Genomic DNA, 256522 nt, shown 5'->3' on the forward strand with positions numbered 1-256522 from the left:
CTTTTTTCACGCTCCCGCCTGAGCGGGCCATGCCAGGAGGCACTGGAGTAGCTCTTTGGCCTTCCGCCAGCCCATGGGCTCCTGCTGAGGCCGGGAGTCGGGAACAACAGCATCGCTTTTTGGCAAAATCCTCCCGGTGTGAGCGTAGGAGCGCTTCTTACCGCCCCAGTGAAATAATTACAGAGCAGCCTGGCGATAGGACCTCATCAATACAAGAGAGAAACGACCCCTAGAAAAGGCAGGACTCCTTGGGAGCAATGCTGTGGACCTCTGAAATTGGTAAGCTGAAGACCTCTCCTTTCCATTAGTTTTCTTATTAATTCTCTTTGTTTCCTTCCATAATTTTAAATAAATAAGGAGCTAACATCTATTATTAGGAAAAGACTGAGTTATTCCCCCCAGAGCTGGGAACTTTCCAAACCAAACGTTGTTTCTGCCTGAGCTGAGTTAAAGCCGCTAAACGACATGCTTGCCCTTGCACCTCCATCACTTAAAAAAATCCAATATCCTCCCAAAAAAGACAAGGATATAGATTTCCCACCTTGTGGAAAAAGCATGAGCACTCGCATTATGCCTGCACGTGCTACCACAAGGGTGCTCATTTTTCAAACAGCTCCAAGAGATCGGTGAAGAAGGGGGAGGAAGGGTGTTGGAGCACATCTTCAGGTCCCCGTTTTCCTGGGGATCACGAGGCTGCCATCGCCGGTTAGCCAGCTGAGCGTGCCTCTCTGTTTTTACCCTGCAGTCAGAGCTGTGCCCCACAATATTTATCATTGCCTTTTGCCACGTGTTGGGCTCGGCAAGGAGCCCTGGCTCCCCCCGCACGGTGGGCAGGGGGCTGTCACCTCCAGGCTTCACCGCTCCTTTCCCACAAACAGCTCTCCCTAACCAGGCAGCGTGATGCTAAAAATGGGACGTTCAGAGCAGGTCCCCAGGCTGCTTTATAAATACACGCCAGCGCAATTCCCTGTACGGAGAACGGGTTATATATGAACTGCCACAAAGGAGGCTGGCGGATGCCTGCAGTGAGCAGCTGGGCACGCTGTCCCTGAGAGGAAAGCGAGCAGAGCCCGGCAGGGAGCAGAGCCCAGCCAAGCTTGCTTCCTCCCCCGGGACGCGTTCAGAAGAGGCAGGCTCCTTCATGCGTGATTTTCCCTTCTCTCCAGGGACCTTCCTCACCTCCTCCTCGGTTCAGAAACCAACCCGAAGCCTTGCAGAGCTTCTCACGCAGCTGATCTGCAGAAGGCAGCAGGCAGCGCAGGCACCAAGCCCCAGGTTTTGCTCAGCGCCTGGCTCTGCGGCGCTGGCATTGCCGTGCCAGTCAGCATCGTGCCCGGGCATCCGCCAGGGAGGAGAGCTCAGAACAGAGACCTTGAGGCTGTGAAAGATAGACCAAAACCAGTAAAAGAAAGGCTGTGCTGCACTGCAGCCTGCAGAGGGTTCCCTGCAGCCTTCCCACCCAGGGCACCCCGTGAAATGGCAGCAGTCCCCCGCTGCAGCCTGGCAGCACGCCTCCTGCCTCGGACACAAAGCCAGCCAAGCCAAGTGCCTCCCCCAGGGAAAAATTCACGGGGAAAACACTTCCCAGCCCTGCCACCCCTCGGGATATGGCTGGTGCAGCCCCTTCTGCGCTGCGACAGGCTCACGCTGGCACAGGTCTCTGCAGCTGGAGGTCTCACGACCAGCCCCGAGAAACCCAGGCTGGTTGCAGTGTCAGGACGGAGCTGCTCGATGATCTGCGTAGCGCTCTCTTTCTGTGCTGGGAAATCCAGAAAGGAAAGAAGTCAGCATCCCCGAGCCCGGCTGAGGTTGCTAAGTGACAGCAGCGCTTGTTTCTATCCCCCCTGTTTACAATGTGCCCACGCCTGGGAGGAAGGAAGCGAAGACTAAAGGAGGTAAACAGAAGTATACATTGCCAGAACACTCAACAGAAACAGTTGCCAAACGTATACGTTATCTGCATGTTACCGTGACCCTGTGAAAAACTTACTACCCGTCACTTATTCCAGCTGCGGAGCACTTTCACCTGCAAAGAATTTCAGGTATCTGCAGCACGCGTTAACCTGGCACTTTTTCAGCTGAAATGCATTTCTCGAGCAGCGCCGTAGGGCTGTCAGTAACTGCAAGGGCAGCTGCAAGGAACTGGGATTTCATCGTTACTTTCTAATAGATGTCTTTTGTTTTTCCAGCAGGATGTGGCATTACGCAGCAGTTAGGAAACCCAGCAGAAACGCAGGACTGGACAAAGGAGGGATGAACGCATCCTTTGTGTGAGCTGCTGCTGGGGAAGAAATGAAGCGGTTTAGATAAAATAAAGGGCGCACACACTAATCTATGTCATTGGAATTACATTGAGAATTGGAAACGGAGTTAAAAATAGCCCAAATGCAGCGCTGCTGATCCAGTTGAGAAATTTGCCGTTGCTGAGCTAGATGGATAACAGACACCCTTCAAAAAAAAAAATAAAGTGCTTATCACAAAAAGAGATTTAGGAACGAACTGCGTGGGGGCAGACAGAGTTGTGCACAACTCGAGCTCCAGCCTTGTCTCTGCCACGGAGCAGAAACCACGCGCTGGCCCTGACACAGCGCAGTGACTGCCGCAGCGAGAACACGGCACCCAGAGCTGCCACAGCTGATCTGCAGCAGGGCCAGCCAGGCCTGAATTTGGGCACCAGCACTCACGAGTGCTCTGAGCGCCTGGGGAAGATCAAAAGCAGGTTAAAAAAAAAAAAACCAGCATCTGCTGCCTCTGCATAGAAGCAGGCCAGCCAGAGGAGAAAGTAGGGCACAAAGTTGTCCCTTTGCACAAAGGAGATCAACGCAGGGAGCAAGGGACAGGGGATCTGTGCGGATCGGCTTCCCGAGCAGATCCCCCTGCCAAATTAGAATTAAAATGCAGCCGCGATCTCTGATCCCAAGGCATGCTTGCTGTCCGCACAGCTGTGGCAGCGCATCCCGTGCGCAACAAACACCTCCTGCCTCCCGCACCCGCTGCGGTCCCCCCCAGCTCGGAGGGTGGGAGCCCTCGGGGTGTCCTGCCCACGGTCCGCACCCGGCTGGGGACCTGCAGGAGTGACCTGGGCGCTGCTGAAGAACGACAGGAGGATGAGGGACGGCACGCCGACACCCTGGTGGTACAACCAGCTCCAAGGCAGCCTGCGGTCCCTCCAGGTGCTCCTGCCTGCAGGTGAGGGCACGGCGGCTCTGCCTGCCGGCAGTGGGAGGCACGGGTGGCTGCAAAGTGAGGCTGAGCTGCGCCTGCTGCTGTCCCAATACCTCCCGGAGCTGCTGCTGAGGGCCTGGCTCACTGAGAGGGGGATAAGGCTTAGCAATGGGGGGCAGGGGGGGGATTACAAGTCCCAGTTTACAGCAGTGATGGCCAGAGAGACGTGGAAGAAGGACAGGGGCATGGTGGGGTCTGATTTTGGTGAGTGGAAGGGGCAGCGGGCAGACCCCTAAGCAGCAGAGGGGGCTTTACCTTTTTCATGGGTGCTGGGAGCTCCCCTTTGTGTGTCCACAGGACTTGCACGGCCTCCGGAGGTGGTGGCTCTGGGCACCCTCCTGGCGGGCGCAGTGGCAGAGCGGGCAGCAAGCCCCAAGCACCTCTGCTCAACCATTTTCTAACCCAACCCCAGCCGCCCTGCTCCCCTCACCCAGAGCTCAGCCCCGCAGCCCGTGGCAGTGTCACCTCCCTGCACAGCCTCCCTGGTGTGCCCCAAGGCAGCAGGGACATCTCCCACCAGGGGACTGTGGACTCCCATCGCTGCTAGGGGGAAATAAGCCTGGCAGAGCACTGCGCGCCTCGAGAGTAGCCCTGAGCTTTATTTGTACGGCGCTCAGCCCAATTAAGCACGTCTGCGACCAGCCTCAGGGCAGGACTGGGGTTTTACACGCAGGTGCCAGTGAGCAAGGCTCCCACAGGCATGGAGGAAAGCAGGACCAGAGGGAAGGAGCCGTGCTGGAAGGGACGGGGCTGGTCAGAGCCGTATTTTATCCACAGCAGGAAAGCAGCGGGGACCGACACAAACCCACAGTCCTGCCAGTCCCGGAGCACCCCTCACCACCCCAACGCTGTCCCACGGCTGCGCAGCCCCCTGCGGTCCCAGCCCCCTTTCCCCAGCCCCCTGAGAGACAAACTGCAAGAAGGGGCCCTTGCAAAGAGCAGGGCCCCAGCACCCCAGGGAACCTCGCTGGGCTCCGTCCCGCTGCGGGGAGCACCTCTCCGTGCCAGCCTCGTCCTCCAGGCACACACCCAGGCCAGAACCGGCCCCCACAGGGTCAGACATCCCAGCTGTGGCACACGCAGGGGCTTCTCTTGCTCAAGTTACACCGAGGCCCCCCTCAGATGATGGTGACGGCTTGCAGCATGTCCGCCAGCACGTACGAGCTGTCCCAGGGGCGCCCAGGCTGCTGCAGGGCCCCCTCCAGCACCCGGGCGCGTGCCCCAAGCTCCGTGGGGTCGCGCCGCCCCGCGGGGCTGGGCTGGCAGAACAGGATCTCGTTGACCTCCCCGTCGATGCGGCGCGCGTAGAGCAGGGGGAAGACCTCCCTGAGGACGGCCAGGACGGACTCCTTCAACCGGGCGTCGCGGCACACCAGGTTAAGCACGAAGACTCCTGCAGCAAGGCGAGAGCGGGGTTCGGAAGTCCGCGAGCCCTGAGATCCCCCGCACACCGCCCCGCTCGCCACCTCGCTGCACAAACGCAGCCCAGCTGGTGCCACCGGTGCCACCAGCTCCCTCTCGCACAGCCCCTGGCAGCACGATGAGCACCCTTGGCCCAGCTCCACGTCCCTGCCACCGCCTGGGGCGTAGGCGGCCACACGGTCTGTTCCCAGGTACCACCTACACCCTCTGCCTTCCGCAACCTTTCTTCGCACCCCCGGGGATTTCTCAGCCTGCCTGACCCCGCAGCGCTGCAGCCCACCCATTGCACCTCGCGCTCCCTTTCTCCGTGCCATCACAACGCCCACTGAAACCACCTGGAGCTGAGATCTGCTGGGAGCAGCGGCTTCCGCGCAGCCGTCCTGGCCGTGGCCACTGTTTTCCAGGACGAGGAAGGGCGGCACAGCCCCGTCACTCAGACCCTGCGCAGGACCAGCCAGCCCGGCCCCGGGGACTGCAGGGGCACCACCAGAGCTCCCCTCCTACCTTCTGGCTTGAGGATGGTTTTAACTTTCTGCAGGAAGGGCTTTTCCACAAAGGCTGGGGGCGGGCAGCTCATCCCCACCGTGAGGTCTTTGCTGTCCACATCAAACATGACGGCGTCGTACCGGGCTGGGGCTGCAAGAGGGAACACAGAGACTCCTTATTCCTTGGGGCAGGGCTGAGCCACCCAGGGTGGGGGAGCAGCGAACAGGGAGGTCAGGACATCCCCTCTACCATATTTCTGCCATTTCTCTCTCATGGGGTTCCTTTGGGAGATCAGGATGGATGGAAGGAGAGGATTAATCAGCCCGGGACCCGTGCCCCAGCACGCCGGGACGCTCCGCGAGACGGTACCTTCAGCTGCCAGCTTGGCCACGTAGTCCAGGCCATCGGCTACGTGCACCTGCATCCGGTCGCCCTGGGAGAAGCCAAACCAGCAGGTGGCCACCTCCAGCATGCAGGGGTCGATCTCCACCACGGCCACGTGGGCTTGCGAGAAGTAGTCGTGGATGAAGAGGGGCAGGCTGCCACCGCCGAGCCCCACCACCAGCACCGCGATCGGGGATCCTGCCGAGAGAGAGCCCGGGTGAGCCGCCAGCACAGCCACGTTCCTGCCTCCCGACCCACCCGCCTGCCCCAAACTGCTGCTGGCAGGGCGCTGGGGCTCCCCGGCCAGGAATACCCCTCCCCACCTCGTCACCTGGGACGGGGTCAGGGCTCCCCAGCAGGCAGAGCCCCGCCACCATGGCTTTGTGGTGCTCGCAGCACAGGTAGCTCTTGTCGATTGCCGTGGGAGGCTCGGCAGGGCCGGCTTTCCTCTTGTCCTTCCTCCGTTTCTTCTGGCCTGAAAGACGAGAAGTAAGGAGAGGCTGGAGGCAGGGGCTCTTACTGGGGACTAACCGACCCAGCCCTGTCCCACCAGCAACGCAGAGAGCAAAAGCACTCCCAGAATCACGCTGGGAGAGGGCAGAGCAGGTCCCAGCAGGACTTTTACCTTCCTCCTGCGTACCTGGGGGAGGCACAGGGGCCAGGAGCCGGGCCTCCGACTGCACCACGTTCCTGTTGCTGAGGAAGACGAGGCGGCGGAAGTAGCAGGCGTCGTCCCCCTTGACGTCCTCCACCACGTACTCCCCGCTCAGGGGGCTGGTGTCGCAGTGCCGCACCGTGCGCACCCCGATGTCCCCTCCCACGGACAGGAAGGGCACCTGCAGGGAGGACGGGGACTCGTGGCAGCATCCGGGCTGTGGGGACGGGCGCTGGCCCTGTCCTGAGCACAGCTGGAGGGCTGGGGTGAAGCAGATGCGCTCGGGGGGCAGTGGGATGAGCTGTGGGCAGCGCACGGGACACCAGGCTGCCCCGACACATGCTGGGGCACTGCAGCTCCGTCTCCCTCGAAGCAGAGGAACTCAGGGCTGGCCGAGGGCCTCCTCGCCCCAATTTTGGGGGTAGCCAAATGAGCGGGCTCACCTGCTGCCGGGCGGGGAGGCCCGGCGGGGCCAGCTCCATCACCTTCCCCGACAGCTCCGCCTGGATGCTGGCCATGCCCTCGTAGCTCTGCTCCCTGTGCAGGGCCACGGTGACCAGGCGCCCGAAGCCCGCGCTGGTGGCCAGCTGCCTCCGCCCGTCCTCCGTCCCAAAGAGCCACTCGGTTTCTCTGCCCTGCGGGACTGCAGATGGGGGCTGCGGTCAGGAGAGCCCCGGGCAGGTGCCGGCCCCTGCGCGACCACCCCGGCCTTCAAGGGAGGAGCTGCGGGGTACAGATAGGCATCACGAGGAGGTAACGCTGCGTGACACAGCCTCACACCTACAGCCATGCTCCACAACTGAGGATCAGGAGCCAGGACCCTCCCCGATTTGGGCAGGCTGAGGCAGGGGGCTGCAAAGGCCACGTTTCATGATAAGGGGGTGTCCGATGGCCTTGATACTCAGGTTGCTACAGCCCTGGGCTTTGCAGGCGCACAGGGAGCAGACAGCACTTCTGGCAGAGCCTGACGCAGCTCTGGAAATACCTGTCCCGCTGCAAAGCTGACTAAGACATCAACCAAACCCCCAAAAAACGAGCCGTTTCCCTCTCCAACTCCAACAGGACCAGGACCACTGCTAGTACAGCAGCTCCTGGGTAGAGCGCTGTCAGGCTGCAGGCAGAAGCCGTACTCACTGATGAAGATGGCGAAGCGGTTGTCCCGGGAGGGCTTCACCGAGGGGCTGTCGACCACGTGCAGCGTGTAGCGAGGCCTCCCGCTGACTTTTTCACACAGATCCAGGGAAAGCTGCTCTCCGCAGGGGGTTTTGCTCAGCTGGCTGCAGAGCAGGGCGTAATGCTGCCTGTCCCGCACCGCCTCCACCAGCCGCTCCGCGCTCTCCATCCGCATCGGCTTGTCCTGCTCCTCGGGGCAGATCTCCAGGATCTGCTGCGCAGAGCCAGGGATCTTCCTGAACTTTGTCATGACGTACACAAAGACGGGCAGGACAAACTGCTGCTTGTCCCCGCTGCCGGCCACCTCGTGGACACGCACCACCCAGCCTTCTTGAGAGAAATATTCCACCGCTTTCTTGAGCACGTGGGCCTGAGCCAAGGAGACGCAGAGGTAGCGCCCTCCTACCTGCAGCACCCGGCTGACCTCGGCAAACATCCTGTCCACCTTGGACAGAGTGGCCTCCTCGTCGTCGGTGAGGATGGCATCCAGCGTGCCTTTGTCGAGGACCACCTGGAAGTGGGCGTCAGGGAAGTCCATCTGGAGCACGTCCATCAGCACGTAGCTCATCTTCGGCCTCTTGCTGGCGCTCCGCTCCTGCATCTGACGGATCACAGCGTCGCTGATGTCAATGTTCACGATGTCCTCGCACATCCCCGTGTCGTACATCTGCTCGCTCAGCTCCGAGTTCCCACAGCCGACCACGAGAACCTGGGACGGGGGACAAGAGCAGCCGTGATGGTGAGAACGCCCTGAACACGCGTCCCAAAGCATTTTACAAGCACACGCCACAGGCATCAACCACGAGCCCTCAGTGAAAGCTACGCCTGTAGCTCCTACAAACCCACCCTCCAAGGCCCTAAAATAACATTTTTATAGAGAAGTCACCCTGGCACAGAGTGATGCAACTACAGTGCATGTCTTCTGGGGATTATCTGGGTGTTTCAGCCCCCAGAGTCCCTATCCTATGGCGATGCGGGGTCTCTCCTGTGCTCTTGCCACAGGGCACGGGAGGCTTCGCACGTTTTGCACCACCAGGTGCTGACACCGCTTAGGGCACCTCGCGTCCCCTCAGCGAGCCAGTTCTCTCTGTGTCGCTGAGTTAGGGGAGGGTAAAGCAGGGTTAAAGCTTCCCCAACCACATACTCAGAGGACGGGCTGGACCAGCGCAGCCTTCCAAAGCACGACGCCGCCTGGGCAGGCACCCGAGCCGGGGGGGAGCCACCAGGCGGGGCCGAGCCCTGCTCGGCCGCGGGGCGCGGGCGGCAGCACGCCGCGCCGGGGCCTCACCTTGTCGCGGGGCCGGACGTACTTGCGCAGGACGGGGCAGAGCTCGGGGAAGGCCCCGTACCACTCGAAGGGCCGCCGGCCGCGCTGCCGGAAGAAGCGATCCCAGTACCGGGCCGAGCCGAACTCGGCGGGGCCGCGGGGCAGCAGCTCCATGGCGGGGCCGGCCTCGAACCCGCGGCCCTCCGCCGCCGCGCCCCCCCCCCCCCCCCCCCCCCCCCCCCGACGTCATCCCCGCGCGCAGCGCGCCCCGTTCCCCGCGACGTCCGCGCAGCCGATTGGCTGCCGCCCTCCCCCCTCGGCCGCTTCCTATTGGCTGAGCGGCGGGAAGCGCGCCAAATTCTCCCGCGGGTGGCGCGCCGCGGCCACGCCGCGCCGGGAGCGGGCGGGAACCCCCGGGCGGAGAAGCGGGGAGAGGCGACAAAGGAGGAGGCAGGGCCGGGAGGGAGCAGCTTTAATGCGGGCAGGCCCAGGTGCCGCGGGAAGGGCCCTAGGGCAGCCCGGGGCCGCTAGCTGGGGCCGGCGGGGGGCTCCGCGGAGTTGCTCTGGAGGAAGAAGGCGGAGAGCTCGCTCAGCGCGCGGTAGCGGTGCGAGATGGAGTTCTTCACTGCCTTGGGCAGCTCCGCGTAGCTGGAGGTGGGAGAAAGCGAGGCAGGGTCAGCAGCTGAGGTGCTGCAGCACATCCCCCTGCCCCCGAGAACCCCCCCAGCAGGGGGGTGGCAGTGACACGCCCTGGCCAAACCAACAAGGTCCCCCCCAAACCAGGATTCCCCATAACCCCATTCAGGCCTAGGAAGTGTTTTCTCCCTGCCACCATTCCTTGTAAGCACATTCCTCTCGACACGGTAACAAAACACAGCCTCGACCCCCTCCTTTCCTTAAAACTTCCCTGAAGTGCTACAGACAAAAAGCGACTCACGTCTGGTCATAGCCGTCCGGCTGGAAGCAGGGATCCCAGCCAAAATCTCGAGGGCCTCTGGGCTCCACGATCAGCCCCTGCCAGGAGAAAGCCAAAGAGCCCTGTAAGTCGGGGTTCCTCCGCACTCCTCTTGCCTCGCATCAAAACCCAAGCTGGAGCGGCACTCACGGTTCACGCTGTGGCCACCAAAAGCTTGGTTTGTAGTGCCGTTCTCGTTCCCAGCACTTCCCCAAGACGTGACCAGCATTAGCAGCCCCAAGCCCCAAGCCGAGCTCCAGCACGTTGCTGCATGCTGACAGCCCCTTTACTCCCCTCCACACTTCCCAAATTCACAGAACAACTGCACCGCACGCAGCAGCGTCAGTGACCTTACTACGTTGTCCTTAAGAGAGCCGATAACGTTACAAAAGCCGCATCACAACCCTCCCACCAACACCTACGTGTGTCTGGCCTTTGAAGAGCTTGACGGGCTCCTCTGGGTTTCCAGTGCTGAACGCAAAGGTGCAAAGAGCGTAGGCAGATTTGTCTTCAAACCCAGCCAGCAGCTTGTACAGGCCTGAGCAACACAGAGAGGGTCCTGGTGTCAGGGCATTTCCGGCAGAGCGCCACACACCCGCCTAGAGAGGGCTCACAGCAGCTTCTGCGGTCACACCGACCAGGGAGAGGAAGGACTGCAAACAAAGCTAACAGAACGTCGGTAATAAACGCCAAATGGATGCTTCTGGCCGAGTCCCTCATTTGACTGACCCAACATTAATTTGGGGCCCCAATGTTAATTTGGGAGCAGAAGCGAGCAAGTGCATGGCACCAGAGAAGGACTAAAGCCCGCAGAATCAGTGCGATTATCGCTCATGATGCCAGGGAAGAAGCCAGAAGTCACAGGTCTGCCAGGTCCCCTCTGTAAAAGACAAGGAGTTTTCAGGAGCCCTGCCACCCGCCTGCGGGGGCAGATATTTGGGGACCCAGCGAGGCAGGGATGACACTCAGGCTCCTGGGGGAAACAGCAAGCAGTGAAGGGCGTGGAACAAGCTCAAAGAAAAAGCGCAATGGGACAGAGCTGGACTGACAGAAAAGGGACACAACACGCTCAGCAGCACCCAGCGCAGGCTGGGATTTGTTCCCTGTGGCTGCACAGCTACGTTTGTCCCCAGGAGCCCAAGTCACACGCAGAGCAGCGCACAGGAGGCAGTACCTTCCGGTTTGAGCTTCTCCAGGAACCATTTTCTGAAGGAGAAAAAAAGAGGAGAGATGACTTTTTGATATTAATACTCAGAAATAAAGGCATCCTTAAGGCACTGTCGTCTATGTTTTCATAGCTCTTTGAATCCCTCTGAAACATACTGTCAAATCACCTCATTCTGGGCTATTTACCTAGCTCTTAAGCTAAATGGGACACAGCAAAAGCAACAGGATTTAATTTACTGCTGTGCTAAGGTCAAAGTAACTCAGTTCCCACTCACGAGCACCAACAACCTGAAGCACATTCAATTCAACTTGTTCCTGTTTTACACCCAGTTCTAGTGCACACATGACTAGATAAAGCTTTGATGCCTCTGCTTAGCTCAGCAGAGCCCAGAAGAGGGCATTGCAGAATGAAGTGAAGGACACAGACCAGTAATTACCTCCCTGAACCTATTGCTCCAGGTGCATGGAGTGTCAGTCCCCAGTGAAGCACATCCCGCCAAGCTGTGCTCCTCACTCTTAACAAGAGCTGAAGGAAGTTCCCACCTACTTACATGTATGGCCCTGGAAGCCCCCCCAGGGCATTGAAGCACAAGCAGGTATCCTCTACTATCACAGGTCCCCGTACCTGCAGCAAAAGCCCAAGATGGAAACATTGGACCTAGAGGAAAGCGCTGCCTCCAAACTTATTTTCTTACTCAACCCAGTTCTCGTGCTTCCGGGATAACAGGGACATCACAAAAACCCAGCAGCCGTTCTAGCTGTCGCCTCAGTGAGGGCCCTCACCAGACAGACACGACCGAACCCGTGCCCTCACCAGCAGGCAGGAGGGAGGGAAGAGTGGCAGGGAAGACCTCTGGGGGGGGGAAACGAGCAGAGCTGCACAGTACTGCCCTCATGGGGGGCAGGAACGGTGGGATGGGGAGAGGGAATGCTAAGGCCACGAAGATAAAGCTGTGTTTTGCGTGAGCCCCAATCTTCACTCGTTTATTTTTTAAAACGAGTACCCCTGAGGCAGCTTTAGAAGGGGACTGTGAGGAGCTGATGGAAAACTCTAAGTGCCACAAACGTCAGGGCTGCCCTCAGGGGCCTGCCACGTCCCCTCGCTGCTGAGGAGACACGAGAGGCCCCCACACCGCGCACACCCGAGGCCGGAGGAGCACCAGCACGGCTTCCCCAGCACCGGGGCGGCCGGCGGCCCGGCACAAACACCCGGCACCCGGCAGCGGGAGGCACACGGGACGGCGGCGACCTGCCGGGCGGCTTCGCGGCACTTCTGCACGGAGATCTCGTCCGGCTCCCCCTGGTACTCGGGCACTGCGGGGACACGGAGCGGGGGGGGGGCTCTGAGGAGGAGGAGGAGGAGGCCGGGGCCGGGCCAGGGCCGGGGCCGGGGCCGGGGCCGGGGCCGGGGCCGGGGCCGGGGCCGGGGCCGGGGCCGGGGCCGGGGCCGGGGCCCCTCCCCCCCCTCACGACTCACGGTCGATTTTCCTGGCCACCAGCGCGTACGGAGAGGAGTCCCCGAGGATCTGCACGACCTACGGGAGGCAGGCGGGGGGCAGCCCCTCAGCGCCGGGCCTAGGCCCAAAGCCAGGCCTGAGGCCTTAGACCCGGGCCCGGGCCGCGCGTTGCTAGGCAACCGCCCCCCCCAACCTCCTCCAGCTTCTTGGCGTTGCCCGTCACGAACACCACGCTCCGCCGGGCCGGCGCCGCCATGCTGCCCCGCGCCTGCGCGCCCGGCAGCCAATCACCGACGCCCGCTCCCTCGCCCCTAGCAACGGCCAGCCAATGGGGGACGGAGGGGAACGAGGGGGAAGAGTGTCTTTGGCGGCTGCGCGTGCGCGGCGTAGTCTCGCGAGAGTTGCGCTGTGGGGGAAGGTCGCCATGGCGACCGCGGGGTGATGGCGGCCTCGCCTCGCCTCGGCCGGGCCGGGCCCGGTGTCCCCGGGAGGAGGCCGCGCCCCGCCCCGCCCCCGCCTCGCCCCGGCTTCGGGCAGGCCCCGAGGTTCCCGCGGGGGCCGGAGGAGGCGCTGCGGCTTTGGCCGAGCCCCGCCCCCCCACGCTGCGGCCTTGTGCCAGGGCTGGAGCGCGGCGGTTGGCTCCGCGGGAGGGAGCGCGGGGCGCGGCTCGGCCCGCACCTGCGGGGCCGCTGGCAAAAACAGGGAGAGCCGGAGCCGAGGTCACGAGGCGCTGGGCCTGCCGCTCGCGATTTGAACACGGTCACCTCGCGTCTGTCACGCGGGCGCTGCTGCGTGTGTGCAGGGCGCCGGGAGAGGAGCTGAGCCCTGCGGTAAGGGGGCGGTGAAGGCGGGCACTACCCTGGGAGCAGCCCCACCGCAGCAACCGGGCCCCCTCTCCCCCTTTGTTCCTCTTTTCCAAGAGGGTTCCTGAGGGGAAACCTTTTTCCCCCTAGCCAAAGCAGTGCCCGGAGGCAGGAGCACGGAGACCTGTGCTCAGCTGCCTCAGCGCGTGGCCAAGCATCTCTGCAGCCCCCTGCCTGTGGGCACGGGGACCCCCGGGTTCCTTCACACCAGTGAGCCTGGGAAGAAGCAGCCCTGCAGGAGGAGCGTACAACGCCAGCCAAAGCATGCCATTCCCTGTGAAAGGCGATCGCGTGGAAAACAGCAGCTAGGGAGGAGATCTGTCATCTGCACAAGGAGGAAATGGGTAAAACAGACCCTGCACCCGGGTGATGGAGTTGTTTTTGTTGTGAAATTTCCTTCATAACATCTAAGTGAAAACCAACCCCAAAGCACTCAGACAGCTTCTCCCCAGCACAGCTGGGAATGACAACCCCTCCCAGTCACTACAGTCCTCCCTACCCAATCCATGGTGGGACTACAGAGGCAGCACTATACAGACCGAGGCATTGTTAAGGGACTCAGGGAGGACTGCTCTGTAACAAACCTGAGCCCAGATATCTTAATAGTATTTTCAGCCTTAAAAAAAAAAATCCATAAAACTTGCTCAATTAATTGTATTACTGTTAAAAATTACTGGCCAGGACTGTTGATTTACTGCTGCTGCTGTCTCTTGGTTCCATTCCCCAGACAGAGCTGGTCTCTCGAGACAGTCTGTGCTCAGCACAATGCTGGCATTCAGTGACTTGAACCCCAAACAGACCAAAAACTAATCCTGGCAACCCAGAGGAGAGTCCTGAGGACTGTGGCAGCTTTTTGCCCTGCCTCCCAAGTACAAACACTTGCAGCCCAACATCCTGGGAGATCCTGCGATCCAGCACTGTCACGGATCAAGGTCCTTCTGTGGGTGGCAGCAGCAAATACAAGATGGGGCTGGGAGAGAAAGGCAGCAGTGGTGGTGAGGCTCTCAGGCAGCAGGAGCAGGCACAGCACAGCCCATACACAGACTCACAGGGCTGCTAACTCGTTTTCCAGCTGGCAGGAAAAGGCACCCTGAAGACCTGCCACCCCCCTAAAGACAGACACCCTCCCTTTTCGTCTGCCCTCTCAATCCTTTGCAGGTGGTGAGTAGCTGGAGGCACAGGCAAGGTGATCTTTATCACTTCCACTGAGTGCATGATTTTGCCCTCGGGGCCTGAAAATGTGGCTACGTGTTAGGAAGAAAACCCCAGCTTGGCTTTCTGATTGCCACCTGGAGTGAGCAAGCCCCACGGAGGGGAAAAGCCCTATTTATATATCAGCAGGGCAAGTGGAGCTTGTAATCGCATCCGGCACTCCAGCCTGCTGTGCTCACTTTTAATCCCCTTCTCTGCGTGGTGCAGCTCCACCACTCAGGTGGAAAGTGTGCACAAGGTCCCAGGTCCACATGAGGAGGCTGGGAGATAGCGCCGGTAGTTCTCGGGGGCACCATTTCCCTCTCTCCATGTGAAATTCCGTCAGACACAGGCCAAGCAGGACAATGCTGCTCTCACCAGAAGATGGACAGCAAAAGAAAAACCAGGAGAGTCTGATCTCGCCTCAGTGAACGTCCCTGGCTTGGGGCTGGAAGGAACAAGGGTCGCAAAAATAAAGGGCAGACAGAAACGCCTCAGATACCTGAGACCAGGACTGCAGCCAGCCAGAGGGGAAAACTCGTGTCTCTTGTGCCAAAACACATCGGTGCCACCCACTGGGGTGCTTCGCTCCTGTTTTGTCCAACACGGGGCCCCTACGCCACCCCAAGCTCCCCAGCCTTGGGGCATGAGCCCCAGGCACCGGATCGCAAGGAAGCAAAAGGAGCTGGCACTCGGGACCACGCCACATCCAGGTGAAGGGCTCTGAACGAGGAGTGGGCTCGGGGTTTACCCTGGACTGATTCAAGGCCAGCTGCCGCCCTCCTGCTGCGTCTCGCATCATTGGGCTAAGGGAGCTGGGCTTTACACACTTCTCACTTCTGGTTAATATAACACTGAAGGAAAAAAAAAACCAAAACACCACCTTTCCCAGCAGTGGAGAGCAGGAACATGCAGGAACTTCACATGTACAGTCAAAAATAGGTTTACTGGAATGTCTTTAGTCACAGCTTTAAGCAGCAATACTGAAAACACCGAGCTTGTGCATTCCCATGGCAGGACCATAAATAATGTCTTCGGGATTGTAAAACCTATTTTTTTTTTCTTTTTGCAAACGAGGAAAACACCACCCTTGCAGTTCTGCACCGAAGGGTCAGTTTCCTGTAACATAAGTAGTGGCACGTTTCTCTTCTGCTGTTTTCCTCCTCCTTCACCCTGGGGAAAGGACAGAGCCCCCTCTGCCTTCCGCGGCAGGGAGCAGGGAACTGCTCCAGCTGGAAGCATTATTACAACCCAACCATATATACAGATAAACCGTGACGGCAAGTAGCCAGCTCCAAAGCAGAGACCCGGCATGCCACAAAACGAGTGTTTTGGGAACTGAATCTTCTGTTATAAAAGCGTCAGCGGGAGCCAGGTACTCGACCGAAAAAAAAAAAAAAAAGGGTCGTTTGGCAGTTCTCAGCGCTCTGTTAGAGCCGGCTACTTGCCGCCACCGCCTCCTTGGAGAAAAACAACTTCAAAGCTATATACAGGTATCTCACTTAAGTTACACAGCAGTTTGGTTATCCCAGAGCCAGCTCCATCAACGTCTCGGCTGCCCCATCAGGTGTGGTACTTCAGGACTATGGGTACTGGAAAAGAACACAAAGGAACAAGCTCTCAGCCACGCACCTTCGCGTGCGACGCCGAGCAGCACCAGAAAGACAACCCTCCTCTCTGTAGTGACAAACAGCGAGCAGCCGCAAGGGAAAGCGTTTCCAAGCTCAAGCCGATGCAATCTGCTGCCTGCACACATGCTAGACAAAGTTTCCTGCCACCTTCGTCTCCTTCCAGCTTTCCAGAATTAAACCAGATGGGATTTTCCATGAGTCTCTCTCCTTCTCCAGTGCTCGACCCCGCTGCCAGCTCTGCCTCTCCTGCTTCTACCTGTGGCAGCAGGCAACAGGCCGTGGGGGGCTGCTGAAGGGCAGCAAAGGAACTGTTAAAGAGCAGCCCCCAGAGAGAATTGATTAAAAAAAAAAAACACCAACAAACAGACCCACTGGCACAGAAGAGCTGTGCTACTGTGCTGGGCTGCTTGAACCCCTGGAGCAGGTCTTCCCCCTGCCAGAAGAAACACACTCGGGTCGGTATTACCTGTTCACTATGAAAAGCTGCTTGCTGAAAATGAAGCAGCCTGGCTCCTTTGGGAACGTTTGCTGGAAGCAGACCCACTGCAAGGCGGCTGATCAGTGCGGGAGGCCTTTGGGAGACACTGCTCTGTGTGAAACCCTTCCATCCGCCCCTACCAGCCACCTCTGCCAGCCCTCCGTCGGCGCAACGTTGGCTGTCTGTGGCAAGTCAGGGGGGCGTGGCTTGAGCCCGCTCCTCTGCATGCACGGTTAAGCCTTGCAGAAGAGAAGCACGGTGTGGGCTACGTGCACCACTTGTGACTGCTGAACAGAGTGGAGAATTTCAGCGCCAGCCATGGCTGGAGCGACCCAAAACTACTCACTGATGATCACGAGCAGGAGGACAACCACCACCAGCGCTATGATCGCCTTCATCTGCAAGAGGAGCACAGAGGCATGTTACACATGGCACCCTATGTAGCTCCTGCATCTTCCCAGCTAGAAAAATGCTTCTGTTTAGTTTGTTTTTATTTTATTTTTAAACTCTTGGCTTCTCCATCCTCTGCCAGGGGAGGGCAGGCAACCACCCCTCCACCTGGAGTGTAGATGATCCCTCACAGAAGAGAGGCCCCAGCAGGGAGGATGGCTTCAAACCATCTTGCCAAGAGCACTGCATCTCACAGGGACACTGTCTGGCTTAGCTGACTGAACCCCAGGCTCTCCAGCACAGGAGACGCCTCCAGCTGGCTCCTGTATCCGCAGCACCACCTCCAGGGGTGCCTCCAGGAACCTCAGCTCGCAGCGCTCACGCTGTTACATGCGAACCTATAGGACAGGTATTCAAAACTGCTCCCTTGTGTTTCCACCATGCAGTGACCCTGTCGTCTGGCCCAGGGCCGGAGGACCTGCGTGAAGAAAACCATTCCAGCTCTTGCTCACCTTGCAGCCTCGCCACCACATCTGCCTCCGGAGCTGTTTGGCTCTGTTGCTAAAAGCTGTGGCATTGTCCGATAAGCTTTCTGCGGAAGGAGAGAAGAGAGGCGATTCAGCAGTGCACACACAGCACCCGCTCATCCCAACAACTCCACTCCGTTTCAAGCAACGAACTTGGCAAGAAGGGAGAAGACCAACCACAGTGGGATTCACCCAAGCCACAGCAGACGCCAACACTACACCCCTCGCTAGAGAGCACACACAGACCGGAGGCCCACTGAGCCCCCTTTGTGCTGCCTCTGCCCTCTGAGGACAGGAATTCACTGTGCAAGGCAGCAAACAGGCTGACAGCGGAATGCTCAGGGCCAGCGTGGGACAGACTAATCTACGGCAGCGTGAAGGACCAACTAGGTCACGGCATCCAAATGCCTCCCAGCTAAAGCCTCGGCACTTCCATGCCTAAATCTCTTACAAGGTTGCCTCCACAACGCTGCAGTGACAATGTGCTGGGCTCTGCTGAGCCCGCAGGGGAACCAGGATAGCTGAGCACCAGCTGGCTGCAGGAGGAGGCCAAGAGGCAGGTGAAGCGACAGAGGAGGGAGCAGTTCCTCAGGGCGGTTAGACCCCCAGGCCGCTGAGTGACCGCGCCAGGGTGAGAGACCGACTGGTGACTTATGGACACCGGTCAGCATGGGCTGGGGCTGGGGCTGTGCAGAGCGGCAGCAGAAGGCGGGAAGAGGAAAACAGTCAGAAAGACAGACCTGCAGCCCGAGGCTGGGAAACACCCCTGTCAGGCAGAACAAATACAAACCCAAGTCTGTCACCGGGCACCCGGTTCTGAGATGAAACCAGGGAGCCCGGCCCAGCAATGGGGAAGAGATGTGGGGAAAAGGACAGACAGACAGCAGAGCTGCACGTAGCATCGCACCTGATTTATCCTGCAGGTCGTCCAGCCGCTCGCCTCTTTCAATCACCTTGGTGATGTTCTCCTGCATGACATCGATGACTTCGTCCACCTGGTTCTGGACACTAGAGCAGAGCAAAGCAAAGCCGAGCCAGCGTGAGTGGCAGGAAGCAAGCACCTCCAGCTGCACGCTGCTGCAACGACCCTTGCTCCGAGCTGCCCAGGACGATGCGGTGAGCTCAGTGGCAAAAAAAATCAAGGGGACAACAGTGGAGGGAGGCTGAGGGGATGCTGAGAAAGTTAAAGGCACAGCATCGTGTGGGCTGGATGTCTGGGAATCCCAGGTAGGGCAGGGGATGCAAGGGGCTCTGAGGGAACGCTCTAAAGTCAGCAGAAGTGGGGCACCCTCCCATCAGGGGCAGGCACGGCAATCCAAACGCACCATGTGTGCAGCAACCACCGTCACAAGCACGCATCTGTCTGGGGATTTAAACTGAACAGCTTTAACGCAGTGCTAGGACATCACAGTACTTCCTAACCGGAGCGGTGGAAACCTTTCACACACAAATGCAGGAGGAAAAGGCACTGATTGGTGTGGGCGGGCACATTTGCTGTAGAGGAGTTCACACCAAAGAGGGAAAAAAAATCCCACCTTATCTTCCCAAACTCCACAGAACCCAGCACCGCACCTTTGTTAAATAACTTGGAGTGAAATCAAAGCAAGGTGCACTCCCCCGCTCTGGGAGCCGAGCTGCAAAATGAAAACCCACTCTGCCAGGGGCCTCGAGAGGACAGGAAAGAAATTGCTGATATGAACTGAACCAACTTATTAGAATCCATCTTCTCATAGGTTACGCAACTCTGTGGGTAGTCGTTTCAGTGAACAGTAGCCTAAATCACACCCGCAGGGTTATTATAAATGTATTTATTCACTCCATAAAAAAGCCACACTGGTAAGAGAGAAAAATTCTCCTGGTGGAAAAATACTGCTATGGGCTGGTTTGTATTTTGGAACTAAATACACTTTTATTTTCCTGGAGATAGAAATAAGAAATTTCTTGGGGCCCTAGGGAAACAATGGGGTATGTCTGAGACATACCGATCTCAGAAAGTAAGTGGCAACAGCAATGTCTTGGAGGCAACACCACACACAAGGCAACGAAACTGAAACGGCTCCAGGCCACTCGCTCTGCATGAAGTCTTACGTTCAACTTCTTAGCGTGCATTGATTTAAAAACAACTAAGCACTTCAAACATATCAAAATATATCAAAGTGCATATTTGTCATATACACAGTGTGAATAGGCCACTTCAGCAGCTGTGTTGTTAGACACACGCAGCTGCTGTTAGCAGTGCACTACTGGTGTCCCCAAGGAGAAGGACTGCCACCACCTCATCATTTGCACCTACCCTCTCCAAATTATCCAATTTCCATATTCCTCTTTGGACCATCCTATCATCCATCTTCCTCTTTGGACCCACTGAAAACCTTCTCCTGCCCACTGGCATCACTTTGATAGAAAATTCAAAGACGTTATTTGCCAAAATAGTTTGTTTTTTTTTACAGCAGCTCCAGACCCAGCTCCACCACGTGCAGAGCCATCGTGCAGCATCTAGCCTCGGAGCACCCGCTAAGAAGAGGACAGCACAACCTGCACCATGACCTGGGAAAACAGGGGCGCAAGAGACCCGGAGCAGCATGCCCAAAGCCGGTCGGTGAGGCCCTGCACAGCCAGGAACAGGGCCCCGTCCCCGAGCCTCAGCCGATGCTCTATCTAATTAGAGGCCACTACGCCTTTAATTAAAAGACACTGAGTTCTGGTTCGCACTGACCTAATTCTCCTGTCTCCCTGACAGCTCGGTGCCTCTTGCTGAGCAGACACTTGTGCCGAGATGCACACACGAGGAGCAGCTGCAACGAGCAATAGTGGCTTCAATGGCAAAGCACACAGTTACTTATCCTTCCAAAACCAGGCAAGGAAAGCCACTAAAAGAAGAGGCTTTTTTCTCCCCCTGAAGCTTTAGAAAAAGCTGGAAATGCAGCAATGTGAGGGGGCTTCCCACCTGAGCATTTCAGGTCAGGCTTTGTAGCGCTGCTGCACTGCAGCCTCTGGAGCGGGAACAGCCAGGCGAGCCCTCTGGAGCCAATTTCTGACTCATCAGCCCTCGTACGGCACATGCCGGGCTCCAGCAGCACACGCAAATCCTTGCTTTATTTAGGATGCCATAGGAAAGGAACCTGCCTTCCCCGTGCTGCGTCTCTGCATCCGCCTACACCGCGCAGCAGCAGCCCCTGCCTTGCACACTGCTGGCAACTGCTCGCCAGGAGTTTCGTATCTGGGGGGGAAAAGGCACAGAAAATCCCCCGACGTCTCTCAGCAGAAACCTGCCCCAAACCCACGAGCCCATTTCGATCCACCATTCATTTTGCAAGGTAGGAGGCAGGCAGCAGAGCTGCACAGAAGGTGGCACTGAGGACAGGAAGCTCGCGTCACCCGGTGCCCCAAGGATATCCGCCCCACGCAGGACACACACAGCCCCACGACCCTTTCAGGGGCAGCAGGTGACAAGGTGGGAAGGAGACGTGCTTTGCGAGGGAATTTCTTTACCAAGGCAGAGAGGCCAAGTCCCAGCTCAGAGCTGCAAGCGACCCTGCTACAGCTCGGGGTGAGAGAGGAAAAGCAGAAACATCTGCTATCCCAAACAAGCCAGCCTGGCAGAAGCTCTGAGGACTTCACATCAGTTTCACGGGCACGAGAACACATTTTCAGTATGTAAATGTTTCTAAAAACATTACTGGTTTCAAAATAAGGAGATTTCCTCCCACAACAGATTTGTAACCAAGCTATTTTGGTTACAGCTACAAGGGGGAGCACGCCAGGGTACAATGCACATGGGAACATGCAGTGCAGTGCCACCCGTGTCCCCAGCCAGCACAGTACAACAGAGGTGCTGCTGCGGCCCCAGGGCACCCCAAAGCGTTACAGGGGTACAGGGACAGGTCTGTGACTTAAAGCTGCTGTGCTTTATTGGAGCAGAGGATGGAGCTCAGGCTCCTGCCTCCCAGTATGCATCCCAGCATCCCACCTCTTTTCACTTGAGGTGCTGGAAAACTGCTGCGTGCCTCCGCTGCCTATCCATAGCCTGGTTACACAGCTAGCCAGCCCCCGCTACCAGAAATGAGACATTCCACAGATGGGAAGTGGAGACAGCAATCAAGGCCTGAACTCTCATAGGTATTTAGAAATTTTACTTCCTTGCAAGGCAGACACATGAGCACCCTGATTCGCTATCTGATGCAAGCGAGAACCCCGGAAAAAGGAGGAAGAGATTGAGGCATGGGATGAAACTTTGCTTTCCAGGGCCCCACCCGGTGCCTTAGCTACATGCAGCCAGCCCTTGCTCTCTGCTCTCTCCCACCTGTCACTGCTACAAGAGATGTCAGCCCAGGAGGGGCCTGAAAGATGCACAACCTATGCGCTAGCCATGCAGTTTCAACAATCCCCATTAGTTTGGCATGCTTGAGGTTGGAAACTCAAGTCACATCAGGCAGAAAATATCTTCATGTTTTCCTTGGCAAGGGAAAACGAATCCACTAATACACGAAGCACGTTTCCTGTTTGGGAGCTGCTGGCTTTCGACACATACATCGCATGTATTTCATTCCTGCCAGATTTCCAAGAGAAATAACGTAGAAGAAATACCTGCCAGGAAAACGGGCGAGACAAAAGCATAGAATATCTCCCGTGACCCTTCTCCTTACCAACGACTGCAAACACGATGCTTTTAACAAGGGTGGCAAGTGCATCCAGTCAAGGCAGCAAGAAGAGATCCACCTGCGCTTAGCTGGGTTTAGGCTCTGCTTCTTTTTGCTTCGCCTGTTCCAGAGTGGGAGAAAGAAGCCTTGCCCTTTTGGCCACCCTGGGCTAGCTATTGAAAAACTCAGACTCTCTGGGCCGGTCACAGCGTTGGACCAACAGTCCAGCATTCTTCAGACGTCGTAAACAGGCCACGCACAGCCCATGGGATGGGCTGCTCAAGGCTCTTGTTGTCTCTCCGGTGTCTGTTTGCAGCCAGCATGACACACTCCTATTTTCCATCCCAAGTTGATGCAGGGATATTAATAGCGCTGTGTATTCCAGGGCAAACCATGCCCAAACACCCCTTATTGTGGCAGTAACCAAGGGAAAAAGGCAACAGGACCTAGAGCCAAGCTGTGCAGACGCTGCAGAGGCAGGAGGCCAGCGCAGCAGTGGGAGCAGCCCTCGAGCACGAGGCACGGCTGCCCGACAGACCTCTGCTGTACTCAACGAGGGGCTATCAGCACTGAGCTGTGCCACAAATCGCTGTTTTCAAGTTGCTTCTTCAACACAGCTGCGAGGAACGAAGTGGTTTATGCCTCCCTGAAGCCTCTGTCCTTGAGAAGATTATACCCAGCAATGAAAAGTGACAACATGGTTTCATGTCACCTTCAAGAGAAAGCCTGGACTAAGGACGGGGTCCCCTGCACATCCATCCACCTGTGATGAGCAGCCAGGCTCTGGGAAGCTCCTGCCAACTCTTGCCTTCAAGACATTCCTACTCTCCCCCTCCTCAGGAAACAACACGGGGTCTGCAGCCAGACTGACAGCGCAACAGAGAAATCACAGGGACCAAGATCCAGCTTCTGGTGAAGCACAGGAGCGTGCTGAGCCTCACCCCCAGCACGAGCAGGAGCCTTAATCCACTGGCACATCCGCCTGAGAGCAGGAACATCAGCAGTGCATGAGCGGAGGTGGTCTCAGAGAGAGCCTGGGGGACCACAGCGGCCACCAAGTTACCAGGGGAGCTTCCACCCCAACCAAGCAGCTGCTGGGACAACAGAGCCCAAACTTCCAGCCATACCAGGGGAAAATACAGCACCGGGGCACTGTCACGCTGCCTCCTGCCATTACTACTGGCTCTAACTTGTCTCCTTCCCCTGCAAGGTTTGCAGTGTTCCCCAACGTGTCCTTCTGCAGCTGAGCCAGCATCAAAGGGCTCTGCTGCCAAACTCTCCATCCTGACCCAAGTCCGCTCACTGCCAAGGACAGCCAGGAAAAGTTTCCAGTCTTGCCCCTCACATTCGACATGTTCCGCACCTTTGCTCCCACAATCCCGTTACTTATTCCTCTGCCCAGTCCTCCATCCCGTTCCCTTTTGTGCCTGTCTTCACACCTCATTTTCTCCAGCCCTGTACAGCTCCCGCCTCTCTAGCTTTGTCCAGCTACGTCTCAGTTCTCCAGATGCTCAAATTCCTCCTTAAAATGTCTTTTCCTTATAGTGTTTCAGCAGCAACCCAACTCTCCTCTTCCTCCTCTACTGAAACAAGAACAAACTGCATCATTATGACACCAGGCATCAATCCATCCGGCACAGGGGCTGGTTTGATCAGAAACTTAATAATAAACCACACAACAAGAAGCAACTATGGCACGCTGCGAGTGCTTATTAAATAAAGCAATCAGCACTGATGAGAGCAGACAATAGATACTGTTTTGTAACAGACACTCGAGATACTAGAGCCTAGAGAAATGTAGTCACTTACTATCCCAAGGGACACATCCCATACCAGGTCCACCAGACAACCAGTCTCTGGCTACAGGCAAGCCTCGGACATGTTGCGAAGTGACTGATGCCCACCCATGAACCCACCAGTTCCTGGGTGAATTCTTCTTTCATTTTTCTTCCCTTACACAGCTGCAGTGCTGTCCTCCACCTGAAAACACACTCTTCCCTGCCTCCTGAAGACTCCCACAGCCCTTCTGCCTGGCCAAGGCAGCTGGAAGAGATGAGCTGCCATTTTCCTCCACTCAGGCAAGACACAAGACCCTCTGCAAACCCCTTCTGGCAGAAGAGGACGAAGGGGCAGACATTAACCCCCTTCTACACCTTTTCATCGACGTGGGACCCCACTCGCACAATCGGAACAGGCTGCCAAGGACCACATCCAGGTGGCTTCTGAAGATCTTCAAGGAGGGAGACTCCACAGTCTCAGGACCACCTCTGGCAGCACTCCATCACCTGCACAGTAAATTGTAGCAGGCAATATCAAAGGCCTCACTGGAGGGCACCTCAAAGAAGGTCAAAGAAAGTCAAAGAAGGTAGAGGATCCTAAACACATCGTGCCATCTCAGTCATACTGCTCTTCAGTGACCGTGAATGAACTGTAGGGGCAGAGGATATAAACAGAAGGAGCCAAGATGAATTTTATAGCTGCTGATTTCCATGTCAAGAAAACAACAACAAAATACCCTGCCCACATGTTTGTGCTAACAAACCTCCCAAACCGAGTTGCTTAGACCCAAATAACTTCGCCTTCTGGACTGAAACGATCCACTCTTCTCCTTCGGTTAGGTATTTAAACTCAAACCCACAAACCTCTAAGCTCCATTATTAAGTCACTTCACTGTGGACTTGTAAAACTCAGAACTCTCCCTAATTACGTCTTATCTTGAAGAACCTAATTTACACTAGCTCCCAATGAGTCATCCCAGCGCTGCACTGGCTTCTTCCTGGCATGAAAAAAAAATCCCTAATGAGGAGCAATTCTGAGGCTGCTCACAAAACAACCCAGTCGGATCGGTGCCTGGTCATCAGCCTCTGCCCAGATTTCTGTTCTGGCTCTGCGGAGGCCAGCGAAGGAAACAGCACCACGAGAACCAGGGGGTCTGTGAACAACCCCCCCTTCCCATTAAGTGCAACCATCGCATCCCCAGTAGCTAATGGCAGGGCAAACTGGGGCACAGAATGAGCATCATCCAGGAAATGACTCGCTGAGAGAAGGAGTCAGCACTCCCTCCTTCCTTCTTGCACTGTTACAGTCAATAATCCTCCTCCAGCTGTAATGGCTTCCTGTTTGTCCTGCTGCTCGGACCTCCCTGAGTCACTGCTCATCTCCGGCTCACCTCTGCCAGGTTTTCACCTGAGGAGGAGCCCAGAAGGCCAGCAGCTGCCTGAAATAAATGGTCCCTGCGCGTTCCTGACCACTTGCTTTCTTGAAACATTGAGAAGCAAGTTACAAGATGAAGAAAAAAAACCACAATGAAGCAAGAATGGGCTAGATAAGGTTAAAATTCAGGGTTAATACTCCAGAAGAAAAAAAAATGATAGAAAGATGGAACAGGTTATCACCAGAATACAGCAAGGGCTTTGGAAACTCCATTTTGGTGCTGTGATACAATCCTACCCCTTCACCTCTGTTAAGAGGCAGTTCATTGGTAACTGGAATCAAATTTGAGATTTTCCCTAGCTATGGGCAGGTAGGGTGGGAAATTACGATCAGAAGAAGCAAAACACAAATCACGTTCCTATTCAGGATCATGGAGAAATGCTCTGCTAACAGTGCAGCAGGGGCTTGTACTGCCAGAACCAAATATTATCTGAATGACACAGAAGAACAAGAACTCACTGCCTGATCTTGTCATTTCTGGGTCCAAATCTTGGTCCAGAAGGCCCCCTCCTGCAGTACAAAAGAGAGCAATAATGATGAAAGATACAACGAAAACATATCATTAAACCAAAGACTTGAGATATACACGAGAGAATCAACGCCTTGCAGAGGAAGTATTGTTCTCATGCCTCCCATCGGCCCCTCCTATGTCACGCAGAATGTGTGGCACCCCAGTTTTACACAGGTGACACCTATTAAGTCTTAATTAACGCTTGATGATAAGGCTCTGGGAGATCACCTCAAAGGAATCAAAGGTTTTCATTGCAGCAAGCCCCCACCTATCCGTCAGGAAGCAGCTTTTGGTGTTCAATGCCTCCGGTCTCAGAGCATTAGGCAACAAAGACACCACATGCCCTACGGTGTCCATTCAGAAACTCACAAGAAAAAGTCTTCCTCTTCATCCGAATCTTCTTCCAAAAGGTTCCTCTGCGAACAAAGGAAATAAAACCATCGTCAGTAAGCATCCAACATTTCACACACACGTTTCCAGGATGCCACCAGCATCCTCTGCCCACAGGTTTGGAGATTGGCGGTACTTCCCAGGCAGCGGGGTGGCACTGTTTCTCTCCCCTTGCGGCCAGGGGCAGAGCTGGATGTCCCTGTGCTGTTACCAGCACCCAGGAGGTGTCTGCGAGCTCTGCAGCGCACAGCCTGACGCCCAGCTCCACAGCTCTGGCTTGGGACAGCACTCGCATCGCTGCCACCGAGCCAAACTGGATTTGTAGCCACTGCTGGTTGCCCAAGCAGGTGCAGATCCTAATCCCGAGCATCAGTAAAACATCCAATGATACAGAAACAGGTGCTGCGTGTTGGACCCTGCTTTGGAGCGGAGCCGGCAGAACCCCTGCTCAGGCCAGGAAAGCCCTCCCAGCTCAGGGGATGACCCCAGCGTGGACCCGCAGGATGATCCATCCTCGGTCTCACGAACTTCAGCATCTCCTGCAGCCACCTGGAGCACCCCAAGCGCGCAGCAAGTCAGGTGCGAAGCTGATTTGGAGGTCACTGCTTCTGCAGCCAGCGGCGACAGCGGGCGTGAGGACGACGACAGGAAACCCCGCGGCCCCCATACACCACACCCGGGGGTCAGCCCTTCGGCCCCGCGGCCCGAGGTGAAGGCTGCGGGCAGGCTGGGAGCAGAGGGGGCTGGGAGCTTGGCTTCACGCGGAAGGGCTCGTCCCCCGGCACGGGTCTCCTGGTGACATCCCCGGCGGGACGGGGCAGGACCCAAGCCGGGGGGACCCCCCTCGCCGCACCGCACCGCACCCCCACTGGGGAGCGTGGCTCTGGGACCCAGGCCCCCACACGCTCCCCCACGCTCCCCCCCCCACTCACCCGCTCGCTCTTCACCGAGCCCGTGACCTCGTCGTCGTGCAGGTGCCGCTTGAACTTGGGGGGCATGGCTCCCTGCCGCCGGGGGGCAGCGCGGCCCCGCCGCCCAGCGCGCTGCGGGCCCGCCCGGCAAATGGCCGCCCCATCGAGCGGCTCGGCGATCGGCACCGCGCCCCGACCGGCAGCGCGGGGCGGGGCCGAGCCGGGGGGCGGGGCTAAGGCGGGGGCGGGGCCAGGGCGAGGAGGGGGCGGGGCTAACGCGGGTGGGGGCGGGGCCAGGGGAGGGGGAAATTTCCACCGCCCGCGGGCACAACCGCGGGGAGAGCCGGGGTCAGTTCGCTCTTTCTTTCCTTTATTTTCTTTTTCTTTTTTTTTCTCTTTTCTTTTTTTTTTTCTTTTTTCCCTTTTTATTTTTTTACTTTTTTTTCTTTTTACTTTTTTTCTTTTTACCTTTTTCCTTTTTTCCCTTTTTTGATTTTATTCATTTTTCTTTTTTCATTTTTTTTCTTTTTTCATTTTTTCTTTTTTCATTTTTTCCTTTTTTCTTCTCCTTTTTCCTTTTTCCTTTTTTCTTTTTTCATTTTTTTCCTTTTTTCTCTTTTCTTTTTCTTTTTTCATTTTTTCTTTTTTCTTTTTTCTTTTTTCTTTCCCTTTTCTCTTTTTTCCCATTTCTCTTTTTGTCTTTTCTTTTTTCCTTTTTTTTTATTTTTTATTTTTTTTCCTTTTTTTCCCTCTCTTTCCCCCCCTGTTTTTCCCATTTTTATTTTCTCCCCTTTTCACTTTTTCTGCCTGGTGCCCTTGGGCAACCCTCCATCTGTCACTTCCACACCCCCCCCCCCCCCCCCCATTCCTGGCCGCGGCGCAAGCCCGAGCCCAATAAACTCCGTAATTAGAGCAAACCACCACAGCACAGGGAGGGTTTGTTTCCCACCCCCCCACACCCCCAGCCCAGGACCTGGCACACTCCGCACACCCCGGGGGGTGGCTGTGGCCGCCCGCACCCCCCAGCCCCGTCCCCCCTTTGGGATCACGCTGGTGCCACGGGGGTCCCGCCGCCTCCGCCCCCCGGCCTCGCGGCAGCCCCTGGCACGCGGCCGCCAGCGCAAATATTTTGGCCTCGGCCGCCGCACGCCGCCGGAGCCTCGCCAGCACCCGGGGCGGGGGGGAACCGCGGGGATCTGGAAGCTTCCCTCGCCCCCGTCCCCTCGGCCTTATATAAAAGCGGGCGGCACACGGGGCGAGCGAGCGGGACGGGACCATGCTGGGCGCCTGGCTGACGCTGCTGCTCGGGGGGGGCCTGGCCCTGGGCGCCCCGGGGGACACGGCCCTCTTCCAGCGTGCCGATGATGCCGGCGGGCGCTGCACCTACACCTTCACGGTGGCCAGCCCCGGCGAGGCCAGCTGCCCCGAGGCCGGCGGCGTGTCCCAGCTGCGAGCCGAGCTGGCCGGCCTGGCCGCCCGCCTGAGCCGCCTGGAGGGCCTGGGGGGCTTCGGGGGCTCAGGGCCACGGGGAGCAGAGGTGGGGGGCGCCTGGACACGGGGTCCCCAGCGAGCGGCTGCAGGGGGCTGCGAGGAGCTGCTGCAGGACAAGGAGAGGCTGGAGGAGGACAAGAGGAGGCTGGAGAGGGAGAAAGAGGAGCTGAGCAGGAGGCTGGAGAGCAGCACCCAGGAGATCGCCCGGCTCAGGGCCGCACGCTGCCCCCCTGGCGGGGGGGGGCCAGGCCGTGACACCCTGCATGCCTCCAGCAAAGGTAAGCGCTGGGGATGGGATCCCCCTGGGCATCCCATCCCATCCCCTCTCACCCCAAATTCTCACCCCGGCATCCCCCCCAGGTGTTGGTCAGGTCCCTTTGTCCCTCCCCCCCCACCCCCCGCAGCCTGTGCCCCCCACCTGAAGCATCTGCTGTGCTCCTGGCCCCCCCTGCACCGTGCTCACTCACTGTGGGGCTCAGCCCCACTGGGAGGGTGCAGCCACCTGGGAGACCCCCCCAAATCCCCTCCCCATCCCCAAATCCTCTCCATATCCCCAAATCCCCATCCCCAAATCCCCAAATCCTCTCCCCATCCCCAAATCCCCTTCCCATCCCCATCCCCAAATCCTCTCCCTATCCCCAAATCCTCTCCCCATCCCCAAATCCCCTCCCCATCCCCAAATCCCCTCCCCATCCCCAAACCTGGGCTGTTTGTAGCCACCAGAGCCACTCTCCTCACTGCATCAGCATGGGGGGACCACAGAAATCTGGGGGGACCCCCAGTTTCCCTCTACGGGACATTAAACTCGTGGGGGGGGCAATGGAGTCAGCAGTGTCCCCCATCCCTGGGTCACCGATGAGCCCCAGCACAGGGCACCAGGATTCTGCATTTTGGGGGGTGACGGCTTGGTACCAGGGCTCACACTGCCACCTGGCCCCCCCGCAGCCCCCAGGTGGCAGCCGGAGCCCCTCGGCTACCAGGAGCTGAAGTCGGAGAGGACGGAGCTCCCCGCGTCCCGGCTGCTGGAGGAGACGGCGCTCGGCCGCCCGCGAGCCGAGGACTCGGGTACTGCCGCCGGGGCTGGGCTGGGGACAGCGGGGGGGACCTTGGGGACAGCAGCGGGGGGAAGTCACCGGATAATTCAGGATAACCAGGGCTGAAGGGAGAGGTTGGGAGCCCCGCGGGATGCATGGATCCCCTCACGTTTTGCATGCTCTGCCCTCCCACCCCCTGTACTAACGCCTCTGTCCCTGCTGTCCCCGCAGACTGCGGCGAGCTGGCGTGGGTCGGGGAGCCGGTGGTGCTGGGCCGGGCGGACTCCATCGCCGGCAAGTACGGGGTGTGGATGAAGGACCCCGAGCCCGTGGCCCCCTTCACGCGGGAGACCACGTGGCGCGTGGACACGGTGGGCACGGAGGTTCGCCAGCTCTTCCAGTACGAGGCGGCCGAGCAGCTGGCCCGGGGCTACCCCGCCAAGGTGCACGTCCTGCCCCGGCCCCTGGAGAGCACCGGGGCCGTGGTGTACCGCGGCGGGCTCTTCTTCCAGCCGCGCCGGTCCCGCGCCCTGGCCCGCTACGACCTGCGGGCTGAGGCCATCTCCGCCGAGAGGGAGCTGCCCGGCGCCGGCTACCACGGGCAGTACCCCTACTCCTGGGGCGGCTACACCGACATCGACCTGGCGGTGGACGAGACGGGGCTGTGGGTGGTGTACAGCACCGATAAGGCCAAGGGGGCGATCGTCCTCTCCAAGCTGGACCCCGAGACGCTGGAGATCCGGCGCACCTGGGAGACCAACATCCGCAAGCAGTCAGTGGCCAACTCCTTCGTCATCTGCGGCACCCTCTACACCGTCAGCAGCTACTCGTCGCCCAACGCCACCGTCAACTTCGCCTACGACACGGCCACCAGCACCAGCCGGACCCTCAGCATCCCCTTCGAGAACCGCTTCCAGTACCTCAGCATGGTGGACTACAACCCGGCAGAGCGCCAGCTCTTCGCCTGGGACAGCTACAACATGGTCGCCTACCCCATCCGCCTCTCCCACGCGTGAGCGCTGACTGGGCACGCCGGGAGGACACGCCGCGGTTGCTCCCATCTGGGAACGAGCCGGCTCAGTCCCCTCGGTGCCTGCTTCAGCCCCGGGTGACGGTGGGGACCCCACTCTGCCCAACCGCCCTGCAGCAGGGCCACGAATGCCTCCGCTGATGCCTCCTGTGAAATCCTGTTGTACTCCAAGGCAGCGAAGAGAATTGAAGTGCTTCTCCGGAGCTTGGCCGAGCCAGCGAAATGCCTCCCACTCCGGGAGGCCAGTGCAAGAGCGGGACCAGCAAAGTGGCATCTCCAGCTGGGGGCCTTGCTGCCTGCATCCCCCCCCTCCAGAGCCCGGGAGCCTCCACGCTGCCTCTGCCTGCAGCTGGCCTCACCTCGCCGGCGGCTCTCCCACGCTGCTTCCAGAACCTGCGGTTTAAAATATTTATTGTAGAAAGGCTGTAGGAGGCTTGTTCTCCCCCATCCGGGGGGACGCTCCAATAAACATCGCAACATTAACTCAGAACAAATGTCTAAGTTTCAGCGGTAAACCCTGGAGATTTGCTTGATTGAAAAGATTAAAATGGGCCACGGGGGGCAGGCTTGTGAGTTGGGCTGGCCAACGTGGGGGTACAAGGCAGTTCTTTTGCTGCCGCAGCGCTGGGATTTGTGGTTGCTCACTGAGGGGATGGCACTGCATGGAGCAGGGAGGCCACGGGGACGGGCAGCCAGCAGGTCCTGCAGCCAAGAAGGGAGGCAGGGGCTGACGGGGTGCTCGCCCCCAGTGGTGCAGGGTGGGCTCCCGGCCCCCTCTGACACCGGTCCTCACTGAGTGGTGCTGGTCACCCGCTGCCCGCCCCCCCCCGCCAGCACCAGGGTGGGGAACTAGAGCACGGCCCTGTTCTAGAAGGGCAGGGAACAAGGGGATGCCCCGGGTGCGAAGGCAGCACAGGCCCCAACACCAGGCAGCACCCTATTCCCCCAGGGCCAGTGAGTTTGGGGGGGGGCTAGGAGGCTGTGGTCCTGCCAAAAGGCTGGGATGGGGTGGGAGGATCTGCCCCGGCTGGCAGGGGGCACAGGATGGGGCATAACCCATCACCCGGGCAGCTGTGTTTACTGCCTGTGGGCGGGTGAACGGGGAGGGGGGCTGTGGGTGGGCCCCCGCTGCCTGGAGGCTCAGAGCCCCCTTCTCCCTCACTGCAGGCCTGCAGCAGGGCTGGGACATTGCAGAGCAACGCAGGCGAAGGCATCCCCCCTGCCAGCAATGCGCCTGCCTTGCCGCCATGGCACGGCCCAGCAGCCCCGTGGCTCCCCATGACCCGCGGCGAGCATCCGTGGTGCTGAGCCGCTTCGACTCCCTCTGCACGCTGTGCCGGGCCGGGGCGGCCGCGTCCTCCAGGTACTGCCACATCTGTGCCACCTCAGGCCTGGAGTCCCCTCTGCTGCAGGGCTTGGGCGAGGTGGACCGGCAACACCTCCCCCCGCTGTCCGTCAGCCACGCCGTCTTCTCCAGGGACGAGAACCCGGTGCTGCCAGGGGAGCCGAGGGCCGCTCGCACCATGGCGGAGCCTGAGGCCTGCGTCACCTACACGCTGCAGCGCATCCGGCTCCGCGTGCTGTCCGGCCTCGGGGAGCCACCTGCAGCCCTGAGGGATGCCGAGCCCAGGGGTGACGCCTTTGCCCCGCTTGAGACAGCGCGGGGCAGCATTCCCGCCATCGATCGCAGCCCCGTGCCCCCCATTGAGACCAGCTGGGCGCTGTACGAGGGGAACGACCTGGGCCTGCGCTGAGAGCTGCGTCCCTCAGCCGCCTGGTGGGGCGAGGGGACACCCTGCGGTCACCGCTCCGAGCAATAAACCTGCAGTCTGTGTTGGGCTCTCCCGGCCATCAGTAAGGTGGGAGCGTGGGACCGTCCCTAGGAGCAGCCGAACCTCTGCCCCGCCAGCCAGGGGTGGGCATCCTGGTGAGGGTAAACCCCACGTCCCCAAAGCTGGGGCAAAAGCCAGGGTGAGAGCCCCAGGGCCACCAAGAAGGTCCCCCTGTGTGCTTGCCTCCTTCCGCTCGGGATGAAGGGACGGCTTGTTCCGGAGTCGCTGGGGGAAGAGCAGCACCAAAGGCTTCTCAGTAAGTCGAGACGCTGAGAGCAGACAGCCCCAACACCAGGAATTCAAGGCTCCCCGCTCCCTGCCAGCACCGGGGGCTTTTCAGGGTGGGAAGTCCATCATTTAATTGACTAAGAAAATAAACGGAAACAAGCCAATGTACACAGGAGTGCCAGAAAGCCTGGCTTGAGCTGAACAGCGCTACATACAGGGATTTACTTAACAGGCTTTTCAGAACAAGCCCAGAGAATCCCTCCCCTCCCACGGCCCAGCAAGAAAGCGTGAGCTGAGCAGGGCTGCTGGATCCAGCCCCAGCCACTCTAATCCCCCTGCTCCTGCCTTTGAGAGAAGTTACGGTCTTTTCACAGACTGAACATTATTAAAAACAAAATAGTGAATTCCCCAAATACAGTAGTTCCCTTACTTATAGGACTTTCAATGCAATTATTTGTGATGACCAGAGGTAGTCCTAGAAATGAGATTACACACCAAATGCCACTCAAAGACAAAACCAAGATATATTCTAATGTAAACAGCCAAGAGCAAATTATCTGGTTATATGTCACAGCCAGTGAGCCTGGGTCACTGACTGAATGCTTAACCTGGCCTCAGAGGCAACCGAGGTAGTTCAAGGCTGTTTTGGAGAGGCTTACATCAAAATAATGCTATAATGTTACTACTAAATGCCCAAACATTTGCTTTTCATTAAATTCCGGCAGAAATATTATCCTTGTTCTGCTCAGCACGAAAAACGTCCAAAAGCTTACTATGTTCCCACTGCTGATTTTTTGAAATTCAGCTTACTTTTCTTTTTACTAGAGAAAAGAAAATTAAACCTTTTAGCAGAATTCCCTTAAAAATAGAAAAGTTGGGTGAACAACTTTTCAGTTTTAGAGGGTCCCTCTAACATGAACCAGGCAGAAAAATCACTCAGCTCTCCCACCTTCTTCCTTTCCCTGAGTGCTTACTGCAGCTGTGCTAGTTTGGTTCCTATAAGAGGGGCATTTTACCTGTGGGGTTACCTACTCAGAGGTTATTTATCCCGTGCATCACCCCAGTTGCAGGTTACAGCACCTTTAACTAACCCAACCGCTGCAGTTCTGCAGGAACCGACCTCAGCAGGGCAGAACTCCAGCTCTGGTGCCCCCTGACCATCCCCCCTTCCAGCCCACCAGCGCTCGCAGAGCCACCTTCTTCCATACATCCGCATTCCTTGGAGGAATAATGCCAGCCAGCACCTCTTCCCAAGGCAGAAATTGTTTCTCTGCATTGAGACTCCAAAATAGAGAAAAGGGTTGGTTATGATCTGAGCGTACCCTCTGGTGGCCAGCTGAGAGCAGCACCCTCTCTCTCCCTGATCCCATCCTCCAGCTCTTCCCCTTGGCAGCCCCAAGCTGGGACACTGGGAGGCCTCCACCTTTGTGACTGAGGGGCTGCTGCGAAGGTGCCGAGCCCTTCATCAAGCCCCACACTTAGGGCCACAGCAGGAATAAAAACGTTGGTAATTGTGCGGTTTGAATTTAAGGCAGTGAGTGGTCATTGCTTGGCCATTTTGGTGCAGCTGGGCCCTGTGGCAGTGAGGCGGGAAAGGCGCAGTTCAGGAGCCTTGAGCAGGAGCAGCAGCACAAGAAGGAAGCTGCCTGCTTCCTTGGGCACAGCCTGCGCCTGCTTCCCCTGCACGAAACGACTGCCTCTTGCTTTTAGCAGCCCCACACTGCCAAACATCCCCAGCTGAAATCAGAGTAACAGCTGGGCTCATCCAGGTTTCCTCTGACGAGCAGATCTTCTCTAGGGAAAAACAAAACACAAGTCTAACACCGAGCAGCTCACCAGAGGTGTAAGATCCTGTGAATGCAACCAGCTAGCTGGAAGCCCCGTGGCATGAGACTGTCACCGGAGAATGCGGTCAGGAGCAGCAAGCACAGGGAGAGAAACACAAAAAAGTTGTTTCAAACTCTTTTTCTCTGGAAGTCTGCTTTCCCAAGCTGTAATATACACTCTTCTCTTGACACGCGACGTTCAGGTGCTCTCCTTGCATCCTGCAGCACTCAGCTAATCATGAGATTACCAGGATACTTTATTTAGAGAATACTTTATTAGTTTCTGTAATCAAACCCATGTAAATAAGACCGTACATATTTAATACAGTGCGTTACCCCTGTACAAATGGAAAAAAAATTAGGTTTAACATTTCTAGACCAATATGGCTGTTAATTTCTGTACAATGCCAACTCACACTACAAGTGGGATACTTTTTTCCAAAGTTGACATCACAGCTAAAGTTTCCAAAAATTCAAATTATATATATATTTATATAAAAAGATAACCAATAGCAATTCACTAGGCATCAATAGCAGCAACAGCCTCTCCAGCTTCTGCAGTCATTTGAACAAAATTATACACATTAGACTTTCAACTCACTCTTCCTTCCAAAAAAAAAAAGTAAAAAAAAATCCCAGAAAAAAACAGCAAATTCTGCTACTGATGTGGTACCTGGTGCTTTTTATTAGCTTTTCAATCATTGTCTGGAAAAAACCTCTAGAATAACATTATTAAAAACAGCTCCAGTATAGCACAGTCACTACTACATATCATAAGCAGGTACAGGATATCTTACATTCACAGAAGTATCATACAGTACTGTCCTACAGCTATAATACTAGAGGATACAATTAAAAAGGCATTATTTGACTTGATTCTACTTTCCAGCACACTGTGGGCAAGGAGGTGGTGCGACGCAGCTCTGATATAAAGAATGCACCTTTTCGATAAAATTCATTTTAATCCGATAAGGTTTCTTTTATTCTTGTGGCACAGTTCTAAGTGCTCATTGCTGTATACAGACATAAGCTGGAAACCGTTTAAAGATCACTCGCTTCATATAAAGATAGCCGGACAGAGGTGTACAGAACAAATCTGACTATTGATGCAATTAACTTCTCAGCTCCAGAGGTGAACAACTGAGGGGGTAGTGGGTGTAGAGAACACAGGTGGCCAAGTAGCATTTTCATATTGTGATCTAAATACAGTATATTGTCATCCAAGAAGCAGCGGCCAGCAAAGCACTGCCTTCAGAGGGAAATTCAGCATCAGGGTTACCCTTTGTGTTATATTACATTAGGCGTCACACGGGAAGGGCAGCTTTGCCAGCTACGTGAATCCCTCTGCTTATTACAAGCTAGGAGCTTTTTAAGTCGCTAAAAACTTAACACACATTACTTGGCCCAGCACCATCTTCAGATCTGCATGTTCTCATACTCACGGGTTTGTAAGAAGATAAATAGCAGCTGAAGATCAGAAGAAAATAAGAGTATTCGTCTTGTCAGCTAGGAACGTAACTCCCCAACCACCTGCTTCCCTGCTGTGCTATTCTGCAGGTCCCGGTTTGGGAAGCACACAGGTGTGTAAGCCAAAACCCGTGCACACGTGTAAAACGTGCACACACACTACCAAAAGCAGCCTTCGTGCTGTCAGAGAAGATAAAAGACCAAAGAACCTAGAAGCTGAGCTGGATAAGCAGCAGTTTAAATCCATAACTGCCGCTAGCTTCTACGTCCCTTTGTGTTGTTTAGAGCCCTGCGGGGAGAGAAAACTGCTGTCTCCCCCTTCGGGCTACAAATTCATGCTGCTGTCATCTCACCCGCCCTCCCCTCTTCCCCCACCTCCAAGGAAATACAGCCTCTAAGATTTTGTTTCTTCGGTTTTGATTGCCTGAGGTTTGATTGGTCCAGTTCTAACAGGTTTTGTTGCTGCAGCAGGTGCGGGGGTAGGCTTTTCCTCTGTTTTGTCTTGGCAGACTCCTGAAGAGTCAGCAATTGCCTCGGAGGGTTTGCTCCCGTTCTCGTCCACTTTTTGTGCTTTGCCTCCTATCGGTTTGCTCTGCTGCTGCTGCTCAGAAAAGAATCTCTGGGTGGACTGAAGTACCTCTGCTCTCTGTTTTGCCTTAAGAAAGGGAGAAAATATATTTACTGAAGAGATGGCACAGGAATAAAAGTGACTTCACAAAAGTAAATCCTAAATGCAAGGACTGACCGCGTTGGGCAGACTTTGCCACAAAGGCACATCCATCCAGTTGCTTCCCAGACGCTACCACATCTGGGCACTCAGCTCCTCAGCAGGAGGTAACATCGTGCCTAGGCTTCCCTGGCTCTTTATAATCCTCACCCCCAGAAGGAGAGAACCAAAGACAAATTTCAAGCACCATCTAACACCTTCTTATGCAGCTAACTAGCATTGCAGAAACTAAAAGTACAAACAGCCCACAGTGGGCTCAAACTGAAGCTTCGCCCCACAGTAAGTGTCAGACACGACCAGAACACGTCTCTGCACGCTGCGTGACCCCGACACTGCCCCAGCTACGCAGGCACTGAGGGCCAGGCTACCTGTTGTTCCTCCTGCCCCCTGCTCTGGGCTTCCTGAGTGCAGGGGCTGGATGAAGGCAGCAGAATCTCATCTGAGCACCCCAAATTTCCCTTGTTGCTCAGCCAGACTCCGGAGTCTGCAGTGCTAACTCAACTGAACCTGACTCAGGATTGTGCCACGTGGAGCTGAACCCTCAGTTGAAGGCTGAAGCCTCCAGCTCGAGGCGGGCACTCGTTCTGGGAAGCACAAACTATTGCCTGGCTTCCTCCAAATCCCTCCCCGGGATCCTACTGCTAACCTCGACTCGTACCCTCTAAGCTCAGCCTTTGTGACCAAGTGTTTCAGCTGCAGTCGTGCACTGTGCCTTTCACTTGTCAGTGCAGCACCGGGCACACCAGGGGCTTTAGAGCAAGCATCTGGTTCTCCTGCCCAGACTCGGGCAAAGCAGGAGCTGCACGAAGAGTCCAACCTTCTGGAAGCGGTGCTACAAGGCCCACTGCTGTCAAATGCCTTTTTAACACTAATGCCTTTTTAACACTACAAAGACCATGCAAGGAACCCCAACCATGATACAGACCCTAAGCCTCCATGCACCTCTTGATCAGTATTTTATGCATTTTACAGAAAGCTAGGGAGAAAAAGTAGCAAAAGCCTGGAACAAGAGGTCTTGGTTTCAATACTGTGCAGTTGTCTCAAGAAGCTAAACTAGTAACAGAACAAAAATCTGTGAACCGTGACGTGATGAACTGCAACAACAGTCTGATTTTACTGGAGCCAGACAGACACCTGAAATCCCCTGTGTAATTTCAGACATCCCCTGAGGTTAGGGCTAGAAAGCTGGGTGATTTGATCACAGGCACCCAAGTGTGACAGAATAACTTACATTCTTCTGAACAGTGCTTGCAGGGAGATTCAGAAAACCAGGACTACACGTCTGTATTTGCTGTGACAAGTTAGACTCAATTTGCAATACAGACTCAAGACAACACACTAACCATCATCTGTTAGGCCTCCAGCTAGCATAAACTGGGGGAAGAAAACAAATCCTGGAGATTTGGCCTACCTAAAGGGGTAATCAATTCTGCTACAACCAGACCTATCAGGAAAAGCATGCTCTTTGGCTTGTATACCTCAGCACACGGGTCATGGCACATGACAGTAGGTGAGGGAGCACCACCTATCCTCACAAGCAGCATAGTCTGCAGAAAACAGGTAGATGAGCTACGTATACAACAGGGTCCCTAAGCAGACTCCCTGTCCTGCACTCTCCGCCTCGGTAAGAAGAGCTGGCCTCATCATGAAGGGTCCCAAAGTGCTCTAACAAGTTACACGACTCATCACCTGCTACTGAAATGCAGCCACCTCTTCTGTGGGGTGTTCATGTTCCTGTGTTCTGCTGGAGAGAATTGTCATGGGCATTGCAAGCCACCAGGAAGTGAATTAGCAGAATAACCTAGAAGCAAGGCTGGCTGGGACAGGAGGGTTCATGCTGCTGCTCAGAGCTGGGGGATATGTGAAATGACAGCTAGCAGTCAAGTCCATAGGCTTCATTGCTCATTCAAAAATCCAGGCTCCTGAGAAGTAACTGTCAGATTGCCTTCAGCAGCAGTGGCTGCTTCACAACCATTCCCCAACAAGATCACTTCAGAGAAGAAGCTCCCTACATTTTTTTTAGCCTCAAGTTCCAATTAATGAAAAATTAAAAACGAAAACACAAAAACCAAACAAGGCGTGGAGAAGATCTGTGTTCAGCTGCTGAAGGCCCGGCTACTGGCTTTGGGTCCAGAGGCATTTTAATTAAGACATGATTTGCAGACACATTCCTGCCCTACAAGCTGTCAAGACTGAACTGGTGTTAACAGCACTGCAGGTCAAATACTAACCTTCATGTCTTGTTCAGCCTTCACCGCAGCCTGGGCCTGATTGCCTCTGGCTCCAGACACTGATCCACAAAGACCTCTGGCCACATGCGGTAAACGAGGGTGGCTCATAAGGCCTGTGATCATCTGAGACGGCATCTGACTAGGCAGTGCTACTGGCAGCCTCTGAACAGGCGCTGGGAAGGTGTTAGTATATGGGGCTCTTACCAATGGAGGGAGCAGGTTAGGCTGAGAGAGGATCTAAGTGGGGGAAAAACAACAAAAAGAGACATTTAGCAAGTAGAAAACTGCCAACTAGATTGCACGTTGGCGTTATTTTAAAGGGGAAAAAATTGCCTGCTCTGCTGTCAAACTGATGTCAAGAAAATAGGCTTTTACGTTGAAAAGCCACACTTGAGCTCCAGAAAAACAGCACTGTAGTGCTGCTGTGCCTTCAGGTACCACTGACAGCTTAGAAACAGCAAGTAATAAGGGACAAGACACAGACAAGGCAGCAGAGGAGTAGCAGTGAAAGGTAGTCCTGAGAAGTCTAGGTAGTTTCTGCTAGTTGCAATCCAACAAACAAATCCTCAGTCCTGCAGTCAAACACTCCCAACACCAAAAAAATCAGCAGCCTGCCTCCAGTCACCTCCAGCAGGGAGGCATCACCCTTGTAGAGCCGTGCTCCCTGGAAAGCTAGATGCAAGTCAAACCCTTTGCAATCAGCCCTGCTTTGAGCAGGAGGCCCGACTGTGTGATCTCCAGGGATCCTTTCCAACCTGAACTGTTCCAAGAATACTTCAGAGCTGCATCTCAGACAGACACCCACAAACCTACTTTGTCTTTTAACATTTAAGATGTGCACCGGGACCCTTCTGAGGCACAAAACTTCTCCCCTTCCCCAACCAAATGACCTGCTTTTGCAGGAATGAGGTGCAATACAACCGTGTGGAGAAGCCAGCAAAATAACTGACATCATTCACAACCTCTAATGGATTCCTCAGCATGCACAGAACTCTCGAAATTAAACACACCACAAAATCTGTACTAGGTAACAAGATCAGATTTTTTTTGCCTTGATCTTGAGATCAATTTCCTTATGCATTTATTTTTTCCTTCATTTAAAGAATTTCATTTTGCATCTCCCCCTGATAAAACCTGAGGGAACACAGCTAAGCTGCAAAGTCACTAGTGACACAGAGAAACAGATTTGTTTGTAAGAAGCCACCAGTTGCCTACCTGTGGTGCAAACTGTGCAGGAAATGGCTGTGTCATCCTCACGGCAGCAGCTGCAGACTGAAACTGCTTCTGGTAGACAATGCTGTTCATTTTATTGGACTGGTTGTTTGGACTTGTAGAACTGGCCCTAAAGAAAAGAAAAATGTCAGTCAGAATCACACTGCTCTCAAGGAAAGGACGCATCTGTCTTTAGTTATAACTTAACTAGAAATGCAGCTTGGGGGATGGAGGTGAACAAAGGCGGAAAAGCCTTCTTTAAGAAATGGCGACCGATTTGCAGAGGTCTCACGCACAGCATGTGGGCAACACATTTTTACTCAATGTAAAATGAGCAGCAGGGCAACAGTGACAAGGAAGCCAGCTAAACTCAATGCACACATTTTGTAAGCTTACAGACATTTCTGTTTAGTTTTTACTTTCGACTTTTGAGTTTTTACGTTTTTCTGCACCTTCCCAGCACCTCCACACTAAAAACCAAAGGCTTATGGTAAGCCTTGCTTCAGTTGTTAAGGGAAGAGACATCTCACACAGAATTTTTAAGATATATACCATCAAATCAATTGTTCTAAATGCTGGCTAGCTTGTGAATTCAAGTATTTCTTATTCTTTATCCCTTTACTTTTTTCTTAGGTGAAGTATTGCAGGCAAGACATCAGGACTGCATGTAGGAGTTCAAACTAATTTCTACTTCACTAGGAAAGCCTGGACCACTTTCAGCTTGCCACAGTGAAAGCCACCAAATACAATTACTGTGCATAGGAGTACAATTTTCAAGAATTATCTAGTACCAGAGTTCCATTTTTAAGTTCTTTCAGCCTACTCATAACTTCACCCACAAACATCCCAATAAATTCACCAGCAAGTGCACTCTGCATATCAGGAAAATTCTGTTAATTAATCAACTAAACCTGCCAGTAGCCTACTAATTTCTCTTGTGAAAAGCTTAGAAAACTAACAATCAGTGCAAGATCTGTAACAGAACTGCTGCCACAACTACTGCTCTCTGAGGTGTAAGCCTTGAAGTGTGCTTTTTTTTTTCCTTACTCTAAGCACTGCAATTAAGATTACTCTCATGGAAGATTAACAGTCTTCCGTTTTACCCCAACGTACTTCTTCCTTGCTCACTTCTGTGTTTTCCAGGTCATTTTTAGTTGACTTGTTCAGTTCCATGTAATTCATAAGATATTTTTAAGATCTTATTTCACAACTATTTTATTCTAGCTAAGCATAGCAGATCTGATCACCTACTGCAGTGCTCCTTTTAAGCTAAGATTAAGCGTTGTATTTTACATTAGTAGTACCTCTCCCCAGACCTTTCAGAATTGGCTGCTCACATACAATTAAGTTTCCTAGATGTGATTTCAAGGAATTTTGAGCTTAAAAAGAGATTTACCGGAAGGGACTGGAGGTTGGCGTAGTACTTCTACCAGTAACTGGTGGCGTTCCAGGTTTAACATCAATACCACCCCCAAATGCCTTCAGGTCCATTTCTGATATCTGAAAAGCACAGCAATCAACATGTTAATTCAGTAGGAGCAAAGAAAAATTAAAACGTTTCAGGGTTGAAATTTCCTCACCACAGATACCACATTAAAATATTTAGAAACTATCCTGAAAAAATGCTGAAGGAAAGAGTGCCATAAAACAAGGCAGTTCTATAACAAAACAAAAGCACAGCAAAAATGGAAGTCATTCACATGAAAAATCTCCAGACTCTAAATGGAGCAATCCATTTCACACATTATTTTGCAAATACAATCAACAGAATAAATGAGTCTCTGGAACAGTGTCTTTCCCCACACAGCTATGAAGCATAATGGCAAAACAACTAATTTTTACTTGATTTATTGTTGACTGCCTTTAGCAGAACATGATGGAACCCTTAATGCAAGGCAGCAAAGCCACCTAAGGGAAAATCCCCATTCCACTGTAGCTTTCCCTCATTTCTTGTTGAGGCAACCACAGCTATTTTCCCCTGACAACTATAGCTAGAAACAAGCTGCTGCTTGGAAGATAGGCTCAAAAATTATGAAGGTGGAAGACTTTTGGCCAGAACCTATGAAGCTAGAAAACTACACGGTGCAAAAATCACTCTGTTGGTGGGTGACAACATGAAAACTTGATCCATCTGATCTAGAATTCTGGTTGCCATTACTGTCCAAAATGTGGAATTAATTCCTGAGATAGATTTTTCTTATCACAGCTGTAAAACATTGGGACTGCAGGGTTGCTTTATGTTCTAAAGCACCCTAAAATCTAGGCCACAACCTCTTAAGAATTTCAGGGGCAGCTCCAGAGATAGATTACGTCCTGCTCCAGGAAAAGACCTTGCTAATCTGACAGAAAGCTTAGCAGTGTTCATGTTCAGTATTATCAACCAGGGCCACCTGAAGTGCATTGCAAGTGCACTGTGTTGTACATTATCCAAAAATCCCCAAACCCTACAGATCTGTAATTCCATCTAAGATAAGAGACCATGTGAATGGAAGCCAGTTTGCTGCATCAGAAATATTTCATTCCTTGACATTCACTCTTGGATTCTAGCTCAGGACAGAAAAATTTTAGTGTCCTTACAAATGTAGAAGGGAGTTTTCTAGAGTTATCTACACATGGCTGCATAAGCTTCTCTTGCAACGTTTTTCACCACAGCTACCTGACTGGAATTTTCTGGGACACTCATCAATCAACCTGGAGGACACGACAGTGTTAGTGAAGATGAGATCTGCCCTAAGCCTCAAGCACTCCCTTATTTGATAGCACAACAGGTATATGGTAGAAAAAAATCCACGCAGTAGGTGGCAGCATTACAGATGAAGTCAATGCATTTGGTAGTTTGGAAGCACAAGTGAAATCTGGCAATTTGCTCCAGTATGAGACCAGAAAAACATTGACAGAAGCAGAAACCAGCCCTGACATTGTAACGCTGTTTGTCTGCCGCTCTAACAATGGTTTCTGTATTACCTTCTATGTGGCATCCTACACGAATAAAGTACCCTGCTAGTCCACAAAGTCATTACAAAACTAAGTTTTCTTACAGTGCAAATGGACTAGCAGCAAGCCAGCCACTAAATAAACCTAGCTAAACCTTCACAAGATGCACAGAGCCGGTCACTAAGGGACTAATCTCAGCTGGCTTTCCTATTTTCCTCTCCCAAACTTTTAAGGTCAAGGAAGGTTTTTAGATGGTGCAAGAGTCAAACACAGGTTGCCATGCTGGTTCTACAAAACAGCACAGAGCTTTACGTTATTTTTTGTATTGTAGATTTATGCATGTTATCACCTTTCCAGTTGCAGCTATCATGCTGTGTTGAGTTCCTGCTGGGATTAATCCTCTGAAAGGCTGGGTTACTTGTGCAGGTCTGCTTAGATTTTGAGCTGGCGCTTGTGGTGGTGTGTGCTGCAGTGGTGGTTGCAAAGACTGGGGCAGAGCAATAAGTGGCTGTGCTGTAGATCCGAAGTTGGGCAAAGAAAGCTGTGATCCTGGTAAAGGTACCGTCACCTGGGGGGGAAAAACATACAGAATCACCAGTAACATATACACAAGGGTCATTATTTAACTTTCTTTACTAGCTCTATGATTTTAGTTCTAGTCAGGGTGAATGGCTTAATGACTCATAGGATGGTTTGGGTTGAAAGGGGCCTTCAAGATCATCTATGGTCTTTGCATTTCAGAAAAAGTTAACATTTAACTCCTAACTGCAACATCAGCCATGCAAGGAAATCCCATTGTGTAAGTAAATATAATTCATTTCAGGAAATAAAAGTAGAATGAAACAGCCAGCTTGCCTTCTCCCCCCCCCTTCTTTTAAACTTCAAATAATTTTAGTCATCAGAAGGACACTGTTTGGAATCACAGCTAGATTTTACTTTCCAGGAGTCCCAACAGCCAGCGTTCCCAAGCTTTAAAAAACAAAAAAACAGTTGCCTCTCACTTGTCTGCATTAACAGGGAATGCTGTGGGCTGCAAACATCACAGAATGGTAGTGATAAGCATGTGAAAATACCATAACAGTGAACTGACTAGCAGGAATTCTTGCTTTTCCTAGTTTGACCATTAATCCCAAACTTGCAAAATTACACTGCGTGACTACAAGAACATATGACATTCTCCAGATGAGGAGAAAACTTAGCAAGATTCTGCTCTGAATTATAACAGATTAAAAGTATAACAACAGCCATACTTGAACACATTAAAACCATTAACCCTTCTAAAAGGTCCTTAATACTTTATGCTATAGTCTCAACAGTTGAGACCCAATTTTTGAAGACTTTTCTCAATATTTGTCTTGGCAACTTTTCACATGTATGAAGTAGGCTACTGTAATAAGCCAGCCCACTGCAAGCTTTGTTTTTAAAAAGCCACTTAAAATCAAAACTTGAACCAGGAAGCCACTAGACAGCATGCTGTAAATACAACAGAATGCTTGCACATTGCAAACTAACAGAACTTTCACAAAAGAACGCCAAGAACTTACCACAATCTGAGTTATTTTACAAACCTCCTGATGTAGTTACTGACTTGGCTGTCCTATTTGCTGGTATGATCATCTATCTCCCGACTTCTTTTTTTTTCCCTATATATTTCATCTCACTGACATGTGGCAGCTCTGACTTTTCAAGTGAAACTTGGTGTTAACAATTAAGCTACATAAAACACCTTTAGTTTACTTGGCTCTCTCCACCATGATACCTGCTCCCATAAGGACTCCATACACCTCAACCAATTAGCAACAGCACTGAACCAACTAAATCTTTGCCTGTCACTGGAAAGTGAACTATTTAAGAGAAGGAGGTGAGAGACAAATGATCAGTATGAACTTGCAGGCCATTCAAATTCCCACTAACTCATTTTTGCAGTAGCTCTTTTCTGCTCTCAATTTTTAACCCTCGCAGTTTAGAAGAATTAAAGATTCTACCCCCACGTCCCCCCAGCCCATCAACAACATGCTTTTAAGAAGAATACAATTTAGGAAATTTACCATGCCATAGTTTACCTGCTGGAGAGCACTGGGAGACTGTGCAGTGTTGTAGAAATTGCTCTGGCCAGGCTGTTGAACTTGCCCAGAATACAGATTTGAAGCCTGGGTGAGTGTAGCTCTGGCCTAGGAAGAGTGAAAGACACCATTACTTTAAGAACACTTACAACAGCTCATAATAAAGCACATCGTTAGCAAGTGGTAGCCCTTTGTCACCTACAATAAAAGATATCAAACCAGAAGCTCCAATAGTGATAGAAGTGCAAAGATTCCTCTATTCTGGAGAGGAATCTTCACTCCAGAGATTATTCTAATACACCTTTATGAAATTGAAAGCACTTTCTCTTCCAAGTGTTTCACGTTTTCTGCCTCCTTGACTGTTATATAATTATTACAGAAGAGGTAGGCTTATCCCAAGCTAGCCAATACTTGGTTGTTGTATTATCTGTATCAAACCACTGCAGAACTTCAGCATTTTGGAGTATTTCCTACCTGCAGGATGTGTGTATCAATAAGCTGAGAGCCTCCCAGTCCTGAAGCTTGACTAAGTTGATGTTCATATAAGATAGGAATAGGTTGTGTGTTAGAAGTCTGTTGAAATGCCAGGCTTGACTGTGCCTTCGCAAGCTCCTGGTGTTGCACTGTTGGGAAGTTGTGTAAGGCCGTACCAGACAGAACTACTGGTGATGGCTGAGACAAACCACTTTGCATAAAAGCTTGCTGGGACCTGCAAGAGATTGGAGCATTAAGTATAAAAATGAAAACAGAGATCAACAGCCACCAAAAATTTAAGAACATGGGTTATATTGCTGAAACAGAATTAGAACACCAGATTATCCAGATTTTCACTTGAGAAGGGTAGATTTTCTAGTTATTCTGCACACAACAGAATAATAGATGCTACTAAAGCCCACATGAAAAATGACTAAGCTTTTTATTTAAACCCTAAAACCGTCTGCACCTTTAAAGATGTGGGAAAGGTATTAGTCCTCTTACTATCAGCATAACCCCAAAGTCCACTGATACTGGTGTATGCATGACCAGATCAGCCAGAAGCATTTATTTAATCTGGACTGCGTGCCAGACTGATTGTGTTTCTGCAACTAGCCAACTGTTTGTAACATTTTTTTGTCAGCTATGAAAGGACAGACAATATTTGGTCCAAAGTCAGTCAAGCACAAAGTCTTCCAAACAATGGTCAGCCAGCCAAGGCTGTAGTACCAGACAGAAAACACTATGGCTATATAACACTTGTTGATCTGATAAACCCTAAAGCCACATACACTCTGTCAGACTCTAGATACGCAGAACACTGCATCTGGAGAAATGGATTCCTCCAGTACAAAAAGCACGGAAAGTGCTCAGGACAGAGAGGACTGACTTACAGATTAAAGGATTCAGGATACACGTGTAGTCAGTTAAACCCCTGCTGAGTCCACCTTGTTTGGATTCAGCCTTCTGCATCACAACAAGGCGGCTGTTCTACATGCACTTGCAAAAACCTCTGAGAAGTTTCTTTGCAAAAGTAATTAAAGTGAAACTAACGTTTGTCAGAATACCACTATGAATAATTTCTGGTAGGAACAACAAGGACACTTTGGAAATTCCTCTGTATGCTGATTTGTATGCAGACAGATTCAATGCCACTTGAGATATACTGGTCTTATTATCATTTCCTGTAGCAAACAGGACACATTTGTTCTAAAATGTAATCTCCTATCCCCTGCGCATCTGGAATGAAATTTCCCCCACCCTACCTTACCTGTGGGGTTCATATTATGATTTCAAAGCGTTTCTAGACTCCAGTGTTGGTTTGATCAGAAAAAAACAAACAAAATACTGAATTAAGGAGTCAGACTTTTTTTTCCCCCCAGTTCTCTTAGTATGGAAGACTGAAGATGTTTCCAGCTTTTTAGCTTGTTTTTCCAGAGATACAAATCTCTGGCATGATTTATGAACCACAATTTTTCAACTATATCTGCAGATGCAGACTACCCACTTGGCATACAGTTTTCAGGCAGATGAACAGATGAAAGATTTTGGGGAAGACAGGAAGATGAGGTACCTATTGAACACAAGACACAAGTCTGCAGGGAAGCAACTTCTATAAATTCTGCCACCCCAAAAGGAAATAAATTTACATGTGCTACTTACCTATAAGGTTGCAAGGAGGAGTTGAACAATTCTTGGGCTTGTGACACAGCTGGTGCTGCTCCTAAACTCAGCTGAGCTTGATGCTGTCCTTGCAGAGGTGCATAAATGGGGATGGGGATCTGCTGAACTGAAGCGGGCTGCAGAAAGAAGAAACCATTAAATATCTCAGGATAAAAGTCATGTAGAAAAACTACAGCCACATGTGTGCCAGGATTTGTGTACCATCTTTAAAAGTAAACAGAAGAATTTAAAACCTCAAGGTTGCATGGAGAGCCAAGTATTGCACCTGTTCCAAAAAATCCTTCCATGTTGTGCTTTATGCTTTTGGTGAAAATAACCAGGAGAACCTGAACCAATCATTTAGATCTGGGTACAAAACAACTGCACAAGATCCATACAACTTTGTACCATAACACCTCATACGAACACGCACTTTTACATGAGGTACACTGTGAGTGAAAACTTATTCTCTCAAATTTTATGACAATTGTTTTCAATCAGAGGAGCAGTAGAGATCAAACAACCTGAATGCATCAGTACGAAATAGCAATGACAGGTATGATCTCATTTTCGCAGTCTTCAGTCCCACTCTTGCCTGCCCCCATTTGCTCATTTGTAGAGCATTAAAGTCAATGTAGATAAGGAGAGAAGGAAAAAAAATAAAAATCCCCAAATACCTGAGAAAGCCCTGGTTGAAAGCCTTGCTGTTGGGCCAGAGAAGGTGGTGCCAAACGTGCATGCTGGGTGTTGAATAAGTGACTTGTATCCATATAAAATGCTGGAATTTGAGCTGCAGTACCTCAGGAAGAGGAATACAATTAGTATGTTTCCAAACATTTCTCTGCTAAACAGGTTTTCATCAAGATTTAGAGATGCAGCCACTGTCAGTACTTCCCAGTGTGACAACTACCAGAGAGACTGGGATAAGAAACAGAACTGAACAGCTGCATAATAAGCCGTGGTATCTTTTCTTTGGTATCTATTCATCCCCAGAATCTATCAGTCTTGCATATACATCTTCAGTCCCATGAATTTCTTAAGGGACAAAACAGCAGATTCTGGCAAGAACAGGCACTTTGGTGATGGAAAGGGAAGAACAAGCTCTGAAGTCATGTAATTTAGGTTAGTTATATGTAGAACTTTCTTTAAAGAAAAAAGCCATGCTTATAAGCTATCGTGGCACTTTAATAAAGTCATCAAGACGAAGTCATTCTTGGTCTTGAATATTGATTTGAAATTGAGAAAAAATGATGCATCAAGAGATGCAAACTTACTTTCCTCAATAAACTAACAACATGGCATTATCATTATACTGATAAGACACTTGCCTATTTAGATTAAGACAATTAGTGAATATTTGCTCACAAAATGCTGCCCATCATTCTGTCCTTACTGCAGATAAAACTAGAATTAAATTAATTTCTCTAGCTTTGTAACTCCAATAAAGCAACCACACTGCTTCTCAGCTGAACACTATTACCTGCTGCAGACTGAGACACGTAGACCTGGGGACTTTGCTGTTGCTGGGCGATGAGGGATGGCATGCAGCTCAGCTGGGAAAAGTGACTTGCAGAAGCTAAGCTGCTTGTCTGCAACTGCTGTGGTTTCACTTTACATATGTTGGGAGGGTCTGAGGTGCTTGCAGTCTTTGTACTCAGTGAAGAGGTTGTGTATGTTCCAGCTCCTACAAGAAGAGAAACAAGAGGTGTATTGTAAAACAGCTGAAGACATTTCAAACCCTCGTCTTCTGGTGGTCAGTTTGGGGACAGCTATGCAAGCATACGTGCTACTAGTAAGGAACACTGAAACCTAATGCAGCCATTTCCATCACTTTAAGATGGACAGGGAGAATAATTCTTTTAAGTTACTTCTCCCTTCTCAAGCACAGGAGGACTTAGAAGTACCAAAGTAGACATCTTGGTCAATTATCCAACAAAATATCGCAACGTACAGCGGCTGTGACTCTCATGGTTGAGAGTCTGGCTCCAAAGAAAGTTATTTTTAAAGCATTCCAGTTGAGGTGTTGACATATACTCTAATATTCCTAGTTGTGAAGATTTAATTGGATCCAGCATCTTTCATTTGCTGCAAAGAACCAAGATGGGAATGAGCACTGCTTGTGGAGAGCAGTCAGACACTTGCTCTCCCCAGTACAAGGGAGATCTGCTATGAGCTGTTGAAGCCTCAAGTCTGAAAGTAAGAGCACAAATGAAAAGTAATACTGTAACTGGCTGGATGAAGTGACAAAAATTTGAAGCTGTCTGCTGGAAGTGAGTGGCTGTCAGAACTACCAGCTGCTTAGAAAGAAAAAAAATAAATTTATTTCCCTCCCTTCGTTCAGATGAACAAAATGAAACCATTAAGTCAGTCAAGAGGAGAAGTTCACCTCCTCTTTCAAGTCCACATAAATAGCACAAACAGAGATGTCCTCTCCATATTCTTTTCAGCTGATTGAAGTGAATCAGGGGAAGGATCTCCTTGTTAATTAAGAGGTATTTGGGAAGCTATAGTTCAGAGCTGACATTTCATGCTTGCAAAGCTGACAGAAGTCTTGTACATTAAATGTGGTGGGAATCTAGTCTCTTGAAACACATAACCAAAGAACAATACAACACGATATTGCAATCTGGACACCCAGTACCTGATAGTGAAGTTGTTGGTGTAACTGAGGCTACAGGAATAGGAGGCATCGATGCACTAGAGAAGGAGCTGTAAGTACCACTGTTTGGCCCAGTGTTGCTGCTGCTACTGCTGCTGCTGCTGCCACCAGCTATGGGAGACGCTGCTGATGTCACTGGTGAACTCTTCTCCCCCATGTTTGGGGAATTCTCCCATGCTTTGCGTGCAGACTCCATCTATTTAAAAAGAAAACAAATTTCCTCATCTATTAGGAAGTTCAACCAGCCAGTCTTCAACTTTTAACAGTTATTTTTAGTTCAAAAGGCAACTCAGGCTTCATGCGAGCCTCTTAAAAGTCATCATAATCGTGCAACTCTGTTCATGCAGAAAGCATACAGCCTGAAGTTGGAGCTTCTTATCTGTTCCAACTGCACACGTGCACAGTTCATGATCTTAACATTCAATACTCAAAAGAGAATTCACGCACTCTAATTTGGCTTGGTTTTGTTTGACATGGAGAGCAAAAGGCATGGGAAGCTAAAGAAAGGTACAAAAGAATCCAGATATTTCCGTAAGTCCTCTACTTACAAGTATTGGGTCTTTTAAATGAAGCAGCTCCTTACTTTCTTGCTATGTCATCCCTTTTGTGTTACCACCAAAAATACCTAATGTACACTTCAGTACACCCGACAGCAGTCAAGGTCAGATTTCCAAAGCAACTGCCGTTCAAAATGCGATCGTGAGCTGACACAGCTTGTGCATACTGCTTTACATTAGCGCTATAGACGCTTCACACTCCTCTATTTCTGTAATAATGAATTTAATTCTTACACAGCAAGGAACGTGGAACTTCCAGTAAATATTTTGTACACAATTCTCTTCCACCGAAAGTGGAAGGAACCATTGCTTTATTGCAGCCAACAATCTAATTATTGCTAGAATAGATGCACAATGCTGTATCTTTGAACTGGGACACTTTTGATGGACTAGTGAAAAGGAAATATTAATGTTCAGACCACACCCGCTAATTTAAGTGCTCAAACACAGCCCATGGACATCCCTACAACCTCCAACTGTCCTCCTCCCTTGAAATGGAAAGTTTGTGTGAGCAGAGCTGGATGCCAGAGGCTGTAATCCCTCATGTAGAGTACTGTGAGCTTCTTAAGGTCAGACGCTGTCTTTAAAGGTATCTGTAAAGGGGCAAATACACCCTTACCAACAAATCTGCCCTTGCTGCCTTGATCAGTAGAGTGCCCTAACTGGGACTTACAGACTCTTAAAGTCACACTTTCAACTATCCAGATTTAAATGCACTAAGCACAGTCTGGACAGACCAAACACAATTTATGTTATTTGGCTAGATGCTTCAGGCGTGATAAAAAAGCAGAGCAATACGCAAAGAAGTGGGTAACGTGGTCAATACATGTCCATACAGAAAGAAGCTAAGCTCTGTATTCCTCACAAGAGGAAAAGGGGAAGGAGAGAAACTTTGTTGCACATTAAATCACTTGGAAATAAATCACCTATTTTCATTTTTGAGACCATCGTACCCAGCAATCATGTACTCATACTCAGTTTCCCCATCACAACACTCTCCTCCAAATTGGTTCTGATTCTTGTGGACAAGGCAAACTTCAAAATGGAAAAGGAAAGGATTTTGCATAAAGTGGAGCACAGGTAAGACTAGAGGCTCCTTTCTGAACACAACAAAAGCTTCTGGTAAGACAGAATAATGGTCTCATACCACACTGGTATGAAGAGAAGTGAGGAAAATATCTGTGGACATCTGAATAAAGAATACATAGAAGCTTCTCCTATGTTCATCAAGTTTCATGATGTCCTGGAGAAACTAGTAATAGCAAAAAAGCTGGAGTCTACACACTGAATTTTGCCTTCCAAACCTAAACAGTAGCAAGATCCCAGGTCATTCCATACCCCTACCAATTATTCAAGTTTCAAATTTCAAATTTATCAAGCTTTCAAATAGCTTTTCCTTTAGAGAGCTCCTTAGTCTCTAACTTCTTAAACTGTAAAAGGATGCAAGAGAGATTGGTATTCTAGGAGTGCTTATGCAGCACCATCTACAGACCACATATGAAAGAGTAAGAAGCTCTACAGTAAGCGAGGCTGTGGAAAGTTGTGTGATTTTGCTGCTCAGTTATGGGAAGAGGAGAACACAGGTTGGAGATCATGGCTACTTGAGGCTGCTGCTTCACTGTTGACCCATCAGGGCCATTCACGTCACATTAATGCTCCAGTAGTCACTGCACAAGAAGTTAACTGGAGAAAAATGGTTACATAAATATCCTTATGTAAACCAATGTTTAGGTGACTGGCAAAAGAAAGCCAAAAGATGCCAGACTCTGGTGCCTACACAGGAATTTTAGATTGAGCTCTGGAACACAAAGAGAGCCAGGCAGTTCAGTTTGAGATGGCTTTGGACTTTATTTTTCTCAGTGTCCTAACTAGCAAAAGCAGCAGCAGGTAAGTGCTTTCAGGATGTCTACCTTAGTAAAGGTGTCTTTAGTAAAGTTGGTGCAAGGAAAACAGTGCTCAACAAGCTTTCTCAGATGAGCACCTTACACCTACACCCTTGCAGAATGATGTGAAATAGTTGGAACAATTTTGGCTGTTCCTCATCTGAGCCTCCTCACAGACAGCTTTCTGTGATAGGGGATGGAAAAAAGAGGATATGAGAGAGGGTTATCCCTTTCTGGAGGCAGAGCTTAGAGACTTTGCTCTTCTAAAAGAGGGAAAGGAATGCTTTGCTTTCTGTTGCTCCAGAAGTACCTTTTAAAAGCAAGGATTATATCAAATACAAGGAGAAAAAGAGCAGCTCTGCTCTGCCTGGGCCAGAAGGCCTTCTGTGGAAGTGATAGTGTCAGCGTGCTTCAAAACAAGCTTGTTGCCTTCAACAGTTACAAGAAGGAGGAGGCAGTGTTCCAGTAGCTGGAGTAAGGAACACTGAGTCAAAGCTGATTTTAAATGCATTTCTGTTCAGCTTTTGATCAGAAAGTACTTCAAGGTAGCCTTAAAACATCTATCTTCAATATATTTTGTTATCACACATCCAAGATTTATCATCCACTGAGAAATGAATAAAACCACTGACACCACAAAATACAAATGAGCAGAGTAGTCTGCTCTGTAGCTGAGCAGCATCACATTCTTTGTGGGATCGTGCCGTTGTAATGTTCCTACCTGTATCATGTAGGAATCCAGCTGCTAACCAGTTCGAAACTGCTATTTCAGAAAAATACTTTCAGGTGCCAGAAAGTCAGATTATGGTAATTTGTTACACAAGAATGCAAAAAGAAAATCAGATATTCTTGTTAATTTACTCTTCCCTCTCCAGCCCTTTCCCCATTTTGCTGGCCTGGATGTCTATTGTTTTAGTGGTTACATTTTTTTCCCCAGGAAAAAAGGTGTTAACAAAAGAAAAGCAAAGATTCAACACAAGATCATTAATAACTATCACCCATAGAGAACGTGAGCAAGCAGCTGTCAAACCATGCTGGCAAGACTTAAGTCTCACCAGGATTGACAAGTAAATTTCTCCAAAGTGTTAGTTCTGCACCCAATCCCTGTTCTCAGCTTTTTTTTTGGTTTAAATTTAGAGCAACTAATTTCAAACGTCACTCTCAACACTAGAAGCAGCAATGTTTCTTTCTACTAGTTCAGTCACCTGCAGTCACAGTCACAAAGCAGACCTAACACACCCAAAGACCAAACACTTCTAAAGATACGGTAGCAAAGCTAGAGACCAATACTATGTTAGTGAGTTATACAATGCACACAATCCGAAATCCATCAGAACAGGAAAATGCTACTCAAGATATTCTCCACACTTGCTCTACACTGAAGAGCAGAAAACAACGGAACATTTACAACACAACAAAGCATGTTCTGACTAGCTGATCAAACTGCCTTTCAGTCACCAACACGCCACCTACATTGCATTATTCAGCCATCCAACTCAAAACAGAGTATCACTGCACCAAAATCTTACAGCTAAGAAAATCAAGCTTGGCTTACCAAGCAACTCTTTGTAGCCTTTAATACCAAACTGAGCAACTTTATGCCACACACACCAAAAAGTAAAAATAAATCAGATTCCGATGGTTTGTCATGAGCACTATGGTACAATGCTAAAATGCTAGGATCCTTTTTCAGGGCAGTGGGAGCCAAGATCGGTTGATGCCAAGTGTTAATGCAAAATGGGGTTAGAAATTTAGAATTTAAATGCATCCTTTGATACAGTCTTGTGTTTCAGCCATCCGTTTATATGCAAAAGCAGTTCAGCAGAGGAAACAAAGGAAGGCTCTAAAAAAAGGTTTACCAGCAAGTTCTCCATTAACTTTCCCCTGCATGCAAGAAAACAACCCTTAGAGGGATGTGGTACATACCTTGAGGGTGAGGTCGACGGTAGCGGGAGAAACTGGAGTTAGGCTGGAGCTCTGTTGTAGAGTCTCCCTCCTAGGGAGGGGAAGGGTGTGGGGCAGGGGCACCTGAAAGGCAGGCAACACACATCACATTCTAACTACGTCTATTATGAAAGCCCCAGAAAAGCAAAGCTCAAGCTTTATAAAGTGAGCTACAACTTCTTCAAGGCTTGAGCATTTGGCAGGGAGGTTTTGATAAAATAAGGTGAAAATTTAGTAGGTGGGAAGACGCTGTTCAGCAGGTGCTGAGATGCTTCTTATCTCTCTTTAAAAGAGACTCAAGACTAGGGTTCTGAAGCATCCTCGTCTTCTGCATAAACAAATACCAATTAGCTGCTTTGGGATTTACTTTGAAGCACCATTTTACTTTCCTGGTATGCAAAAATTCTTCCCAAGCCAAGTTTGGCCCCTTCCGTACCAGTACAGTACACGGGGTTTGGTGACCTCTAAGTTCGAAGATGCAGTTTCTGAACAGAGGAAGCTACAAATCTTCAAAGTCACAGGACCATGAAACAAACCAAAACAGATTTGTCATCCAATAACTGAATTCAGTTATTTTCTCTTTCAAAAGATGAAAGATGTCAAACTCAGGGAAATAAACTTGACAGAAAGCTATTTCTATCTGTATGGAAGAAAACACTGATGGATTTCCTTGATGTTCTAAATGGAATGCATCAAAAACACTGCAGTGGCCAACCCACTCCTTCTGATCAGTTCCTTCTCCACTCAAAGAGCACAGCTAACAGAATTCCACCTATTGATGAGATGAGGCTAATCCAAAAGACACAGATACTGAAGCTCTGAAGCAGGTGATAGCACAGATCCTTTGTGGCCAGAAGCCCCTATATCCTGCATTGCAAATCCAACTCCAACCTGCCACAATGGAGCACACACTAAGAACATTTACACAAAAGAATTCAATCTTCTACACTAACCACCAAAAGCACAAACCACAACAACACCAGAAAATCCAGCAGAAGAGTAAGTTCAACCAATATTGCTTCAAAACCGCATTAAAGGATGCTGCAGTAGGCTTAAAAGCATTTCTTAGATGGAATTCACAAGACATATTTGTAAAATCTTGAGATTCTACTATTGATTCTTCCTTCCCCCAAACAACAAGCGACTCAATGCTGAGCTAATTATATTCCTGCTACCCAAACAACAAAAATAACAACAGCCAAGTCCCTAGCCTGGTACCAGCAAGCTCAGGACAAGCTTGACTCCGCTACAACACACAATCCAGCTGGTCCTCTCAATTGGTACAGCACACACACACAGCCAGCATCATCGGCTTTGTGAGGACTGCAGATATCATCTCTGTAGTAATCGAACAGTTTAAATCCTGCCGTATGCTTTCAAAAACCATTAAGCTGCTCCCTTTACATGCAAGCACTGTGATTTCAGGCTACAGTTCAAAACAGCTTTGTTTTCAAAAGCCTTTCTTCAAACTCACCTACAGACCTTTGCTACTTATACCAGGTTCAAGTCCCAACTGCTGCTGGGAACACACTGATTATGTTTATTTTTTCTTTTTTTTTTGTTTTTAATTGTCCCTAGATGTTTTCCACTTTGTGCTCTTCAGCTTATAGTGGTAGTTCACAAAATAAGGAAATATCTGAAGAATTCCAGAACAGATATTAAATGAACCAACTGTCCTTCAGAGTAAGATTACTGGATAGTGCACAGCTAGTTATCATGAAAGAAACTCTAGTGACTTGTTTACTGAAGGCAGTATTTTGTGCTTTAAAGAAGTGCAAAAATATTTTCTTGTCTTCCAAGTCAAGTCGATCACTACAATAGACTTACGTTCGTCACCAAAGTCTCCTCCATTTTTGTACTGCTAGTAGCCACTGTGTTAGGATGAGAAGAAGGTGTAGTGTAGTCTGTTACAGACTCCTGTGAAGAAAAATAATTCCATTAAAATATCTCCCTTACCTAAATCAGATTTTAAGTTTTTTTGGACAGAGGTCATCCTTTCTATGGAAGGAAAGCTTATCATGCAACAGAAAGTTAGAATTTCATCCCAAAAAGCTTGTTGGAAAGCATGTCCAGCAATTCTTGTTGCTGAATTACTACTGAGGTCAGAAGAATTTTGGGGAGATTACAGTCTGCCTCATGACCTCACAACATATGCCTGGAGATGAGCCAAAATGCTGTCTTTAAAGCAAGGATACACGAAGTGATGGAGTGCCAGGACACTAGGCATATGGAACTGTGGTGGTGTAACCAGTTACCATTTGTTACCCTAGATGCTTTAGCTACCTCTAGGCACTTTTAGCCCACTTCATTCAAAAAGCAAAATATATTAGCCAAAAGATTTCTGTAGCTTTAAACAAACAGAAATCTCTTGGGTAAACCTATCACAAGTAAGGCCTTCCAGATTAAAAAGAGAACGCAGCGATGGTTGCCATTTGACTGAATAATTTTTGTTAAGTCCTGTCTCAAAGTCATAAGACACAGTTTCTCCAGACAGTGAAAGTCTGCCTCCCAGTTTCTGCACCGGGCAGTGATTTCAAGGAAGAAAAGGGGTGAAGTTTCCAGTTTACCTAGAGGCTTTCCTTGAAGCTTATTTATTATCACAGTTAAGTGGACCATAACATGTGTCACGAATCAAGTCCACTTTCATGGACTTAGATGTAGCCAGTGACTGTTGACGTGGTAACTCTAAACTCCCTGCTGAAAGCATCTAATTGATGACACTGCCAGCTCTCTAGAGAATGACCTATAACGAAAAAAAATGCACTGGTACTTCTCTCTAAAGCCACATTTAGCACTGGTTTTTAGTTCTTGTCATCGGATATTTAAAACTGACTGTATTCTAGACAAACAAGTATTATCAGAATCTGACCCAAAGACTGTCAGATAAACGGTGTGACCAAAGAACTCTGAATTAGCCAAGACTCATTCACTAGCAACCACTGCAAGCCCAGGATAGGCTCTATCATTTTTACAGAACCAAACACCAAGAAGTAACTGAAGGATAAATTAGCAGCAGAATTGCTGATGAGTGCCTGGTGTTGCCAACACAATGATTTTGAAAGCACAAAAGAGATTATGCTCGATTGCATTCAGCCAGTATGATAAGCTATGAAAAAGTGCACACTTGATTCACTGCTCAAGCCTATGGCAATGTCTTGTAACACAGTAATTGAATCATCAAGATACTAACCGGCAAGTAACAAAGAATCCTCCTAAAAAGATAAGCTCATTTTGCTAAAAGTCAGAAAAACAAGCTCCAGAATAACAGGGTAAGAGAGGATACAGTGTGCACACTTTTGTATTTATGATGGAAACAGAACGAATCTATTTCTCTGTGTAGTTATTTATTTCCCTCACTTGTTAAACTGGTGGGATACCAGATACACATTTTCCACAATCCAAACTACCAAGCTGCAAGTTGCATGCTACTCTTTGAATCCAGTGGGTAACTTCCATTTGGGTAGAATAAAGCAAGCCCATAAAGCTGCTTTAATCACACGGTCCTTCTAACGAAGTGTAACTAACTGGCTTCTTGGTTAGAAGAAAATTAAACACAAAACTGCCACATCAACTCTGGTGCCCTTACAAGCATTTGTGCAATGCTGAGCTGTTGTACAAGGATGAGCTATATCCTGAACATGCAGATAAGACAGCACTTTAGCTATAGGAACACCACTCCATAAGTCATAGGTTGGTTAACCACCATCCTTCATTTACTGATATATAAGTCTACAGTATTTTATGTATCGACCATCACCATAAGCTTTCCTAGTTCAATTAAAATGAACCTTCTGTATAACTTTTACTGAAGAAACCAACTGAATAGTTTGATATAAACTAATAACTGTAATAATAGCAAAAGCAAAAAGCTGTACATATTTTTTGAAGTTACCTACAGGGTACTTATAGCTGAAGAAAAAACAGGCAAACTTTTTATAACTACCTAATTTGCTCAAAAAGAAGAGAGAACAAACCTACGACTTTATGAGCAAAAGAATAAGGTAGACCTCAGAGGTGACCTTGCTACAAAGGAGCAGGGGACTACAAATCATTAATTTCCTCAACGTTTGGTTTGCTCCTACTTCATGGAAATCATCTAACCAAGAGAGCTTGTCAGGTACTGAACCATCTCAGAAACTTTATTCTCAAGTAAAGCAAGTGTCCTTTTTGACATCACCTCCAAAAGACAAACCTTTATCAACTACTTACACAAACATTTCATTGCCATATCCACAACCAGTTACTGATCACTCCTGTGATTTGAAAGCTTCAAAACTAGTTTGAGATGGAGGGCTGGGGGAAAGCTAAAGGTGTCTTACCTAATCCAGACACTTGTGCAACAGTTCAGTTTTACTCCAAAAATACTACAAAACCCAAGAGAAACAGCTGGAATTGCTTCAGAGCATCACACTTACGTTCCAGGTAAACAGCCCGTTAATATGAGGTGATTTATATTTGCAGTTTCTCAGGTAGAACAGTCCTGTATGGTTAAGTGCACATGCTGTTACTAAGGGCGTGGTTTTGGGATGGATGACATATTCCTACAAAGCTTCTGCTTCTGAAGAAAGACAGCTAGCTTGACTTTCATAAACATTAAAGTCAACAAATACACTAAAGAAAGTGTGCCTTGCTGGCATCTCAGCAGTAGTCTCCCAGGAAAGATGACTGTCCACCGATAAATCATTTAGGTTTGCTAAAAACATTAACACCTGACATTCAAACAACAGATTAAAGATGTTGTCACTTCTTCCCTCATTAGTGCGCAAAGACAATGCTGCAAAGACATGAGAAAGCTGCTGCAATAAAAATCAGTTCCAGGACTGGAACAGTATTTAAAGCTATTTCAGTATTTAAAGCTATTTTAAAAGACACTTTAAAAAGTAGCAAGATGGGTTTATTTCTGTGAAATCCAGATCAAGTTTAACTTCTCTAATACATCTGCAGGTTGTTGGTTCAACTTCCATAGAATATAAAACACTACCACCCCTTTCCTAGAAAACTTAAGTGTTCCTGGAGAACTACTCATGGCAAAGGAACTCAAAAGCAAATCTGGAACTGTGGAGACAGGAATTTTTAGGCTTATTTATAGCATATATTAAATGCTTCTATTAGTAGCCTCTTAAAGCAATAAGGAAATTGTTGGTAAATTTGCATATCCAGCACAAACTGGAAAATTTCCTTTCAATTCGGTCTTCCCCTGAGAAGACAGAGGCTTGACATTTTAATGTTATGCTAATTCAAAGCACCTTAGCAACCTGCATTTACCTAGGGCCAGAAAGGCACAAAATTCAGACTTCCCTTTTGAAGATCTCATTCTTTTCAAATGTTTACAGAGAAGACATGATACTCATTTACTTCAGCAGAGCTACTCACTAGCAAGTTAGTGTGGAGTAATCAAGGATGTTTCCTATTCTGCAAGAGGCTTAGAAAAGGAGTCTCCTGCTCTTACCGTGAAGCTTGAGAGATGGTGAAAAAGCAAAATACAAATAGCCTCCTTACCAAATATTTGAAAAATTTGGCGTTTACAGCGTGCACTTCTGATTTTGCATACAAGAAGAGCACTTCAGTTCTAGTTCTAGTCCAGTTCTAGTTTATGTTGTTACCATTTACATCTACTTAGAAGATGAAAACTGCTGGGAAGGATGAGAAATCCCAGCACTGCATTTTCATACTTATTTGCCATTCCACTCAAAATCAAGTTTGCAGCTAATACGTAGGAAACAAATATCCCCCTTAACACTTGCTCTGCACAAGATTTAATTGCAATAGCATCTTCTGCTTGCAGGAGAACTTGGCAAAAACAAACTGCAGATTTAAAAACAGATAAAATCACGAGTGATCTGCATTTCTGATTCTTCAACTATTAGTGAAACTTCTGCAAAGGAGTGTTTTTCCTAAATGGTGTCAGAAGATTTCTGCTTAAGACAAGGAAACAACAGGTTGAGACAGCATGCAACAAACTTGAGTCTAAACTCATAACTGTTTTGCAAACTTACAAGACATTTTCCCTTTACCAAGGCAGGTGCAACTATTAATGAGGAGCTACTCCAACTACAAGGCTTCTTTACATTTGAGAAAGAGCGCACACAGTTCTTTGAGACACACAGCTGCCAGAAGTGAAGACAGTCCCCAGACAGGCCAAACATGAGTCTCTCTCCATAGGTAGCTTTTGAACAACGCAGTGCTATCAATGCATCACAGCCAAGAACAGAGCTATAGAACAATGAACCCTGACAGCAAGTCACCACCTCACTGGATAAAAGTCAGAGGACTTCCATGCAGACAACTACCATGAGTCCTGCATATCCTGAAGGGGTCCTGAGAGGGGATATACCTTGACAATATCCAAGCCAATAGGAACTGACATACAGAGCCTTTGGATAAACTGAACAAGCCTCATCAAATGCTTTAGCGTATTCCTAGTTCAGATTTCCCCCCCCCCCCCCCACAGAACAACACTTAACTCACAGCCTCAGGTCATCCATGCACTCAACCAACCACTGGGCACATCACTGCAGTTCTCTGTTGAAACTCAAGCTCTCATCTCGCATATACCAGAAAAATGCTCAAGATGCGAGTTCCCAGAATCTGCCTATACCAGGCTCCAGTGTCACTCTCCACAGCAAGATAAGCATCCAGACAGTTTTCATGTTCAAAAGACAACAGAAGTGTTTAAAACTTTCCAAGCCAATCTAGGAGCTTGACAGACGGCACATCCCCATACTACTTCCAAAGAACTGCTAAAGTTCAAGCAGTACCTATTTGTTTCAAATCTGCTATTCAGTGGGCTCTGCTGTCCAGATAACTACCACCAGCAGGCAACCAAATGTTAATTACATCATGGAAATCTTATTTTACATATAGCACTCTGTAATTTCTCAAAGTTTTTCTTACCTTTGTGTTTGTTCCGAACTCTGGAGCAGACACAGATATCATTGTTCCTATTTCCGTACTCAGTTCACCCGTTGCTTTGGTTTCCTTTGCAGTGACAGGTTCTGGACTTCTGACAGAGGTGGGAGATGGCTTCTCCTGTCCCTCAGGCTCTCCCTGTTGGGCATCCTTCACCTTCCTGTTCTTTAAAGAACGCTCTTTCCCAATAGGACCAGGCTTATACTCTTTGTTTTCTACCGGACTCAAGTCTGGAAGCTAAGTTAGCGTTAACTTGTCAGTTATGTCTTCCCCATACGTCCTGCCCCACAAGAATACTCCAACATGCTTAAAATAATTTCATTTAAATCTAACAAGGCTTTCCTAACAGGTAAGTATTTTCTAATACATAAACCAACTGAGAATAAGTTAGCACTAAGTACGTGAAATGCATCCCCTCTGAACATTACAAATCTCCAACGCTGTTTTCAAGCAAGACATACTATATGCAGTGGCAGAGTTCAACTAACATAAGATCTAATTAAAATTGATAGAAAATGATTTTGACTTTTCTTACAAGCACAAAAAAAGTAAGGAAGCCACAAGACTTCATATAAATATAGGTAACTTTAATTTTCAGAGTCTCAGAATTTTACAGGGCTCCAGGGAACTAGAATAAAAGACTCTGCCTTTATTTACTGATGTTTCAATGTATGCATATTGGCAACATTTCTTCCTAGCGACTGAGCACTAAAGAAATACCCATTAAAAAAAAAAAAACACCCACATTCAAGTGTTGCCTTACATTGTAAACACTATGGCTAAAGTAGCTGCTGTAATTCAGTAGTTCCTTCTTGTGCAGCTGAATTAAAGCAGAATGAAGGACCTCAGGGAACTTGAATGTTCTATTTAAAGAGGTATATCTTTTCTGGCTGAGACTACTCAGCCCATCTCACTACAGAGCAGCACAAAAATTCTTTAAAGGCGGTCCCTAAAATCCTATTGCTTCAGCTTTGATACTTGAAAACCAGAAGCTGCTAGTATTCGCTCTATAAACACAAGCCATCTGTTTCAGGAGTAGATGAAGACCCTTTAAAATATGATGCTTTCGGGCTTTGGAGAGGGCAGGAGTTTCCCTAAGGTATTTGGTACCCTCGAGAGGCCAGTAAAGACTAGAAAATGCCTTCAGAGGGAAGGAAGAAAGCACTTGTAGAAGTGAATGCCTAAGCTCCGCAATGCAGCAGTCAGGATCATCAGACATGCCTCACTCCAAGTACTTTTTACTATAACAACTAACTGAAGAAATTCCTCCAGACACTTTAAGGTCACACTTTAAAAGGTAAATTGCTAACAGAAAAGTAAGTTACAATAATCTTAAAGATCACTAAGTGTAATCTAAATGACAGGAGGAGAAAGTATTACTCCTTGTGAGTCATAACAATGGAAATACAAGATGATGATTGACTAGAGTACCTAAATCTCTGGAGGAGACGTGAGAAGCGTTTTAATTGAGATGTCTGATTACCTATTCACTCTTCCTGGATTAGTTACAAAAAATTAATTATCTAGACATCTGTGCCTTAGAGACTTCTAATCAGTGGCTCTAACATTCTCCCCTTTCCCCAAAACACTTTTTTCCCAGTAATTTGATGTATTACTTTGCTTAGTTTTGTAGCTGGATTACCAAGACGAGCACCATGCACCCGCCATTGGTTGGGAGTGGTGGTACATGGGGAGAAGGCAGGCAGGAAAAACTGAAACTGGAGACAGAGCCAGGACAGAAATACCCTGCGCCAAGACCGCTCTGAAAGCCTGAGCAAAGCAAGCACAGGAGTAAACCAAGAAACCCAAGCTACAAAACAAAAACACCCTATTGCCTCCATACTCTCCCAAACAAAGCTATCACAATGCCATAACCATGACCCTGCTCTAGCCGCATCCCTTGCTCCAAACTGTCAACGGATGACCTCTGCTAGGCGAGGATGTTGTTTACACGCACTTCCTCATTTTCTCTCCAAGAGCCACTTGATTATTTTAGGAAATACAAATGTGGAATGCAATTTTTATAGGTCTAGTCCTAACTGAATGAGTATTCTATTCTATTTTTAAATCAACTACTTGTAACCTCTTTTTGACTGAATTTCTTTGCTATTTAAGTTTAAAAGTTTGTATTTCTAAGACATGACCTTCTACCTTTTGTGCTTTGATGGGTCCAGCCCGTGGCTGCTTCTGTCTTTGTTCTTTTGGTTCTGGTAGCTTGTCAGTTGACTTTTCAGAAAGCACAGGGCCAACTTCATTGTCGCTGCCACTGGAAGCTGGGGCTCCAAACTGAATAGTTTCTATGCCAAGCTCAACTCCACCTTCTTGCCCAGGCTTTGTTCCCTATTTAAAAGGCAAGCATTTAACATGTTTCAAAAGACTTTTAAATCAGTACATTGCCACTGGTTCAAAAAAGAGCACCAAATACATTCAGCTGAACACCACAGCAAGTATACTTTTACCTTCTGCCAGCAAAAGCATTATTTGTGACTGCAGCAGATTTGCAAGAGGAGTAAACAATGTATGAAAGCACATTCCCTCCTCCTCAACTTCCTACTGTTTATAAGAGCTCAAGAGGAGGAAGAAAAGAAAAAGCAGTAAAAAAAATAAGTAAACAAGATCAAGAAGAACTGGTAGAGGAGAAAGACAAGTACAATATAAAAATGTCCAGATTCATTTTCACAATATTCTCCTAATACTTCAAAATTAATGTTCAAGAGAAACAATAGGAGACTAAAGATTTATACATCTCCTTATGCAGTCAAAATGGTGTTGTAAGAGACTAAAGACACTCTTAACAGTTTAAAACAATGAAGTCAAGAATGCCAATACAACCCAAGAAAACTAAACCACAGGACTATAAAGTAAAACATTTAGAGCTATGCAAATTCCAGGGCATAAGTAGAGCTACTGTGGTTAGAAACCATCTACGGCTTATTGCATCTCTGCTTAAAGCAGGGACATAAAACCAATTTGATTCCTTGGAGGCATCCTGTCTCTGTCACTGAACTGTACCAAGTGTTCACATGCAAACTAGACAGTATTTTAACTTAAAAATATACACTGAATAGCAGCTATCAACAGAATCTGTGAAAGGCTGAGGTTTGATTAACAAGAACTGTTTTTCTGTTTTGTAATCAATAAAAGCACTAACTTGTGTCCTGTGCTCTTCCTGTGCTATCTCCGTACTTCACGGAATTCTACAAACACTAGTTTCAGTATGGGGACACCTGAGTAAATGGATAATCTGTACCCAATCCCAGTGATAAATAATTTGGGTAAGCGTACTTTTCTTCCTTTCACCCTTACCTCTGGAGATGTAGCTGATCCAAAAGATGTCAAAGGCTTGTTCCAAGCACTGACTGAAGGTGGCTGAGGTGGACTAATGGGTCCCACTGATAACCAAGAAAAGAGTTTAAAATAAAAATCCAAACCAAAACAAGCAACTAAAACAAGAAAAAACCCTGAAGTTGCCAAATGCATTTGACTAAAGTTACCAACTGACTGAGGAGAATTAAATTATAGATTTATTGATTACCCAAGTTCTAGTTCAGAAATTTTTAACCTATTCAGGAGTTAACAATATACTCCTTGTGTAGTTTCCTTAAGTGGGATCATCATATTTTGAAGCTTGCTCAAGTCTAATAACACATTTTTTGAATGGTGACAAGAACGTGACAACAACGTAAAATACTGAGTAGTGTCACTCCATAAAAATCTCTTTTCAGGGGTATTCTTAGGTTACAGTGTTACACCTGGGACAGCTCTCCTCTACTCCCTGTACAAAATACTTTCGCAGATACGAGCAAGACATCAACAAGGAGCTGACAATCAGTGTCCAGTAACTACAATACTTACATTTTTTGGAGATGTCATTTAGAACTGCTGTAGCAGGCACCTTGTTTTCCCACAGCTCAGTTCCTAGACCATTGTGAGCCTGGGTGTTCTGCAGAACTTTGCCTGACACTGTGTATTCTGTGCTGGCTGCCGTCCCTCCTGCAGCCTGGTTTTGAGGCTGAACAGAAGCCTGTGGCTGACCCGGAGTCTGCGCTGCACACGGAGACTGTGCCTGAGCTTGTGCCTGAGCCTGTGCCTGCTGCGCAGCTGCAGCTGCTGCCTGTTGCTGCTGCTTTTTGGCAAATCTGGGTGGCAGCTTGGAGTTCTGACCTCGACCTTTTTCGCTTGATCCTTTTTTGGTCCAAACCTGTAAGTGGGAATCCAATTTTACTCTTACAGCTAATAGCCTGTATATATGCTGTACAGCAGCAAAAGCAAACTGGTTAAGCCTGTCTTAAATGAACTTTTTAATGGGTATTTAACCACATGAACAGTGATTTATTTCTCATCTGAGGAACAATGATTTACTTCTCATCCGTTTTCCTCTTGGGATCAACTGATACACGAGCAATACGATAAAGATTTATACAAGCATGAAGAAATGATGTTTCCAGTTTACCAGTTCCACCTGCCCGACAAGGCCCAAACAAGAAGTACAGAACGCTAAGATGTCCCAGTGAAAATGAGTTTCATTTAAAATTCTGAACATAAAATTAATACAACTATCTAGTTATCTTTAAGGGATGAAAATACAGTTTCTTGGAATTAAGATTCTGCACACTTCACAACATTCTCAGTATCACAAGGAGGTCTTTCGCATTAAAAATGTTTGCTACAAATGTGCCTTGTACCTGCACTGTTTGTTCTTCCTTCTTCCTGCGCTCTTCATCTTGCAAGCGTTTCTGCTGTTTCTTTGACACCACTTCAGTGAAACCATCATCATTCAAGTTAGACTGGGAGTCTTCGACTACTGTCACTTCAGGGTGGTCATCAATGATCACAACACCTATGGAAAAAGGAAAGATGTAGATGCTGCTGTTTTAACAGCTTCACATGCAGCACACAGTAAAATACACCAAGCAAAAATCACTTTAGAGTAGAAGCAATTTCCCCATAAGAAGATATAGATGATGGCCCCGATAAAGATAAGGTTTTTCTTGCTAAGTGCAAGAACTTTAGACTGGTGAACTTGAAGACAGGAAATTGATATTTATAAACTGAAAATCTGGAGCTTCCTGTACCAGACTCTCCAGGAACTAAGAACTAAAACTGCTTAAAACAATACAATTTAAAATAATGAACAACCTTCTGGAATATTCGCTGTGTTTCAGTGATATACACTATCTGCTTATGAAGGTTAAGCAAATTATTAGAGTGTGGTGGAAAATGGTGTGAATGACAGAGTAAAGATTAGGTGGTAGACCAATATTACTCTCATCTGTACAAAAAAATGAGGTATGCCACCTTTTATAGGCGTACACATTACTTAAATATATGACAATGGTGGCAACGCTAAAGTACACAATTATTCTAGTGTTTAAAAAATCATCTTTCCTCTTTTGTAAGTTTTAAACAACCAACACTATATCCAGGAAAGCTATCAAATTCTTGTTAGCATGGTATCTTATCAATACATACTTGCATAATTATTAAGATCAAATTGAGACAAGGCATCCACTTTTTCCTTAGGCTTCTTTGGACCAGCTTTAGGTTCCTCTCTCTTTTTGCCACTTGCATCCTTGGTGCTCTTTTGTCCTGCAGCAGTAACACCTCCTTCTTCCTGATGCAAAGAGTTGGTGGTGGTGGGATCAACACCAGGCACAGTTGCTGTCTGGTCTTCAAATGGCCTGTGTTAGAAAGAAACAAAATTCTATTAAGAAAATTAATGACCAGCACCAGAGCAAATGAAGGAAGGAACTAACAACCTAATGCAAATCACATTATAGGGTTGTGAGTGTCTATTGTGCGACTTCTTAGCAGGCTCCAGACATTTACTTTCAGCAACTGAACAAGCAGAAGCTAAACAGCAAAAGCTGTTTTGGAGACATATCCAATGTTTGCTGCCAAAAAAAAATCACAAAAAAAAAGTACCTAATTTAATTTTAAGGTGAGCTCTGCCTCAGTCAAGGTAGAGACACCAAAAACTCAACAGGTACGCAGTTCAGAACTCTAGTGAAGCCTTCTCTGGAAAAAGTAAAAAAAAAAAATAAAAGAATAGAAGCTTACAGTATGTAACGTGAGCAAATGTAAAAAGGGTAAAAATATAGAAGTTTCACAGGCCAAAAGCTCTTTGAAGCCAGTAGTCAGAAACCAGCATTCTGGCTTTGCTGTGGCACCTGGGAAACCCAGCCTTTGCTTCCACATCATATTTAAGTGACTAGTCCAAAGAAAGCCTTAATATTTTAAATCCAGAGATTAGAGTGGGCAAGCAGTGACACTAGATAATTATCAAGTTCCAATCAAATTTACCATATGGGGAAACAAAGTTTATTCTCAATGGCAAGCATTTCTCAACATGCTTCTCTATGTTAGATGATTGATTTAAATACAGCGAGCCAAATGCAATGCTGCAACATATTAACCTGCAAAAGTGCTCACATTAACATTCCAGCTTGCATCCAAACTTTGGTAAACATACCCTGAGAAACAGGGGTACATTTTTTTAATCAGGCTTGTTTAACATCGTGCATGCATAGGAGTACTCTACTCTTAACTCCATTTTCTAAGTGTCTGCAAACGAATAAATACAGAAAGTACACAGACACAGGTGCATATGCAAACCACAAGAGGACAACACAACCCCAGCTATGTCTGCTTCCTTCCAGAACCTGGTACTTACCCTCTTTTTCCACTTCGGGGTGGAGGACCACTGCGCCTTTCACTCCTAGGCCCTGAGAAGTTCCTTCCCGGCTTAGCTGGCCCATTGTTGCCACGTCGGTTTTGACGGTCTATGCCAGGCCGCTGACTAGAGAAACTTCTCTTGGCTATTTCCCTTTTAGGAGCTCCAGTGTTTTCTCCTGCTTTTGCAGCCACCTGTGCTGCTACATCTGCTGTTTTCTTCTCATCCCTCTCACGCCTCTCATTGAAGTCGCTGCTTTCTGAGGCTGTTTCCCACTCTTCATTTGCCTGGTCTGAGGAATTCTGGTTGGACAAGTCTGGTGTCTTACTTCCTGAAACTTCCAGAGCAGCGTTGGAGGGCTCGTTACCTGCGTTACTGACTGTAGCACTTGTTGATGAGCTGGTTACTGCCTCATTTATCTTGGACGCAGCCTCTCTCTCTTTTAGCCGCCTGAAGCGTGGTGGCTTATCTTGCCTTGGAGGCCGAGCAGGCCTTTGTCTTCGTGGCCTCTCTCTGGTTGGATCAAACTTCCTCTCAAATTTTGGAGGTCTTTTATCAATGGGTATAGGACCGTAATGTTCATTTCTCCTTGGAGGCTCCCCGTCTTCTGTTTTAATGATCTCTGTTTGTCTAGGGTTCCACTGATTGTCTCTGTAGGCTGGTCTCCTTATTGTGGATGGATGTGGAGGACGCCCACCAGGATCCCTACCACCACGTCTATACATCCCCCCTCTGCCTCGTCTAGAAGGCTCTCCCTTAGGAAGAAACCCTGGTTTGGGTTTATTCTCATCATCTCTTATATAGTTTTTTTCTAGAGATCTATTGTCTACTCTGATATTGTTTTCAGGTTTGAATGACAGTGGCTTCATAGGTTTCTTGCCATCGGTTCTCTCCTCTCTTTTTGGGTGCTTGCCTTTGATTAGGCTGTCTTTGTCTGAAAGCAGAGTGTCACTCGCACTTTCATGAACTTCACTGTCAGAGTCAGTCTCCGAACCATGCTGTCGCCGCCGTTTTGGAATTACTTCAAAGTCAGAACTCTCACTGCGAGTTTCACTCTCTTCTCTCTGCCTAACAGGCCCTGAAGGTACATGGTCTGATCTAGGCTTAGTATCTCTGTAGTGTGGGTACTCCCTGTTATGGCCTCTGCTGCCCCGACCACGTCCTCCGTAAGAACCTCTGTAGCTACGACCTCTGGAATAATACTCCCCACGACCTCTGCCTCTGTATCCCTGATCTGGGAACCAGTCTCTATCCCTAGCCTCCTTCCAGTATGTCCTAGGTGGTAAGCCAGGCTCTCTTTTTACTGGTCTGGTTTCTAAGCGTGGTTTCTCCACAACCTCCTTGCTAACTACCTTCTCTGTCTGCTTTTCTTCCTTCACCGCGGTAGCTGGCTGCTGAACTTGTGGCTGCTGCTGCGCTGCAGGCTGAGCAGGCGGCTGCTGCGGTATGGCAGGGGGCAGCTGGGGAGCAGCAGGCTGGGCAGCTGGGAGCTGCTGGGGGACTGGAGGTGTGGATGGCTGAACTGGAACTTTAACCACGGTCTCAGGCTGACTGCTCTCCGGGCTGGCTGGCGTCGGAGCAGCATCCTGGGCTATCTTCTTAGCCAGAGGTGCACTGCTAGAGGCAGACGTCTCTGGCTCAGCCTGAGGCACTGGCACTTGAGGTGCTTCCTTTTTGTCACTTTTTTCAGACTTGCTCAGTTTTTCATTAGCAATCTTTTCTCCTTCTTTCTCCTTCCTCTGCTCACGCTCCTCTCTCTGCTCACGCTCTTCTTTCATATCTCTAAGCACCGGTTTCTTAATAGGACCCGATCTTCTTACTGGTCTATCACTGCCTTCTTCTCTCCTGCCATAACCTGGCCTAGGGCCCCATCTTGTTTCAGACTTAGGTTTGAAGGTTTTTTCAGGTTTTGGTCCTTCTGTCGTTCTATTATTGATCAAAACTTCTTTTTTTGGCTTAACCTCAATTCTCTCAATTATCTCCTTTGACTCAACAGACCTGTTAATCAGTTTAGGGATATTTGCTGTTGTCTCATTCCTCTGTTCTTCTGATTTTAGAGAATGACTTGAACCATGGGAAATGCTTCTCTTTAATGAAGAGTGACTTTCCCCCACAGGTACAAGTTCTTCTGGAGAGCTGCGTGAAACATTCTCATCAACTCCTTCAAAATTAACTGCAGTGTTAGATGTGTCAGTTTGTAGAGGCTGTACATCTTCCAAAGGCCTGCTTGGGAACTTTTGTACCTCAACCTCTCCTGATTCTCTGAAAAAGTCTGTCTTTGGATGAGAGTCCAACTGGTTGTGTTCTACAGGATAAGCTGCAGAGGGAACAGCAACTCGTTCTTGCTCCAAGTGTGCCTCGGACCTAAGAAAAGGCAATTAAAAATGTTACAGTGGGGGAAAAGTTCTTATTGATAAATATTTGCCTAAATAATTTTCTGTTTGCATGAAGGATTTCTGTCAGCTTCAGGAAACATAAGATAGTCAATTTCAGTGTCTGCTATTTTTATGGAGACCCATTTTATTCTACCCCGGTTAAAAATTCAATGTCAAATGTACAGTTCGCTTTAGGAATGTATTAATGGCTATACCTGTACTTTAAAGCAAGCCCCCAGGTTAGCAGGCTAACATCACTAAGTATCACGCAGACCGCAGTACAGCAAAAAAACTTATTTGGGAGATATTTTGAAGATGTACAGGAAGCCTTCCTGACCGCTCAGCATGCAGCAAAGGTCCAAAGGGACTGTCTCAGTTTATACCACTTGTACTTAACACATCACTTTTGAAACTAACATATATCAGACACAAGCTCTCTTGTATGTGGAAGAAGGAAAGCAGATGAAGGACAGGATACAATACTGCAGCAGCATTCCACAAAACTGAAAATTTACAATATTATGGCAATCACCATTCATCAAATTAGGTTAAGGATCCCAAAAACGGGGTAAAATGCCCTTCTACACCCTACTCTAGAGCAGGAATTTCTTACACGAGAGTGCCACGTACATTGTGTCCCTCCAGCCACAACTCCTTTTAAAGTTTTGTGTGAAAAGCAGCAATAACTTGGTCAGAATTTACAGTTTCAGAAGTATTTTACAATACGAATTACATAGCTAAGTGCATTATCACATATTGCTCAGAAGTGACAAGAGTAGCTAATTCAGGCTTACCTCAAGCTGTCAGGCTCTTCTAACACTTTGGGAGGAGAACTAGCTTGCTGAGGTTCTGCATGGGGGTACGGGTCTGACCCCCACATCATACGGGGCTCTGACAGAGGAACAGCGTGCTCTCTTGCTGAGCGAGCTATATGCTCAAATGAATCCGAACTAGCTGCTGATCCTTCTATCTGGTCTCTTCTCATCAGTGGTTTGGGAGGCATAATTCCTGTGACAGGTTTAATTTCAACAATTGAAACCATTTTAACATTAGCAAAGAGACCTAGCTCATAAAACACAAAGAGTATCAGGGGGTCCTGAGAAGCACTATTCTCTCTCCTATCTTTTCTCTGTACCTTCTGTTGCTGGAACCGAATGTTTTTTCGCTGCCAGCTGACTTCAGAATGATGAAGTCATATTCACCACCCTTACCCTCTATAACAACCAGAAGAAAAGCTGTCTGCTTCCACTATCATGGAAAGAACCGGGCCTGTACATCTGTAAACTTGTGGATGAAGTTTCTGCTGCAAGATCTGAATGGCAAAGGCATGGCGAGCGTACATACAAGTGTTTTATGGTACTCTGTTAAGGACTACAGGTCCTATTTTGTTATTAACATTTTAAAGAATTTAGCTTTTCTAATTGCAAGTCAGATGGACACTCTAAAAGTTAAAAAGGACTTTTAGTGCCAGGAATCTGAAAACAGAAATATAACAAGATTCTGAAGGTGCTAGCTAGTACATAAAAATATATATATTTTTTAAATAAAGTGGTACCAAGTGCTACCATGAGAGATAAATGGTTAAATATACCATTTTTATAGTGTAACAACCCAACTCATGCCAGCTTTAACATCTGCAGCCAAGTCTTACATTTGGAATACAGCCCTGTCACTAACATGCCTTGATACGGAAGAAAGCTGTGATTTTACTTTCTAGTCAAAGATATACGTTGATGTATGACTGTATCATTCTCCCAGTATCACTAAAATCTACTTAGTCTCAAATAATGTAGTTTTTTTTTTTTTAAATAAAACTTACCCATTTACAATTACTAGACACAGGTTAAGGAAAGACATCTATTTCAAAACTGAGAAAGTTCAACAGTCAAACGTGCTGCCAGATTTTACCTGGATGAATCGGAGGCATATCCATTGCAGGCCTCCCTGACATCATTCGTGGGTCCATGTAAGACTGCATCATTAGCCACCGGGGATCAAAGCCCATTGAAGCTAAATGCTGAGGATGTGGCTGCATTGGCTGGTAAAGGGGTCTATGCTGGGGAGGAGGTACAGGGCCACTAGAGGGCTGGGAGGGAGCAGACTGCGGAAGTACACCTTGCTGCTGTTGCTGCCACTGCTGTTGCTTCATCTGCTCCTGAATGATAGAAAATAGTATTACAAGATTAAATTTTTTTTTTTAAAGATTAAGACTTGAGCAGAATTAATAAACCTTAGAAACAACAAGTGCAGTCACCTCTGGGATACTAAGCATCCTGAAAATTAATTACAAATATGAATCAGGATGAACAAGGAGAAAAGGAGGGGGGGAAAAAAGGCTGGACAATTTAGAATAACTACAGTTTTACTAGTGTTTCGCTGAGATATAGAACAATCTACACTTTGTGCATGTCGTGAATAACAAGTGCTCTTCAGACCATAGGAACTGAGCGCAAATTACATTCACAAGTGTCATGCCCTTTAAAGAAGAGCTGCAAAAACAATGATCATTAGACAGCAGATTCCGAAAGAATCCACAGGGCAATGCTCTACTTCCAGCAATCGATGCAAAAAGCAGCCAGTTTTAAAAGCCTCTCTTGTCTTCTCCTCCCTTATACACTTTGCAAGTGATGAGAAGTGTTTACTGCAAAGCAAATTCTGCCAATAGAACACATTATAGAAGCTGAAAGCCAACACCTTGGACTTTTAAATAGAACTCCTACAGTCACATTCTTATTTAGAATGAGGCAGAAAGACATTTTAGTGAACTAGTTAGTTACCTGCTGCCTCTGAAATCTTGGCGGTAGTGATTTCTGGAACTGTTTAGAATAGCCTGAGGAAACAGCAGGACGAGGCTGAGATCCTGAATCTGGCTCACTCTCATGAGTCACCTGTGAATTCTCTTTCTCATTCCGACCACTGTCTTGTCGGGTAAAGACTGGTTGATCTTCTGGAAAAACAAACCAAACCAAAACCAAACAGATGTGAGACAAGTGCATCTGAAAACTACAATGATTTCACGTTAACCAGAGCATCAAATAAAGGACCTCTCTAAAATGAATAACCTTTCTCAAACCTCACAGTCTTAGTTCTCAAAGCAGACATGCAAAAAAGTTAAGAACAGCACCTCAAAATATTGTCATTAATACATCTCTCAGCATCCCTTTTAAACTCAAGCTATGCAATCAGCTGTCATTTCTGTTGCAATACTGTGATTTAAGAAGTTCTGTATCAATGCTACCATATTAAATGTGAATCAACTTATTTATGAATCAAAGTTCAGTTTCCCAATCACTTTTATCCATTTAAAGCTTAGGAAACTGTTAGACTATGCTTAACAGTTTTCCTGTTGCCTTCAAGCTCCACTACAAAAAATGTACCAAGTTTAAACATGTGCTCTTCACATCTACTTCTCTAGGCTTGCTTAAAGAACAGAATAGCTGAAATGATTTATGTTGCTTCTTGGCAACATGAATTGCTGACCCTCTTTTAGCAAGAAGAAAGCAAGCCTTTTACTTTTTCTGCGTTCTTCTATGTCCAGCCTAAATCATAGAACCAATTTTTTCCTTTAACGTTTTGATGAGCTTGCCAAACAGGTCTAGCTCAAAGGACAGAGTCAGCAACTGTAATGTGCCAGGAAAATAAGTGCTCTAGATGCACTTAATTAGGTATTCAAATTAGACTCTTAGATTACTACTATGCTCTGTGTCTCAGCTTTAAGAAAGACAACTCCTACTTGTGTGCAAGCATACCTTTTTCTTCCTTGTTATTCCTGCTTTCACTTTCTTGTTTTTCTACTGCAGGTGTTGCCACAGGTTCTACAGGCTCAGGAGCCTCATGTGCTGGTTTCTCCTCTTCTTTCTCCTCCTTTTCTTTCTCTTCTGTCTCCACCTCCCTTTCTTTCTCATTCTCCTTTTCTTGCTCTTTTGCTTTCTCCAGTTTTTCTTTTTCTTCTTTTTCTTTTTCCCTCTCCCTTTCCCTCTCTTTTTCCTTTTCCCTTTCCCTCTCCCTCTCCTTTTCTCTTTCCCGTTCTCTCTCCCTCTCTCTCTCCCTTTCCCGCTCCCGCTCCCTTTCTCTTTCTCTTTCCCTTTCCCTCTCTCTCTCCCTTTCCCTCTCTCGTTCTTTCAGAGGGTCTTCTCGGGAGGGTTTTGTCATACAGCCAAATTTCTCATTTAACCGTTTCAGCTTTTCTGCACAAGCTGCTTTTCTTTGTTCTTCCATTCTTCTTTCTTCCTCTTCTCGTCGTTTACGGGCTCGCTCAACTGCAGCAGATATCTCTGATTGTTGTCTTCTCCTCTGTTTCCATATTTCATCTTCATCTGGTACTGGTTTAGGGGGAAAGGGTCCCTGCCTTCCAGGTCCTATCGTGCGATCAGGCGGAGGGGGATGCTGCGATATTAAAATCACTAAGTCAGGTAGAGCACATATTATATAGAACAGCTAGGTGAAATACTACATTTTAACTATAGCCAACGGATGTGTTTGGATTGCACTTTTTAAGTGACATTTGAGAGACAAACCAAGACCCCACCCTCCTGCTCCAGTTACAACCCATGCAACCTGATCTCAGAAAGGAGAAGAAAAGATTCAGCTGGGCTCATGTCACTGCTCCATATCATTGCTAATGGCAAAGTGACTACGAAGATGACAAAAACCTTTTAGATTTGGTTACTGCCTGTTTGGGACAATTCAAAGTCCCCCAAGGAGCCAAAGAAATTCAAGGTTATCATAGGATAACAGCAATTTTAAAAAGGACTGTTGAAAATAGGTAAGAAGCTGCTACCTCCACACTTCACTTGGAACTTCATCTCCCTGTCTGCCTGGGCATGCAGCCAATGCTTGGCCACATTCAGCCCTTAAACAACCTCCCCACATCCCTGTCCTCTCCAGTCCCCACACAAACACTGAATAATCAAAACCACTGGAAGTTTGCATGTATTTCATATGCCACTCTCAAGATGGGGCTACTTTACACAGTTTGCAGTGTGGTTGTGTTGAGGTCCCACTCCTACTTGGCCCTAGGTTCTACATCACTTGTTACAGAGAAGGCTTATCCCTATGCGAAGCATGTTTACTTTTCCTAGTCTAACTCCCTCTGCTATCACATTAAAGAATTTAACTCAAGAAAATAAGGACAATCCTAATCTTTCTTACCGGTGGTAGAATAGATTTGGGATGAACGGGACCGCCTCTGTCGTGTATAGAGGGCTGTGCTGGACCCCGATCCTATTGGATCAAACACAAGACCAGGGTAAACAACCTTACAACAAAAGTAAGGCTGGCAACTTTCAGATGTACTGTTTTCTACTACCTTGTATATGATATAAATCTGTATGCAAAAAGAGGGCAAGGACATCTCCATTTCATGTACTGACAGTTGTACAACTTTAAGAATTCACACATCCAAATTTCAGAGTTTAGTCCACTGCACTGTTTTTCCCTAGGCTCAATGTAGCATCTAACCATGGAAGGCTACATGATCTTTACACAGAGAAAAAGTGCAATGAAAACAAATTCAAGATCTATCTTCGCTCTTACTGGCGTCAGGAGAAAGTGTTTCCCTGAAATTTTCAGACAAAGCCAACAGCAGCTTTTACTCATGGGAAAAAAAAAAAGACTGAAGCAGATATGAACTGAGTTAGTTGCCAGTCTTCCTTTATTACAGGGTAATCCAAAAACCAAAAAGGTCAAACTGATGAACGCTACACGGTCTGTAGAAAATTTGTCTACCTGAGAAGTCAGAAGCAAGCTGATACGATACTGTTTGTATTAAAGAAAGCCAGGTCATGATATAAAAAAAAAAAATCAGGAAATGTGTGGGCCAACAGGGTGCTATTTACCCTGTGCCACTATAAAACATAACGGACACCAGAATGGCTTCATTCTGTTATAGGAATGGACAGGCAGAAGAACCAAGTTAAGACATGTCACTTGAGCCACAGTAACCAACATAAGAGTTCTTACCCCCTCACATCTAGATAAAGACATGCTACTTTATTTTGGGACCAGAAAAAGCTAAGCAGCACTCCATCAGTTATCACAGCTAAGATAAGCATTAACTGATGCTTTTACTCATGTTCACAACCTTAATCGACCTGGCAGTTTGGAAAGACACCTGCACTGGCCCTCTTCTGACAAGGCTGATGCCAGAAAAGTCGAAGGGAAGAAAACACAAACCTGATCAAGCTGAGAAGTTTTGCCATAAGGCCCTTTGGCCGCTGTTGTGGAAACCTGGGTGGCAGACTTAGCGTTTGTCTGCTCTTCTGCTTCCTTCTGGCCATCAGGGCTCTGAGAATCTTTTGTTGGTGTTTGTTCATCACTGTGCAAAGAAATAAGAAAAACTGAAGGTGTACTCCATATAGGGCTTTGGTGATTTATCTTCTATCCCCTGCGTCTCTTAGCAAGAGTGAAAGATCCTCACAGCAAAGATCACTTCCGCTGCATGCCCACGTGACTGCCATCTGCAGACAGTTATGCAGTTTAATACAATACTAAATTACTGCAATAAGCGTTATTGAAATGAGTACTTCTTACATCTCATTCAACTTTCCCAAGAGCTAAGCTAGTTATGTGGCATTCACACCAACTGGCAACACCAACTCACCCACTTTCCTTCTCTTTTTGACTGCTTCCTTGCTCATCGTCATCACTGAAGTTCAACTGCTCAGTGTAATCCACTTCACTCTGAGCCCCTGATGCATAAGCAAATAGTCGATTAATCATTCAGAAGGATTCGATATACAAATAACAGAGATCATCAGTCTGACGTTCTTACCTGCCCAGCCTTCATCAGCCTCAGCATCCAGGTTATCAAATTTATCAAGTTCTTTCAGCTCACTAGCACTAAGAATGGACGGGCGCTCAATAGGTTCTGAACACCATGAAGGTGGTCCTCTTCCTCTCGGCCCTCTGAGAAAGAGAAACAAAGGTGACTGTCACTATTTATCCAGCAGAATATCTAGATAAAAGGCCAACTTGTATGACGATTGTTTCAAGTATACACTACACTGTTCTCTCACATCAGTTTAAATGTGAAGCGTCATCCATACATAAGACTACTGTAGTTCAAATCATTACTGCTACACCACCACAGTTCTCCATGGAAGAGAAAGATTAGATAACATAGCCTTGCTTGCACACTTCGCAAACAAGCCAAATGTTCCATGCTGTTTGCTGACAGTAGAAAGCCACATACCTTGTAGCTTTCAAACAATGCACTGCATAGACTTGACACCCTTCTTATGCCACTATCCACTTCAGAGATATTTGTTTGCATTTTTCATGCTTTTTCCACTGCCGAAGGTTCTGCACTCTTTCTATTCCTATACTCAAGTTCTCCCAGTCATTGCCCAGCTTCTCCTGCTCCCTTCCTGGATTCCAACCACAGACTATCTGTCAAAAGTTGTACCACACTGCCTACCTGCCTACATGATGCCATTTCCTTGTGCATGTGCACAGCCATCCTCAACTAGGGGAACACACACAGAAAGGAGTAAAATTGATTTCATAAAGGATTAGAGTTCTACTTTCATTGATGAGCAGTAGAGTTGAGAACCACGAATTTACTTTCATTGTGACAATGGAACAATCATTTGACAGGCAAGGTGCTGCTTGAAGTTACAAATGTGTCCCTAACTGTCTCCTGCTCTTCAGATTCAAAAGCTCTGTAACATGCAGGATTCCTTTAAAGCAGGATCCCTGTAAGTTTTGCAGTTGAGCTGTGAAACAAAAGCCACTCTGTGGCACTGCTCCACAGAAGCCAAACTTGAGACTAATCAGTGACAGCACATAATTGTAACCAAGACTTACAGGGCAAAGTATTTTTTTGTTATTATTTTTCCCCCCAGTTTGAATCACACGCACAGTTCATACTTAGAAAACAAGAACACTTGTAAGGTGTCTTACCTACTGGGCTCAGAATTAGGAAACCTTGTGGGTCCTTGCATGGAAGGAGGATACGCCATTCTAGGATACTGATTGAACATCTAAGAAAAATTTCAAACAGGAGACATTTGTTAAAAACCATCATTGCATTAAATATACTGACATCATCACAGGAATCATAATGGAAGTAAAGTAAGGCTCTTCACTTAAAACAGTCTTCTCAAACGACAAGCATGTGATGTCAAGCCACCAAGGTGGAGCGATTGTAAGTATTTGTCAACTCCTGACAAGTTGAAACTTAGCGTAACAGGAGTGGCAATATATGGGTACATCCTTTGAGGAGTTGGTTGTTATCCCACCGTTCTAGCTAAACTACTGAGCTTTCCTTGGGGGGAGGAGAAGGGGGTTTAAAGCAATCACACCAGCCAGTAATCAAACTTTTTGTGTAGCCATCACTTACGTAAGGTGGCATCATTGCCCTGTACTGAGATGAGATAGGTGGTTGCTGCTGGCCATTCAGCTTGGGCTGCGGGACTTGTGGTAACCGCGGATCCCTCTTCTCTGCTGCCTTCTGGCCATCGTTTTGTTCTGCTGGTGTAGCATTACCATCTTCTTGCCCAAGACCTTCTTGATCAGCTGGAGAATTGGGTGAGTTGCCTTTATTACCACCTTCTCTCCAGTTAGTAGCATCTGCATTGACAGAATCAGTACGAGAAAACAAGACAGACTTTATATTACAGATTCACAGACAGGAATGAGGAAAAATACATTCTTCCTACGCAGCTCTCAGTGACACAGGAATGTCTGTCCGCACAGATCGCTATTTGCTACTGAAACAAACAATAGCCACTTGAGAAAACGGGGAATGCTTTCTGATCCTCTCCAGCCATACCTCCAGCTGTGATCCCGAAGGGTAAGAGTTAAATAATAGACCACTAGTTGTTTTTCTCTGCCTTCCAAAACACAAGGCAATTTAGGAAGGATATTGATAATAGTAAAATGCAAAGATTAAGCTGCTTATGCAGAGGCCTATCATGAATCTCTCAAGCAGCTGGAAATGACATATCTGTGCATTGTATTTCTAAGTAAAGACAGGTATCCAGAGTCTGGCTTGTATCGGATAAGGATGGAATAGAAGTAACGAGGGCTGTACTTAATTAGTTATTTAGAGAGTTCTTTAAATACACATCGTGTCCACTGTGACATCTGGCAGGTAGAAGTAAGAAAATGCCAATACAGTGCAACTAACAAATGTTCCTCAGAGCACAAGTGGACTACTGACCAGACCAGGCAAATAGAGGGGACTGCAGGAGAAGATTAAACACCTGTTTTCCACACTGGGAACACAGTAAAGTAGAAAAAAATCTTTATGACAAGCTCTTAAACAAGATAACTGTATGATGGAGATAGTCACACGATTTTCATGTGGGAGGACAGTTTGCAGCTGTTTCTTTCCTGTAGGTATGTTTGTTAAAATAATGAATTCATGAATTATTTTGTACAGGGAGCACATACCCTTGTAATAAATGAGTTCCAGACAACTGCATGCGATCTCACAAAAATCTGTACCATATACTTACTTTGTGGACGTAAGCTAGGTCCAGATCCATGGGTCTCTTCAGGTGCATCTTTATCTTTGCCTGACTTTTCCTGATCCCCAGCTGCCGGCAGACTGGGAAACTCTTGCTGGAAATAACTATTTACTGGAAGAGCTGGACCTACAAAAGAAGATATTCACAGAGTCACAAATTTTCCGGAGTCAACAGTTCAGAAAGCGATTCCTATCAGCCTGATCATCCTTAAAATGTGAACCATAGAACCGCATTAATTTACTGGTAATAGAATTCATGAGCCAAGAGCAATCCTCATAAAATATTTGCATTTGCTACCAAAGTTGTTAAACTTACTAGGCCAGCTATCACATTTATTTGGAATGAGAATAATCCAGAAGCAAGCACCAGAGAGCAATAATCAACAGTTTGAATTGCCCAATGGAATGAGACATAGCATGGAGAATACCTGAAGCTCTTCAGCTATGTTAGCACATCTTTTTTTTCCTTCCAGACAAAGATTTCCCTTCTTTTATGCTGTAACTGCTGTCCACTGAAGGACAGGCAACCATGTTATCACAAAAGTCCTTAAGATTATTCACTATTCTAACAAGTTGTTCAGGATTTTTAAAGGCCAAATTTACATTGCAAGAAGAGTATCAAAACACTGTCAAGCTTTGATTTCTAAAACCTAAAACATCCTAACTCCAGATTGGAATTTAAGACTTCTGTTGCACATGGTAGAGAGGCCAAATAAGTAGATTGTCTTCTGTAGCAGGTTTCATTAGCATCTACTCTGAATCAATCCCCCATCCCATACACATAATGAATATTGACCTCTTAGGTCAACAGCCTTCTAATACCGAATGACTGATAATCTTACTGAGGGAAGATTTCTATTCTAACAGCCTGAGTAACAGTCTGCTCATATACCTGCTCTTAGTAGCTACGGTAAGAGACCGTGTATTAGGCTATACGGGCTCTAAGGCAAACTGACAAAAAAAGGATCTGAACATTTACAGCCCAAAAGACATCCAACCTCCATTATACGTGCTTTTTTTTTAAGCCAGCAGCTACAAGAGGTTATGTTCTCTCTGATCTGTGAAAAAATTCTTCATAGCAATACAGGATAAAAGACAGGGATCCTCACTCTTTTCATTTTCTTTGTGATAGTATGACAAGCAAATGCCACAATATTTAGCTCTGTGACTAAAAACTGCATTACAAGCGTAAGAATTATCAAAGATTCGATGGTAGCAATTAATCCCAACTCCTAACCAATGTGTGAACCAAAAAATAAATGCTGCTCATTAGATCATGGAGATTTTTTTTTTCCCTGTGTGGTCACCCATAGCATCAGAGAAGGGCTTAGTTTTGCCTCACTCAACTGAAGTCTTACACAAGAGCATGAGGCAGTTGGCTGGATGACTGCTGGAATGCATATGAGGCATCTGGAAGAAGTACAAGTTCCAGCAGCCAACTGCAGATCAGCAAAGTATGAACACAACAGGTGTATCCCAAGTTGCAAACTGAGGATGATAGCAAGCAGCTGATGCCAATTCTCATTCTGTTTTTCTTCTTGAAACAGCAACCCCCTACTGCATTAATTGAAAGAAATGAGGACACCATCTGGGCTTGGCACACAAGCTGCCATGGTAACCATAAAATAATTAGCTAAATGCATTTTGAAGCCATTGAACTGAATCACTATTTGCTGTGTCACATCAGAGAAAATCTTATCAGCTTATGTAGAAAGCCTGCTGCAAAGTTTTCTGCATTCCAGCATTGTTTTTTTTAAAACCTATTATATAACACTCTTGCAAGAGCTTTATGGAGGAGAGTTTCTGTATTTGAGAATGAAGGAAACACTGAACATTACACAGGAGAGCAAGAAGTGAAGGATCTAGAATTGCTGCATCTAACACTCGCAGCAAAAAAAATGGCCAAGTCATTAGATACGTGATGCTAACTCCAAATAATGGCTTAGAAGTTAACTCCATTCAATCCAGATTTTACTACTCTAAGATTTCTATCTGAAAGAGAAATCTTTCAATAAGAAAACTATCAATAAGAAATTCAAATATTTTTTCCAGTCACAGGAAGCTTGCAAGTCTCAAATTTAAGAAATAAACCATGTTGTTAATTTCCAAAATGGAGACAGGAATCCTAAGTAAGCTCTCACTCTAGGAGCAATTTTTAAACCCTGCTGAAGATTTAACTCTGATCTTACACCTGTCACAAAAACACTCAAGCCAAGATCCACACTAGTGGAAATTGTATGTTGTATGAAATGATGGAGAACTATTATGTAAAACAGAGAAAAAAACAGTTTTAATGCTTTTCCCCAGAAAAAAAAGAAAAAAAACAACCCTACTTGAACACTATCACTTTGAAAACAAAATAAGTAAGGAGTCTATAAAACAAAAGTACTGTCATAGTAAACATTTAAATAGAAGTGAGACTACACACATTTTGCACAAAACAATCCAAAATTATGACTACATCGACTACTAACTGTTTATGGTTCTCATGCCAAAATTGTATGGTTGGCCATTACTGAGATTTTCTCTCCCCACCGCTGCCATGTTCAGCATTTTATGCCACGACCACCATTTCCCTGTCAATCCAAAAAAAAAAGGCTACACAGGTCCTTTAAAGGCAGTCAGACCTGCTGCTAAATTGGACTGGAGCTCGCTTGAGTGCCAGGACTAGCTCACTTTCAGCCAAGAAAGTTGCTTCCACAGCATTCTTAGTCCCAGCTGGCTTGCTCAAGACTGAGTCTGGGTCTCTCACAGCAGCGCTCACAGTCCGCAAGGCTAGACAAGAACCTTTAACATCACTTACCATCTTGTCCACCTGGCTTGGTGTTGGCCCATGATTTGGCAACAGGAGGTGCTTCTGGAGGAGCAGGAGCAGCAGGTTTTGGCTGTGTCTGTGGCACCTCTGGCTGTCTGAAATTAGAGAAAAAGCACTCATGAATACAGGAGAATGAGTACAGAGTAAGATTGTCAGGAATACTGCTGCCAACAAGTGAATGAAAGGAGCTAACTATGCAGCTGAAGACCCATTAACTACTTCGCTGTAGAAAAAGCATCTTCTCATATAAAAGGAGTTGTGACAGTAACAGTTAAAATTGGAATAAATCAGCTAATTTGATCAAAAAATCTACAACCATGGAAGGGAATAACGCAGAATAATGTTCTCTTGGCGCAGGAGCTGGGAGAAGAAAGAACTTTAAAAAAGACTGCCATAAACAGACAGAAAGAAGACAAGTATGTCAGAAATTATTAAGTAAAAAGAACTAATAAGGAAAGCTAGAGACATTATGAAAAAATTACGGGTACCATGAATTGGAACAAGAAAGTTTACATCTGTTAAGAGCAAAGACAGTCTCAATTTTGCCATCTTGACAATGAAAACAGACATTTAACAACTACTCATTCTTTCCAATCCAAAAAGTGAGCGTATTCTAGAGGAAAATATTTTTTTAATCTATAAATTCAGTAATGCTGCATAACCTCTTTCAAGAATGTCTGAAACCTGCACATGCAATTAAGTTAAGACTTCAAAGCATCAGTGTCTCAGCCAGTCAGGACCTCCAGCTCCCAAGTACTCTTTTTTTTTTTTGGTAGCATAAGAATGATAGGGGAAGTCTGATAGTCTAGACCTTCTGTATTGTACCAGTGAAGAAAGAACTAGTACAATAATGTCCGGTAGCCTCCTCACTTTGCACCACAGACCTTGAAGATTAATTTGCTTTGTATGAAGGATAATAATAAACTGACATCCATTAACATCTTTTTCTGGAAAACAACCCTTCAGATTCTGTAGTTATCTCTATAAATGTTATACAGTTAACTTCCTAAAAGGCAGCCATGCATAATATTTCAATGAACAATTTTAAATGCTTTAAATCTCAGATTTTATTCATTGGGGCTCCACTCTGTTACATAACTCCAATTCTGAACGGGCTCGGCTATCTAAACCCTGTCCTATAGGTACACCATTCGATGAGGGAAAGAACTCAGCTTGGGGCCAGCTGATTTAATCAAGTCAATGCACAACTGGCTGCACTACCCAGGAAAAGGGATAGAGGCAATACACATAGGAAGAGCAACAACTTGGGAAAGCAGCAGGGAAAGAATTAGTAATCACAGGAAACAAGTAATTCATGTGAACTCCAAAATAGTGAAACAATAGAAAAAAGGATTTAAACTAAATACCATACCGATAAAGATATTTCCTTTATCCAGTATTCTTGGGGTGAATATCAGAACACTTGGAAATAGCAACACTTTAAAATACATTGAAAGCTGGAGAAAAATGGCCTGAAGACTTGACCGAACTCTAGATGCCTTGAATTTAGGAAATTTGACTTGTGGCCTGGGCATACACACCAATGTGAAGGAACAAGTTCCTTCCACCCATTAGTTCTACTTACATGTGGTTTTTAAGGCTTTTATCAGAATAATGCACAATGAAAACCAAGGCAAACACCTTCCAGTTGCAGATAAGGGGCAGCTATTTATTTACAAACATACAGCTACTGGGACATACTTCTAACATCCATAGGAGGCTATGGAAAAGCAGACAAACATTATAAAGTGTTTTTATTAAATAAGACATTGAGCTCAACACCAATTTAACTAGACCAAATGTAAATAACTTCTGGTGTGTAGGAAAAAATACCCTACAGAACACTGGGCAGAGTATCGTAAATTTGTGGTTTCATAAACCTAAAATAAAAGCTAAACACAATAAGTATCTCCTGAAGTCTAACAGCCTTTCAGAGAGATGTCAAAATTGACATCTAAATGTAGGAAAATACACAGGAAGAAATGAAGTGACAGCAAGAAGGGGAAGCCAACCTTCAATCATCTGTTGCTTTCACAAGAGCACAACAAACTACCACCACCACATCACTGCAAGAAGCAGCAAAGCCTCTGCTGCGTGATTGAGACACCGGCTGCAGAGCTTAGGTAACCACAACCACAGCTCCACAAGGAGTTCGATTTCCAGCATGAAACTGGATCTATATCCAGATTGGAGATGGCAGACATTTCTTCCTACAACTTGAACTCAGTGCCTCTATCTTCTGTTTTCAGAACAATTTATGTTGAAGAATAAACACTTAAAAGCCACTTCCACTTCTGTAGTGAGAACAATATTGTTTTTTAAGCTTAAATGGCAATAAATTTCGCTTTAAAGCGCGTTCTGATTAGATTATTGAAACATTTTGCTCTATTTTCTTTTGAGGTTGCCAAGAGACTTCCCATACAATTGTGAAACAAACTTAGTGGATGAAACTGAACTGAGCACAGGCAATTAAATTATACACAGCATACATCTGAGAATCAACATCACCCCCACTTCTGTTTTGTTTGTATCACTTCTTGTGGCAGTGTGAAACTACAGCATGACATTTAAGATACAAAATTTTTGTCTGAAGTCTGTGGAATTTATGGCATACTAAACAAACAAATTAAAGTGCAAGTATTAAGAACCGCTAGGAAAACAAAGCAGAGATTCTAACTAATGTATACAAACCAAGGATTTAAGCTTTTGCTGCCCTACATCAAGAAAAACAGATTAAACCAAACATCTTTGCATTCTCACAAACTTGCAAGCTATTATTTAACTTAGCTGCTGTGTACCCAAGTATTCCTCTTAGAGCTTAAAGAGAATTTTAAGGCAATTAAACCAATTGTGGTGCTTTTTGTTGTGTCCCCCTTCCCACAGTTACTATCCCCTAATAGTATTATTACTACTTACAAAAATTTATAGCGATGCTTTGTCCTCTCTAGTAGCTATCTTGAGGACTGTCAAGTCTAAACAGTTCCTTCCCACTCCTTACCCATCACTAGTTTTAAAAAACTTGAGAAATGTTACAGCAAAACAGCCCTGATCTCATTAGTCACTTACTTTTCTTCTTCATGCTGTTCTTGTTTTGAAGCCCATCCTGTGCCATCCTTAGGCACAATGTTCACATTAGGGTCATTGCCTTTGTTCTCTGCTTTGAGACTAGGGAGGTTAGCTGGCGGAGGCATCCTCCTCGAAATAGCAACTTTTCCAAGGCTTTGTAATCCATGGCGTGTGGCAACTGCATGCCAAAACAGAAAGTTCAAGTTAACAATGCTGAGTGGCAGGCAGAATTCCTGCAAAGCTGCAGGAATCAATTTCAAAGGTTTGCAAGAAAGTGAGAAAATTTAAGACTGTTAGAATTAGAAATTAAAATTATTCATGACTTAATTTTAAAAATGGGAATTTTAAATACGTGGCCTGGGAGAACTTGAGTATTTTGAATAACGAATCACTATGGTTAACCTATTCCAGAAACAAAAAGGGATATATGGCCCCATGTTTGTATGCAATGCTCACGACAGAAAGTTAGAGGAGCCATTTTAAATATGATGTTAGTTTCTTAATATCCCTTCAGATGTCACCAAGCATTATTCTCTCACTCCTCGGGGGGGGGGGGGGGGGGGGGGGGGGGGGGTTAAACACGCCTTGACTCCAGGAATACCATCATGGTTCCATCCCACTTTTTTTTTGCTGCCAGTTTCAGTTGGCAGATGCTGCTCTTGCAAAAACATTCCTGCAGAATGTGTTTACTCCATACCACTATTATGAAAAAACAGTATGAAGCCAACGCACTACGCTGGACATTCAACCTACCAACTACTCAATTCAGATGAACAAGTGCAAGATAACATCCTAAACATGTTATACCAAACATCTCAGTTGCAACCTTTGAAAATTATATTATGGTAAACTTCAACAAATTTTGAACCCCCATCCCAATTCCTCACACAAACAGTCTGTGTCCACCCCCACCTTTTGTCAGCAAAACGGACAAAAATACGAAAATATGCATTCCTCCTCTCCCCCCCCCCCCCCTTTTTTTTTTTGTAATCAGACAACTCCAGTTCTGCCAAGGTTTGTTACTTATACCATGCAAGGAACAAATGCGTTCACTGAAGATCTCAAAACAGCAGTGCTTTTACCTCTGAGAATATCTTTTAAAAATTCACTAAAAAGCACGGCTGGGGAATGGCTTGTCATATGCTGATAACGAATGGAAACTGCAGCTGTAGAACAGTTCTTAGTTACTTATATTCTGCTTTCTAATAGACTGAAAATGCTGACTCCCTTAACTGAAACTGTAGCTCATAGGTAACCAGCAAATGTAATCAAGATTGTTTTTCCACAATTCTTCCTATTAACTACTGTAACCACAGCCAAATTTTTTTAACTGCTTGATAATGATCACATCCTTTGCACTCTTAATTAGCTGCACAACAGTAACGATGAAACAGAATGCATAAATAAAGCCAGTTTAACTCACCTGTGGTTTTCTGAGTTTCCAGTGACTTTCCTTTGTAAGTATTAAACAGACTGAGTGTTGCATACTTTGTTTTTCCATCCTTTGCTTTTGTACTCTGGCCTGACTTTTCCGACATTTCGATGGAAACTCATCGAGTCTGGTACCTCCCGCTCACTCCTCAAAATCAGCCTGAAAACAAAACACCAGAAGAGCAAAACAGCTTGAATACAAGCCAATACTTAAGAGAGTTCACAACACAAAACTTGACCACTTACTTAATGCCGATAGCACTGTTTCTGTTAAGCAAACTGCAGATGTCTTCAAATACATTAGACCCAGGAACACCTAGCCCTATGAAACTCTATGCCATTTTAAAGGAACATCACAAAATCATCAGGAGGGTCAACATTCAAGCAGTATCAAACCCCCAAAATGTTAAATATTGTCTATGATCTCACTAAAAAAAAGGCATGCAGAGTTTCCATCAGCAGCTAGTTCCCCACTGGGGAAGCTCAATGACCTCACCCACTCCTGTAGCCAAGCACTGAGATACCACTAACTGTGGTACAATATTTCTGGAATTTGCTTTTTCCAATTAAAACCACCATGAACTCAGCAGCTAGAAAAAAAAATAAATATACCGAGTCAGAAGTTTCTTCAAAGCTAGAAACAGAGTATGTTCAGATAGGCAGGGTAAAGGAGTTCCTTAAACTAAGAGTTACACTATTCTTCTTGCAGCAGTAAATTACAGGGCTGCTAGAACAGGTCATCCGTCTCCTTCCCCCAGGATAACAGGCCTTGAGAAGAACCACCCAGTAATTATCACTGATATTTCACTGGTTCTTAGAAGGAACTTGCCAGCATGGCTGCTCATCATCAGGCAGCAACACAAGGGAGCATTCCCTTAAACAGAATATTATTATATAGTTAATTTAATCTTAAAAACACTGAAAAAAATCATTACACCCCTTACTACAACCACTTTTTTTCCCCACGTAGATTCCAGAAGTTAGGGATGTTCAAATACTCGTGCATTTCATTCTAAGAGCAGACAAAAAGAACCAAGTCAGAGCTGTACATCCTGCTCAAACCCTTTGGTGATCAAGCAGCTCCCTGGTCAAACTCAGTCTCAAAAGACCTTCAAGAGAAACCCAATTTGCACGCAAGGCACTCATGTATTCAGAAGAGTCTGCACAAACAAGCAGTCCAAAAAATAAGACACTTATTTGGTAATAACAGACAAAGCAATGGCAAAAGACCAGGGAAGTTTCATTTATATGAGAATGGTAACATTCCTACCCTCCCTTCCTCCTACCTCAATTTACAAGCCATGATTGAAAGGATTAATGACTGGAGATGGCAGACAGGCTTAGAACGGTCCAACTTCAGTAGTAGGTTTTGGGCAGATGCTATTCTATTACAATCCGTGCAGACCGCTGCAAATGGGACACTCTTCAGCTTTGTACTGGGCCACATACATGGCTAAGAGATGCATTCTCACCTCTCACAAAGGGAAAACATTTTACCCATTTTTTTGGCCAGACTGGTCAGCATACTCCCATCATCCAAAAACTCGAAATAAAGGCTGTAAGCAGGTTGAACCCAGCCCACCAAGTTGACCATGTAACCAGAACACAGACTTTGGATAGGGCTGATAGGCTGCCCCTTAACTACCCAAAAAACTACATACTGAGATTGCAAGCTTTCACTGGAAGCCACAGCTCACTGGTTCAAACACCATTACAGGCACAGAGAAGAAATAACGATAGCCCATTATGTGACTTTAGATAAGCTTATCTGTGGAGCTAACAGTTAAGCAGATTGCCAGCAACCATTCACTCACTGTTCACGGCTGCCCCAATGCTGATCTGTGATTCAGCAACACACCCGTTAGCATTACTCATGGCCAGACAACTGCTTTCAGCCAGTCTGGGGACACGAATCAAGGCTGACTAGTTTATCAAGTTGAGTCTAGGTCCTGCATTAACCTCTTCTTCTATGAGGAAACCCAGGTTTATCATCAGGCCTTCAGTGAAACACCTGTGTAAGAACCTGGTTGATTCTTTTCCTTCAGTTCTCCTCTTACACTTTGCTCCCAGACTTGTCTTCATGGTAGAGACCACCTTGGTCATCCTGGAGCATCAAATAGAGAAGTAGGCTCTGGGCAGGTAATTAATTACCAGGAGGGCATGGGTGGCAAACAAGTTTTCAGACGGGCAAATAAACATGTGAAGTAATACACCACATTGATTTGCTACTCAGCTATGTTCTCATACTCTTTCTATATGAGAACAACTCATACACAGTTATAATTTTAAGCCCAAGATCAGTTCCAGCCCCCAGATTTTGCAAATACGAAATGGCTTCACAACACTGAATAAACCTGAAGTTGGCAAAAAAAAAACAAACAACCTACCTCAGGTCATTGTTTGCCCATGCAATTTACAAAATGACATCTCATACCTTTGGTAGAAACCAAACACGGAAAATCTTAACCATAACTCTTCTTTACAGACTAAGAGAGACTACTTAGACAGATCTTAATTATAATAATTGTTTTTTTCTGGAACATTTCATAGCTTAAAGAACAAAGGGTGGTAATTGTGTTTCCTCATAGTGCTTTCTGATGTCAACTTCACAAAAATCAATGAAGTAGGTCTACCCATTACAGCTGAGTTCTATGCCTTTTTTAGTATTTAGATTCACACTGTTTGACAAGTTTTTCCAAAGTTATGCTACAAAGAAACAGAATATTTTGAACTGATTAAAACTGCACATTCCTCAGTAATCTGATTTGCAGAAAATAGCTCAAGCGCTGCAAGCAGTGTTCTTGTAAATTAGGCCAGTCAATACATTCACATTTAACTCCGTTTATACCTGACACTGGTTGCCAGAGAAGATACACTTGCAAAATTAGACTTTAGACTAGGTACTTATGTCAGAGATGGCAAATCCTCCCCTTGAGCCCATCTGGCGCTCTACAAACATATGTGCTAGGTCACACATTAAACAAGCACCCCAGTGCCATCTAGTAGCAGTTATAAAGAGATAATTGCGTGGTTCCAAAGCACAAGAAATAACATTTCAGGCTGCGTCCAGGTCCGATGACTTTACATTTTCACTCAACTTCACTTGTGTATACTGCATTCATATGCAGGAACATCAAAATCATTCCCTCTACAGTTACGATGAGGTATTTTAACATAAAACATGCTTAACTTGTACATACAATTATGTTCTAGGTTGGCAAGTACTAAACTCACCGAGTGATTCTAAATTTCCTCTAATATTTACATCTTTTGTTATTATGGGTAGCTAGCTGTTAGTTCGAACTCTATTAGTCAAACCCTTCCAAGCCAAATGTTAGTGCCTGCTAGGTTTAGACTTACAGTCAAATGAGTAAGAACACGAGACAGCTGTATACCTCTGAACAGTAGCAACATAAAAAAGATGTCGGAACTACTTACTAAAATTAAATAATTACCATGATAGCAAACAGACGGATAGGCAGCAGTACAAGTAATAACGGCAGCTGGCAGGGTTTACTGCACCATTAAGAAATTTAATCCAGTCAGCAATTCATTTTGAAAGACTACAGTCACTATATGCATAATTACTGAAGGTGCAGTGCTTCCAAAATCCTGGAGCAAAGATTACCTTTCAGCCACTTACTAATGTTATCGAGTTAACTGACCTTTCCTCTGTGACCTTAGGACCTGCATATTAAAGTTACTGTAATTTCTGGGCCAGTCTTTTTTCAGACTGCAATCGGTTGACTTATTTAGATCCCGCAATGAACTCAGAAGCATGTGTACACAAATGATTACAGTAAGGAGATGTCAACTTCTAGATACCCTGGCCACTGTCAAGGAACATTTACTTGTACCCTCTTGGTAGAACAAACTGAACGCAGTCTATTCTCCTAGACTGTGGTTGCAGAATCCTATTTCTAAAGTAATAGAAAATGGCAAACAGAACACCCCCTGCCCACACACCAGACAGACCTTTTCCAGCAAGTTCCTAGCTCTCAGGAACATTTCAGAATTCCCCCAAATCAATTGTTTAGAATTTAGTAACAGTGGTTCATGTATGTGTAAATTTTACACAGAGTTTGATTAGAACAAACAGCAGATTAGAAAAGATCTTACCTTCACCTGAGAAAAATGTTCTTTTGTGATTAAACAAGGAAGAAAGTATTTTTGAGGTCAAGTTTCCAGGACTGGATGGTAAGAAGTTTAAACCATTTAACATCATAACAGCAATTCTTGTCCGGTTTCCTCACCATGTCCATGTCAGTATTTTGTATTTTTATTATACATACAAAAGATGGTTTTACAAACTTACATGTGAGAACAGAAGAGCATTCTGCCTAAAATAATCACATTTTATTATCTCAGTGAACAAGTAAAGTGCACACAGGCACAGAAAGGGGAACAGAGAAGTGTAAAAGTTCAGGTAGAAAGCTTCTTTATACACAGTTTTTGAGAGGCTGATCAACTCTCGCTGTTGCTATGGGAAATAACTGTACTCCTTCTATTATGGTCTTCCAACTAATCTGCTTCTGTACACGTTTGAAGCACAACATACACCATTCCTTGCATCTGGCGGAAAGATTACTATTCCCTGTATTTTCCAGGCATCCCATCCTAGCTGATGTAAGCACAGATGGCCACATGAGAACATCTAGAACTGTATTTTATGTGCTGCGTTTTTAAACTTCTAAACAAAGTAGGTTTGCTTTAGTGCAAGCATAACATGTCAATAGATTTCTTCAGCAATATTACGGTTATCTTTTAGGCAGTCCTACCAGCTCAAGACATGTCACCCCCATTTTAGCCTACAAGTGCTCAATCATTTATGACAGGTAACATTTACATAAGCTTCACGCTCCTTATTTAACACAGGATATCTAGTTCCCATCACTTCCACTCCAAAGTCTGTATCATTGCTGATTTTGAAGAAGGATGAGCTGCAATGATTTAAGGCAAGGCACACCATTCAAGACAAACTTGCTGAATATTTCCTAGGGCCTTAAACTCTCAGTGCCTCAAGTGCCCATCTGTGAAGTGGGAAGCATCATAAAAAGCACTACATGAAAGTTTAGTCATAACTGGGACAAAATAGCACTTCTCAAAACACAAGACGAGAAACAAATCCAGAAAGATTTCTCATACTGTCTTACTCTTATTTTAAGGGCACTAAAATAGTGGTTAAGTGGCCTCACCTACAAATCTGTATCTGGCCATAACTCCACTTTTATTAGATTAGCTTTGTTTTGGGCCCACTAAAGAATGTGGTTCTGGTAAGTTTGGGAACAACAAAACACAACGAAAAAATGAAGCTTTCTTGCCACATGCCAGATGGATGTTAGAGTCAGATGTTCTCAAACTTAGTGTTATCTATTTTGAAAAATCATTCTCAGTACCTCAACAAGCCCCGCACCTGACACCCCACATAACGTGGCATTAAAAATTTCAGCTAGAAAGGAAAGCTTTCATTTCAACTCTAATTCTGGCACATTTAGACTCTTGAAGTTTTTAGTAAAAATTTGCCTCGTAATCATAAAACCTAAACATCTGCAGCTAGATATTAAATTCTGAAAAATTCATATTAAATTCTGAAAACCTGTGATCTTCAGAAAAGAGATTAATGGGACCGTTTACAGATAAGTAAAGCCATTTTAAATGAGAAACATAGGATGCTGAATTTCATGTGCTTGGAACCCCTGAAAGCTTTCTTTATGCCTAATTTATATCCCATTATGTAAAAGAATCCTGTTAGTTTTCAACTGAATGCTCCAGAATACTATCTAATTACTGAATAGATGGTTTTGCACAAAGAGAAGGTTGCACACAAGTATCGATAAACAGAATTACAACTAAACAAAGTGACTTCACCTGACAGCCGTACGTATGAACAATACACATTAACTAACATTCTCTTATTGATATCCTCATACGCACAACTTTCTAGTGCCCAAAGCACCACTCTGGGACTACAGTTTTCAGGACCAATTTCTATTAAAAAAAATCAATGTTTTTGGTCATTTATCCCACTATAAAGAGTTCTTAATAGCTTCAGCACCAGGTGGCTTGATATGACATGGAAACAAGCCTCAGCCCCCCCAGTAACACATAATTAGCAAAACACTCTTTCAAATCAACGTAAAAAAAAAAGCCTCTGTGGTCAGGATTTTATTTTTATTTTTTAAAATTGAGTAATTTGCAGCAGTGTTCATTGTTAAGTAGGTTGCTGCTATGCAGGCTGAAAATTAAAGATTTTATGGACTTTTGAGCTATTTCATGTACCTCAGACAAACCACATAGCTCTACCATCTACAAGAACAGTAGCTCTGCAAACCTTCAAAGCTCTCTGAGTAGATCTCGCTACAACTCATTCTTGAACAAGATCTATATTAAATTTTATTTACTCAGAGAGCCAGACTGGTAAATCCATCCCCAGTTTTCTTCCACATCTCTAGATGTTGGGCTCACTGGTTTTCAGCCAAACGTGAAGAGGGTACAATGTAGAGACTACTGCACTGGTTCTAGAAATTTTCTGAAGGTGGGTGGGCTAAGTTGGAAAAGAAAACCCTTTTGATCACCGTATCTCTTGTGCACTCATCTCCTCTGAGGAAAAAAAACATAGCACAGGCCAATCCCCTGAGCATTGGACAATCTATAGAGAAATATTGTGAATGACCCTCAAATGGAAAATCACTGAGGAGCTCTGCTCCTTAGAACCAAAGCACTTGTAATAGGACAAAGCTGTAGCAAAGCAGGCTTTGCTAGTTCTTCAAATTGCTCCCCTTCAAGGCCTAAGAGCATCTTCCCAGAACATTTCTATCCGATGCATACCTGGTTTTGGTAAAGAGATCATGACACAAAACAGCCATTTGAGGACATTATCCCACAGATGCGTCTTGTGAAAATGCAGTCTGGGGATGCCAAAAATGAGCATCGACAAACATGCCTGCATCAGTTTTAAACTACAGTTAGTCGTCTCTTAAACAGAGCTACTAACCCAAGCAACGAAATACAACCAGTCACTCTCAAAAATCCGATACAGAAACTAAGCTTACTGCAAATCATTTTAGTTCGATCTAGCAATCTACAGAGCAAGCAAAACTTTTGCTGCCTTAGATTAGAAGGCTGCCTGTTGAATTTTCCTAAGAACTACCAGTCACGTTGAACGCAGCCTTCCAACCAGAGAACCAGCAACAAACCACAAATATAAAGGGAACTTTTATGAGGAACCCCTCAAGTATAATAAGATGGCACCAGTAGCAGTGACTAACACTTTTAAAATAAACTTTCAGGACACATCCTGCAGCAGAGAAATATTAGTGGGGACTAAAATAATCTGTCATTTCTATTCAGCTTCTGCAGAGCACTGCTGAGAACAAAAGGAAACACGAGTTAAAAGCAGCTGTCTGGAGTCAAAAGCCACAGATAAAAGGACAGCAACCATGCAAACCTCAAATCTGTCTCTACTCAGATTTGAATATATATTTAACTATACGTGCATGAGTTTTTCAGTTAACATACACAGAAATCAGATTCCCGTAGAATAATTCTGCCAGCAGAAGCCTGATCCATGGGATCAATCACCATCAGCAGCTTATCTTTTTAAATGCACCCATGTAACAGTAATCAAAAAGTCACAGACAGGATAAAATCTTCCTGGCAATAAAACTGTCAAAAACACACTAAATACTTTCATGTCACATGGCTATTTTTGTTTAGCTACGGTAATTAATACTACCTGTACTGCTTGTGAAATCTTCTTCTGAAGTGAAAGCATGGAACAAAGAGGTTATGTTCCCCTCCGCTCACAAGCAGAATGATGCCACTACAGCTACTTAAGATCTTTGGGGAAAGAAAGGACAGTTTTCATTTTGTTTAATTTGAGGATTTTTTTCGCATGTTCGGAGTATCATATAAAGCTGTTCAGTATTTTGACAAATAACATCTCAATATTACTTAAGGCAATACTGTTATCACAGGGATTCAATGCTTTCAATGATTATATGTCACTTTCTTCCATGTTTTACACCAGTGGCTCTATTTTAGTCTCCCAGTTAATACTGTATGAGAAGCTGTTCATCAGCACAGCAGTCACACTTACTTTTACTTTTTAAAAGGAAGATGATAATGTAAAGAGGTACTCAAAATATGAACGTAACTATTCTCATGAACAAAATGCTGGAGTTAATAAGCGTCTCACTTAAATTATTCAATTCTCATCTATTGTATGTGCAGAAGATTTAACACTTCTGACTCCTTTAGCTTTATAATTATATCTATGTACTCTTCAGGCTGTAGATTCTTTCATATTTGAGACACAAAGCTAACTTTATCACAAGAGGAGATTCAAATCTAGAATGTACAAAGTGCTACCAATGAAGCATTTAACTAGTATAATACTGCCTACAGAAGCCATAAACCAATGCACATTACCAATTATCAAAGAACGAAAAGCCATGTTTTTGAGACATACAAAAAGCAGGTTTTAAAGGTTGCTATAGAACTAAAGGATGACCCAATAATGACTACCTTTATTTTTTTAAAGCTTTCTTGTCATCTTTGTAAAGAGATGGCCACCTACTGAAGCAAATCAAGTTCTCTTGAAAGTAAAAGTAAGGTTCTCTCCCAAGCTCTGAAGAGAATTCTTATGGTTGTAATAGCAACCAATGCAAGTCTTTTACTCTAAATCCTTATCATTGCAGGAAGAATAAAGACAGTGAAGTACCAGTTCAAAATAAAAATAAAAACAACCAAAACACCTTCTTCTCTAGGAAAAGAAAAAAGCTGGAAGAACAAAGCACTGGCACCACCTCTCTCACTGGAAGAGGCTGATGAACTGCAATTAGATTTCTGTTTAAATTTCAGACTAAGGCCATGATCCTTCATATCTCTTAGGCATCTAGCTCCTGCTAGAGTAAATGGGAATTAAGTTCTAACACGCACAGTACTCAGAAAGTTCCCACCCTAGGAATCTAATTAGCTCAGACTATCTAGTAACTTTTTAGGACGGTTAGTTTCACTGTTACCATGAAGAAGCTTACCAATGGCCAGCAACGTATTTAACTTTTACCTTGTAGCTAGAAGATACCACCAGGCTCAAGAGGTATCAACAAACATTTGGAAGGAGGCAGCAGCACCTCATCACAGAAGAGCAGTCCCAAGAAAGTAAGGGATGCTTCCAAGCAACAGGCAGCAAGTGGAGTGCAAACACCCACTAACAGCAGCAGATGACCAGGTGACTTAAAAAGGGAGCTCAGAAACAAGTCTCACAACCAACCCTGCACCTCTTCCCAGCAAGGAAAGGTATTTCCTGAGACTACCGTTCCTCTGCTTGTCTGTTACGGTTTTTACTTTTTCTGGTCTGGTCTCTGCTATGCTTAAAATCTCTCTAAAGGAAAGACAATAACTTTGTATTTTGAAGTCATGTTTACAACTAAAATTAAAATGATTTTTAATTAGTCTCAAGTTCAAGCACAAACACCTGAAGTACAATTTAGTCTACACAGTTGGGTAAATTCAAGAGTATCTATAGAACTTACAATAACTTAATTCTACCAGACCCCTAAAAACCATTCTGTGTATTTACATCACAATCCTGAACTGAAAATCCAACATCTATGTCCAACAGCAGGACTGACAGATGGACACACAACAAGCACTCCTAAAGAAACCCCTTCCTGCACTTCCTCCAGCATTCAAGCGCCTTCAGGAAGTGAAGTACCATGACAGGACTCTGCCTTATGCCTCTAATCCTCAGTACAGCCATAAAACTGGATGACTTACACAGAAGTGGTTTCAGTTTTCCTTCTGAGCTTAGAGAATTTACTTCAGCCACTTTTTCCAACTACTTTGCAACAACCTTTAGGCTAATTTACTGATATTATTTGGTTGTATACAAATTCCAAGGAAAATGGACCTGAACAAGTAAGTTGTAAGCCATAGCTGGGGATGTCACAAGCACCGTAAAATTGTGAGAATCAGAAACCCTGAATGTGCCACTAGACTCAATGCACTTAGGTCGCTCCAGCTGCAGCCTGGCATTCACCTACTGGACTGGATCAGAAGGGTCTCATTACTCACTTGTTCAACTTAAAGCAGATGGGCAGAAAGAAACTTAGTATCACTACCACAAGTAAAACTGACAGATTAATAAGTACTAATAAACACACTGTATTAATAGAAGTAATTCAAGTACCAGCACATTTTCAAGCTAACAAAATACATTTAAACAGCGTCTTTGCCAGAAAGGATTTTTCAAGAGATTCCAGTAAAGACTGACAGTGCGTGCCACACGTAAGTCAGAACTAGCACACCATAAAGCTAAGGCACTAACACAGCACAGCTATTCTTGCCATGTGCTGATAATCCTCAAACATAAATTAGAATAATCTAGATGTTTTGCAAGACTACCGAATGCATTTTCAGAAACATACATTCTTAGTTGCAAATGTAAGATCCAAATCGTTTTTGCAGTTCACTTTTGAGACAAGTTTCTTTATTCCTAAATAGCCCGACAATTTCTTCACAGGTCTTCATTTCTCTGCCACTAAGTATTAGAGCACATTTTTGTTTTTCCAGTTTCATGCAGTTTAAGAAACTTCGAAACTGTAAATTTTTAATTGTGGCAGGACTTTTGAAGTGCTGGAAGGAAGCCAGGACCAGGAAAGAAAAAAGTAGAAACAGCTTCTATACAAATAAAGAGAGCATCACAACGAGATGCATTCTCGTGACTTCTGGGAACAGAACCACTTAAGGGCTTTCACCCAATTAGCTTTTCAACTTGCAGACACCAAATGAGATTTTTATTTTCAAGATATTCAAGAGTTTATTAAAAAAAATCCATTATTTAGAAGAATGAAGAAACTTTGAAGTCCTCAGAACTAAGTCATTATTTGAGCAAAAGTTAGGGGAATAAATTAGGGCAAATTCTTGCATAAACAATCCATATACCTGCTATCAAAACACAGTACTCAAATAGTAGGCTGGTAGGCGCATGTCTCCCTGAATACAGAAGACTAACGCGACCTGTCTTACCCCTCAGTTCTTTTAATTGAAAAAGAAAGTTAAACTATTCGCTAGGCTTCTCACAAACTAATTTAGATCAGTTTATCCTGACCACAGCTGCTCTCTGTAAAGGCATCTGTTAATGTTTAAGATCACAAACAGCCCCTTAAATTACAACAGCACTTAGCATGCTGTCATAAGTACCACTTTGTTTCTTGCTCAACTGCATCACGCCATCCAGCAGAAGCCTGGGAAGGCAAAAATATTAGTGGACTCATTGTCCTCAAGCGCACAGAAAGCAACATGGTGAGTCCCCTTCTCAGTGGTATCCTGAGTAGCAGTTGCTCTGGCAGGCTGAGAAGAGCATGTCTGATAACAGAGAAGGAAAAGGGAAGCCCCCATGGGGGCTGTTGGAGAAGCTAGGCAACCAATGACATACAGATGCCCCTGTGTCTGTTCAAACCAGAGTGCAAAAAACATTCAAACGGTCAGCACTGCTCTGCACTTGCTATGCTCAGATTCAGATGTGCAGAAAACTACAAAGGACAAGCAGAACTGGTGACAGTGGTGGGTTGGAGGGTCCATTTGCAAGAATAAGAATGAACTGCTTGCACCCTACAGTAAAAAGGTATCAACAAGAAGCCTCCACATCACTGGATTCTTTGACATTTCTAAACATATAGAGCAGCAGCACGCCACGGTTCTGTCCCAGCTGCACTTCAGCAGATCTGAAGGCGCAAGGCTCAAGAGTGTGCAGGATGGGCTCCTCTGCAGACAGCTGTCTTGGTAAGTTACCAGACACAAGAGTTGGGCTCAACGAGGGTCAATTCCTTCAGTCAGTCACACTGTTTGGTGCAAAACACTTTTTTTTCAGAAAGCTGACAAAAGATAATCGATAGGTACATGACAATGGACCAGATTCCTAACTCAAATAAGCAGAAGTTGAAGCCCTTTAATATCATCCATCTCTTCACTGTTTTCTTTTTCCCTTTTGTTGTAACACTCTTACTGTCAGAGCCCTACAAGCTCTGAAATGATGCCATTTAAACTGGTGGCACTCTTTTGCCTCTCTGGTCCATCTCAGCTAGTTCCTAGGTTTAAATGATAAAAGTCTTTGCTAGTGATTTCTAAAAGCCAAATTAGACCTCCTACGTATTTCCTACCCTTCCCACTCACCCCACACTGAGGTGGGCAGCGGAGTAGGGGAGGACATATTAAGAGACAAATGTAAAGCCATTCCTTGCTGTGGATAATTCAAACAATCTTTTTCAATACCTTAATTTCCTGCTCCTTTACCACAATTTCCAAGGAATAATTAATATTTCTTGACGAGAAAGATACACTGTTCAGTTTCAGTGTTCTTCTCAAGAAAGCACAACTCACTTGTAGCAGCAGATTTCTTTCCGTATCAAACCTTTCCACACCTATAAAATATACCTGACCTTAGCTGAAAATAAGTATAAATCTGTCAGTGTTTAAGCAAAACTTCTTTTTTCAAAGCACCTTTCCACACATTTATTTAAGTAACACAAATCATTACATTTAAAGTTTTTGACTTCAGAAATCAATTAGATGTTGCTTTGAAATATTCAGGCAAGCTGTTCTGCTCATGAGCTCTTCCGGGTTATTTGGTAGTGCACAAGAGCTACACTAGGAATAAACCCTTAAAGAGCTTCATTCCTCTCCAGAATAGATGTGCCAAAATGGATTCCTCTTCTCCAGCTATATTTCCAACATCTTTTCATTCACCTTTTCAAGATCTCTCTGTTACTGAAGACTGCAACCCCAAGGTGGAAGCAACCCTGTGAGCAGTAGGAATTTGCAGAATAAACCATTTTATAGAGTTCTGTACACCCTTAGCATGATGAAAAATGTTCAGTAACAGATACTTTACTCAGTTGTGTTATGTCTTAAGCTACTTGTCACCACCTTAATACCCCAAATCTGAGTTGGCTGTAACTCCCACCATACTCCTAAACTGATTCATAGATCAAAAACTCATAGTTTCTCCTCTATATTAAGAGGTGCCATACATTTGTCTTTAAGACTATCACAGATACTCTCACCGTGACAGCTAGAGACAGGGTTGCCAGATGTACAAGCCCAAAAATCACTGTTGACGTCAGCACAGAACTCGACTCCTGTGCATACAAAGGTAAGAGAATTTGCTCCTTCAGAAACCTTGGCCTAGTCCAGCTTTGAGTTCATTACTACTCACAGTCTCTTCTACCAGCTGCCCGTTATTCCCTTGATCTCTGCTTACATGTTCTTCCATGAGAGGACTCACTAATTTCTTTGAGCAGAAACTATCCCTATCCTGTGACTTAAAGAATACCCAGCATGTAAGAGAAGCAGGTGTGAAAAGCACACCGACAAGAGTATTGGACACTGCTGGCCAATTAAAGGGCAACTTCAGCCCTCATCGTTAGACCAGATTCATGCTTTAAAGAAAAGATGAACTGAATTACAAAAGCTGTATCAGCATACTCAGCTTTATGTATCTGTGCTTCAGCATCACAGAACCCATTTTCCATAGCAGTTTCTGTCTGCCAAATGGCTACGGAAGAAGTTTAACATTATCAGTTGCTGTCACTATATATATATATATATATATATATCATTATCCTGTCACTATATCACAAGCCAAAGGCAAGTTTCTCCTTCTAGAACATACCTTTGCTTCAGACTAATTATTCATATTGGCAAAAGAAAATTTGTTATTGCTCCACCTCACTAGAATGCTTTTGCTACAAATGCATATATACATCAATTATAAACTATCCTAAACACTACTGTAAGACCTGTAAGTACAGAAATTTATTTTTTTTTGCAAAATGAAAGCATTGATGCACTGATGTCAAGAGAGTGAGGTCTCCCACTGGAATATATGGTTGCTTTGAAATGGAAGAAATGTACAAATCCTCATATCAGGTCTTAAAACTGGGAGAAAACTTACTGGCTTCTCCAACAAAAAGTTGTTCTGGGTAAATGAAGACATTTCTGCAGTTCCACCCAGACTAAAGACTCAAATCTGTTAAATAAGGTAAGAGGAGAGAGCCTGCAAGTGTTTCATTTGCAAATAATGAAATTTGAACTATTATTTCTGCACATACTGATTAGGTATGCAGCCATAATTTTAAAATGTTTACAAACACCAAAAGTTAGCGCTTACAAAATATTAATTTTAAAAACAATCTGTAACTGCTTGTAAGATTTAAGGAGGACAGCCTGAAAAAGTTTGCTTTTGAAGCAGAGAAAGTCTAATTTGCTAACATAAGCAAGCAGTGTGGCAAAAGCGGGTGACCTAGCTATTGAAGGTCTTGCATGGAAATCCATGTGGTACCTCAGAGCACGCTGAGCCACAACTTATATCCCAGCTACCTAAGTATTGAGTAAACCTGCCCTTTCACTTTCAGAGTCACCAAATTAGAGATCTCTTCTCTCAGTCATGCAGCATCAGGTGATTCCACAGTTCTTCACCCAATACTTTCGCAGCTGATGTACCTGATGTAGAATAAAGTGCAGTAATTCATGTCTCTGTAAGCCCCTGAAAACATAGCTCACAGTATTTCCAAAACTGTATCAGTTAAAATTTACCATCACCATACTTCAGATAAAAGATATGCGATTCCACATTGTAATTTCACCATTAATCAAGACGTCAGACATATAAAAACAAAAAATATGACGATAAAAAGCTTCTTGCTTTAATACGTGTTTGCAATCTGCAACAGACTAGTTCGTTAGCATTTAGTTAGAATGTTATGTAATGGCTGAGGTATTTGCAATAAAAACAGTCTATTTCTGTTAGCCTGTTCTTCATAGACATAAAAGCTGTCTTCATCTGATTTTTATTAGGATTTCATCTTCCTCTGCTCTTTATGCATTTTTTAAGACTTCTGTCCATTCCATTTTCATTTCACAAACACATGCACATAGTATTATTTCCTCCCACCTCCTCACAAAAATCTCAGCTTTTCTTTCTGCACCTGCTTTCACCCATGGGAAGTTTCTACGGGGTTTGTGAAACCTTGTCTTGAAGAAAAAAAAAAACAAAAAAACAACGAAACATGGGGAATGAAACTGAGCATAGAAAAAATTCACTACAGAAGATGAACAACTGGTTCTACCAGTAAAACACCACTCGCAATCCCGTCATTACAAGCCCAGCATCCATCCCCAACTAGTGGAAATGTGGTGCATTTTCAGGGTGGAGCCCCCCCAACCTTATTATTACCTTATCTGGCCTCTAAAGAAGTCCCACTCTTCCTTCAACAAAATGACCACAGAGGAATATTTCTTTCCCTCGCTCCTACCTCCAACACACTATACTAGGGTTTGCTCCTCTGCAAGAGCCCTCTTACCCATACCATCCTTATATGGTATTTAGGCTATGTTTTCCATCCTCTCTCCACTGTCACATCACTCCCATAGGCGGCTTGGGGAATGTTCTGGAATAATGGGCTTGCACTTTGAGTAACCCAGGACACCTGGCTGAAGTGGACCCCATACAAAGTGTACTGCTTTGGCTTTCATTCTTTCACTTTATTGCTCTAAAAGACTCATTAAAACAAACAGAACCTAAAGGAGAGCTCCCTTCTGAACAGCAGCATCTTTCCCCTGTTTCATGGCTCTTTTCACTTTCCCAGGTAGACTTTAGGAAACAGAAAAACAGGACCTAAAGATGATGCATACAATAAATCTGTACCATAAAACAAGGACTCGAGCAACAAGGAAGTTAGAGCTGTAAATTGAACTTTTTTTCCAGATTTCCCTACAAAAAGCAACGGTTCCAGGGTTCCAGTTATGAAGTCTAAACAAGAGCAAAGAAACTACAGGTTGCTACAAATACTCTGTCTCTTTGGAGTTTGGTATCAGCGAAACTGACAGAAATGACTGTATATTGATTAACACCTATTTTACCCACTGCTACTTATCAAAGCAATACTTTATGTATAAAACATTTATATATTAAGGCAGTGTTCCAGGTGACAGCGGCAGACAAACACAAGTCTCCGCACACAAGCAATGGCCTATGCCAATTCTCACTTCAGCTCAAATGGCCACCTTTAATAACGCACTCGCCTCAGAGTGGTCACATCCTCGTGCACGGAGCACAATAATCTAAGGGACAAACTCTCCTCATTGAGCATCTGTCGAGTTCAAAGAACTCTCAAAACTTTCAGGTTCCTTAGTCCCAAGGAGGAACCTGTGGCAGAGCTGCACTACAACATCCCAAAATTAATCTTAAAGAAAAACTCTCTCCGCTATATGATTCAAAGGAATTTGACAACCATTCAGCTCCTGGCAGCCAGCATTAAAAGGTCATCCTTTTGTTTCTCACTGATGGACAAATGAGATCATGTCCCACTTCCTCCCCCCTTAAAAAGCAGCTTCATGTCTAGGCAGAGCTCTTAAGGCTAAACAATGGGTAGGCCTGATGTCCCCCTGCACAAGAAACAAAGCTATTAAAAAAATCCTGTTCCTTTTGCTGGAAATAATGCTTATTTCTACTTGCACATCCATTTGACTCCAGTAATCAAAGACTGATAAGAAAAAACAGTTCTTCCTCGGTGATAAAGAGTTCAAGACCTTTCACAAAGGGACAAGCTTACAAAATGCATGCCTGAGACACAAAAGGGACAGAAACAGCAAAACCACAGTGTTCCATACAACTCCCAGCACCATGCTCTCACGCAGGCTCCCCTTCCCCATAAAAAGGGCCCAAGCTAGAAACTGGCTAGGCCACTTTTAGCCCCCAAATTTTCAAGCCCCGCATCCCTGGGTGATGGCTCCCATTATGCCAGGCTGGCTGCCTGAATTTTAGCCATGTCATCTACCTATGCTCACACCACATTTCAAGCGCTATCAATAAAACCACCCTGGTCACGTTCACCCCATTCCTACAAATCTTGTCCCTAGGAGCAGAAACAACAGTACCTTTTCAAAAGGTGCTTCACTCAGTTTTAAGTGAAATAATCCAGGAATCCTTTTACTGCGTGTCTCCAGAACTGCGGATAAATATTTCAGAGTCAGAAAATCCAAGTGTGGCGCACTGCACGTGCCTCCAGCATCCCATAGGAAAACCTCTCCTTCCCCACGGGTTTGCAGAGGAAGAATTAGTGCCACAGAGTGAGTGCAAAAGCTTGAAGGGGATGGTTTCCTGAGGAATCTCCCTGGAAAGATGTGGAGCCTTTTGAAAAGGGGGGGTGGGGGAATAGGTGTGTGTGTGGGGGGGAAATAGGCGGGTAAGGGAAATAGGTGGGTAAGAGGGAGGGAAATAGGGGAGGATGGGGAATAGGTGGGGAAGAGAAATAGGTGAGGAAGAGGGGAGAAATAGGTGGGGAAATAGGTGAGGAAGAAGGGAGAAATAGGGGAGCAAGAGAAATATGAGGGTAAAGGGAGGGGGGAATAAGTAGATAAGGGGAAGAGGTGGGTAAGGGAGAGGGAGCTAAATAGGTGGGGAAGGGAGCGAACTAGGCGTGGAAGCAGCCCGCAGCCCCCTCCCGCCGCCCCGGGGCTGTGCCCGGCGCTGTGCCCGCTGCGGGGCGCGGCCGGCCCCGGGCGATGCGAGGCGCTGCGGCGCGGCCCGGCACCAGGGCCCGGCCGGCGTGGGCCCAACGCCGCCTCCCCGCGCCCGGCGGGGCGAGCAGCGGCCCGGGGGCCCCTCCCCGTTCCCGGCCCCCCCGTTCCGTTCCGCTCCGTTCCGTTCCGTTCCGCCCCGCGCCGCCCCCGCCCGCGGCCATGAGGCGCAGGCCGCCCGCCCGCTCCCCCCGGCGCCGCTCAGCCTGCCTCAAGGCCGCCCGAGGAGCGCTGAGGGGAGAGCGCGGCCTCCTCCAGCTCACCTGGCGGGGCCGAGGAACCCGCTCCGGGTTTTTCCTTTATTTTCTTCTTTTCTTTTTCCCCTCCCCTCGCCCCCCGCGGGCTCACCGCGCTCCGGCGAAGGCCGCCGGCCGCTCCCGGCGCCGCGCCTCAGCCGCTTCCACACAGGGGCCAAGATGGCGGGCGGCCAAGCCGGCGCCAACGGCGTCTGACGTCACCGCGCCGCGCGCGCGCGCGACCGGCCGGCGGAGCGAGCGCGCACCCGCCCGACGGGGCCCCGCCCGCCTGCCCGCCCACGTGACCGCCGCCCTGCCGCAGTCGGGGGGGGGGGGCGGTGAATTGGGGTGGATTTGGAGGAGGTTTGGGATTTTCGCCGCCATGTTCTGGCGGGAGGCACCCGGGGAAGCCCGCCACCGGCCTTTGCTCTCTGCCTTCCCCCTGTTCCCGGGGTGCAAAGCCCTAAGTCCGTCCCCCTGCCCCTCATAGCCAACCCGTTACCCAAAACATCAAAATCTCACATTAAAACGTTGTTAAAAGCCCACTGAGGTTTATTTCTGCCTCCTGCCTCTCGTAAATTCCCAGCAAAACAACCACTTGCCCACCCTTGCCCACCCCACAAGCCACCCATCACCCCAGAAGAAGCACTGGCCCCATGCCCACCAGCCCTTCAGGCTCTCCCCACAGCCCTCTGGAGGCTCAGGGCTGGTGGCAGAAGTACGTGGTCCCCCCAACACCACCCCCCACGGCCCCCTCAATCCCTTCTAGAAAAGGGGAAGCCCCCTGGGGACCCACCCCAGCCGGGGAGATTTGGAGAGGAGGAACCCCGCCAGCAGCATGGCGGGCAGGGCGAGGAAGCCCAGCCAGCGCCAGGAGCAGGGGGAGGCTCCGTCCTCCACCACCCGAGTTCTCAAGGGCTTCAAGGCCCGCTGCCACTGCGTCAGGATGGCGGCCCTGGCCCCGCTCCACCGTCCCCGTCCCACCAGGCGGTACTGGTAGGGCGTGCAGGGGCCGAAGAAGACGGCCATGGCCAGCCGGGGGTCGGTCAGGAGCAGCCACAGCATGCTGGGCTTCACGCCAGCACAAGAAGCGATGTCGGAGGTGTAGTTAATGAAACTCATCTTCAAGTGCTCCGGCTCGGGTGGATTCCTTCCATGGGACATAGAATCAGTAACGGAAATCAGATAGTCTGTTCCCACCTCGGTTCACAGCCCTGGGCTCAGAAAAGCCACGACATTACAGGGGACACATGTTGGCCAAGATCTCTGAGCCTGTCCTTGCTGCAGGGTGACACAGAGACCTAAAGGCACACATGGAGCCTTCATGTGGAGGTCACCAGCAGCCACCCTGGCACGGAGAAGAGGCAGAAACTTGCTTGATCTCTGTAACCTGCTTGTCACCACCAAAATGCAACCTGTGGACTGGGCTGAGCTAGGAAACTGGTCCCTCACTGTGCTCCAGTGGGGTTTTGGGAGGGAGCTGGGCCCTCAGCCTCACGCTCCCTGCAGCCTGGAGTAGGGAGGGAGAAGCCACGAGATGGCACCCTCTGTCTGGAGGAAAACAAATCTCCACACAGATTCAGGGAACAAGGGTAGGACATGGAGGCCTGGCAGAAGGGATCTGGGGGCCATGGGTGCAGCACTGCTGCAGCCCCCCAGAGCTGAAGTGGGGCCTGGGGAGGCTGTAGGGCAGTTGTTTCATCCCAGAGCTCAGCTTGGAGAAGTCACAGATCAGCAGAAAGGGTCTAGTGTGGGAAAGGATCAACTTTGCCCAGCTTGACATGTATTCAAAAGCAAAGGCCTATCACAGCATACCCCAAGGTGTAGCAGTGTCACGCACCTTTTGACCGGCGGCTGCTTTTTCAAAACGTCAGCCATCATCCTGCTGGAAGGAGGGAGCTTGTACGCACCTGAGAAGAGCAAAGAGACCAGAGACCTTGCACAGCACCATAAGAAGAGCAGTCAGCAACCCTTCGACCCCTTCCATGCTCCCAGAGCCTTGTCAGCATTGATGCAGCAATGCCCAGCACGGTGCCAAGGGCAGCAGCAGGTTGACCCATCCTCCCTCCCCAGCATCTCCCCCATCCCTGCAGCCCCTCTCTCACCTGCGAAGATGCCTGTCACCCAGCGAGCCTGGATTTCTGCTCCTGCCATCACAGAGCCGGTCAGCTGCACCAAACCGATAATGGCCAGAGTCGGCCTTTCCAGCTGGGGCGGGAAGATGCATTTATAGAGGGAACGGTTGTTTCTGAGGGGACTGCGAAATGACTCTTCAAGGAAGTGAAACGAGAAGATGTAGCCTGTGGCAAAGAGCACCACATCAATATTCTCTTCAGTTGTCCCATCTTCAAAAACAGCTGAAGTTTTAGTGAACTCCTTCACATTTGGCTTCAGCACGACAGTCCCAGAGAGCATGCAAAATGGCAACTCTTCATTGATAATTACATGAAAATTGGAACTTGCACATGGAAAAAGAGAAGGAGAGAAATGTTAGCATCCGGGGGGGCAAAAAGTCCTCTCCAATGGTTTGCTATGCTGCAAATATCCCCCAAAGTGAAAGATGATTTCACACCATTAAGAATCACCAACTAACCAAGAAAACAGAAAAACAAACAAACAAATAAACAACAACAACAAAAAAACACCTTTTAACAGAAGCCAAGCCGTAGATCTCGTGGTTAAACCATGAATTGAACTTCCGAAACTTGATCCTTCTTGTGATGGCTGATGGGAGAAGCCACTCAAGAAAGTGGTTAAAGCGCGTGGTGCTGACCATGTCGAAGGGGAAGCCGTGGTCTGACACCCGGCTGTACACCCACGTGCTGCTCCTGGCACTGAGAAACACCTGGTGGAGAAGGCAGGCCTGAGGGCCTCTTGCCCTGAGGCCTGACTTCCATTTTTGCCCCACATGGCAAATCCCAGCTCCTGTGCTTGGGAGCTGAGTCCTGAGGGAAGCAGCCGGTGTCCAGATGAACCAGCTCATGGTGGCTTTTGCAAAGTTCACAGGTGGCCCAAATTCTCCAGGAATTGTGGAGCTTCTTCAACTGGCCTCAATTTAAAGGTCTGGTTATTGAGAAACCCAATGGACAAAGCTTGGATGCAGCCACCATCACTGGTGTGGACACCCTGCTGTCACATCTTCTGATGTCCCTCACGATACAAAGCCAAAATAAATTTGCTGGGGAGCAAAGGGTGCCATTCCTGTGGGTACTGGGAGGCAAAGATAGAGCTGCACTTGCAAGATGGATGGAGGGAAGAAATAGATGTTCAGGATATCTGGTAGCAGCAGTGCAGTGCCCTCCCATTTCTGACCAAAAAGGTGCTTTAGTATCTCTTGAGTGCTTGTAGGCAGTTTTGGGGAGGTCTTTGGTAAAAATAAAGCAGTGACAAAGCCTTGTTCAGAAGACTGAGTGGTGGGAGGGAAGAAAAGAGCTGAATGCCAAGAAAGGGTTGAGCAGGGACCATACAGGGGGGAGGGAAACATCCCCATGGTGGGTCTCGCTAACTTCAGCTTTAAGGAAAGTGGACATTTTATCCTCCCTCCCGCTTGCCCTGTGCCCCTGCCACCACGGCTCTGTACCTTCGCAGCCACGTGGCTCAGCTCCACAGCAATGTCACCACCAGTGTTCCCAATGCCGACCACAAGGACCCGCTTTCCCCGGAAAGCCTCCGCATCTTTGTATTCCTGGCTGTGGAGGTACCGGCCTTTGAAGTGGGTCTCGATGCCTGGGCAGAGAGCAGGAAGCGTCTCCTACCACCAGACACATTTGCTCCAGCCTCGTGCCCGGCCCCAGACCCACTGCTCCCCACCTCTCCTTGCAACCAACCACTGCAAAGCCCATAGAGGTCTCAGCTCCTTTAGTAGTGGTGATGCCTTCACCCTCTCCCACCCTCCTGTGCAACCTCATCGTGGTCCTGCTCTGCAAATTCTCGTGCAAGAGCACCGGCGCATCTTCACGAGGTGTTTTCACCCATTCCTGGGTATGCCCACATCCCTTTCTGTGAGGGTCACACAAACCCTGGCTGGTGGACATCGTGGAGCAGAGGGGCAGCCCCAGCCCACCCCGCTGCAGGGGCAGGGCTCACCTGGGAAAGAAGCCAAGGGCAGGTGGGGCACCTGGTAGTGTCCCGTGCAGACCATGACAGCATCAAAGATGTGCGACTCCTGGACGCCCTCGGTCTCGGTGACAACCTCCCACTGGCCTGAGGTGGCGAAATCCAGGCGCTTCTTCACACTGAGAACTGTTGTCTTACACCAAAACCCAATAAAATTGTGGTCAGGAGCTGTGCCAAGCTTCAGAAAGGAGCTGCCCACAAAGGGCTGAGGCTGCTGGGCCCTCAGGAACCTGGTTTCACCTCTGAAGCTGCTAAAACAGACCTGCACCTTCCCTCTGGAGGTGGCACGGGATGGGGCAACCCATGCTTGAGCAACCTAACTTAAAACACGGAGCCAAAAAGGCTGTGTTCAGGATGCACAAGATGTGCAGCCCTTGTGGGACTGTTGTCCCATCCCACCCAGGCAATGGTGGTACCTGCAGCCCCCCCGTGGCCCCCCCGCAGCAGGCCCCGGCCCACCTTGAAGCGGATGTGCCGCAGGAGCTGGAAGTGCTGGGCATACATTTGGAAGTACTCCAGGAGGAGGCCATGGGGGAGGAAATTGGGGAAATGCTCGGGGTAGGGGAAGTCGCTGAAGCAGGACATCTCCTTGGAGGTGTTGGTGATGACTGACCGGTACACGCTGACCCTCCCGCTGTCTGCGGTGTCCTGTGAGAAGCGAACAGGGATGTCTGTGGATGCACAGGGAACGACTTTCCTCCTCTGGGTCAGCATGGGGGTGTGAGCGATAAACAGGGGCCAGCAACCCAAAATCTGCTGGTGGCTGCAGGATGAGGTCAGCATTGAGTTTAAAGCCAGTGGTCGCACACAGGGCTTGCAAGACTCTGGGACAGGGACATACCTGAGGGCATAGCCACCCCCTCCTTGTTGCTGCGGGCAAAGGGGAGATGGGGAGGGGGCAAAACCAAGCAGAGCCCACTCACAGCAAAGCGCCAGAGCCCCCCAATGTCCTCGCTCCTCTCAAAGCAGGTGGGCTCCAGCCCCTCGTCCAGGCAGCACTTGATGGAGACCAGCCCGCTGACCCCGGCCCCGATGACGGCCACTCGCCGCACCATGGTGTCCTGCGGGTGGCAAAGGGACAGAGCACGACAAACAGGGAATAAAGTTGTCCAGGGATCAGCAGAGACATGGATCGCTTCTTCCCACCCCCATCCCTTGTGGGAGGTTTGTGCAGCCCTTCTGCCTGTGCAAAAGTCACCCCCTTCGTACAGCTTTAAGAAATGTTCTCAGCTGGGCTGACTTGTTTTAATGCTTCTCTTTCTAATTTCCATTAAACGGTGTTCTTTTGAAAACAAAAAAGGTTTAGAAAAAAAAAATCGTGGTGCCTGAGCAACATGGAGTGGCCATTCAGAAGTTGCGCAGTGTTGTGGAAGTGCTGCTTGCGTTACCAAATAGGCACGGAAAGAAACTCAGGCAATGCAGGCTGCAAGCAGGAGGAACTCCGAGCTCAGGCTGGGTAAACTGACCTACGCGGAGCTTCAGTGTAAATCAGAGGAATGAAAAAAAAATATGAGCCTATGTGAACTTTGATTAGATAACAAACACTCCTACTGCAAAGTCTCAAGAAAGGCTCATTTCTAACTTGTTTTCAAACAATTTTTTGCCAAAGAATAAGTTAACTTAAACAGGAGCTGGAGGAAACAGCAGAAATTCAGAGAAAAGCCCCCGGAAAAAGCAAGAGACTTGAACAAACTCACGAAGGCTCCCGTCCAGCTGCAGCTCACCCACGCTGCAGGGACAGGCACAAACCCCACATAGCAAAGCGAGCAGCTCCCAGCCTGCGTCACTGCTCTGTCCCCACGAAATCCCAAAACTCGCCCGTCCTCATCATCCACGGGGAGCAGCCGCCCTCGATTCCAAGCCCCGCCGGAGACAGCGGAGCACTGGCTGGCTGGCTTCACAGCACAGAAAATGCAGCCGGAAGGAAATGGAGAGCAAACCTTCACTGTGCCTTTGCTGCTCGGGGCTCGTCCAGGCTTCACTTGGAGCTTCTCCAGGCAGGGATTTAAAGGCGAGGCAGAAGTCTGCCCGGCCCTGCTCGCACAGCTCTTGCACCGCCGACCTTTACACCCGCTCTGCTGCCAGCACTTGCCAGCACAACAGTCTGGACCTTAATCCCGAAGGCGCTGCGCTTGCAGGGACGCCCACCCGTGACGCTGGGATCGTGTCCGTGCCTGGGGACCTCTGTGTCCTCCCCCCTCGCTGGGCATCCCCAGGGAATCAGCCACCGCGCTCCCTGTGCCCGCCTGCCAGCCTGGAGGGGCAAGAGGCAGCCAAAAGCGTGAGGGGAGTATTCCCAGCACCATCCCCATCCCGCACACCAGGGGTAGGAATGAGGCCAGCAGCCAGGGCTCCTTAAATTAGAAGATTAGAAGCACCAGTTCTACCAACTTGGGCTTTTTAATGCTGGAGGAAGGGACAGCCTGAGCTGTGTACCCAGCCCAGATAACTCCTTGCTGGACTAAAGCCTCCAAAAAAAAACACAGTTCCCAGCTGATTTGGGGCAGAGCTGGGCTCCCATCCTCCTTTCTGGCTGCGACAACCAAAGCCTTGCTTGCTACCACTGTGCAAGTAGGTCTACAAAGCTGGGGGTGAGCTGAAAACAGCCCAAGGACAACTTGCCCTGCATCTGTGCTGTTGTTGTGCCCAAACACAATTGGGTTGCACTTAGGAAAGGACTGGGCAGGCACTGTGGGGACAGGGTCTGTCCAAAAATCCTGCCCACCACAGAGCATGTGTAGAGGGATCCTGCCTCTGGTACATACGTTCCTCATGTGCATCAGTCACCCGTTGAGTTGCCTCCAAACCCCCTCTGCACCCTGGTGGGCCTTTTCCAAAAGATTTTTTCAAACTATTTTTGTTTGTTTGCTTGGTGGCTTTTGATTGTTTATTTTTTAACCTATTTTTCCCTTTCCTCTCTGCAGAGCATCATAGAACCATTCAGGTTGGAAAAGACCTCTAAGATCATCAGGCTGACCTAGCACTGCCAAGTCTACCACTAAACCACGTTGTGTGCTGTGTGAAAAAGGCAGGACCATTTAGTTTCCCCTCAAACTCATTTCCACTGAACACAGAAAAAATGCACGGTGACTTGAGGAATTGCTTCCAGTTCTCCTGCGCTGCAGAATTCACATCTCCACGTCCCCACCTCTGTCTGGCTGAAAACGGCCACGTATGGCTGGTTTGATATTGAACAGCAAATTTTTCTGTGGGAGCCTGTATTTTGCTTTTCTACATCTTTCCTGCTATAGCAATCTAGGCGAAGCATGGATTAATGTACCACCAAATTTCCTGGGTTTGTTCCGTTCATTTCCTAATAATTCTCAGCCTTTTATTTGACCTCTTGGCTGCCCATGAGCCCCATGCCGATGCCTTGAGACAACCATTCATGGTGACTCAGATCTCTGTGCTGAGAGGTGAGATAATTTGTGTCTACAGATTTCTTTTTTTAAATCCTGCTGTATTAATTTGCATTTATTACCATTAATTTCTCTGCTGTTTTGTCTCTCAGTCCCTCAGGACCATCGCATATTCCCCAGCTCCTCAGGCAAACTTTAGTCTTGAGCTCCCTGAATTAATTTCTCCCCAGTACCAACACGCAAAATATCCGCATCAAATCAAAGGTTACATTGGCTCAATGCAAGTGAATAAACCAATGGCTAGATCAGGTATTTTTGGTTTCTAGCCTCTGCTATAAATGTGCTGCTGGGGACTGGCTTACCATTGCACTGTATTTCTTCTCACTTTCTTCCTTCTCTGTGACAGGCTGTGGGGGCAACTGACACAAGCCTAGGGAACAGAGGAGAGCACCTTGTGGGGTTTAACTTCTGAAGGGACATGTGAACTCACTCTGGAGTAAAAAAAAAAGTGGGAAGCCCTTCCCCAGGAGGACGGGAAAGCCTCATTGCTTGTATTTAGCCCAGCAGCACCCATCCTGCCAGAGCCCAGCCCTGCACATTGGGACAAATTTGCCTCCACCTTTCCCTCTCCTCTGGTGGCTGTGGAGGACAAACCACCCCTCCCTTAAGAAGCACCGAGTCCCGCCCAGATGGATCCACCAGGGTTCCTTCCAGACGATTCAGACCTATATGCACCTAGGTTTCCATATTCGTCTCTGTGCTCTGAAATATTTGAGAGAGCCAAGATGTGCGCAGCCTGAAACACGCCTTGGTAAAGGGGAGAGCTCACATTATCTCTCCTGCCCTTGAAGGCATGGGTCACCCAGTGTGTATGCCTCTCGATCACGGGCATGATTCCTCCAAGGGGCCTGATCAGCCCAAGGACAGCCAGGGCGGGCCTCCGCAGGTGCCTCGGAAACGCATTTGTAGAGGGATGTGTTTATGGTGATCCTCCCCATGAGGATGTAGCTCAGAAGGTCATGGATGGTTCAGCATGGGCTCATGCATCAGGCAGCTGTGGAGAAGCCAAGGGGCTCTGAGCGTTGGAGGCCACAAACAAGCCCTGCCTGTGTCCCTCTTGTTCTCCCTGGGACTTCCTTTGCTTTGAGCAAACAGCACTGCTGTGAAAGCACCAGCCTTGAAGCCTCTTGATGCCTTGGAGAAAGAGAAACAACACTTAATTGCTCGAGCTTTTGTGGCTTTTATAGGGATGAGTGGTGCAGAAACAATCAGGGTGGCAAGAGCAAGAAGCTTCAGTCAGTGGCTATGAGGGACTTGGGGAGGTCCAACCCTCCATCCTGCGCACACAGAGCTGGTATTTCACCCCCCAAAATGAGGCCTCACACACCCCTGTGCAGCAGGAACATGTTGGGTGCACAAGCTGCACTAGTGCAGCCTTGGGATTGAGCCTCTCAGAGGTTCAGACAAGCCAACAAACCTCTTCTCCTCTCCCAGGAGCGGCTTCAGAAGCTCTTGACAATGCTGATGACAAGGCCGCCCTCTCTGTGCTGAGAGCTGGGGACATTTACCACACTGGGATGTGCTGCACAGCCCTGTGGCATATGATGGACCTTCCCTGAGAGGACGCCATCCCATCTCACATGCTGTGCAGCCACCTTCTGAAGCTGCAGCATCCAACCTTGGACATTTGCTTTAAAGTGCCTGCAGGAATAAGGCTGCAGAAGCACGAGGGCCTACCGCTGTTTGTGCCAGGAGGTTTGATGGGCACAAGCAAGTACACGAGGAGCATAGCATTTTCCCTGAGGAGCATCAAACACTTCTCCTCCCAGCTGCCTGCTAGCAGCAGTACAGGGAAAGCAGTGCAGGACGTCTCCTTTCCATCCACCTCTGTGACCACATCCCACTGGCCCATGGTGTCAAATTTGGGGTGTTTCCTGATGCTGCTGATGGTGGTCTGAAAGGTGGGATGCACGTATGATGGGTACATGGAGCTGGGTGGCATGGGACACCCATTCCTCCCCCAGACCTGAAGCGCTTGGTGTAGCACCAGAGGTAGCCCAAGAGTTGGGCTTTGGGCAGGAACACGGCCAAGTCCTCAGGGTAGGGGGAGTCGGAGAAGGCTGACATCTCCTGGGAAGTGTTGCTGATGACCAACAGGTAGAGGCTTGGCTCCTCCAGGACAAACCCGGGAGGAACCCCACCAATGGTCACAGCCAGTTCAGGCATCTCCAGGAGCACTGCCCAGCCCCCAGCCCGCCCTTTATAGAGGAGCCCCTCCACAGGCCACCCCAAACCTTTCATTCCCTTTACCAGCATCCTGGGCTCTTAATTTGCAAGCTAGAATAAACGCCTTCAAACGTTCATTTCTCTCTCTTTATACATATTTAAATAAACCCATCCCCTTTTAGCATGCTAGCCAGGCTGCTTCCAAAGCCCCGCAGTTGCCCTGGAAACTCGCTTTGTGAGGCTGCAGCTCAGCCACAAGCCACTGCCAATTTTTACTGAGAGTCATACTTAAACTATCCCTGCTTATCAGCCTTGCAAACGTTTGCATTTCATCTTTGGAGCCCTGCCATCACCTTTTTTAGAGAAACAGAGCCGAAGATGCTTGGGGGCTGCTCCTAGCCCCTGCATCCTATCCTCTGTCCCTGTAGAAGGTGCCACCAGCTTTGGCATGGCCACAGAGACTGCGGTTGTAAAAATGCAGCTTTGGGGATGCTTTGCTTCTGCCTCCCAAAGCTGCCTCTCTGGGGAATTCTGGGCTGGACAGACAGACAGACAGCTGCAGGGCTGCTGCGAGCCCTGGTTCGACCCCAGTGCTGGGGGTTTGTGCTGTTCAGCTGGGTCACCAGCCCGGTGGCACCACCCCAGGACCCGCTGCCAGGGGACAGTTGCACTTAAGGGGGACAGCGTAGTCACTAGCAAGTAGCTTTCAGTAGAAGAATGGTGTTGGACACATTTCTACAAAACACTGAATTTCCATGAACAATTTCAGCTCTCAGTAAAAAGTTCAGAATACTTAGCTTTCCAAGTTTTAAATGAAAACTGGACTTTTTCTGTTTAAATGGAAAAGAAAATAAAACCTCTACTATCATAAGCTGTTCATTTATTCGCTCCTTTTTTGCCCCCTTGCATGCCAGGAGTTAACTTGCATCACAAGCATATCTCAGCTATGCATGGTATTTAATTCCCTACCCTAAAGCAAAGAAGCTGGAAATAACACCCAGGACCCCCTGCCTTAGCTTGCCCATGCCTGGTGCTGCCATGCTTTCATTCTCTGCCTGCAGACACCCACAGGGGTTAACCCCAGCAGTTTAATGGGAAGCAAACCACTCGCCTCACTGCGCAGGGAGGGTTGGAAGTGCTGTTTGGAAATGCACGGACATGGCTGGTTCTCCCCTTATCTCCCAGGACCATCTACCCATGTTCTTGCTGCCGCCGCGAGTGGCACGGCTCCGGCTGGGATTTATAGGTAACACGTGGTGCTCTCGTGGTGGTTGCACAACCCAGGTGCGCTGCGGGAGGAGTGGTGGCACCTTTGTGTGCCAGGAGACTGGGGTGGTGGTGATGGCCAAAGGGGATCATGGTGGTGGGAGAGACTGGAGTGGTCCGGAGACATCCTGTGTGCATCCAGATGGCCCAGCAAACCAGGAGAATGTGAAGTGGACACAGACACCAGCATAGCAAGGTCCTAAACACACACACAAAGTGGAAATGCTTGCTAAAATATCAACGGAAAACATAGCACCCATCCATCCGTCTCCCAGGGGTGAATTATCATGGAGAAGAAGGGTGCGAGGGTGGCTTTGGATGCAGCTTCACCTGCAGCTACTCAATATACTTAGGGGTGACTTGGAAGGAAAGTATGAAATGCCTGCAGATGAGTACAGATGGATGTGGAGGTCATGCCGAGACTGTTGGTGAAGGACTGTGCCTTTAGGAAAACCAAGGTTTAAAAAGAAACTGGGGGGTTCTGCCCAGGCTGCACCCCCCAGCCCTCCCACCAGACTCCCAGATTTACAAGATCTTGCAGCTGCAGATGTGCTTGCACACACTTGGCAAGAAGAAGTAGGGAATCCAGAGAGGAAAACATTCTGTTCTTCACGTGCCCCCGGCTCCCTGGGCTTCCCAGCCAGCATCCCAGCTGCTTGCAGTCAGCAGGACGCCAGTGGCCATCACTGTATGGGCTCTGCATGCTAGAAAGAGAGGGCAGGGAAAAAACAAACCCATCCAGTTTAGCCCAAATAGGTCGGAAGGAGTAGAGCAGGATCTTGTCCTCTCCTTCTCTACAAAACCCTGGCACTGTTTTCATCATCTCTGCTTAAAATAACAGCTTAAGTCAAGGATGGGCAAATCTACAGATAAGCAAGTCTGAGCACAGCCCACTTGGCTGTTTTCTAGGCTCGTGCCACCAGCTTTTGGAGTACATTGGGGGAAGAGGAACAAAGAGTTTCTTGTTAAGGCAGCCTTTTCTTGTCCACAAACCTTTCTGAAGGCTGCAGAAAATGGGTCCGCACTTCCCTTCTGCTCCCCTTATTCAGAGGTTTGAGGGAATCCCACGTCTGTAGGAAGATGGCACTTAGCCTGCCCTCAAGGGACCTGAAGTGCCTCCCATGACTGAGCAGAAGGCTTAAATCCCATTCCTTCATTGTCCGTGGCAGTGAGGTTGCTGCATCCCACGAGGATACATGGGGGGAGAGGAGGCTGCTGGTGTCAACGTGCATTTTCCCCAGTTTCTTAGAGCCTGGATTTTGACCCTGAAAAAAATTGCTTATGCATTGAAGCACATGGGATGCCCCCAAGGTCAAAAGGGGATTTTCCTGCTAAAAAATAAAATAGATGTTATCAAGTAGCAGAGGCCGTTCTCTTGATTCCTTTACAGTTCCCAGCATAGAGAGGACACTAAAGCAAGCAGCAACAAGGACCAGCAGGACATTTATGTTTCTTTTGATCAGAACTAGGTACATTCAGTTTCTTGAACTCTCACAAGAGACATCACGGTGAAGAACACTCAAAGAATGTGCCAGGACAGGCACGGGCTGTAACAGGTAGTGTGGGAAGGAGTTCGCTAATCAGGCAAGGAGGCCCTGTGAGAAGGGCACGAGTGTTTTACTCCAGCATACTTGGCCAAACTTGACCTGATTTAATAATAAGTCACGTACCTTCCACGTGTGTAGCCTGTGGACTTTGTCAAGGAGAAGCCGTTGCCCTTGTTAAGCCTGCTGCCTCCCATGGCGCTGATGAAGGCAGAAGAGGAGCAGCTCTTAGCGTCTTTTTTGGAGGTTTTAAGATTTACAATTAAGAGTTTCCACTGACAACTTAAAAAAAATCTTCACAAGACCATGTCTAATGGATGCACACACACGCCCTTTCTTGCCATGGCCTTGTACCATAACACAAAGCAGATAAACACGTGTAAGCTCCCAAATAGCACCCAAAGAACCCACAGCTCCAGGAAGGGCTCTGGACCCTCTTCCAGCCTCCTGAATCAACCCTCAGCATTCAGGGCTCTGTCTCCATCATTTCAGGAATAACAAAACATCTACTGAAGGAATTACTGGAGTAAACAGGGCTTACATTTAAATATAACGCTTGTTTAAAAAAAAAAAAAAAAAAAAACCAACCATAAGGAAGAGCTGCCTGGAAAGCAGGTGGTTAAGACATGCAGACCCCAACCAGAAGGCTCCGTCCTACCACCACCTTGGTATTCAAGGGTTTTTAAGAATTCAGTCAACTCAGTGGGTCCCCTCCTGTAAATATTTTCCCCCTTCCTCCCTAGCTGGGTGTTTAAATGCCTTCAATTCCTGCAGCCGCTCCAAGAGCATCTCAAGGGGAGGTGTGCTGGTGTTCGACATTCCTGACCGTCAGCACAGGGACACGGCAGCAATCCTCCTCCTGGCAGGGACATGCTCTGGCACCACCTCAGGCCCCACCTAGGAGCTCTGTTTGTGCATTCCTTTGCAGAAATATGCTTTTTACAAGGACAAAACCCCCAGCAGTAAGCAATAAGCCCATCTCAGACCTCTCAAGTTCCCTGCTGAGCGCAGGCAGCACAGGCACTGGCAGCCTCACTAACTCACATCAAGTGAGGGATCTTCTCTCATCTCCAAGAGCTTCAGCAGACCACAGGACCATCTGACCTACCTTCTCCTCCAGAGCAGCTCCTTTCCTCCTTGTCTCCCTCACCTGTGTTGAAAACCCCTGGTGATGAAGACTCCAGCATCTCCCACAGACCCTCATGTTTGCCTTCAGAGTAGCCACCAACTTTTCTCTTACCCCCACAGCAGAGCCAAGCTGCCCCCTAACAGCACTTGGAGATATGTGAAGAGATTACACAGCATCACCTCTGCCTATCTCTAAGGCATCTTCCTTAAATTGGTACAGGAGCTCCTTTCTTGGCTTGCTAATTGGTCTAAGAAGGTGCTGAGCACTCACAGGTGGTCCTGGTGATTTTGGGGGCTGCTCAGCACTGTTGTAGCCTAGCCCCACTTCTCCTGCGGAGTGTCTTGACCCAGATCACACCCAGGACAGGTGAATCCTCACACCGGCCACCACACATCTGCCATTTCTAAAGCAATACTGTCTCTCCAGCGCTTTCTCACCGCACCCCAGGCCTTGTCCTTCCTTGCTGGAGGGCTCCCATGGCTTTGCTCAGATTGCAAAATAGGTGAAGTTGCACAACACACACACACAAAAAAAACACAACATCAACAAAAACAAAACCTTTACGCAGACTTCCAAGGCATAACTTCATCTCACCAACATGTCAAAGGGGAGAAGCACCAACCCCACAGCAGGAGACACCAAAGCTGTTATTGTGTCCCAAAAAGCTCTGATCCAGGCAAAAGTGAGACAGGCTGAACCAGCTGGACTTCAGACCCAGCTGGGCACAGGCTTTTATCTATTTGCTATCAGCAAGCCCAAGCAGAGAGTAAATCATGGGCCGGTTAGGACTGGAGCCAAGACTCATCTCTGGTCCCCCCAGGGATCAGCTACCCTGTGCTCAGAAGCACCTGCAGAGTGTTCATGATGAAACCAACAATCCTTCTCCTTTTGGGTCACCCAGCCTACGTTCAGACATTTAATTCCAGGCTTTGCCTTTGAGGAAGGTTTTGTGCCTATGGAGATGTGAAAAACCACCTCTCACTTTCTATTTACTACAACGAGGAAAAAAGAAAGGGCTTCCTAAAATTCATGCATGAACTGCAATTTTTAGTTTTAATGCCCATAGCTATTAGTTTAAACATTTTGCTCTAAATACTGAAGTTAGTGGCTAATGCATTTCCTACACCAAGCCTGAGGCATGGCTCAGCTTTCGGTGTGGAAAAAAAAAAAGTGATATAATTCATGATAGCAAATGAACAGTAAAAATATTTTTTCCTCTTATCTGAAACAGCCTGTGGCCTGAAGTGGGACCGGCATTGCTCTGCAGGACACATAACTGGCATTTGGGTGTGCTGATAATCACCTTTGTGTCTTTTTTTCCCCTGGAGACATTTCGGAAGATCACAGCATTGCGAAACAGAGCAGCAGCTCCTGTGGTGCCCTCAGGGCCCACAAGGCACCAGCAGGACCAGCTGCACAGCCAGCACCATCTCCTCAGCTCCTATGGGGTTCGTGCTCTCCTTGGCCTCTGGGGAGAGCCCCACTAATGTATCCAGCCCCAGATCCCCCAGACCAGCCAGCCAAATGGTCTTCCTTCTGAATTCCTTGGGGGTCTTGGAAATATTGGCCCCTGAACTTCGTAATATCTGCAAGGAGAAGAGAAGGAAAGAGCCCTCAGAGCACCTTGGGGTGCAGCCTGAGATTGCAGGCTGCTGAGACCCAGGCTTTGAGGGCTGTGACAGAGCTGGTTGTATGTGTTGGGATGGGAGGCACAGCCTGGGCTGAGCTCAGCGCGCCTCTTCACTGCATGCGTCAGGACTTCACGAGCTGCCCGTGCCAAAGCTCAGCTGATTCATGAGAAACACATCTGTCCTTCCTAAAAATGAGCTATGATATTGCTGAGGCTGCAGAAATGGGAGCTGCTGTCTGCTAAATATCGCATGGCCACAGCAGTGGGGGTGCTGGGCTACACAGCCCCTGCTGCACCTGTCCCATGGGGAAGCTCACACTCTGCAGCAAAGCCAGGTGCTGTTCTAGGAGCCAGTGGGCTGTTTGAGCTAGGGGGCTTTATCCAATCTTTTACACCAAAATATTCTTTCCTCTTGACATTTTCATCTGAGTTGCTCCCCCACCTTTGGGAATCTTTCCCTGTTGGTGAAAAAGATGGAGATTCTTCTTTACTTGCTATGGAAATGACTGCCCAAAAGGGCCAATTCAGGCAGGCTTGTTTTGCCCAGAGCACAAGCTTTATACCAAAATGCCTCTTGAACAAGCAAACATGTTGTCTCTGTCTTTCCACTAGAGAAAGACTGTACAAAGAGAGAGTTAAAGACACTGCATCACACTTTGAACACATTTAGGGGGATAAAATAACCAGCATTACTTACTGGGACCAGCATTTATACTCTTTCATAGCTACTGAAAAAAAAAGTTGAGAACGCTCCCAAATTCATCAGGCACAGAGGCTGCACCAATTTACCAAAGCTTTTTTTTTTTAATTATTTTTTATTTTTTTAACTTTTAAAGGAAACTCTTGATGAATTATCTGGGTAACGAGCCAAGCAGCACACATTTCCCTGGGTGGCCAGCAGGAGAAAGCATCCCATGCACAAACCCCACTTGGTGCGCCCACATCGCTGCCTGCTCCCCTAGAAGTAGAGTGCAGTGAAGAGGAGGAGGAGCAGGAGGAAGAGCACCCCCAGCATGGCCGGGATGGGGAAGATGCTGGGGGCATCAGGGGCTATGCGTGTCCTCGTGGGCCGCAGCATCCTGTCCCACTGGGTGAGGATGGCTCTCCTGGCCCCGCTCCACTGCCCGGGCCCCGTCAGCCGAAACTGGTAGGGGCTGCAGGGCCCGAAGAAGACCTCCAGGGCCAGCCGCGGGTCTGTCACCAGGAGCTTGAGCATGTTGGGCTTCGCGCCGATGGCTGAGGCCAGCTCGTCCATGTAGGTGATATAATCGGTCTGCAGCGTGGTACTGCTCCCATACCTTTGGGGGAGAGGGAAAGAGGGGCTGCTTTAGCTTTTCCCCTGTTATTATTATTAATTTTAATATGACATCTTGTGTCCTTGCTGCACTGGGGGACACTGTGGCAGCAGCCAGGATGGGCAGGGAGCAAACCCTCCTGAAAGTCAGGCAAATTCAATGCAGGTTCAAAATGGTGCAGGGGTTTGGCAGGGAACAGACAGCCCTCTGCTCCACAGCCACCATCTTCCATAATATCAAGGCAACAGACAGGGATTTTGCTCCCCCACAGAGCCCTGAGAAGGGGGACAAAAGCAGAATCTGTCCACCAAAAACAGGGAGCGGTGCTGGCTGGGGCACGGCCACGCACCATATGCATCGCTGCCGCTGCTGGTGAAGGGATCTGGCTCTCACCTCAATGCTGTGCTTTGGAACTTCCTGACACGCAGTTGTTTCTAAAAACAGCAGAAAACATTGCTTGGGCCAGACTCAGCTTTGACTATGTTCATATTTGTACTGCGTTGCTTCACTATAATATGCGATATGCTAAGAAATGGGAATACAAGGCATTTCCATGTAATATACGAAACAAAAAACATCACGGAAGAATGAGGAAGATGTTCTGGTTTTGCTGGGGCCTCACTGCGTGTATCAGTGAGAAAAGCTATTTCAGACTGATAATGCTCAGTGATGGCAAACCAGCATTTCCAGACAGGAAATTTTGCCATCACAAGTTTTCCACCCAAACTTGCCCAATTCAGGCCTTCCTGGGGTGGGTGGAAAACTGTGAACCAACACCAGCAAGCTGGCTGGGGCTTCCTGTGGGTTCACTCATCTGGGACATGAAGGAGGCATTTCAGAAGAGCCTCCTGGCAAGGAGCTGCCTTCCCCTTGCCCTTTTCTCCTCCTCCCCGGGCAGGGAGTCCCACAAGCTGCACCTACCACTGGAGCTTCTTCCCCATCTTCTCATCTATGTCGTCCATCATCTTGCTGACGGGCGGGAGGGTGCACAGACCTGGGGAGAATACAAATAGCATTAGCAAAGGGAGGTGATGCCCGGAGATCCTTCCTAAAGCAGGTAGGGTCAGTAGGGATCAGCTGAGTCCTTGGGTGCTTCTCTTCCCTTTGGAATCAAGATCTGGGCTTTGGTCGTACTTGGGCATCGGAGATGTGACAAAATTTGCCACCCTGTCCCTTAGGGTGTGTGGTGATACCCAAGTAGCTGCTCTGCCACAGGGACCTCATTGCAATCTGCAGCAGGATGAAAAGTCACCCATTGCCACGTTGTGAGGTGCCATGGTATTTCTGGCCAAATCTGTGTTCTTCAGCTCTCAGGCACTGCCCTCATTTTCGGTTTTAATCTGCACATCACCGCTGGGAAATGCGAGTTCCCATTAGGGGAAAACAGGCCTTACTTAGCCCATGCACCTACCCTGGAACACCTTGATTGTCCAGCGGCACTGGAGGTCTGCTGTCGGGATGGTGGACGCAAAGGACTGGACCAGCCCAATGACTGCCATGGTTGGCTTCTCCAGATGAGGGGGGAGGATGCCCTTGTAGAGGGTGACCTCGTTGTTCCTGCTCTTGATGATGGAATCATCCTCCATGAAAGGGTAGGAATAAGTGTAACCCGTGGCAAAGACAACCACATCCACATCATCCTGCACAGTCCCATCTTGGAACAAGACGGATGTTTCTCTGAATTCCTTCACGTCTGGCTTGATCAACACCACACCACAGGCGATGCGGCTCAGGAGGTCGTCGTTGAACACCGGCTCCTTGCGGGATGTTCTGCAAGGGAAAAGCCCAAGGAGGCTCCTGCTGCTGGCCCTGGCAGGCATGGCCCAGCCCCATCTGGGACCGGCACCTCTGGTGGCTTTGGGAACGGATGGCCTCACGCTTACCTGTTCACCGGCATGAGGCCAAAGTTCTCGTGCTTTATGAGCTGGTTCATGCCCCTCACATACAGCCAGTCACTGACCGCCTTGGGGAGGATGCTGCCCAGCCATGTCCGAAAGCGGGTGACGATCACCATGTCCCAGGGGTAGCCGTGGTCCCAGACACGGCTCAACACCCAGGACCCGCTTCGTGAGCTCAGGTAAACCTGAGGGGCAGCCAGGCAGGGGTGAGGCACCCCCGTGACGGCCACCAGCCCTGACCAGCCCTGGTGCAGGTCTCTGTACCTGTGAAGCTACGGTGCTGAGCTCCACAGCGATGTCACATCCAGAGTTGCCCAAGCCGACCACCAGCACCTTCTTCCCTCTAAACTTCTCTGGCTCCTTGTACTCCCGGCTGTGGAAGTAGCAGCCTTTAAACTTCTCTATCCCTGGGGGGGCAGGAAGACAGAAAGGAATGTAATTCCTTTGGAAAAAGAGCATCTGGGCTGGCCCAGGCATCTCCCATTCCTGCAGGTGGTGCTGGAGCATCTGTCTGAACATTGCTCACAGGAGCAGGTATCACTGGCACGCGGAGGGATGCTGCAAGCCTGTAACAGGACAGGGTTTTGTCTCTACATTCGTTCAGAGTTTAAATAGAGAGGAGCCTGAGTGTGCAAGAATAGGACACCTTGGTGTGGTATTTGTGTACCCCAAAAGCTACAAGTACAGCCCCAACATCGTGCTGAGACACCAAAACAGCCAATGCCATCCCCTCGGTATGCCCTCACATCAGTAAGTGACAGGGAAGCAACTTTCATTTCTAAACCAGAAGGTGACAAAGGATCTGAGGAGAGTTCTGACCAGCTTGTACCCCAGGTCCTCACCTCCTCCAAACAGACCCCCAGCACCAACTATTCCTTGCTACAGAGAATTTTTCTCAGTGATGTGCCTGTAAACAGAGGTATGGTAAAATGTGCACAGCTATTTGTATTAGAAACCATGGAAAAGTGTAAAAAGAAGCATTTTATGAAACCCTTTAGTGAAGAATCTTCTATTAAAGGGAACATTCTGAAATAATTTTTCCAGGAAAGACTAGCATCACCTCCAAAGTGTCCCTGCCTTGTCACAGTTTGGATACTGAGTCCTTTTTCTTAAAATCAGGTTTTGATTTCTTGAACAGAGCCCACCCCCAAAAACACTCCAGAGGAAGACAATCTTAGTGTTGAAAAGGCAATTTTGCAGGAAAGAAACACTTGAACAGAAGGTGTGTACCTGTCTGCAAGATGGTGGATGAATTGCATACATGCAGCTTACCTGGGAAGTGGTCGAGGGGGAGGTTTGGGTAGATGTGATGCCCAGAGCAAATCATCACAGCATCAAAAACAGCCGCCTCTTCCTTCCCATCTCTCTGCGTAACCACCTCCCACTGCCCCGTAGCACGAAAGTCAGGGCGCTTCCTTATCTTGGTGACCAGGGTCTTAAAGGAAAGAAAGACAGAAAGAGGTTTGGGAATTCAGTGCCCCAGGGGACCCTGCTGCAGCCAGGTGGGTGTTGTCGCCCCCAGGCGCAAGGTTATAGGGCGATTATTTTGGATGGAGAAATCCCATCCCCATTTTGCACTCATCCGTGCTGAAAGATTTTCCAGCTGGTTATCTGACCCCACCCAACAAAAAGCTGGTGAGACCCGCTTGCACAAAACCCACATTTTTTTTTTCCCCAGGATGTTTTCCCCCAGGATTTTCCCTGAGGCACCGTGATGACCTCCATCCCGCCCACCTTGAAGTGGATGTGCCGCAGCAGGTCAAAGTGCCGGGCATAGTCACAGATGTACTGCTGGAGCCGGGTGTTGTGCATGTAGTTGGGGTGGTCGTCAGGGAAGGGGAAGTCGGGGTAGCACATCATCTCCTTGCACGAGTTGGTGAAGACGGTGCGGTAGATGCTTGCTCTGCCTTCCTCCACATGCTCCTGGAGGGGTACATGAGTAGAGGGCTGTGGTTAGAGGGGATGAAGGGACACGTGCTGCCCCAGGGGGTGTCCTCCGCTCCTCAAAGCCCAGATCTCCAGCTCTGGGTGAGCAGCACAGCTCGGGGAGCCAGCCATGGGCACCCTGGAAAGTCACAAGCCATGTGTAGGGAACACTAAGCCAACCTGGAGATGATTTTATCCAGGACTTCTAGGAGAATCTCAGAGCTTTGGAGGCCTGAACCAGGATGTTTGGCTCTCAGAGGGAGGGAGGTTTTCCCCTGCTATCCCCTTCCTGCCTGGCTAAGTAAGCCCCAGCCCCGTTCTTCAGCTCAACCTCACCCACCAAACCCAGAACCGAGGGCGCTGAGCACCCCAGAGGGTCTGCAGCCCTTTGCTTACCTTCCTCGTTTGCTCGCAGGCTTTGTGGGCTCATCCCAAAGAGCCATGCACAGTACGTCCCCATAATAACCTCAGATTCCCCTTTTTAGCATAATTTCTTCTGCATTTACCTCACAGAAGCATCATTTATGATGTTTTCTGTACTTAACCTTGGCCACATGCAGCTGCTGTTTTAAAGCTGAAGCATCTCTTCTTATAAACATCACTCGCAGAGCTCAAAGTGATTTTTCTCTCTGCTTGGCTGGAGCACACAGGGACTATCGCAGGCTTATTGCTCTACTGCTCAATTAACAAAATCCAGGCACCATGCGTGGCAAAGATAAATACTTTGTCTGTGAAACTGCCCTAAATCTGCTCTCCAAGCTTCTGGTCCAACAGGCCAAGAGCTTGTGACAGAGTAGGGGTCAGATCCCTGCCAAAAACCGCAGATTCCCACATGTACAAGATTGCACAGTGCTCTTGTTTGGATGCCACGGGATTCAAAGCTGCTATTCTAATGCTAATGGCATTTCTGGCTGGGATTTATGCCCCTCAGGACAAGGCGCTGCCCAGGTCGTACTAGGGGATGGACACACACCTGCAGAGGGGACAAATTTTGGGCTTCACCACCTCTCTGTGGATTCACCCACCTGGGAGGCAGAACCCAGCAGATGTGCAATGTTTTCCACTTCCTTAACAAGCCAAAGGGGTAATACATAAAGCAACATTTCACTCATGCAAAACTGTCACAAAATTGACTTTTTTCAGTTAAAAGTGGCTAAAAAAGCACCTGAAGAATGCTGAAGAAAACTGAAGAACAGAAAGTTATTTACATTAAATAAATAAATAAAATATATAAAAAAAACCCACAACTGTTTTATTTTAATCTTGTCAAATTAAGAGTCTCTCTGAGGGTTTTGGTTTGCCAACTTTCCTCAGAACGAGCAAGCAGATCAATGATTTGCTGAACCTGCTCAGTCCAGTGATTTTCCATCCCCAAAACATTCTGGGTTAAAATTTAAACCAACTCTTGCAGATACCATCACCGCCAGGCTGGGGCCAGAGAGACACCCCAAAGCCATCAAGTGCAGTAACCAAATCACCCCCTAAAAGCATAGACATGTCCTAAAGGGCCAGGTAGGAGGGCTTGCCTCAACCCAGGCATTTAGGAGCTGGTTACACCTGCGTTTAGGAGCCAGGGAAAGAAGCAGCTCAGGGGATAGGGTGCAGGACTGGGTCTAGCATCCCTCCTGAGGTCCAGAAAGCATCCAGAGGTCAGGCGTGACAGCTATAGGCTTTGTGCTTTGATCCGAGTCAAACATTTTGCATCACCCAGAACAAACTCTGTCCTCAACGCCTCCCCCCTTCACCTCCCCCATGCTTTAACCTGCTCAGCTCCTTTCCCTGAGCTGCTCCTGAAGCCACCATCCCCACCCCAAACCCTAACTGACCGCAAGGCCACGCGGCCCGAGCCTCTCTCACCGTGTAGCGCCACAGCCCGCCGATGTCCTCGCTCCTCTCGAAGCAGGTGGGCTCCAGCCCCTCTTCCAGGCAGCACTTGATGGCCGCCAGCCCGCTGACGCCCGCGCCGACCACGGCCACGCGCCGCACCATGGTGTCCTGTGGTGGGGAGAGCAGCTGTCACGGCGTGGGGCCGCCCGCCTCCACCCTGCCCTGCTCCCTACGAGTCCTGTGAGGTTTTCCATCCATCCTCGCTTACCTGTGCAGCCCTCAGGGAGGTGAGAGCCGTGAGCTGAGGCTGTGGGAGAAGAGGAGCTGGGGCTCAGGAGGAGGTTCCTGCAAAGAGCAAAGCTTTTATACAGCGCTGCTGGGGAGGCAGGGCCAGAGCCCGGCCTCTCTTTGGACGAGAGCGACTCGCGCTGCATGGACTTTAGCAACCCCCAGCTGTAACTTGAGGAGGAGCTGTGGGCTCAGAGCTCTGAAATTAGGAAATAAAGCCCTGGATTGAAATGGTTTCCAAGATAGAGGTCGCCAGGCGGCTGCTCCCAGTATCTCCAAAGGCACCTCTGCAAAGCGGCACGGCGACGCCCGAGTGGTTGAGAGCAGCCGATGGAAACGGGGGCCTCTCGCCCACAGGGCCACCGAGGAGGCTGTCTGGGGAGGCTCATCCTCAGACAGTGAAGAACTGGAGAAATAAGTAGTCCATTAACAATGTGTGGGCAGAGTAGATCTGGAGAAATAAGTAGTCCATTAATAATGTGTGGGCAGAGTAGAGGCGACTGTAGGAGCAGCAGACCATCAGGGAAAGCTGTGGTTTGTATCCTGCCTTCTCCCCTCGCCGCCATGGTCTCCACACACGTTGCCAGAGCCAAGCAGTTCCCAGCCACGTCACACAACGGTCCAGGTTCCCCAAGCACGGGACTTTCTGCAAGTAACTCACTGTCTGGGTTTGTTTTCTCTAAGTTCATATGGATTTTCTCTGGACCACATTTCCACGTTGCCTCAAATCCCCAGTTCTAATAAACAGGGCAAATGTGCCTCCGAGGACATCTGTGGGAAAGGACAAAACACAGGCAAGTGTGGAGAAGTGTGCTTGCAAGCCCAAATCCAGCTCCGCACTCTGCAGCGATGCTTAATTCATTGTGTGAGCCCATCCATCAAGTCCTGGCCTCCGGAGGGAGAACAGCTCAGCTGGTGAGTGCACGTGCTGGGAAGTCCGCGGGCTGCTGCTGCCGGAGCCTCCAAAGCTGTCGAAGCTGGACACTTAATTCATCCTAAGTTGACTTCAAATGAAATAGAATGGAGAATGCCAGAAAAATGATTGAGCAACCGAACAGAAGAAGAAATTGCTCATTTTTCCACTATCTAGCAAATTGGTTCGGGTTTCCAAAAGAGCAGTTTTGGAGTCACGATTAAGTGGACTTAATGCAAATAAGCTGCCAAGCTGGTCTCATGGATTCCCAGCCCGGAGGAGAGGTGGATCTCTGTGACTCCTGCAGGACTCAACCTGGAGGAGGAGGACTTCTGCCCATGAAAACATTTGTTAGAAAATGACACACAGAGGACGACAGTGCCTGCTCCGTGCCCTGGCACAGGGACAGGAGGCATCAGCCTACGGCAGAGGGAGGGGAACAAAGGTGCCCTCCTTCTCAGCTCATCATTTCCCAGCTGCCCTTTTCCTCAAAAATAAAAGATCTTGGATGTTTTGCTCCATTTTTCCTCTCCAGAATGGGAAAACACAAAGGGATGGAAAAAGCTTCAGGTGTGGAAAGGCAGAGAAAGAGAGAGAAGTTAGGATGTGCAATAGTCTGCAAAAAATATAGTTTTAAAAAATTAACATTTCTAATGGCACCAAAGTCCCTCTGCCCAACAGCTGCAGACTCCTGTTGGACTTTTTATCACGCACCACAGGAAAGAAGCAGCAGAAGGCAGCTCTCAGTCTCCAGAAGAGCAATAACAGGGTAAAAGCGGTCCCACCTACAAAATCCTCCTTTTCCAGCCCAAAGCTTTCTTTCACCAGCAGCGTGCTGCTGAGGTCGGAGGTGGCTTTGAGCACAACGCTACGGCTCCTACAGAGGGGACATCTCACAGGGACACAGCTCGCAGCCCGCTTTGCCTTTGTGCAAAAAGCTGGACCCACAGAGAGGGGAACATCGTCTGAAGGACAGGTCACGAAGGGCAGGATGCCCACGGGGAGCACAGCCCCCCGAGCTGCGGACAGGCTCCCGGTGCTGCTCGAGACGAACAAAATTTCCCCAAGGCACCGAAGCCTCACCGGGTCCCAGGGGCCAGCAGCCATCCCCTTTTGAAGCACAACTCCATTGTTCACCCATCTTTGAAGTGCCAAATGGGAAACATCCCGCAGGCTGGCGGGGCCCTGCACGCCAGGGACAATAAATCAGCAGCTGTAGGGCAGGAACTAGGAGCGCCCACCTCCCTTCTGCTCCGCACTAACTGCAGCCGAGCGCTTTCCAGGCAGATCCCTCATTTGTCTCGAGTGTGGTTAAAGATACATTTTTCATTTCCTTTTCTGCACCCCTCCCCATTTTTGTTTGCAGGCAAAATCCTTCCAGGAAAGGGCTGCAGGAGGATTCCCATCGGATTTGGGCTGATGGATGGAGCAAACCAAAGCATCTCTGCTGTTCTTAACCCTCTTCGGTCAGCTCTGAGCTGGGGCAGCTCCTCTTCAGAAGCCCCAGGTTCTTTCATCTCTGCTACAAGTGCAACCAAAACCATTCCAGACAGGGCTAACCCCCCAAAAAAAGCCCAAGAAATCCTTATTAGGTGTAGCAACTGCAATAGGAAAAATCTGTCTTGAAGACATCTCTTGATGGTAAAAGCTCTCCTCTAAACGCCACCACTACCACCCAGTCCTGGTGCTGGCTGTCCTGTAGACCTCCAGTCCATCTCCTTGCCTTCTCCAGGAGGAGAAACCCCAGGAGAAGCTGCAGTGGCCTCACTGTCTCTCACACGTGGAGTCCCACCTCCACTGCAGCTCCTGCAGGCTGCCCAGCTCAGGGCCATGGTGTAGGTGCTCAGAGGCACCTGGCTCCGGGAAATTACACAGGATTGCCCTTTTCTTGTGCAATCACCTGGCATAAATGGGCTCGAGTGTTTACCTGGCTCCTGCACCACTCTAAGCCTTATACAATCTGGCTGGAGGAGTGAAGGTCCCCAAGGACATGCGCATCCAATGCCTTTGCTAACCACGGGGGTAATGCCCTGCTCGCACCGGTGACACGCAGGGGACTGCCACTGCTGCAGATCTGCAGTGGCCTGAGGCACCATGGACATGGACAAGCCATGGGGTTTACTCCCACATGTGGGATTCATCCCAAGTATTACTGCTTCCTTACGGATGTGCTCAAGAAGTCCCCTTCCTCCTGGCTGTGTCCCCTATCCCTGCTCTGCCTGGGCTTCACCAGAGACCTCTCCAGGGCTGTCCTCCATCACATCCGTACCAGCCTTGCTTGAAGCACCAAGGTGAGTCCCAGGATGGGACTGTAAGATTTGAGCCATTCTGGTTGCCCCCAGCTTCACTTTTTGCAGAAGGCTCCGGCCAGGGAGGAACAAACCCATCCCTCACACAGGCAACCAGACACCAGAGGCTCAAGTCTCAGCACAAAACTGCTCCAGGGTGCTTTGTGATCACACCTTCCTGAAACAGGCTTGGTGGATCTATCAGGCACATAATTCCTGCTAACAAACCCTTTGTTCCCTTTTGTCCTCGGGAGATGCATACCTGAGCAGAAGGCATCTGGTTTAACCCCCCTGGAGCAGGAAGGCAGTGACCAGCCCCACAGGAAAAAAAAAACAAACAGTCTCTTGCCCTCACCTCTCCTGCCCCAGCAGCATGGACAAGCTGAGCTGCAAGTTGCCATCCATGGGTTGAGCCACAGCATTTTGCTTCAGTGCCTTGGAGAAGGGCAAGGGTCTCCTCCTCGCTGCTTCAGTAGAGAAGGCTCTCAGTGGGATGAAGCCCAAAAAAAGCTGCTCCCCAGCAGCAAGGAATCCCATTGCCTCATTATGGTTTTCGGGCTGCTAATTGCCAGTTTCAAGAAACCCACCCCAAGAAGACAATGTTCCTCTTTCCTCTCTGAAGGACAGCTCCAGCCCTGAGGATGTATCCAGGGGATGGTCTCTGGGTGCAGCAGCCCATGTCCACAGCACTAAGCAGGGGATTTTTCCTGGATCCTCCTCCCTGAGCACAAATTTGTTCCAAGAGTCATTCACAAAGGATGCCACAAACCCTCCTGGAGGCATCCAGCTTGCAGCAGCCCATCAGTGTGGTGGGAAGAAGATCAGAGGGGTGCTGAGACAGAGACCCCAGGGGCTTTCTCCTTTTCTGGAGGGCTTGGGGTGTGCTTTGGGATCACTTCCCAGTTCCTCCCTCCCTAGGGAGGGACGGAGTCCACTAGGATTGCTGGGAGGACACAGCCTTGCCCACTCAAAGGGTTCAAGGATCACACAGCTGGCACGACATTAAAAAAACCTCCAGAACTGAGAAATTTGGGGTCACTAGGACACTTCAGACCTCATTTTCTGGAGCTGCTCCACATTTCCCATGGTTCGTTGCCTTCCTCTCCCCAGGGACATGCAATGGGAACAAGCTTCTTCCCCTGAGGTCTCACTAGCATCAAGCACCACCAGGAGATGAGCACCTCCCCAGTGCAAACAGGCTGAGAGGCTTCACAGTCTCACCTGTGGTCCCTCCAACAGGCACTTAGTGCTTTGTTTGCAGGTGATTTTGAGCTAAAAGGGAGGTGAGAGCCTCAAACTATGAAAAACAACCCCAGGGAGAGATGGTCCCACTCTTCTAGCAAGGCTTCAGGTGCCAAGATGTTAAAAGAGAAATAGGAGCTTCCTTCAAAATGGAGGTTTCTAGTCTTTATGCCTGTTGTGAAGGGAAAAAAAAAATATGGGAGAAACTCTGAATGAAGGGTAAACTGGAGAGCTCCCAGGGCCAGGACCATCTGATTCAGCTTCTGGTCACCGTGCAGGGCTGCCTCCTCCAGGAGCTGCTCAGGGGGTGCAGGGAGGTCAGGGCCAGCAAGGTGACACCCAACTGCCTTTGGTGTGCCAATCCATCCAGAGGAAGCAAGAGCAAAAGCCACAAAAGCTCACTTTGTGCCCTGGTTTTCACATCCACATTTACACTGCAGCTGGCTCTGCCCTTTCAGATGCTAACCCATGGCTGCCCCTGGGAAGCCAGCCTGAAGGAGCTGCCCCAGCCTGAATTTTGTTTGCCCTGTACATTGTTTTCTCCAAGCTGTGTCTGGTTACGTGCCCCTTGAATCTGGGATTTGTCTTACTTTTTGCCACATATCACGTATTCAGGATCAACATCCCTACTGCTAAAATGTCTTTATACCCTCATTGTTTATTCTGCTTCCCTTTGCACGTAAAACCCGATCATATTTCCCATGCCCAGTTCCTGGACAGCCCTAGCAGTCAGACCAGTTCTGAAGCAAAACCACCAAATTCTTTATGGTTCCAAGTGAAAGGCGTGGAGCAACAATGGTGTGACACAGCCCCCCCTGTTCTTCAAGACCTGCACTTCTCTGTGTGCTACATGCAGAACCCGCACAGCTTTGGGGGTCAGGTCAAGAGGCAATGCTGCTGGTGAAGCCCATCCCAAATTCTAGACAGGTCAGACTGATTTCCCTCCATGCCAGTGCCTTTTCCCACTGTCTTCTTGCCATCGCCCTCCCTGTTGTGTAAAGCTTGTGGACACAACCGTTCCTGGCCCTTTTGCTGTAGGGATATTGCTAAATCATGTTATTCTTGCTGTCATGCTAGAAAAAAATTATCCACTTCAGTACAACCATTAACCATAATTAGTGCTCAGTCGCACAGAATCTGGAGCAGGGGGATCTGATCATCTGCTACCAGCCAATAAATCTCTCCAAGTGCACGGGGAGCAGACAGCAAAGCGAGCAATCACTCACTTCTGCTCCTGTAACCACTTTTAATTGCCCCAGCAAACAAGCATGAAAAGAACATTTTTTCCATTTTTCTCCATCAGCTCCTGCGCTGGTATCTGTGTGTGGTCAACAGCTCCTGCCCTTGGGTTCCCCTAGCCATAGGAAGCCCCCGCAGGTGGAAGCCCTCACCAGGCTGCTGCCTATCTCCTGCTCTGGCCCCCACGGCCACCCCCTTCCTTGCTGGCCCTGTACAATCCCTGACTCCTCAGTGGCCAACCAAAAAATAAACTAAAATCCCAAATCCCCACGCAAAGCCTTTCATAACATTGCAAGTCACTGGTCCTGGTGCTTGCACCGAGTACCCTGCTCTACTGCAAAGCCTGCTGCTCCTTGGGATCAACGTGCATTTGGGTTAAAGGATCACCTAACCTACCTGTAGGATTTTTAAACTGACTCTGGAGATCCCTACCAGTGGTGCAGAACTTGCCTCGCAGGCTCACAAAGCTCCTGCAGGGCTGAGGGTGTTCAGGCTCGGCCAGGACGGCGCTGGAGCACGCAGCCAGCCCCAGCAGGAGCTCGTGAGGTGCCAGCCAGCCTGAATTTAGCCCAAATCCTAGCCTGCTTCCCCTGCCTCGAGAAATGGGCTCAGGGAGACACCCTATTTACTGAGAGAAGAAAAGAATAAACCCAAACCCTACGGGAAGGGTGTTAAAATGGGACCTTTTCCCCACAAAATTCAATAGGGGCAGAGCCCAGGAGAGAGACGAGTGCCCTGACCTGAGCTTGAATGGGGCTCTGGGTGCTTGGGTGGGGGCCCAGCTGGGGCTGCTTGGGGCCCGCACCCAGCTCTGCCTGCTCCTGCCCCGAACACCCCGCTCTCTGCCCCCACCCCCAGCCCACTCCCAGGCCCACGGGGGGGGCCGGGGGCTGCATCCGTGGGGTCTCAGCTCCCCCTGGTGGGAGAATGGACGGGGGCACCCTGGGGACACCCCCGCGTCCCGCCGGGAGGCCGCGGTGAGGGGTTCACAGCCAGCCCACCCTAACCCCCCCCGGCTTCAGACAAAAAGGGGGGGGGGGAAGCTAATTCTCCGTGCTCTCACCAGTGATGCTCTTACACCGCCGCAGCATCACGTCTCTGCTGGTAATTCACAAAATATCACAGCCCCAGCCCTCCAACCCCCTGCTCACGCACGGTCAGGTCCTCACCTCCAAAAGATGCTGGCCCTGCTCAGCACCGTCGCTCCCTCTTCGGGGCATCCCTCCTTCCAGCTGCGCGTGGTAGCTCCATCTCACCCCAAACCCAGCTCCTCGTCAGCTCAAAGTCCTGAGTTTGTGCTCCAGAAGAGTGTTTCTCTTGCACCACGCTGCAATTTTATGTCTCAGCTTGGCTGTGACCGCATTCCCCAGCCTGTCCTGGAGCAGAGCACCAGCGAGGACGGGCACTTGGGGATGAAGGGACGAGGGGACAGCACCACCCGTGCCCCTGGGGCTGCTTGGAGCCAAGGCGGGGGGAAACTCAAGGCATTTCTGGGATGATTAAAGTTAATTAGCTCCAATGGTGCCTAGGAAGGGAAATGTTTCTCATTTCGGTTCCAGGCGACTTGGGCCCAAGCCTGTTTTTCATAAGGGCCGGTAACTGCAAACAGATAGAGCCCTCTCATTGGAAACAGGCAGCGCGAGACATAATTAAAGAAGTATGCACTGGCCTTTCAAAGAGCCGTTTCCAATTACTGCTATTTCAGGAGTATTAAGGGAAAATATTTTAAACAAGACCACTGCAAAAATAGATTTTGTTTGTCATTAGCTTTGGAATAACGTTGGACTACGGGGCTGAGATCTCTGCACCAGGTCTGCCTCTCACAGCGCTTCCCCCAGCGGCTGGGACGAGGCTGATTTCGCTGTGGCGTGGGAGCTGGGAACGCAGATCCTGGGGCAAGGGCTTATTTTTGTACGGGAAATGCCCTCCATTTCCATGAGACAGGCTGGGTGTGAATCCTGGGGCAGCTTCCGATGCAAGGAGCACATCCCACAGGAGGAGAAATGGCTCCGCTGGTTCCTGTTCCCTTGGCCAGGTGTCACCTGTGTCTCCAAACCCCATAATTCCCATCTCTGTATCATCTGCTATCCCTGTGTCTCTACACATCACAAGCCCCGTGTGAATTTGGGCAGTGAGGAAGATGTTGTTTTGCCAGTCACTGTGATGGTAAAATGATGCTGGCAAGGCTGGTTTGTTTTCTCCCTGAGGTGGCTGGAGATGCTCTACAGGAGCTGATCGAGTTGTACAGAGAGCAATCCAAGCTATCAGCACCTTTTGAGACGTGTTGTAGGACAGTTGCTCCGTGGAGGAGTCACTTTCTACCCACAGAGAGGATCCCGCATCAGTACTCACAAGTTCAACACCTAATTATCCAGCAACAAGCTCAATGAGCCTCTCCAAGCTCCTTTTGCCACATGCAAAGTGCACACATCCATTTTCCCTATGTAGTGCTTGACACCCCAGAGGGAAGGGCTGTGTTTCTCCCAGCACCTGGCTCCATTGGGCTCCCCGGGGTACCCCAAAAACCCACCTGAAGTCCATAGCATGGGAAGGGCCCCGCCACAGAGGAGAGCTCCCCACTGACGTTTGCCCACTGAGCTCACGAGGCTCAAGCAACAGAAATGTTGGTTCTAGCAGGACCATGAGAAATCATTTCTCTGCGCTATTTACAGCAGCCAAGGACATTTTTTCCTTTCAGAAACACCACAAGGAGGATGTTTCTCATGGCCATGGAGAAAGGGGGGAACCGCCTGGGGGAATAGCACGGGTTGGGGTGCACGAGCTCAGGGCAGCACCGCAAGACATCAAAGCGAGCCTGGGATGCCAAAAGCGGTGTTTGGCTGCTCCCGTGTCAGAGAGCAGGGCCGCTGACGCCAGCACAGGCTCTGGTACGTGGGATGAGCGTCCATGGGCTGCAGGGACGTCTGGTGAGCAGAGCCATCACAAGATGGCTCCTCGGTGTGTGTGTGGACCAGGGGCATTTCCAGATCCAAGGATGCTGGGCCCAGGGCACACGCAGTGGCTTCCCCATCCCACAAAGCGACCATTGAGCCCCACGGGCTCCTTGCCCTGCTGATGGAGCCAGGCAAACGTACCTGTTTGCAATGCTTGGGAAGGGCCGCAGTGGATTTGGCCAGCTGACAGGGAGAGGAGGGCATGTACCTGCACAGATAGGAAAGAAAAGGTGTTCAAGCAAAGAGCAGCACAGGTGGAAAGCTGAAGAAATGCACAACATTCCAGTCCCTGTAAAATCTAGGTGGATTATATCATTAGTGCAATTCATTCTCCAGCAGGTAAGCCAGCATCTTCTCATGGAGTCCCCAGTGCCATTTTCACTACAGTTTCCCCCTCCTGCTGCCCCCTTCCAGGCATGTAGGGGCACGGCCCCATTTCCCATCTCCATCTCCATCCCCATCTCCACACCTATCCCCTTCCCCATCTCCATCGCCATCCCCAATCCCTTCCCCATCTCCTCTCTGAAGAGCTGTGGCTTGCCCTCTCTCCTCCCAGCTTTCCCACAGCAATTCCTACCACCCTGTCCAGCCTTTAGTGAGGCAGATGTGGCTCCAGTGCCAACCTTTGGGTTCCCCAGGTCCACGTGTGGGCAGCACACCATGACAGTACATCAAATCCTCCCTCTCCTTGCCCTCTCCCGCCTCACCTGGTGTTCTGCACTACCCCAGCACGGCCCCACACCAGTCCCAGTGCTCTCCAACCATTTATAGGACCACGAAGCATCACCACCATCTCTGAGCCCCCGTTCCCCCGCTGCCTACACGCCACCTCCCGCGAGCCTCCAGGAAACATCCCGCAGAGAGCAAAGCCCGATGTCAAAGAGCAGAAGGGTTTTGGCTTTGGCTGGGCTCTGGCAGGTCCCCAAAGCTGGGAAGGAGAAAAGTGTTATGAAAACACTCATAAGGCGGCGGTGAGAAATGAGACGTAGGTCACTTGAACTCCGGCCCTGAGGAAAGGGGTCAAGCCCACAGAGTAAAGCACAGCTGGATGGGAAGAAGCCAGCAGAGTTTTGGAGGAGAAACGGCTTGATTTGTTAATTTGCTGACATTCCCTAGGCTGGGCTTTTCCTCCACTTGTGGCTACAGGTCCAGCCCCACGTGTGCACAGCGGGATGCAAACATCAGTGACGGGGTCCGGCCCAGGCGATTGGGACCATAGGGCTGGTGTAAGCAAACTGTAATGTGATGTGATTCCCTTTTTAACACACGTTTGGGGGATTGCGTGGTGCTTAAGTCTCAAATTCATATTAACGCTGATATTAAAAAGGTGACTTGCATGATTAAGTTACTTGCAGTACAGTGCTGACAGCGATTTTCCTTCCTTCTCACTTGCATGCATTTACCAGTAAATATAATAAATACCAGTTTATAATAAATACCAGTTCAGGCACCTCCACCGCTGCCCTCTGCCAGGCAGCTTGTTCACAGACGCCAAACTTCCAAAAGCAAATGATTTTTGAGAGCATTGTCTTAAAGGGACTTTGTCTCCTGAGAGCAACTCCGTTTTGAAAACAGCCTCCTAAGTCACTCGAGGCACTTGCAATAGTTCTTGCTTGTATATTATATTTTTTAAAGTGCTGCTACTCAGCGACCCGAAAATAGTCTGGTGGAGAAGTGGAGAATACACCACCATGTGTTTTCTGCCTGTAGGGAAGAGCAGGTGAGACGTGAAGAGCACAGAGCAGGGCTGGTACCCCGGTCTCCAGCCAGGCATGTGGTGGAGACCCTCCAAAGACGGCATCTCCTCGCTGCATCCCCTGGGAGGATGCTCCACCAGGGGCCGTGGAAAGCTGATAGGGAAATTTACACCCCTCTGCTTCCAGCTTCAGCTCAAGCAACCTTGCAAGAGCCCCTTCAAGGAGATTTATAGCCCAGCCCCGCAGCCCTATGCAGTTCAGAGTTTACATAAACGCTGGGCAAAGCCCACTGCTGACATTTCACACCATCAAGGGCTGTAACGGGTGCTGAAATGGCCAAGTAGTAGTTCTTTGTGTCCTGGAGGGAAGGGGCTTGAAATCTCCACCTGCCCAGCCCCTGGCCTCAGACGAACACCACAATATGGGGCCGCTCCAGCTGGTGATGGGGCCGATCCATTTTCCAGTGGGGAGATCTCCCTGGTGGGCTGTGCAGAGGCTCCTTGGCTCCAGCTCAATTCCCAGTGCCTGCAGAAGGAGCTGGCAGCCCCCGTGGCAGCCCACGAGCACCGGACACTGCAGGACATGAGAAGCCCTCGGATGATGGAGGGTCAGAGGGATGGAAGAGAAACACAGCTTCACCTGTGCTTCAGGAGATACAAATAAATAAAATTCTTCATTGTGTGAAAAAGCAAAGTGTGAGAGGTGAGGAGACTCCCCAAACTAGGGGATCCTTGATGAAGCTGCTCAAGGAGAAGCTAACAGAGCCAGAGGGGCTGCAAATCCCCTTCAGATGCCTGCTGCAGCTCCCTGGGCTCACTCCCTGCATCTAGCCACCTCCACCATCACAGACTGCTCTAGCGCAGGGCCAGAGATGTGGATTCATTCACAACCTGAGATGCTAAATTATGGCACAGAAAGGGTCTTTTTTCATCTTCTTTTTTCTTCCTCAGGAAAACAAACAAACAAACAAACTTTTCCTGTTACTTAGCCATAATGATGCACAGTATTTGATTTCATATCTCATTGTGGGTTTTTGGAGCTGCCCAGCTCTCACAGTTCCCCACATCTCCATCCCCACCCTGGGAAGATTACCTCTGGGCAGTGGAAGCAGCAGAAGCCATGGCACCATCCAGCAGCAGCCCTCTCCTTTCTGCAGCAGCAATGATGCCACCCCAAATCCCCAGCCTGCATCCACGCAGCCCCTCCAGCCTCCATATCACCGTGCCTGGAAGCTCAAGGCAGAGCCAGAAGCCGTAGCCCTGTTTATGTCTGGTTGTACAAAAGTGATAAACGGCTGCTCCGAAAGCATCTCGGCTGTGCTGCTCCTCATCTGTGTTTTAATGTTTGGGAATGGTTAAGGAGCTGTCTTGACTCGTTTAACTCCATCGCCGCAGATATTTCGCTGAGCTGACGTGGGATTTATGTCTCAATCATGCGATAATCTTTGGTAAGCATCGTGGTTTTGGGGAGATTTATGTCCAATCAGCGATCCAAGAGGGGTTTACATGGCCTGCCAGAGGTAGGGTTACAGGAGGAGACACCGAGAGCGCGGGATCCTACTGCTCCAGGGCAAGTCCTCGGGGACACCACGTCCCGGAGCCTGCCGACACGCTGCCCTGCCAATGGTTTTCATTAATAACACCAAACACGAGGTCTGAGGGAGCTGCCTGGTGGTGGAAAGCATTTTGTAGTGGGTAGTTACTCCAGCTCTGGGATTGTCAAGGAAGGGAGATGGAAAACCCACCACGACCCAGCCCCAGGAGGGATGTGATGGCTGTCACCTCGCTCTTGCTCTCTCTTCGGAGAGCCCTGTGGTGGCTGCGCTGCTGCCACGTCATCCTTTCAAGCATCCCCTCAATTTGAAAGATCCCTGCAATGGAAATGAAATCCAGAAGAGCTTCATGCTTTAGGCAGGTACGTCAGCATCTTCAGCACCTACAGGTGTGGCCAAAACACAGCTGTGGCTCAAGGTACGTCACCTGGTCATCATAGCATAACTCCTGGGCTGCTCCTGGAAGAAACAGGGAGAGGAGCTCAGTGACATTTCCCTCTCCGCTCTTTCTCACTACCCAAGGCCATCATGTTCCCATTGCCCCAGCTGGTACCTCCAGGCAGCTGGAAAAGGATTGGAGAAAGACTTTTTATAAGGGCATGCAGTGATAGGACAAAGGGTAGTGGTTTTAATCTAAAAGAGGGTAGATTTAAATTAGATATTAGGAAGAAATACTTTACTGTGAGGGTGGTGAGGCTGCCCGGAGAAGACCTGGGTGCCCCATCCCTGGCAGTGCCCAGGGCCAGGCTGGATGGGGCCTTGGGCAACCTGGGCTGGTGGGAGGTGTCCCCGCCCATGGCAGGGGGCTGGAACTGGAACCGGGTGATTTTTAAGGTTTCTCCCAACCCAAATCATTCTGTGACTGCGGGTGCAGGTGAGGTGGAAGGACCTCACTGTGGGTTTGCAGACACGGGGCACCTGGGAAAAGAAAGACTGGGGGACATCAGCATCAGGATGCCCAGAGCAGGGACAGAGCCCAGGAGGCAGCAGTGGGGCTCCAGGATACCTGCTTCCACTAGATGGAGAAGGACCACGTCCCCCAGTCACATTCCTAACTGACCATTTCACAACTCTGCGATGTGAGTGCAAAACACAGCATTTGGGAACAGGCAGCACGACAAAGACCCACATTCAGTGTTGCAGGTGGCTTTCCAGATCGGTCCCGGCACAGCAGAGCTCCTGCGCCTGGGCTGTCCCGGGGGACACTGCCTGGGAAACAAATTCTCCTCTGCAGCAAGTCCCAGAGATCCTCACCTCTGCTGGGACAGCCTCCTCTGCTGGTGTACGGGCACAAGAGGTTTGCCGGGAGTCGTAGCAATTTCCCTGTCAGACGTTTCCTGCTAGAAATCAAACCAAAGAAACTCTTGAAAGCATAAGGGGAAGGGGAAAGAGAAAAAAAAATAATGTTCTCCCTTGTGCAGGAGAGCTGGCAAGAGATGTGTTGACTTGTCAAAGCTCACTAAGCCTGCAGGAAGCTGGATTGCACCCCAGGACTTCAGCTCTGGGGCTCTGCTGCTCCTCTGGTCCCAGTGCCCCACGTGCATTCCAAGGCAAAATTTCCTCAGGGCAAACTCGTTCTCTCTGGGTCTCAGCCTAAACATAAATCATCAGTGAGACTCACGGGATTAAAACAACTGCATCAAAGCAATAGAGTTTGCGAGAAGCAGGTGCTGGGGGGAGAAACGAGGCTCCAGAGCAGAGCATGGGAGCAAGCAGCACCCCCTGGGAGCAGCAGAGGGAAAAAGGGCAGCGGGAGGGCGAGCGCCTTGCTCGATGGCTGGGATTTGATCGCCTGCCCCAAGCAGGCTCTGGCATCAGGAGGATCCAGCGCTCCCCAGGCCACTGAGCTGGCATGCCGTGCTCCAAAACGTGGCTCCTTCCCCATCATTTTCATCATTAATGTGGGAATTGCTGTTAATCACCTAACTTCCTGTTACTCATCCGTAACGGGACGTGGCCAGCACGCCGGCATCTTCAAGCAGTGCTTGTTTAATGACTCGTACCTTGAAGGCATCCCAGGAAAAACAAGCATGAGCAGAGTCACTTGGTGTCAAATAAACCATGGGTATTAGGATTCGCTGGAACGGTGAAGTATAAGTACATAAAATTTCAGAGGGAAGGGGGAGGTTTACATTGCAGATTTGTTTGTTCAGAGTATTTTTTGGCCAGGAAAAACAGTGAGAGGTTTTTTCTTTTCTTTCTTTTTTTTTTTTTTTTTTAAACAATTCCCTCCAATCCTTTTTTTGGAAGACTAGGCAAGGTGAACAACAGCAACAACAAGAAAGGTGGTGAGAAGGCAGCTTTTCAGCCGCACTAACACAAACTCCTCCCTTCCCAAAAATGACCGCTCGGGACACGAGCCCCATGGCAGCAGCTGGGCGCAGGGACAGGAGGGCTCATCCCAGGCACACCCCCAGCCCCAAAGCCTTGCAGATCACCCCCTGGTGCTCACCCCAACCCTCCCCAGCACCTATCTCCTCCTCTTCCTCTTTTTGGCTGCCCCAATGGGTCCGTGCTACCTGCTGGTAGTCGATGGGGGCCTGTAGAATTGGCAGATGGGCGAGCAGTCAGGACCTTCGAGGTCTGGGCTGGAGGCGATGTTGCAGCTCGGTTGCAGGTCTGCATGCAAACCACCCCCTGTGCAGCACAATGAGCACGGCGTGCCTGCAAACATGCTGCCCAGTGCTGCCTGCACCACCCGACAGCCCGTGCAGGATGGGGGCATGCAGGAGAGGAGCCGTGCAAAACAGAGCAAGAACCCCATAAAAATCTGATCTCACCGCTGCTCTCTCGACTCACGTACCTACAGATGTAACTGAAGGAAATAACTGCGTGCATCAGCACAGCACAAGTAGACATCAGTTGCACACATGCAGCACATGTTCCCCAAACATTTTTGGACACCAAACATTTTCCCCAAACATTTTTGGAGCATCCTCCTGCTCCCGTTCTGCCCACGCTTCTCCCCGGTGGCTTCAAAAGGCAACGCGTGCGACAAAATCAGCTTGAGCTTACAGCACCTTCCCCAAAGGGAAAACAGCTGAATAAGGGGCCACCCTTGGGTGCACAGCCCCCCCGGGATGTGCAGGGGTATTCACATATGTGGGGACATCCATGCTCACCCCCCTGCGGGGGCTGGAGGTCGAGCGCTGCGCGAAGGCGCTGCCCAGGCTCCCTTCCAGCGGAAGGAGTGCGAGTGTCCTGGCACCATTAGCGGGCTAGGATGTGTTTTTTTAATTAGGAAAATAACATCTTTGCTGACTTTTCTATTCTGGTCCTGTTCCGTTCTCGGTAATGGCTCTCGTAACAAGCAGCATCCCAGCCCGGGCTGGAGCGCGAATGACGGCTGCTGGGAAATATTCTGTTTCGTAACAGCGGTTTCAGCCAGCAGAGCACATGAGAACATTTTTTCAGGAACATGGAGGATGCTATTTTTAAACTGTTCTCCCCCATATTTATGGTGCTTGGAGGGAAGATGGGCCAGCTCGAACACATTGCAGCAATGTGCGCTGTTTAACCCCCTCTGTGCCAGGTGGCGGGGCGTGCAGAGGTCCCCATCAGCCGGCTGGGTGGTGGGATGCCCGTTGTAGGCTGGTTTCCCTGATGCTCATCCCTCTACACCTTAACAGGACCCAGCCCCAAGGCCCTCCAGGAGGGTCCTTCCCCTTGGATGAAGAGCAGACCCCATGAACTCCACCCTGCCTGCCTTGCCTCCTTTGGGATTACAAAGCCCTGCTCAGCATCGTGGCTTCCTGACCTCAGCACAGCACCAAACCCCTCAGGAACCAGACCTGCCGAGGCTGGACCAGCTCCAATGCGAGGCTCCAGGCAGGTCCAAGAGCTCCCAGAGACATCTCGAGCCCAACAACACCAAGGCAGGAGGAGAGTTTCAGCGAACGGCCAGTTGAGATCACGATCCGCTGTGTCCAACACAAATACACCCTCACCAGTGACACAGCTAAGTGGAGTCACCCGGAGTTATGGTTTCCTTTCAGCAGACATTTCATCTTCAGGCTGTCACTTTTGCTTGGGTCATGATTAAAACAATAAACCCCAGAGAAGCCACCCTGCTCCCCGTCAACAGCTGCTTCTCCTCCTCTCTGCTAGCCATTCGTCACCGAGAAGAGGGAGGGGAAGCCAAAGACAGATTATTTATTATTATTACTATTATTATTAGAGCCTGCCATGCTTGGTAAGCAAGCTCTCCTCGGTGAAGCCCTGTGTGGATCTGTGGTGCATTGTGTGCTGACCTCCAGGATCTTTACCAAGTCATTGCCCTGGGTGGATTTTTACCTCTACCTCTGAAAACCTTCTTGGGCATTTGTGTTAGGTCAGTGAAACCCCACCACGACAAACAATATCCCCGGTAAGTGCATCACCTCGACTCCCAGCCTGGTCCTTCTCAACTTGACCCAGCAGCCTGATCTCCAGGGGCTCTGCTCCTCCTGCCATGTCTCAGCTCAGCCTGGGTGAGAACCTGTGGGGCTCTCATGGCCTTAAACGAGCTGGGAGATGGGAAAGGACCAGGACCCAGGTTGTCCTCTAAGCCTGTAATACCATTTTATCCATGTATGCCATTATCTTGGAGGAGAAGAGCAAGATCCAGCCACCTGGACTGACCACAGGGCTTGTGGAGCGGTTGGAGGAGACACCTACAGCTGCCCACGGGAATGGTGCTGGAGCAAACAGCCTTTGTCCCACCAGGCTCCAGACATGAGGCATCCTGCTCGGACATCTCACTTGAGGCTCAGTGACACATGGCCATGGCAGGCACACAACAGCCTTCCTGGGAGTTTATTTTTCAAAGGCTTGACGTGTTCCACTTCAGCAAGGCTGGAAAAATCTATCGTGTCAGCACCCTAGCCGTGCCTGTGCATATTTGCATTTTCATCGTGGTATTTTTAGAGATTTCCACTCCTCGGCCCGATTTGGGATGAAGTCAAAAAATCAGAAATCTTGGACGCTACCGCAGGAAAAGAAACTTCATTTTTCAGCCGGCTTTAGATACAGCCCTTGGACATGGCAATAAATCTGCTGCCAGCCTGGAGAGCTGCACCCTGCCTCCAGATAAGGGCCTGGCGTGGCCCAGGAGGGCTCTCCCCCCCCAGGGAGGGGCTCCCATCCCATCCTATGATGAATCCTGCCTACACCTATAGCTTGTCCGTAGTACACACACGTTACCAGGCCCATCCCCAGTCCCTGGAGGGAAACCACAGCACTGCCAGCAATGCTATGGGGAGTCACCTCAAGAGCATGGGGTGACCGTTCCTGCCCAGGGACGGAGGAGAACTCATCTCCTTCTCACGTGGCTGCTTTGTTTGGCCAAGGCACTGGAAAGAGTAACTCTAATCTCAAAAAAAAAGTTGTTAAAAAAAAAAAAAGGATGAGATTATAAAATGCCAGTTGCCATTTGTCATCCCTCAGCCCGCTGTTAACTCCCACTGTGCCTCTCCCTGCCATGACACAGGGACATCGATCTCCCTGGGCCTACTGAAGGCATTTGAGCTTCATCACCACAGCTCGAGGTCTTGGGGTCCCAGCCCAGCATCAACCATGGGACCCCAGCATATGGTGGGAAGGATGCAGGGGGGCACAGGGCAAGGTGTAACCTGTTACCACCTTTAAAGGGGAAAATCCCTTACTTTCTAGCTTTATTTAAGAAAGAAAAAAGTATCAGCACCTGGATCTTAGATGGTGTGATGTCCTCACAGGGGGTACTGCACCTTGGGGTATCCTGGTCCCAGCAGCCTCCCAGGAAACCCCAAGGGTGGGGAAGAGGACATGGGCACACCATAAGGTCCTTGCCCCTGGCTTTCTAAGGAAGCCCACCCAGGCTCCCAAGAAGGGACATTCCCCAGGGCATGATGCAATTTGGGACTGGCCAACAGCCCACCTCCTCCTGCAGCACCCCGGGTTCTGGGCTTCAGGCTCAGAGAGCAGATAGAAACCCACCCCAGAACAGGAGGGAGGACTTGCCCAGCTGCAGGGCCCTCCTTCAGCATCTCCCCGACTTGGATTCTCACTGGGAGGAAGCCTCAAATCAAGAGGTCTCATGTTCAGCGGCTGCTTTCAAACGTTCATCCTCGGGAAAAGGGCGATGGATGAGGTACCTGGGGTCCTGAGCAGAGGCCATGCTGAGCAGTGCAAAACCTCGCCAGCGGGTGGCAAGCAGGAGGTGACTTTCCTAGAGCAACAGAGCCCAAGTGAGTTAGGTGCCTACTCCCACAGGGTAAGAAAACACCATATGGGTGTAGTGTCAGAGCTCAGCAGCGTCAGTAGGATGCAGCCATGGGCTTCCTCTGCCAAGCTTTTTGGCCAGGATGATAGAAACCTGCATTTTCTGAGCAGGTTGGGGTGCTGAGGAGCCCCTGTTCCCCTCCTGCGGGCAGCCCCTACCCGGCCTGACCCCATCCCCACCCCGCTGCTGTTTCCTCAGCGAGGCAGGCCTCCACCTGCAGGGCCCCACGTCTCGATGAGGCTCTGACAGTCCCGGCCATGGGTCCTGTGGAGAAATCCAAGCCAAAATGGGAGCTGGAGCCCAGTGGGGTGGTTTCTCCTGGTTCATAGCTGAGCAGCAGCCGTGGGGGCGAGGAGCCCCGGCGCCGTGGTGATGGACACCTGCCCAAAGGCTGCCTTGGCTGAGGCGAGCCGGCTGTGGACATCTGAGGCTCGTTTCAACTCCGTCCAAACCATTCCAGACCCAAAAAGCAACTTGGAAGCTGCACTATTTGCAATTCTCCTTCTTTTGACAGCCAGGAAATAGCAAGCAAGGGGTTGACACTATTATTTCAGCCCCGGAGGGGTGAGCGATGGGCTTTGTAAGGAACACAAGCTTGGCTGGCCGCAGGTGACTATGGAGATGCCCACCTCCCCTTCGCAGCCCCCCCCAGGCCTCCCCTGCCCTGGTTACCCTGACCCAGGGCTCAGGATCACAGCAGGAGGCTGGCTCACGGTGCTCAGGATTCCCAGCTTTCAACCCCGAACAAATCCCTTAGAGGCCACCGACGGAGGTCACCGAAACCCACAGGCCCTGGAGCAGGGCCTCACCATTGCCTCCTGCTTGAGCCGGGGCCCTGCACTTCTCCAGGCACCGCAGCAACCTTGGCCCTCTCCAGATAAGGGAGCAGAGCAAAACCACAAAGCTCCAGGGGGCTGAGAGCCCCCAGCATCCCCCCTCCGACAACAGGGGCCCACACCCTGAAGCACAACTCATCAGCTACACCCAGCCTGCACCCAGCTCCGTGCCCTTCCCCAGGGAAAAGCTCTGTGTTACCACCTGCTCCTATTTTAATAGCCTCCTGCACTAATTAGCCCTCGTTAGCCTCTGAGCCTCTTCTGAGCACCTCCCTTGCTTGGCAGTGCTGCCTCCTCCCTGCTGAGCCCATCTCTTTTTTCTCCTCATCCAGGCAGTGGGACCCGATGCATTTCCTCTCCTAATTTGCTGCTTCCCTTCCTTCTGCCCCTCCTTGATGGTCACTCCCCACACAGCACCCACCTAGGGGTGCTCAGCCCCAGCTCCCCTCTCCTCTCTGAAGGAGACCCCCTCCTGCTCCACTTTCAGCCCCACGCACTGGCAGCCCCCAGCACAGAAGGCACCAGCTCCAAAACCACAGGGGTGTCTCGTCTCTTCCCAAAAAGCAGCTCTTTAGGGGAAGTCTTCATGGATGCTTCCCACCTTGTGCTCCATCTGAACACTGACAGAAGGATCCTGAGGTTTGGGTACAGGCCTGGAGGCACCAGCCATGTCCTCTGGCTTGCACAGTGCAGAGGGGTCCCCGTCTCTCCTGGGGTCTTGCATGGTGTCCCCATGCCCAGCCTGATGGGGTGGGCAGCCCCGAGCCCCCCAGCACCCCAGGGTGCTCCCCAGCCCCAGCCCGCACTGCAGGACCCAGGGCACCAATGCGTGACACAGGTGGCAGCTTGTAGAAAGGACAGTGGAGGCTTTCCCCCCTTTTATTGAAAATGATCATTTCTATCCTAGTGCAAACACTGTACGTTTTACATCACAAAGCTGGGGGTAATTTACGGGACATGTTTCCATCTGGGAATCCCTCCCATGGCGTCACATCCCAAGCCCCAGCAGCCTCATCAATCATCTGTCCTCAAAAAATGCACCTAGAGGGAATCAGGTCCCTACTTCTGGTTTGGGAAGGGTGAGGTTGAGAAACTAGCGCTTGTTCAGAGCAGGCAAATGTGCCTCAACCATTTTTTCCCCAAACGTACCCAAACTTGGTGATAACCGGGGTAACCATGGCAGCCTCCTAGGCGCTGCGGCTGCAAGTCTCCTAAAACCCCAGAGAACTCCACTCTTTCAGGATAAAGCCCTTCATTTGCACATATATTTACAGGTTCAGTAAAACACAGGTTAAACATACATGATGGTAACGTTTCGCTTTGGCTTGATAGACAACGAGATGCTGCGTGTTGGCCATCAGCGAGAAACAACAAAACCCATCCCTTGATCCATCTGGGCTCTGTTCAGCAGCTCAGTGCAAGTGAAGTGATGCCGACACAGGTGCTCTGCTTTGCATCTTGATGAGGCAAGACCCCACCAAGCCTGGAGGTGCAAACGCTTACACAACCTTCCCGCGGGAGCAGCCCCACGCAAGTCAATGCAATCCCTCCCATGACCGGAGTGAGGAGTGTGACCAAGGGTTTGCTCAGGGATTTATGTGAGCTCCTTCATGTAAAGGTCATAGCATGGGGCCAGGGGGGGATATCTCTGCCCAGAGGTGGGTACCAGGAGCTCTCCAAATTGTCCTCTTGGTAATTTCAGAAAGGGGTGCCCTTACACAGACATCCAAGAAAGCTGCTCAGGGTGATTTTTTTCTACTGCAAAAAAGGTGAGCAAAGACAGGGGAAAGCCACAGGTCACCAAAATGCTGAAGGACCCAGCTGAAGCCTCCGAGGCAGACACTTGGGCAGCCTCAGGCCACCGCAGGGACTGTGTTCGGGCTGCTGTCACTGCGGGGGCATTGGCGGATCCCAGCAGAGGGCAACAAGGCAAGGAGAGGGGAGAGGATCAGGGCGAGGCACTGACAACTAGCTGAGTAACATTACATTGCACTGGGTCCTTTTTCTTTCTGATCTTGCAGGACATGTTCTCCAATCGCTGCCTCTGTGTAGGGACAGGAACCAAGAATGAGTTTCCAAGTGACAGCTGAGATTTCCAAGGTGATGACCTGGCTCTAGGAGCTAAAACCACATACTCATGGTAGAAATATTTTGGTTTAGAAGTGCTAGCTCCCCTGGACTATAGAAGAAAAGGGGGAAAAAAAGCTCTAAACGTAACATCAGGAAGTTCTTTGAATGCAGTGCTTGTTCAGTCTCACTTTCCCTGCCTGTGTTCTCTTTGCAAACAGAATCTCTTATTTTTAAATTTGCATCCTGGTCACAACTGGGTTGCTTCTTTCCTCAAAAATACCCATGCAGGAAGAAAAAACTTTCCACCAGCAACACATGCAGTCACCAGCACAACTTACACCGCTTTGGGTTTATTATTTTTTTTTCCAGTGTTAGGTCAGATACTTTGGCTGGCTTTCCATTCATACTCTGCCAGTTTAATTTTCACCTTCACTCTAAAGAGATTTATTTCCCATTTCCTGCAATATTATTTTAGAGTATCAAACCCCACTGTCAGACATCTGCACGTGCCCAACATGTCTGCAGCAAAGGCCAAGATGCAGACCTAAGACACCGTACCAGAAATATCCCTCAGGACTGAGCTTCATCCTCCTTCCCCAGTGACCCAGCCTGGACCACGGAGTAGCTCTGCTGACTTCAGTGGGGCAGGTGGGGAAGGCAGATGGGGGTGTTATGGGAACTGGGGGGGAGACACGGTCTTTGTGTGGGATGCTCCCTGCTGAGACATGACCCATCCTGAGGGACTGGCAGAGACTTTCCATGGGGTTTCCCTTTCCTTGCGTGTTCCCCAGAGCCCCAGGATCCTATCCGATTGGCACGCGAGATCCTCGCCTTGCTCTACGAAGATGCAAATGCCCAAGAGGAAAATCTGTATAGAAGCATGGCTCCCTCCAGCTCCACTTCTCTGGGGTTTCTCATGGGAAGATAATGTACTGGCCATTTCTAGTGCTGCCTGAGGCCACCGGGAGGAGTTGTGACAAGGGTGAGAGAGGCTGCGGCTGGAATTTCAACGCATGGCTCCAGGAACCTGGATGCAGCACAAACATCCCAAACATTTTCAATGGATTTTATTTCGTTTAATAAAAAACACCAACCAAGCTTGCATGTATATCTTATATATATAAATATATACAGTATATATAAAACAAATGCATCTGGACAATGCCTCTCCCTGTGGCACAAACCGTAAGGCATAGAAAGGAGTGTCCTAACAGTCCTATTCTTGGCACTACAGAGCGACCTCCCCACTACATTCCCCCCCCCCCACTCACAAACGCACACTGGCTTTTCTCTCTTCTTTGGCTTTTCGAAGCGGCAATCCTCAAGGAAGCAACGCAACACTGCGAAGCCCAAGGTCTTCCTCGCATCTCAGGCCGGTCCAGGCAACCCAGGAAGGATGCCCCCATCTCGTCGCGCTAACAGGATTCTCGCAGTCTAACGGGAACGCCGCTGCCTCTGTGGCACGAGGGACTCAGGAGGGGGATGCAGGGTCGGGTGGATACAATGGGAAGCAGTGACCGAACAAATTCTTCTTCTAGGGTGAGCCGGGGCAGGGGGAGCAAGCTTTGCATCTCAGCATGGTGCTGGGCAGGAGGCATCCGCAGGCTGAGATCAGCAGAGGTTTCTTTTTGCAGTCCCATACAAAAATGGAAAACAACAAGGGTGAGACTGTCCCTAACTGAAGAAGCTCGTAGTATATTGAGCAGAAGCAATAAACCTGACAATAACAAGAAAAAAAATGGTGGCATTATCCCAAAAGGAAGGAGGAACCTTGTCACTCACGAGCGGTTCAGTTTGCTCCCGCTTCGGTCCCAATGTTCAGTTCTGGGTTGGGGTTGGCTTTTTTTTTTTTTTTGTATTTTTTGTATTTTTTTTTCTTTCAGCACAAACAAGTTGCGAAGCAGGACGGGTGCTGTTGTATTTTCTCCTTCTGCGAAGCAGCTGCCTCCAGTCGTTAATTGACTGTGGGCACTTGATTCCTCTGTAAACTATATTCCTTTGCCTTCAGTCTCAGGTTGGCAATACTGTTGGCCATATTCATGCCCTGCGCCGGGCTGGCGTTGGTACACGTGGCGGAGTAGGTGGCCATAGCACTGCGGGGTGGAGAGAAAGAGAGAAAACATCAGGTCAGACAAAGCAGACGCGCCGCAGAGAGGTTAAACCCTGGGGATCCCACGCCTGCGGGATGTGTTTCTTACGTGAGCAGGGAATTGTCACAACCTTTTCTTTAACACCCTTGTAAATCTCTGTGCTGCGGTCCACAAACTCAGGGACAGCCAACGCCAAAGCTGTTTTAGTCAACAGGAAAATTTCCACTTCCTATTCTCTAACCCAAGAGGTTTGCAATGAGGTCAGGGTGCCCGGCCTGCCAATTAGACCATTGTCCTTAGAAGCATTCCCACTGGAAGCAATATCTTTTTGATGAGACCAATTTTTGGTTTTATTGCTTGAGAAATCACGTCACTGCTGAAACACATGTTGCTTCAAAGAAACACCCTGGGAAAAACTAATTTCAACAATTGTGATACTTTTTGGTTGCAGCATTTTGGAATGAAAATTTTCACTTTTTTTTTTTTTTTCCTCAAAACTTCAGCTGATCATATAGAACATGCCTTAAAAGCTGAGGGAAGGAAAAAAAACATTTTTGCTTCCTTCAAATCACGTCTTTGTTCGTGAAAAGCAGTACTTTTGGCAGCAGAGGCTGAACAAAGATGTCAGAGTCCTTTCTTATCCTACCAAAAATTTGCAAATCTGCTTTCCAGACCGCTAGAAAACTCGTTTAACCCATGCATCCCAGGTTTTCTTTCTCCCCCTTTTTTTTTTCCCCTTTTTCCTTCCAGCTCCGACCTCCAGGACTGGAAGAGCCTTTCCAACAGCAAATCTTCCTGGAGGGCCGTGGGTGTTTGCTGCACGCACAGACCCAGGCCATGGGCGTGCACGCCCATCCCAGAGCATCCTTGTCTCCGTGGGGCAGAGCTGACCTGCCACAAGTTTAAACACAATTCAGAGCTGTCTGAATCCTTGGGCTTTCGGGAGGTGCAGACCAGTGGTATTAGTAGGTCCTGTCCCAGGCCATGTTTCTCACGTTATAATCAGGGGAAAGAACTTCTCCAGTGGAAACATGACGGCTTGCAGCTGTGGAAATGGCAGGTAAGACCTGTGGATATACAGCTGCTTGCACCCACCCAGGGAAAAGCACCAAAAACTGTCCCCAGGAGGGAAAACATTTGGGACACTTTTAGGGTCTCTAAGAGCTACTGGAAGGACATGGAGGAAAGACAGTGAAATACACACGTTAAAATACAGGTACATCCTTAAACATACAGACTTATCCTTTTTTTTTTCCTTTATTCCTTCAGAACAACCCAAGAAACTTCATCCCCTCCAGCAGCCCCGAGTGGAGGAGCTGGTGAGGTGAGCTGCAGCACATCCCTGGGGCTCAGGGATGCTTCGGCTCTTCCCAACACGGAGTGCATCTGCTGCACTTCCCTGGGGACCAGGACACGATGGGGCAGCACGCCCAGAGCGTGCCCCAGCCGGCCAAGCACCCCCTCCGCTCCCTCTCCGTGGCCACCTTTGGGGTGGGGACCTCACCCTCTGCCCCATATATCAGCAGCAGCAGCACAAGCCCTACGCTGACGGGAAGGTGTTGGGGAGTCTCACAGGGTGCATGGACAGCTGCACATCTCGTCTACAGGGCACATCTCCCCCGCAGTTTTGTGCTGGAAGGAAGGAGAAGAGCCTGAAGGATGCTCCAGCTCAGATAAAAGAGGAATTTTCAGCCTCGGGTGAAAATTGTCCCCATTCTTTTGCAGACATTCATAAATTTGTCTGTATTTATGACTGCTCCACTATCTCCCTTACTGAGACTCAGGTTTCCTCCCCTCCTCCCTCTCCCTCAAGATTTTTTTTTGGCATCCAAACCCGTATGTAACTGCTGCCCGAGTCCGGTCTAAGACTCTGGGGAGCCTCTTGCTCCCAGCTCCCCAAAGGTGTGGGGGAAATTGCTGCTGGCCCCGAAACCTCTGCTAATCCAAAAAGTTACAGAAACACGCTTCTTTAGCAAGTTACTCCACAAGGAGCAGCACACATGAAGGCTGTCTCCAAATATTGTTATGGCTTGAGGGGGTTGCTCCAGAGTCTCTCCGGGGTCTAAATAATGGTTGAAATCATCCCACAGCCCCCCCTCCCACCCTGCTCAGGCAAAAAAGCCATCTCCTTCTTCTCCTCAGCTGCCTATTTTCATGAAACACAGAGGAACATCACGTTTCTGAGACCCAAAATCCTTCTTTCAAGTACAGTTTTCAATGGCCCACGGAGTCAAAGGTTGTTGGAGTGGGAAGTGCAGGCTGACAGCGCGACTGCTAGTCTTGTTTTCTTAGGAACCTACGCTAAAAAATGTCTAATCAAAACATTTCAACTTCAAAAAATAATAGTATCTACTTGGCTATCTCTGTGACACAGATCTGCAAATAGCTTGGGTTGACCTGTGGCTGAATGTATTTGGAGAATAAACACTCTGATTGAAAACTTTCCCCAGATCTAGCAGTAAAAACAGCCACGGCCACGCAGCTCTCAGCCGTGCTCCCAGCCCTAGCCCAGACTTGCTGTTAATCAGAGCCTGGCAGGGCAGCTCGAGGAGATGGGGAGGGAGCAGAGGGCCATGCAAACACTCTTCACGGCTATTTTTCACCAAGCGTCCAATATTTTAATAATCCTACCGAGTTCAAAGCCTACTTGGGGCTGTGACAACCTGGCCCAGGTGCCCATTAAAATGAATATGACTCAAGAGATGAGAGAATTATTCAGGTTGGAGAAGACCTCTAAGATCATCTGCTCCAACCTCTAACCTAGCACTCAAGTCCACCACTATACCATGCTACTAAGTTCTACATCTACACGTTTCTTGAAGACCTCCATCAGGATTAGAAAGCCTGGGGACAAGAAAGTATCCAAGGGTCCTGGCCACCCCACAGTGTGGAAACCAACAGCTCTGCTCCTCTGCCAGTGCTCTCCATCCCATTGCAGGGGCAGCGGGAGGACGATGATCTCTCCTGCTTCAGTGTGTCAGCCAGTGGGAAAGGCTCAACGCTGCAAATGCCTTTGCTGAAATGTCTTGGCTTAAGACAAGGGGAAGACATCAAGACATTGGGGAAGCGTCTTCTCACCATGGAGAGGCACAGACAGGTCTGGATCTCACCTCAGGGGGAAAACATCTTCCCTAAGGCTTTCCCTTCTCCCTTGCACGCCCCAGATGCCTTGGGCTTCCCCTTGCCCAGAACAATCCCGGACAGCCCTTCCCGGTGTGCCCCTGGAAGTTACCTTTGCAGGGTCTTCTCCTAGAAGCCGTTATGAAGCCCCTCGTGTAAACAACATCTTGGGAGGGACGATCTATTTTTAAAAGTGTGAGAGGTAGAAATAAGCCACGCGTGTTCAGCAGGGTGCTGTGACCAGAACAGACTTAGCAGGGCAGGGAAGGACCTGTGCTTCTCTCCCCTAAACTCACCACCTGGACTCCTCCCTAGGACGTAACACCAAGGAGCATTTCATAGAGAGAAAGCCTTAACTTCTGAAGAGGGGCTTTGCCAGACAGCAGTCCTCAGATAAAATCAGGAGGGTAAGGGCCATCTCCAAGACCAAAGTGGTGGTCATCAAAAGCATCCTTTGCAGTACCTGGAGTGCATGAACCTATGACTTCTTGTTCTGGAACTACGGGGTGGACAAGGGTGACCCCATGGAGCTGAAGCAACAAAAACTATCAAGGATGCCACGTGTTTGCAGACCTCATTGTGCAAAATTATGTTTGGGGTACAAAAAGGGGATCAAGGCGACTAAGGAAGAGAGGGCCTGGGCCTGGTGTAACTCCTACACGTTACTGGCTGTGACAACACCAGATGAACAGGAAGAAATCCAGCCAAGGGCTCCAAGGTCCTGACCAACAGAGAGGCCGCTGTGCTACAAACACCCACCAACCTAATTTTTAACTGCCTGCAAGTCAGCTGGCTCCCCACAGACCAACATAGCCTGTGGATCTTGTGTCCACACCCAGTTCCCACTGGGTTGCGGATGGCACGGAGGCCTGAGACGTGCACGGACAACCCAGCTGCTCCGAGCAGACCAGGGCCGACTCATCTGTGCTTCTTTACTGCCACCCCTTAAGCAGTGCAGGCTGCAGGAGATGGATGTTGAACCTCAGTGTGCCACCCAGAGACACCTGGCCCTTACTGCGGGCAAACCACATCGCAGCACAATGGCACGTTCACGCACGTGTGTGCTTCAGCAACTAGGTCCCAAGGAAAGGTTTCCCTGTGCTTTAAACTGGATGCACAAGGGAAGCAAGTGCCATCTCTTCTGCTTTCGTGTACGTTTACCTGAGTCTCTTTCAGTACTTCCTGAACTGCAGAGAAGGTGCAGCCTCCCAGGGAACCAACTGTGGGAGAGCCACAACGATGCTGCACCAAGCCCACCTGGCAAGCCTGGCAGTGAGATGGACTGGGATGGGAAAAGCTAAGGGAAACCAGTGGGGTGGTGAAACCGCTGCACCCTCCAGCTGTCCCAAGTGAATATAAGCAGCCCGTCAGAGCTATTAAAACAAACACATCTGAGAACCACTCTCAGGCTGCTCTAAATTGTGCCAGAAACTGGTGAGCCCCAGAGGGGTTATTCACTCACCTGTAAGGCGAGGCAGTACCCCAGGAGAGATAGTCGGTGGGTCTCGGAGCTGGGCGAGGTACTATGGGCTGCTCCACGGCGGTCACGTCCCCTGAGTAGGATTTGAGCAGAGAGGCGTTCTTGCTGGCCAGCATGGCCCTCTCATTCCGGCGAAACTTCGCTCTCCGGTTCTGGAACCACACCTGGGTCGGGAAGCACACAGACCCACCACGTCAGAACCAGCTCAGTAAGACTGGGCGTGCTGTACAACCCCTTGAGTTCCCCAATTCACTTTCACCTTCAGGCTTGCAAACTAAGAGCTGAGCAGCTTGAGTTAACAAGAGCAGCCTGAGCAGAGGACATGTGGACTTTGATGATTTCTTCTGCCATACTGAAACACCCGGGATGGCACCACCTGGGTGAGGTGTGTCTCCATACACGCTGTGGGAATTACCTGAACTCTGGCTTCAGTGAGGTTGACTCTGCGTGCAAGGTCTTCCCGTACAAAGGCATCGGGGTAGTGTGTCCTCTCAAAGACCCGCTCTAGTGCCTGGAGCTGGCTGCTGTTGAATGTAGTCCTGTTCCTTCTCTGCTTTCTTTTCTTCTTCTCTTCTGAGTTCAGCTGATCATCTAGGAGAGAGAATTGGAGATATGAAAACCTAGAAGTTTAAGAGCCCGCAGCAGTCAGGTGATGTGCGTGTTAAGAAGCAGCAGGGCAGACAAAGATTCCAGTATGCCTTTCCTCACTGTTTGCCATCTCCAGAAGCTCCTTTGATTTGCAACCTAGACATACCCAGAAGTTGCCCCTAGAGGATCAGCTACCTCAGGAAGGTTTCACATCACTTTTCAGGAAGATTTTCCCCATCCACTCCCTTGCCCTCATCTGTCTTGTAAGCATCTTTCACGTATGTAACAAGTGCACAGACTTAAGGTGCTGGTCTTTACCCCAGCTTCACTGACAGCACGATTTACAAAAGACATTGCAGGTAAACACCTGGAGGACCTGGGCGTGCCCACAGACCCGATCTGCCTCCCTGCTGCACCCGTCAACCAGGAGCCTGCCACATCCAGCACTGCACTGCGGGCTGCTCTCCCCAGGGTCCGTCAGGAACAGGGGGACCGGATGAACCCTTTAAGTGTGCCACGCTAGTTCCCATGTAACAAGGAGGTGGAAAGCACACTGACCCCAAGCATTCATTTCCCATCTCTACTGCCTTCAACTTAGACCAGATCTCAAGATACCCCATCCCTCAGCTTCTGTACCTCTATAAAGAAACAAAAAAATAAAAAATGCATCTCCCCATGTGGAATGCTGGAAACCTTTCCTGAGCACGAAGAATCATGAACCCCCGGCCTTCACATTTTTAGAGGGACATAACAGAGCCCTCAAGGGGAAGCACGAGTCCCAGGCCAGCTCTCACTGCCTGAGGAGGCGTGCACAGCTCTGCGTAAGAAAAGGACAAGGAACCAGCCGTGACTCCGGGCTTGGCTATAGCCGAGGTAGTACCACTCTCTGTGCATCACTCCATTTGGCTTAAACGTGAGCTGCGTTTTCCTTGCATGCAGAGCAAGAGACATCAATTTGGGCAGAGATGGGAGCTGTAACCAACGAGCTGTCAGACTGCACACAGCTAAACAAGAGACGAGCACAAAACTTTTCACTTGTATGCTCACACAAGGACACCAAAAGACAGGGAGTTGGACGTGGATAGCATCATGACGGGGAAGCAAAAGCCCAGTAAGGGAGAGGCTGAGCATATGCGCGTTGGACATTGCTGGCTGAAGAACTGTTGTGTACTCCCCAGCGGTCCCTTCCCTTGCCAGCAAGGTGGTGAGCAGCAAACATCGTCCCATAAGAGCACGTATTGTGTTGTGCCTGGCTTGGATTTAGTCTGGCAGTAAATCAGTTCATCCATACGTCTGGAGTCCCACTGCCTGCGCCTAGAGTCACCAGAGTAACTCCGAAACTCTTAGCAACTCGGTAACTCTTAGCAAATATCCACTTTGCACCATCTCCCCATTTCCCACTGCTGTTTCACGTGCCAAGTGGCAGCAACGGTGGAGCTACGAATGCGCAGGGCAAGCAGTGAGTGACGGCTCCAGAGATCTGAATCCTCTTCATTAGCACAAGCTGGAGGCTACGACACTATTTTTTTTTTCTGCTAGCCTACCCGTGCTGAAATATAACCACTCGCCAGCACAACAAACACTTCAGCCACCATGGGAAGCCACATGGAAGCAAGAGGAGAGCAAGGCACCAGCCTGCAGGAGCAGGAGGGCATCAGCCTGCAGGGGCAGGAGGCCACGGCTGACCCCATAAAGCAGCCCCAAGCTGGCTGCAGGACTGGAATGCCATTGCCTTGCATTTGTCCTTAGTTAAGGGTCCTGGTCCCCAAATTTCAGGACACCACTTAACCCTGTGCATGTATGGGATCCCACCCAAACCAGCAAGGCATTTCACGCTCCCAAGCACACTGGGTGGGCAATGTCAGAGCGGCCCTACCTGGGAGGATCTGAGCCAATATGCCCAGGAATACACATCAACGTGCACTCATTATTGTACCTAAAAAAGGCACATGCTAGTGAATTATATTTGATGTTAATTAATAAGCCCCTGGGCCCAGATGACAGTCTCACCATGGCTCGAACCACCGTATGCAGTTGCAGAATAACCCCCCAACCATCCTTCCTGCTGCCATACAGCGATCTGACAGCTCCCCTCTTCCTGCCCTTCTCCAGGGGTACATAAGGCACAGAGAGAAGCTGACAAGGAAATTAAAGCCTACGGCTGTTGTCCTCACCACCTGTTTGTGTGGCTTTGCACAGCCCATCTGGTAACGGTTACTGCACCTGAACACCTCTGGAGCAGGGCCCATCCGTTTGGGAACAAAAGGACATTCCTCTTAAATTAAAGCAGGTTTTTCAAATTCCTGCGGGTTTTTTCCTCCATCCCCTCTGGGGCAGCCTGACAATCCCCAGCAGACTCCCTTGCAGTCTGGGGACACCCGGATCATGTCCCCAGCTCTGGGGCAGCATCACCATGGGTCTCATGGAAAGCAGCAGCAAACTCCTGCACCTTCCACTCTTGACTATCCCCAAAGCCTTACAGAATGAGGTCAGTGATTCCCCCCTGGCCCTACTGGTGAGTTTTGATGCAGCTGTGCTGCTGCGCACCACGCCGCATGGCAAAGAGAGGAGAACAAGCCTCGGGGCACGACTGTCCCTGCGAATGGCAGAAATGTTGCAAGATCAGCTGCTGGGAAGGCCAACGTCAACACGGGTATTTTTCCTCCTTCTGAGCTCTCCGTCTGATGCTTCTTTCTGATCTAAACCCTGTGTGCGCGGGCCGGATGGATGAATCAACAAAAGCCTTTGGAAGCCCTTGGGAGCCCCCCAAGCGTTTGAAGCATCCCTTCCTGCCCAGGAGACCTGGCTGGAAGGAGCCCGAGGCTGTCTGGCCATTGCTCAGATCCTGTGCGACGGCTACACATGAGGAATCGTGAGCACATCACCCCGGGGAATGAGAAGAAGAGGCCAAAACCTGTAAAAGGCTGGAGAACAAGAAGCCCTCCTGCCAAGCACATTAACGCAACTTGCCTGGTTTCCTTCCGGAGCAAAGCGAGACACCGGTGGTGATTCACGGCTCACCTCGTAATTGCTGGACACGAAAATAGAAGGGGCCAAGGAGTGGAAAGCTGCAGGCAGTCGCTGCAGTGACTCACGGCCAGGTCACCTCCACCGCCGGCTGGCACGGAGCAGGGATGTGAGCCACCCCCATCCCAGGATGGAGAGGGATGGAGGCGGCTTGACGGCTATGCGCAACTTGCCGCGGGGGGCCAGGGCTCTGAGATCTCCTCTCACTGCACATCTGGACCAGCACAGCACAGCTGGAGCCAAACGTCTTCAGGAGTTACATGGTTAGTAGAAAGAAAAATAAAATAACAGCCGTATTAGCCTGGAGCTGGGTTGGTCAGCCCTACTGAAATCCTTGCGCTGCCACACAGACATGCCATATGCCGATTAAAAACTGCTAACGAGGGAATGCAGCCACCTAAACCCCACATGTCTGCAAATGTCACCTTGCTCACAGCAGTCCTGGGCAGCCTTCAACATGTCAGCAGGGTATTTTTTCTTTTCTGCCACTATTACTTTATCAGAAGACAGCACTGAACACGGAAAAATGGTATTCCTAAATAACGTTGACAGCATGAGTGTCTGGAGTCAGCAGAAACTGAGAGAAGAGGGAAATAGCTCTAAAGCTTTTGAGATGGGTCAGAAGTCTTTCATCAACATTCTTTTAATCAGAAATATTTGATTACAAACAGCGTTCTCCAAAGCCATGCTGCTCGCAAACACGTCCCCCAGAGAGAGTGAAGCGCACGTTTCTCCTCTCAGGAACCCAACGCTGTAAAATCTGGGAATTTCATTTCAAAATTCCAATGTTTCACGCTGGACCAGGGGATTTTGTTTCCTCTTTCCACATACGTGTTTTGCCCGTACGATTTCTACATTTGCCAATGACATGCAAAGCCTGGTGTCATACACGAATGCACTTCTAGGACGCTCCAGAGCCCTTTTCACTGCTCCCAAATATTACAGCATGCAGCATCCTATCCTTTTTTTCCTTGCTTATCTCATCTCCCCTTGCAATGGGGCAGAACCGCTGTCCTAGCATCTGCAGCTGTCACCAGGGTGTCATCAGATGGCTCCTGTTGGGACGTCGCGTTGAAAACAGAATGCGTTAAAAAAGAAAACAGAGCTCAGAACGAAATGCCTACATGCAAGTTACAAGATCGGTATTTTTTCCACCAGTACATGCAACCGCAACATATTTTGGATTTCCAGTTTGCAGGAATGCTTGTACATACTTGCTTCCATTCCAGGTCAGAACAAAAACATATTTCCAGATGGGATTTACACTGTGTGGGCAGTTGTGAAAAGTTGTGACCAGTTCTATTAAGTCCTGAACTGGTGATTATAGCACATGAATCAGATCCGAACCGAAAGTAAACAACTGGGTTTCATTAAGGGAGGGACGGAGACTTTTACCCGCAAATCATATACAGTAAGGCAGGGTTTGTCACATCAGCTACATAAACTGTAAACTGAGAAAGAATTCCAGGAAGAAAATAAAGAATCAGACTGCAATCATAGCGTTAAAAATAAGAAGTTACCAGTAAAGTTTGAATATGGACTAAAGAAAAACAAAACATCTATTTCACGGGAGAAGGAAATCTAAAAACTAAAAACCTAGCAACTAAAAATTCTTTCAAATTAAAAAATCCTGCAAGCCATAAAAACTAAATTTTTTTTTTTTTTTTTTTTTTTTTTGCGTAGCAGGGTAAGAAAGAAAAAGGGAGAACAGAAGGGAGAGGAAAAGTCTTTTCATCGGGTTCACAGTTAAATTTTAAGAAGCTTGAGTAGAAACGTTTCTGTGGGTCCTCCCTTGGCCGTCCCGACAGCTACAGCCCTTTGCAGGCTCATATTCCTTTTTTTTTTTTTTTTCCACCAAAATATTTCAGGTTTAATCAAAATTAATTCTCATTTTGTAACCCCAATATCCAGACAGGCATTCACCGGATGGCGACAAGGGTGCAAGATGAGCGGCCGTGCTCACGTCTGGGCGAGACTCCCTTCTCTCCTGCCCTTTCTCCGAGGAGAAACTCACCGTTTCCGACAAAGGGAGGCTCAAAACTCAACTTCCCAGAAGTGAAAGTTGGAGGAGACAAATTCCCGGCAGCGGCTGAGCCTTACGTATGAGTATCTGTGGGGAAGGCTCACGGAAAGCTGTCTGCCCGACATACAAACCCACCTGATTACACAACTGAGCTGGGACGAGCCACAAGGGACTTTTGCCTCGTGGTGGATGCCGGAGGTGACCCCGGTGTGCCACAGGGCATGGGGTCCCTCCACCACCACCCGTACATACAGAGGTGAAGTCGCTCCCCGAGCCCAGCCAGAGCAAAGTAACCTTACACGAGATGGTCTCAACCTGGAAAGTCTCCTTGCAGCCCCAAAACATCACTTCAGCAGAAAAAAGCCTCGCATCTCCTTTCCCTCAGCTTGTTTCCCATGTCTGTGGGCGAAGTGGACGGCCAGGCCCACCTCTGGTTTTGTGGCTTCCCTTCCAAGCACCACAGAGCAGGATGCGGCTCCTCCGGGCAGGAGCCTGCCGCCCAGCAGCATCTGTCACCAAAACGGCCTTACCCAGACATCAGCAGTGACACAGGGCGGGCACAGGGACCCTCGCGGGTAAGATTTTGTGCTCAGAGCTGCATGAAGTATCTAAAGGCTGCCAGGAGAGCCTGAACCTGGTTTGTATGTATTTCTATGCATGAAAAGTATTTCAAAAGGGAATAAGGCTTAACATCGGGGTGCAAAAATGCTACATGGAGAAGTCATAACTACGTAAATCAGACATTACAAAGACAGGCAGTACAGAATGAAGGTGACACTGAGAAAAACCTTGAAATATACTAAGATCTGAGATGTTAATTAAATCACGTACTGAAGCCAACCCCGACGAGCAGCCATACAACTGCGATAATGGCAGGTTTCTATTTGTAATTACAGGTCAGGCTACAGAAACTTTTGAACTATCATTCTGCTCCCATCGCACAGCGCCGGCTGAGCTATATTCTAACCTTTGTTGCTTTTTTTTTTTTTTTGTACCATCTGCGCACAAGACCTCAAATCATTTCAATTACACAGCAAATCCAAGTATCTGAAGTTCTAGCCGTGTCAGGATCACCAAAAACACAGGGGAAAAAAAAAAAGAAAGAAAAACAACGAAACAGATGCAGTATTTTTCTAATACCCTTCACTTTTGATTATCTCATAAACTAATCAGGTTCACTTCTTTCACAAAAAGAAATCATTTTGTGAACTGAGCGTGGGACTTCAGAGAGGCAATACTGGATTTTTCATACGAAAACCAAGTTTTAATATTAAATGGAAAAGCGTGTGTGTTTCCAGCGTTACCCGGGGGACTACGGCAGTTCATCTCCAAAGTGTCTGCAATGTGGAACTTATCAGGATAATTTTTAGCTGACCGCATACAAACAATTACATATCATTACCGAGCTGTGAATAGCTTTTGCATGGATAGCGTGCCTACAGCCTCCTGCGGCACTCAGCTCTGCCTGCCAGACTAGGGGAGCTCGCTGAGGTCCCGCGCAGCCTCGGCTTCACCGGTGCCGGCTGGAAACCCTTGCTGCCCTCCGCCAGGACGGGGCAGCACGAGCTCCTTGCCAGCAGCTACGAGCCCTGTCCTCTATCGGATGTAAGACAAAGCTCCTTTTTGGGCTGGTTTCAGCTCCCATCTGGTGGGAACCTGCAGAGCACATGGGCAGTTACAGTGGCAAAGACATGCGTCCTCCCTGAGCACGTCAATGTCTCTGCTTGCTGGAGGTGGTAGCAGCAGCGACATTGGACAAAAAAAATGTAATCATGATCCAACGGAAAGCCAGAGATTCTTCCTAGAAAGACATGACGCTAACTGTTAATTACTGGGAGAACAACGTTTGTGGGGGCAGACGTACACATCCTCCTCCAGAAATTGGTACAAAGCCATCAAAAGTCCCCCTAGATCCCGCAGACGAGTCTGAGCTGTGCTGTAAGAGCTCTGCTCTTATATTCGCTAGGGTTTTCCTTCTGGGCATCCTACAGCTCATAAGGCATACGGCTCAGTCCTGCTCTTCTAACAAGCCTTTCCACCAGGTCTTGGGGTCAGAGTGTTCCCATAATACAATAAGCGCTGTATGGATCTCATAAGCTCCAAGGCACAGTATGTTATGTGTTTGGAATTCCTCGTATGCTTTTATACTTTGTTTTACATATTGTAATTTTTATATGCATTACCACATTGATCCTCGGAAAATTAATTTAAAAAAAAAAAACATATAATCAAAAGCAAACACATAGTTTTAAAGCCTGCCAGCGGCAAATCATGTTCTGTGAGACTGCACTTTGTAACTGACAGAGAGACCAAACCACCAGACCGTGGCTGTCATCCAGCGGCGTGGATTTACCAGGCTGGGGAGGGGACAGGATCCCACAGACCCCCTGAAGCCCCTCGTGAGGGTAGCCCAGAGCCATGGAAGCCTTGGGCCTGTGACAGAGGGGCAGGAACATGAATGTACGGCCCCACTGCCAAACCCAAAGGTGTCGCGTACAGAACCGGTGCCGGTTCGTCCCCGTCAAGCCGGAGCACCCCAGCTTTCGTAGCCTCGGGTTAAGACCCCGTGTCATCGCATTTGGCAGGGCTGAACGTGCCCCCGAAAGGTCAGGGGATGGCCTCCAACGCCCACATCCTCTTCCCATCAGCTCTCCTTCCCATGCCGTGTGGCCTGATGTTTCATCTTAGGAACGGCCTTCGCGCAGCCAAGATCACGCTCGCTAACCTCCGCCCTGCTCCATCGGTATTTTCTCAGTTCCAAAGCTGCCTCCCTGCTCCCTTGGTCCCTCCCTGCCCTCGTTCATTCCAGATAACGCCTGTCTTCTTTTCTCTCCAGCACCCTTTCTTGTCCTTCCTGCAAAGGCTCGAGAAGCTCAGTGCCTCTCTTAACCCTAAAGGTGTATATCCAACACACAACTGCTCAGAAGATTTCGTCTTACAAGACAAACCTCCTCTCAGCTTGACCGTGCACCCAGGACTACCCAAGGACGTTATTCATCTGTGCTCCACGCTCGTACCCACCGCAGTAAGTTCCATAGGGTCACACGTTATAGGCACACAGAGTTATTTCCACCTGCTCCCCTGCTGGATTTCCCCAGGGTCCTCTTTCTCGGTACGTACGGAGGTGAGCCACGGACCCGTAGCTGGACACAAATCACACCTACGTCCCAGGTTTCAGGGGACAACACACCTTCTGATGGAACAAGGCTTGAACAAGAAAATACAGAGTACGCTAGGGAGATTCCCTCATTGTAGGGACCACATGTGGGGTTGATTTTGACTCCTTCCATAAGAAGTCGCCTTTAGGAGACAGAAAAATCGATGCAGTGCCGGGTGCTTGGGCCGAGGGCTAATAGGACGTCCTGGAGCCAGAAGCACAATGCAGGCAATGCCGTGGTTGTTCCAGCCCTTCTGGGTGCTACACCCCAGTTTTTTCAAGGTCTTTCCAGCCCTCAGAGTGGCCCCTGAAACCTAAATGAATAGAAACCACTTCTACTCCTGCTCCTGATGGCCACGGGTTCTGCATGCTGAGCCCCTTGCTAGTGCTCGTGTAGATGGATGCATCAGCCAGAAGCCACGCAGCTTGGACCCCGCAGCACCCCTCCAACCATTCCTCCCATCCAGCACCCACCTAAACTCTGGATATCACTGCTTTTATTACATTTTCTCTTGTATTTTAAGAAGTAGCAAAAAGGCCCCATGAACTGCAGCTAGTGAAGCGTTCTAATGGGAGAAAATCAGAGATGGCTTTGCATGAGGCATGTAGACACGTGAAAAAAACAAAAAAAAAAAAGAAAGAAAAAATGAAAAGTTTTTGCCAAGGCAGGAAAGGGCTGCTTTAGGGGGATTTTTTTTCAGTCCATATATACACTGCAAACGAACCACTTGGCATTTCAGGCTTTTCGGACGTCTCATTTCCAAATGTACGTGGGACCTGCGCGAGCAGACAATGACCCGTGGGATGCACACGCCAGCTGGCCCCAGCGGTGCACAGAAACAGTTCTCGACGGATATTTCATCTGTTCATCATCAAATGGCACGGCAGAGCAGGCTCAGCTCACCTCGCATGACAGCAGGGGCCCAAAAGGACTGTGCCAGGACGGGGGGCACCTGGGAGAAGGGAAAGTGCAAAGGATGGCACAAACACCAAAAGCAGCTATCCAAAGTCTGCGCTCCCCTTTCATTGGCATCCAAGAACAAATGGATTTTGCCCAGATCAGGCCACCACCTCTACAAAGGAACGCGCAAATCAGGCCGGAGCCATTGCACAGCTTCACTCAGAAATCCAGATTTTGACCGCTAATGCATTTTATGGGTCCCTCTCGATCGCGAATGGAAAACCGATGATATATGAGGTCCAGGAATAACAGAACTTGAGCCCGGCTGTCAGCATCCAGCCCACCTGCCTCTTCCAGGGGCTGAGCATCCCGACAGGGAATGCATTCCTTGGGTGGGGATAAAGGGCCTTTATAACCCACACGGCTAGAGGAGGTAAAAGGATTAGAGCACTTAGGGACGTTTCAAAGAGTAACTTTCTTGACGCAGCAGCATTTAGCAAAACAGGACAGCGGACGGGATGGACCAAGGGCTCCGGTGTGCTCCACACCCCGGCTCGAAGGGATGCCAAAAGAAAGCAGGCTGCAACCCACCTCCATCCCCAGCCCCTTCTGGACAGCAAATGCATTTCACATTAGCTAATAAATTGCTACATCTTATGTTTCTTAGCCTGCTGGAATGATGAATATTTTGGAATGTATTTGCAATGGTTCCCTGCCAGAGGCGAACAATCATCTAGAGATTTTAAATCAAAAGGCTGAAAAATGGAAACCTCTGTATTTCCAAAAAGTTCACTGCAGTTTGAAAAGCACAACTCCCAGCAGAGGAGGCAGCATAATTATTGTCAGAGCTCCTGTGAATTGGGGCAAATGAGTGATATGTTGGAAATGACACTCCCTAATTCGGATTAATAATCTTTGCCTGCAGGTGATGAATATATTATCAGATATTTGCTTTTTGCTGCCCTTAATCAGCCTGCAGTCAGATATGCTAGCCTTGAGGACCAGACAATTTAGGGGACCTGCATGGAAACACAGGATATTTCAGCCACAAAGTGCTGCTTTCAGTCTGGTGTAGAGCAAGCAGATGAATGTTGCTTTTTTAGCATAACTTAACAGAATGGAAGCTTTTTGAAAGGCTCTAGCTAATGAATTGCATCCGCTGCCTTCAGTTGCGCTGGGGCAAAAGCCACATCCCTGCCAAAAAGAGGAATAACTGGCCCAGAAAAAGACTTGATAGCTCACCCAAGGTGGCCCAGCTGGAGAAACATGACTACGTACCCGTCTCCTGCTCTGGCCACTGCATCCCTCCGGCTGTGGGAGTGCGGATCATCGCACGTGATCACGGCTGAGCAAGCTCAGCGCAAACCCAAAGCGTGGATGCAAAGCGTCCACTGATAAAGGAGACCGGTACGTGGTCTTGTCTCATTGCAAGCAGCCAGAGATGGAGCAGGGCCAGGAAATAAGCTTCTCTCTCCCTTTGGAGATGGGCTGTCTAGACGCGTTGGCAAAGCTGCGAAGCCGAGTTTGCAGCGCTGCATCTTTCTTGTATACAGCCTGAAAAATACAGCAAATTCCTGTCCCCCAGCCTGTTAGTATGGGCAGTTTTTCAAACTTCCTAATGTCAGTCATATCCAGAAATGTCAATTACTTTTAATGAGAAACTTTTAAACAGAGTTTTTTTCCCTAGGAAAACATCTTATGATTTTTTTTGACCAATCCACTGGCAACATTGTTTGCTCGTTATTTCATTACGTCTATTTTTACTAACAATTAAAGTAAAAAAAAAGTCTAGTAAAAAGTATTCTCAACCCAAGAAACATTCATATTTGTATATAAAATGCAATGGAAACATAAAAAAAAAATAAGTTACCCAAATAATAAAAAACTATTGAACAAAACCACTGGGAGTCAGGTGATGTTTTTCACTGGAAAAACAACGATGTTTTGGGATATTTAGGGAGAGCGTGCCTAGCCTCAGGGCCCCACTCAACACAGCATTTAAGTGGAAGTTTAAAGCCATCCCACACCAGTCCTCCTCCAGGCTCTCTAATACCTTCCAAAGAACAGCAGGACGAGGGCTTTTGCTCCAGACCAAAGCCCTCCTGAAATCGGCCAATGACTTTCCACCAGATTTAAGTTCATGCAGGTCACTAGAGTATATTAAACAGGTTTCTCCTCCTTCTCTCAGCAGAGGCCCTCGAAATGCGCTAGAGAAACACGAGTCAAGACTGCGCCTCCGTTTCCTTCCTTGCTTTGCCTCTCCCGTCTGCTCAGATGGAGAACTGCTCCTGGAGGACGCGTTCTGGCACTCTGCTCACAAAACATCCAGCAGTCCTGCACTTACAGTGGGCGGACAAAAAGCAAATCCCTTCAAAATAAACCAGAGGTTTGGATGCATTGTGCCATTCGTAAAGACAACAGTTTGGGTATATGGTATATAGGTACACGGCAGCCATTTCGGGGTTGGTTTAGACAAGCAGCTGTGAGATGGGCTTTCCACTCTGCTCCACCAACGGCATCCCTCAATGGACTTCTGAAATCACCCCATCCCTAGGCAAGGAAGCTCAGCTGCTCCCTGTGTGCAGGGGACTCCCTGTCAGAGGTGCCTTCCTCCCTCCTCCTCCTCGTGCGGCTCTGCATACACCGCCTGGAAAGGGGTGCTGGGAGGGACACCACAGCTCAGGCTTAGGGCCATCTCCTGCCAGCCCCAAGTCCCAGCCTTGTGCTGAAGGTGACGCTGAGATGGGACTGGTGAGCAGCCACGACACTGCTGGGCGGACTGAAGTATCCCCCACGCAGGTCCTGGGACATGCGAACTGCTCTGCAAAGACCACTGCCACGCAACGCGCTGTAACAAAGATCAGAGCATCCAAAGAGCCACAGACCCAGCTCAGAGAGAGCTAATGCAGAACGGTCCGATCCTGAAATAGGTCCTCTTTTTCTTCTAAACGCAGCTCATTAAATGTTTGCTGGAAAAACAGAAAAGCATTTTCCACAGAGAAGAGGACATCCAAGAAAAGCCCTTTTGGACATAAATTGGCAAGAAGGTCCCAAGCATTTATCTTCAGCATAGAATGTGCTCTGTCAGGAGGGCTGTAACTAACAATACGCTGAAAAACATGCCACAGACTTCCACTGTATTTTATTTGGCACTAAGGAGTTATTCCTCAGCACAAAGAATTCGCAACTGGCATCGGTTAAACGAGAAATTACAACCTTCAAAAGATCTATTTAGCGTCAACTGCAGAAAGTACAGAATTCGCCATCGGCTTTGATGACAACAGATTATGCCCCATAAAACGCTGCAAACACGCCTGGCTACAGCGCTCGGCGCAAGCTGCCAGTGCAGCGGGGGCAGTCGGGACTCGGCGCCTCCTGCCCCTTCTCGGGACTCTGCTACCTCTTCTAGGACGGTGACAGCCCTCTCCCCGGCCCTCCGGCTCATGTGGATGCTGAATTCAGCCACTGGGCTCGAGGCACTGCAACCCATTTCTGCAAGGGTCAAGCAGAGCCGATGGGCAAGTGGCTCTGGTCAGGCTGCAAAGAATCCCCAAGCCACACTGCAGCATCTTGGGGCATTTGGGGCAAAGTACCCCAAGCTCGTTAGCCCTACAGCTCATTAGTGCTAAGCAGGAATAAGGGAAGTGGCTCATTCTTCTGGGCTGGATGCTCATCCATTTGGGCAGGAAGCGAGGGAGCTCCAGCACTTCGCGTGCTGCTCAGCTCCATCCCAGGATGGGAGACGGCCACACGGTCCCTGTCCCGCAGGGTCATCCCCAGCTCGCCAAGTGGAAGAAGAAGCTCTGTCAGCAAAATCCCAAGCCCCTCAAACCCCTTTCCACTCCTGCTTGCTGAGCACTCCAGAAAAGGAAGCCTCGGAGGCAGGAAACCTTCCTGCGGTTTGCTCAGGATGAGCACCGTGTCCATGCAGGGTGTGCACGGTCTGGTTCTTTGGCAAGCACGTTCCCACAGGGAAGGGAGAGACCGCCCCCCCAGGTGCCTGCAACGCACCAGGGCTATCTCAAGTTAACCTGGAAAAAGTGATGGAGCTTCTCAGTCCAAAATTAATCCCCGCATTGGCTGTCAGAGCGAGCTCTGGAGAGGTCAGCCCAAACTCAGCTTCCTTGCTGCAAGCCCAGAGCCTGTTCAGCGAGCCGTGAAGCGCTCCCATCCCCGCGCTCTGCGGGAGCTTTAGTGTTTCCTTCCCTAGCCCCAGTAAGAGCCTGCAGCTACAGCACACCTACAAAGACATGGTTTTATTAGGCAAAGACCCTTCGTTTACCGTGCTCTGGCAGGGTATTTAACCATTCACAAAGTGGGGAAAAAAGGAGATCTGCATAGCTGCAGCCTGCAGCAGGGAGCCTGCCCCGTGTCGGCATGTGCTGCTCCAGCACTTGTAAAAGCAAGGTGCCTGCATGGTGTCTGCAGCCTTCAAATTAACCCCTGCTCCTGTGCACCTTCCACACAGGCTTAACGTCAAGCCCAGGAACTGCCACTGGGCTTGAAATTAAGGAAGAGCCTGTGCAGGGCTGGAGCAGGGGGGCTGGCCTCGCCTTGGGCTCAGGGATGTGCTGCCCAGCATTGCTCGTGTGCAAGAGAAGGGGACAAAGCTCACGGACAGTAAGTCGGATGCTCACAGAATCACGCAATTGCCTCTGGAAGAGACTGGTATCAAGACAGGCTCTGAACAGACTGGGCTTCCTCTTGGTCAAGGCCAGCTGGGTCCCATCCTCCTGACTTACACGCACTGCCAGACATCTACTTTTTACCCCAGTTTTTCACAGGACCCCAGAATCTACAACTTTAAAAAATTAAAAATTAAGAGCCACAATCATGCAAAGAATCACAGCAACACTGAGACTGGACTTTGGTCTCACTGCACTGTTCATGTGGGACTGCAGACACCCTGCTAGCAAGCCAAGCAAAAGCTGGGATCCTGGTAGTAACAGTCTATAGTTAGTAAGTTGGCCAAATTTTACAAGCTAAACCCATCCGCAGCGCCCGTTGGTACTCCAGCCCCTTGCAGCTGGGCGCCTGACAGCAGGCTGAAACGCCCAGCTTGAGGCAACCGCACAGGAAAATCTCGGCCACATCCCGCTCAAGAAGGCAGACGGCATTTTTGACAGGGCAGGCTCTGGAGCCCTCTCCTCTCCTTTTGTCGGAAAATTTAGATTTACTTCCTTACACAGAGGCTCTAACGGTCGCGCTGGAATCGTGTTTTATTTCCCAGCCTCTGATGGGAAGAAATGCATCAAGCCACACGTCATCTGCTGCCGCGGGTTCACTCCTGAGCGAGCGCCTGCTGAATGCTGAGGACGCAGCGACTGCTCCCAGCTTAGGCACTGCTCTTACTTCGCAGATAGTTTAAGTGCCCCCAATGAATTGAGACGCTTTCATGAATCAAAAGCAAGAGGAAAAAAGTATAAATTAAACCCAAGTAATACTTTGACCAAATCTGTTCCCAGCATTAGAAGAACTGGAAGAGCTGCAGATGAAAAGCTCCTATTAAGCTGGAGAATTCATTGTCTCATCCCTGATGAAGGATGGATGGGTTCCTAAAACAAATATTACATTTCTTTCTGGCTAGCAGCACTCCGATTTTGCATTACACGAACAGCAGAGGTAAAAGAGCTCTCAGTGCTCCTCATTTACACACAGACGACTTCAGGTCCTCACGCTTGCTGAGGCTGCAACAAGACACATGGGTTTCTTCCCAAACCCACCCCAACTGCACCTCTGCCCCAGAGCTCCACCTGGAATGGGCCAGGCTGCCCCAAAACAACGCTGAATCCCTGCAATCACCCTGGCAGCTCGAGAGGAGGCTCTCCCACCCAACCCCTGGTACCTGAGCCCTCCTGGCTCCCCGCTGCATCATCTGCCATGCTGCAGAAAGACCTGGTGTCCCCTTCTGCAAAGGGATGCGAAGGATGGAGAGGGGTTTGGGACCCAGCCCAGACCACCCCCCAGGGAGATACTGACTTCAAACTAAAAAATAAAAAAAGGATAGATTGTCAAAAAATCAAAAACAAAAAAATATAACAACAAAAACCTCTTCCCTTCTCCCTGCTCTCCCTCTGGCTTGTTCCTTGTACCGGCTGAGTTCAAGGCAGGCTGCGCCTTGCCCAGAGCGCAGCTTGCCATGCTGGAGCGACCCAAGCCGAAGATGGGCCTCGGCCCTTTGAAGCAGCCACAACAGAGAGGATGTCCTCTCCCTGGGGACACGTTGCACGGGACTGGCCCCAGCCACCAGGAAAGCAAAGCCAGCGTGCGACATGTGGTAGGGGAGAGGCAGAAACGGAGGGGAAGGCGCCGGGAAGAGCTCACGCCAGCCTCCCTCCAGAGTTGGGCACGCTGCAAGGGGACGGTGTCCTCACATGGGCTGCTCTGGCATCAAACCCCTCCAAGATGTCATCCAAAGGGGTAGCCCAGCCTCCCTGGCTGCTTTCACCTGGGTTCCTGAGATGCAACGCACTCTTTGATTGTCCCGACAGTTTTTGAGTCATTGGCCAACTTCAGCCACAACTTGGCAGGGGAACAGGAACTGCAATGGTAGCTCAACCCTCAAATTTTCTTGAAAATCTGGTGGCTCAGTAAAAATAAAGAGGGCTGATTAATGCCCGCAGCAAGAGACGGAGCAGCCTGGTGAGCCCAACCCCTTACAAGACAGCCGAGAATCCAGACCAGACAGCACTGCTGCTCTGATGAAGTAAATGAAACTCCAGCCCCAATTTCCTGTGGACATCCCTGCAACACCAGGCCAGGGCTGGCAGAGTTCGGAGCTGAGACCAGGCAGCCCAAGCCTGTGGATTTTGGTACTGTTGCACCCAATTTTTAGCTGTGACACCAGGAGAAAGCAGAGGCGAGGCGGTGGGAGCGCGGCACTGAGCACATCCGTGTGCCAGCCAGGGCCATGGCCGCACCACGACGTCCACCGGTGTTCTCCTCTTTTCCTGCTGCCATTAGACATTCCTGTAGGCTCGAACCAGTAGATGGCACCAGAATAACGGAAAAGTCCCTCTGGTTCTGCCCTCTGCATTTTCCCAAATTCTCCTGCAGCCCCCTGCACAGCCCGCTGCAAGGGCCGCGGGGTGCTGGGAGCAAGCAGTGGTCCTCAGCTCTGGGCTCGAGAAGCCTGTTTGGAGCTGCCCTGCAACAGAACTGCTTAAAGTTTTAGCAAACAAAGTTAGAAATAAAGAAAAGTCAAACAAAGAGCTTTCTTTCCATTTTCAGGTTTCAAAAAATCATTTTTTTCCCCCTAGCGTATTGCTTTTACGTGAAAAATAGAAGCAAAGTATTGACCCAAAGCATCTGCTTTCTCCGTAGTTTTTGTAATTTGGGGCAGTTCCCCCCGCCAGCTAGAACAGACAGATACCTGCTACCTGCTGCAGTTGAACAGAACCTACATGTTTTGATGTAGAAGCGATTTACCCGAGACGTGCCTGGCTACGTGTTGAGGTACGAAGGTGCCCTTCTCTTCAGCAGCCGTCACTGCCGGGACTGCTAAAGCGAAGCCCAGTACCTCTTCCCAAGCAGCTTCCAGTGGCAACATCCTTGATTCCCCACGGGCTGAGCACCCGCTCGACTCTCAAACCAAGCACCAGGGCCAGCCCAGCTGGACTAGGCACCTTTCCCGAGGAGGTACGTGCCTCGCTCTCAAACGCAGGGCTCTCTGAAATTCTCTCTTTATGGAGAAAAAGCCTAAAGCAGGATTAACAGCCGGGGATCAGCCTGCAGCAAAACCCAGCCACGTCAAGGCCGGTTCAGGATTACCCCACTCACTGGATCTGTCACCCCGGTGATGGCAATGGATGGCCACGCTTTGGGAAGCGGAGCTGGGATGACGGTGGTCGGGCACGTTGAACACCCTGGAGCCACGGCCATGGCCCTGCCACGGAGGTTTAACATGCTCACAGAAGCACACGAATTTTTTCAGAAGCTTGAATCTTGCCTGGAGTCAGTCTGGGACCAATTCAGAGACCCTCTGACTTTTTGCACCCAGAACTCAGCTTTGAGCATGGCTCAGTCCAGCACCACTTTAAAAAAAGTTGGATTATTTTGATCTCTTCCCTCTCCCCATTATCGATCATACCCAAGCAAAGTACAATTCTGCCAAACTATTTTCCAAACCATTTCTTGGCACTTTTTTTTTTTTTTTTTAAACTTAATGGCCCTTCCAGAAACAGAACGCAATTGGAAACCTCGGCGCCCGAACCCTCCTTGGCCAACAGCGTGTCCTCGAGCACGCAGCCGTGAGCAGCGAGCATCCCTGCTGGGAAGTGACCAGCCTGGCTGGGTGGAAGACAGCTCCCGTCCCCATGGGCTGCCTGCTGGAGCAGAGGATCAGCCACGAGGACTTCGTGCTGTGATCGCTGCCCACGGAGCTGCCTCTCCACAGCTCTTCGGCGATCCCTGGTTTCCGCAGGCTCCTCCCTGGCCGGCAACAAACGAACACAAAATGGAGAAGAGAAGCGGCAAGAGATGGCTCCGACGGCCGTCACCGCCGCTGTGCAAAGCCTTTAGCTCCTTGCCCTTGGTGCCGGCCCTGCGCAGCCATCTCTGACCTTCCCAGGGAGCCCAGCCTACCAATTCGCAGCCTCTCCGTCCCCAGGTGCTGCTGAATGTGGTCATCCCCCATCCCACTGTTAATTAGATTTGCAGCTCTCCCTGTTTTCCTCATTTACCCAAAGTTGCATTTACAAGACGCTGTTCACACACTCTTCAACCTGGCCAGAAATATCAGAAATCTCCCGCAACGGCCTGTTTTGTTCAGAGCCTCGGTAAACTCAGAAGAGATCCCGAAATAGGGGATCAAACTGAGCTATTTCTGTGTCTGATGTTCAGCCTTTTCAGCTCTGCAGAGGTTCTCCTGTCTCCGCTATTCTGGGATTTTGGAAAGATTTTGGGAAGGGGATTGTCCTATAAATGAGCCTGGCAGCTGGTTCACATAAGTGAGTTACGATCAGGGACGAGGCCATTGCTTTCCTTTTGTTTCTCGCTGTGTTTTGGTTCAAACCTGTAAACAGATTTGCACCGAGTGGATCTGCGTTCTCCATCTGGTCCTGTGATCCCATTTCCTGGCAGGAATATCCCTGACATCGAGTTGTGCAGGAATGCTGCAGCACATCCATGCGTCCCGCGGCCAGAGCCGAGCTGCTGGGTTTTTTGGTGTCTGCACGCATGGCCGTAGCGTGTCACCCAGTTACCCCGAAGGGGCTTCCAGGCATTCAGGGATGGAGAAGCCAACACACTCCTTCCTAGTTATTTCTAGTGATTACATTGCATCTTACAGTTAAAAAATGCGTATTTTCAACCTCCTTTCAATGCTCCTCTGGCTTTTGCTCTCAGCCACTGGCTCTTGTTTTACCTTCCTTTGATGGATTAGAGAGGAAAACAAAGAACTCTTCCTAGAGAGTCACGGAAACGGAGATTCAAATCCATCATCACGGTGTCTGGAAGGACTCTCAGCACTGCCCAGCCCGAGAGGGACAGCGATACGTCACACAAGCAAAACCAGGAGGAGAGCAGGGAAAACCAGCATCACCGCCCGCGAGAAAACCCCAGTTCGGTACCCAGCCCTGCAAAGAGCACTCCAGCCTGAAAGCAAAGTGTCCCCTCGGCTTGCTCGCCTGTCACCTCCTCCTGCCACTGCCAAACAAGAGCTCAGCAATTGCTTGATCAGCTGCTGGGCCACGCTGAGGCAGACACGGAGCCTACACGAACCAGCTCGGAGTAATGGAGCGCAGCTTTGCCGTGCGGTTTTCTTGCTAATCGCATACCAGATTGTCTTTTCAATCACATCAGCTCCTTCCAGCCCACAATACCCAAGCTGAAAGGCACATTTAAGAAGCCTGTTGCCTGGCTTCCCAGCAGCAGGTCGCTCCCAGTTTATGTGCCCCTTCCCCATCCGCATGCTCTTCCTCAGCCTGGTGGGTCCCCCTTGTCCCACGGGCACCCCAGTGGGCACAGCACAGCATCCTTCTTGGAAAGCAGAGAAAAATCATCATCAGCAGCGTTTTGCTGGCTGAGACAGACAGAACAGGGAGTTAAACACACAGGCGGCTGCCCACTAAATTCACACTACCGCTGTGACTTGGGGGAAGGATGTCCAAGAGACCCCTCAGGCTACCTTGCACAAAGCAGGATCAGCGCTACGATATTCCCTCCTTCAGACGTCTGTCTCCACCAGATCTTTTCTTGGAGGCTCCATCCCATCCTCCTACCACCTCTTCCAGTGTTTCCTTACCCACAAAAGACCTGGGAGGATTTCCCTACCACCACACTTAAATCTCTCTTGCTGCAACCCAAGTACACGTGCCTGGAGATCACTCTACACCATCCCCTTCCTATGGCAGCCCTGCATCTATTTGAAGGCTGTTCTCCATCACCTTTTCTTGAGACTAAGCACCTCTTTCCTCCCAGACCGGGGGTTCTGCAGCTCTTTATTGCTCTCCTTCTCTGGAATTTTTTTTCTCGGTTCGCATCCTCCTCAACATGCAGCGTGCACAACTGGAGCCCACCTGGAGCCCTCCCCACAGCCGTGTCCAAGAGGACACTGCACAAACGAAGCAGAACTACAGGAGACATCGGGGGTGAAAAACATCTGCCTCTCCTCATAAAGATGCAGCTTTCTGCACTGAGCAGAGAGTTGGTCCAAGGCCAGGCGAGCAGATTTGCAAAGGGCATGGAGCCACGGCACTCCGGCATACGCTCCTTATGCCAGATTCACCCCCCGTTCCTACAGGCAGCAGGTCGGCAGCTCCTGCACCGCCTTTCTTATAGGGCACCACGCGGAAAGGCTCAGGCATGGCTTGGTGGAGACATCTGCTCCCTAAGAGCGACCGTATCCTGCTGGCGAGCCCAAATCCCCAGCTGGGAGCCACTGGATGAGCCCGATCCATCTTGCTGAGCACCCGGGGCCAGACCTCATGGAGCACATCCCATGTAGGACCGGCTCCCCGCGGCCGGAGCGCTTGGTGCCAGACAGAGGAAGGGTTAGCACCGAAACAGGCCGCGAGCGAGCAACATGGGGCTCTTCATTCTTCTCCAGGCCCCTCGTTTTCCTAAGGGGAATGCCTCAGAAAACCCAGTGGGGGGGTGGGGAGGAGGAATTCACAGTTCCCTTCCAAAACCCAGGCTTTGTTTGTTTGATCATTTTTTTAAATGATCGAGTAACTTGTGAATACAATTTCTGATGATTCCCACATCCTCCCAGCTGGAGAACGGCTCATGAACAGGCTCCAAACTCTGTAAATGAGCTTGTTAGTCATAAGTCTTCAAACAGGGTTGATAAACAACTTTCAGCCTGCAGGATATTCATCAACCATTCTGTCTGCCTGGTCTCCCGACACTAATTTATTATTTACAATGAGAGATCCCTCTCCTAAATCACAGGTGATTGTTTCTTTTCACTGATTAACTGTTTTTTTAGATATTTTTTTTTTAAAGGAGAAAATGAAAAACAAATCACAAACAAGCGATGCGTAGCAAACACTTATTCCTGAGCAATTCCCCCTAGTTTCCATGAGACACATCAGCAGTTGTCCAAATGAAACAAACTGTCAGCAAAGATCTTTTTGGCCAAACGTTAAAGACCGGGCAACAGCCAAGAAAAAGAGCACAGTCGTCCCGACCAACCGCTGGGAATTTCTGTGTCGGACACCGGATTCCCCAACACCAGCATCCTTTGGGCACGTGGAGAGCCCAAGCATCTCAAGATGTTGGGGAGATCGGAGCCCGCATGGGAAGAGCTGCCACCACCAACTGTTGTGTGAAGCACACAGCTGGCTCATGAAAGGGGATCTCCTTAATGCTAATCAGTTAATTAATGAGGAAGGTGGTCGGTTCCAGAGACGGAGGCAGATGAAATAGCAATTAGCTGGCGGCGATGCAGAGGGAAGAATATTCCCGAATTAAAGCCGACCTCTTATATACCACCTATCCAGCAGATTTCAAAGCCCCTTATTAAGGGGTTGGGATCATTACCCAGTTATGTGGGTAGGGAAACTGAGGCACGGCAAGGTGGACTTGGTCAGGTTACTCCATTAAACATAGAAGAAAAAGACCACAGCCAAGGCACTAAGGCATTTTGGAGCAGTAAAAGACAAGCTGGGTAATCCTACAAGGCCATCTCTACTGACATTCAGGGCGGGACACACACACAAAAAACAGTTTTAATTTAGATTTTGGGTGGAAGCCCAGGACAAAATGCTGTACCCTACAAACCCTGCCTGGAGTATCCCCAAGCAGAGTGGCCCCCTGCAGCCTGGGGAGAACACAGAGCAGACAAATGCCCTCCCGAGCAAGCTGGCTTTGTGTGCGCATAATATCCAGACCCATGTTTCCACCACCACCACCTTGGGTCTCCATTCCCGGTCCACAAAGAGGCGCAGACCCCCGTCATCATTCGGGGTGAAGGAAGTAGGATGCAGAGCTCAACTCCATCCCTGTCTTGAAAACTTTTTTTTCCCCTCTCATTGCAAAATCTGATACATTTGCTCAGACATCCTCAAGCACTTCAGACCAGACAACCTGTGCGTGGAGAGGGACTTCCCAGTGCCAACACAGAACAAACACATTTCGGGAACGAGGCGCAGTTTTCACCAGCTTTCTCCAGCATTATCAGTGTCGGAGCCATCCATCCCAAGCAGGGACGTGATGATGGATTCCCAAACCTCCGCGCTGTCCCCTTCATCCAGGTGAAGAGGAGACCACCTCGGGGGCCACGCAGGATGACCACAGGTATGCAGCATTACGGGAGTGTCTCCAGCCACGGGGGAAGAGGGCTGTAAAACCCTAAAGGAAACCAGCCCAGGCTTCACGGTGGCAGGAACCACCTGTGGTACAACCGAATGAGGGCAGCCCCTTCTGCAGCGCCAGCCCCCGAGCATTAATGATCTGCTCTCACCGTTTTGGCTTTGGCACCTTTCCCCATATAAGTCCCCGCAAAGCCCTGACTCTACTAAGCTGATGCTGAGAAGCGACAGCTCTTCAAAAGCTGTGACCATGATTTTTTCCCCCCAAACGTGGGCCACATTAGTGATGCTTCCAGAATTGGATGATTTCCAGAAGCGCTGAGCAGGTCTTCACAGCTTCGCCGGCTGCAGCTGTGCCCAGCTCACCCACTGCTCAAACACAGCCAAAACGAGAGCAAAGCACAGACTAGTACAGGTCCCCGTGGGTTAAAAGACCTACCCGACCTTGACTGGTCCAGCATCTACACTGGCTACAAGACAGGGTTGGAGGCTACTTGGACACAGCCTCCTGCAGCCACCCACCCTGCTCCATCACCCCCAGGCACCCCGCTTTTTTCCCAGAGCCCCTGGGACTGCTGGTCCCCTTCACATCCACATGCCATTTTCTTTCCAAGCCTGCCCGCTCAGCAGCCGCTGCTGACAATTTTTTCTTGCCCCCAGATGCATGGGGCCATGGATAAATTTGGTTTTATTGTGGTCAAGGAGGCCACAGGAGAAATTCAACTGCTGGTGGGCTCAGAGCAGGAAGCGATGTCCCCAGGCTCCTGATGAATTCCAGCTCTCGGTGCAAGAGCAGATTTGCTGCCTGAGCAGCTCATCAGGACGTGGAGAGGGTCCTGGCCAGATCCCGAGCGGCTCTTTGGACGCTCGCCCTGCCCAGCAGTCTTGCTGACTGGATGGAGTTTCTCCTGTAGGAAAATTTCTCTAGCCAGAAACGGGGGGAAAAATTTGGGTGGAATATGAACTGGACGCTGCGATAGGATGCAGTGACTTGTTAACAGCTCGGCTGGCTCCCCTCACCTCTCTTCTCTCCTTCCCTTCCAGGAACACAAGGCACCAGGAGGTCCTGGGCTCCCACTCCAAGGCAAACGCTCACTTGGTACAGGCACGACAAATCCAGACTGTCTGGGACAGGGCTTTAAACACTGGTGTAACCTTTTCTTAGCCTCTGGAGGTGAGAGAGGAGCCCAGAAAGCTAATGCAAACTGAAATAGATGCTCGCTGGCTTGCTCATCAAGCCTCTCTTCCCAGACCCGTCCTCACAGACGCCAGGCTTTCCATGGCAGGAGGCAGCCCTCAGCCTCAGCACTGCTGCTCTGCTCTGTGCCCAAGCAGCATCCTCCGGATGTCCTCATCCGAGAGAAATTTCTCTCATAATGAGGCCGCCATGGTCCCAGCAGACACGCAACGTGTCTCCGCTCAGCTCCCACCCAGACCTCACAGCATCTTCCGCAGCTACAGGGTGGAAGGCAGACGGGCCCAACAGAGAGAGAGGGAAAGGAAGGGAAGTGGCAGGTTATGCGTACATCATGCGTTCACAAATCGATGTATGAAGTGAAAAATGCGAGCAGAGCCAGCAAACCTCGGTGCTGGAGGGCCCTCAGCTGTTACAACACAAGCGACAAAGCACAAACCCCTGCAGGCCTGTGCCATGGGGCTGGTGGCAACGGTGCCTACACAGGTGAGCTTCAACTGATGTCATCTCTAACACAGAAGCGTTCAAAAGGACTTTTCTCCACAGAGACTCTCCATATAAGAGGTTGAATTTACACTGCTTCATCCCCTCACGGGGAGGGACCGCCAGCAGCCTTCACCACATCCCATGGGACTGCTGGGATTTCGCAGCCCCTTGAGACGTCTGCTCCCTCCCCAGGGCAGCCGGCGGGTTCAGAAGTTACGTCCCACGGACAGAAACCATCCAACAGGCTTTTCTTGGAGGAACCAGCCTAAGAACATGAAACCCTGGTGTCCTGAGTGTAAAGCTTCAAGGACAGTTCAGAGGGAAAGCACGATCGGGGCCTTGGACGACAGCTCCTCCGGCCAGGCCGTGGTGTTCTCGCTTCACAGCTCCATAATCCGCCCCAAAGCCCAAGCCTACTTTCGGAAAGGCAAGTAGGGTGGGGAACCAGAAACACAGTGATTCATCCTCCCCAGAAACAGAGGCCCAAGTCTGGAATATTGTGACACTTGGTAAATCCTCGTGATGTACTTCATCATGCAAGAGAGGCCCAGCAGGAGCACAGCTCCCTCAGGGCTCCTTCGTATGGGTTTCAAAACCGATTAAATATATCATAAACAACTTGCAACCAGGAATAAACACCTATAATCCCATCAAGCCATGCTGGTGATGTCAAAAACCACGGCAGCGAACTCAGAGTTGCCAGGGAAAAAAAGGAGAAAAAACAAGAATATAGCCTTGAAGGAATTATGGCCCTGTAATTCTGCGTCTGCCTTGTCAGAGCATTCAGCTTTAAAGTTTGCCAGCTCCTCCCAGCCACTCCTGCTTATACTTTGTCCGTGCTCTTGCTCCCTCTTTCCTGGCTCCCTAACATCACGTATTTGGATGCGTGTTGCACCTCTGCTGAAAGGCAGAAGGCCCATGTCCCCGAACGCAGACAGCAAAACCGCCTGATGCCTGCGCAGAAATATTCCACCGGCCTCAAAAAAAGCTTTTTGCATGACTCAAGGCTGCTGGTCAAGCCTTTAAACACTAATACTCATCAATTGGCATCCACATAAGCAGCCCATTGAATCGCATGCAATGACTCGTGTGAGTAAGGATTGCACAAATTAACCCTGAGATAATATTTTCCCATGCGATCACTGCTTTCTACATCATCAAAAAGATGGAAAATAGACTGGCTAGTAGTGGAAACTTGGTGCAGATGACAGAAAGCTGATGTTCATTAAGAGCGTTCTAGCAGTTTAGACCAAACCTTTAAGTTTTATGAGAGATTTCAAAATCTAATTTTCATGGAAATGTTTTCATTACATTGGGGGGGGGGGGGGGGGGGGAAGGGGGGAGTAAAAACCTCCAGCAAAATCTTTTTCAAATTAAAAAGTTGGAAGCTTTGTGCAGATGGATTGAAAACACAAATACCATCAACAAATTATGAGACCATGAGAACCAGGAAGCAAAACTGATTACGATCAAAAAAAGTGAAATTCACAAACAAATAAAAGTCTAGTTTCGGCCATCAAAAGGAGGGCGGCACGGCCAGCACTCGCAAACTGAGTCAGCGCCCTCCTTCAGCTTCACATGGCTCTTTTTTTCCTTTGTTAATAATAGTAAGCTGCTTATTATTATTACTTTTTTTTTTTTAAATCAAAAGGTTTCAAGTTTGTGACAGTCACATTTCCATCTTTTGTCTGCATCCAGAAGATCTAGAAATTTATGTCAAAACCAAACATTTTTTCCACTTCTAATTGTAGGATTCAGAGATGCAAGAAAAATATCAGCGTGAGATACTTGACTGAAAAATCACGCGCCAGCTAGCCTGAGAGTGAAATTAAAAAGATGCAACATGCGTGGAAAGAAGTGAATGAAGCTTTTAACTTTTTTTTTTGTGTTCATTACCTGGCCTGCTATACAAGCTTTATCCCAAAGAACGTGGTTCACCCTTCCTGCAAGGAGCCTCTAGGACACACGCGGCACTGCTGGCACGCGTAAAGATTTCTCCCGCAGGAACACCGCTGAATTTTTCATGCAGACAGCCCAAACGACAAGTGCCTTAAAAATAACATAGACCCGATCCCCAATTTTTCCACGTCAGCTGCTGGAAGAGGAGGACTTGGGTGCGGAAAGTCCTTTCTGGCAGCAGCCTGCAGGGATGCTCGCCGCTGCCGGGGGGGTTAAAGGCAGCGGCCGCTTTGCCCCACTCGCCTGTAACCCGTGGGCAGCAGCAGCCCCTTTCTCCCCGCAGACTCTCCCTTTGCCCACCAGCTCCGCAGGACAAGCGAGGAAGAAAATATGAGCTGCTAGATTTAATCAATCTCTGCTCCAAAAGCGCTTTCTTCCTTCTTTTCTATTCTTTGTCCATCCCGGGTTGCCAGGCTCAGCATCTTCTGGGAATAAGGGCTGTGTTTTCCTAACAAAAGAGCCACTTAGGACTTGAAGATAAAGCAAAGGTTTGCAAAGAAAACCCTGCAGTCCTTGGCGCTTCCTCTCTCGTTCCCGGGCGCCTCGGCAGCCCTCCGAGCTTCTGTCCCCTTCCCAAAGCGGTGGCAGAACTTTCCCACCTCTTTTTAACAATTCAAATATCTTTTTTTGTGCGGGGTGGGGAGGCACCACAGCACCGCAGACAACCTCGGGATCAGCAGAAAAGGAGAAACAATTCAACCTTTACACAAACCCTTTCCCTCCCGCAGCCACTGCACTTGCTGTAATTAAAAAGAGGGAATTAACAGCCTAAATACCAGCCATGTGGGAGCAGCCCAAAGGTCCTTCAGCTCAGGATCCTGTCTCAGACGGCCTCTAATGACAGACAGAGGCAGCGATGGGGTGATCTCTGCCCCAGTTCATCCCTCCCGCCCCCAAAACCCACGGCTCCGAGCCGGTGATGCACCGCAGCAGTGACAAGCCAACCCCGGCCCCTGTCCTCCCTCTGTTTGCCTTCTCCTTTTTTTAAAACCATTTCTGTATCTGGCCTCTGCAGAACCCTGGTACGAGACCCGTCGTCGTGCTGGCTGGGGAAAGCAGCCCCTCCTCGTGCTCTCACCCCGCGAGGAGCGAGATGAAGCCAGCACGGATGCTCTGCCTGCCCCATCCCGAGCAGGGCAAAGACACCCACCTCCTCCCCGCTGCCCCGCCAGGGGTTTCTGCTACCCGGGGAAGCTTTTTTGGTGCCGAGGGGTCACGATGCCCGCTGAGCCAGAAGCAGCGGTGGGTAGCTGCAGGCTGCCCGGGCCCCGGCTGTAATTTTGAAGCTGCCCCGACAGCCTGAGCTGGGCTGCCAGCCCGGGAGAGACTCGCAGCCCCCAGACCTCCACCTCTTCTATACGGAAGAGAAATTGAAAGGCAGTAATAACTCCAATATGCAGGACTTGTGCACGTACCGGATCAAAGCGGGCTTTAGTCATTCCTCACAAAAGAAAGGCGAGCGCAACAATTTTTCTTTTGCTGCTCAGGCTTTCTCCACGTCGTTTTATGAGCCGTCAACAGCCAGGCTCAAATAAACAAAACAAAACAAAAAAGCAGATGGCAAAAAAATGCCATCTTTAAAACTAGCTAATAGCTCACCAGCTCTGGGTTTGGAGAAGTAATCCCGCTCAGAGCCACGAGCTTTGGGAACCCACCGACAGGTTTCTGCCACCACCAAAGGGGAGGGGAGCAAGGAGAGCTGGCTGCCCTTGCTGGGAAGCCCAGCGAGTCCTCTCTGCTGATCTGGGACTGCATTTTCATCACAGTTTTAGCTGGAGTCAATGGAAACCCTGCTACCAAAGCAAGCGTTGGCCGTATCTTATCAGGTGGCTTTGCAATGAGGAGCAAGTCAGAGTCCTCCTGGCTGAAGGGCAGAGGCTGGGAGGGTCACAATGAATTTTATCAGCTTTTAAGGTATGGTTTTCACAGCTACAATTCAAACTGAAATCAGTGAGTGACAGTTTCGCAGCACCACTGAAAACGAAAATCAGTCCCTTAATACACTGACATTTCTCCCTGTCTATGTTACAACCAGAGCTACTCCCAGAAATGCTTTTTTTTTTTTAAATAGAAAAAAAGCTTTCTCCTCAACCCCTTCCAAATGAATTAATGGTAATGTAGTCCCTTCAAACTCCAAATAAAACCTTTTGTCATTTCTGTGTCAAGCTTTTTCCCCGCAATTTCATGTTACACGAGGAGCACCTAATACTTTGGGTTTGCACCCCGCTTCGGGACAGAATCCAGCAGCAGACTGACTTTCCCCCAGGTCAGCAGATCATTTCCAGTATTCCTGCGACATTCCACAACTCCTCCAAACGGCTTTCACCTCCTCTCCCTTCGTAACACGGAGAATAACCGAGCCCTGTGTTAGCTTTTCCGCTGAACCAGCTCTCATTTTTCACCGAGAAAAGCTCAAACCTCCGCACCGCTGCCCAGCTCTCGCGCAGCCCTTTTCCTGCGTGCGCTGCAAAGCGCTTGACAAAACGCATGCCACAGGTGGGGAAACTGAGGCACGGAGATGCAGGGGGTCTGCTAAACACATCAGCGAGCGAGCCAGAGAGCCCAGATGTCAGCTCTGCCCAATAAACCAGAGAGAATTTATCCCCGGTATTTATTTTTTGCTTGCTTTAGAATACTTTTAAAACTTTCTAATTCACCGCAACAGCATTAAAACTTTTACTGCATTCAGGGAACTGCTGATTTATTTTAAGCTGGAGTTTGGTCCCTGCCCAGCAATGCTGGCTGGGAAACACACCCTCAGCCCGTGATTTTGGTCCGGTTCGTGCTCGAAGAGCAGGGTGGGGGTCAGGGAAACACAGCCCCTCTTTTCCACGCTGACCAAGCCAGCTCAGCGATTGGCAACAGGCAGCACCAGGAACAAAGCAGGTCCAAATAAAATATGATAAACGAAACTGGGGGGGAAAAAAGGAGAAAAAAAGAGACGTTTGCATAACTCGTTGGTTAGTATCGCGGGGACTCTCCGGCCGCAGCGGCACAGGAGCCAAATCACGGGGGAGCGGCGATTGCTGCCTGCCTTCCCCACCAAAGCACGCACCTTTAGGGCCAGAAATTTAGTTTTGCTCCTGGGAAGGGGCATTTTTAAAGCCGTTTTCCCCGCAGCCGTTGGCCTGTCCTGGCCAGGCTATCCGGGAAGGGAACGGGACAAGTCCCCTCGGCTTTGCCCTTGGGGTCCCGCGGGGTGGGGATGCGGGGAGCGGCTGCTTTCTTGTAGGGCTCTCCTCTTCCAAGGCCGGTTTCTCTCTCGGCACGGCTCCGGGAACCCGAAAAGGCGAGGAAGCGCCGTCGGAGCCCCGGGGGACAGCGGGAGGAAGGCGGCTGCCGGCTGCCGGTCGGGCTCCTCGCCCCCGGAGCCTCGGCGGTGCCGGGAGGGGGGCGCAGCGGGGAGGGCTCCCCCCTGCAGCCGGGGGGTCGGGGGACTTGGGGAGGGGGCCGGGGGACTTGGGGAGGGGGTCGGTGCCCGGCTCCGTTCCCTTCTCCCCCGCTGACACCGCGGCGCTGCGGCTCGTTTACCGCGGCCGCCGGCGCGAGGCGAAAAAAAAAACAACAACAAAAAAAACGAAAAGCGAGGTTTTCGTCGACTTTTCGTTTTTCGCCTCTCGTTGGCGGCCTGGCCGCCCCCGGGGGGGCTCCTGGGGAGCCCTCGGAAGCGAACCCGTGTCCGTATCCACGTCCGTGCCCGTGCCCGCCGCGGGAGGGACGAAAATCGCAACGAAAATCGCGCCCAGTCCCCGCGCACGCGGATATATACATGTATATAGATATATCTATTTTTTTTTAACCGAAACGAAGGTAATAAAGGATTGGGGGGGGGGGGGAGATCTGCGCACCTACCTCGCCCCACTCCTCCGCGGCTCGCCCCTGCCCAAGCGCTGCGCTCGGAAAATCCCGCGCAAGGCTGCGCCCCTTCCCCGCCGCGACGGGGGCCGGGAGAAGCGGGGCAGGAGCGGCCGGCGGCTCCGTTTTGCGGCCCCGCAAGTCCCCTCGGGCTGTTTGCGAGGGCAAAGCCGTCGGAAAATCGCTCGGCGGGTCCCATCCGGAGCCGCGAGGTGCTCCGAGCTCCGACGGGATGGATGGAGAGGGAGGGAGGGATGGATGGAGGGATGGAGGGAGGGATGGAGGAAGGGATGGAGGGATGGATCCTGCCGGCCCCATCCCGCCGAGCCCCGTGCTCAGCCCCCCGGCAGGCGATGCGCTCGGGGGCTCAGCCCGTGTCCCCGGGGGGGGGATCCCCCCGCACTTACTGTCCTGCTGCGGGGTGTCGCTGCCGCTGGTCAGCCCGGGGGACTCCAACAAGCTCCGGCCGGGCTCGCCGCCACCCTCGTCCGCCTGGGCGGCCACCATGTCGCCCGCCTCCTCCAGGTCCAGCAGGTGGCTCACGGAGAAGTTCTTCTTGCCTTGTAAATTGTCCAGGCCGGCGGGGCCGTCGAGGCGGGCGGGCAGCAGGGCCTGCCTCTCCATGGCGTGGGCATAGCTGGACGCCATGGTGCTGAGCGGGGCTTTTCTGCCCTCGCCCCCCCCGGCGCCCACCGCCCCCGCTCCCCCCCGGCCGCCGGCCCTTCGAGGAGGGGAGGGGGGGAGGGGGGGAAGCGCACGGCCCCAGGTGGGGGGGGGGGACACGGGGACCCGACGGGATGGAGAGCTGCAGGGACCGGCTTTAAAACATGCCGGGGAGGGGGAAAGGCGAAGCGGCCGGCTCGGGGCGCCGGGAGCTGCCGGCGGCCGGGAGGAGCACGGGGGCTGTGGGGCCGCTGGGGCGGGTGCGCCCCGTCCCTCCGCCTTCCCCTCCCGGCGGCTCCCGGCCCTTCCCTTCCCCTCCCTTCCCTTCCCCTTCCTCCGCCCCTGCCCTCCCCTCCGCCCCGCACTTCAAACGCCGGGGGCGGCCCCGCCGCGCTCCGGGCCCCCCCTCCCGGGACGTGGCACCGGCCCCCGGTGCTGGTGCTGAGCCTCGGGTCGTGCTGGGGAGCCCCCCGGGGGGGGGAGAGGGGAGCGGTGCCCTCCGCCGGGGGGCCCCCTCTCGGCGGCCGGAGCACGGTGGGCACGGCCGCTGGGGGAGAGAAGTCGGGAAACGGAGAGCTGGGGATGGAAAAGTGGTAGTGAGAAGGGGAAGAGAAAGAGAGAAGGGAGAGGGAAAGGGGAAAAATAATGAAAGGGGGAGAAAAAGCGCAACGGAGACCCAAGAAACAGAAGAGAGGCAAGAAATCGCAAAAGCGGAATAGCAAAAGGAGAGCAAAAGCGAAATAGCAGGAGAGAAAGGGGGGAAAAACGAACCAAACCCCCCAAAAAACTAAAAGCAAAACAGCAGAGAAGAGAGAAAGACAGGAGAAGGAGGCGCAGAGGACATGCTCAGCTCCCCCAGCCAGCGAGCAGAGAGGTCCCAGGGCCCAGCAGGTCCTGGTGGCCGAGGGCACGCAGGGGTGCAGGCAGCACCCCCAGGCCCTTGCTCGCTGCAGAAGGACCCTGAGAGCAGCCCTGTGGGCGCTGAGAGGGGCTGCTGGCGCTGGTCACGCTCCCACCAGGCCGGGAAAGGTCCCCACATCCCCGTGGCTGGAGCCTGGGCTCCGAGCTGCCACAGCCAGCCCAGAATTTCCATCCCCCCTGATCTGGGGAAAGAACATTTGATGCCATCAAAGGGCTCCAGATTGAAAACAGATGTGCTTCCCCGAGCCTCTCCATGCATTTAATTAAGGCACAGGCATGGAGGAGACATTTTCATCATTAGTTTGCTTTCAGCCCCCCCCCTTCCAGTCCCAGTTTACCCTTTGCAGTCTCCAAGACCCAAATGAGCGTGGCAGGGCTCTGCCGCCCGCAGCTCGGGGGCTGAGCAACGCAAGCACTGGGGTGAAGCCGTGCGTGTGCACGGGAGGACGTGGGCGTACGTACACCCAAAATGCTGCGTGTGCATCTTCCTACACAGCTGTGCATGCCTCTCCGCGTGCTGGTGCGTCCCTTTTTCTGGATGGGTGTCAGCATAAGGGACCGTTTCTGCAGGGCATCCTACAGCACATGCCCACGTGTTGGGTGGGGAAGGAGCCGTCTCTTCCCACAGCCGTGTGTCTCTCAGAGCCCAGCACGCCCAGGACAGCGAGGGTCTCCAGCCTGAGACACAACGGGGGTGTATACAATCCCTTGCTCTGAAGGACGGTGCTCTGCCCTGCGCATGAAACACCCTTTTCTCAGCCTCTGCCTTCCCCATGGATTGGGCTGCCTTCTTTCTTGGTGAGCCTGCTTTTACCCTCTTTCTCCCAGTTCTCCCTCAAATCAGTCTTGCAGCTGGCCTGGCTTCTATGAGCAGGAGCAGGGGAGTCCCAGCCACACACATCCCCTCTCCACTGGGGAAAGGCTGCTCAGTCCCAGGCAACCTCTGCCGCAACAGAAGCCACAGAAAACAAAAGAGCAACTCTGTGCTCCCTTCACTCACATCCTCATAGACTTCCCAGGTAAGAAGCATTTCCCTTTCCTTCTCACAGGCCCCCATCATTCAGACAACCCTTTCCCCAGGAACTCAACCTGATATGAGCCAGTGCCCTGGAAAGATGATGGTGAAAGCACCTTGGTGCTGCGGGTCATCACATCAACACGTGCATCTACTACGAAGGCAGAATCCCTCCTGCAAGTTCGCAGAGGGGCCCAGCTCTGAACTAGGCTCTGTGGCATTACCCTGAGATGAGCCATGAGTGCCCCCCATACACACAGCACCCACAGGCTGAATAGCAATGTAGTTATAGCACCAGCTCAGGGCAGGATTAGTGCAGCATCCGTGATACCCTGCTCCGTGTAGAGCATAGTTTACCCTTGTGAAGCTTGAGGAAGGCAGAGGTAGTGCCAGGGAAGAAATCCCAACAGGAGAAGGTAGCGGAACATGCTCTTTGTAGCAGGGTGTCCTATTGTGCTGGTGATCAGCCAAAGCTTGAATGGCTGGGATGGGAGAAGGCACCTTGTCATGCGCAGGAAATAGGTCACACAGCATGAGGAGCCCCAGCTGTAGTTTGACTGCTTTGCTCCACCAGTCCTCTTCGCAGGACAAGCATGTACCACCCCTTCATTAGCTGTTTCCTTTAACTTGGATTCAAAGTTCTAGAAAAGCTTTATATAGAGGCAAAGATTGTCACCTTACCTGAAGGCTCACGGGCATTGCCTTCTAGTTTTCATCTTGTCCAACTCCAGCAGAAGAGGACGGGGCATTTGTACCCAACTCAGGTGCTTCAGTTTCTTCCTGCTTGTGTCCAATGGCCAGCTCACGCACTTGCTCTGCTTCCAGGGGTTTCTGCAGGATGAACAGCCATAGAAAAGTTCTGAGCCACATCATGGTCTGCTGTAATCCAAAGATCTCCACACACTTGCTCACATTTCAGATAAGGAAATGACCCAGAGCCCTGCCTCAAAAACCTGTCTCCTACCCTGTAGCCACCTCTGATGCTCAGAGAAGATGAGGCAGAAACCACAAACTCTGATTTCCCCCTCATCTTTGCCCAGTTGCAGATCAAGAAGGGGAACTCCAAGGATCTTCACCTCTGCACATGACCAGCAGCAGTCTTGCTTCTGCCTTCTTTCCAACAGCGATTTGTAAGCTCCGCTAGCAGTGGCAGTCTCTAACTTGAGCATCTATCCTAATTCCTGCAATTTCCCAAGACAGCCAGCACTTGGCAGTTCCTGTGGTTCCCAGCCTCAATAATACGGGCTACCCAAGTACGGTGTAAACCCTCAGAAGTGTTCCCTTCACCTTCACATCTGCCCGGTCATGGGCTTCCTCACACCTACAGCCACATCTTCTGCACCAGCTACCACATCACATGCCTTTCCCAGCAGAGGCTTGCCACTTGCTTCAGGTGACCTAAGTATCATCTCTTCTACCCTAGTTAAAGAAAAAAACAAAAACAAAACAAAAAAACCAGGCAACTGGATTCTCAGTTATCTAACAACAGCATTGTGCTTAGGTGAAGCATTTTGCTCAGGGAGGGAAACTAGCTCTGGTGCCTCTCCTCTACCCCATTTTCATGAAAGTTGTGAGCATGTGATGTCTTACAGCTCTTTTCCAACCTGCCAAATTAGTTTCATCCTAGCAGTTCAAAAATAATATTGCCGGAGGTGAGCAGGGGAAGGAAGAGCTAAGAGGCAGCACAATTGCGCTAGCTTGTGCTTTTAGGAAAGGAAAGCAAAATGAACAAGCAATTTATTACTGCTCTGTGCTCCTTGGCCTTAACCGTGCGAGGTGCTCAGCTACTCCAAGGAATGCCGGGTGCCCTCCAGCCCTGCTCTCCTGAGCCCTTTGGCCAAAAGCCCAGCCCTCCGCTCCCCAAAACTTCAGCCTCAGCTCCCTAGGGCAAGGCGGTGAGCGGCATCGCATCAGAGCAGCTCTGCTGCCGGCCACTTCTGAGGCTGCACCCACCCCGTCCCACCCCTTGTCCAGCCCTGCGATATCCCCGCTGCTGGGCTCTGTTGCCAATACCTCATGCTGGGGAGCCAAACCAGAGCTCTGCAACCCTGGAAGATTTTTTTTTTCCCTTCTCCCTGACGCACCAGTTCACTGAAATGTCTGGTTTGGGGCTCTTTGCACTTGCTCCCCCCAGGACTGGGTATGAACTATGCAGAGCTGGAGACAGAGAGCACCTGCAGGAGGACGTGTGTGCCTAGAAATGCATCACACCTCTGTGTGTTCAGGCAGGTATGAACCCATTTCCAGCCTGGCAGCCCTCTTCCCCCAAACTCCTGCTGCACACTTGGGCCAAAGCTCCCTCTTTCCTTCCCCACACAGAGGTGCGTAAGTAGATCTGTGGGGATCAGGTAGTCTACGGCCGTTTTAAGCCGTAAACTCAATGTCAGGGGTTCTTCTAATCCCAAACATCTTGATGTCATCTGGAAATGCCACGAGCAGTTTATAATTAGGGTTTAGCATGCAGATTAATACCAGCAGCTCCAGGGTGAACACACCATCAGAGTCCAATCAAAGCTCAAATGGGGCAGCAATTTAAAACTGAGATTTATTATTCCTCTGCATAATATTCTGAACCAGGGGCTGAGTTCACATCGCACACAATCATTCCTGGAAGTGCTATCACATCTCCAGTCGGAACGAGGTGGCTTGTTACTGGTTCACGGGGGTCATAAATGCTAGGCTTCGGGAACTTATTTGGGAATCACAACATCGGCACCGTACAAGATTTAGAACCTGAGGCAGAAGAGCGCTCACATGTGTGTGCAAGGCATGGGCTCCAGCTCCACGCGGATGGCGGGGCAAGGCCGTGCACTCCCGTTTCTTTGCTGTGCACCAGCTGCAATGAGGGAGGTGGCCCCGGGACACCAGCTACGGGGTTCTCTCCTTTGGCCAGGTGAGGAAGGATGTCCCTTGCCTCGTCAGCTATGAAACACAAGAGGACGAGGGGGCTGGGAGAGTGGAAATTCGGTCATTGGCTTGTTTGCACAACTCCCAGTTTTTAGGTTTCAAGACAGACTGAGTTTCAATTGTTGCCACCTAGCTTCCAACAGAGATGACAAGCAAATTTACCAGCTGCCAGAGGCACGAACTAGTTTTCTATTTTCTTTTTTTTTTTTTTTTTCCCAAAAGCTTTCCACCAAGTAGAAGAGGGGCTGTGAGGAAGGGAATGTCCCCATGTCCGTGCTACAGGGAGGCACTTTACCACCATTACCAGTCCTACTGTATGACCTGAAACAAGGATGTCCTACAAAAATCTGCTCTCTGACAGCTCCCGTGGCACTGCCAGCACAAACTCCTGCCCCAAAAGCTTTGCTCCAGCACCTGGGTGCTGAGCAGCTGGGCTGGCAGTGGTGGTGCCAGCAGTGTCAGACCACATGAGTGGTGATGGGGCAGGGTCCTGCAGGAGGATGGCGCTTGTCCCCGTCATGCTAAGCTCCATCCCCTGCTCCATCCCCTGCAAGGATTTCGGTGGGGTTACTGGCCTCTGGAGCAAGGACTCTGCCTAGGAAGAAATCAGGTTGTGGCCCTTTCAGGTTGTCCACTAGCCTACCACGGCCACCTGGGGGCACTGAGATGGCCACCAGGGTCTGCCCGCTGCCAGCTAACCAGAGCTAGGCACGCTGAAGCAGGGCTAAGCCGTGTGTTCCCAAGGGCTCAGACCTGAGCTGGCTCCAGAGCTCCCAGCACAAGGAGCCACGGGTTTGGATAAGCCAGCCGTTTAACCGGGGTTTTATTACCGGGCAGGGTAACAAAAGCACTCAGAGGTCACCCGGGAACTTTAATCAGCTCCAAGGGTCACTGGGTACCTGGCCTAGACGGCACAAGGGCAGGGCCCAGGGCATGCAAATAAATAAATAGATGTATTGAAACCACCTCCACTCCTCCAAATGATTGCCTCCCTCTCTCCCCCTCCCCATGCACATTATAAAGATCTGTGCTCTTTACAATCAGACGCTCAAATGGCCCTAATTTCCCCAGCAGAAACTCCGAGATCTCCTGCAAATTTAGCTAAGACGTTTATCCACAAGCTAAAAAAAAACAAAACCAACAAAAAAAAACCTCTCACTGCTGGAGATGAAAGTTCAGTCTGCTGGACTGCTCTTGGGCTGGATATCAGATATCCCAAACCCTGGGGAGAGAAAGCGTCCCACCAGCTTCTCTCCCCTGCAGGAAAAAAAAACCTCCCATAATCAGAGTCTGGGCAGACAAATTGGCACCACTGTTTTCGTCTTTTCTCCCTCCACCCCCCCCCTTTCTGGAAGAGGACTAACCCTTCGGAGCACAGTCACAACTCACAAATATTTGTGGGTATTATATTGCAAGAGGGAAAAAATGCAAAGGAAGGTAACTGTTAAAAGCTTAGTCCCTCTCCAATGGAAAGCAGCTTTATGCATGTCCATAAATCTCCTTTGTAAGTGGTCATTAAAATTGTGTCTTGTTTAATTTTTTTTTTTTTTAATCTCATTTAAACACTTTTTCTCATCTTGCAAACGAATGATGTCATTGGCAGGCCCGGTAATGAACTGAAAAAAAAAAAGTCACTCTTCTAATGTTTTGGGGTCTCTCTCTGAAAGCAAACATTTCAATACCAGTCCAGTAACCCAGCCAAGTATTTAAGCATGTGCTTAACAACAACTTGGATTTAAGTGCCTTGCTCCCTCGGGGACATCTGTCCACACTCATCTTCATGCACAAATGATGTGTTTAAAATGAAGAGCATGTTTAATCTGTTGCAGGGTGAGTGTCCCAGGGCCGGACTGCTGAGCTGTTGAGCTTCTCATTGCACGGGCAACACGACCAGAACATGACGGAGATCCCAAAACTGCTGCATGTGGGTATCCTGATGGTCACCAGTCTTCCATCTCCTCTGCAGTCCTCAGAGTCTCGAGACTGATGTCCTCAGGGTTTCCTGCATTACCATTTTCTTTCTAACCATCAGGCTCACCTCTCCTTTTTGCCCACTTCTCAACGGAGCAGGCTTTCTCGTGCCACAAAGCAAGACCACCACATATCTGCCCTTTGCTTCACATACATGCCCTTCAACCCCAAAATGCTGTTTGGTTGGAAGGCTCCTTGCCGGATACTTGTGCTGTTGGGTTTGGGTGTGTGGCTGAGGTTTTTAGGTTGTTTTTCTCCCCTCTTTTTTTTTTTTTTTTGGAAGCCGTTTTTAATGAAGTGGAAGCAAAACCAAAGAGCAGACTGTGCAAATGGGGGAAAATAAATGCAAAACTTGAAAATGAATAATTGGCGTGGTTTTAATTAAAAAGCGGTTAACTGTTTCGGGGTGAAGAGCATGGGTTTGAGTTGACACCGCCTGAACCCGGGAAGAGCACGTTAAGCTGTTCACCATGCCGCGGGTTAACAAAATGGGAAATAAATACATCCCAGCCACTTGGAAAACTAAACCATCTTTAGGGCTCAGCTGTAAACTTTCTTCAGCAATTTATTAGAGTTCCAGAAAGCACTTGTTGAGTAGCCTTGGCCTGTAATAAATATCAGTCCTTGTTTGTTTGTTTTTGTAATGGGAACAAAACCACATCTTTTTCTTTCTAAAGTGGATAATTTAATTACATGGCAAGAAACACATTCATTGTCCAGAATACCCGGAGAAGATTGCCATGTAACTCGCCGTTCAGCAGAGAGAGGGGGGTAGCAGAGCCATCTGATACCCAGAATCATTTTCAGGGAAGATTTTCCTGTCGGCACACATGCTTCCTCTGGAGATGATGCTAGCGCTGGGACCGCCATCGCAAACTGGAAGAGGAGACAGGCGGCTCACACGGCGCGAGGAGCTGTACCTCTGGGTAAGGCAGTGCTCACCTCAGGGGACCTGGAGCTGCGGAGGGGCAGGGCAGACACGAATGAAAGGGAAGGAGGAAAGCAGGGAAGGGAAAGGGATTTGTCTGAGCTGCTCAGCGGGTCAGAGGTGGCAGAGGGAACTGAGCTGAAGGCCTCCGATCTCAGCCTGGTATCTGCACTCACGTCTTTGTCATCGTCTCCTCCAGAAACTGCAGAGCCCGGGTTTCTGCCTCCGCCGTCAGCAGGGAGCCTGTCGCGTCCGTGTGTCAGCCCTGCTCCAGCAGCCTCGCTCAGCTGCCTGCTGACATGTTCTGCCTGCCTGGCCGGGGCCCCTTTCGGACCGGTTCCAGCAAAATGGGTCTTGTCTGAAGTCAGAAAAGCACCACTGTCCCACATCTCATCTCTTACTCTCTTTCAAACGTAGCTCCAGCCTGAAAATATCAGTGTTCCCATCTAGAGGCTGAGATGCTGCAACTTTTCTTGCTCTGTCATTCCTTTCTGTGGGAATCTGTCCTGGCCTCAGGTGTAGGAGGCAGATAATGGTGGGGCTCAAAAGTACATCTGGAGAGAAAAGCAGTGGATGTCCTAGGAGAAATGGGAGTGCTTGTGAGCATCCGTCCCTTTCCTTGCCCTTCATTTCTGGGGACCTGCATTGCAGAAGGAGAAACAGGGGTCGAGCCTTTAAAATCAGCTCTTGGTGGGTTGGATTCACCCACCCTCCCCAGGCAGCCTGACCCTGGGTTTAATGCTGGAAAAGTCACTGAGCCGAACTGGCTGAGGGGGGCACAATCCAGATAAGCAATTACCAGTGCGCCTTCCCAGGGACAGCCCAGCAATTACAGTCAGCAATAAAGAAATCTGACGGTTGTCAAAACACAGACCCTCATTCCTCCGAGCTCTTCTCGCGGGGCGCAATTAGCATGCTGATGTGATTAAAGCCACGTTTGGCCCTGCGATAGGAGGGCCAGATGCACCCAGATAACTCCTGCGAAGCCAGACGCTCGAAAGCGAGGCGTTGGTTACCTGATTTGTAGCCAATCAAGTGGAAATCAACCATTCCTGTCCACATAGCTACATCATGCCGTTAAACAGCCAAAAACTCTTCTCTTACATGTCTTTGAGGGAGATGAATTCCATATGGCCCAGAGAGAGAGCTCAGGCTAGGGATGGAAGGAAGGACAGAAACAGCATTTCTCCAGGACAGAAGACAATAGAAACGTTTCCACTGATTCCAATAGGTTCTGAATCAGCGGCTGCAACCAATTTTCCTCCTAAATGGACTTCCATATGTCTAAAAAAGTCTCACAAGCGCTGGAATTTGTTACAGAACAAACCTGTGCTTTATTACGCTGCTCCCCGACTCCTAGCGTTTCTCCCTTGAAATTCCTTGGTCAGCCATTCCTGGGCTTTGGGGTTCGCTTTCGAGAAAGGCATTCGCTTCTAAAGCAAACATTTTCCATGAAACAGAGAAAATCTCCCCCTCTGCCCCCAGACTTCACTTGGCTCCGCTGGGAACTTGTGTCTTAAACTTCATCCGAAAAAGAAGTGGCTCTATGTGCAGAGGAAAGAGCAGGGAGGAAATCAAGTTCACCAGACCTGAAACCTCCTCTGCTTTACAGATAGCCTCTGAAACGCAGATAGTTGGGCAAAAGCCTAGCAAAGCTGATTTTTACCAGAAATTTTCCATTTTCCACTTCTCCAAAAACAGAAGAGATCTTATTTTGCCGTCTTTGTGACTGGCATCTTTAAAGATTTTTCTATTTCCTTCTTTCATTAAGTAGAAACAAAAATTGGCAGCAGTGGACTTTTTCATTTTCATCAAAACCAGTTTTGTAAGGAAAGAGAGTCGCTTTTCTGCCCACCACCTCTGTGCTACGTGCTACATTTTAGGGATTTAGGAACCTATGTACCATTTTCAAAAGCAGTTTAGGCACTAGAAGGGACATTTGCACAGCTAGCTTCGTATCTTTGTTCCAGTAACATCAGTAAAGGTTAAGCTGCCAAATACCCTTAACTTGTCCTCAAGAGTCAACGACAGCCAGGCTTTCTACAATGCCTTGAACCCAGGGCTTAAGTTTAATTAAATTCCTGAAACCTAACAGAATTTTTAGAACTTACTTCTAACGCTGTACGGAAATGACCACAAACATTACAGTTTTCAAATTCATCTATCTGAGCAAAAATTATTTCTATTGCCTTGCAAGAATGAAAACACAGGAAGAAAGTTTCAAAACAACTCCCCCAGCGAACATCCCTAAGGCCCCATTTAATTCACAATTTTAAGAAGTTTTTTAGTTTCCAGAGCATTTTTTAGTTGATGTTAACTTTAGTTTAAGAGTGTTGCTTCGAAATGAAATCTCAAAACATTTCATTACAAAACAAAGCCAAAACGCTTGGACTTCTTTTTCTTCCCTTGCCAGAACAGTTCGTCAAGCTGATGTGAACTCACAAACATTTGCAGCCAACCTAAAGCACAATCTTTGGCAAATGAATAATTTGCCTAAAAAAAGAGAGTAATTGTCCTGTTCTAAGAATAAGGACGAAAATCCGTCTGTGATTTTAAGTGCTCGAACTGAACAACGATAGAGTATTTGCCCCAACGGCAGAGAATGAGAAATAAATTTTGGTCGTTACTTTACATATATATTTATACATATCTGAAATTTATACACACGCACGGCTCTTTCCTTCCAACATGAATGTTTTCAACACAGAAAAAGTAAAGAGAAGAGATTTAGTGCTGATTAGAACAAAAGTCGCACTGTACCTTACAGATTTCAGCATGTCTCATTAAAACTGGGCTTGAAATATACATATCCTTTAATAAATAAAGCTTAAGGTACATAAACACTGCAGCGGATATAAATTATTTTAACCAAAGTATGTAGGGAAAAAAAAATTACTGGAACACCATGATCCAGGGCATTTTACAGTAAATTGGACTTCATCAGCGGTTTTGCATTTTTATTTGATTTTGGAGTTCCTCCACTAAAGCTGTAAGTTTTGTAGAGTTTATTTCACACCTTGTAATTTAAAACGTTACACTCCATCGAAATTCCTCTCAAAAAAAGGACCCGAGTAATTAATGTCTTTGGGCTCAACGTTCATTATATCCCACTAGTGTGAAAATTCATAAAAATAAGACATGGGATTAGGAGCTTAACAGCCTCACACATTTGCAGAGCTGCTGCATTGGCAAATATTTCTCTGCCCTTTCGGAGCGGAGCGCTCTCCTGGCTGCTCTCGTTTGTTTTGTTGGATCATCCTGAGTCATTAGAAAGTGCCTGAAAAGAAAGCTCATGTCTCGTGCTCATTTCTTTTCTTGGAAGCAGATAAATAAAAGGGGTTGGGGCCATTTCTGCCCGTGCTCTTAACGTATTTTCTTCGTTTGGTGGCAGGATGTGCCTTAACTCCTGATGGAGACAATGAGAATTTTGGCCCCGCGCAGCAAGGGGACTCCAGCTCCTCCTGGAAGGGAAGCAGGACCTGGGTTTTGGTTACCGAGAGCTGAATTGCTTCCTTCACGAGGACGCCCTGGGTTCTCCTCCCTGATTCCAAGGAGGTGGAACAGCTCCGGGTTGAAACCCAGGCTCCGTTTTGCCCTTGGTGGATTCAGAGATACAGCGGGTGAATTTCTGCAGTAACTTTGACCGGGGCTTAATTTCAGAGGGACATAAACCATTCACAAAGTTGGGTTGAACCTGACAAGCACCTTTTGCCAAAAAAACAAACAAAACCAACAACCCTAGTACAGGAGGCTCTTTTTTAAACTTCAAAACATTTCATTCCAAAGTGTTTTCAAAGCAAAGAGGTTGACTTCATGTAGGTGTTTCTGAAATGAGCCTTTTGGAGGTTTTATTGAAAAACCTGACTCTAGAAAAGAAGAAATTAAACCGTAAAATGGAACATTGTGCTTCAGATTAAAGACCATGTCCTAGGTTGACTCAGTATTTCTGGTTTATCCATTTATTTATTTATTCCTTCTTATTTTAAGATCGTGTTGGTCCAAACAAACAGAAGTGCTTAATTCCCTGGTCCCCTCCCCCAGGTACCTGAATTTGACTGCGGTACAGTGCATCTTTTATTCACGCAGGTTGCAATCACTCACCCCAGGACATGGCTGGCCAGAAACCCTACGGAGTCGATCGGTACAGCTCTCCCTGCGGCGCTGGCTGTTCAACTTCATTCTAAACCAGGCAATTCCTACTGTACAGAGGTCCGTTCCAGGTCTGAGTTAATGAGCCTTCTAAAGCTGCTGGTGAGAAATTCCAGCCCAAGATCAAGCCATGCTCTGAACTTGCCACTTGCTTTTAGAAGGAATCAAGCTGTCCAGCTTGGACTTGGAGATACCTTAAATGAGGGGATGTGAAGTCTGCAACAAATGTACTCTGGGGCAGAAGGAATCACTGCAAATTGCTGTTGTCATTACTGCACGGGGCTGTGGAAAGGAAAACCTTTGTCCAAGATAGAGAGATCAGCTGCTGCATCTCTCCTGGAAATGAATTTGTCGGCAGCAGCTGGGAAAAGTGCATCAGCATTCCAGTCCTTTGCTGCTTTCTGATGTGTAAGGTCACATTCGCATCACCTTTCTGCCAAGTGTTTTTTTGGCTGTAAGATCACTGATCCAGGGAAGGGCTTTTCAGGAAGCTCTCAAAAGGATAGCAAGCCAGCAAAAAAAAGAACCATGTTATTTTCCTCTGCACATTTTTAAGCAATGCAATTAACATAATCATCTGAGCATCCTAAATGAGGTTTGCACATTTTACCCCATGACCAGTGCTTCTAACTGATGCAGTTAAAACATGCTCCTCAATAAAAAATTACACATCTTTTGAGCTTAATGAAAGAAGCTCCTGCCTCCAGACTTGATCTGGAGGCCGTGTTGCAGCCTCCCTTTGCTCTCCAGCCCTAGAGAACTCTTTTGTGCTCAGAGCAAGCCACCTTTGCAGTAAAGGGCGAGTGGATGCTAAGCAAACATCAGGGCTTCTCAGATGGGTGAAAACTGGGAGCTCTCTCAGAAAAGTTACTCTTTAGTTTGATCAAGAAATCTGTCATCACGTACTCTGGCTGGTGAAGAGGTGATAAAATCACTCAGCTTTGGGACATGGAGCGGTTCTCTCAAATTTAAATCAGATGGAAAGAGAGACAACTTGTTTTCAAAAGTAGTTAGGCTCTCAGCAAGGATGATGAGCCTTCTCATTTTCGTGTAGTTGCAAACTGAGCACGTTTAAGAGCTTGCATACAGCACTGAACAACCAGCATACTTTTGTTATGAACTTATGGTGCATCACAGCTCTGTGCCCTCACGAGCACAACAATGAGGAGACCTGGTGCTTCTGTCCATGTGTGCATGCAGTGCTCCACTTTGCTCTGAAGCTATCTACATGAGTTGACGCACAAGCATGAAGATGAGTCACAGATGGCTCGATTAGTGTTGGAAACTCGGTGCAGATCTGAACAAGTTTTGGATGCTTCCCACCGTGCATACTTCACTTTCTGTCTCACTGCAGAGCCTGCTGTGTGAATGCTTTAAAGGTTAACGCAGAGAAAGGGCTGTGCTTTGGAGAAGATAAAGAACCATCCTCCTAAATGCAGTTAATGGGACAAGAAGACCCAGGTTCAAGCTGCAGCAATACAGGTTCAAATTAGGTCTTGGGGTAAATGCCTCCTGAAAGACCGATTCTCCATCACCGCAGGGCGCAGGAGCTATCAGACAATTATCTGTCAGGACAGACAGGATGGACATGGTTGTGGCTGCCAGTTAGAAGACATCTTGAAATCCTTTCCAACTTTGTCATTCCAGAAAAGGAGGCCTCCCTACCAGCACCTTAATCCTGAGTGGCACTGAAGGTGCACCCCAAGAAGACGTACTCTTACAGGTCAAGTCCACACACAGCAATTATTGAAGTAGCAATCTAAGAAACCACCTTAACATTGCTGTAACCTTTCAGCAGGCTCAGAACTCACACTTCTACAAGGAAACATCCCCATGAGCATGAGACTGCATGAGACAAAGTTTTGTTTGAGGGTGAACAGACTGGATTAAAGCTGCTGCGACCCCATGCAGCAAAACATTGATCTAGTGTATACCATTCTGACCGGTCAAATTTATCCTCTGAACTGTTATGGGGTAACTTCAGTCTAACAGAATTCATGCCAGATGGGGTATCGTATGTCTTCCTGCCGTCAGTGTAAAACATGAAGCCAATATAAACACTATATAGCATGTTCTAGCTAATTCAACACAAAGCAACAGCGCGCACACACCTGATCTGGATCACATTTGTCCTGCCAGGTGATTTTGCAGTACACAAGCGGAGTGTTAGTGATGTGGAATCCTAACCTCATCTATCGCCCTCTCAGATGCTTGGCTGACAAGTCCTCATCCAGTGTTTCCTTCTCAAAAAACCCTTCACACCACTTCAAGCTCACACGCGGCGTTCAGAGACACCACTACAGTCCTGACGAGTTATTCATGGTGAGTTTTCCCACTCTCAAGCAATCAATCCATATGTTCAAACCAGGCAGAGCCTGTGGGGAAAGGGATTTGTGTCTCTTAGCAGAGATGCACGAAACAGCACTGATGCTCAGCACCATCGCATAAACCCATCCCACAGAAGAGTCCCAGCCATAGTCCCTTGCTACGATCCTTCAGCTAGGGCTCAAAAACATGCAGGCACCCTTCCCCTTCACACATATCCTCTTGTGTGCCCTGACAGCACCTTCCCCTTCTCCCTGAGGACAATTCAGTTTGGGTGAGGGCCAACTCCCGTTACTCTCACGGCCACAGGCAAACCTGCTGCCCCCTTGTAAGCCAGCTAGGACAACAGTGTTGGATTCGCCTGAACTTCAAAATAAATGCCATACCTTACCTGAAATACCCCAACATGCCTGGGGCGCAGAAGAAGCCAGGCCCAATTCTCCTCTCTCCTCACCCCGTATCTCCAACCCTATGGGATGTTTCTCCCTGGCCTTCACACACCTCTGCTGCGCTCTGATTCTTCAGAGCCCAAACCTTTGGCCTTAACACTAGAAACTATCACCCCTCTTGGCCTTGAGACCAAGGGAAGGTCCAAAGATGCCCCAAGCACCACCTCCTGATGGCAGTGCAGTTATCAGGTGAGGACTTGACTAGTTTATACAGCAGAAAATTGGAAGTGGAATGTGTTTCACCCCACCTTACACACACAAACACATACCAAATGCACAGTTGCAAATGCCTAGGGCTTGTTTAAAAAATAAGCGGCCTCTTGTTTCGGAGTTAGCTGGTCATTTTACCACAGAAACTCCTGTATCAGCACCTGCAAGTATTTAAAATTCTCAAGCCTTCTTGTTTTTGTTGTATCCACCTCCTGTTTTTTTCGAACCATTATGTTACAACTGAGCTGGATTTTCAAGCTCTTCTCCACAGGAATGAGGCCACCAGGTGACCCAAAGCATGGATGGCCAGCCAAAACTCTGTGGAGATGGGATGTGAACAGGTAGGGTGAGAGGAGAAAGCCCTGAGTGGAAGCAGAGTGCCAGAGGCCCTGAGAAAATCTCTAAACTGGAGGTTGGATGGTATTAAAGGGGTGGAGAGGAAGGAAAAGTCTGAGGAGAAGGACTTTACCTCATGTTATTGGTAGTAAAGCTATGCCTAAGCAGACTGTATGCCTCCTCTGTGCGTGGAGTGACCACTCCATGAGTTTTTCCCACAATAGCTGGGAAAAGTATACTAAAGCAACCCAAGGGAACATCAGCTGATCTTCAGGTCCAGGGTGGAAGGAGGATTCTTCAAGGCCAAGCAGGACTGGGAAACAAAAGCTGTGAGCTGCATCAGTCATGTACCATTCGGTCCTGTAAGAGAAGCCACGTTTCTACCTTGCACGGCTTCCCTGTGCTCTGGTGTGCAGCTGAGCCCCTGCAGTCCACAGGGTGGATGTTTTAGTGCCTGGCTCTTTTTAACTGGCACATGTTAAGAGCTTTGAATTAACAGGTGCATAAAAACTGTCAAAAAACACTTAGCTCTCAAGACAGTCTGTCGGTTGTATTAAAAATATGGTTTTATGTAACCACATTCTCTCAACACTCGCTGGGTATTACAGCATGGGAAAGTCACTCGCCCTTTCCAAATGAAAGCAGCGATGTTTAAACTCTCTCACAGAAAAAGAAAAAAAATGAGAAAGCCTACAGATCCTCAGATCTTGCCAGGGAATTGCTCTTGCTGTCCCAAACAAAGACAGATTTCTTCCGCTAAAATAGGACTGGCCTAAAGATCCGCAGGAGAGGCAAGCACCCCAGCAGGTCACAAGGCCAGTGTCTTGCAGCCCTACCGAGTTGGAATTGGGGAACTTTTGACAACTGAATGGAAGATGTCTCACTTTCTGACTGAGATGTTATCTGCTATAAGCTTGGTCTGATTTAAAAACTAAGCACAAAACAGTTTAACAGAGGCTTAGAGCAAAAAAAGCTATTTGTACCCATGTTGCAGAAGAGGTTTTCAAATGGTTTTAGTTCTTGTTCTTGCCTTAGTTGCCAGTCCCGAACATCTGGGATCCCAGAAACAAAAGCATCAGGTTTCCAGAGAGGAGAGAGTTGTAAGACACAGGTCTAGGAGAATTTTTAAAACTCTCAAAAGCATTTCTGAAATCAGTTCCCTTTTAAATATGTGGCAAATACATTAAAGTGGGCTTTGGATTAAAGTTTTATTGCCTCTTGATAAAAGCCATTCGCACCTTTGATGTGTTTGTGGATGGCAGCCGTCCCAAATGCCTCCCCCAGGCCTCGCCCCCATCAGGAAGCCTCCCTTTGGCTCTCTCCAGGATTGCCCAGATGCGTTATCATCTGTCACCTCTCCAGAGGTGACCAACTCAAAACAGACCCTTCTGGGGTCGCAGACATGGTGAGAGCAAAGATTTCTGAGTGCAAGCGTTTAGGGTGTAATAGTTCAATGCGTGTGACCCAAAAGCACAGGAGAAGCGGGAAGAACAGCGGGGACCTGGGCTTCTGAAGCTGTCTCTGAGTTTATTTCTAGTGAGTTTCAGTTCTTTGAATCAAAGCCTTTGCAGTACCACCTTGTGCTCCCCCACCTTCTGCTCAGCCTAATGCCTCCGAGGAGCCCTGGTTCGATGCCTAGCCTGGAGGACAGACGGGTCCAGGAAGTTTCTCGGCAGCTGCTGCAAAGGGGAAGCCAAACTGGTGGAAGGGGAAAACCTGGTGTCTTGGGAGGGTTTGAGTAATGAGCCTGCAGTGTTGCAGGTACTATGGGCAGAGGAGATAGACGAGGTCTCGAAAAGCGAATCGTGAGTCCCCTCTATGGGAAGCAGGTTTAGCTTTGTGGATGTCAAGGCCAGAAGGGAGCATCATGAATGTCCAAGCATGACATTCTGCAGGTTCCAGGCCAACAAAAGTATCCTCCTAGCTTCTCGGGTTCTGCCAGCGAGAGCGTCACCCCCAAGAGATTCATAAAGGGACTGTCACTGACAGTACCAGATATGCTGAGCAAGTCCAGGAGCAGGAGCCTGCCTGCTTGGCAGTGCTGGCTTCCTGCAGAGCTGGTTAGTGTCAGTGAGGCTGATGGACACTCCACAGTAGTTAGGGGATGCAGTGGGATGTCACGGAGAAAAGTACATGGCTAAATATTTTGATTTGAGGAAAGCAGAAAAGAAAACAAGTGGTATTTTAGCAGACTGGTTAAAAAAAAAAAGAGAGAAAAAAGTGAGAGAGAGATCTGGAGGCAAGAAGAAAATCCTGCAGAGAACCAGGCCTGACTTTTTAAACAGCTGCAAGATGTTCTTCTTGGAGGATCAGAGAAGCATGTTAGAAAAATGCTGGAATGGACCTAGTTCTTTATGAGCACATCCTTATGCCAAACAGCATTATCTTCTCTGCCATGAAGCTAACCACCAAAACATGGGACCAGCTGCAGCTCACACGATAGCGAAGATAGAGGCACAGCCCCTAGGATACCACCAGCGCTGCAGGCAATGGAATATGCACAATCAGCAACAAGAGTCATCACTTAAACAGCTACAAAACTCCCCAGAACATGATGCAGGGTTTTGTGTGAGACTGAGAAACCTAATTCCAATCCACACTGGGAAACTTTATAAAAGATGATGTCTGAATTGTATTAACTCATCCTTGGGACAGAGGATCTGTCTGTGCTGGAAACAGAAAAAGTGACTTGAGCCTGCAAAGACACAGCTATGTCACTCTAGCTCATGTTGCAAAGACAGTGAGAATACTCAGCACAGATTTCAGCACAGGCACACAGTGTGGGTCTCCAGGGAGTTTATAAAGCTTGTTGCCCAAACTACCAACCTGAGGAATAGCCAACCTGTTACCCTTCCACACGGAGAAAGGGAGAGAGCAAGACAACACGGCTTGCCAGGATAGCATCTGCAGGACCCCTAGCTCCATCCCTTGGTGAAGGAGTCACACCAACGGTGAGCTGCCATTACCTGCTACCTAGGAACGACTCCCATGGCTCCACAAAACATCTGCAATCAGAGCAAAGCCCCATTACTACTGACTGAGAAAAGAAATGCTAGAGAGACATTTCAAGTGTCAGATTCAGCACTGATAACAACATGAGAGGCTCACACCACAGGATCGATCATCTGTTCAAATGCACTGCTAACTGCTTCAGAGAAGAGTAAGAATTTCTGCATGGGGAAAGCCAGAGAGGCCCATCATTCAGTGATTTATTTATGGCCCACGTTTCACCTTTATTACACACAGCAGTCAAGCCTGGTGTGGTGTTTTTTGTCCTATTCAACTCCAGCACTCAAGAGTCAGATGCAGGGAAGGCCACTGCTTCAGGCCATGCACGATTTGGGTGAACCATGTTTCTGCTCCTTTCTTTATTCAGCTCCCTTTCCACTTCCTCTCCCATTTTTCAAGATGCAAGGGACTGGAGAAGCATCCTGAGCCCTGCAGCTTTCACACTGAATGATTTATATCCACTCCAATGGGATCACAAGGCACAAAATGGGTTCTCCCAGCTCTTGGGGTTTCATTCTTTTCTGCAAGGCATCTCTAAGTTTTTCTGTGGATGCCTGCTCAGATGGATCCCAGTGCTCCACCAGAAGACGGGGCTGAACTGTGCTGGCAGGGCCCCCATTCCATTTCAATTATCCAGCAGTCTCTGGAAAACAGCACAGGCCTTACATGGCACAGCCCTGGAAAGGTTTTGGCTTGGCTACCCAGCATACAAACGCAGTGCCTGGCTCGCAGACGTGCTTTCCAGTCCTGGATGTCACGTTGAAAGGCATCCCAACTGGTGCTACATTTTCTGAGCTCGTGCCACCAGCCATTTCCTATTCAACAGGACGCTGTCCCCAGCCTCTGAAGGATGGCGTGACACAGGCTGCTGGGACTGCTCGATCACTGCCAGCACCGCTGTACTTACTGCACAAGACCTTTTTCTCCCAGTTATCACCTCTCACACGTGTGCCAAGTGTGAGAACAGATTCAGACACTAAAACCCAGCTCCGGCGGTGTGGAAAAATAAAATCACTGGCTGATCAGCCCAACAAGCAGGTGGGAGTGGTACGGACAGAGGCAGGAGAGACAAGGTACTAAACCTGCCCAATGCTCCCGAGCGCCTCGTTACGTTGATTTATATTTAGCTAATTGAGAAAATGACTCTAACTACACAATCCAGGCCCTAATTCAGAAAGGCCCAACCTTTTTAGCGTCTCTACCCACATCTTAAAAGGCATGATTTAAACCCTGTAACTAACAGGCTGCCAAAGGCAAGGATTTGAAGGATCTGATGTCCTATGATGCCGAGGGGGTGAGGCTTGGCTAACTTCTCTCATTACTTGGTCTTTCTCCACTGACGTACAAGTTTGCTGCTGGAACATAAATCAGGGGGAAATGATGAAGGAAACCAGTCTCGTGCCCCATCAAAGGAGCCAACACTCGCTTTAATAGGACCATGCAGACAAGCCTAAATAGGGCACTTAACAAGCATGTGGTTTCGATTATACCAGCCTACATCTCTACACCCTGTTTGCATTGCCACTGGCAAAACCCATTGTCCCTTGTAGCCCACACCTGCCCACGTGCACAGAGATAGAAAAGGGGCCACGATATAATACCAAAGTGTCAAACACAAGATTCTGGGGCTGAATCAGGCCTGCAGAAAAACTTTATCTAGCTCTTGACCACTGTATGAACCTTTATACACAGCTAGGACATGCACTAGAGCAGAGCAGAGAGATGCCTTAGCTAGTCTTGACCCAAGCCACCATGTCTACACAGAATCACACCCAAGCACTGAACAGGCCAGGACCGACAGCTGCTCGCAGACCCCACAAAGGGAAGTCTGGTAAAGTAGCAGGCCTCAGGCTGGGAAAATCCACATCACAGAGGTTTTCATCCTTTTTTGAACCTTTACAAAGAACAGAAAGTCTGTAGATCCTACTGTCCTAAATAAAAAATGCAGAACAGAGTGAATCCCAGCATGGAAAGCAATTTGGTAGTGCTCTGCCCCTTCCTTTGGATCCAGAACTTCCCCCAAATTGAATAACTTTCCCATCAGTGATCCTTTCTAGCACATTCTTAACAGTGCTTGTCAGAAAAGGCAGCACTCCAGCCACTAGCCCAGTCACTGCTTTTCACTCTCGCTAGTCTATCCTTGTTGTGTTTAGATGGGATACAGGCTCAAAGGAAAGGCTCCAGTACATCGCAGAAGGTATTAGGAAGAAGCATGGCTGACTGAGAACTTAAGTCTCTCCCCAGACAGCTACCCTAAGCTGAAGCCTCCTGAGAGCCCAACTTCAGCTGGCTGGATACACAATCAGATTGGGGATTGTCCAAGTGTTTTACACCACGCACTAGACATCCATGGGAACCCTAGACTGCTGGAGTTATGCGATTTTGTCTCAGCCATGACCATCTGTGCTCATTTAAGCATTTCTTGACAGAGGAGGGAGTGTTAATCCCAACATCCTGGCCAAACTGCAACACGGGCAATTACATTGCGTTTTGTAACGTTCTCACAGTGGTACACATCGGTGTTTTCTACTTCTTCCCATAATAGCAATGCAGTGGCCCAACAGAAATGCCTACACTGCCGCAGGAGAAGGCGAGTCCCCCGTGATGAGCCCTGCGGCGTTACTGTCAGATATCATACGTCGCTTCTCTTCCCCTGCCAGGGGTGTTCAACCCCAGCACCTTCCACATTCAGATTTCTACCTACACATGCAAGAGGCCCTCATTTTTAAATCTGCCTACCCATTCCTGATGTAGGCTGAATTTTGCAGTTTCCCACTTTTCTGAAGAGGTACAACACGCTGAGTGGACAGCGCACCTGCCTTTGATGCACTCCAGCAGCAGCAGAACCAAACACAATAAAGCGCATCGACTACTGCAAAGGTAGAAATGGCTTTTGCTTGAAGAGCCTCAATTCCAACTGTTCCATTTCCTTCAAGGAAAAGCAAGGAAAAAAAACCAACCCTTTTGTTGCACCAAAATCATCTCCTGGCATTTCTGACCAGCACACATGTTGTTACAATTACAACTGGACTGCTTGGCTCCGGGATAGGGGGAATGTTAAACCGGCACACTGGCACCCATCAAAACATTTGCGAATTTCCAAAGTGGAACTGACACCACGGTAGTGGTTTATATCACACGTCAGAGAAAGGCTTCATAACTCAGATCAAACAATTTAACTCTTGAGCTTCCTGTCTAGGGAGAGCAAGCAAGTGCGAGGCTGCCTATTGTTATTTCATATGGTTTTTCATATGGCTTCCAGCCAGTTTGCTTCATATTGCAAGCTCAGAAGTTAAACACAGATAGAACTGGCCAGAACTTCGATGAGGAACTAGTAAGAGAAACTGCTGATTCTAACAATAACATTTTCCCCAAGAGGCACAAACAGTACCAGCCCTACCAGGATGGCACATGAGAATTTTTCATCTTTTAAGCCTTTCAGTTGGATATAAACTTACTCCCTTCTAGGAAACTCATATTCCTAAGTGGTTGTCAAAAAGATCTTCAGGCTTGTATTTTTCCACCTTTTTTTGGTTTGAGGAATTCAGACAGGACTTGTATCACAACAAGGTGCAATCAGTAGGACTATTTCAACATGTTAGCCTACCATAGACCCACAAATTGCACCCCAAAGCATATGCATTTGCATTTTGTAAATACCATTACAATTCAAATCTTCTGTCAGATGCTCTTCTTTACGTCCCCCGACGAGCTGAACGCAACTGTAATGAGGAACAGACCTATCCACTAGAACTTAAGATTCTCTTGAGGAGCAACTGGGGACAGCTGCAGAGGATGAAAACACAAATGGTACAATTAAATTATTATTGCACTTACTGGTATCCAGTTTTGAAAACCAAAATCAGGTTGCTATAAGCTGCTCTGCAATTGCAGACAGAGCCAAGGAAGTCAGTCACATTTTTTTTCAAAATACAATCAAATATTTGTTTTTTAGGTCAACTTGTTTCAGCATAATAACAGGGAACACAGTGTATCAGCAACACAGCAGCGCTTCATGTGTATCTCGAAGGTTGCTTTGGAGTTTTTTAACTTGAATCAGCCCTGATCATGAGTGGCTTCTCTAGAAAAAGATTTATCCTTCTTTCTCCTGTGTACAGGAGAAAGTTTTCCTGTAGATTTTCCACTGCTACCTTGGGCCACAGTTAGTTGAAAAAATTCCTGCAAAGCGGTATGCTGCCATGTCTTTGCTCCATACATTTTTATATTTTGGAACAGCCTTCTTCGAGGTTTTCCTTTCATAGAGGAAAGTTGCCAAAGGACGTATCTGATTCCGTCATTTATCACCTCCTGTGGAAAAACAGTCTTGGATGCATGCATTAGTATCAGATATCAAAACTGAAAGCAAACACACTGCACAGAAGATGCACTGATTTATTAATAGAATAAAAATGTAGTGACACGTTTTTTCCACTATTAAAGCCACAGAGACAATCGGTGTCCTGTTTATATACTTGATGGCGTCACTCAGCAACTCATTCATAAATTCTGACACGTTCAGCTCAGGTATTACAGAAAACATTTCCACAAGGAAAGCAGCCTTCCTCTGTTACAAAGCGGATAGCTATGAATGCTGTCCCCAAGGTTTGCAGCTGCATCAGTCTATGGGAGGTTTTCATATGTCCTCTATTTGAATTCCTGAGACTTTCTCCACCTGGAATAGCTTTTTAAAGCCTTTCAGCAACAACAGGCAAATAGCTGAACTTCTTGTGGGGTACAAACCCACTCTTCAGGCAAGAGAATGCATTGATCATTACATGACAACAGGCTCAATTCCAATATAATGTTGGAATTATTCATTACACGGTCCCTGCTGATTACTGGTATTTTGAGGCAACAACAATAAAGAAAAACATTTATAAAGAAAGAGCTTTAATCATAACACTCTCTCTTCTGTGTTTCTACTTCTACACTGTAGATTCTGCCATGTCTTAAACTGTCGCCCACCGTCTTATTTAAACCATAGCTGCGGTGAGTTCATAGACAATTTGTTATGAACATGTAGCTTTGTGTGATCTAGCATTATCTGAAAGAAACAGGCAAAGTGATAAATAGGAAATATTACAATTAACTTTGCAATTTGCCTCAATATGTGAATTTCCTTTCAATCAGGTACAGGAAAGAGTATCAGCTATGAAGATATTTAAAGCATGTGCTTGGGTTTGACAGGATTAAAAACCGTTGAAAACTAATGCTTTATGCATACAAAGGAAGATAAACATCCCATTGCATTTGTCAGGAGAAAAGTGTGTTTAAAAGCAGCATAAGTGAGTAAGTTGCAATGTTTTCTCCTGTAGATATGTATCTCTTGCACGCTGTTTGGAACAGGTTATCTGTGATATCAATACACAGAAAAGCCTTTAGAAATACCCTACTCTTCACCTTTGAGCATCCTGATTCAAGAAGGTACAAAGCCCTGTGAAGAGGGCATTAGAAATGAAGCTAAAAAATCAGAATGACGAGGACAGATGGTGATCCCCAAAAAAGGGTTCTGCAAAAGAAAACCAAAAGAGCCTGTAAAATTTGAAACAAAATTAAAGGAAAAGAGAGATGAAGTGCATATTACTGGCACTGCAGAAGCCCAGAGATATAACATATAGCCCACAAGCCCGCAAAGAGTATTTAATCCATAACCGGATGGCTTGTCTGAATGCAGTAGTCATGTATCAGAGCAAGCTGGGGAGTCTCCTGGAGTCACATTTACTGCTTGAGGCTGGCTGTCCATATTGGAGAGGGATTTGGTACCAGAGTTTTCAGACTGCAATTGTTCAGAGATAGCAGGAGAAGCAACACCACGGTTAGCATGCTCGCTCTCCTTTGCTGTAACACTGGGAGTGGGGTTTTCCTTAGCCAGCCCAGCATGACCGTGCGACTGGCTGACTTGTCTCCCTGCTTCTGCCTCCTGCTGCTGCAGCATCCGCTCCACCTCTATCTCAAGTTCCAGATTTTCCTCATCTGCCTCCACTTCCAGCTGCTGCATTAACTCCTCCAGCTTCCTGGCCTTGCGGAGTTCGTTCTGCTGTATGATTGTGCACAGGTGCTCCGTGAGGTGCTCCTTAATCTCCGTCTTGTGTTGGAGGTCCAGCTTGGCTGCCACGTACTCCGACTCAGCCTTATCATACCGCTTCCTGCAAAATCATCATCATTTCTCGTGGGTTAGTTCTCAAAGCACTTTACAATCCGACACACGGACAGATACTTTAAGCATCCCTGAAACGCAACGTGCTCTGAATGCATTATGCCAGCGATTTCATGACATGCTGTTAAGTTAGTCAAAAGAGGGGGGAAAAAAGCGTGAATAGATCAAATCTTCTCCTCTTGACGCACTAGCCTCCATTGCTGCTGCATTTTAAGAGTTAATTCGCTTGTCTGAAATACATGGATTGAATCACGAGCAAGCATTTTTACTGCATGTTTTAAGAGATGCATCACTAGCAGCAGAAAGAAACCATCAGAAGTTGTAGTGTTTTCACACTTCAAACGAACAACTAGCCAGTGAACTGGAACGCTGCGCAACTGTTTTGTGTTCTCCCAATCCACCCAACGGATACAGATGCTACAACGGTGCTACACACATTGACACTCAGACCCAATCTAGAAGCTTACGCTCTGGCCACCCAGATACACAATCAGAAAATCATGAGCAGCACAGACTGACACAGCATACGACATCAATAGCGATCACAACTTTTGCATGGCAGCAGATGTAGAATTTTATTGTGAGCATCCCCCCAACACACCCCTCCTGCCAATTTGCACTTCCTGTCATGGCAAATACAGCAAAAAGGAAATATTCCAAATGTTTATTGAGGTCAACGCATCCCCTACACCTAGCACTTTAATGGTTGGTGTCCACATTAGTGATGCATCTTCAACCACATTCAGTGAAACTGTATATTAATTTTGTTTAATTATTAGAGAGAGAAATGCTATCTTGCTTATCAGGAAAGGGGACATGCAAAGGTTTTTGCAGGGTGAGTACGCAATGTACCTTACAAAGCATTCATAAAACCAGTATTAGTGAGGTAGTTGAATAAAGAATCCAGCTGCTGTATAAAACCACATTCAAGTATCTGGTTAAACAAAGCAACAGAAAGATAGGAGAGCTCTTTTGCTTAGAGAAACAGAAGGAAAAAAAAGACAAAATATTCCCCAAATTATGTTCTCCTATAAAACAATCACTAAACTCCTACCAAGCTGTAAAGGCTGTGTCTGCAGTGGGCAGTTGATGCCCACTTGTTCACAAGTAAGTCAAGATTTTCCTGTGCCAGGTATCCAAAAACAGAAGAGCCAACGCTATACTGAAAATTTCTGCACAGTTAAACCTTTGGGCTGAATTCACACATCATCTTCACATCATAATTATGAAAATTCCATTCCACAGCAATTGTCAGATGCCCTTTACCATGTGCTCAGAATTATTTAACATTGTACTTCTTGACCCACTGAAAAAAAGGGGGTTTTAGCCCTAAAATAGAAGGCAAAGACCAAAAAATTGCTTTCAAAGATGCCACTTAAAAGTAAATCAGCTTTGTCTCATAACGCACAAAAACTGCAGCACTGGAATGATGTAACTCACATTTCCAAATCCCTCCCTCACAAAAAGAAAGACTTACTAAGGTTCATCAAAGTCATTAAGTGTATTGGAAAGCTCATCCTCTTTGTCCTACCAATATCCCCTTTTGTTATCTTCATTAAAATCTGCTTTCCAGAAGCCAGAGCTGGTTGTTATATGCTCTTTTGCCATTAAGCATTTCAAATAGACATGTTATTATAAAATTTTGCTAAGGAAATCTGCAGGAGCATCTAACAGTTTTAGAAACCAGAGTTAAACCTAAAATACACTAAAATGCTTTCCCACTTGAGGTTCTGAAATTCAATATTTATATGCACTCAGCTACTGAAACTACAGCTGATCTTAGGTATTTCAAATGATAATTATGCAAAAGAAATCCTTATTTTTTAGCTACCACTGCTATTTTTTTTTTAAAGACTAATTACCGTGTTTATTGGCCTGTGGTCAACATATAGCAGGATTCAAAAGGAGAAAAAGAAGTTTAACACATTGAATCATGAACCAAAAACCGCAACCGAACATTTCCATTTTATTAAACGGCTACATAAACATGCTGATGTTTATCTACTGATGTTGTGGTTTACCCACAACTAATAGGGTGTTCCGACTAATTTCTTGCATTTAAGGAACTCATCAGAACCAGAGTGATTAAATGCACATTGTGAAGGGTGAAAGCCTTCTTTTTCTTAAAATTATCACCCCAATTCCAAAAGCACTTCAGTAGTATTATATGTCTTAAGCTTCATTGGTCCCATTGATTCTAACAGGACTAGAGCTGTCATCAGCAGGAGTTTCCCTGTAAAGGACTTTCATTTTAGGACTTAAAAAAAAAAAAAAAAAAAACCAAGAAAAACACAACAACTCTTCTCCCCGAGAATAAACAACCTTGAAAGAATAACGTAGGGCTTATGGACAACTGCACAGCTAAAGCAGTCAGTATGTCTCTTGACTGCATGAAGTTGGAAAGCACAGTCTGCAGTCACAAAACGTACTCCATTTTCCAGATTCCAAGGGAAAAATGAGGAAATGAAAGCTTTTACCTCAGGATTCCAAAGCCCCACAGACTGTCCACTTTAAGTACACGTTATTACAATGACTTAAGATGATCTTTCAAGGTCCCTTCCAATCCCTAACATTCTGTGATAAGTCCATTACTGCTTCAGTGACATCAAACTGCTTTCGCTCCCTCTGCTCAGGCAGGGCTATTCCATTCTCCCTGTCAGTCACTTACCGGGCATAGGAGTAGTCCAAGCTGGCTTGATCAATGCGGTTCCGCAGGATGCCGATGTCAGCAGACACCATGTCATCCAGAGCTTGTAACTCCTTCTGAATCCTTTTTAGCTTCACTGTTTCAGCTTGAGTTCTTTTGGATCTGCAAAAGGAAGGTGCATGTTTTTTCTTTACAAGCCTCTTTTCTTGACATAATGGGCCTCATTTCATTTCCAAAGCAACTATCTTCTTTAAGAGCTACTCAGAAGGCTGCTTCTTTATGGTCTAAGACTTTTGATCTTACTTAATATCCACAGCGATCTAAAATGCCTGCTATTAAAGGACTACAGCAAAATTACGTAATGACTATAATCAAAGTGCCTAAAATGGATTGTGTTTCTTTCACTGGGGAAAACACACAAGAAGCTGCAGTATCTAAGTAGTTCCCAGCATAAGGAAACAGGAAATGGCTTGGGGAGGGGAGCGAGAGGGGGAAGGGTATTTAGCCCTGCAAATATCCCCTTTCAAAGACGACCAGTTAACAGGGGCCAAAAAGTCACCTAACCTAAGCTTGATTTCCATTTTGTGAAATTATTCCCAAAAGCCCTAGCCAAATCCCAGTGAAGTCAATGGAAAGTTTTACATCAAACACAAAGGATTTCAACGAAGCCTATGCAACCTTTTTCAACCCTGCATATTCATTCCTAAGGGCAGCAAGCTTTGACGGACCTCACTCCCAAGCAAACCAAGTAATTTTCAACAAGCTTTTACACCAGGTCACTTTGTGACTGTCATTCATCACCACGAGCAAAAACGTGCTTTTCACTGCTTTACACCTGCAGCAGGTACTTGAAAAGCAAAAGCAGATAATGTAGAAAGTGAAACCATCTCCCATTAGGCCAGCTGATGCAGGTAGACAGAAAAAGACACCCTGTAGTACTGCCTAGAGCCCAAAGAAGGCCTTTCAATCTCAGATGTAGCTCCTTAGCGATCACCTTCTAGGTCCTCCTCTCCCTCCTTATGCCAGCCTGGTGGTCACACCCATGTTTGCTGTCCCACAGTGACTCAGACCAAATTCACATGTATTTTATCTCTGCCTGGCAAAGGAAAACAAAACCTTCAGAACCTCAAAGAGAATCTTCTGCACTGTACAGACTGTATTCATATTTGCTACCCAAGAGCTTTAATGGGCAGAACATAATCACGTCTGGGAGAAGACTGTGAGCCTGAGAACTGCACGTGTCCTTCCTCAATCCAGTGTTATCAGCTCTCCATATCAGACCTTATCTGCCTTACAAACCTTGTCTTATTTGCAGTCTTAATTACCTTGCTGGACAACACTGTACAGTACCTTAAAGTCTGGTCACCAGAAAAGCAAGAGCTAACAATTGTGAGGAAAAGTGAATTTCTATATATTTTAATCAGCCGGGGGTAAAATGCTTCTTAAACTTTAAGTTGGTGGTCTTCTCCTTTCAACATTACTTTCACGTAATTATAAGACAGACACATAGAACAGAGAGGGGAGGAACGAGTGAGATTTAAACAAGACAATATGGATTAAAAGACAGATTAAAAGCAACCCCTTTCTCAGCCTCAGGCCACGTCGCAGCACAGCCCCTCACCTCTCAGCAATAGCTTTGGCCAGGAGTGCCTTCTTGCGTTTATTCTTCTCTTCTATCAGCCGCTGCTCTTGTTGGAGGATTTCCCATCGCGATTTTTCCTGCCTGCTCATTGACAAAAAGGTCAAAATTAATCCCAAGTTCAATTCGCTCCCTGTCCTCCACACCCCGCCCCCAACACAAATATTCACCATCATATTTCCTGGAGCAAGATCTGACAATGCCAAAGGAACAATAAACAGGTTTCCCTTCTGAGGAAAGAAGAATCACCTGTAAGAAGCCGTTCAGCCCAATAAAACATTTTCAGATGAAATCTGCTGATCAGAACAAAAATCTTCATACGCAAATAAGCTGTGCCTTAATTCAAGTTTGCTGAAAGAAAGAGCATATGGCACTTGTTCAGCATTGGATGTGATTTTTCATTTAAAGGATGTACTTCACCGCTAGGTAAAAGCGGTTTCAGGTTTCTTTCTAGCTGCTATAAATTATCTGTTCAGTTTGCCAATGCAGCCTCTTTTTTTGGGATTTTTTTTTCTCTATAAAACAGATCCTCTCACAGTTCTGCCTTACGATACAGACCCCAAATAATTAAACTGATATAAATGAAGGGCGGGTAAAAATGACAATGAAATCGAGCAATGAGGTAGAACAAGAAGTCACTTTTGCTACCAAGGAAAGAGTTGCATGGCTTCCGTTTACGAGGGCACATCTACCAAGAGACACAACTGGCCCCAGAGGATGGAAGGCCAGGTCCTAGGTGAGAGGGGACACCCTGCGTGAACACAGCTGGACAGGATTAAGGAGAAACAAAATCTGCTTTGCTGCCTTTCCATCTTGTAGAGATCTTTATGCTTTCTCCTAAGGAGTCTGTTCCAAAGTCTTGCGTAGCTTTAAAATGCCAAAGTAACTCAGCTCTGTTTATTTTAGCAACCATTTCTGCACAAGAATATCTCTTCAGGCTTCTCCTCGTCACCCTATTCCTAAAACCACACAGAGAAAAATATTTTTATTACGATTTAAATCTGACTGCACGGGCTGAGACAAATTCAGCAGATTCAGGGGGCGGCTGCAGCAGCTAAACGTCTTTTGCTCTCCACACAGTGAAAAGCTTCAGTTATCTCCTCCCCGGTCAGAAAACGTCTGTTTTTCACCACCAGGAAGGGGCTGACCAGCCAGCACCCCTGGTGAGCAACAGCCACGTGAATAATTTGGTACTGCTCTGTCAAGTGCTGCTCTTCTGGTGAAGGGTGAGCTATGTGCAGGTGGGCGATCCCAGCCAGGCAGCATGGCCAGCAGCTGCTGCCTCTCCAGAGACATCTGTGCGACACAGAACCTCCTGCAAATGAACTCAAGGCTGCAGCAGCATTATCCAAGAGTTTTAAAAACACACTATGAGCCCTAGAAAAAGGATTTGCCTTTGGTCCTCACACTTTGCTTTAAAGACAAGAGAATAACTATGTGTGCTCTTGTGAAAAAAACAGCACTTGGATACAGACAGAAAGAAAAAGGTGAAGAGGTAAAAACCAAGGCATCTCATATTGGAAATTCTGCCTGTCTGGCATTTGGACAACAGCCTCCTTTTACAGGCCACTGGCTCTATTTGGCTGCTGAACAAAGTGACTGCTGTATGCAATCAAACTGCCAGACACCCCTCTGGGGGCTGATGCACAGGGTGAGGACTTGAATCATAAAAGATACAGAACTGTTTAGAACAGAAATTCTCTCTCCTTATCAAAGCAATAGTAAAAATTCTGCAGCGATATGGTGAAGGTGAACACAAGTCACTACTTCTACTGTATCTACTCCCAACAGGTACAGCTACTTTCTCTTGTGGATGCTGGCTTCTCTGCACAGTGCGACACAGGTGAGGTTAGGTCTTCATAAATCGCGTTTATTCAGCCCCACATTTTGTGTGCTTTATGATCTATAGTCCCACTGCCAGAGGAGATTATTTGAAGAAGGCACAGTCTGTATCTGCATGGATTACAGGACGGAATTGGGTATTGGGTCAGGTTTAACTCAACTAGAGGTGAAAAGCGGACTTCAGTGCAGAGGAAGCAAACACGAGCTCTCAAACCTCCCTGTTAGATACAGGAACGTTCAATACTGAATTTCATTTTACTGTAGAGGAAAAGAAAGAACCCTTTGGAATGAGATCCATCCCCCAATTCTACTGACTTACTAACAATTCCACTTTCTTTTTCTCCACTTTGGTGTTTGGCTTTGCAGGGAGGTTCTGGGCACTGTCACTGCCATTGCAGGGATCCGCCGGTGTCAGTTCCTTCTGCTGCTCTCTGCCGTTACGTTGTTTTTGATCCGCCACTGAAGGACAGTGAGGTGGTGGCGCAGGCTGCTGAGGATGACCAGGTTGATGTTTCGGCACAGACAGCAGCTGCTCGGGAGGCACAGAGACTGCTCCACCCTGCAGCCCCAGCTTCTGACATTGCTGCTGGAGGGCTTTTTCTCGTTGCAATTGCTTCCGGTTCTTATTTGCAGGCTGGGGACGACGCTGCTGCTCCAACGGTTCAGAAGAATCTATTGATGGATGAGGAGAAACGGAATTAAAAGCAGGCCACGAGATCAAAGACAGGCTCTGTAAATTAAACTGGGCAAGCAAACTAGGGCTAGACCAACCTATGGCTAAGATATGCCTGGGTGCCAAGGGGAGGCACCCTGAGGAAAACCCAGGAACCCGTGAATGCTTTGTTAGTCTAAAAATCGCGAGTTCCAGAGCACTTGAAACGAGGCGAGGGAGAGATAAGGGGCTTGGACTGGGGACAGCCGGGGGGCCACGGTTAACCCCCAGCCGCTGCGGCCGGCCCCGGGCCCCTCAGGGCTCCTCAGAGTCCCTTAGAGCCCCTCAGAGCCCCTCAGGGTCCCCCCAGAGCCCCCCCGGGCCCCCTCAGGGATTCCCCCGAGCTTTCCTCAGGACCCCCTCCCCCTCAGGACCCCCTCAGGACCCCCTCAGGACCCCCTCAGGACCCCCTCAGGACCCCCTCAGGACCCCCTCAGGACCCCCTCAGGACCCCCTCAGGACCCCGGCCCCCACCCGGGCGCAGGCCCCGCAGCCGCCGCAGCTCCTCCTGCGAGAAGCCGGCCCAGGCCCCGTCGCCGGCCATGGCGCTTCCTCCTTCCGCTCGCGGGGTCCTCCGAAGCAAGGACCCGAGGTTGCCCCTTAGCCGCCGCCGCTCGCCCGCCTCAGGCGAACGCCGCGGACAGCCCCGGCCGGCAGCGGGGGCCGTGGGGAAAGGGCTTCGCGGTGCCATGGCAACGTGGCGGGAAGATGGCGGCCCGGGGGGTGGCGGGGGGGGGGGGGAGCCTAGTCCTGTAGGGACCGGGCTCCCGGGGAAAGTGGAAAATAAAAGTCTTGAAAATAAACTGAAAATAAAGTTTAAAAACAAAACAAAGCAAAGTCCTGAAAATAAAGTTTTAAAAAAACAGAATAAAACAAACAAACAAAAACGAGGCCCAGCTGATGGGGCTTAAATTAAGATGGGGGAGCCACTCTGTAATAAAGAGAGGTTAAAGAAGCATCACCACAACCCCCAGGCCATTTGTAGCTCCTACTTAGGTAGTTTGTAAGGACCAGTAAAACGTTTTCTCTAGAGTATCTCAAAGCTTCATTTTTAAGAGTACAGAAAGCACGTCTTAGGGACACATATAGTAAGGGAGCCAAGGGCATCTGCACGGCTAGATGTTGACATACTTTAATTACTTACAGGGATAACACTGAGGTAATTGGCAAGGAAAAGGAGCATTTTCCCATACTGATGTTTTGAAGTTCTGTTTTGACCATTTTGCTGCTGGAAGTATAAATAATCATAGTGAGGTAACATTCAGCCAGCATCTGCCCTCTGCTTCCCTGTTCTCTGCCAAGTGATTGCACAGTCCTAGCCTATACACAGTTTCAGAGAAAAATAAAAAAAGATAACAGAAGCTGATTATTCCAATAGTAACCAAGACAGGTATCCATCCCAGGGAGGGATGGACTCCTGAAGTAGCACACTGCTGCCACACTTCTGAGAAAGAATAGTGAATGATGTGGCAACACAGAGAGAGAGGCTCTTGGAAAAAGCCTGCCCACAGGAGTAGCTCACCCAGTGTTAGCTCAGCTCAAAGTGGGGAGCTAGAAACACTCACAGACTGCTAGCTTTTAGCTGAACATTCTTTCAGTTAGGATAAACTTCTTAGCCAGACCTCTCTAAACTTAAATATTAATAATTTTACTACCACACGCATGAGGATTCACGTGTATACTTCCATCCCTAAGTAGAAACTGAACAAGTCCTGCCACATGCAGCAATATTCGCTCACTAGCCATGGGAGCATGCATTTTTTCCAACCAGCCCAAACTCTTGCAGCTGCTTGAAGCCTATCAGAGGTCGTGCAGACGAGTTTACCTCCCACTGGGAGAAAGTCGGGTGGAACACACAAGCCCCAGGCTTAGCTGAAGCAGTCCAGAGGGCTGGAGGCTTGAATAGTACATCATCAGCAATAAAAAGGGGACATTTTCAGTGCTTAACCACATCCCTCGCAGTTTCCAATCTGTGAGGGATTAGTCAAGCTCTGAAGTATTGCTATGTCCCAGAGCAAGCTCGTTACGCGACGATCATGTATGACTTAGCAATTTATTGCAGCAGCACTTCTAACAGCTCCTGCGTGACTAACACATCCCATAAATACCAGCCCCGGTCAAAGGAGACGTGGTCCTGAACTGCCACTCACAGGCAGGTGTTAAGCATTTCTGCTAGGACTTGGCCGAGCACTTTGGGGAGCAGATGTGTCACCATTTTTCCACCAGCAGCTTGGTTGTAGGCCTCAAGGTGAAACAGAGACCTCGCAGACACCCAGTGGAGGGCAGGTGGGGCATGGTTGTCTCCATTCCATCAGCACCAACTGGGAGGTCACCAACCAGGTGCTGAGGGGTGCGGAATGGACCTTCAGCCAGGATTTTGACTTCCTTTGGGAAACTTAACCAAGCATAGAAGAGATTGAACAAGAACTATAATCTAGCCTTGACTAAAATGCTCTCAAACTCCAGGAAGCCCAGATGGCAGAGCCAGGTGTCAACTTGAATTTTATGATGAATCAGTATTGACCAGCCTCACAACAAGATGTAGACACCTAATTCCCTTTTAGTTGCCTACATAGGAATCTAAATTTATCCTGGTACCTAAAATCACAACAATGGGCTGTGCTTAAACTGAAGATACCAAATGAAGGAGCTTTGCAAAGTACAAACTCCAGACCTCATTCCTGAACCTTAGTTCTTTCTTCTCTTCCAAGTTTTAATGCTGCAAACAAAAATGAAGCACCATATTCTCTTTATTGCAGCAGATATTCCAGGCATAAAACTCCCATGTGCTTTATAGAAAAAGTATAAAGACTTTTGAGTTGTTAACTATAATGCTATAGGCAAAGCAGCAATCCACTTTAACAGTTTCCATCAGCCAAAGGTTTAATTACCAGCCATTGGGCCAGCCTTCTCCAGGAACAATTATAACACGGTGAAGTCATTTCACAGGGCATTTACCAGCAGCAGACTTAGAAAACAGAGGCTGTCCGTGTTCCCTGGCTGATTAAAGGCCTGTGAGCATAACATGAAACTGAATATTTGACACCTAGGAATAAAGTATTTTCTGAGCAAACACAGGCTGGATGAAGAGAAAATAGAAACCTTATTTTCCATCCCCACTTCAGAAAAGAGATGATGGACAACTCAAACCACGACAAAAAAAGCAGTAACGCAAACCTTCCTTTTACATCTGGGACCAGATTAGACTTTGGTATCATTTTGTGATTCGACAGCTATCTGATGAGCAGACCTGATGATGTCTGTGACTGCTGCATCCGTTTTCTGTTGGTCTATTTGGCCTGGAGCCTGCTGGCTCTGGAAGCAGCAAGTAGCATCAGATCACAAAAATATTTTTTCTTCTGAGATTCCCAAATTAGTGTGGACATGTCATCACAGACCGGCAAATCCGACTCTTTAGGGCAGACCTCAGGGTCAGACCTCAGCTGACATTTCAACCCAGGACAGACGCAATTTGTACCGGGACATAACTTCAATTTGCATTGGTTTAGTTCATACTGATTTTTTTCTTTTCTTTCCTTTTTTTTTCTTTTTAAAGTGCCAAATAAGCTCTTCCTGCAAGGGGCTCCCTGAGTTAGACATACATGTTTAATCAGATTCTGCTCCCCACTCTGCACACTGTCGCAGTAACACTCAAAGCAACACAATCCCGGTAAATGACTGAATGATAACGTGAGATGGAAAGGCATGAATATGGCAGGACAATTTCCTTCCTGCTTGTGTTTCAGACCCTGTCGTGAGTTCCCAAGGACTGTGACATGCAATTAATGAGGCCTGGGGAAATACTCACCATCCTGAAAGAAACCAATGCAAAAATTCCTAAATCCCTTTATTTTGCTTTCTACTGAGAAAATATATCAAACTATATCCAGGCAAATACTATCCCACTTTTTACCAGAGGGTAATGGTGGACAGCTTCTTCAGAAGAATCGCGTTGTCCAGCCATGCAAGGCTACTGTGTGAGCAAGGAGCAAGCCCTGCCTTTTGAGAATGATTTAACTCATGAATTAATTTCTCCTTTAAAGGATGCTTTTGACATCCAAGCTATGGAAATTTAGTTTGCTGATTCTCAGTGGTACTATCCAGGAAGGTTCTGAGCCTGAGATGAGTAATTAATTTCTTAGCGTGGCACTGAAAGCAAGAGGACCCTTGAGGTGCAGAAGCGACCAGCAGCCATGCACTAAACTGTACCTTTTCTGCAGCCCAGTGAAGGCAGTTGAGGTTTTTCTGTTGTCCAGCAGGCTGTGGATTAGATTCTGCATTGGGAACCCAGAGCTCAACCCATGGCAGGATGAGGCTCTGAGTGCAATGGGATAATTGCTGTATTACAGTTTCTCAGCTTTGGGATAGGCTAACAGTGAGTGCTGCGTGCCTACTCTGCCTCTTGGCTGCTTTAATCTGAACATAAAGCTACAGCCAGTGATTCAAGCCCCTGCAGCAGCGCGAGAACACAGCCCCACTGTAATCGTGCCACTGCCTGCTGTACTGCAAGGGACGGGCTTGCAAATTTACGCAAAAAGGCAAATATATCTAGTGGGAATAGTCTTTTCTGTGTAAAATGAATTCTCATCCTGCAATGAGAAAGCCACATTAAAAATCACAGCATTATTCTCTCTTCCCAGTTTTTGTTCTCCTAAGCTGCCCAGCGGGATCAAGTCAACACCATCATTTCTGGCACCACAGCAGTCTTGGTTTGTAAGAATTTCTTAGAGGGAAACAGAAATCCACTTATCTAAAGAGCTACCAGGTGAAAAAACTACATGGGAAAACTGCTTCTTAAACCATATAAACCAATGGTTTTCAACATCTTTTGATTTGTGGATCTTTATTGGACTTTCTAGTGAAGAGGCAGACTCTTATATAGCAAATTTAAGGCTGTGACCTGCCTCCTCTGCGTTACCATTCACAGAGACCTAAGGGACAATCTCCTGATCCCTGAGGTTTGAAACCACAGTTATTATACTTTAAAAGGGTCAAGTTTTACTTCTCATATCCCAGTGAAGAGGGAGCAAGTCCTCCCAGCAGATTTCTCTCTTCTTGCAGGATGCTGCAGGGCTGTCTATGAAGTGGGTCCTGCCCTGCAGGGAGAGTGGCACTGGACCAAAGGAAAAAAAAGTCTTCGCACAGCCAGAGGCGTGTGATATGAGCACACAGTGCAAGGCTGTGGAAGTCCCTCATGTTCTCCAATATCAGCCTCTGCTTTTATCCTTAAGAAAAGTTCAGTTTTGCAAAAACAAAACCTGAACTGAAAGAAAACTCAGAATACAATGAGTGTTTCCTCTTAAAAAAATAAAAAAAGAAAGTTTTTACATACATTTTTGGGGTCTTTATTTCTTCACCGAGAATTGTTAAGACAAATTTTCCATAAAAAATATTTTAGTAATTTCTCACCTTAAAATGTTTGTGTGGAAGAAAAAAAAGTTATCTATCTAAAAAGAATTAAAAGCTGCCAAAAATAAAAGCAACTTCAGAAAAAAGCTGGTAAGATAAAATTCATCCTGACCATAAATTTCCCCAAGATTATGAATTTACTGCTTTGGAAGGCAAAGCTAGAGCTAAGCAGTAAAACAAGTGGAAGCATGGAACTGAGCAATTATTGTAATATATATTTTCTTACAGCTAAAGCAATATTTTTGCAGCTAATAGCTTGTAAAAAAATTATCTAGAAAGTATCTTTTTATGTCTCAAAAAGAATACTCTTTAAAAACCAAGTTAAATATTTCATGACAGTTCTGTAATACTTCTAACTGCATTGCTCAATATAAAAGTCATAATTCAAACATCTACGCAGAAAAATTAGAAAGCGATTGCTTTAATTCTAACCATTTGTGTTAAAAATGGTAATCTTAATGGTAATCTTAACTGTCAAAACAGTTGATAAAACTAGAGATTTGAAGAGAAATTTGCTAAATGTTTGTTATTTTTGGCATAGAAAGAGTTATTAGAACCACTGCACTAAACAAATTGTATTTCATCGAACAAATATATTGTTACATGCTCAAGTGAATGAACTGTGGTTGTTTAGTCTGGATGGGAGAGAATTGCAGGGGAGAAGACATGATAATAGTCTTTAAACATAGAAAATGCAGATGTGAAGAAGCACGGGTAATCAGTTTTCAGTGTCCATGGTGGATAGGTGGAGAAGGATGACGATTATGAGGAGGGGCTTCCCAGCAGTTAGGGCAGCAAAATGTTGAGAGAATTGGCTACAGAAGAGCATGGGGCGTCCATCACCAGATATTTTTAAGAATAAACATCTGTTGGGCAAGAAAGAGGAAAGGTCGATGCAGCCTTGGGACAACAAGATGTGGTTTTCAGTGGTTTCCAGATGTGAGGATCCCCACACAAGTTCTAGAGGAGATGGAGACCCAGAGATGCCCCGCGGGCCCAGGCTGCTGTACGACATTTTTGACCTTTCTTTGCTGAATAATTTTTGTTGGCCCGTTGGAAAATCAGCCTTGTTCCCATGACCGTGACGCTTCCCACACCATTCCCACCTCCGCCTACTCCTGTCACGGCCCCGCCACCCTGCTCGCAGGGACACACCGCCGGCTGTGCCATCCCTGCTGCTGGCCAGCTCTTCACCTCCTACCTCCTCTGCAAAGTCAGCGTGGGAAATCATCATCTTTTCAAGGACTAGTGTTCGCCAATCCCCAGACCCAGTAATAGGCTATTAAATTATGTGAAAATCGTGCCAAATATCCCTAGCCCAGCTCAATGCCACTGCAATTCAGCAAGCTGGGCGTAGACAGCTTCTTTCTGTGCATGAGATGGTGGAGGCCTTCAGGGAGTGATGTGGGATGGGACCCTGCTCCTATCCTGCTGTGTCCCCACAGGTAGCCCTGGAATCCTCCTGTGCTGGTGCAATAAGGATGTAGTGCTGAATCAGTTTGCACTCTTTTGGCTCATTTTTGGCCCAGATGGCTGAAGGGATGCTCACACCAGCAGGTTTGGGTAGGCTTCTCAGGCCCCAGCAAACAGGACCGATAATGCCAGGTAAGGTGATGTATCCAGCCCCAAAGGGGATGTGTGTGACAACCCCTACATGTCTGCAAAACGAGCTCACCTTTCTGTGTCCTTGTAGTAGGACATCAGACATTTCTCTGAGGAGTCTTGTCCAGGACAAAACGATCTCCTTCACATCCAGGTCTCTGCAGATGCCTGTAGCAAAAACAACAAAAACAACATCTCCCATGGCAGAGGAGCCCATCTGGAGACCAGCAGGCTGCAAACTCCTCCAGCTTACTTCATGCCCCATCCTGCAAACATTTAAGCTCAACAGATGTGCAGGGCTAGGACCTCGCAGCCCCCTCAGCTGCCTGGTAAGAGCCCATGGTTGTCCTCAGCACCATAAATTGGTGCTCTGAGGCAGCATGGCCAATTCCACGCGCAGCACGCCAGCACCACCTCATACAAACATGACCTGTGTCTGGCTGGCTCTTGAGCACACACCAAGCCCCAAGGGAAGGTCGTCTGCTTCCACTCGGAGCCACCAGCCACAGCCCAGATAACAAGTGATGCAATTGGGAAGTCTTTGAGGCAAAACACTACATCCTTCCCATAGTAAAGTTCAAGAAACGTTGGTGCTTTCTCTCTGCAGCCAGTACAAAAAAAAAAAAAAGACGTAAAAGCTCATGTGTTTATGGGTGTACTTTAGTGAGGAACTGTTATTTGAAAACCTCCTCTCAAATCCAGTGTCAGCAAAGGACTGCCGAGTTGCAGAGTGCTTGGCTCTTACCAAGGCTTTAGAAGGTAGCTTCCTTTTATGACTTTGGAAAAATCACCCCTGCAAGGCAGTAGCTGCCTTCCAAAACGCTCTTGTAGAAGCTGCTTTTCAGCAGTCTCTAACAGGGAGTGTTTTCTTTAGGTTTTAGGCCTTGTCACGACTGCACGTCCAACTGACACACCCGCACGGCTTACCAGGGCCACATGTGCTAATGAAGATTTCTAAATCGTCATTAGTCAGTGTCAACTGCAAGCTTCAAGCCTGAGCTATAAAGACTGTAAATAAGCAGGCTGATGGCCAGAGAGGCTTAGCAGCTCTTTGATGAGGTATCCAAGATCGTTGGAGAGAGATCTGTACCACACCCTGGCTGTGAACAGGGATATCACAGATCTCAGCTAGCAATAAATTAGCAGTTCAATAAAAAAAGCTCCAATTAAAATAGGGGCAACCAAAATTAGACCCTTTACTGCTGCAGCAGTAAGGTGAAAAGAAGGATGATGGGTTTCTGCTAGTGGCCAAAGTAAAAGCGAAGGTGGAAAATCCTTGTTTTGGAGCCAAGCTGAAGAGGAAGGACTTAATACAATCAGAAAAACTCATTTCATTTTTGGTCAAGCAAAAACATTTTGCTTGACCATCAACAAAACGTTCTGGTTTGCTTGGAGACTATTTAATCTTACCAAAAAAAAAAATACAACTATGCCCCACAACTTTTCCTTCTTTTAAATTTGGGTCCATTGGAAAATGAAAAAAAGAGCTTCAAACTCAATGATTGTCACTAAAGCAAGCTACTTCAGCCTGAAAATGCTGAAGTGAAACTTTTCAATATTTAAGGAAAGAAGGACTTGTATTGTTTTGCCTTATCATCAACTGACTTCAGCCCAGAGTTGAGTTATTTTGGTTGCTTTCCTCTCCTCAGGAGACTTCATTTTTTAAACTAATATAGCAATCTCTTCCAATTCAGTTTGAGATATAAATGATAGGGCTCAGCAAAGCTCATAAGTACACGGGTGAGGTGACAATTTGCACAAATATCAGGCAAAACAGACTTCTTTATTTTTGCATTTAGGTTTTCTTTGAAATTTACCTGAATTTCAGAGGACCTGTGGGGTCCCTCAGGACCAGCCACCCCACAAACACACACAGAGCAAAACCCTCCAAGCCTGCATGATCTGCCATGTAACCTGTGCACCACAAAAATTCAGATGCCACCTTCAGTCCTGCAAAATATTAAGGCAGGCATTTAAGATTTACCCAAGTGATTAAGCATGAGCAGCTTGTAATTGTTTCCAGATTCCTCTCCTAGTAGGAGAAAAGGCTCCGCAATTCCTGTCCACGTGCTTGGTGTAGCAATGCGCTCCCAAACAGAGACTGGAGATGAGCTGAAGAGGACAAACAGATATCGCAGCTGAGAACAAGCCAGCATTACCTTTTAATCCAGCGTGGACTGATCAGCTTGGAAAAGCAGGATTATTTAGCCAGCATGCATCGGGTTACATCTGCATCGTCCCTGTAGCAACACCTGCGCACCAGCAACTAGAAACCCTCTTAAGTACACATGGCAAGATTGTCTGCAATTTTTCATCTGGCTCAGGAGTGTTAAATGAAGATCAACTGTTGGAACCAACCTCGTTTGGGGGCAGTGGACTGTGTCTGTGCTTACAGAGGGGACCTTTGTCTTCCAGGCTTTATATAAAGCCCCAAAGATTGCAGGCTTTCTGCATGCGCCGCAAAGCAATCCAGCGAGCATCTGGAGAGACTCGCCTCACATCCCAAACTGTTCCCTTCCTGCAAATCTATCCATGTATTTTTCCCACAGACTGCTTGGTCATGAAAAGAGATCTTCCAAAACTCACTCAGGGCTTCAAACCCCTTAGCAGGCCCAGCCCAAGGCTGAAAGCAAGCTCCAGGGTTTGCCCCTGCCTTTGAACCCAGCGGGGATCTGCTCCAGCAGGTTAGCTCTCGGGGGCCACGTCGCTCCCAAGATTTAAGCCAGACCACATGTGAAATGGCAACTACCTCTTAATTTTTATTATTATTTTTAAACAGAACAGTTTAGGGGCTATGGTTTTTTATTATTACTATTTTAATGGCGAATTCATTGTGCTGCCTTCTCCCCTTAATGAAGGGAACTGAGGACTCAGTGCTCAGCTTCTTCTGCTTTCTAGAAGCAGTCCCTACAAGCCTTTTGTGAAAAACTAACCACAACCTCGCTTTCCCCTTCCCCATCCCTCCAGAGAGAAAGGGGCTTTCAACAGCTTGGGCCATTTTTCTTCTGCTGACTCTTTACCTTAACCTTTTCTCCAGGGTTACATTTATTTTCCAAGCCCGCAGCCAAGACAATGACCTGTGGCTTTGTCTCGCAAGGGTCACTGTCCCCCTGTGAGAGGCACGAGCCTTGGGGTGGGCTGACCACGACCCCTGCCCACAAACAGCCCAGTACGGCCCAGTACAGCCAGTCAGCAGCAGCCGGCGCTGCCGCCCGGAGAGCATATCCACAGCCAGGATGACTCCTGCACTTGGACTCTGCAAAACAATCTTCTCTCCCTTCTGCAGCCCCAGCCATCGCATGCACATCTGGTTATTCCTCTGAACCTCTCTGCATTCGTTGCTTCATCGCCGTTCAGCTCCAGGCTGGAAATGTATCTGCTCTCCCCTCTCCTGGGGCTTCATCTGTCTCCTCCTCTCGCTGAATTCACGGGGTGGTGGCTCGTGCCATCCCTTCTTGTGCAAAAAGAGAAGGGTCTCGTTCCAGGATGGAAATTTGGGCGAGTTCCTCAAGGAGATTATCTCAGACATCTAGAGAGAGAGGTTCACCACCCTCTGTGGAAACTCGCAAGGTCTGAGCTTCCTCCAGATGTGATTTGATTTTTAAATTTGAGCAAAAGCACTTCAGCCTTTACAATGTGAGAGAGGAGTGAAAAAATACATTGCTGCCATTATAGGAGAGGGGGAGAAAAGCCGATCCGGCTGTCTTTGAAGAGCCTTGGTGCCAAAACAAACGGGAATCTCTCAGATCAGATGGATTTTCTAGCAAAAACAGCCTTTGCTTGCTTCAGCTAACATGGGTGAGGGTAGGCATTTGTCTCCTGAGCCTGGCTGCCCAGGGAGGTGGGGCAGGGCTCAGCCCTGCCAGGTAGAGAACACAGCGTGCACAGGAGCACACGTATGTGCCTTCAGTGACTGTTATCCATATGGTCTTTACATATCAGGAGCATAATCGGAGCTCCTCCATCAAAGCACATGCCCACACAGCCTCGAGAAGATGTCCTCTACACAAGCAGATTTGTTGCCCCTATAGGCAGAGTTTTGGACTCACGCAATCACCCCAATTTACTGCAGTTCTGCCCAGACCATCGTCTGCATCCTCTCTGCAGGCTGGGCTGGGTCTGCTGCCTCCAAGTAGCATTTCCCTTGGGAAAACACCACCGGCTTGTCCACATCAGGGGAACGAGGGGCTTGAGACCAGGGCAGATTTGCCCCTCATCGCTATTTCACAGCCCTCCCCAGGCTGTCACAGCGTGGAAGCCATTAGCATTTAAAAATACTTGCAGGAATGGGAGGGGAGAGGAAAAAATGGTATTTGCTGAGGCCCATTCCTCAGCACACTTTCATGTGTGCCAAAGTTTGTTGGCATGGCTCTGTGTTTGATAGGGAACATCTGGGCTGCTGTTGCTGCCTGGATGCTGGCTGAGGGCAGCGAACAAAAGGGGTTTGTGCAGGAATGCACGGGGAGGGGGGTGGCTCAGAGGCAAGAGGCAGAAATACTCAGTGGAGAAAGCTTAATGCACATCCCTGCTTTTTCCAAAGGGAGAGGAGCCTCCCCCCTTCCTTCCTCCCTGCCCCAGAGCGCGCAACGACAGCAAGCAGGACTCGAGCGCTGATCAACGCCCCGCTACCTCTGCGGTCTGGAAAAGCCAGAGGATGCACCCAGAGCATGCTGAGCCTGGTGATATTGGACCATTACCACTGTGAACAGCACCGGTTGATGCTTCCTCTGCTCCTGATGGGAAACTGGGTTGGGATTCAGAGTCTTGCAACCCTCTGCTCCAGCAGACCTGTCCCAGGGACCATGTGGAGCCCACAGACACACCATCCATCCCATAATGTGCCCTCCCCAAGGAATCACTGCCACCCACGTGTGGGCACAGGACATCCCTGATCATCCCCATGCCACAGTTCTGACCTTTTGCAGCTCCTGCTTTCTGCTCTCTCAGGCCTGCAGTACTTCCGCAGTTCTGGAAACAAAAGCACCGATGCGATTCCCTACGTGCTGGTCCCTCTTCGCTCATCCCGTTTGTGCCCAGTGAACACCTGCTCGTGGGTAATGGCTTGGGGGCATCTCCAAGAATCCTTTTATCAGCAGCGCATTTCTGTTCTCTCCTCTCCAGGGCACGCGTTTGGCCAGGAGCCCACCCAGCAGCCTACATCCCCACTCAGCTCCGGACCTGAGCAGGGACCCATATCAGGCCTGCCACCCAGATTTCTGCTGCCTCCACCTTTGGGGCTCCTCTGAGTTGCCAGAGCCACCCCAGAGCGGGTACGCCGAGAAGGGTGCTGAATTTCGGCAATACCCAAATGGAGCTGGTCCCAGGCTGCTTAGCAGCTCAACACGTTTGCCTAAGTTTGTCCCTGGGACAATTAAAGAGTTCAGTGTGGTCCATTTGCCCCATGGCCACAGCTTGCCCATGGCTCAACAGGAGCCAGCGGAGAAGCTGCTGGTGGGAAAACGTCCACCGAGCTTCTCGCAGGCAAGGGGGGCTGCAGCAGTTGTTTCACCTTGGAAAAAAATTGGTGTGCCTTTCCAAATTGTCCGAGTGTTTGGCTTCTGCATTTCCTTTGGTGACACATCCCAGGGTTTTTAGTTGAAAAGGTCTTTTCTCCTTAGGATTAGGCTGCTTGTAGGAAAAAAATAATAATCAAAACAGGAAGCTTGAAATTATCAAAGAAACATTTTCATTGACTTAAGAAGATATTACCCTGAAGTTTTTTGGTTCGCAAAATTTTTTGGGACTGAATCTTCATCCCCACGAGAGAAGAGAAATACTGCCAGTACCTCCAAAATGCTTGCAGAAGTAAAAAATTATTAATTACCAACCTTTTTTTTAAACCTGAGACCAAGAGTCATGTTTCATGGGTGGCAAATGAACCCCCATGAGGCTTGGCCATTGGCTTCATGAATGCTTTTAAGCCAGAGAGGATTTTCAGGGGTGGGACAGGCACTCTGCTAACAGAGAATAGAGGATGCTGGAGGTAGAGATACTGTCAGCTCATGCCTTCAGACCATCCTATCGATTTCTGCAGCCAGGTTCAGGTATCACACGCTTCTGCCATCCATCTATTCAGAGATAAACAGTTACCTCCCCCCCATCCATCTCTTTAGAAATTGTTACCTCCCCTCCCTCCCCCATTCTACCTCTGAAAATAAAGTGTTTATTTTTCCTCCCCCTCAGTTCCAGAACCCAGAGAGGACGAGATGGATTTTGCTCAAAGTTTCCAAGAAGTTCACAACCAGGCAAGGACCAGGCATGCAAAAAATTTTGACCTGAGACACGAATGTTTTCAGAAGTTATTAGCTTATGAAAAGGGTTATAATGGAAACTGTTTTACTGCCATAATTTTAACACTATGAACAGAGCCTGCTGCAATATATAACATTATCAAGTGCCTGTCAGCATTTAATAGAAGTCTTAATTAACTGCTGTGGAAGAACATGGCAAAAATTTATTTTCAGGAAAACTTTTGGGAGTCACATAATTCTGGGCTTTTTTTAAATCCCCCTCTCTATGAGCCTTAATAAAGTTCATAGGATAGACTAAATACAAGACACAAGCGTGTATCTTGTTGGCACTACTTAGTGATAGGATTTTCTTTTCTGTTAAACTACATAATCCAGAAACAACAACAATGTTTGCATTGGGGCCGAGCCAGACAGTTTGGATCTGGATTTAACCTTCCTGAGGGCTGGGTTGCTCAGAGCCAGGGGCTCAGTTCAGCTGGCAGGACCCTGACCTGCTTTACTCTCCTCCCACTCCCCCCAAGCCAAAGATGCTCGGATTTGGAGGGGGGTCCACACCTGACGGCATCCCCATCTCCTGGTGCAATGTGCGCCCAAATTAACATAGCCAAAGAAACCTGGCACTCACCAGCCAAGACCAACTCTCCCCACTCTTTCAATCCCATGCCCAAATCTTGTTTTCGTTCCCTCCCTGGCCCCTGCAGCCCTGCTCTGCAAGCTGGCAGGCCACTTCCATCTCCCCCGATAGCCCAACAGCTGCTCTGTGTCCCTTCGGAGATTAGTTTGTTTTCCTAACGCAATTACCGCCACGTGGCCCTGCTTTCTGCAGGGATCAAGCCTGGATAGAGATAAAGCAGCGATAAGATCGCCCGCCACTCCGGACCGCGCCGCCGCAGGGATGCAGGCACAACTCGTCCCACGTGTCCCCGCTCCCCTGGGTGCCACCAGCTCCTCCAGACCCCAGGAATTCAGTTCCCGGCTTCTTTTGCCACACTGAGGAATTATTTTGGGATGGATCCACGTGATACAGAGCCATTGCGTGGGTACACCCCCATGGCTGAGATTTCATACGAAGCCAAGCCCACCTGCCTGCACCCCGAGCTCGGCTCCGACAGCACCCACCCTCCACAAAGAAGCTGGTTAACGCCATCCCCTGATGCTGAGCATCCTGGCCGAGTGTCACACCAGTTCTCACCCCATAAAGCAGTCACAGATCTGCCCCAAGCGTTCTCCATCACCTCCAAAAGTCTCCTCGTGGTCCCAGACCCACGTGCGGGGAGCCGATGGGGCACGCCGGGAGAGGACACTCGCGGAGCCGAGCTGCCTTCAGAGAGACGAGCATCCTTGCCAGATGTCTCCCATAAAGCTGCAAGTACTTTATTTTAATAATAAGCCTTAATGTATTCATTAAAGGCTCCCAGTGACCTGGGATGAATTTCCCCGCTATTGTAAAGGGCTGTGGGAATCTGGAAACCGCTGCATTACAGTTAATAACTTTAATTTTACAAGGCCCAAAATAGACAACTGAAAAAATACACAAACTCACTGTTTCCAATTAAGAAGGGATTTCTTCTAATTCCTCTGCCACCGGCGCTCTTGTTTAGCAAACAAGATCAGCCAACATTCAACCATAGACGAGAGGAAAGCAAGCCCAGAGTCTCCTTCGGCATCAAGAGGCGAGGAAGAAGCTGGGAGCCTTCCTCTTCACCACACACAAAGCCTCGTCAGCAACAGCAAACCCAAACCAGGGGAGCTGTGGACAAACCTTAATGCCTACATAAGCCTGATGGAGAGCTTGAACACAGGAGATGGTTTCCAACCCATCTTCTCCCTGCTCCCACGCAGGGGTCCCAGCGGGGGTGCTGCAGGGAGCCCCAGGGTGCTGTGAAGCCACCCCAGCATCTGGCTGAGCATCCCGCTGACCTTTGGGGTTAGGCACATCTCAGATCTTAGGGTTGGGAAGGAATATTCCTCCCAGATCAGTTTGGCAGAGATTGCTGTGGATTTATCTTCCCTATTTCTTCCTCTGGAGAAAGAGGGGCAGTTTGGTTCCCAGGGAAAAAATGGGAATGGAAGACAAAACCGTTTTGCCTGATTTTTGTTTAATTTCTGTGAATCTAATGTTTCCTGGCCCAAAACCTTTAATTTCCAGTTGGTTCTACTTTAGCTTTCCAGCTAAAACCAACTTCTTCGAGAAGATGACGACGCTCTACATGAAAATTCACTTAGCACACCTCAAGCATTCTGGGGAGGAAAACTGAATTTCAGAGCAAGTTTGAGCCAGCGAAGCAGCCCGGCTGCGGACAGCACGGTGCTGGTGGCCAACATCTCTGGCTGTGACACATCAGCATCCTCCCTCCGCAGGCACGAGGCGCACGTGTGTGCTCTAAGGGGAGGCGACATCACAGCCGTCCAGCCCCGGGACCCAGCTTGCTGCTGCTCCCGTCGCCCACGAGCCGCTCTCAGCGGCGCTGAGCTCACGCCAGCCCTCGCGCAGCAGCGGATTGATTTCCCCAGCCGAACCGATAAAAGTGAAAAATGATTTTCATATGCCTCCACTCCATATTTGCCCATAAATAAGGCAGCCGTGGAAGCTGGGGGAAGGGGGTGTCGGGGTGGTACGTCATCTGTCAAAGCCACACCGCGAGCATTGCTCCAGCCCCAGCTCAGGGAAGCATCTCTATTGACAGCGGGCAGGCACATCTCTAGTTTCCTTTATATCCCCTGGAAATGGAGTTTTTGCTTCTTGGCCAGACCATTTAAAGATATCCGTGTGCCTAAAGGTACAGATAAGCCCTAGACACCAGCCAATAAAACCCTTGTATTTGTGCCCGAGGTATTTGGGCACACGAGGGCTTGAATGGGAAGGAAGATGCTCATCGAGCATCCCCCCCAGCCTCCCTCCTCAATTCTGCCCAGAGATATTTGACCTGATGTGCCTAAATCAGATAGGAGCTGAACCTACAGTGCCAACAAAACGCCAAACAGCGCCCAGCCTCCCAGCAAACATTTCCCACCCCATGCCTGAGTCAGCTACCGGCTTGCTCACATCAGTGCCCTGCCTGCTTGTGGAAAAAAACTCAATCTAAGCAGTTTTTAGCAGATCATTTTTCAGTTAAAGGCAACTTTTAAAAATAAATTAAAAAAAGCAGAAAACCTATTCTATGGAAATTTGCCTGCTTGTCTGAAATATCAAAAGCTTAGAAAAACCCTCAAGTTCTGGCCTCGCGATGCAAAAATCTTGATTTTCACCAAAAAATGCAATTTTTCAGGGTTAAGGCACAGATTAAAGAAAACTTTCAGAGCAAATAAATTCTCTTGCTTCCACTAAAAGCATCCGAGGGGCAATGGCTGTGTTCAGATCTCCAAAAACCCTCCAACTCCGCAGACCACGAGGGAAATCAAGCAGATGGGAGAAGCGTGAGGGGCTGTAACCTGCCCAAGGAGCATCCCCAGCCCTTTTCCAGGTATAATATTTTTCGGAGACCCAGGTGAAGGCAGCAGTGCCCAGGGATGCTGGCTGCTCTGCCCGGCGGCACCCGGGTGGGTGAGGAGCGAGCGCGGCTGCTGCCTCCCCATCTGGAGCCCATGTACGGCGAGTGGCAAGATTTATATCGTGCTGAAGCATTCCACAGTTTTGAGCACAGAAATGATTGAACTCCAGATGTTAACAAGATGCAGGACCCTTTTTTATTATTAAAAACGTGATTTCTTGTTTTGCTCATGACAAAACCCATCGGATTAACTTATTAGGAGTGGAACTGCCGTGGGCCCGGCTGGAAGCGAGGACAGCTCTGGCTGCCCGTGGGCACGCGGTGAGAGATCGGGGCTGCCCCGGGGCAGAGCTACCTCCAGGCGTGACACGGGTGACACTGCCAGCAGTGTGGGGGATGGCAGTGAGCCCGCATGCCTCAGTTTCCCCATGAATCAGTGGGGAATAGAGCCAGAGCTGGAAGGGAAAGCCCTGAGCCTGCTCAGATGAATCAAAACCTATAACAAAGTTCCTGCTCCTTCAGCAAACGGGCAGCACAGACCACAGGAACATGCCCCTTGTCCTCCCAGCTCCTCCACCTCACCCGCAGCAGGACAAGGTGGATGCAGGACCTGTGGCTGCCGGGCTGGGACAACTCAGCATTCAGCTCCCAAGCCCTGATCCCCTTCAAATCCCCATCCCAAATGCCTCTTCCCACCAGAAGGGAACCAAATCCCCCGATACCCCTGCAGCGCCGCCGAGAGCATCCCCTGCACAGCCAACATCTGCAGCGCAGAGCGGGGCCGGCCGGGGGCCAGCCCAGAGCTGTCACATCTCCGTGTTATCACAGGAACTTTATCACACACTCGTAGCACATGCGTCTTTGCACCGGGAGATCAAACAGGTAGGGGGTGGCACCGCAGCCCGCTGTCACCGGGCGCTGCCCCACGCTGGGAGCCGGCGCACAGCAGGGCCCCCGGCCTCCCCACATCCTCCCCGGGGATGGAGCAGGAGAGAAGGGCTGCGAGGTGTCAGAACTCTGCCAACAGCCCCAGAATAGACCTACCAGCCCCCTTGGTCCCCAAACAGGAAAAGATTGACCCAAAGGGCTGCCATGAACAGAGCTAAAGGCCTTGCCACCCTGCCTGGCCTTGGGGATGCCCTGGGGGTGCCCATTCCCTCTTTGCCTCCCCAGAAGAAAATGCAGAACTTTTTGTTCTGAAAACAAGAAGCCGAAGGAAGAGCAATCCTTTTCCAGCTTTTTGGGGAAAGAGCCCACAGACCTTTAGTCCCCTCCTTCCCAAAGAGAGGCTTACAGAGAGGGAAAACCCCAAACCCAAACAAACAGCCCACCCCTCTGACAAGCATAATTCACCAGCACAGTTTCTGGGAAGAAACACCCCCATAAACACCTGTGTTCACCACGGGCTTTGCCTGCAGAGGATGGATCCTGAGGGACCCCAGCCTCCTCCCTGGTGGCACCATGTGCCAGGGACCTGTAGCAGCGGGGCAGGTGAGCTCCAGCTCTGTCGGCCCTCGTGGCTTCTCCCCATGCTCCTGGCACAGGGCATCGCTCAAATACACTTCAAAGAGGTGGCTCTGCAGCAAGAATGCTTCAAAAATATAATATTCCCATCTGTCATTCCCATAGTACATGCTGTGGGGCTCTTCTCACGACTATTTGCCTTTCTTTGCTCCTACCAGGTGCACGAGCAGAGGGGTGAGCCCTCGGGGCTGGCAGGGGGTACCTAACCCCACACCACAGCCCAGCTCTGCCCCCTGCACACTTCCCCAAAGGGAAGGGCACAGGCAAGACAGCACCCAGCACTATTATTTTAAGGCAGTGAGGTCCTCACCTTTTTTTCACCCTGGGAGCAAGCGACACCTGCTGAGCCCATAGCTCCTGGCGAGCAGCCCAGCAGCAGCACCCTGTGCCGAAAGCACCCCTCCTGGACCCACATCCCCCACCAAAACAAGCACAGGGAGGGTTTGGGGTTCTCCACACCTCTGCCGCTCACCCGCTGCCAGTTGGTCAGACCTGGAAGCAAACTGGGTGAAGCAAAGGCTTCCCAGCCTCTCCGGACAGCTGGGGAGATAACTTCCATTTGTAAGCCGCAGCCAGGACAAAATAAGTCTTTATTTTTATACAGCCCATTGTAAGTCATCATTTAGTGCTCCCAGGTGCCCTATATCATCAAAGGCGCATTCCTCCATAAGCGGCCCATCAGAGGATGTGCCGCTGCCATCCCCAACAGGGATGGAGCAGGAGAGATCCTGGGGCCGGCCCCAGCCCCCCAGCTCAGCCCCACGCCCCCAGGAGCAGGAGGGAAGGTCGTGCCCCATCCCAGCACAACATTAAACCAGAGGCATGGGATTATTCCCCCCCACCCTGCATCCTAACATGTAACCCAATCTACTCAGCTGGAAACGGAGCTTTTATTGCATCCTGAGTCATTTAGAGCTCCTTTTCATAAGGGAAATATTCCCGCCCCCCCCCCCCCCCCCCCCCCCCCCCCCCCCCCCCCCATTTAACAAGCTCCCAAATGTCTGCCCATGGGTCACCAGACCCCGCTCCCCATCGGACCCGATGGGCAGCAGCAAGCCACGGCAATCCCCAACCACTGCACCTTCCACCTTCAGGGACAACCCAAATCCCAACCTCCAAACAGGCAGGATGAGGCCATCGTGCTCCGAGGCCATATCCCCTGCCCACCAGGGAGCTGAAACCCTGGAGATGGGCTCTCAGCATCTGCAAGCTGGGGAGAAACAAGGAAAGCCCCCAAACCACATAAATTTGTGTGAGTTTAGGCTCTGCAAATGGTGTGCTGGATATTGGGGGTTTCTTGTTGCTCAAGCAAGGAGGAAGCAGGGCGTTGAGCAGAGTGGGCAACCTGGAGAGCCCGGTTATTATTTTTAAATGAGAGCTTGGATTTTGCAACATATGAAATCCATCACGCTTTCAGCCACATAATACATCAAGGAGCCTGGATACTTCCAGTCCCTTTGCTCAGTTCGGTAATAGAGAAAAGCACTGCACAGTGGCGTATATGGGGAGCTCACAATTTAAAATGGACCTCATTCAATAATTGTGTCAGCGTTTGTAGGAACAGTAATCAGTAACAGTTAATATAACTTACAGTAAATACCAGATTGCCATTTAATGGTGTTAATACGCAACCTATAAAACATATGTTTGTGTAATTATACCGATAAGTTTCCAATCAGCAAAGAACAAAGGAAATCTGTCCACAAACCTTACGTGGAATTAAAAAAGCCGGCAGTGGCAAGCACAAGTCGCAGAAGCATCTTTGGGAGAAGGGAGAGCAGCACAGCACCAACGGGGGGACCCTCGTGGGCTGCACAGGAGCAGCAAGGATGAAGCAGAGCCCTTCGGGGCCCTGACCCCTGCTCAGCCTCCCTTAAGCTGCTCATAGAGGATGTAAATGCTCCCAGATTTCCCTCTCTGGCAAAGCATCTCACCCACTTGCACAGAGGCGATGCTTGGCTGGCAGAGCATCCCAAAACTTTACAGGAGGCACTCCATCCAAGAGGTAAATGAGACTTTGGTGATGGCCCCAGCCTCTTCCAGGCAATTTCCTGAGCTCTTGGCCTGCAGAACGGGTCCCTTCACACTGTGCTGTACCTCCTGCACCAAGCGCTGCCTCGGGAACCAGGGCTCCTCTGCTGGAGCAGGGGCTCCTGGCGATGTCAGCCAGCGCAGGAAAAATGGAAGGGGGAAATGCCATTATAGATTCCGCCCCCCCCCCCCCCCCCCCCCCCCGTGAAAATTTCCTCTGTGATGACCAAGTGTTTCTAAGCTGGGAAAAAAATCATAAATCTGGGGGGATGCTCTTGCATCTCTACCTCAGCCCTGTATTTGCTCTGCTGGTGCACAGAAGGTGCAGACGGATCACAGCACAAGGAGGGCAAAGGCTGCCCTCCAGCTCAGGCAGGACACATCTCCCCCAGCTTATTATTTAATATTACTAAATAAGGAAGCACTGAACATTTCCTACCAGCCCTATGTTGCAATCCTGGGGTGATTTCAACTGAATATTTGTGGCCCAAAAACGAGCAAAATAAAGTCACTTTTTTTTTTTTTTTAAATGCTGTATTTTAATGGGTAAGGGGCACTCAGAAGGGTGAGCTCTCTCACTGGGGAGACCTGAGGCTCCCTCACTGGCTTCATTTCAGCCTCACCAGCTCACACCAGTTGTGCTTTGGGGTCCAGCAGCTGACCCCAGGCATCTCTTCCTGGGGCAGAGCCATTGATTAAATATAAAAAAAACAACAAAACACCAACAGCACCCTGTAGGACCAGCACAGCTCAGGGTGGGGGCACCCAGGCAGGCTGATACTTCCCAGCATCTCTTCTTTCTAAAAACTTCTTGAATTTGTTCCTGGCCTCATCAGGCTGGAGCAGAGTAGCCAGTAAACAAACAGGGCATAAACCAGCTAGCACTTACAGCCTAATACCCAGCTGCACACTGACACAATTGGAGTCATCTGCGAGTAATTAGAAAATATAAACACTCGCAACAGAACTTGGGTTCCTATACTCAGCAAGACATTAATGGGCTTTTCTTCAGCCAGAAAATCCTTATTATGGTGATAAATTATTAGCCTTTTTTCCTAAAGCAGCATGAAGCGTTACAATGGAAAAATGACAAAAGGAGAAACATAACCAGTTTTGGGCAACGCTGGCGGGGAGGACAGCAGGCATGGTGGAGCCGGAGCCTGCTGCAGCACACACTGCCCTGCGGCTTCTCTGCCGGCTGCTATCACTGCTCAGCACCCCCTGGGCCAACAAGGCTGAAGGCAGCTCTAGGATAAGAAGTGTCCCCACTCTGTAATGGGACGGAGACCACAGGTGGGTCTCCCCAAGATGTCACAACCCATGGAGATGAGACTGGGATGTGCCAGAAGCTGCTGATGCCACCATGGGCCCGGGGAGTGTGGCACCACTCATGTAAGACCCCACATCCACGAGACTGATGGAGATTAGGAAGGAGCCACACTGGTTTGGCTCCTGGAGGCATCCAGAGAAGCATGATCTTCCCTCACCCTGAGATGAGCCAGGGAAAAAACCCTTTCCCATGGGGTATTCTGGTGCTGGCTGGGCAGGACCAGGGGTAGGTGACATAGGGTCATTAAGCACATCAGAGCATCACCATGCCGAGCTTCATAACCACCTCCAGCCCAAAGAAGGGCTTAGCATCCTCCAGACGAAGCATTTTCAGGGGAAACACTCCCCATTTTCAGCTCAACCAAACACCAATCACCCCCAAAACACGAATCAAACCTAGGACCCCTTCCTTCAGTCCTGAATCCCACGAGCAGCTCCCCCAGCAAGTCCCACACGGGGTCCCCAATTATCACCGGTCCCCCATGCTGAATCACAGAGCCCTTAGCGGGGCCGACATGGGGCTTCAAGCGAGGGGAAAGAACAAATGACTGCCGGGGGAGATATGGTTTGCATCATTTAATCACCATTTACAATAAAACGCCGCAGCGGCTCTGCGGAGGGTAAGACAGCAGAGTTCAGCAGATTTTATCAATAACATCGCAGGATTCCTACTGCGCGGCTCAGAGAGTTGCCATGGTTATCCTGACAGATTTACTATCATTGTAACTTAATGCACCATAATAAGTATCTGCATAGTTATTATTGTTTTACAATGATAACTGTAATTCAACCGCAGCTTTATGACTAAATTTGTAACATTACTACGATGTTCTGGGAAGAATTGGAAGCAGGACGATTCACATGCTTTCTCAGAATATATAGAGAAAAAGAAATTCTGGTCGGTTTCTTTTTCTCTCCTTTTTGATTGCTTCTTTGAGAACAATTTTTGTGGTTTGGTTACTGTTGGTTTGGGACAGGGTGCTCTGTCAGAATCAATGCACAGAGGTAGCTGAAAAATGGAATTTTTTTTTTCCACTGCACAATTGATCCTGGGAAAAAAAAAATCCCCAAAGCCTTTCAACATAAAGCTGCTAAAAAATTCCCAAGCCTTGCCAGTTGGGAAACAGATACAAAGCGCTGGCAAGGCAAACAAAAATTGTCAGGTTTTGTTCAAAAGGAATGACCAGATCATCAAAAAATGTCGCTGAAAACTACCCTGGTAATCAGTGGAAACAAAGCACTGCTAGGAGAAAAAAAAATAAAGCACTCTGGCAGCCCTGGGAGCTTTGGCACAGGGGATAGGACCCGCACCAGGCAAGCCCCCTGTGATGCTGCCCGTGCCATGAGTGGCACCTGGGCCACAGTCCCCCAAGGTCCCCATGGAAAGGGGAGGGGAAATGAGCCCGAGATGAAGCTGGGGTCTCCAGCCTGGTGCCCTGCACCCTCCTGGGAAAGCTCTCCCCAGTTTGAGGACTTAGCTCCTTCTTGGGTTTTATAGGAAGCGCCGTGCTGCCAATTACCCCACAAGTTTATAGGGAGGTCTGGGGTTTGTGCCCCCCTGCTCTGTCTGTGCAGCCCACTCCGTAGGCTTCAGGGGTGATTAATGCTCCCTGCACACAGGAGGCAGCTCTGCTGCCTAGGCTGGGCAAATTAATGCAGAAAAAGGGCATTTTTCCAGCGCCTTCTCATTATCCACATTATTCTGCCCACTGGAGCTTTAAGCTTAATGCATCGAGTTCATTTCCCAGGCAGAAGCCCCATTCCCTCAGCCTGGTGGCTCGCAGTGGCCGTGGGCAGAGTTTCAAGCCCCTGAGAAAACGACCCTCAGCTCCTGCAGCCCCTGGGGAAGGACCCTCAGCAGGTCCCCAGCTCCCACCTCCATCCCACTCTCCTGGGGTCTGGGGATCGGAGCCTCATGGGGTTCCCACCTCCATTGCTTTCCTGGGTGATTTTTGGTCTTTTCCCAAATCTCATCCCAATTTGACCCCATTTCCCTGGTTCTCCATCCTACAGAATGGGACAATTGATGGTCTTAATTTTTTTCCCAACATAAGGGATTCTATCATTCTATTTATATTGGATATCAGGAAAAACTTCTTCACACAACAGCTGGTTATGCACTGGAGCAGGCTGCCCAGGGAAGTGGTGGAGTCACCATCCCTGGAAGTATTTAGAGACTTGTGGATGTGGGACTTCAGGATATGATTTAGTGGTGGACTTCATAGTGTTAAGTTGGACTTGATGAGCTTATCCAACCTAGGACTTGATGGTCTTCTCCAACCCAGGTCACTCCATGATTCTATAAATCCCATTCCCTCCCAGAGGGGACATTGCCCACCCCAGGGCTCCTGGGGGCAGAGCAGGCAGCAAACCTGAGGACTTCAGAAGTGTCCCCTTCTTCACAGGGGTCCCCCAAAGCCCCCCTCCATCATCAGAGGAAGGAGCAATGCTCCTCACGAGCCTGGGCTTACGTCACGTTCCCCCCGCCACCACCTCCTGCTCCCGTGGCTGATACATGAGAGCAGATATAGGAAAATCTACTCATAAAATTAATGGAGGCTGCATGAACTCACAGATCATAAACTCAGAGGGGTTTGCAGCTTACTTTTTGGGGCAGGGGGAGGGCACGGATGCAATTTAGCAGCAAGGACTAATTCGCAGCAGCTGTCCCATTGCATCCTGCACCCCCTCATCGTGCTGGGGGAGATTTAGGGGAACACAGCACTGAAGCCTCACAGGCACGGTGCTGGAGCTGGCACCCGTCAGCCTGAGGTCAGCCCGGTGGGGCTGAGCTGCTCGCTCAGCTCCCAGCCCGGGGCTGGTGGCCAAGCCGCGCTCTCAGGGACAGGCCTGCCTGGAGCATAAATCACTGGCAGCGAAGGCCAAAGCGTGCTTTGAGCATCACGAGCAGCTCCATCCCCTGCCCCGGGGCTGCAGGGATGTGACACATGGCTCAGGCCAGGGGGTGGGGGTGCACAGAGGGGAGGAAGAGGAGGAGACACCGTGTGGACATCCAGCAGGATGAACCCAAGCTCCCCAATGTGCCAAGCAGCGGGCACCACACTGGGGACAAGGCTGATGGTGCTCCTCTAGCCCAGGAGCATGTGAAAATCCTCTGTGAGATCCTCTAACTGGAGAGATTTTGAGACCAAGGCTCCACTGTGAGCTTCCCAACACCTTCTTGCAGCTCATCCAGGGCCCCCAGCGGTGGGGGCCACCAGCTGTCCTGGAGCAAATCCCAGCCCCAAGTTGAGGGCCTTATCCTGCCCAGAGGAGGCATGCATAGGGCTGGGCCAGCACATCCCCATTCACCCACCTGCCCAGGGCAGCGGGTGAGTGGGGAAGAGGAGGAGGATGCAGCCTTCCTCCACACCAACATCAAGGCAGCAGGGACCAGCCAGGCACCAAGACCCCCCAGGGCCACCACCTTCAAGGTGGAGAACGCAGCTGTCCCCTCCCCTCCCCAAAGCAGCCTCTTGGCCTGGCCCTGCTCTGGTTTTCTCTCCACGCCAAGGGCAATTTTTGCTCTTTTCCATCAAAAACCATCTTGGCACCCGGCAGCTGCCCCGACGGCTCCAGCAGCCATGACTCAGAGCCCTGCCCTAACCTCAAGGCTCCGCTGACTCAGAGGCAGTGACGAGCCCCAGCCCCAGCTGCGTGGGGGCCCCGGGGCTTCTCGAGGGGTTTGGAGACCGAGGGGAGCTGGGCAACATCCACACTGAGCACCCGGCCAGCTCCAGCACAAGCTGTCCTCTCCTTAGGGCCCCCCCTCACAGGCACCCTAAGGTTCACCCCTTTTTGCATACCTGCTTTCCAGTGAGGATGTCCCACAGCCCAAAAAGTGACATGGGATATAACCTCCATGCATGGGTGCTCCCCTTCATCCCCTCCTCATCCTCCTCCACCTCCTGCTGCTGCTGGTACCAAAGGGAGGGTGAGCCCTGCTCCCTCCCCATTTATAGGGCTCAGCATCCCTCAGGTGGCCCCATCAGCCTCCTGCTGATGATGCCTGGCCCCGGGAGGGTCATGCTGCCAACCCACCTGTGTCCGGGGGGCTTCGTTCACTCCTCAGATGCACATGGTTCTCCAAAGGTGAAAAGGAGCAGGAGGGACAGGGCTAGCTCTGAGCCAAAGCTGGCATTTGAACAAACAAACAGACAGACAGACAGGACTTGGTGCCCTCCCCAGACAGGACCCACAAGCTCTCAGACATGTTCTCCAAACCGTCAGCATCCACATTGCCTCTCGGCTCCGGACAGCAGCTGATGGAGAGACATCTGTTCCCCATCCAGCCAGCAGCGTCTTCCTGATCTGCCTCTTAAAAATTACAAGGCAATTTGGAGTTTCTATTTTGTACTTTTGATTTGCCCAAACACCTGAAACATGAGCTCTCAATCCAGGATCAAAGGCTCTCTCTGGAGCAACACAGACGGCTATATCCACCGCCGTATTTATGCATGATTAGGAACGCCTGCATTGGAGAAGGGATTTGGCACGGGTGCGTGCGCTGCAAAGCCCTGAAACTCCATCTCCTCCGGAGCAGAAGTCCCGTCAGGTCAGGGCTGGCACCAGCTCCATGGGGCAATGCCTTGCAGAGGGGGTGGCCCCCCTGTGTCACTTGTCCCCTGGTGCTGCCACCCAGGGCCCAAACCTGGGATCTCGCCTCCTTGCTTTGCTCCACCACTGGATGCAAATTGGACCTTGCAATGTGGACACAACCTATGACGTATGAGGCACCATGGATGGTGCTAGGCCAAGCAAAAGGTTAATGATAATTAACACAAGTTGTTAATGAGCTGGAGGGGAGACCTTATGGGATGAGTGTATCCCCTCTGAGCCCACTGCCTCTGAGCAGGGCAGGGGGGACCTTGCTCCAGACCCATGGCACGGATTCTGCTTCTTCCGAAGTGCTTCGGAGGGGCAGGATGTGATCCCTGTGTAAGGGATCTGTAGGCAGGGCACGTTGTTTATGGGAAAGCCAGCAATAAAATCAGGAGGATATAAAGATGCCTGCCCTTACACAGGTAGCAGGCCAGAAAAACATCCACACATGTCAGACAGAGGGATGCATTTCGCTTCCGCTCTCCTCCTTTCAGATCAGTTCAAAACATAGGAAAATGCTATAAAATGCCAGATGCTTCTGCCTTGTGGACAAAATTGTCTTTGGAGAATGTGTAAGGCATCAGCTTAAGCTAAGGTTACCAGCCTAAGGCTGAGATGCCCTTAACTCTGCCCTTTTAGGTGGGAACCCGACGCCTCCCTCTGGGCTGCCACTGTTTGTAAGCAGGATATGGGCAGCTTTCACCATGCCGATGGGTAAACCAGAGCATGCTCTGTTATTAAAGCAAGCGACGTAACCCCACACTCCTTTTCTTGGGAAATTGGTCGGGTTCCTTTGTGCCACAGTTTCCCCACACGCTGAGAAACCTTCGGAGCAGTGCCGGGAACAAGGCGCCCCGCAGATCCCGGTGCGCTCCTTCCCCGCCGGTTCAGCACTGGGAACGAGCCGGGAATAAATTTTGCCACAAATATTCGCAGCAAATTATAAAGTCTTGGAAAAAGCCGATTTCAGTTCTACTGAGAAGTTTCTGTTTTGACAGATGTTTTAAGTATTTTTTTTTTCAGGAATTTTATTTCTTATTGAAACCAAAGGAGGTCTTGAAACCAAAGGCTGGGCCAAGACCAAACTAAGAAACTTTCTGCTTTGAAAACGTCTAGGCAAAACGCTTCTCTTTTCACCCTGTTCCCCGTTTCAACAATCCGGGGAATGGAGATGAATTTGCAGAATTTCGCCTTCTCTGAATCCGTCCTGTTTGCCCAGAAAATGTTCTGGCTGAGAAGCGCCTTTCATGCCCCATTGAACCCAGCTCCTTTGAACACCGATGGGACCTCCACCTCCAGCGTCCCTCCGGTGCGGTTTCCACGTAAATTGGCTGAAACTGGAGCCTTCCTGGTCAGAGGTTTTGCAAAGCCTGTGGGATCCAGCTCATTGAAGGCAGAGCAGCACCCAGGGTGCGCCCATGCCCACGTCCCTGGGGCGAGGCACCGAGGGCAAAATCCCACCACTGCCATCTCAGCCCTGGCTGCATCCCACACCCCCAGCTCGCTGCAGAGGTATTGGGGTCCCCGTAAAAGTCTAGAGGTTTTGGGAGCTGAGCACGACTCCTGGGGTGCGGCGGCAGCTCCCACTCGGCAGCGCAGCACACGTGCTGGCGAAAGGAAGCGTTAAAAACCCGCCGCTGGAAACTGCGCGGTGCTATCCAGTGGGTAGCTGCTTTCCTTCAACGGGCCATAAAAATCCCATTTGGAAATGCAATTGCCTCGCTCCCCTCCTGCATCACGCTGCTATTTCAAGGGGGCCTGTCTAGCACATTAAAACACAGGCGAATAGGACCAGAATCTGCTGAACCTTAAAACAATTATTATTTTTCGCAAGCCGCGCTCCTTCCAACACTAACATTATTCTAAGATGCAGGTAACATGTGACACGTTTTCTTTTTCTCTCCAAAGTACAACACCCTTCCCTTCTTCTATCCCTCCTTCCCAAATATCAATCATCAGCAAAGACAAGGCAAATGAACTTTTAATCAATAACAGCTACTGTTTCTTGTACCGGGACTGTTTATGATTTAAAAGGGGAAAAAAAATTAAATCAATCCTGATGTGAACATTTTCCCACTTGGAAAAACAGCCCAATCCTATATCAAAAGGTTGTGTTTTTTTATATGTTTTTAAAAGGTTTAAAAGCTAAATTAATTTTAAATTGTTTTTACATATCTTGCCTATAGACAGAACCACATCACATGACGAGGAAGGGTGGTCCACGGTTTATTAATGTTCCCAGTAAGTGCTTTAGCACCAGTCTGTCTGCTTTACGCACATTTAATACTGTTGCCATCTAAACATCAAGACTACCCTAACCGCAAGCGGCGCGGCGTGTCCGTCCCGGTGCTCGAGCTGGCAGTCTGTCCCCTTTCCGCCCAGCCCAGGTACAGAGCAGCACGCTTGTGGTATGTCTGCAGGCAGGCTCCCCTGTTCTAACGCCGGCGGGCAGTGTACAGGGAGGATCTGAGCCTCAGCCACGTTTTTTTGTCAAGAAAGGACCAAGAAAGGGCCTGGTCCCCCTTGCTGGGTGTGCCCCAGCTGGGACAGCGCTGAATAAATGTCCTAAACCAGCAAACGAAGAAGCAGGAGCTCGGACCTGGACCTGGACCAAGGGAAGTGGATTTCCAACACCTTGGTACCTAAAAAGAGGGGAAGGCTGCAAGCAAGGGCTCCTAACTTAATCTATTTTTCTGCCAAAGGCTTGAAGAACCAGGAGGCCGGGACTTCATTTTCCCCTTCATACACCACGGCATTTGGAGTAGCTCCAATGGCAATGCTGGGCTCCAGCTCAGGTTTATATGACCTTGAGAAATGAACCCAGGTGGTACATGCAAAGGCACCCACCAAATTTTATACAGACCTCAGGTGGGTTCGTTCGGTTGGTCCTGCTGGCAAGTTCTTCTGACTTATTTGTGGATCAGCAGAAGTGGCTCCCTCCCTGCTGCCTCACCTTCCCCAGTACACACCAGTGCCTGACAGCTGTGGGGGTCCCATTGCTTCTCGCCTTAAAATGTTGAGGTCTCGGATATCTCGTGGCCTTGTGCAGCTTGCTGTTTGTCCCCCGTCCGGTCCCACGAGTGACACACCACTGTGACTGCCCCCCCAGAGCTGCCAGGTCCGGGCGCAGCCTTGCAAGGCCAGCGGCCAGGCAGATGCCACGTGCATGGCCTCGCTGGAGGCAGTGGCAGGCTTTGGCCTCTCGAGGGTGACTCGCAGGGGGAGGACGTTCCCCAGATGGCCAAGGGGAAGCGGCTCAGACACGCATTCCTCTGAGTCACTGGCCGGGGACGTCCCAGATGGAGAAGGCAGGACGTGGCCAGGCTGGCCCTAGGCAGGAGCGGTCCCAACGGTGTCAGGCTCACGTCCCTCCCTGCTGACTCCTCACCGGGGTGTCCAGCAGGATGCAGGGACGGATATCCCAGCAGGAAAAGTGGTTTCCATCTCCCTGCGAACACATTTCCCCCTGCCTTTACCAAGCATCTCCCCTCTGCCACCACCCTCACCCAGCGTGCCATCCCCACGCTCCCTTCTTCAAGCACCGGGGGACGGGGCATGTAAATTGTGACATTTCCCTTGCTACCATGGGATCGGTGGCTGAACCAGAGCCTGGACTCTGTTTCCTCGTCTCCTTTTTCCATGAGGTTTCTGTCCCCCAGTGAACATCTCATGCTCTTCTGTCCACCATGGCTGTTGTATCACCATCCCCGTGACAAATGCAATCACCTTCCAGTCATGCAGTGAGGTGAGTGTTCACCTCGGACCTCTTTTCCCAGAGAAGAGGAAACATCAGGCGGCTTTTTAGGATCAGAACAGAAGAGAATAGAATAGATGTTTCTCCACTTACAATTTTGCCAGACTTTAACTGGGCTCCAATTTTCCATGCTGGGTTTCTGCCTCCGGCTGTGTTTTGTTTTGTATTTGTCAAAAATTTCCATGACTCCATTTCCACCAGCCCTTTGAACAAGGTTTTGGGGAGGTCTTGTCTCTTTTTTTTTTCATTTTTTTTTTCTTTTGCCCATGTTAAAACATTATTACAACCACTTTACTGAGAAGCAGTGCTGCCTCCGGGCTTGGCAAGAAGCGTCCCTTGAGCGAGAAGACAGGCCTTTCTCCATCCTTGTGACAGCGCCCGAAGCCGGTCAGATCACGAGCCTCCGAAATAGCGGAGACTGGCTGGAGTTTGGCACGCTGACAGGGGAAAAAGTCCATCTGCACTGAGTACCCTCCATCTTCTAACAGGCTTCAATCAACGGTTTCACAACACCACATCAGCCAAATGCGTAAACACAGGGTGCTGCTTAAATATAGCCCTCGCCTTGAGGAACAATCAGTGCTGAAAGAGAAGAGCATCTTACACAAATAAACAGAGGTCCCGCAGAGCTCGAGCGTTTGGACCAAGGTCAACGGAGGGAATTTGTGATAGGGCAAAATTATTGAACCTAAAACCGCGCGCAAGCTTTCAGATATGGATTTCGTCTGCTGGGAAGTACTAATTCAAGTGGACTGGACCCATCTGTGGCTTTGGGTTGAATTCAGCAGATCCTAAATCCAAGCAGTCGCAACAGGAGAACAGAGGAGGAGACAGGGAAGTGAGGAAGGCCAAACCAAAACGCTTCGTTTGGGGCAGATCGATTAACCTGAAACCCCTTTTTGTTCGCTTCGCTGGGAAGATGGATGGGTTCTGCTGACTTGGCAGGACCTTTTCATCTTCAGTGCTTTGGCTCCGCTGGTAGAACAAAAAATCTCTGTGGTTACTCAGGCGGCTGCAGCTGATGTGAGATCCAGGTAGCCTCAGCTCCTGCAGCAACTGCGGGGCCCCACCAGAGCCCCAGCCACATCTTGCACCCGAGGTCCATCAGCTTTCTACAGAGCACCAGTTAGAGCCACACGAGCCCCGACCAGTTTGGTTGCAGGAGCTGGTCTTGCCAGGACCTGGGATGAGAATTGCCAGATGAGGTGAAACAAAGAGGAAGAAAAAGGCAAAGGCAGCAACAGCAGACAAAACAACACCCCAAAACCTGGTTTGGGGCTCCAGGAAAATCAAATGGGAGGAAAAATACTTGCCTTGAGGGAAAGGGGTTGGGGGCTGAGCTCAACTTCACGGGGCTGGTGTTGGTCTGGACACCTAGCTGCTGCTGTACGCAGGAAATCCTGCTGAAGTTGTTTTTGACAGCCAGTGTGCAGGCAGAAATACATCTCTGCTCTGCTGGAGAGGTTGCGAGGTGACCAGAGAATAGGAAAAACCAATGGGTAAAGCAGCTGCAGCTGTACAGCATGCAGGAACGGGGTCACGTCTTGCCTTTGGAGCAGATTAAATTTAAGACCTGTCAACCTCAACAGTGTCTAGGTCGATTTTCTTCCTCTGCATTGATGGGGAACAAATTTGAAGCCCTGAGGTGTCATTCCTGCATGTCATGCTTTGAGTTGTTCCCTTCCTTTAGCCTGATAGACCTGTTCCCTTCCTGAGGATGATCATTTTTCAGCCAAACATGTGGCTGTTAGCATTCCTGAGTGATGGAGTACGCAGCTTGTAAGGGAAAGGGAATTTTCCATCGTATCCTGCTGACCCCATAGACCTGTATGTTCATGGCCATCCCACCAACCCACACAAATGAAACTGCTCTGGGTGAAGCCATTGCCTGTGGAGATGCTGCTGTGCTGGGCTGGTCACATTCTGCCTACCCACCTCTCCACGTGCGTTTGCTTCTCAGATGCATCCCAGCCACATGTGGAGTGGTGTTTCTATGAAGTCAAGTGGCTGAAAGCTCCTGGGCTAAAAGACATCGTGTAAAACCTGAGCTACTTCCTACTTGTACCTCCTCCAGGCTCTGCAGGGTCAGGAATTCCCTTTTTTTAATCCAGGGACTTGTGGGCAGTGCCCCACCAGCTTGTCAAGATACTGCAAGCTATTCCTACAATGAACAAGGAAAGAAGGTTCCTACGTGCTCAGCAGTTATCTACAGATTAAAATTTTCTAAAGGGGTTCTTCAATGTTTAAGGAAAAGATTTAGGACTCCATTGAGCACATTAGGTTGAAAACAGCATACCTAGGATGACTGGGTTCTCAGCTGCCATGAGCATTCATCCCAGCACTTCAGCATAGACTTCTGGGTGCAAGCATCTGATTGTAAATACCGCTGTTGTGGAAACTTGGCTGAAGGGAATAGACAGACTGTCACACACACTGAAACTGAGATGATCATTATCACGACTTGAAAGAATAAACGGGCATGATTGGGAACAGCTGCTTTTGAATTTATATGCATGTGGGGCAGCTCTGGGAAGGAAAACAGCACTTGCTATCACATGCACCTTGGAGCTGGCTGGAACATCCCATTTCTCACAAGCCCACAAGAGCTTATAGGAGCTGTGTTGTTCTGAGGACCTGAACTGGCTTGTTGTGGTGCCTGGTGGTCAGATCTTCAAGCTGTAGAAGACCCTGCATGCAGCTGGGTTAAAGCATGCACTGTAGAGGGGAGCCCTCCTGGCCAAGGGACCCAAGCTGTGTCTAGATGAGGTTATCCCAGAATGCTTCCCAAATCTTAGATCTGGAGGCATGCTTTGGCTGCGTCCCAGCTCCGGGTTGGGTATGTACCAGCAACCCCAGAGCATCGGTTTGCACACAGAGGAAACCCAGATGGGAGTGCTGGCGCATCGTAGCAGCTCCCTGCTCTGCAGCCTCTGGAGACCAGGACACAAGGTCTGGCGTAGACAGAGCTCAAGTGACCTGTCCATGGAGAGGTTTGTCTCTCTCCTGATCACCCATTTTTCCAGCACAGGTCAATCCACCTTATGCAGCCCCCAGAAGGTCCTGTGAGGAACAACCCCACCAGACATAATCTTCGAGTTTACAGTCAACCCAGTAAAACCAATCCCAGCTGAACCACTTTTGTACTGGAACGATTATTTTCTTTCTTATTTTTTATAAAAATGCGGATGCAAGCCAAGCACCATGCAAAAACCTAAGCGCGTTATGCCACCTTGTCAATTAGGGTTGCTATCCCATCACAAACAATAGAAAGGATCTATTTTCTGTAAACCGCAGCTGATTGACATTAATTAGGAGACACACTGTGTCTCTGTATGGACTGTGTTCCACAAGGACGTTTCTTAAGATCAGTCTTTCTGGATCCACGTCTTGCCAAACACGGCTTGTTTTCGTGGGTCCTCTTGTTTACTGCTGTATTAGTTTGGTGTTAGACTTTTTTTTCCAGTCGTCTGGAACTTCCCCAGAGTTCCCAGATTTGTTTAAAAATCAACACTAATGGTTCAGAGAGCTCTCGGGCCAATTTGTTTATCCTTTGATGCAAGTTATCTGATCCTGCAGAATGTCTAACTTTAATCACTGCTGTTTAACACACGGCTTCATCGCTGATAGAATATAAAGTATTTCATTATCTCCGTAAAGTATGAGTGTGTCATCCTACTTCTTTCCAAAGAGAAAATGAATGTTGAACAAATAACTTTGTCTGTTCTACAGGCAGGCTGAATATTTTCCCATTATTGTCTGGGATCTCATTGTAGGATTTGGCTTTTCTTTGTACATTTAAAAAAAATCTTATTAACCCTAGCAGCCACAGATTTTCCAATCCTGCCTTTAGGTCACTTTCCCAGGTGTCTGCGTATTCTCACTGATTTCCACTCACTGCTATCAGATTCCCCACTTTTTATTTACCATTAACATGCATGCACATCAGTGCCACATACATATGCCCATACTTATCTTAGCAGATGCATATGTTAAACCTCCAGTAATGCTGTTTCCACCTTCTCTCTTAGCTGGGACTTGTTTATGTAAGACAGTGCTGAGGCTCCCAGAATAGCAGTTCAGTTATCTTAGAGCATCTCACAAAATAGTCTTAAACACTTCCCAATTATCAGCCATTCAATTATTTTTTGTTTGTTTAAACAATTCCTTCCACTCCTAATTTTGATCCTGACTATTTTCAGCCCCAAGCAGTTGTTCTTTTTCCAGAACCAGGGCCTAGAGCTGGGTACCTCTGTGCTTTTAAAACTCTGGCCCCTCATCACATATAAATAGCATTGGTCAGAGTTCTTCTGTGCTTGCACATGCTGTCATGCTCACTGGCACAGTGACAGCCTGGGGATAGGTTTTGGAGTCCCTGCCCATCACGAGACAGGAGAGCTGCAGACCTAAAAGGCAGAGGGAGCTGGGTTTGGGTGATCTGGGGGGGATGTATGCCTCCTCTGCTCCCAGGCTCAAGGAGAGGGGGAAAAGCCACTGGGGACCGAAGACAGCTTTCATCAATTGAGATGTTTTATTTTGTGTTGGCTTTTTTTTTTTTTCTTAAACATCCTTTGTTTTCTAACAATAAATCATATCCCGAGGCAAAAGGCTTTAAAAGGACTGGGCATGGAGTCTGCTTCCCTTCCCGGGCTGGTGAGGCGGGCCAGCAGCTGACAGCAGCCATCAATCTGCAGCTCTGCCATCGATCCATCTTTATCTGTCAGCACGGGACGACCCTGCGCTGGCCCAGCCTGCCACCCCCTCCGGACACCCAGCCCTATCCGTGCCCCGGCAGGCAGCGGTACCAAAGCTGTAATGCTACAGAAGGCAACCGCATCTTTTCCGAGCAGAAGGTGCTGGTAAATCCAACAGCCCACTTGTGGTTGCACCTTCTCATGAGGTTTCAGAAATACCAAGTCACTTTTATTATTATTTTTTCTTCATCGGTGGCTATTTCTACCTCCCGTTGTTTACTGCCCAGGCTTCTAGGTTTGCTATTAACACTCGCGCTGCCAGGAGCCAGCAGTTTATGGTGGCGCCTACGTCTTCTGTTTACCTTCTTTAATATTGTTCCCCAAAGATGCTCCATTAAAGCCCTCTTAACTGCTCTACCTTGTTTGTTACCCGGAATATTGGTTGCTCTCCCAAGGAGATGGAGGTGGTCCAACTCATATGCTCCCTCTGAAAGCAGAGCTGATGCTCCACGAGTTGCAACACCTCTGCTTCACCTCCGCTTTACACCTTTTGCCACTTGGTGGTCTCTCTCCCCTGTCTGCTTTTGCTTCCAAGGCATGCGGGCCCTCGCAGCCGATCGTTTGAACTTTCCTCTCCTTCTGCTCCCTCCTGAGGTCCCTCAAGTTCTTGCTGATCTGAGAAGTATTTTATGAGGCAATTTCATTCATGCCAAATGTGTCATAACCGATGGATCCCTGCCTACAGCCAGCAGAGCCCTGTTCAGCCGTGCAGTGATGTGAGCTGTGCTGGAGCCAAGGAGACCGCACACAGGCCCGTCATCTTGCTGTCCCCTCTGCTGCGCCTTGCCAGGCTGAAGGTTTGCCCGTGGCCACGCACGTTGGCTCCGTTGGCCACCACTCGCTCTCCTTCTCCCCTTGAGAGAGGGCATCAGGCTCAAAATGGGCCATGGGAGACTGTTTAGGTGTTTTTGGTGCTAATTCAAGGTCAAAGGCCATGCTCCGGTGCCTCACACCTTTGCCACAGACACAGGCCCATGCCCTCTGCCCGCAGGTTTCCACACAGCATGGGGGACGTGGTTGTCCCTGGGTTGGGGTCTCTGCTGGGGGACAAGGCCTCAGCCCCCTGGGGCACACTCTACTCAAAAATGGCAGCCAGACACATTTCCTAGGATGTCATGGGTGACCAAAGAGGGGACTGTCCCCAGGCAGGGCCACAGCACATGGTCCCCAATGCTACCATGGTCTGCCCCATCCCATAGCCCGAGGAGGACGGGGCCACCACACGTCTCCACTCCCTGAGGTGGGGACGTCCCTCAGCAGGGCTGGCTTCCTATGGGGCCGGGGGTGATTTTGGTGTCATGAGAGCACCAGGCCAGGGCGGCCATTTCATGGAGGGGAGGCACGGGGATGGGAGGAGGTGGGGGTTTCTTGAGGAAAGGGAGAAACCTCCAGCCTGGAAACCCCTTTGTTCCTAATTGCGCAGTTCTGCACAGGCAGCAGGGCAGGAAAGGGGGACGGCGCGCTGGGGTCTTGACACGGAGCCGCCTGCAGTTGTCCCGGCCCCTCTTAAAATGTCCTAGAGCGCTTGGCTTTGCCTCAGATTAAGTCCAGTTGCCCGGGCTGGCGTGTACCCGTACACAGGCTAAATGAGAACCACCCGTCCCACTGCCGTCCGCCCAGCCCTCCTCCTCCTCCTCCTCTCCCGCACAGGTTCATTAAGGCCTTCCCCAGTGAAAACAGGCTGCGTTTTGGGGGGACTGCCGAAGCGTTTGATATTTTCCACTCTGCGTGTCAAGGGCATTTACAGTCGGCGTCAGGCTGTTCCGTCAGTCTGAGGGAAGCACTTTGAAGTGTTTGTGGTAGAGGCCACATGTGCAGTCAAGATGTGCTCCCCAGCCTCTCGCTCCGTTTGCATTCCCAGCACCATGTGACAATGAACAACACGGCTTAACCCTTTCGTGCTGCTCGCAGCCTGCGTTTCACTTCTTGGCAGCATCCACCAGGGAGCAAGAAGAGGCAGCACAGCTCGGACAGGCACGGCATGGGGCACGGCCCCACTGAAGAAGGTGATCTGGTGGAGGTAAAAGGTCTCAAAGCTGCTGGCAAATCTGATGCTAGTTCCCATACATGCCCGAAGGGCTGCCAGAGGTCCCACTCGGATGATGGAAGTAGCATTGCTTGTCACGAGCATCGCTGGAGCTGGCTTCCACCCTCTCCAGTCCTTGCAACAGGCCCCAAGTTTTACCCGAGAAGCCGCATGGAATGAGTCCCAGCGGCGGTGACACACCAGGAATGCCCACAATGACATTGCTGCCTGTCCTCCGGCATGACGGATGGCACACGATGAAATGTCAGCCGTCTCCTCCTGAGCGGTGCATGGGGCGAGCAACTGCAGCAAGTTCGCCGTGGGGGCTGTGGTGTGAGCCCAGCAGTGTTTTGAGGAGCTCTCCATGGGGCAGTGGTCAGGGATGACTCCAATTTGTTTGTGTAGGGCTCGCACAGTAGTTGTGTAGCTCTCTGCCATAGCTGCGGGCTTTACATTATTTTCACATGTCCAGAGAGCGCCCTGGAGAGGGGCTGCCTTTAAAACGAAGCAGGAGGACCAGCAAGCAAAGCAGAACAGCAGCGCCCAGGCCATATGCCTCTGCTCAGCTCCCTAAAAAGACTGCTGGGACAGAGTGAGGAAATTTGAGAAACGTGGCATCAAGCGATGCTTCCCTGGTGCCTGAGGGGCACCTTCACCCCTGGCTCTCCACAGCCCCCGAGCAGGAGGTGGAGGCTTCTCCAGAAGTGGACATTGGTCCTGGTGGGTGGATTGTCCATGTTCTGTCAAGCACCTGGCTGGTTATTAGGAATGGGATTTGGCTCGCACCTCTGGAAGTCCCACGAGATATAAACTCAACCTTCACCATCACGCAAGCCTGTCTGTGCCGGGGGCTGAGCTGCAACCCCCACGGGGTGGTTTTAATTCTGAGCAGATTCCCAGTTTGATCCACGCAGCCTGGACCCACTGCAGTGATAAAAAGGACGTGGCAGGCAACAGCGGAGGAAAGAGAGCGGTGGGAAAGGCAGGGGCCTTTCTGTGCAAGCTCAGAGCTCAGCAGCTATGAGCTAAGGGGTCAGAGACGTGAGCTGCAGAGATGCAGGTCCCACCCTTTGCTGCTGCCTCGAGCACGGCAGTGGTTTTTGGGAGCCAGCACTCGATCCAACCCCAGCACTCGACTGCTCACTCGCCCCTGCGTTCCCGGGGCAGTTGGCAGAGCCGTGGCTGCTGGGGCAGCACGGATCCGGCATGGGAAGGCTGCTCCAGCAGCTGCAGCGTTAACGCGTGGCACACAACAGCATCATCTTCCTTCTCCATTACTGCATTACAGAGGGTGGGGGCCTGGGGGAAGGGTGTCACTGTGCTGGCTCTCACTTGGCAGGGAAAAAAAGTCTTCTGGGCCGCAGCTTCCTAGAAAAGCTGAAGGCAAGGCATTATGCAGGGGAACTGACCTGTCCTCCTTCCATGAAAGCCCCCTCCGTGCAATCAGTTTGAGTCCTGGAAGCTCCTGCCTCTTGCCAAAACAGGGCAGGTGGAAGGGGGCTGGATGGCCAGTTTTCAGGACAGTTCCCAAGAAAACAACACCGATGTGCTAACCCTCTATCCCATGCTCCCTTATCAGTTTTGAACTGGTTGGCAACTTCTGAAACCCATTTGGTCAAAATGGCAGACTTCTCAGAAGCAGTATGCTAATGACAATAAAATACACGTTCAGAGGAGACAGATCCAACCTGGGGGCCCAAGTGAAGGGAAGATGAATAAGTTCACTTTTATTAGACATCAGAAGGTAGACACAGGAAAGCTGGCTTCATTGATTTCACAGACCCCCTTTTATAGCTCTGTTTCAGAGCAAAGGGGAGGCCTAGTTTCAAAACTTCACCAAATTCAGTGGGTGAGGATTAGGTATGTTAGGCCAATCTCCTTCCACCCCGCAACCTGCTTTCCTAAGATCTAAATGTGCCTCAGGCATCAGCTGTCCGTCACCCATCCCAAGATTCATCCCCAGTGGTGTGCTGTGCCAAGCCTCGATGCCAAGGACATGTGAGATAATTTTGGCTCGGGTCATGGCTGGGGAATGAAGGCAGCTTCCCTTTTTTGTGCTCATGACACATTGTACCCGTGTACAGCCCAAAAGGCGCGTACAGCTGCGGTCTGACCTTCTGGTCCCCAGAACAAGGTGTATTAGGGGCTACATTTCACCCTTGTATAAACCCTTTAATCAGAGGATAATAAAGTGCTTTGCAAAAGTTTGCTTATTAATCCTCACCACGGTCCTGGAAAGAAATAAGAGACACAGGGGAATCACCTCATTTGCTACGGAGACGGGGCACTTTCTGGGGTGAAATAGAGGCATTCAACAGATGAGAACAGCGCTGCTCAACATAACACACCGGCCAGAAAAGAAATGAAAGGAATTAAAATCGTGGTGAACGAGGGGAGATTTAGGCAGGCACAGTGTGATTAATCACACTGAAACTTGGCTAAGACAACGGGGAAAGGTGCCATGTGATTTTTATCAGGCTCTGTTAATGCTTCACTCATGCCCCAGTGTGACAGGTAACACAGCACCCCATGAGAAGGGGCTGGGGCAGCAGGATCGGGACACGGCTCGGGAGGGAAAGAGCTGGGCAAAAATTCCAAAAGCCCCAGGTGGGCTGGGGCTGTTGGACACGACCCCCTGCTGCGAACCAGCCTCGGGTGGGTGCCTGAGAACAGCACTTACAGCGACCCATCGGCCATGAAGTTCTTGCTCCCTGTGACTGTAGGGACTCAGCCCATAACCCAAGGACACCGTTGTTACCCACGGCTTATAAATCACGCACACTTCTACCCCTGCACCCAGGTGCTTTTTGTCGTTCCCACTGCTGAACTGCCATTGCTGCAAGCAAACAAAACGAAGGCACGCCTGGTTGTTTCCCTGCAGCTTTATCTTCTCATGCAGCCTCTGCGCCTTGGACTGCTTGTGTCTCTTCAAACATAACTTTCCTTGAAGCGTCTT

At 49.0% G+C, this 256522-nt stretch overlaps 9 protein-coding genes and 1 long non-coding RNA gene across 21 annotated transcripts; 2 read left to right on the forward strand and 8 right to left on the reverse strand.

The window, feature by feature from the left end:
* Positions 1-3804: 3804 nt before the first annotated feature.
* Positions 3805-8845, reverse strand: METTL13 (methyltransferase 13, eEF1A N-terminus and K55). Of its 2 annotated transcripts, none has more exons than XM_013190185.3 (8): positions 8634-8845; positions 7307-8054; positions 6616-6815; positions 6158-6353; positions 5849-5992; positions 5503-5715; positions 5152-5283; positions 3805-4618 (listed from the first exon to the last, which is right to left on the reverse strand). In XM_013190185.3, the coding sequence occupies exons 1-8, from the start codon at positions 8784-8786 to the stop codon at positions 4344-4346; spliced, it is 2061 nt and encodes a 686-aa protein (XP_013045639.3). In that variant the 5' UTR covers positions 8787-8845; the 3' UTR covers positions 3805-4343. The 2 variants fall into 2 exon arrangements, with proteins under 2 accessions (XP_013045639.3, XP_047936131.2); XM_048080174.2 differs by having other exon boundaries at positions 6143-6353.
* Positions 8846-9069: 224 nt separating this feature from the next.
* ITPA (inosine triphosphatase) lies at positions 9070-12553 on the reverse strand. 2 transcript variants are annotated; one of them, XM_048080176.2, is made up of 8 exons: positions 12385-12540; positions 12212-12269; positions 11984-12048; positions 11286-11359; positions 10742-10773; positions 9990-10105; positions 9550-9626; positions 9070-9260 (listed from the first exon to the last, which is right to left on the reverse strand). In XM_048080176.2, exons 1-8 carry the CDS (start codon positions 12445-12447, stop codon positions 9140-9142), a joined length of 606 nt encoding a protein of 201 aa, XP_047936133.2. In that variant the 5' UTR covers positions 12448-12540; the 3' UTR covers positions 9070-9139. The 2 variants fall into 2 exon arrangements, with proteins under 2 accessions (XP_047936133.2, XP_047936132.2); XM_048080175.2 differs by lacking the exon at positions 11984-12048 and having other exon boundaries at positions 10647-10773; positions 12385-12553.
* Positions 12554-12617: 64 nt separating this feature from the next.
* LOC106041610 (uncharacterized) lies at positions 12618-23600 on the forward strand. Its single transcript, XR_007169550.2, has 3 exons — positions 12618-13021; positions 13145-18387; positions 19722-23600. It is a non-coding gene; the product is annotated as an uncharacterized lncRNA (long non-coding RNA).
* VAMP4 (vesicle associated membrane protein 4) lies at positions 15173-27137 on the reverse strand. Its single transcript, XM_048080306.2, has 7 exons — positions 26958-27137; positions 26005-26051; positions 25584-25634; positions 18179-18279; positions 17257-17336; positions 16701-16752; positions 15173-15837 (listed from the first exon to the last, which is right to left on the reverse strand). Exons 1-7 carry the CDS (start codon positions 27021-27023, stop codon positions 15809-15811), a joined length of 426 nt encoding a protein of 141 aa, XP_047936263.1. The 5' UTR covers positions 27024-27137; the 3' UTR covers positions 15173-15808.
* A 755-nt stretch (positions 27138-27892) lies between these two features.
* Positions 27893-31319, forward strand: MYOC (myocilin). Of its 2 annotated transcripts, XM_048080317.2 has the most exons (3): positions 27898-28705; positions 29373-29492; positions 29693-31314. In XM_048080317.2, exons 1-3 carry the CDS (start codon positions 28213-28215, stop codon positions 30475-30477), a joined length of 1398 nt encoding a protein of 465 aa, XP_047936274.2. In that variant the 5' UTR covers positions 27898-28212; the 3' UTR covers positions 30478-31314. The 2 variants fall into 2 exon arrangements, with proteins under 2 accessions (XP_047936275.2, XP_047936274.2); XM_048080318.2 differs by lacking the exon at positions 29373-29492 and having other exon boundaries at positions 27893-28705; positions 29693-31319.
* A 3311-nt stretch (positions 31320-34630) lies between these two features.
* PRRC2C (proline rich coiled-coil 2C) lies at positions 34631-104956 on the reverse strand. Of its 3 annotated transcripts, none has more exons than XM_067001508.1 (36): positions 104778-104956; positions 103873-103943; positions 86924-87091; positions 85501-85678; positions 82423-82529; positions 79609-79746; positions 78489-78718; positions 78050-78129; positions 76920-77053; positions 76749-76836; positions 76322-76463; positions 75299-75370; positions 73897-74533; positions 72925-73094; positions 72056-72302; positions 70942-71155; positions 67773-70136; positions 66572-66780; positions 65785-65939; positions 64955-65300; positions 64406-64491; positions 63251-63439; positions 61085-61336; positions 56018-56107; positions 54173-54274; positions 49789-50002; positions 48628-48831; positions 47825-47946; positions 47148-47284; positions 45486-45720; positions 44997-45119; positions 43298-43516; positions 41411-41514; positions 40018-40144; positions 38803-39039; positions 34631-36499 (listed from the first exon to the last, which is right to left on the reverse strand). In XM_067001508.1, the coding sequence occupies exons 3-36, from the start codon at positions 87036-87038 to the stop codon at positions 36239-36241; spliced, it is 8328 nt and encodes a 2775-aa protein (XP_066857609.1). In that variant the 5' UTR covers positions 87039-87091; positions 103873-103943; positions 104778-104956; the 3' UTR covers positions 34631-36238. The 3 variants fall into 3 exon arrangements, with proteins under 3 accessions (XP_066857609.1, XP_066857610.1, XP_066857611.1); XM_067001509.1 differs by having other exon boundaries at positions 45012-45119; positions 47825-47937; positions 104778-104955; XM_067001510.1 differs by lacking the exon at positions 38803-39039 and having other exon boundaries at positions 45012-45119; positions 47825-47937; positions 104778-104954.
* A 404-nt stretch (positions 104957-105360) lies between these two features.
* Positions 105361-110993, reverse strand: FMO4 (flavin containing dimethylaniline monoxygenase 4). 2 transcript variants are annotated; one of them, XM_013190064.3, is made up of 9 exons: positions 110564-110791; positions 109790-109927; positions 109326-109514; positions 108837-108999; positions 108331-108476; positions 107396-107595; positions 106856-107208; positions 106591-106660; positions 105361-105900 (listed from the first exon to the last, which is right to left on the reverse strand). In XM_013190064.3, exons 2-9 carry the CDS (start codon positions 109919-109921, stop codon positions 105516-105518), a joined length of 1638 nt encoding a protein of 545 aa, XP_013045518.3. In that variant the 5' UTR covers positions 109922-109927; positions 110564-110791; the 3' UTR covers positions 105361-105515. The 2 variants fall into 2 exon arrangements, with proteins under 2 accessions (XP_013045518.3, XP_013045519.3); XM_013190065.3 differs by lacking the exon at positions 110564-110791 and adding an exon at positions 110807-110993 and having other exon boundaries at positions 105362-105900.
* A 9808-nt stretch (positions 110994-120801) lies between these two features.
* Positions 120802-127360, reverse strand: LOC106041535 (flavin containing dimethylaniline monoxygenase 3). Of its 2 annotated transcripts, none has more exons than XM_013190066.3 (9): positions 127235-127360; positions 126997-127134; positions 124948-125136; positions 124486-124648; positions 123478-123620; positions 123199-123398; positions 122727-123085; positions 122237-122309; positions 120802-121318 (listed from the first exon to the last, which is right to left on the reverse strand). In XM_013190066.3, the coding sequence occupies exons 2-9, from the start codon at positions 127126-127128 to the stop codon at positions 120979-120981; spliced, it is 1599 nt and encodes a 532-aa protein (XP_013045520.1). In that variant the 5' UTR covers positions 127129-127134; positions 127235-127360; the 3' UTR covers positions 120802-120978. The 2 variants fall into 2 exon arrangements, with proteins under 2 accessions (XP_013045520.1, XP_013045521.1); XM_013190067.3 differs by having other exon boundaries at positions 126997-127152; positions 127235-127314.
* Positions 127361-149333: 21973 nt separating this feature from the next.
* Positions 149334-185880, reverse strand: PRRX1 (paired related homeobox 1). Of its 3 annotated transcripts, XM_067001507.1 has the most exons (5): positions 185324-185880; positions 155389-155564; positions 154956-155137; positions 153606-153674; positions 150239-150376 (listed from the first exon to the last, which is right to left on the reverse strand). In XM_067001507.1, the coding sequence occupies exons 1-4, from the start codon at positions 185562-185564 to the stop codon at positions 153623-153625; spliced, it is 651 nt and encodes a 216-aa protein (XP_066857608.1). In that variant the 5' UTR covers positions 185565-185880; the 3' UTR covers positions 150239-150376; positions 153606-153622. The 3 variants fall into 3 exon arrangements, with proteins under 3 accessions (XP_066857606.1, XP_066857607.1, XP_066857608.1); XM_067001505.1 differs by lacking the exon at positions 153606-153674 and having other exon boundaries at positions 149334-150376; positions 185324-185877; XM_067001506.1 differs by lacking the exons at positions 153606-153674; positions 185324-185880 and adding an exon at positions 184914-185130 and having other exon boundaries at positions 149334-150376.
* A 2309-nt stretch (positions 185881-188189) lies between these two features.
* GORAB (golgin, RAB6 interacting) lies at positions 188190-217426 on the reverse strand. Of its 3 annotated transcripts, none has more exons than XM_067001502.1 (5): positions 217271-217426; positions 216408-216756; positions 214225-214326; positions 212625-212765; positions 188190-188346 (listed from the first exon to the last, which is right to left on the reverse strand). In XM_067001502.1, exons 1-5 carry the CDS (start codon positions 217338-217340, stop codon positions 188205-188207), a joined length of 804 nt encoding a protein of 267 aa, XP_066857603.1. In that variant the 5' UTR covers positions 217341-217426; the 3' UTR covers positions 188190-188204. The 3 variants fall into 3 exon arrangements, with proteins under 3 accessions (XP_066857603.1, XP_066857602.1, XP_066857604.1); XM_067001501.1 differs by lacking the exon at positions 188190-188346 and adding an exon at positions 208178-209945 and having other exon boundaries at positions 217271-217425; XM_067001503.1 differs by lacking the exon at positions 188190-188346 and having other exon boundaries at positions 212621-212765.
* Between the last annotated feature and the right edge of the window lie 39096 nt (positions 217427-256522).

Source organism: Anser cygnoides, chromosome 8 (genome assembly GCF_040182565.1).
Source record: "Anser cygnoides isolate HZ-2024a breed goose chromosome 8, Taihu_goose_T2T_genome, whole genome shotgun sequence".
Taxonomy (NCBI): domain Eukaryota; kingdom Metazoa; phylum Chordata; class Aves; order Anseriformes; family Anatidae; genus Anser; species Anser cygnoides.

Coding starts and splice junctions, on each gene's coding strand:
- PRRC2C (XM_067001508.1), bottom strand. CDS start 87,038: ATGTCGGAAAAGTCAGGCCAGAGTACAAAAGCAAAGGATGGAAAAACA. Junction 78,719..79,608: donor ACCTAGCTTACGTCCACAAA/GTAAGTATATGG, acceptor CTGTCAATGCAG/ATGCTACTAACTGGAGAGAA. Junction 36,500..38,802: donor AGGCTGAACAAGACATGAAG/GTTAGTATTTGA, acceptor CCCTTTCTTAAG/GCAAAACAGAGAGCAGAGGT.
- PRRX1 (XM_067001505.1), bottom strand. CDS start 185,564: ATGGCGTCCAGCTATGCCCACGCCATGGAGAGGCAGGCCCTGCTGCCC. Junction 155,565..185,323: donor CGACACCCCGCAGCAGGACA/GTAAGTGCGGGG, acceptor TCTCTCTCCTAG/ATGATCAGCTGAACTCAGAA. Junction 155,138..155,388: donor TCACTGAAGCCAGAGTTCAG/GTAATTCCCACA, acceptor TTCCCGACCCAG/GTGTGGTTCCAGAACCGGAG.
- MYOC (XM_048080317.2), top strand. CDS start 28,213: ATGCTGGGCGCCTGGCTGACGCTGCTGCTCGGGGGGGGCCTGGCCCTG. Junction 28,706..29,372: donor CCTGCATGCCTCCAGCAAAG/GTAAGCGCTGGG, acceptor GCCCCCCCGCAG/CCCCCAGGTGGCAGCCGGAG. Junction 29,493..29,692: donor CCCGCGAGCCGAGGACTCGG/GTACTGCCGCCG, acceptor CTGTCCCCGCAG/ACTGCGGCGAGCTGGCGTGG.
- VAMP4 (XM_048080306.2), bottom strand. CDS start 27,023: ATGCCCCCCAAGTTCAAGCGGCACCTGCACGACGACGAGGTCACGGGC. Junction 26,052..26,957: donor GCTCGGTGAAGAGCGAGCGG/GTGAGTGGGGGG, acceptor CTTTGTTCGCAG/AGGAACCTTTTGGAAGAAGA. Junction 25,635..26,004: donor GAAGAGGAAGACTTTTTCTT/GTGAGTTTCTGA, acceptor TTTGTACTGCAG/GAGGGGGCCTTCTGGACCAA.
- GORAB (XM_067001501.1), bottom strand. CDS start 217,340: ATGGCCGGCGACGGGGCCTGGGCCGGCTTCTCGCAGGAGGAGCTGCGG. Junction 216,757..217,270: donor GCTGCGGGGCCTGCGCCCGG/GTGGGGGCCGGG, acceptor ATCCATCAATAG/ATTCTTCTGAACCGTTGGAG. Junction 214,327..216,407: donor GAGAAAAAGAAAGTGGAATT/GTTAGTAAGTCA, acceptor GTCAATGAGCAG/GCAGGAAAAATCGCGATGGG.
- FMO4 (XM_013190064.3), bottom strand. CDS start 109,921: ATGGTGCGGCGAGTGGCCGTCATCGGGGCCGGGGTCAGCGGGCTGGTC. Junction 108,477..108,836: donor GCCCTTGGCTTCTTTCCCAG/GTGAGCCCTGCC, acceptor CTCTCTGCCCAG/GCATCGAGACCCACTTCAAA. Junction 106,661..106,855: donor GGTGACAGGCATCTTCGCAG/GTGAGAGAGGGG, acceptor TGCTCTTCTCAG/GTGCGTACAAGCTCCCTCCT.
- LOC106041535 (XM_013190066.3), bottom strand. CDS start 127,128: ATGGTGCGGCGCGTGGCCGTGGTCGGCGCGGGCGTCAGCGGGCTGGCG. Junction 125,137..126,996: donor GCGGGCTGTGGCGCTACACG/GTGAGAGAGGCT, acceptor GTACCCCTCCAG/GAGCATGTGGAGGAAGGCAG. Junction 123,399..123,477: donor TCAGCACCGTAGCTTCACAG/GTACAGAGACCT, acceptor GCTGCCCCTCAG/GTTTACCTGAGCTCACGAAG.
- ITPA (XM_048080175.2), bottom strand. CDS start 12,447: ATGGCGGCGCCGGCCCGGCGGAGCGTGGTGTTCGTGACGGGCAACGCC. Junction 11,360..12,211: donor GGTGGCCAGGAAAATCGACC/GTGAGTCGTGAG, acceptor CTTTTGCTGCAG/GTACGGGGACCTGTGATAGT. Junction 9,627..9,989: donor TCTTCAAAGGCCAGACACAC/GTAGGTGTTGGT, acceptor TTCTCCTGGCAG/GGGCTGATCGTGGAGCCCAG.
- METTL13 (XM_048080174.2), bottom strand. CDS start 8,786: ATGGAGCTGCTGCCCCGCGGCCCCGCCGAGTTCGGCTCGGCCCGGTAC. Junction 6,354..6,615: donor GCCTCCCCGCCCGGCAGCAG/GTGAGCCCGCTC, acceptor TCCTCCCTGCAG/GTGCCCTTCCTGTCCGTGGG. Junction 5,993..6,142: donor CCCAGGTACGCAGGAGGAAG/GTAAAAGTCCTG, acceptor CTCGTCTTTCAG/GCCAGAAGAAACGGAGGAAG.